This window comes from Moschus berezovskii, chromosome 17 (genome assembly GCF_049115385.1).
Source record: "Moschus berezovskii isolate FMDL1 chromosome 17, NW_MosBer_1.0, whole genome shotgun sequence".
Taxonomy (NCBI): domain Eukaryota; kingdom Metazoa; phylum Chordata; class Mammalia; order Artiodactyla; family Moschidae; genus Moschus; species Moschus berezovskii.
This window is the reverse complement of record NC_142476.1, coordinates 54,397,064-54,616,407: the sequence shown is the minus strand read 5'-3', so window position 1 is coordinate 54,616,407 and position 219,344 is coordinate 54,397,064. Positions and strand designations below refer to the sequence as shown.

The following is a 219,344-nucleotide window of genomic DNA, read 5'->3' as shown; positions in this document are numbered from 1 at the left end:
ACATGCACCCAATATGCTGCTAAGCTGCTAAGTCGCTTCAGTTGTGTCCGACTCTGTGCGACCCCATAGATGGCAGCCCACCAGGCTCCCCCGTCCCTGGGATTTTCCAGGCAAGAGTACTGGAGTGGGGTGCCATTGCCTTCTCCAAATAAAAAATATCAGTTCAGTTCAGTCACTCAGTCGTGTCCGACTCTCCGCGACCCCATGAATCACAGCACGCCAGGCCTCCTTTTCCATCACCAACTCCCAGAGTTCACTCAAACCCATGTCCACAGAGTCGGTGATGCCATCCAGCCATCTCATTCTCCGTCGTCCCCTTCTCCTCCCACCCCCAACCCTTCCCAGCATCAGAGTCTTTTCCAGTGAGTCAACCCGTCTCATGAGGTGGCCAAAGTATTGCAGTTTCAGCTTTAGCATCAGTCCTTCCAATGAACACCCAGGATTGATCTCCTTTAGAATGGACTGGTTGGATCTCCTTGCAGTATAAGGGACTCTCAAGCGTCTTCTCCAACACCACAGTTCAAAAGCATCGATTCTTCGGCGATCAGCCTTCTTCACAGTCCAACTCTCACATCCATACATGACCACGGGAAAAACCATTGCCTTGACTAGACGGACCTTGGTTGGCAAAGTAATGTCTCTGCTTTTTAATATACTATCAAGGTTGGTCATAACTTTCCTTCCAAGGAGCAAGCGTCTTTTAATTTCCTGGCTGCAATCAGCATCTGCAGTGATTTTGGAGCCCCAAAAAATAAAGTCTGACACTGTTTCCACTGTTTTTCCATCTATTTCCCATGAAGTGATGGGACCAGATGCCATGATCTTTGTTTTCTGAATGTTGAGCTTCAAGCCAACCTTTTCACTCTCCTCTTTCACTTTCATCAAGAGGCTTTTGAGTTCCTCTTCACTTTCTGCCATAAGGGTAGTGTCATCTGCATATCTGAGGTTATTGATATTTCTCCCGGCAATCTTGATTCCAGCTTGTGCTTCTTCCAGCCCAGCGTTCCTCATGATGTACTCTGCATATAAGTTAAATAAGCAAGGTGACAATATACAACCTTGACGTACACCTTTTCCTATTTGGAACCAGTCTGTTGTTCCATGTCCAATTCTAACTGTTGCTTCCTGACCTGCATACAGGTTTCTCAAGAGGCAGGTCAGGTGGTCTGGGATTCCCATCTCTTTCAGAATTTTCCACAGTTTATTGTGATCCACACAGTCAAAGGCTTTGGCATAGTCAATGAAGCAGAAATAGATGTTTTTCTGAAACTCTCTTGCTTTCTCCATGATCCAGTGGTTGTTGGCAATTTGATCTCTGGTGCCTCTGCCTTTTCTAAAACCTGCTTGAACATCTGGGAGTTCACGGTTTACATACTGCTGAAGCCTGGCTTGGAGAATTTTGAGCATGACTTTACTAGCGTGTGAGATGAGTGCAATTGTGCGGTAGTTTGAGCGTTCTTTGGCATTGCCTTTCTTTGGGATTGGAATGAAGATTGACCTCTTCCAGTCCTGTGGCCACTGCTGAGTTTTCCAAATCTGCTGGCATATTGAGTGCAGCACTTTCACAGCATCATCTTTCAAGACTTGAAATAGCTCAACTGGAATTCCATCACCTCCACTAGCTTTGTTCGTAGTGATGCTTTCTAAGGCCCACTTGACTTCACATTCCAAGATGTCTGGCTCTAGGTCAGTGATCACGTTATCGTGACTATCTTGGTCGTGAAGGTCTTTTTTGTACAGTTCTTCTGTGTATTCCTGCCACCTCTTCTTAATATCTTCTGCTTCTGTTAGGTCCATACCATTTCTGTCCTTTATCGAGCCCATCTTTGCATGAAATGTTCCCTTGGAATCTCTAATTTTCTTGAAGAGGTCTCTTGTTTTTCCTAAAATTATTAATGAGATACTTTATATTTTTTGTACTGTCTTCAAAATCTGATATGTATCTTTTACAATTTAAACTAGCCATATATAAATGCTCAAAATTCACATGTAGATAGTGTGATCACACTATTGGAGGGTGCAGCTGTAGGTAGGTTTGACCACCAGCTTGTACTGACAAGTTGAGAAACAGACCCACAGGGCTGCGGAGGCAGGATTCCACTGTTAGCATCTGGCAACTGAAAATCTTGGAGACCAGTGGGAAAGCCAGAACCAACAGGAATGAAGCCTCAGATGGCATCTGCAAAGGTTGAGGACTAGAATTTTTAAACCCTGTATTATCAGGAATGGAGAGCATTCTTTTGAGATTTCATCTCTAGTATTCATCATGATAATTATTAAGCTGTTATTTTTTCTGGTAAAAAGCCATTTCTGGCATTCACTATGATAATTAGCAAAATATCCAGTGTTATCAGAGATCAAGGTGACTAACTTATTTGTAGCTCCATCTCTGGAATGTGGCCTTTCTGGTATGATGCTGGCTAACTATTTCCAGAGGGTGGATTCACAGTTATTAGAATGCTAGCTACTTGTAGGGCATAGTTTAAACCAAATCACCCACAAAGAATATTACACTGTCCCGAAGAAATTTAAAGTCAACCACAGACATCGTGCACCCATGTTGTAAGGAATATTGGCCTGCTTTGTAAACTGTAAACACTATACAAATGTTACAGAACTTACAAGCTTATATTACAGACTATGCGTATCCCATGGATATTTAAGACACACCTTTCTGAGCCACGCGCTGTGCTGCTGCTGCTGCTAAGTCACTTCAGTCGTGTCCGACTCTGTGTGACCCCATAGACGGAAGCCCACCAGGCTCCCCCGTCCCTGGGATTCTCCAGGCAAGAACGCGCTGTGCTAACCAGTAAGAAAAGCAGATAACGGTCATTACAGAAAAGTGTGTTCTTTGAGGGACCCAAATTAAACTTTTTAAGTGATTTAGGTGATGGTGCTAGGAATGTTACTTTTGTTTTTTGAAGTGCCTGCCCCACCACCAACAAATAAGTTTCAAACTATCGTGTGTGAAGCTGGGTATGAGCTAAATGACTCTACGCTTCCCTGGTTCAGTTCAGTTCAGTCGCTCAGTCGTGTCCAACTCTCCGCGACCCCATGAATCACAGCACGCCAGGCCTCCCTGTCCATCACCAACTCCCGGAGTTCACTCAAACTCATGTCCACAGAGTCGGTGATGCCATCCAGCCATCTCATCCTTGGTCGTCCCCTTCTCCTCCAGCCCCCAACCTTTCCCAGCATCAGAGACTTTTCCAGTGAGTCAACTCGTCGCATGAGGTGGCCAAAGTATTGAAGTTTCAGCTTTAGCATCAGTCCTTCCAATGAACACCCAGGATTGATCTCCCTTAGAATGGACTGGTTGGATCTCCTTGCGGTACAAGGGACTCTCAAGAGTCTTCTCCAACACCACAGTTCAAAAGCATCAGTTCTTCGGTGATCAGCTTTCTTCACAGTCCAACTCTCACATCCATACATGACAATGGGAAAAACCATAAGCCTTGACTAGACGGACCTTTGTTGGCAAAGTAATGTCTCTGCTTTTTAATATATTATCAAGGTTGGTCATAACTTTCCTTCCAGGGAGTAAGCGTCTTTTAATTTCATGGCTGCAATCCTCTGGTTACTCTCATGCTTTTCTGACAATTGCTCTTTGTTCATTTGGTTAGTCAACATATACTTTATAAGGGCTCACTATAACCGACTCTGTGGACATGAGTTTGAGTGAACTTCGGGAGTTGGTGATGGACAGGGAGGCCTGGCGTGCTGTGATTCATGGGGTCGCGGAGAGTCGGACACGACTGAGCGACTGAACTGAACTGAACTGATATGCCAACCTCTGCTCCAGAGACTGGGGAAACATCCTGGCAAATAAAACAAGACAAATTTCCTGCTTCTACAGACCTCACATCCTGGAGGGGAGGGGAGGGGAGGGGAGGGGTGGGGGTAGGGATAAGGGGAGAAAGAGACAATAAACATATAAATGAATAATGGTAAATACTCTGAAAAAATGAAACAAGGTAATAATAATAGCAGCTAACAAATGTTGAGCATTTACTGTTACTGTTTAGTGTTAATTCACTGAAGCTGTACATCAATCCTACTTTACCCATAAGGAATCTCCCATGAGGAAACTTATGCACAGAGAGCTTAGGTAACTCGACCAAAGTCACAGTGGTAACAGCACAGAGTAGTTTGTCTACAGATTCCATTTCCTTAACCACCATGCCATACCACCACCCTAATGTGATAGAGAGTAACAGGTGGTGGTGGTGGGGTGGGGGAGATACAGGACATGCCCTGCAAAGAGGGCCTCTTTGTAAAGGTGATGTTTGATCTGAATACTGAATGACAATTATGTGAAGACCACTGTGTAAAACATTCCTGGCACAGACACAGCAGTGGAAAAGTTCCCAAAGCAAGAGCTAGATTGATGTATTTAAGGAACAAGAAAAGGGCCAGTGTGGCTGGTAGAGTAGTAAGTAATGGAGAGAATGTTCATGAGGCCACTGGGGCTAGGGCTTGAGGGTCATGGGAAGGCATTTGGAAACCACTGAGGACGCTATGCAAGAAAGTAACGATCTAGTCTGCAGTTTTAAAAACACACTGGCAATTATTTGGAGAACGGATCATAAGAAGAGTGAAAGGCAACAAAGAGACAGCGTAGGCAACTTTACCAATAGTCTCTGTGAGGAGTAATAGTGACTTGGGCTACAGCACGAGGAACAGAGATGGAGTTAAGTGGTCAGAAATATACTATGCAATAGAGGGCTGTGGACGGAGAAGGCAATGGCAAGCCACTCCGGTACTCTTGCCTGGAAAATCCCATGGATGGAGGAGCCTGGTAGGCTGCAGTCCATGGGGTCGCTACGAGTCGGACACGACTGAGCAACTTCACTTTCACTTTTCACTTTTACACATTGGAGAAGGAAATGGCAACCCACTCCAGTGTTCGTGCCTGGAGAATCCCAGGGACGGGGGAGCCTGGTGGACTTTCGTCTATGGGGTCGCACAGAGTTGGACATGACTGAAGTGACTTAGCAGCAGCAGCAGCAGAGGACTGTGGAACGAATGGTGTGCCGCCACCCCCACCCACCGTCACATCTAGATGTTGAAATCCTAAACCCTAGTTCACAGATTGAAGCCCTAACCTAAATGGGGATTGGGCCTTTGGTCAATAGTTTGGGTTAGATGCGGTTATGAGGGTGTGATCCTCATAATGGGATTAATGCCTTATTTTGGGGGGCTCCAAAATCGCTGCGGATACTGATTGCAGCCATGAAATTAAAAGACGCTTACTCCTTGGAAGGACAGTTATGACCAACCTAGATAGCATATTAAAAAGCAGAGACATTACTTTGCCAACCAAGGTCCGTCTAGTCAAGGCTGTGGTTTTTCCAGTGGTCATGTATGGATGTGAGAGTTGGACTGTGAAGAAAGCTGATCGCCGAAGAATCGATGCTTTTGAACTGTGGTGCTGGAGAAGACTCTTGAGAGTCCCTTGGACTGCAAGGAGATCCAACCAGTCCATCCTAAAGGAGATCAATCCTGGGTGTTCATTGGAAGGACTGATGCTAAAGCTGAAACTCCAATACTTTGGCCACCTCATGTGAAGAGTTGACTCACTGGAAAAGACTCTGATGCTGGGAGGGATTGGGGGTGGGAGGAGACGGGGACGACAGAGAATGAGATGGCTGGATGGCATCACCGACTCGATGGACATGAGTTTGAGTGAACTCTGGGAGTTGGTGATGGACAGGGAGGCCTGACGTGCTGTGATTCATGGGGTCGCGGAGAGTCGGACACGACTGAGTGACTGAACTGAACTGAACTGAAGAAGAGACACCAGAGAGCTTACCCTCTCTCCCCATCTCTGCTATGTGAGGACAGGGTGAGAAGGCAATAATCTGCAAGACAGGAAGAGCACTCTCACTAGAACTGTGACAATGCAAATGTCTGAAGGTGAAGCCCCTGCACCTATGGTATTTTGTTTTGGTAGTGTAAGCCCACACAGAGTTAATGGTATTTGCCTGTAAGAGGAAGTGAAGAAAGGGATCAAGGTTGCTGCCTTGGGTTTGGCTCTAGCAATTGTGTGCATGGTGAAACCATAACAAGTTCACAGAACCTGTTAGATATCCAAGTGGAACTGTGAAGTCGGCTGATAAAGCTTTGAAAGAGTCACTGGAAAGTTCCAGACAGGAGATAATAAAGTGGATGTCATGTTCTCATAGGTTGCAAATATCCTGATATACTGTATGATTCAGTTATACTTAACACATAAAAAAAGGAAAAAAAAAGAATAATACAGCTATAGCACAAGACAGTATCTGAACAAATGAATTTAGAGACTACTCCCTCTCTGTGTAAGATTCTTTCTCCACTATTCAGTGCTGTGTTGGTAAATGGTTAACAGCTTATAAAGTTTATTATATCAAAGATACATAGCACACAATTTACAAACATAATAATAAAATACATAATATTCTTTATTGTAGATTCCACAAAGCCAATCGATTCTCACAATATGCTTTCATTGATTTTTGCTGTACTCTTGTGTTCATGGTCAATCTATGGTTGCAGTTGGTGAATGAGTATAGTTCTGATATGAATGGAGGTTACTATTTTCATTTATAGTAACAGTTAGAATGAAAACAAAACAACAAGGACATATGTTGGAACTTCACTCATTAATCAATGATATGAGTTATCTTCTGTGCTGAATTCAATATAGATTTTAACAGTAGAATATTTTCTCAATTCTTATTGCTATCACAATGTAACATCTACAGTCAAGAAGGAGTTTTGATTTGTATTGTTATTAACATTCTTCATCACTTCATTAAGTCTAGACACTCAGCAAAATGTTACACAAAGCCCTGATTTGCAGCATTTGCTAAATTCTATACAGTAAACACTCCCACCATGGTGAACTTCATGGTACCAATATGACATCACTGAATGCAGAGTTGGGAAAAGATTTATTGTTTGTTGTTTGTTTTAGTCATTCAGTCCTTTTTCTTTGCGACCCCGTGGCACTTTACAGGCAAAAATACTAGAGTGGGTTGCTATTTCCTTCTCTGGTGATCTTTCCGACCCAGGGATTGAAACTGCCTCTCTTGTGTCTCCTGCATTGGCAGGTGAATTCTTTACCACTGTGCCTCCTGCGAAGCCCCCATAGAGATATAACAAATGTAAATAATCTCTGATCATGGATAATACTAATAGCTGGTGTCCAAACTCTCAATTCCAATCCAGCAAAACTGAGGACCAGACACTAGAGTCTAGTATGCATGATTGCCAGTGGCCCCTCTTCAGAGATGTGTCTGGGAAATATACAAGCCTTTCTCATGTCATATCCTACAATCTTCACTGTCATTGTTTTCAAAATCACAGCATCACTTTCTGACCAGAGCCCTTCTAGCTATTTCCCTGTTTTGCTTCAAGACTATTTTCAACTTCATCATATATTTCCTTCCAATATAGTAGGTTCCAAAGTTAGCAGAGCTTGGTTTGGGTACACGTTTGCTGCTCACTGTGTGGAGTATTCTTGGGCAAATCCTCCATGTTCTCAGCTGCAAAACAGAGATTAAAGCAGTACCTATCTGTGTCTGTGAGGGTCAGACTTAGGTAAACCATGTCGAGGGCTGCTGCTGCTGCTGCTGCTAAGTCGCTTCAGTCGTGTCCGACTCTCTGTGCGACCCCATAGACAGCAGCCCACCAGGCTCCCCCGTCCCTGGGATTCTCCAGGCAAGAACACTGGAGTAGGTTGCCATTTCCTTCTCCAATGCATGAAAGTGAAAAGTGAAAGTGAAGTTACTCGGTCGTGTCCGACTCTTAGCAACCCCATGGACTGCAACCTACCAGGCTCCTCCGTCCATGGGATTTTCTAGGCAAGAGTACTGGAGTGGGGTGCCATTGCCTTCTCCATGTCGAGGGCTGCCACATGCCAAACATTCCATTATTGTTACATCTTGTGACTGCTGTTCTGTGGCTGGTCCAGACCCCAGGGGGCCTGGTTTTATTCACCAAAGTTCTCATTTGAACTCTCAGTTCAACCTTTGGGTCTCAACCCAAAGGTTCAAAGCCTTCCATCTTTGAACCCTTGCTTTTCCATGGCCTTTGGGATGCAAAGCCCTAACCTCTGACTCATTTACCTGAGAGACCCCATCCTATCTTTTTAAACAATTATATTTTAATGACCTCTTTCTCCTCTGCTGTAATATGAGTTCCACAAGGGAAATAATCTTTGCTTTGTTTATTTATCTAACCTTCATTGTAAGTTGTCAACAAGCATTTACAGATGAATGGTGAATGAAAGGGTGGAAAGTTAGACATTAGTCTGTTAACAGTCACTATGCAGGGAATTATTTTTTTTTCATGATACACCTGAATATTGTGTGCTGTATGTGATACACTGGGCTTCCCTGCTGGTTCAGTTGGTAAAGAATCTGCCTGTAATGCAGGAGACCAAGGTTCGATCCCTGGGTCGGGAAGATCCCCTGGAGAAGGAAATGGCAACCCACTCCACTATTCTTGCCTGGAGAATCCCATGGACATAGGAGCCTGGTGGGCTACAGTCCATGGGGTTGTAAAGAGTCAGACACAACTAAGCAAGTAACACTTTATGTGATCCACTAAGCATAGATTACTTTTGTAATTTTAAAGGTAACTTAATAAAGGAATAAGGAACTGAAATGTAAACTTGATTGGAAGCTCTTGTAGTCTCACAGCTAATGAAACAGTGCTCTGTGCTGTGCTTAGCCAGTCAGTCATGTCCGACTCTTTCTGACCCCATGGATTGTAGGCTGCCAGGCTCCTCTGTCCATGGGATTCTCTGGGCAAGAATAGTGGAGTGGGTTGCCATGTCCTCCTCCAGGACATCTTCCCAACCCAGGGATCAAACCCGGCTCTCCCTTATGGCAGGCAGATTCTTTACCATCTGAGCCACTATGGAAGCCCAAGAATACTAGAGTGGGTGGCCTATCCCTTCTCCGGGGGTCTTCCAGACCCAGGAATCCAACACTTGCATTGCAGGTGGATTCTTTACTAGCTGAGCTGTGCTCATGGTTCTTTATTACGTGGTAACAATCTTGGCCTGTGAGAACCTGAAGGAGCAGCTGTAAAGCATTTGACAGGAAAGATGAAGGGATACAGCATGTGCAAATTTCCTGACAAAGTGCTAAGTTATTGTAACATACTTAAGGTGAGAAATAGTAACACATGATTCTCTGCTGTTTCTCAGTTCTCTCCAAAGCTGTGTTTCTAGTTCAAGTTAAAAACTATTTGCTCTGTTACCTTTAAAACAACAAAAAGTCCCCATTCCTTCCCATAGCACTCCATGAGTCCTGCCCTAAGAATCTCAAGGCTGCCTTGTCTCCTGAGTTATACCCCTCCTCCTTGCAAACACCTACCCCAGTCTAAGTTCAAAATCAAGGAGGAAGAAGCAAGTTTGTTAGGACAAATAGCTTCCCTGGTGGTTAGGATGGTAAAGAATCTGCCTGCAATGCAGGGGACCTGGGTTTGATCCCTGGGTCGGAATGATGCTTTGAAGAAGGAAATGGCAACCCACTTCAGTATTCTTCTTTCTTTTTTAATTAAAGGATAACTGCTTTACAGAATTTTGTTGCTTTCAGTCAAACATCAGCATGAATTGGCCATAGGTGTACATATACGCCCTCCCTCTTGAATCTCCCTCCCATCTCGCTCCCCACCCTATCCCTCTAGGTTGATACAGAGCCCTCATTTGAGTTCCCTGAGACATGAAGCAAGTCAGAACTGTACATGGAACAACAGACTGGTTCCAAATAGGAAAAAGAGTACATCAAGCTTGTATATTGTCACCCTGCTTATTTAACTTATATGCAGAGTACATCATGAGGAATGCTGGGCTGGAAGAAGCACAAGCTGGAATCAAGATTGCCGGGAGAAATATCAATAACCTCAGATATGCAGATGGCATATGTCAGAAAGGAAAGAGGAACTAAAAAGCCTTTTGATGAAAGTAAAAGCGGAGAGTGAAAAGGTTGGCTTGAAGTTCAACATTCAGAAAACAAAGATCATGGCATCTGGTCCCATCACTTCATGGGAAATAGATGGGAAAACAGTGGAAACAGTATCAGACTTTATTTTTCTGGGCTCCAAAATCATTGCGGATTTTGATTGCAGCCATGAAATTAAAAGACGCTTACTCCTTGGAAGGAAAGTTATGACCAACCTAGATAGTATATTAAAAAGCAGAGACATTACTTTGGCAACCAAGGCCCGTCTAGTCAAGGCTATGGTTTTTCCCGTGGTCATGTATGGATGTGAGAGTTGGACTGTGAAGAAAGCTGATCGCTGAAGAATTGATGCTTTTGAACTGTGGTGCTGGAGAAGACTCTTGAGAGTCCCTTGGACTGCAAGGAGATACAACCAGTCCATTCTAAAGGAGATCAGTCCTGGGTGTTCATTGGAAGGACTGATGCTAAAGCTGAAACTCCAATACTTTGGCCACCTCATGTGACAAGTTGACTCACTGGAAAAGTCTCTGATGCTGGGAGGGATTGGGGGCAGAAGGAGAAGGAGACGACAGAGAATGAGATGGCTGGATGGCATCACCGACTCGATGGACATGAGTTTGAGTGAACTCTGGGAGTTGGTGATGGACAGGGAGGCCTGGCGTGCTGTGATTCATGGGGTCGCAGAGAGTCGGACACGACTGAGCGACTGAACTGAACTGATTCGTAAGGCCTCCTCAGACAGCCATTTTGATTTTTTGCATTTCTTTTCCATGGGGATGGTCTTGGTCCCTGTCTCCTGTACAATGTCACGAACCTCCATCCAGAGTTCATCAGGCACTCTATCTATCAGATCTAGTCCCTTAAATCTATTTCTCACTTCCACTGTATAATCATAAGGGATGTGATTTAGGTCTGTCTGAATGGTCTAGTGGTTTTCCCTACTTTCTTCAATTTAAGTCTGAATTTGGCAATAAAGAGTTCATGATCTGAGCCACAGTCAGCTCCTGGTCTTGTTTTTGCTAACTGTATACAGCTTCTCCATCTTTGGCTGCAAAGAATATAATCAATCTGATTTTGGTGTTGACCATCTGGTGATGTCCATGTGTAGAGTCTTCTATTGTGTTGTTGGAAGAGGGTGTTTGCTATGACCAGTGTGTTCTCTTGGCAAAACTCTATTAGCCTTTGCCCTGCTTCATTCCGTGCTCCAAGGCCAAATTTACTTGTTACTCCAGGTGTTTCTTGACTTCCTACTTTTGCATTCCAGTCCCCCATAATGAAAAGCCTTTGACTTGTGGATCACAATAAACTGTGGAAAATTCTGAAAGAGATGGGAATACCAGACCACCTGACCTGCCTCTTGAGAAACCTGTATGCAGTTCAGGGAGCAACAGTCAGAACTGTACATGAAACAACAGATTGGTTCCAAATAAGAAAAGGAGTACGTCAAGGCTGTATATTGTCACCTTGCTTATTTAACTTATATGCAGAGTACATCATGAGAAATGCTGGGCTGGAAGAAGCACAAGCTGGAATCAAGATTGCCGGGAGAAATATTAATAACCTCAGATATGCAGATGACACCACCCTTATGGAAGAAAGTGAAGAGGAACTCAAAAGCCTCTTGATGAAAGTGAAAGAGGAGAGTGAAAAGGTTGGCTTGAAGCTCAACATTCGGAAAACAAAGATCATGGCATCTAGTCCCATCACTTCATGGGAAATAGATGGAAAACCAGTGGCAACAGTGTCAGACTTAATTTTTTTGGGCTCCAAAATCACTGCGGATTTTGATTGCAGCCAGGAAATTAAAAGATGCTTACTCCTCGGAAGGAAAGTTATGACCAACCTAGATAGTATATTAAAAAGCAGAGACATTACTTTGCCAACCAAGGTCCATCTAGTCAAAGTTATGATTTTTCCCGTGGTCATGTATGGATGTGAGAGTTGGACTGTGAAGAAAGCTGATCGCCGAAGAATTGATGCTTTTGAACTGTGGTGCTGGAGAAGACTCTTGAGAGTCCCTTGGACTGCAAGGAGATCCAACCAGTCCATTCTAAAGGAGATCAGTCCTGGGTGTTCATTGGAAGGACTGATGCTGAAGCTGAAACTCCAATACTTTGGCCACCTCATGTGACAAGTTGACTCACTGGAAAAGACTCTGATACTGGGAGTGATTGGGGGCGGGAGGAGAAGGAGACGACAGAGAATGAGATGGCTGGATGGCATCACCGACTTGATGGACATGAGTTTGAGTGAACTCTGGGAGTTAGTGATGGACAGGGAGGCCTGGCGTGCTGTGATTCATGGGGTCGCAAAGATTCGGACACGACTGAGCAACTGAACTGAACTGAACTGAATATAAGTTACTCCAGTATTCTTGCCTGGAGAAATCCATGGACAGAGGACCCTAGCAGGCTACAGTCTATGGGGTTGAAAAGAGTTCAGCTAACACTTTCACAATCAATTAGGACAAAGGGAGTCTGTGAAAAGTCTGTCCAATGGTCAGCAAACTCTTTAATAAATAAACTAATGATCCTAAAGATTTCAGATTTTGCAAGCTTTTGTCCTCACTATTGTTACTAAAGTTTATTTAAAAAGTATGTTTTCTTTTACTCATGGCAGCTGTTCTCTTCACCTATCCCTTGTATTCTTTCATCTACTTCTCTGTTCCAACTTCTTTTTTTATTTACTTCCTTTTCCCACTGTACGGAAAATCAAGTCCATCAGGCATGAAGTCTTCAGACCAGGGACATTCTGGGCAGGAAAGACTACACCAGTGTGTTCAAACAAGTGGACAGGAAAGATGCCTGTGTCACAAGAGTGCAGGGAATGGTACCACTGCTACTTCCCATCATTTTGATAAGAGACAGGAGGGGAAGAGCAAGGGTTTATTTGCCTTTCTTACCTTCTCTAGAAAATAAGAAAGCTAGAAAATGCTAAAAGAATCAGGTAGGGATGTGCTGAAATCAGAGTAACCCTGAACCAAATAAATAGGGCATTTTTATAACCGGAAATCAGACCAAGGAAGGGAAGTTAGGGAGTACAAGAAAAATGTGATCACAGTAAGAGGGTTTTGGGAGAGATTAACCAAAGCAGGACATGCCATGAGATTAACGCTCAGAACAAAAGCAGGGCTGAGGTGTGAGTCTGGTCTCAGTGCTGACTCACTGGAGTTCTGCTCCCCATGGTAGTAAACACCTGTCTGCTCAAGTGGATGTGTGCGTTTGGAAATTTACTTTTCATCCTGAGCATTTTATTGCTGCCCACAGAGGGTCTGGAATGATGAATGGATCAAGAAAACGGGTCTATCCAAAGGATGGAATATTATTCAACCATCAGTTCAGTTCAGTTCAGTCGCTCAGTCGTGTCCGACTCTCTGCGACCCCATGAATCACAGCACGCCAGGCCTCCCTGTCCATCACCAACCCCCGGAGTACACTCAAATTCATGTCCACAGAGTCGGTGATGCCATCCAGCCATCTCATTCTCCGTCGTCCCCTTCTCCTCCCGCCCCCAACCTTTCCCAGCATCACAGTCTTTTCCAGTGAGTCAACTCGTCGCATGAGGTGGCCAAAGTATTGCAGTTTCAGCTTTAGCATCAGTCCCTCCAATGAACATCCAGGGTTGATCTCCTTTAGAATGGACTGGTTGGATCTCCTTGCAGTATAAGGGACTCTCAAGAGTCTTCTCCAACACCACAGTTCAAAAGCATCGATTCTTCGGCGATCATATTCAACCATAGAAAGGATTAAAGTACAGACTGTCTCTGACTTCTGGTGGTTTGACTGACGATTTTTCAGCTTCACAGTGGTGCTAGAGCAATATGCATTAAGCAGAAACTGTTACTTTGAGCTTTGCGTGGTATAATCCTCTGTCCCTCTGTCATGATGCTGAGCAATGGCAGCAGCCACAGCTCTCCATCAGCCACACAACCATTCTGCACCCAGACAGCTATTCTTTTTCACTTTCAGTACAGCATTCAATAAATTACATGATATATTCAACACTTTATAAAATAGGCTTTGTGGTAAATGATTTTGCCCAAAATTGTAGGGGAACTAAACAGCCTCTCGCTGAGAGTGAAAGAAGAGAGTGAAAAAGCTGGCTTAAAACTCAACATAAAAAACCAAGATCATGGTCCCATCACTTCATGGCAAATAGAAAGGAAAAAAGTGGAAGCGGTGACAGATTTTATTTTCTTGGGCTCCCTCCCAAATCACTGTGGATGGTGACTGCAACTGTGAAATTAAAAGATGCTTGCTCTTTGGAAGGAAAGCTATGACAAACCTAGACAGCATATTAAAAAGAAGAGATATCACTTTGCCAACAAAAGTCCATGTAATCAAAGCTATGGTTTTCTCCAGTAGCCATGTACAGATGTGAGAGCTGGACCATAAAGAAGGCTGAGCACTGAAGAACTGATGCTTTCAAATTGTGGTGCTGGAGAAGACTCAGTTATCAATAAAAAAGCCCATGTAATGTGTGTGAACCTGAAGGACCATGGATATCATCTTCATCAAGTTGTTGCTCAGCATTTGTAACAAAAGTGGCCTCTGTATTAACTGGTGCCTTGATTCATATTCTATGTTACTAAAAGTCAAGTGTGAGAAAAATTAAGAGGGGTTAGCCACAAAGACAACAGTCAGTTCGGTTCAGTCGCTCAGTCGTGTCCGACTCTCCGCGACCCCATGAATCACAGCACGCCAGGTCTCACTCAAACTCATGTAGTCAGACTTAACTTCAGTGAGATAAGATCGATAGGTTCCTCTTCCATTTCCGAACTATTTCACTGCATTTCTGATTTGTGTGAAGGTTTGAGTTCCCTCTCTGAAAAACACGGGTCTCCTTTCCAAAATCACAGAATTAAGATGCATTCCTTCAGCCCAGGATTGGAAATCAATGAGCTGTGAAAGTTAAGATCACTGAGAAGTTTCAGCTCTTCCTTAACTTGCCCTCCTGGAGTCTAGACCTTAATGGGCAGCTTCACATCCCATCTGGTGCAGACAATAATATTTGTGCTCTGTGGGGTTTAACCTCACAGTCATGCCCTAGCCCAGTGCTGATGACAGTGAAGCTCAAGCAGACTTGAGACATCGGTAAATTGTGGATGAGGAGGAAAAAGAGCTGACTTCATAAGAGGTGTTTATTCTGCTTTGAAGTAGTGGTTACCAACATCTAGATTCCAGATTCACTTATTTTTGTTCCCCAAACCACCAACCCAGCAAGATTAAGATGCCTGGAACAGGAAAGAGTAGTGGAAATAAAGTATGTGCTAAACATTTCTTCTTAGGGTGGGAGGTGGGAGGGAGGTTCAAGAGGGAGGGGACATGCATGTATCTATGGCTGATTGTTGTTGATTTGAGATAGAAACCAACAGAATATTGTAAATTATCCTTCAATTAAAAACAAACAAATTAAAAAAAACCAAAACATTTCTTCTCTCAAGTTCATTAACTGCAGGGTTTCTATATTGAGCTGTCATGAAGAACAAGCACAAGTATTCTTTTTACTGCAAAGTCCCATGTGTGGGAACTCTGGTCATCAACTATTTCTAAATGACCTCGAGAGATCAAGATTTGTAGGAACTGATAATTTTGCTGAGAAACAAATTGAAGTATTTGCTCTACAGGGTGATATGTTATTCTTCTTGAGTGTTCTTCATTTAGGTAATAACTCATGAACTCACAGTCTTCCAGTACTTGTGTGGTGGTAGATGTGAAGAGAAAGTGAAAGATTTAAAGAAGGCTTAGTACCTGTGATTTAAAACATTTGTATAGGCCTTGATATATATATTGTTCTCTATATAATTTATATCAGTTATCAATTGCTATGTAACAAATCATCACAAATGTAGTAGCTTCAAACAGCAATGTTTTTTCTTTTTGCTCACAAATCTGTAAGGGTTTGGGCAGGGCTTGGCAGGGCAGATCATCTTGGTTCGTGTGGTGTCCTCTGTGGGGGTTTGAGGGTGGGGAGGGCTGGAATCTTCTGAAGGCTTATTTACCTCTAGCTGTTAATCCTGCCTGTCTACAGGGACCTCAGGTGGGACCATCTCCATATGGCTGGCCCCCCTCACAGCATGGCAGCTAGTTCCCAGAAAACAAGGCAGAAGTGAAAGTGTTTTTATGACTTGGTCTAGGATGTTACATGGCATCATTTCAACTTAACCCTATTGGTTGAAAATCTGGTTCAAGGAGAAGGGACGTGGACTCCATTACCAGATGGGAGGAGGGCCAGTATCACTCTGTGAAATGAGCAGGTTGGATGGGATCTGTTGGGGAGGTCATCACTGGAAAACACAATCGGCCACAGTAACCCAAAACTTAGAGGCTTGAAACAACATCAGTTTATCATTTTCAGGTTTTTGGTTGACTGGGTGGCCCTTCTTCTGGTCTCACTTATGTAACAGAGTATTGGTGATACGTCAGCAGGATTGGGGTCACCACAGCTGAGACAGACAGGACATTTGGGCTTCTCTAAGTCTTTTCACAGCATGTCAGTCTCAGGAAGCATTCTACAAGGGCAACAGAAGGAGCTACAAGCCTTCTTGAGGTGCAGATCCCACATCTGACATATCATTTCTGCCACATTGAATTGGCCAGAGCAAGATATAAAGTGAGCCCAAATTCAAGAAGTGAAGAAACAGAGTCCATCTCATGATGAAGAAAGCAGAATACCATGGACATCTTTTTTAAACCAGTTCAGTTCAGTTCAGTTCAGTCGCTCAGTCGTGTCCGACTCTCTGCAACCCCATGAATCACAGCACGCCAGGCCTCCCTGTCCATCACCATCTCCTGGAGTTCACTCAAACTCACGTCCATCGAGTTGGTGATGCCATCCAGCCATCTCATTCTCTGTCGTCCCCTTCTCCTCCCGCCCCCAACCTTTCCCAGCATCAGAGTCTTTTCCAGTGAGTCAGCTCGTCGCATGAGGTGGCCAAAGTATTGCAGTTTCAGCTTTAGCATTTAGAGTTTCAACCAGTACACATGGCCTTATGGCCACAATTATTTATATTCTGTCCACGTGCAGAATATACTCAATTCCCGCGCACCCCCCGCCCACAAATCGTCTACCATTATGGCCTTAGGCTCTGGCTTTATGTGCAGGCTCCTCTCATCAAAATCATATTTGGGTGAGAGTGAGGCTCCTGGGTGTGGTTTTCAGGTTCTCCTCAGTTACAGCTTCTTCTGGTTCAGAGACTTGTGCACTTAAAGAAGTTACTTGACACCCCCAGCCGGCTACCCCCACTCAGCATGCAATGATGAGACAAGGATGGGACCACCACAAGGACAACCCCAGGCCAAAAGGGGAGCCGTTGGAGCTGCTGGTTCATGGCAAACCTGAAATCCTGCCAGGCATATTTGCTCATTCCTTTTATTCTAGGGTCAGGGAATAGTCCTTAGTTAAGGCCTAGCTTTGCTACCAGAGAACCTTCTTTATTCCATTCCCAGGTGTTAGTTCAACTGACCTACAGAAACTTCAAACCCCACACAAGACTCAGAAGAAGCAGTTTTCACAGACTTCTCTACTGGTCCCACAATTACACAAAGTCTAATTGCTGTAATAAATTCCAGATGCTATATCACTCAGAGTGGCTCTGTTTTTCTAATCAAACTCTGAATGATATACGACCAATGAAAAATAGCTGACTCCGTCTGTCCCAGCATTTTCTTTAGTGGTATCGCTCACTGTGGGCTTTGGATCTTGGATCTGAGGATGATGCCTGTAAGGTCAGGAAAAGAGTAGCAGCCAACAGTGGAATTTTGATGCAAGGAATTTCAAGGGACACAGACAAACTTATATCCTTAGAAAAACAACCAGTTTCTATCTAGCTGAACCTATGTGAGTTCAAAGGCCTCACGGGTCTGCTGTCTACAGCCATCACAGCAAAGCTTCTAATTATACTTTGGATCAGTTAAAACTCTGAACAATCCAGAATGACGGCCTAGATCCTGACCTGATTAAAATAAGGAAAGGGCTAAACTATTACACTGACAAGCAGGTGGCAAGACAAACATCGGTCCTCTCCTGTTCTGAGGGATGGCTCTGTCCCCTGAGATCAGAGGTGGGTCTTCTGATAAAAAGCTGCAGCACTAGCAGCACTAACAGGAAACCAAAGACTACTTGTGGGTCAAGGAGAGTGATACCCCGCAACCTGGAGTTAGGTTAAATGCAGGGCTTCTTCCTTCCACCTGATGAGTCCCTTGTCAAAGGACTAAGCTAATCAGCACAATACGCTTAGCTCCAGGCCGTCTCAGTGCAGGCAGCACAGGAAGCCAAGCGGCTGGTGAGCTGTAACTAAGGGACAAATCATACAGTCAAGTAGATGAAAACAAAATGGCTAGATACTTAATGGCAAACCACTGTGGGAAAAGGAACTACCACAAGCAATGATGTTACGTGTAGATGCTCGGTTGCTGAGGAAGAGGTTTCTAAATAGCACAGTGAAATAGAGGGTGAAATCTGAACCCTAAACTGAGACAATAGGAGTTCTAGCCATCACTGATTCTTTTCATGGAAGTGTTAGGAAGGTAGGTTTAGACAACATTCTGAGAAGCGGGCACTTACCCTTATAAGTAACTGACATACAAATTGGGATCTAAACTAGTCAAAGGTAATCAAAAACACTCTAATTTGGTGTCCTAGCTTACCGGATGGTATAAATAGGTCCTAGGATTGTGTTCTTGGGGTTTCCCCAATGGCTCAGCAGTAAAGAATCCACCTGCAATGCAGGAGCTGCAGGTTCAATCCCTGGGTTGGGAAGATCCCCTGGATGGGGGGTATGGCAACTCACTGCGGTATTCTTGCCTGGAGAATCTCATGGACTGAGGAGCCTGGACGGCTAAAGTCCATAAGATCACAAAGAGATGGACACGACTGGAGTGACTTAGCACACACACATGCAGGACTGTGTTCCTAGGATACCCTTTCCCAGGGAACAAGGTAGATGGATTCTATAGGGCTTCTGATCAAAGTAACAACAGACAGTATTGATTTACTGCCTTACATTTGTGTTCAGGGACAATCACAATGTTTATGACCAGTTGTGTAACCCAACCCCCATCTGTGATGACTATTAGGATATTTGGTTTTGTGTGTACTGAGTTGTGTTGTGAATACCTGTTTGCAGGTATTCAGGCTGATCCTTTTTGTTGTGGCTGCTTCAGGTGGAAGCAGAGTTCCCTGTGTCCTGGTGCCTGAACTACATATAATAATTGTAGGAATACCAAAACATCAGCGTCTGCGACATGTGCTGCAGTAAGTGATATTGATACAGGATCTACCAGCACAAGGATTTCATGCTCACAAGAGCACTACTCTCCATATAATTTGGACAGAACCTGTAACTCAGGTGAATGGACATGCATATGGCCATTTAAAACATGCTCCTTGTGGGAATTCCTCATATTTACCAATCACTGTTTAGTTGCTAAGTTGTATTTGACTCTTGCAACCCCACGGACTGCAGCCCGCCAGGCTCCTTTATCCATGGGGTTTTCCAGGCAAGAATACTGGAGTGGGTTGCCATTTCCTCCTCCAGGGGATCTTCCCAACCCAGGGATCGAACCTGCATCGCGTGCATTTGCAGGTGGATTCTTTACCTCTGAGCCATCTTGGAAGCTTGTATTTACCAACTGGTTTCCTGTGAATCAGCGATTATAAATTCTAGCTGTACATTATAATCACCCAGAGGAACTTTTAAACCATAATGATTCTTGGGCTCCATTCCGAGATTATTATTTAATTGGATTGAGTTGGAGTTTGGGTACCTGCATTTTTAAAAAAGCTCCTCAGGTAATTCTATTGAATGCATACTAGTATAAAAAAAATAGTACCCACCCTAGGAACTAATGTGATTTTTCTCAAGGTGTGGCCCTTGGTTCAGAAGCATCATCATCTGGGGACTTGTTGGAGATGCAAAATTTGGGGTCCAATCTTAGACCTACTCATCTGAAATACTGGGATGTGGCCCAGAAATGTCATCCAGGAAGTCCTCCAGGTGATTCTCATGTAAGCTAATGTTTGAGAGCCACTGAACTGGCGAAATTATTCAATGGAGTTTGAGCAAGCATCATTTTACTTCTACTAATGGGTGAGACAGACAATCATCTCAAGGATGAGCTGGGGCAGAACTCTATAGTCTGACATGACTATTTGCTCTTTTTGAGAAGAAATTAATTATCCTAAGAAAATGCCTGATACACTTCCAGGAAAATTAAGATTTCTTCTGGAGAGTCACATTGTTGTTCACTAACCTAATACTTAAGCAGACATTCTTCTTTTACCTCCCCCTCCTCCTTTTCCTCCTCTTTTTCTTTCCTTTTTCTTCCCTTCCCTCCTGTCAAATCACCCTCCTCCCTCCCCCTATGCCATAAGAGATTCATGGTAGGAGCTTCTAAGACTAAGACTAAGAAGAGAGGGAATGTTTTCCCCTTAGTTACCTTTTTCAGTGTTCTTCATTCTTTTGTAGAGATCCATATTTCATCTGGTATCATTTAAAAATCTTTCTTTCTGAGAAACCAGGACATTCTTGCTACTAGAGTGTGGCATTTACCAGCCAAAGAATGCCAAAGGTTGCTGGCAAAACCAGAAGTTTATATATATTTATTCAATCTCCTTGTATACTTGACAATGAATATACAATTATAGATTAGTTATTTTCTGTCAACTCATTGAAGATATTTTTCTACTGGCTATATGTTTCCATAATTGTCAGCCTAATTATAGTATCGAATATCCTGCTGAGTTTTGTCTCTTTTTTTTTTTTTCATTTGTTTTCTCTCCTCTTTGATATGCTGTAGTTTCATGCTGGTACATCTGTGTGTTTTCCGTCTTCAGATTTGGAGTTCTTCCTCATTGCTCTGACCTGAATGTTTGTGCAATTGCACAATTTATATGTTGAAACGTAACCCTCCAGGTAGGTTGATGTTAGGAGGTGGAGTCACTGGAAGGTGCTTAGGATAGGACATAAGGGTGGAGCCCTCATGAATGGTAAGTGCTCTTTTCAAAAGAGTCTCTAGAGTCTCTTTCATCATGTAAAAATGACACAGTGAGTAGGTAACACCTATGAAACAGGAAGTGGCCCTTATTAGCCACCACACCAAATCTGCCAACACCATGATCTTGGACTTCCTATGAGAAGGAAGTGCTTGTTGATTATAACCCATATAGTCTGCAATATTGTTTAGTAATTTAAACAACCTAGGACACTCATTTTGAAGATATATTCATCTTTTATATCAGAAAATTATCTCAAGTATTGCCTTATCCCTTTTGTTCTTCTAGAACTCTCCACCTATATTTGTGTCCCATCATTGCTTATATTTATGTATCTTTATAACTCTGTTGTGTATTCTAACTTGAAAAAAATCTAACTTTATCTTCCTCACCTGTGTCTAACTTGTTTATAACTCATCTACTGAACTGGAAATATCAAAGTTTCTAGAACTTCTAGTTTTCCATTTGTCTTTTATTTCTTGCTCATGTTTACATTTCCCCTTTTTTACTTCTTCAAACACTTTAGCACATTTGAATATTCTTTGTATGAAAATTCCAACATCTGATGGGGGAAGGGTGCATCATTTTATCGTTTCTGCTCTCTTACTGTGACTTGTTTCCTCCTGTGCTTTGTAATCTTTCCATGGAGTTCATGTGCAGTTGATCTTATTCTGTGAGAATCTTGTGAAACCTGGGTTGAAGGTATATTCCTCAAGAGGAGATTTGTGCCTGTTTCTGCCATGTGCTCCAGTTTCCAGTACTATACAGATAGTGTAAATTTGAACTCCAGTTTCAAAGATATTCAAACATGTGTGAATTTTCAGGGGAGATTTCTCTCTCTTCACAGATAGGCTTTTTATTCTTCCCCATGAGATCTTTCTCACTTAACAATATCCATCTCCTTCACAAAACAAAGAAAACTAAAACAAAAACCAAATAAAAACAGAACCAAAAAAGAAAAGCCAAAACCAAAGAAACTGATTAAGTGTGGTATTTTTGGGTTCTAAATATCACTAAAACAAAACAACTCTATGGATCAGACTCCACTATCTTCTGCCACTTGATGTCAAAAGTCTAAGGGCAGTTAATTTTTTGGAAGGTATTTTGTCTTTCTTTTCAGGATTCTTATGAAATTTTAATTCATTTTTATCAAGAGCTTTCCCACAGTATGTCAAAATAGATGTCAATCAGTTCAGTTGCTCAGTCATGTCCAACTCTTTGTGAGCCCATGGACTGCAGCACGCCAGGTTTCCCTGTCCATCACCAACTCCCAAAGCTTGCTCAAACTCATGTCCATCAAGTAGGTGATGCCATTGAATTATCTCATCCTCTGTCATCCCCCTCTCCTCCGGCCTTCAATCTTTCCTAGCATCAGTGTCTTTACCAGTGAGTCAGTTCTTTGCATCAGTTCAGTTCAGTTGCTCAGTCGTGTCCAACTCTTTGCGACCCCATGAATCACAGTACTCCAGGCCTCCCTGTCCATCATCAACTCCCGGAGTTCACTCAAACTCATGTCCATCGAGCTGGTGATGCCATCCAGCCATCTCATTCTCTGTCGTCCCCGTCTCCTCCCACCCCCAATCACTCCCAGCATCAGTCTTTTCCAGTGAGTCAACTCGTCGCATGAGGTGGCCAAAGTATTGGAATTTCAGTTTTAGCATCAGTCCTTCCAATGAACACCCAGGAATGATCTCCTCTAGAATGGACTGGTTGGATCTCCTTGCAGTCCAAGGGACTCTCAAGAGTCTTCTCCAGCACCACAGTTCAAAAGCATCAATTCTTCGGCGATCAGCTTTCTTCACTGTCCAACTCTCACATCCATACGTGACCACGGGAAAAACCATAGCCTTGACTAGACAGACCTTGGTTGGCAAAGTAATGTCTCTGCTTTTTAATAGGCTATCTAGGTTGGTCATAACTTTCCTTCCAAGGAGTAAGCGTCTTTTAATTTCATGGCTGCGATCAGCATCTGCAGTGATTTTGGAGCCCAAGAAAATAAAGTCTGAACTGCTTCCACTGTTTCCCCATCTATTTCCCATGAAGTGATGGGACCAGATGCCATGATCTTTGTTTTCTGAATGTTGAGCTTCAAACCAACCTTTTCACTCTCCTCTTACACTTTCATCAAGAGGCTTTTGAGTTCCTCTTCACTTTCTGCCATAAGGGTGGTGTCATCTGCATATCTGAGGTTACTGATATTTCTCCTGGCAATCGTGATTCCAGCTTGTGCTTCTTCCAGCCCAGTGTTCATGATGTACTCTGCATATAAGTTCAATAAGCAGGGTGAAAATATACAAACTTGATGCACTCCTTTTCCTATTTGGAACCAGTCTGTTGTTCCATGTCCAGTTCTAACTGTTGCTTCCTGACCTGCATACAGGTTTCTCAAGTGGCAGGTCAGGTGGTCTGGTATTCCCATCTCTTTCAGAATTTTCCACAGTTTATTGTGATCCACACAGTCAAAAGCTTTGGCATAGTCAATGAAGCAGAAATAGATGTTTTTCTGGAACTCTCTTGCTTTCTCTATGATCCAGCGGATGTTGACAATTTGATCTCTGGTGCCTCTGCCTTTTCTAAAACCTGCTTGAACATCTGGAAGTTCACGGTTCACATATTGCTGAAGCCTGGCTTGGAGAATTTTGAGCATGACTTTACTAGCGTGTGAGATGAGTGCAATTGTGCGGTAGTTTGAGCATTCTTTGGCATTGCCTTTCTTTGGGATTGGAATGAAGACTGACCTTTTCCAGTCCTGTGGCCACTGCTGAGTTTTCCAAATTTGCTGGCATATTGAGTGCAGCACTTTCACAGCATCATCTTTCAGGATTTGAAATAGCTCAATTGGAATTCCATCACCTCCACTAGTTTTGTTCGTAGTGATGCTCTCTAAGGCCCACTTGACTTCACATTCCAAGATGTCTGGCTCCAGGTGAGTGATCACGCCATCGTGATTATCTTGGTCGTGAAGATCTTTTTTGTACAGTTCTTCTGTGTATTCTTGCCACCTCTTCTTAATATCTTCTGCTTCTGTTAGGTCCATACCATTTCTGTCCTTTATCGAGCCTATGAAATGTTCCCTTGATATCTCTAATTTTCTTGAAGAGATCTCTTGTTTCTCCTATTCTGTTGTTTTCCTCTATTTCTTTGCATTGATCGCTGAGGAAGGCTTTCTTATCTCTCCTTGCTATTGTTTGGAACTCTGCATTCAGATGCTTATATCTTTCCTTTCCTCCTTTGCTTTTCACTTCTCTTCTTTTCACAGCTATTTGTAAGGCCTCCTCAGACAGTCATTTTGCTTTTTTTGCGTTTCTTTTCCATGGGGATGGTCTTGGTTCCTGTCTCCTGTACAATGTCACGAACCTCTGTCCAGAGTTCATCAGGCACTCTATCTATCAGATTTAGTCCCTTAAATCTCCCAAATAGTAGGGAGGTTCTGGTATACTCCAAAAAAACATATATTGAAGTTTAATGTTCTCCCTTCACTTTAGAAGGCTGTCAGGTACCTGGCTAAAATGCGTATGTGGGATTTCAGACATCTGAGGAGATGCCAGTATTTTCCAAACTCTCATTGAGCCAGCAACAAAGACCCAAAAGAACACAACTCACCTCACTGAAAATGTCAATGTATCTTCAATGATAGAACTTTGGAAAATTTGTCAATAAACAGGACAAACTGGCTGGATCTGGAAAAAAATCCTTCAGGTACCACTCGGCAAAAAGTAGGAAACATGTGAGGTCTTTAAAACCTTGAAGACCAGGCAGCTAGTAAAAAATCTTGTAACAAGAAACAAAGACTTTGAAAATAGGCCTTCAGCTGGGTTGAAGAAAAGGCATTCTCTTTTCTGTGAGACCTTCTGACAGTCTGGCTTAGTTTTTGAGCGCTAAAGTTTCTTGGCATATTCCTGGTGGCATGAAGCAAGCCCGGCCACACGAGGCCAAGCGGGAGCCTAGTGACTGTTAGCTCTGATCACAGCTACAACTAGTGACAGTAGCACGTTATTTTGTGTGATATACCTCATAACCATTTCTGAAGTCTCTGTGAAGTCATGGTGGGACACATGGCTTTAGTTCTACTGTGTTGTGCAGAATTAAGCAATAGCTGTGTTTCATATACGGAAGGGGCAAACAAAAGGTGGAGCAGTTGTCCTCTTCCCCAGATCCTGAGTGAATGTAATAGTGGCTCTTCCATGGAGAGGGCAGCTGTGATGTCAGTACGGTGACCAAGCTAGACGAAGCGGTGTGGACACAAGAGGAGTAAACAGAACACAGGGAACCTAGCCTTGGCCCCATGTGAGGAAGCACTTTAGGGAACTCTGAGAAAGAGAAGAAAACTCTTGAGAAGAAATAATTCCCAGCTATACACCATGGCTTGAAGCCAGGACAATTTAGTTCTTAAAGTAAGTGTGACTTTTAATTTGTAGTCAAAATCTGGTAAGGCCAGGATATCTGACTTACATATAAAAGGTATTTCTAAAAGTGCCCAAGGCAAAAACCTTTTGTTCTCTTAAGTATGTAAGAATGCTAGATAGTCCCTATTCCTTTAGTCAAACTTTCCTTCATAAATAATGCAAAGGTCAATTAGTCCAGGCCTGAGTGGAAAGACCACAATTTCTAAATCTGTAAATTTCTAAAATAAAAATTACAAAAATATATACAGGGAGAATGAGCATGTGCATGTAAATGCTGGAGCCCACGCTCTTGAAGTGTTATGAATTGTTGTGAATATTCTTCCTAAATCAGTTTATAATAGTATGAGGGAAGTTAAGTTATAGAATGTTTCTTTCTCTCTCTAATAATATCACTTCTTATTTGTATTTATACTTTGTACATATGACAAGTAATAAGGCACGATACTTAGTATTGAAGTTACTGCACTGGGAGCAAGTTATGTCACAGATAAATATATAAGCTTGGGAAAGTCATTTAATTTCTCTTGGCATGGTTTATTCAACTGAAAGGAGTTTGATATGGTTGCTCCTAAGGCCCTTTCCAGTTTTACTGTCCTATAGTTAAAATAGAAACCAAGACAAATAAATACATGTTTTTATAAACACAAAAATGAATAAATATCAATTATGTTGTGAGTTCAAAGACACAAATCATGTCTTAGATTCATTTATTCCCTAAGGAGCACCATATACTTTCTTATATGTAGCAGGTGATAAGAAAATATCTGTTGACTATATTTTAAGTTTATATGTGATTGGTTTCACAAATAAGTAGGTGGACTGAATTATTTCAAAGGCTCTTTCTAGTTCTACTAATTTATGCTTGAAATATGAATCAAGTCCAATAAATAGTATAGTAGACCAATGAGATTTTATATTCTTGTCTTTGATCTACGAATTCACTTCAAAGCCTCATATAATTTCTTCCACAGCAGGTGCTCAAGGAAATATCTGTATATTGTATTTATTGTATTTGCTCTGTTTTTCAAGTAAGTTTTTCCATATTATAACATGAATGAGTTATTTTCACAATTCATTATTATATCTTTCCATTTCTACCTATCTCGTAAAACAAGTGAACAAATGGGAAATGGGTACCTAAGTGAGCAAAATATTTTGTTCTTTAGTTTTTGTCAATGAGACTTATTAGCTTTTCCGTACTTTAGACTTCATGAATAATAAAATTAAAAAACCCAATACTAACCTAGTTTCATGTATACTAATATATGTTCTAGGTTTTCTATATTAAAATCAAAAAGACAAAATTAATTTGAATTAAAGGCTGAAGAAACTCTCGTCATAAATAATATAATTATGGCATATGTTCCACCATTAATCAAAAAATCATAGTTAATAACTTTGGGAAGCAACTTTTCAGGCACATGGCATGAAATAAAAAAGGTGATATTTTTTTCATAAATTTTAAAGGTAGCACTATCACGTGAAATACTCAAGAGTTTACAAGGGGGAAAAAAGGGGCAGGAAAAAAATAAAATTTATATGCACTTTATATAAGCATGTAACTCCTAATGAAACTCATTAAATAGAAACACATGATTTTTGCCAATTCATTTGTACTTTATGTTTCTTTTTAATAGAAATTAAATTAGTCAATTAATGTACATAATGCAGTGTTTGTTTTCCAGTCTAGGTGCTTTTCAGCATTCACTTTTGAGTCTCAGGGTAAATGTTACTCAGCATTGAGATGTGGTTTGATCAGTGAACAGGGTCAAGCATCAACTGTATTTAACATAGGACAGAAGGGGTTCAAGTTAACCTGCAGCTAACAAGAGGGAAAATTAAAAAGAGACACAGACCTGCAAATAGTATCAACATGCATTATTAGGCCAAGATTCAAAGTTAACCCAACCCACACAGATGCCTTCTCAACTGAGAGCACACAAGGAAGGGATGACTTTATCGAGATCCACAGCCATAGTAGTAAGATTCATCAGGGCGGAATCCATAAGCTGTGGCAGGGCGTCCAAGAATGCTGACAGACTGGCCAAAGCCATCCATTCCAAGGCTAAAAAGAGAAAAAGGAATAGTCAGTTATATTCTTCATCCCAATGCAGGTCAAGTAAGAGGCCTGGAGATTTACACCTCCGAAATTCTCTCTAGCAGCAAAATAACTTACGTGGCTGGCTATTATTAACTTTTTTTCTTCTTTAAATTAGTACAGCCATAAGAATGTTTATTAATAACTATTTAATTCTAATAATATGTTAAAAATGTTGAAAATCTCTGTCACCAGGCATCATTCAGGGCAAAGAGAAAGAGAGATCAGAAAAGTTTTAATAAATTACATTCATATATGGCTTATATGCCAGAATATGAAAATATTTTACATGTTAGCAATTATCAGTAATAGAATACATTGCTAGGAAATGATAAAATTAAAACTAGTAGAGTTTTGCTATTTATAATAAGATCTCTATTCCATTCGACTAATCCCTATTAGTAAGGTCATGCAATTGAGTTTTAGCAGTAATCTCTCACTCAGAGCCAAATCATACTACAAGACTATGACTAAAGAAGATAAAGAATTTTTAAAAATTTGGAAGTTAGCCAGATTTGATATGCAAATTCTTCTTCTGACTCTTCAATGCAAAAAAAAAAAAAAAAGACTAAATAGTGGATGTTTTGAGTTACAGCAAGCTATGACGGTAGATTGAAGTTACAAATGTAGACTGAAACATGGATAAACTATTACTTAAAAATTATTCTTTTATCTAATAATAAATTTAGAAGAAAAAGCACTTTTAAAGAGTCAGAGAATTATTAAACACTTAGCAAAATGACAAGATACTTATTTTGCCAGGCAAATATGGCAGCTCTAACATGCTCATGCATAGCTCATGCAGTGAATGCTAGTGAGCTTATTTCCAATCAAAAGAAATTAATTATAATGCAGAAATGTAAGCTTTGAAAAATAAATATATTTAAATGATAAGACTGTTTGAGATTATGCTAAATGGAAAGATACTTTCCACTTTATCAGCTAAACCTCAATGATTAAAACATATATTCATATAGGCAGTAACTTCCTCTCACAACATGAGATTAAGATAAAATACTTTAGAAGTAACTATTAAAATGTTAAGGTTTTAAATAATTTGTGTGCATGTGTTGGATTAGGACTAAATACTAAAAATAAAGGGCATATATTAATAATTTATGTGAATCTACCTTGCAGGGGAATGGGATTTCTAAAATACAAGGTTTATGTTAGAATCAGTAATGAAAGATCCTGGACAAATCAAACTTTTGGGCTCCTTCTATATCAAGAATTGTGTCTGTTATTTCTAAAAGCTGTTTAAAATTTTTAAGTCTGAATTTTATTTTGAAATGCCAAAATGTAAGTATGTCCTTCCACTTTGGTCCCATGAAAAGAAAGATTAAATTTTCTATAAATAGAAATTATTACTTTAGAGGTAGCTTTAAAGATGTTTTAGAAATTAATGGAGTCCATCACTAGAAACATCTGTATCAGTTTAAAAACAGAGGAAAAGTAGGCCATTGAAAAATTTTCTCTTGAAGCACTAAGGATAACAAATACTCATGTAACTAAACAACTCTCAATTACATAAAGGATGACTATATAGCCTGTGGATTTTAGCTCCTTTCCTTTTTCATTTTTAGCTACTCCCTCCTTACATTTTAAAGCATCTCTTCTGAAGCTAAATAGCAGACTTAGGTAAAACTCGATTTAATTTTGTCTTTATCAGTCTAGCAGCTGTGGTGAGACTACTTTCAAGAACTTGGAAACAAGAGGCATATGATTGATCAGTGAATGTATATGCAAAAGTGCCTTCAAAACAGAACATCTCACAGCAGAACAATATGACCGCAACTCTATCTAAAAGGTGATGATGATACTGAGAAGAGAGTCTGTCAGCCACGTTGGCACAGAATAAGGAGCTCTTCAGAGGCAACGCTGTAGCAGAACCAACCCAAGCAACTCCTTGGGGTGACTTATCATCAAAACTATATGACCATTTTCGCAGGTTTGTCTTCATTGAGGAAGGGGCCTTAACAAAGGTTCTGAGTCTGAAGTTATTATATATTCAAACTGCAAAACTATTTTTTATTTCTATGACCAATAAGCAAATGTTTAATTACTGTTTCCTCATATGACCTGCCAACAAGACATTAAGTTTATCTGATCTGCCTGATGGTTATACTCATTGTAAATTGACAAATGGATATTGTTTTCTTTTAATATGTCAGTCACATTTTTTGATAAGAATTATGTATCCCCATGTCAGTGAAAGTAAGACCAAACCTTGAATATCAGAGTTTCAATTTCCAAGCCTGCCAGTTTACTGTGATAAACTTCTATTTATGCACTCAACCCAGTGACAACATACAAGCCGATTTTTTTGAAGTTCCATAACACCATTTGGGAAAAATTTTCAAATAAGAGAATTTGAAATCAACTCATAAAATGAGTTTTTCCAAAATTATCCATCATGTATCACAGATAAAATTGCTGTTTAAAGAATATTTGAAACACTGTAACCAGCTTGGGTGATACTCTCATGTAAGTCCTACATCCTTTTGTATTATGAAAGATCAATCATATCCCTACAATTAATATCTTCTAAATAAAATTCACTCTGAAACAGAATAGTTTGATTCTTCAGTCACTTATTTGGTTCTAATATAGTGGGGAAGTTAGACTTCTGGGGATGCTAAAACCTGGAGATAGATATTCTTTTGGGACATGTGGACACTTTTCTCCCTTGGCATAAAGATGTAGTCTTGTTAATGCTGAATCTGGTTCAAAACCAGGACAGCCTAATGTAAGTTTTCTGACTAGAAGCAGATAGATTATATAAATTCTGCTGGAAAGGGACAGACACATGAAAATAAAAGGAAGTGTCACAGCAAAAACTGTCTTTTCCTAATCCACTAAGACTTGACTTAAGAGTACATAGTATTAAAGCCACTTGCATGCTGTCATCAGGGCCCGTGCGAACCAAGAGAAACTATTGAGATATGCCGTACCTGCTCTTGCTCTATGTGACCAACCTGCTTCAGACAAGAGTTCGTGTATTTGGCTGTTTATATTGGAACTTAATCCAACACTTGCATGTGTGTTTCTGTATGTAGGTATTCTCTTCCTGGTACTCCTAACCTATATAAAAAAGCTGTGTGTTCCTTTAGATTAGAATATGCCACTACTAGACCACATTCTGGAGAAGGCAATGGCAAGCCACTCCAGTACTCTTGCCTAGAAAATCCCGTGGACGGAGGAGCCTGGTGGGCTGCAGTCCATGGGGTCGCTACAAGTCAGACATGACTGAGCGACTTCACTTTCACACATTGGAGAAGGAGGTGACAACCCACTCCAGTGTTCTTGCCTGGAGAATCCCAGGGACGGGGGAGCCTGGCGGGCTGCCGTTTACAGGGTCACACAGAGTCGAACACGACTGAAGTGACTTAGCAGCAGCAGACCACATTTTCTTTACAAGACTAATTATGTGGTATCATGTAACCTTTACCTTCAACATCCAGATATCATATTTTAGACCTTTCAGTTAGAAAAATAGCAAAATGTAATATTGTTTCTTGAAAATATATAATTCTAGTCTAAAGAAAATGGCTACTGTTTGCTGAGGAAAGACACCTAGGAAAGGTAAGGCCCCCTCCAATCCATTTGCTATTAAGTTTCATGTCCCAAGAACAATGATTTCGGGGTACTTAGAAAAAATAGTAAGTTCTTCCTAAGTAAAAAAATATATTTAAAGTTCAAATTAAAACCACACCTAGGTTTTATTTTTAAACAAACATTTAGAGATCTAATTAGCATTCAGCAAGCAAAAGACTAAATTTTCTGTAATATTTACAAGGCTTCAGAATAAATTTTCAACAGCATTCATTAGAATTCTAAACTTGAGATGATTCAGAGCGGGAGGGAAAAAAGAAATCCAGATATGACAAGTGATGCTTCACATGCAGCACATGACAAGGGGATGGCAGCCAGCAGGGAGTCCTAGGCACTCCGAGGCGCTGCTGAGACTTCTGTGCCAGAGAAGATGGCATTCCTGTAGAAGCAGAAAAATCACCTACCTCTGGCTGTTTGTGAGGCTTAATTAGTGCGTATTTGTAAAGCACTTTGAAATCCTTGGGTGAAAAGTGCTGCATAAGTGAAAAGTATTATTATTATTTTATTAATGTTAGATAAAAGCAATGCAAAGTTTTTCTTCTTTGAAATTTCCACATCAGCAAAACGAATACAAAGCAAATAATGAATATGTTAGTGGATACTGCAGGAAAAAAAAAAGGATACACTCAAGTCAAATTCTCTTTTCATAGATGCATCGTATCTTTGACTTGTAAATGTTCTTAGAAATAATCTATTCTACCCTTTCATTCAAAACACCCTTGACAGGGTCTATACAGTTCTTATCATAACACCTCCATCACACTACACTGTCACGGCAGTTCACCCCTTCTATAGATACATCAAGCCATTAGAAAGTTCTTTATGACAGTGAGTTGAAATCTGGTTCTATTAGTCCTAGAATTACCTTCTCAAACCATGTAAGAAGTCTAATTATTCTTTAATATGACTACTTCACAACTCTCATTTAATCAATCCTCATGACATGATCTCTAAAATCATTTGCTTTGTAAAGCATTTTGACTTTTTTTTTCAGTATTTATCTTAAAATAAGCTGAAAAGAAGGCAATACTTATGTGGTCTGAAACCAGCATAGAACATAAAAATGAGATCCTGTTTCTGACTCTTTGCTAATATAGGCCCAAACTGTGTTGATCTTGAACAAAAATTTTAAGGTGTCATTACCACAATATGGCTTACATCGACTGTGTGTGTGTACAACTGTGTGTAATATACACATGGACACACATGAAATTGATAACTTAAAACTACCATGTTTAATTTCTTTTTAGTTTGGGTCTTTCTTTGGGGATTCTATTCTCCCTATGTTAAAATCCTTTATGAAAATATATTTACAAGTAGGAAACAGTGATATATTAACTATCTATCTTTGTGATCCATAAAATAATACTGAAGGCCGGAATTCTTTTGGGATTGTCAAGTGAAAGGATTTAGCATTTTTTGGAGGAAACAGCTCCAGGATATTATAACACTGTATGAAATGATTTAGTAATAGTCTTCTAGAACAGCTCATTCTTTTTATTAATTACTCCAGTATATGGAGATCCAACCAGTCCATTCTAAAGGAGATCAATCCTGGATGTTCACTGGAAGGACTGATGCTAAAGCTGAAACTCCAATATTTTGGCCACCTCAGGCGACGAGTTGACTCATTGGAAAAGATTCTGATGCTGGGAAGGATTGGGGGCGGGAGGAGATGGGGACGACAGAGAATGAGATGGCTGGATGGCATCACCAACTCGATGGACTTGAGTTTGAGTGAACTCCGGGAGTTGGTGATGGACAGGGAGGCCTGGCGTGCTGTGATTCATGGGGTCACAAAGAGTCGGACACGACTGAGCGACTGAACTGAACTAAACTGATACTGATCATAGAACCAAAATCAGTATGTTTATCTTTCTAAGTAGACTGTAAATTTATCATCAGATAAACTTATAATTTCAGCTTAAGTATGAACTGTCATGGGAAGTTTTTGTCTATGTCCTTTGTACATCCATCCATTCAAATAGTACATGAGTTTCTATAATGTGCTAAATATAGTGTTGAGAGTCAAGGTTAAAAACAAAGGATGTGGTGCTTGGAAGGTAGTAAAATAAACAAGACATGGTCCCTGACCATGGATTGGCGGCAACTAACACGGAACCAAAATCTGATAATATGCTGTGTTACCCTAGTACATTTATAAATTACTACAGAGGAGAATAGGACCAAATATTTAATATAATGTGAGAGTATACTAAAGGTTGTACAAATAGTTACAGGAGAATATCAGGAACTAGAAATCCTTTATAGAAAACACTTTGCCTTTTAATGTATCTGTCACTTCCTGACATAGTAATTTGTCTTTGTCTTTATTTCCTGTTAGAAAGTAAGCACCATGAATGGTAAGAACTATCTTATCCATTGCTCTCCCACTAGCATCTAATATTGTATCTGACATAGAATGGGATTTCAAAAAGCATTTGATTGCATGAATGGATGAATCTTAAAGGAAAAGCGGGATTTCACAAGTGTAAAGAGAGAATTCCTGGTAATGTGACAGTCTGAGCAAGAGAAAAGGCTGAAGAAGAGCAAACAATTTATTTTGGTTAATGTCTTAGGTTTGCAATGGAAGCAGCAGCAGGAGATAAAAGGTATAAAGAGGGAATTTTAAGACTGGATTTTGAAAGCTCTTCATATTGCCATGTGCGTGTGTGCATGCTAAGTCACTTCAGTCGTGTCTGACTCTTTGTGACCCTATGGATCATAGCCCGCCAGGTTCCTCTGTCCATGGGGTTTTCCCAGCAAGAATACCGGAGTGGGTTCCAGGGGATCTTCCCAACTCAGGGACTGAACCTGCGTCTCTTACGTCTCCTGCATTGGCAGGTGTGTTCTTTACCACCAGCACTACCTGAAAAGCCCCCATATGCCACACTAAGAATCAAATACTTCTGGAGAATTGTCAGTGGTTTTTAAGAAGGGAAACAACTTACTTCTGTGTTTTAGAAAGGTAACTGGGGTGACAAGCAGTTGAGAAGCAACAGCACGGGCAACATTTAAGAGAATATTAAGGCTATCCATATGTGAAGTAATGCAAGTCTGTAGAGGCAATGGCAGAACTAACTATGATCAGATGTGCTACATTTCATGACAAAATGGTATCTTTTCTCTTTTGAAATGGATTTTTAAGCTAAACCTTTACTATTTGTTAACTGAGAATGAAGAGAAAGAATTTCAAAAATGGCCAAAACTTTGAAGCTACACTTAACTGGAATGAAACATTTTTAACCCTTTAACATGGGAATATGTTTCATCAAATAACTAAGAGGTTGTAGTACTCCATGTATTAACAGAAGAAATCAGGTTGTAGAAGCAGTTTGTCTTTGTATTGAATAGGAAGAGTTGGGTTATTCTGGCAAAGAGAAACATACTTTTTTCTGGAAATTCATATATATAGCAACAAGAGAAGTGTGGATTGAATGAGATAATGCCTATAAAACTAAACCTAACACTTGTGTGTCGTTGTTGTTCAGTCGTTAAGCTGTGTTCAACTCTTGAGACCCAACAGACTGTAGCCTGCCAGGCTTCTCTGTCCATGGGAATTCTCAGGCAAGAATACTGGAGTGGGTCGCCATTTCCTTCTCCAGGGGATCTTCCCAACCCAGGGATCAAACTTGCATCTCCTGCATTGGCAAGTGGATTCTTTACCACTGAGTCACCTTTGAATACAATACAAACAAGCCACGTTTATATGCATTATAAATAATGATGCATTATTTAATCAAGATCTAAGTGTTTGCAATTTACAGATCTACCACTAGATGGAGAGCTTGCTTTATCACTGACTACCACTTTTACAAAGTTTGAAAGTAAGCTTTATCAAATTTAAGCTTCTCAGCATATTTAACATTGACAGAATGCGGTTTCCATTGCTTTTTCATATGTCTTCAATTTATATATTTGATATAATTTGGTTAAGCAGTTGAGTTAAATAGGAATCTCTTCATTCATTTACAAAAAGTTTTGTGAATGCGGAGGCCTATGAAAAGAACAGAAGATGCTGATTGTCCTGGACACTGAAAAATGTACTGCATTTATAATGTTAAAGTACTACTGTCCAGGAAAGCTTCTAAAATGATCATTTAACTTGTCAGTAACACTTTGCTTCTATAAATGTATATATAGTAGATAGATATTTTAGGTTGCTCAAAAGTGTTACTTTTTGCGTTTGGCTTGAGCCTTTGTATTATTGAGAAAATGAGTAGTGAAGCAGTCTTTTAATGAGTTTCACCAATATATATCATTTAGCTGACACTTTCCATTTAGTTTTCTTTTAATCTTTTATATGCACGATTACCACTTTTTCCTTTATTCTGATAAAACTAAATGGCTAGAGAATCTTTAAAAAATCATATTTTTAGTGAAATCAAACTAAGTAATATTTTCCTCAAAGTTAAGGGTAAATGATAGTAGGAGTGGGAGGTTGTATTTAATGCATAAATTTGGAACTTACTAAAAATTGTTTTTGGAAAAGACACCTGTCAGTTCTAAGGGGAAAATACCACCTCAGGGACAATTCCTTTCAATTTAGTTACTCTACTGAGATGCTTCAGATAAAAACCAATTCGTACTAATGATAGAGAAAGCATGTGTAAAATAGTCACTGATGTATTTCAAATGGAAAGAAGTTCCATTTCATGGCCATTCTTCTAATATCATTCAATTTACACTTATTATGAATCTTAATTTGCTACTTAACCCACCTACAGAGCCTAATTTAATGATTATATTTGTCATGTGGCGATATTACAGTTGGTACTTTTTCATATTATATTGGGGCTTCCCTGGTGGCTCAGAGGTTAAAGCGTCTGCCTCCAATGCCGGAGACCCGGGTTCGATCCCTGGGTTGGGAAGATCCCTGGAGTAGGAAATGGCATGTGGAGATATTACAGTTAGTACTTTTTCATATTATATTATCTAGCCCTTATTATTTTTAAAAAACTCTTACAATCTCATTCAGATTCTTATTAACTCTAGTTCTTGGGTATCCTAGGTCTTTTGCCATTGCTTCCAACATTTCTTCATGATGGTCTCTTTCTTTATGAGCTTCAAAATTTTTTACTGTGTTCAACTTTAGGTTTTTTTGTTGTTTTTTGTCTGTCTGCTAGCTGTTGACCTTGGGAATACTTCTACTGAGAGGTTCTGTATTTATCACACATCAAGGTCCTGGGATTTCACTGTCCTGAAACCATTTGAAAGATAATTTCTTGACTTGGGGTTTCCTGAACTAGATGTATAGTATAAATTCTGACCCCACATGTTTGCATGGAGCACGTGTATGATTCCTCTCTTTACGAGTGACTATCTTCCCCATCTAAGACCCTATCTACGGTCTGAGGGCAGAAGAAAAGTTTTAGTTACTTTTCTGGGCTGGTGAATTAAAATCATCTAGTCCTCTTTTCAACTGATGAGAAAAAGGCAGCTCTTTGAAGTTCCAGGCTCTATATAGGGAATTTAAAATTCAATTTTCTCTTTCTATACCATGTAACCTACACCTAGTTCGATATTCTTGTGGTAGTTCTTTTGTGTGTGTGTCATGTAGGGTTATATTGTCTACCTTTTCTACATCTATATAGGAAGGGATACCTAAGTCAGGTCAGTCTACCATCTTGCTGGAGTCCCTTCTACTTTATTCTTACTAATCTGCTTTGCACATCAAAGGAAAGAATTTGTAAGTCCTATATTTCTGTGACTCAAAACTGGCTTTCTTTAACAGAACAATGACTTGAAAGAAATAACGAGCTGACAGAAGATATTTTCTTTTCTCTTATCTGTAGCAGTGTTGTAGCGCTCTAATAGGTGCCTCATAGAAGTTGTCAGATGTGACTGTGATGCTGGAGTGAATTCTTACTGAAACCTATAATGGTCTCAAAATTTCTATAGCAATCTTTTAATGAAAGTATACCATCTTGTAATCTTTAACTTGAATTTCTTCAATTTAGTACAAGGACTTCTTGAAATTAGCAGTTCTAAAATATCAAGCAATGCTCTCACTCAGTGCACACCACCAAATGTTAAGGGAACTTGCTGAGCTGCTTAAGTAACCCCTAGGTCAATAAACTGAGTCATTAGCACCTCTTTTAAAGAATTGTTTGTCTGTTACTGGTTCAACATTTATATAATCTGTCATAATACTTTGGTTTTTTTAAGGTACAAAAATTACTGCTGTAGGCTTAGAGTAGAGAGTTTAAGTAGCGATGTTTTCACAGTGATAGTTTGACCATACTGTCTGGTACCGAGTGAGTTAAAGCCTGAGCACCACAGCTAATTACTATATAATGCTAACCTTAGTTGCTGGTTCATTTTGAGACTCTTTAAAATATGAACTGTGTATTTTACCCCTATGCACTCTCTTAATGATTTGTTTTTTTAGACTGAAATCACTTCCAGCCATCAGTTAGGCTCTTGGTCTCTACATATGCACTTCTCTAAGCACAAATATTTCTTTTTCCTATTGGTCTGCCAGCTCTGTCAGAGCAAATTTCACTTTAAACTAAATGCTATGATACTTAAAACCTCTTGGATTACTCAGGCTGCTAGTGTGATCTATGACCTTCCAAGAATGACAGCTGAACTTTCCAATTTGCTTATACTGCTTGGGGAACTAAAAGCACATGCCAAAGAGAAAAATGTTTCTGATGTTGAACAGAGAGGAGAGTTCTTGTTGGAGGTGGGAGCAGGAGACTATTAAGTACTGAAAAATACTAATAAGAAATGAAAAGAAACTAAACATGCTGTAAAGTCTAAGAGCTCGAGCGTAATTCAAAAGTTAATGCTGGCATTAAAAACTTTTTAGTCCAGTTAAAATATTAATAATGACCTTCAGTTACTGAAATTTAAACACCAACCAGAATCTTAGGAAGATAATGCACTATCAAAATGAACAAGTTCAAGAGATGGAACCAAAATTATCACAAATACCATACCTAATGGGCTATATCAACTCCCCATCATTCTTTATAAAACACACAGAAACCCGACATCTAGATATAATCAAAGAGGTAAGGTAATATGCATGCTACCCCTACTGACATATCAATCTCTTCTAAATTAAAAATTAGTGTTACGCTTCTGGTAAAACCTGGTCTCCAAAGTACTTAAATAAATAATACAGTTTGAGAACATTTTTATATAGTTTTGAAACTTTTAAACTATCTTTTACTACCTTCCATAAGAGGTACACAAATGTTAGTTGTAAAGAAAAAAATCTTAAAAATCTTATCAAATATATGTTAATATAAAGTTTCCAATTTATGCCCTAGTCTACTTATTTATTTGTCTCATTAATTTTTAGGCTAAGCAGCCTTCAAATTACCTTTGGCTAATAAAAATCAAGTGGTGACTGATAAAGACCTTTTTTCATAGCTAAATCAAACTAAGTAATATTATTCTAAGATTGAGGGCACAAATATGGATACTGGAAACTATATTTAAACAAATTAAAAGTGCATGTTTTTAACTTGATTCTAAATGAGTTTATAATATCAAATATACAACAAGCATTTCCTTACATTATTATGACATTCTATTTTTTAATAAGAAGATTGACTTATTCTTTACATTTTATAGTGCTTTACAATTTTCAAGTTTCATACACATGATTTCACATGATTCAATAAAAACACTTCCCCCCCACCCGTATCTTGCCCCTCCCCTTTCCCTCTTTCCACTGGTAACCACTAGTCTGTTCTCTATATCTGAGAGTCTGCTTTTTTGTTTTATTCACTAGTTTGCTGTATATTTTAGATTCTGTATAGAAATGATATCATACAGTATTTACTTTTTTCTGTCTGACTTATTTCACTTAGCATAATTAAAACATATATGTTGGGCAGTGATATACAGGTACTTTCAGCCACTACCTCAGTAGTTTCAGTAATCAATACAGGTCAGATAAATATTCAATAGTTATTTAGTGTCTTCTAGAGCACTTAGCGGAGAAGGCAATGGCAAGCCACTCCAGTACTCTTGCCTAGAAAATCCCATGGATGGAGAAGCCTGGTAGGCTGCAGTCCGTGAGGTTGCTAAAGGTTGGACATGACTGAGCGACTTCGCTTTCACTTTTCACTTTCACACATTGGAGAAGGAAATGGCAACCCACTCCAGTGTTCTTGCCTGGAGAATCCCAGGGACGGGGGAGCCTGGTGGGCTTCCGTCTATGGGGTCACACAGAGTCGGACACGACTGAAGTGACTTAGCAGCAGCAGCAGAGCACTTAGGATCTCACTACATTACATAATACATCAATATTGCATTTAGCACTAGAAGAACAGGTATTAAAGTAAATCTCTACTCGGGTTCTGAGAATGCATTTATTATATTACGGGTCTGTACAAAAGAAGGTAAATTCATTTTCTACTTAGGTCTAAGGCTAATTTTCGGTTGTCAAGATACAACCTGATTGAAGCCATCCTGGTCAACCAGGTTGCAGTCTTGTGATGATGAAACAAGGAATTTCTAATATTTTCTTCATAGGATGGGGCTAAGCACCTTTTGCAAGCACTGACATCAAGCAAATTCAGTGCAGACTGGAATGCAGAAGTGTATGATTCTAAAGATTACTTTTCTGAAGTTATTATTTTCAAAGCAACATAAGGAAACACACTTTTTTTCTTTAATCACTGATGTAAATGGCATTTTTATCCCTTGTGATTATGTTTACAAATTCAGCAAAACAAATGTTAAGTATGAGCTTATCAACAACTCCTGCATTTTATTACAGTTAGTGGGGTGTGATGACCTCAAAACCAGAATATCTGGATATGATTTATGTCTCTACTGATATAACTTGCTTCAGTCTGTATCTGTAACTTTCTCTGTCATCATTTCTTTTCTTTTCTTTTTTTTGTGGTAAAATAAGAATAATGGCTATCCCTTTTAACATCTCTCTGCCTTGAGATTACTGTATTTCCAAGTCCCTTACAAGAACAGTACAAAAACTCTTATAGCATGTATTTGGTGTTGTTATTGTTATGACATATGAAAATGATAGAGCCTTCCCTAAAAACACTTAAGAAATTCTGGCTCCTGCCATATAATCCAGACTGTTAAGAGATTCTCTATCATACTTGGCATGCTTCTTACACATGCTTTCTGTTTGCCTTTACAGAGCTCTTACATAATTCATAAAGATTTATGCCAACACATAGGCAACTAATTGTTGTTGCACTAAAATAATGCCATGGCCAATCATATCTTTCTTTACCATAGTGAGACTGGACTGCTTATATAAATAAAATTATTCAATCAAAATCGTTCAGATGCTATGTCAAGATTGATGCAAATGATACAGCACCTTTAGGGATGAATAATATGGGGAAAGTCTCTTTACACCCTTTTTCATCTTATTTTATATTCTGGGAGTTTATTTTGAAAGTAGTAAATCAAGGATAAAGTTTTTAGTTATTCCACACAAATCATCACTTCCCACATTGCATACATTCCTGTACTTAGGTTTACTGCTATAGTGTTGGCTTTTCTTTGAAAAGGGCACAGGGTTATAAAAGTGTTTAGGGTGGGTATTTTCATTCTGTGATGTTTGCTGTCTTGGGATTGTGCCAACCTGACAATATGGGATACATAAGCAAAGCTGGGCAACTATGAGAATTCTTCAGGGAGATGGGAATGTACCATACATTTTTGAGATCACAGGCAGTACAGGGTTTTAAGGAGTATTTCCAACGGGCACATAGGTATATCTATATTAGTTATTTCAAGTATAAAGGACAAGGAAAGATTAAAAATTGATTTAAAATGATGATGGTGCCCACCTGCTGATGGAAAATACTACTTCCTTCCCCCAGCTTTTAGAAGAAAAAGGCAAGATGCAACTGTAGGATACTGACATAGTTTCTGTTTCCACTTAGTATATACAGAGAATGAGTTGAGCTATAATTACCCAATATTTATAAAGTCCTTAAAATCCAGAAATCTTAAAAAAAAAAAAAAACATTTTGAGACTTTTAAGAATTCCTGCTTTTTACTACCTCAAAAGAGATCTCAGCATGGAGTTTAAGCACCCATGTGAATATAGCTTTATGGGGTTTCTTCTATCAGTTTAAGTTACAGTTGTAATTTAAAAATTTACTAGCCTAACTATGATCATAGAAGCCTCCTCCCATCCTTTCACATTTGAGGGGCTCTAAATTAGCCACTTGAAACTGTCCACACAAATCTGGATTCCTTTTTAAGATTGCTTTGCCTTTTAAGTTCTGACAGGCCAATATAAAGGTGCTTTGTTTTGGGCTGGAAAAACTTGAATGGTAAGAATTTCTGAAAAAGTGGGATGTATCAACTTTAGATAAAGCTAAACAAAGAAGATTGGCTTAAAAATATATTAGAGTATATTATTTGATACAGAATGCAGACTTATGTCCACAAAAGAGATGATATTCAGAAAATCATTAACTATGCTCCCCTCTATACATCTATTCAAAAGACTATTTATAACCTTTAATTTTGACTATAGGCACAAGAAAGCATTTGTAGGTTATGCCTCTCTAGTCTGAAATAATTTTTATGTAAAAACCAACACAGACATACATAGATTTTTACATTCACCAATAATTAACTTTAATGATAAAACTATAAAGTTTAGAAAAATACTAATCATTTTTTTCAAATACAAAAACAAAGCATCATTTGAAAATAGATTCTATAGCAGTGTCACATCTGTCTCTCTTAAGTAGATCTGAGTTATAGTTAGTTGGCAGAGCCACTGAATACTTAATGAGATTACCAAGTGATTTGGGCTACCACTGAAAAACTTCATATTGGCCTAAAATTCCTACAAGTAAATGAAGGGGGCAACGGAGGATGAGATGGCTGGATGGCATCACTGACTCAATGGACATGAATTTGAGCAAATTCTGAGAGCTAGTGAAGGACAGGGAAACCTGGTATGCTGTAGTTCATGGGGTCACAGAGTTGGACATGACTTAGAGACTGAACAACAACAACAAAATCTACAGGATTACAGTTCACAGTTAATCCCCTTAATTCCAGAGTTCCCTTCCATAACCCTCAATGGAGGCTTACTGCCTTTTTTAAAAAATGAGAAAATGTAATTCATTTTAACAAATCTAAAACTCAAAAGTTTTCAGAATTCATCAACAGCTATGATATCAGCATTAAAAAAAGTTCAAAGACTAAACTGTTTTCTCTCTCGTTTCCTTAGGAATATCTACCTATCTATACCTACCTCCTTCCTTCCCTATCCACCTTTCTATGTAAAATGAAAGCTTTCTACTGAGTAAGCCTTTGCTCGTGAGATGGGAGACATCAGAAAGCAACATTTACATCAAGCTCTTTGACACAATGTCTCTTCAAATCTCACTATTCAAATTATGTTTTGTAGGACATTGACATGTTTCTAAAGAGGCATTCTATTACATAGGTACAAAAAGTTGTTGTCTGAATCAGTCCTTCCAAAGTGCTTACTGTTATAAGGAAGTAACTAAATTCTAGTGAATCACCAGACCATTAAGGAGCAGTATTATTAAACAGCCTATATAAAACTCAGGAGGTTGTATTTTAATAATAATGTGATTCTTTGCCAAATATTGCACTGCTTAGGTTAAAATGCAAAAATATCAATCTGTTTACTTATTTATCTAAGAAAATTCATCACAATATCTTTAAAAATTATTTTTATTTTTTCTGGTTTTGAAATATTATTGACATATAATATTGTCATTAGGTTATCTTCTTTTTTCTTCTGGAAGAAAATGTTAAAGGTATAATCTTTTGTAACAGAAGGAAGTTAACAAATAGCATGCTCCTAAAAAAGTGTCTAAGATATTATGGCATTCTTTTCTAATGATTAATTGGTGTCGTCTAAAGATTAAGGACAAATAAAAAATGTTTAAGACATTTATGTCACTGGGACACATACACACATTTAATCAAGATGTGAGAACAATATAAATGTTGTCAGGAACATGTAGAAGACCACTGATATATAAAAACTGACACTGTATTTAGTATTAATTACTTAATTATCTTTCTAAGCCTGATAATACTATTACCTTTAAAAATCTTTTTAAAGAGTGAAATAAAGAATAATAAATAGGATATTCTAAGTCATCTCAAAAAATTATACTTTAACCCTGAACTATATATATCCTTCTCAATGGGAAAAGGATTATTTCTTATTGATTTCTATCCTTTGAGCCCATCCAAGTGTTTCTAAATTAAAAAGCTTACTGAATAAAGTTTAAAAATGTTAAAAATAAAACATTTAAATGTACATTCTTACTTCAATTGTATTTTAATTTAATACTCTATAAAGTTATCTTCATTCATCATCACAGAAACTTTAAGTAAAAATTAAAAATATCTTTTGGAAATAAAATAATCTCCAATAGTATATAATCTGTACTTCTGATAAAGTGATTATCAACAGGTCAACTAGTTAAGACCCATAATAAGAAAGTAACAAGATCAAAAAACCTTTTATTCAAGTATGTGATGAAATTTGTTTCTATAAAACATGGGCTATTTGACAATGAAAACTAATATAAAACTTGTAATATTGGGACATTACAAGTTTCTTTTGACAATAATTTTTTTAAAGCTAGAGAAAGCTTACATTCAGTATATATGGTACTTTTCAGTACAGGTATATTCAACTGGATGTGTGGTAGAGTAACACATGTGCACTAAGATTTTCTTAACTCAATCATAACAGTCAAGGCAATCACCTTTATGTATACAAAATACTGCAATTAAAAAGGCAGTTTTTTATGTTATGTAGGTTACTAAAAATTTTCCTATTTAGCATAGGCTCCTACCAACAACTTTATATTACAAGCACATAATACTATATATATATATCTTAATTATATATTTAATAAATACTACACATTGTGCATTTGAAATGATCTGATTTTAAAAAGATCACAATGGTTACTCTGGGAAAAATATGGATTGCAAGAGAAGGTAAATATAGAAGCAGGGAAGTCAGGAGGCTATTTTGAATGGTTCAGGTGACAGATGCAGGGAAGTCAGGAAGCTATTCTGAATGATTCAGTTGACAGATGCAGGGAAGTCAGGAGGCTATTTTGAATGGTTCAGGTGACAGATGATGGTGGCGTGGACTAGGGTATGGTGGATATGGAAAGAAAAGGCCAAGTTTGAGACAGTCTAGTAATGAACACAACAGGACTTGCAGATGATTTGCACTGGAGATAGTGGTAATAGTGAAGAAAAGGGAGGAACCAGGGGAAACTCCAAAGTTTGTGGCTTGAACTATTAGTTGATGGTGACATTTGCTGAAGTGGAAGATTGGAGCAGGCACCTATTTGCATGTGGGAAACCAAAAGTTAAGTCTCATGATTTTACTAAGCATTCAATTGGGTATGTTAAATAGAGGAATAAAGCTGGTGCTCAGAGGAGAGGTATCCGATAAAAATAGTATTAACATTTAATGACACGGGATCTGGATGAAATCCTCTATCCAGGGAGTGGGTGCAGTCAGAAAAGAGGGCTCCCCAAAATGATAGGGATAGAGAGCAGGGTCAAAGTTCTACAGTAACCAGCATTTAATGGCGAAAAGGAAGTGGAATATCCAGCAGAGAACACTGGGAAGGAATGGAGAAGATCCTAGAAGGAAAGTTAAATGGGGTGCTTGGAAAGCTGAAAAGGGGGCAGTTTCAAAAAGCAGGGCCTGGACATGTGTGTCAAACACTGTGAGAGTTAAAGATGAGAAAGGTCGATGGATTTGGCAATTTGAAGCTTACAAGTGTTCTGGACAAAACTGGAGAAACAGAAGAGTGGATGGGAGTCTTCTGAGATGTACTGTATGAAGAGAAATGAGAAATGGGTAGAGGCTGGACTGTGATGTTGGGGCAAAGAGTTTAACTTTGGAGATTCCACACTGAGTTTATATGCAGACAGGAATGATTTAGTAGACGGGAGAAGAATGATGACACAAAAGAAGACCTCAGGAAGGCAAGAAGGGATGGGGTTCCAAGTGAAATGAACCAACTGAACTTTGAAGAAAATGGCACTTTCTTCACTGTAATAAGAAGGAAGAGAGTGAGGTGGAGTAAAAGTAAGAATAGACACCTGGAGCTAAGGAGATAACCTTGGGCAAGCTGCTTAACTCAATAAGCTTTGGTTTTCCTAATATCTCTTTCCCTGAGTTGTTGTGAAGATCAAATCAGAGAAGGGATATAATAATAGCAATTTGAATACTGTCTGGTACTCAGTAAATATATTTCAATAAATGCCACATTATCATTAATCAGCATATCTCAAATTATAGACAGATTTGAAACAACTTTAGAGAATAACATTTTAAATAATACAATTAGAATAAAGATTACGTCTGTATGGCATTGAAGCCTGCATGTTTCTGTTCCATTCTAGCAATTTCATTTAAAATTGGACTGGATGGTTTATGTTACAGAAATGAACTTTTTGGAGCAGTTTCACTCATTTAAGATTTTTCTTTTATTTTTTAAAGACCAACAAAAACTTTAAAAAATTGTTTTGTGCAGGAATTTTCTGTGAAATTTCATGTCCAGAATTTTCAATGGGTTATGGACTGTCTGATGCAGATTTAAAAGTAGTAGAGAAACAAAGAAGTAAACTACTTAACAGCCCCCAATACCCTCAAATACAGAGTCTAAAAATTCTGCTTTAGTCTCCATCATTTTTTTTCCCACATGCAAACTTTCATGTTATAGTCTAACTACACGTAGATAGGCTTATTTGGAAACACTAATTCTAAAACCACAAGCTACAGTTCTAAAGTTCAACATTTCCACATTATATCAAATATCTTCTGAAAAGGCAAGGGTAGTGCTATACATCCCTTTCTCTTAAAATTTTCAAGCCATTCTTTTTTCTTACCCTTCTCCTCTTACTGGGGTAACTTAACAGGCACTTTACCCAAAGTGGGTCCTCTGTTTTACCAGAAGATCTGACTCTACTTCCCCAATTTAGAATCTTATTCTATGCTTCAACATATTTTTCAGTTGCTGTTTTTATGATAGTTATATAAATCAATGAACTGGTATTACACACTGCTGATGAAAATAGAAACATTTTGCGAAAACAAACAGCTATAACAGAAACTGACTTCACTGGTGAGGAACCAGAAGCAGATTTTATATATTTTAGAACATTTCATATTTATGTATATGTGATCTATGTAAACATATAATATTAATAAAATATATTTATTAATGCCCATCATCTAAATTGGCATTCTAAAAGTGAATTTGACAGAGATAAGTTCCAGCTACCAACCAGAAAATAAGTCAGTAATAAAGATAATAGGTTTAAGTGAAAAATATATTTAACAACATATATTAACTGAATCAAATGATTAATGCTTCAACTGGGGGGTTTCATCGTAGCAAAAAATAAATGTGACTTTATTGTACTTCATTATGAAGATGTATATATTTAACAATGTATAAGACTCAGCTTGCTTAAGTGTGATTTTGAATTTCCACTGATTTACTCAACAGATATTTATAGCATTTCCAGTATTTGTACGGACCCATATAGTAAGATGGTTCGGTGGATACTTAAAATGATGTATGAATAGCTCTTACAATGTAGAGGTCAAGATTTTTGAGATCCTTTAAATACTGTGAAATCTTCTCTGAAGTCAAAAGTGAAAAATAATGTTCTGACTTATTAAATAAACTCATTAAGTGCAAATTTATGTTGAAACTGAATATACAACATAATCCAAGAAATAAAAAACTGGCTTCTTTATTTGAGGAGAAGGAGAGGTTTGAGCTTTCAAGAGCATTAAACTAGACCTAATTTGAACATTGATAGTAGCACATACGCATGTGCAGTCACTCCCTTACCCTGCCTCCCCAACACATGCACACCTTTCTCCTCTCAGCTTATTAACATTCTAAATCTTTCTCCCAGGTTTGGCCTTGCAACCACTTACTTGATAAAATAGGTCACTTAGAAAGGAAGAATGACCAATAAAATGAATTACAAAGACAACAAGATTAAACTGATTGCCCTGTTTTCATACACTGTAGCTGAAATCTGCAAATATGCAGTTGGCTGTGTTTTGGCATTTAACAGCATGAGATCAGTAAGGAGGAGGAAATTTTATTCTCATTAACGGTTACAGATTTACTGCAGTGAAAAAGGGCTATGTAACCCGAGATGTGACAGTACAGAAAGATCAAAGCCTTGGATTGGAAACCAAATAAACCCTCTGGCTACTTCCTGCAAGGAAAATTCACTTTGGCAATGTAAAACAGAGCCCAGTTAAAAACTACTCTCAGTTTTATGAGCTGTCATAGCAGCTCAAGTGGTTTGGACCGGTTGAGTTTAGAACATTATATTTCCTTGTTTTTGTCTTAGATACTTCTGTAAGCAGTTTTATAGACTTTAAACACACACACAATAACAAATAAACAAAAAAAGAAACTCTTTTCTTCTGGTTGAAACTGAGATGGTAACCACTAAACTTATTAAAACAGGCAGGTCTTCATTTGCACATTCCTTTCTCATTTACTACAGTTTAATATTTTGCCCTTAGATTTATTTGGCAATATACATTTACTTTAATAATTCATCTGTAATCTGTACAATCCCTATTCAAAATAAGTGCAAATCAGTTTACAGAACCCATATGGCTCATATCTGACGGGTGAGCTGTAATAGCACATCTGGAAGATCTACGGGCAATATGGAGAATATGGGAATTAATTAATTTTACACTAAAAAGCCTATAGGCTCTAGGTTTCATCTATTTTAAAAAATTATTTAAGAAAAAACATTTGGTTCACGTTTCTAATACAGGGGCTTTCAAAACAATTAATCGTAAATACTTAAATCACATTGTTAAATCAATCAAAACACAGACAGGCTAGACAAACCGATCCCTAAGTTTAGGAGTAAGCTCAATTCACTGGATCCAGACTGAAGGGAAATAAAAGATGACATGCTCTACTTTCCTTTCTCTTTTACTTTTCTGGAGGGGTGGTAATGCTTATAAACCAAACTGCTTATAATTTTAAAATTCTCATTAGACTATGAATAAGCAACTCTTTATAACTGTAATGTGTATCCTATTCTCTTAAAAAAACTCAATTTTTTTTGAAAATAAGAGCATTTTATTGGTCAAATTTATCATAAAAGCAGTCATCCATGCTTAAGGACTTTCTCCTTTCTTTTTAAATTTATAACTCATTTCTGTATATCTGTACAGCCAACAAAAATGCTATTAATACATATAAAAATAAATGAACTTTAACACTGGATAATCACACTTAAATGGTGGTGATATTATTAAGTTCCTAGTCATAACTGGATGAACTCCCATGTCATTTCTTCTAGTACAAAACTACACGGTAATTGATGTGTTAACATTTTTATAGGATCTAGTCATATTCAGATTACTTATTAAATTTACAGACTCAATTATACTGAAATTCTCCCTAAATGAAAGTCCCAATAAAGAGACAAAAAATTTGGTTTTCTTTGGGAGGATCTTTGGATTTTACACACAGCTAACACGCACGCCTCCGAAATCCAAGCTCAGATCACCAGACTGAAAATTAACACGAATTTGATGAGAACAGTTCTGCAACCAAGCTTCTAAATTTCCAAAGAAAAGCAAATCACTTAAAATAATTTTTTCAAGTCAGTATAATTTTTCTAGGATAAAATATCTTCCCAGGTTTCCAGTATTTTAAGTCTTGATTTTTGGCTTGAATTTCTATATTTCAGTAAAGTTTACAATTTGCTAATGCTGATGTGTGATAATCTAATAAAATCTGGCCTTAAAAGTTATAGGCCCAATTTACTAATAAAACGTAATTCAATTTTCCTTGGGAAATGCAAATCATTAGTATCCAAGCAGTAGAACTGAATTGAATTCCTTTGCCTTTTTTAAGGTTAAAAAGAAGTTCTCTCTATTAAAAAGGCTTAACAAAGAAGTCAACTAAGACTAATACATAAGGATTCACTTATAGGCATAATGCAGTAGCATCATGTATATAAACATTTACATTGGTTAATTAGCTAAATAAAAGATTTGCTGGAGACATTAATCCTTGTAGACTGAGATTATCCCACTCATTTCATCCTCATTTTTTGTTCAACTGGATTAATCTGTAGAGAACTTAATGAACTACTTAACACAGTTTAATGGTAGTGAACTAGTTACTTGATGTGTTAATAAATTTTAGCAATTTGTCTCCAAGCAATCTAAACACCAATTTTCAGTAAACCATATACAGTGTATTAATGAAAAATAAATAAACAATATACTGTATTATACAACAAAATCTACATATCTTACTCTGAATTTTAATAACATTTACTCTAAACTTTCTAAAGCATAGTTCACTGTCAGACTAACATATCTGCTTGCCATTTGGAGGCAGTAATGCTGGAGAAGACTCTTGAGAGTCCCTTGGACTGCAAGGAGATCCAACCAGTCCATCCTAAAGGAGATCAATCCTGGGTGTTCATTGGAAGGACTGATGGTAAAGCTGAAACTCCAATACTTTGGCCACCTCATGTGATGAGTTGACTCACTGGAAAAGACTCTGATACTGGGAAGGATTGGGGGCGGGAGGAGAAGGGGACGACAGAGAGTGAGATGGCTGGATGGCATCACCAACTCGATGGACTGAGTTTGAGTGAACTCCAAGAGTTGGTGATGGACAGGGAGGCCTGGTGTGCTGTGATTCATGGGGTCACAAAGAGTCAGACACAACTGAGTGACTGAACTGAACTGAATGGTGTAACACTAAGAATGCCGGCTCTTACCAAGCTTAAAGGCCTCACTATATTACCTAACTGGTTTTGGGCTAGTGCCTTAAAAATCTCTTGAGCCTTAATTCTACATTTGTTAAAACAGGGCCAATACTACTTTGCCCTATATATCTTACTCACTGCTGATGATCAAATGAGACACATGATGAAATAAATGTTAGCTTTGTTGTTGTTATTTAGTTGCAAAGTCATATCCAACTCTTTTTGCAACCTCATGGACTGTAGCCTACCAGGTTTCTCTGTCCAGGGGATTTCCTAGACAAGAATACTGGAGTTGCCATTTCTGTCTCCAGGGGAGCCTCCTGACCCAGGGATTGAGGTGGATTCCTACCGTTGAGCCACCAGGGAAGCCCAAATATTAGCTACATGCAAGTTATCAGTCTTTGTATAAGAAGATTTAGACAAAAAGTGCCTTAAATTTTATTCTTTGAAATTCTTAGAAGGTTTCTAAGACATCCCATCTTCTGAGATAAAAAATAAATAAATAACTGACATAACTGTTGAGAGTATTTAGAGAGAAAAAAATGTAATGTGATTTAATGTAAGGACTGTGTTAGAGCAAGAGTCTCATACTTAAGAAACCATTTGTTGCACTGGTTTGCTTCTCTCATCAGAACTGTCACATAGCTATTGCCACTCTTGGTCTCCGGTTTTCACTATCCCACTAATTAAACCATTTCATTACCTTAGATGGAATTTTACATATCACACAGTATTATTTCCTATAAATAGTTTTATTCATTTCAAGAAATTTTACCATGCATTTCTGACTGGTTAATAAAGATGGGAAGAACTTAAAATTATTTCTACTCGTTATACTTAGCTATAGCAATTCTTACTGAGCCTGAACTAACATGTTTATATATGCTAAAATAATGTCATTTGGACAACTGAATATAATTATAATAAAAATCTGGACAGATTTGGATATGTTTAGATCAAATCATACACCCTGAAAAGGAGTAACTTTTAAAAGTAAACAGGATATTGTCTTATTACCCAAGACCATGGTTTAGATTCTGCTGTATATGTTTTAATCATGATTTAACAAAATTCCATTTAAGCTGAAAAGCAATTCTTGCAAATATCCCAACTTCGGTACAGCTAAGATCAAGTATTAGAAAACTTCACAAAAATAACATTTATTCCACAATTAGGTAAGTGGATCTCACTACACTCAATGAATCTATTTTCTTTGACACACAATCATTTCTTCAGTCTTTATCTCTGATTATTTCTTGAGGATAAATTCTTAGAAAAGAAATTACAGAGTTAGGGAATTTTAGGCTTCTGTTCTCTGTTACCAAATATAGTTATTTCACTGAGGTTTTGTCCATTTAAATGCCCACAAGAGGTGTATCACAGAACCTCTTTGCTCCCATGTGTGGATATTAGCATTAAAAATTATTTTGCAACTGATAGGTGAAAATGGAAACTGGCTGCTTTATTTGTATTCACCATGACTGGAAAAATTACTAAAGTTAGAAGTTTTTTTAAAGACTTCTGAAGCATGTTATCCTCTGAGAAAAAGTTATAGGGAAAGAAATTAGGAACAAAAAAGTTACATACTTAATAAAGCAGTGATTTTAATGATTATCTTTAAAAGATTTAATAAGTATTTCATAATAATTCATTTAGTTCTTAAAATGCTGCGGAGTAAATGGTTGGTCTCAATATCTATCAAAGAAAAATGTTTCCATGAGGTTTTTTTCACTTTCTTTGATCCTTCCATATAATTTCTATATTACTGCCACAGTAATGAAGGTCACTAAAACGTATACTAGGAGAACAAATGGAAGAGTTTGGTTTATCAATTAAAACTTTATAGAGGACTTTCAAATAGGGAATTTTATAAGCATATTTAATTTTATCTCAATGTATGATAATTTCTCAATTGTCAAATTAAGGGCTGTAATATAGATAATAATTTATCTTTTGAATAACTGCTTTAACATAATATCCTAATATGTAATTCAAGGAATAATACAAAGGGCAGTAAATATTAATACTACACAATGCCTTTTAGACAGGGAATACTGAATTTTAAGGTTGCTTTTCTCAAGTGAAATAACTGAGTTAAATAGTTATTTAATGAAGGTGTATAATGAAGGTGAGTATAATGAAGTTGACCTTATAGCTAAAGAGTAAGTCAAAATTTTACATGTAGAGTTTCATATGAAGGAAAAATTATACATTTACAAATTTTGATAAAAGATTACTACTTACATATTAAGAAAATAATGTGTTAGTCCTATCTAGTACCTTTTAAAATTGTACAAATGACTAACATTTAAAATTGTGCAAATTACTAACATTTCAACAAAGATTTAATGTTTTAAAGAAAATAAATTAGAGAAAACAGAATAATATATATATATGAAACATATAATATATATAATGAACAGAAAAGTTAATGGCCAAGTATTTTAAGAAAGAGGAAAAAAGAGGCAGGCACACACAGAGAAAACGAAAGTGTGAGAATCAGATGGCGCACATAATTCACACATCTAGTTCATCTCTGACTTTAGCGAAACCATCAGTAAGTGACATCATTGTGCCAACCACAAAGAAGAACTCCAGGCCCTCTGAAAAATATTTTTCAAAGCCCCAAGGAAATCCAAGCAGTCCCTGAAATTTTTTTCCAGTTTATGAAAATTGGATTCCTATAAAAGAAAAATGGACCATTTTTACTGCAACAAAAACTGATTTGTAAAAGCTGGAAACAGTTTAAAAATTCTCAACATGAGGTTCTTGTTAGTCTTGAAAAGTAAGAGTTATAATAAAAAAAAAACACGGTTCAAAAATATGGTACAGATACATTGTATATAAGGGGAAAAAAAAGCCAGTCTTACGCCTATTAATTTTAATTAGCTTCAATAGCAAGTTCCAATTTACTTTCTAATACCAGCAGTTCAGGCTTTGGGAGTGCAAGATTTACATCTGACCCTCTGGGAATGGCAACTCAATAGCTAATGCCTTGGAGCCCTAATATATTTTGCATTACCCCCTAAATGCTGGGAAATTCTGGTGGCAAGAGTTTCAAACTGATAGTGACACATGTCTAAAACCCAGGATTCGCTAACTACCAGTATGTATTTTATCAAACACCCAGTCCCTCTTGTAGAATAGGATGGATGAGCTTAAAAATTTTCACTGGTTTCCAATTAAACTACCTTGCCATATTACACAAATGTAGACTTTCTTATTAAGAAGAGCACCCTGACTTGGATTTTAAGAAACATACAATCTGAACTGTTTAAATCATTCTCTAAATTTGACTCAGTTTCCCCATTTTAACAGATTTGTCACATTATGAAATGTGGTCATTTTGGAAATAAAGAATTTTTTTCTGAACAATTAAAAAAAACTCTTATACAAATTAGAAATTTATTCTTTACCTTGCAGAAATTTGGGATCATATACTTCACCCGAACCCACTGAAACTGACATGTTAAAAACCCACAAAGATTGAAAAGTCATGAGTACTGGCTGACTAGCATGCCACTTGGCACTGTCATACTCTTTCATGTTCTCAAATCATTAAAAACATTTGTAATTATAAACATTCATATTTTATATATTATTTTAAAAATTATTACTATTCCAATTAACTTGACATTGCTTGTTAATCAAAGACATATGATGCACAGGGAATGAATTTTTAAGTCATGTGGACAATTTTCCTCATTTAAAGGAAAAAAAACCTCTTAAAATAGATAACATCTTCTGTTCTTAAAATCAGCTTTTTCAATATTTAAAATTTAATCAAGACATTTTTCTTTCATAATTAACCCAAATTCTTCATGTTGTTCATTAAGTCTGTTTATTCTCATTTTAACAGTAGAGATGAAGAATAAGAGTTCAACATCTTCTGTTTACATTTCTTTTTTAAATCGCACTTTGCTTAAAATCAATTAAAATGAAATATTTCAAAAATATTATTTTAAGTCAATGATATTTGATCTAATAGGTTTTATATTTACCTATTGGATCTCAGAAACCTAAAGGTAGCCACTAGTTTAAAATTTCACATCTGAGACATTATGCATCAAAATTATCACGCCAAAATATGTGAATAATTGTGGAGCAATTTAAAATAAAATATTTGTAGGATTAAAAAACTAAATCAGACTAAATCCATAGTTACTACAAAGAACAACATAGGAATCCCATTAGAAGACAATCCTAACCAACCAAAAATAATTGCATAACAGAAAGAGCAAATGATTCTACAGAGGATCAATAAAACAATGTAGCAAAGAACAACTATGAGTTTTTGGCTATATTATAAGCTTTCTTCGTATTTCTGTTGATATTTGATCTGTTACCTACAAAAAAACTATGGAAATTCACTGTAAATTATTTCTTCTGGAAATACAAAGAGAAAATGATACAGTTACTATATTTAAGGCCTGAAAAATTTAAAAAGACAAGAGATGAAAGACTTAACTTTCTCAGGGGAAGTTCTTTTTAAAGGGCAAACAATCTCAATTTAAAATGATTATAATAAATAAGTATACCACTTTTTTGGAAAAATATATAGTCTACATGAAGTTTTATTAACTAATCCTTTAAGCCAACGTTACTGTCACATGTCTTATGATGTGAAAGAAGCTACTTATGTTTTTTTTAATGTTGAAAAAGAACTAAAGGTGCAAAAGTAAGAGAATTTTCCCAAAGTCTTTTTATAAAAAGAAACTTGTTTAACAGAACTGAGGAATGAAATTCTGAACTCTCTGGACACAGTACAAAGCTTAGTGAGTATAGCCATCTCTCAAAACACACAATCAGGTTCTTAAAAATCACTTAACTATACAAAACATTAGGTCTTTCTCAAATAAGTAATGCATGGTTAGTTTGCTTTTTTTAAGCTAGAAGCAGGAGACACAAAAGCAATGTTTTGTTCACAGTGAAACATAAATGGCAGAAAAATTAATCTTAAATGCTATCAGCAAAAATCTTCAATATAAACATTAGGATTATATAGCAAAATAATTTCTTCCTTTTCTAATTATGTTTCAAAAAACATCTGTATAGTGAACTATCACAAAATGGAATATATTAGTTATAATAATTAGAATCTCTAATTATAACTAATACAGACAGAGACATCAGAAGTAGTCAAAAGCCATATGCTTTCTGGTATTTAATCATGTTTAATTTTTTTTCCCTAAGTCAAGTAGTTTCTTACCATGACAATCCAGTGCACCAATGAAACAACTTCTAGAATACTATTATTTATTTAAAGTTCACTAAAGGCTACTGAACTACATGTAAAGATACTGCATTTCATAAAATACTCCTGTGTTTACCACTATGCTTTTAAATTTTGTCATGACCATCAGTGAATTGTGAAACCAATATAGTCGGTCGCAATCTGCATTTCAAAAATAGAATAGACTAAAACAGAACATATCATTGTGAATTACATGCAGTAAGAGTAACTGCAATTTTAAGAATTCTACTACTGAATTAAAATGGCTAATATAAAGTGATGATTCAAGAGTTATAACACATTGGTCACAACTGTATTTATAAAACATTTTTTTGAATTAAATTAAAACACCAGAAACATTTTGCATTGGGGTATAGCCAATTAACAATGTTGTGATAGTTTCAGGTGAACATGCAACTGTATTTTTAAACACACAACTGTATTCTTATTCTCCAAACAGAAATATTTATGTTAAAATATATAATTTTAAAAGAGAAAACGAAATCAATAATTTAAAGAAAAAAAAAGTCTTAAGGATAAAAAGACTACACCTATTCTTTGGACCATTTTAATGTGAAATTGCAATAAGTGAGCGAGTGAGTAAGTGAAGTCGCTCAGTCGTGTCCGACTCTTTGCGATCCCATGGACTGTAGCCCACCAAGCTTCTCTGTTCATGGGATTCTCCAGGCAAGAATACTAGAGTGGGTTGCCATTTCCTTCTCCAGGGGATCTTCCCTACCAAATTAAAGTATTATACCTTAGTAATGATACGAAGGGAAAACTATTATTTACACTTTCTGGCGAGATTTTAAAAATCTATGAGACCAGTAATGAAGCAGAATATCTGTTGGGGGAAACTTTATTATAATTGTACAACAGTGCTGGCATGTCATTTAAATATTTTATTTGAATGCCATGCAAGGAGGAAAAATCCTTATTAATCAGAGCATCAACTTGTTAAAAACAGTGGTGTCTGAATAATTGTTAAAATACATGTATTGTGTTATTTTATATTTTATTGGATTTGGAAAACATGAAATAACCAGCATCATTAATTTGTCAAAAGTACTGCTTATTTCAACAGACAGCCTATATTTTCCAAACTGAGGGAAAATATATATATATATATTTCTTAGAACTGTGATATCTTCATTTTTTACATAGAAAAATGTGACTTTGTAAGTTAATTTAAAATAAAAAAAGCAAGTTCTTGAAAATATTCAGGATATTTTTTACTTTTTAATGGAAAAAGAAAAATGGGAAGTGATGAGATAATTTTAGCTTTTTAAAATCAAGGGAAACACCATATACTAGATTTTTCTTGGAAGACTGTTTACCTGCCAGCAAATGAATGTTGCCCAACTACATCTCCATTTTGAAGGTGATAATCATTGAAGAAATCTGGACTCATGGCTCCTTCAGAGGCAACTAATCCATCTAGAAAGAAAATAGTAACTAATGAAACATCTTTGTAGGGAATAAAAAGGAAACTATTCTATTAAGTACCGCAATAGAAAATGACCTGTATATTGAATCCAGAAGAAAAATGTTAGCATGATGTTCAGTTCTCCCTGAGTATGAATGAACAGCATACATATTTAAGTGTCATGCACATTTATTAAGCATCTACTATGTTGCAGTGGCTTCCCTGGTGGCTCAGTCAGTGAAGAGTCTGCCTGCAATGCAGGACACTCAGGTTCGATCTTGGATAGGGAAGATCCCCTGGAGAAAGAAATGGCAACCCACCCCAGTATTCTTGCCTAGAAAATTCCATGGACAGAAGAGCGTGGCAAGCCACAGTCCATAGGGTTGCAAAGAGTCAGACATGACTGAGCGACTAAACCTACCTTTGTTGCAGTACTATTTTATTACACAGACGAATAAGACACGATCTCTGCCTTCAAGGAGCTTATAGTTATGTGGAAAAGACAACAAAAGATAGGGTGTGAGAAAGGACAGAGAGGAACAATAAGCCTTTCAGGCTAAGAAAGAGAATGAGTAAGGAAATAGAACAGACATTAAATAGCATGGTTTTGGTAAAGAGCAACACTCTAATATATTCCACATTTTACATCCGGGCAGCTTCATTTGTGTAGCATGATTAGAGAATTATATATTTCAAATAAGTGAATTTTTAAATAAGCAATGCTTCACACAGACACACACATTTGGTTAGAAACCCTTGTAAACACATTTTACATTCACTGTGTTTTACAAAGTATACTGAATATAATTTAAAAACTTCTTGATAACTCAATCTTCATTATAAACATCAACCATTATATAGTAATGCCCTAATGTTATTAGATATATTGGACTATCCATACTAAATGGTTACACTACCATGCTTTTTGAGTACTTATTTCTTTGTTTATAAAGTGCTCCTTTTCCTAAACCTAAGAATTTATTATTACTTCTTGCTGATTTTAAATATTGTTTTCCCATTTGCTCCATTCTAAGAATTCAGATAACCTATTTTTGATAGAATTATGAATAAGCTAAGAATAAGAAGAATCTGAGGAAACAAGATCTCAGTAATGTCTTCAGGCTGTCCTATATGGCTCTTGTAATTACTAGTTGAAAAGCTCTGAGGCTTTCTAAAGTTTAAAGTATTCCGAGTTGGCAAGTGACCTGTAGGTAAATGTTGGCTAGGTTGTATCCACAACACTGTTTATAAATTTGGCACATAGTAAGCAAGCTATTTAGTAACGAGATGATCATTTTACACTTACCACATGCAATAATACTTTGCTAGGTCCTGTGGAAAAAATTACAATACACAATTTCTGTTTTCAGGAGTTTTATGTTAAGTGAAATATAAAATAGACACTTAAGATGCAATTAAATAATATACTTTATTAATAAATGATTATATAACAGGAAGGGATTTATGTGCCAAATGAGTGCTGGAGGTGAAAAAGCTATAGATGGACTACTGTGTTCTGCAGAGGTTAGAAAGTCCTAGTTGGGAAGGGAAGGAGAAAGAGGTGTAACTGATTTGAGTATCAACAGACAGTTGGGAATTAATGATAAAATCTGTTTAAGAGTAAGGGTATTAAAAATCAAGTATATGGTAAAATTAATAGAGCGTGCAAATGAATAAGTAAAAATAATTTGTATTTCCATAACACTATCCATTTGCTATATGGATATACAGGCTTCCCTTGGGCTGAGCTGGTAAACAATCCACCTGTATTGCGGGAGACCTGGGTTTGATCCCTGGGTTGAGAGATCCCCTGGAGAAGGGAAAGGCTACCCACTTCAGTATTCTGGCCTGGAGAATTCCATGGACTGTATAGTCCATGGGGTCGCAAAGAGTCAGATATGACAGTGACTTTCACTATTTGCTATATCAGTTCAGTTCAGTTCAGTTCAGTCGCTCAGTCGTGTCCGACTCTCCCCGACCCCATGAATCACAGCATGCCAGGCCTCCCTGTCCATCACCAACCCCCGGAGTTCACTCAAACTCATGTCCACAGAGTCGGTGATGCCATCCAGTCATCTCATTCTCTGTCGTCCCCTTCTCCTCCCGCCCTCAACCTTTCCCAGCATCAGAGTCTTTTCCAGTGAGTCAACTTGTCGCATGAGGTGGCCAAAGTATTGCAGTTTCAGCTTTAGCATCAGTCCTTCCAATGAACACCCAGGATTGATCTCCTTTAGAATGGACTAGTTGGATCTCCCTGCAGTACAAGGGACACTCAAGAGTCTTCTCCAACACCACAGTTCAAAAGCATCAATTCTTCGGCGATCAGCTTTCTTCACAGTCCAACTCTCACATCCATACATGACCACGGGAAAAACCACAGCCTTGACTAGACGGGCCTTGGTTGGCAAAGTAATGTCTCTGCTTTTTAATATACTATCAAGGTTGGTCATAACTTTCCTTCCAAAGAGTAAGCGTCTTTTAATTTCATGGCTGCAATCAGCATCTGCAGTGATTTTGGAGCCCAAAAAAATAAAGTCTGACACTGTTTCCACTGTTTTCCCATCTATTTCCCATATACTAAAGACTTGTATTGGTATTTAGTTATTAAATTGTTAATCTTACCTTTGGTATTTACCTTATTACTTTAGGATATTTAAAATACTTAAGAGGAAGCTTAAAAATATGTAATATTTAGTCTAGTTTTTGTGCCCTCTAAAAGCTGAAAATTCTATAAACCAAAAGACCTGCTAAACACAAAAAAGTTACAAAAACAAAATTATGGGAATGCCAAGACACCATAGATTGAGAGTTAAGCAGCTAAAAAAATTATTTTCTATCCATCTAAGATTCTGTTAAGGTCTAGCTAAAATTAACAAGGTTAATACTGCAAAAATCAACAAGTTTCTCTGTTAAATTAAAACCAAATAATTACAGATCAGGTTTTATGAAATCTGCCAATTTTAGAGGAACAAAGCAAAGTAAAATGCCAAAATAAAATGTATACCACACGTTGAAAATGAATACAAAGATATTCAGCATGCCAGAGAATAAAAGATTCTAATACTCAGAAATATAACACTCAGATAAAAATACAACCAAATAAAAATACCTGAATTACATTTTAAAAGTTTATATTACATGAAACATGATCTAGTGAGGTGAACCAGATGAATAAGAATTTAAATGAAAAACTAATGTTAAATTCTCAACATCTTCATTTTGATTCAGAGTTCTCATTGTCTTCAAAGGGAAAGATGAGTAAAAAGGATAAATGGAATACAGGAAGCTACAAACAGGGATTTCATCAAACAGAGATGATACTAAAAAAAAACCTGAGTTTAAAGATTCAGCCAGAAATTTTATAAACCCAGAATATAGCTAGTTTAAGAAATTTTATAAGCCTAGAATACAATAAGTTTAGTAATAAAATAAGCCTGATACTATGTGAATAAAAAAGGGTAAATTATACTTCTGAACTTAATTTCTAATAATTCTAAGACACTGCAATTCATTCAATAAACTACACCTTGTACACTGCCCTTTAATGACTTGACAAAATTTGGGTAACTAAAGACTCTGATGCTGGGAAGGATTGGGGGTGGGAGGAGAAGGGGACGACAGAGAATGAGATGGCTGGATGGCATCACCGACTCTGTGGACATGAGTTTGAGTGAACTCCGGGGGTTGGTGATGGACAGGGAGGCCTGGCGTGCTGTGATTCATGGAGTCGCAAAGAGTCAAACACGACTGAGCGACTGAACTGAACTGAACTGAATGTATGAGTAGTCATTCTTCATTAGAATGAAGTATAGAAGCTAAATTATATCTTAAATCTTCAACACAAGCACTTTAACTTCTTTGGAACTATCTGTTTCTCAGTATTCTGTATCCAAAATTAATAATTCTTTTATAGAAATACTGGACAGGAAGTATTGTTGATTGAAATCATGTATTCAAATAAATTCAGGAGTGTCCTTCTCGGGCTTCTACTTCACCTCACTGGTTCAAAGATAGCAACAAGGAATCAAAGACTTTCATGTAATGTTTAAAAAGCCAGAGAACAAAGAGAAGAGGATGATATATACCAAACATTTGTAAACTATAGAGCATTATATACATTAAGGTCATTAAATTATATGAAACCTTTCAGAGCAGTTACGTAACACACCTTTTTTGAGGTGCTCTAAGTAATGACGATCTACTTCTGTTTCACTGACTACACTAAAGCCTTTGACTGTGGATCACAACAAACTGTGGAAAATTCTTCAAGAGATGGGAATATTAGTCTGCCCTTCCTGCCTCCTGAGAAACCTGAATGTAGAAGCAAGAGTTAGAACCAGACATGGAACAATGGACTGCTTCCAACTTGGGAAAGGAATATGTCAAGGCTGTATATTGCCACCCTGCTTATTTAACTTATATGCAGAGTACATCATGAGAAATGCCGGGCTGTTTGAAGCACAAGCTAGAATAAAGATTGCTGGGAGAAACATCAATAACCTCAGATATGCCAGTGACACCACCTTTGTGGCAGAAAGCTAAGAGGAACTAAAGAGCCTCTTGATGAAAGTGAACGAGGAGAGTGAAAAAGCTGGTTTAAAACTCAACATTAAAAAAACGAAGATCATGGCTACTGGTCCCATCACTTCATGGCAAACAGAAGGGGAAACAATGGAAACAGTGACAGATGTTATTTTCTTGGGCTCCAAAATCACTGCAGATGGTGACTCAAGCCATGAAATTATTATTATTTTTTTTTTTATGATAAACAATGCCATGCAATGAGCAGGACATTAATTTTATTTTTTTTTTATTTTTTTATTTCTAAAAAAGAATTTTATTAAAAAAGCACAAATGCAAAGAAATGAACAGAGGAAAATTTATGCGTCGAACCTGGACTGGTCACTTATGATAATATACATGCTACAATTCCATTCTCTCCAATCATTCCACCTTCACCCTCTCCCACAGAGTCCCAAAGACTGTTCTAAATGCCTATGTCTCTTTTGCAGTCTCTTATACAGGGTTTAGGTTACCATTTTTCTAAATTCCATATATATGCGTTAATATACGGTATTGATGTTCTTCTTTCTGGCTTACTTCACTCTGTATAATTGGCTCCAATTTCATCCACCTCATTAAAACTGATTCAAATGCATTCTTTTTGATGGCTGAGAAATACTCCATTGTGTATATGTACCAAAGCTTTCTTATCCATTCATCTGCAGATGGACATCTAGGTTGCTTCCATGTCCTGGCTATTATAAACAGTGCTGCAATGAACATTGGAGTACATGTGTCTCTTTCAATTCTGGTTTCCTCGGTGTGTATGCCCAGGAGTGCGATCGCTGGATCATATGGCAGTTCTATTTCCAGTTTTCTGAGGAATCTCCACACTGTTCTCCATAGTGGCTGTACTAGTTTGCATTCCCACCAACAGTGTAAGAGGGTTCCCTTCTCTCCACACCCTCTCCAGCACTTATTGCACGTAGACTTTTGGATAGCAGCCATTCTGACTGGTGTGAAATGGTATCTCATTGTGGTTTTGATTTGCATTTCTCTGATGATGAGGGATGTTGAGCATTTTTTCATGTGTTTATTAGCCATCTTTATGTCTTCTTTGGAGAAATGTCTGTTTAGTTCTTTGGCCCATTTTTTGATTGGGTCACTTAGTTTTCTGGAATTAAGCTGCAGGAGCTGCTTGTATAATTTGGAGATTAATCCTTTATCAGTTGCTTCATTTGCTATTATTGTCTCCCATTCTGAAGGTTGTCTTCTCAACTTGCTTAGAGTTTCCTTTGCTGTGCAGAAGCTTTTGATTTTAATTAGGTCCCATTTGTTTATTTTTGCTTTTATTTCCAATATTCTGGGAGGTGGGTCTTGGAGGATCCTGCTGTGATTTATGTCGGAGAGTGTTTTGCCTACGTTCTCCTCTAGGAGTTTTATAGTTTCTGGTCTTACATTTAGATCTTTAATCCATTTTGAGTTTATTTTGGTGTATGGTGTTAGGAAGTGTTCTAGTTTCATTCTTTTACAAGTGGCTGACCAGTTTTCCCAGCACCACTTGTTAAAGAGACTGTCTTTTCTCCATTTTATATTCTTGCCTCCTTTGTCAAAGATAAGGTGTCCACAGGAGCGTGGGTTTATCTCTGGGCTTTCTATTTTGTTCCATTGATCTATATTTCTGTCTTTATGCCAGTACCATACTGTCTTGATGACTGTGGCTTTGTAATAGAGCCTGAAGTCCGGCAGGTTAATTCCCCCAGTTCCATTCTTCTTCCTCAAGATTGCTTTGGCTATTCGAGGTTTTTTGTATTTCCATACAAATTGTGAGATTATTTGTTCTAGTTCTGTGAAAAATATTGTTGGTAGCTTGATAGGGATTGCATTGAATGTATAAATTACTTTGGGTAGTATACTCATTTTTACAATATTTATTCTTCCAATCCACGAACACGGTATATTTCTCCATCTATTCATGTCCTCTTTGATTACTTTCACTAGTGTTTTATAGTTTTCTATGTACAAGTCTTTTGTTTCCTTAGGTAGATATATTCCTAAGTATTTAATTGTTTTCATTGCAACAGTGAATGGAATAGTTTCCTTAATTTCTCTTTCTATTTTCTCATTATTAGTGTATAGGAATGCAAGGGATTTCTGTGTGTTGATTTTATATCCTGCAACTTTGCTGTAATCATTGATTAGCTCTAGTAGTTTTCTGGTAGAGTCTCAAGCCATGAAATTAAAAGATGCCTGTTCCATGGAAGAAAAGCTATGACAAGCCTACACAGTGTATTAAAAAGCAGACATTACTTTGCCAACAAAGGTCCATCTCGTCAGAGCTATGGTTTTTCCAGCAGTCATGTATGGATGTGAGAGTTGAACCATAAAAAAGGCTAAGCACCGAAGAATTGATACTTTTGAACTGTGATGTTAGAGAAAACTCCTGAGAATCCCCTGGACTGCAAAAAGATCAACCAGCCAATCCTGGGGTCACAAACAGTTAGACAAAACTGAGCGACTGAACAACAACAAAGTACTGATGATAAATATGATTATGAGTAAAGTGGGGATATGCACTAGAATAAAAACGAAATCAAAGCAAATTTATTGCCAGGATAGGTAACTTATCAACTTTGTAATTTCTGAAACTCAATTTAAAAAGTGGCTTATACATATTGTGCATAAAAATAAAAAACCACAAAAGCTCAGTATCTTTTTATATACTGTTACTGAAACACATTTATTTCTAAAAGTCAAATGAAAACATAATATTAAACTCTTTGGTGAACTAGCTAAAAGTGAAATGACTGTGTGGGAGAACATGGATATCAATAGTGGAGAAAGTGACAAAAAGAAATGACTAAAATAGATAAATCATAACTTATTTGGCCACACTTGATAAGATACATCACATAAATATATAGGTAAATGAAAATTACAGTTTTACAAAGATTCTGAGACAGAAACTAACCATTTTAAGGTTCATATTCTGTAATATAGTTATATGTTAAATGCTAAGAAGAGTCACTACAATTAATAAAGAAGAACAGCAAAAAAGTAAAAAGTCATTTAGAAATGTGCTATAGTCCATGGAGTCGTAAAGAGTTGGACATGACTTAGCGACTGAACAACAATGAAAATAGCAATACAACTTTACAGATTATAATATACTTCTTCTGTGGGTAAAAGTATTAAAGCAAACAGCAGCAATTTCATAATAGAAAAGGAATTAGTAACTACAATCACAATTATTTTGGAAAAAAATAATGCAACTATCAGTTCAGTTCAGTCACTCAGTCATGTCCGACTCTCCGCGACCCCATGAATCACAGCACGCCAGGCCTCCCTGTCCATCACCAACCCCCGGAGTTCACTCAAACTCATGTCCACAGAGTCGGTGATGCCATCCAACCATCTCATTCTCTGTCGTCCCCTTCTCCTCCCGCCCCCCAATCCTTCCCAGCATCAGAGTCTTTTCCAGTGAGTCAACTCGTCACATGAGGTGGCCAAAGTATTGCAGTTTCAGCTTTAGCATCAGTCCTTCTAATGAACACCCAGGACTGATCTCCTTTAGAATGGACTGGTTGGATCTCCTTGCACTACAACGAACTCTCAAGAAGGAGATGTTAAATATATTATTTCATGTAACAAAATGAAGATCCATTTAAAAAAAAAATAGCAAGAAAGATACGTTTTGACATATTTAACTGTTGGAAAATACAGAAGGCAATACTAATGACCAGGAAGTTGTTGTTCAGTAGCTCAGTCGTGTCTGACTCTTTGCGTCCCCATTGACTGCAGCACGCCAGGCTTCGCTGGCCTTCACCACTTCCCGAAGCTTGCTCAAACTCATGTCCATTGAGTTGGTGATGCCATCCAATCATCTCATCCTCTGTCGTCCCCTTCTCCTCCTGCCTTTAATTTTTCCCAGCATCAGGGTCTTTTCTAATGAGTTAGTTCTTCGCATCAGTATTGGAGCTTCAGCTTCAGTCCTTCTAATGAATATTCGAGATTCATTTCCTTTAGGATTGACTGGTTGGATCTCCTTGCAGTCCAAGGGATTCTCAAGAGCCTTCTCCAACACCACAGTTTTCGGTGCTCAATCTTCTTTATGGTCCAACTCTCACATCCATACATGACTACTGGGAAAACCATAGCTTTGACTAGATGGACCTTTTTCGCAAAGTAGTATCTCTGCTTTTTAATATGCTGTCTAGGTTTGTTACAGCTTTTTTCCCCAAGGAGCAAGAGTCTTAATTTCATGACTTGTAGTCACCATCTGCAGTGATTTTGGAGCCCAAGAAAATAAAGTCTGTCACTGTTTTGTTTCCCCTTCTATTTGCCATGAAGTGATGGGATCAGATGCCATGATCTTTGTTTTTGAATGTTGAGTATTAAGCTAGCTTTTTCACTCTCCTCTTTCACCTTCATCAAGAGGCTCTTTAGTTCCTCTTCGCTTTCTGCCATGAGGGTAGTGTCATCTGCATCTGAAGTTATTGACCAGAAAGTAGCAAATGCTATTCCATTTTTAAATAAAAGATAAGCCCAGGGTATCACTGGCCATTTAGCTTAACTTCTGTGGTTGAAAAACTACTAAAGTTGCCTTTATCAGAAGCAGCCTAAAGTTTCATGGAGACTCAGAGACTTAAATAAGATGGTTCAAGCATCTAAATAAATCTGTACTATTACAAATTTCTGATGTTTCTGAAGATACAACTGTACATAATAAAAGACAAGAGACTACCACTATCTGAATTTCCATGACACATATCAAGAATACCACAGAGATTCTTTTAATTGATGAACTATTTACGAAAAATAAAGCAGATAAACTAATAAACTAAAAGAGTACAGATGGCTTGATATGAGAACTATATCAATGTAATCCTTGCTGTCAAGTGTCTACCATATTCAAGCTACAGGTGTAAAAAAACAACCACCATGAGGCTATCTAATGATAACATTTCACTCCTCAAATGCTTACATTTATTGTTCCATTAGCTGTGACTGTTTCTAAATTTAGATATATAAAAAGGTGTACAACTTAGATTTCTCACAAAGCTTAAATTGTACATTTTAACTGTACCTCACAGAAAAATGTTATGATTTTCATTTTAAGAGGTTAATTTAAATGAAACTGATTTTGTAAAAATGGAAAATTTTTTTAGAAATCTGTTCAGAAGCTAATTGTATTGAAACAACAAAGTTAAACACTGAGGTGGTTAAAAGCTTTATTCGTTTTTGGAAACTGCTCATTGATTCACACTGAAAAGTAGCTATCAATTTTCAAAGCAAGAAACCTGATTCTAAGAAATTCTGATTTCTATTATCAAAAAATTCATATCACATATATTTTACATTATTTTACTTCATGACAATCTCACTAGGTAAAGAACAGCTGCTTGCCATTACTGAACTAAGAAATTCTGGTTAGTTGAAATTAATGATCTACTCCATCTGGGCTGAAACACAAAGCAGATTTCATAACTACTGTTAAGTTCAGTTAGGAAGAAATCTATTTAATTTTCAAAGTAAAGTACTGACTTTCCAGGACTGAAGTACCTTAAATCAAATATAAAAATAATTCAGCCTTATGGGCAATATGCAGAGCATACAATTATGAAAACATAATGTCTACATAGTAGGAAAAAAAAGTGAGCCATTAATTCAGATACAATTACTTTCAATGCCTTTTATTTCCAACCTACTACAGATCTCAGAAATCCTTTCCTTCATCTCTTCAACTAAACGAGTTCAATGAAGTAATTAATACTGGCAATAGTACAACACATTAGAAGGCAGAATATGCAACAATGTAGGCTCTAAGTACAGAAATCCCTGGACAAAGGAAGGATGGCAGAATCAACAAGGGTATAACAAATGTAAGATTCATGTAAAAATTAAATTTTACCTTGAAATACTAGCAGAGTGTAGAATGAAAAAAGCTATTGTTATAAACTGTCTAAATCTTCCCAATCAGAGAATCAAGTAGGGGTTACCATTTCAAAACTAAAGCAAGTGAAAGTCATTCAGTCATATCCAACTCTTTGTGACCTCATGTACTATACAGTCCATGAAATTTTCTAGGCCAGAATACTGGAGTGGGTAGCCTTTCTGTTCTTCAGGGGATCTTCCCAACCCAGGGATCAAACCCAGGTCTCCCGCATTGCAGGCAGATTCTTTACCAGCTGAGCCACAAGGGAAGCCCAAGAACAGTGGAGTGGGTAGCCTATCCTTTCTCCAGTGGATTGTTTCGACCCAGGCATTGGACCGGGGTCTCCTACATTGCAGGCGGATTCTTTACCAACTGAGCTATGAGGGAAGCCCTGATTAAAGCAAAACCATGGCAAAATGAGACTGTTAAACTGAAATACACTGGAAAACAAAACATAAATTAGTAAACTATATATTTAAATAAATACAGAATAGAGAAAAATACCACATTTTCAAGCAGTAGTAAATCTTGACGATGTCATTTTAAGTTATACATTCTAGAAAGTGATAAATTAAGAGCAATTTTCCTTGTTACAGCCTTTTTAATGGAGATCACATCAAAGACTACCTTGGAAAAAAATAACAATGAGTTAATAGGTTTGCTTGGTGTATACTGATGTCATGTCTAAAATCATTAGCAGAAGACTATTTACATACTAAAAGAAGTGCTTACAAAGCTTGGGAATGAGCAAGGTGGCAGACAAAAACCCCTATAGCATACATTAAAAGTATTTATTTTTGTCTTGGTTATCATCTTACCTGAGCTGTAGAAAAGGTCAGGTCTCTCGAGAATATCTCCTTCATGGATGTATGGCTCAATTCGATCATCACCATACAAGTACTGCTCACTCTCATCCATCTGACGACTTTCTACCATCTCCAGCCACTGAGAGTTATGCCAGCGAAACTTCTCACTCTGAATTTTCTTGGCCCATTCTTCATCATATTCCTATTGTAAACAATAGTCAATTATTTTTTATAAGTTTATGAAGGAATTTCTTTGATATTCAGAGAGCAGTAATTTTATATTACAAGAAGAGAATTTGAGGGGGCTTTTGTTTCAGTTAGAGGAAACATTAAAATTACCTTTTTGGAATAATATATACAATAATCAATAAAAATCAATTTATTACATATATTAAAGACATCTCTGTTTGGATTACCAATTGCTACTGCCAATGGCAAAAACTGGAAAAGCTCAAATTTCACAAATTCTTTATCTCAGTATTACTAGAATTTACGTAAACAGCCAGATTTAAACTTCCAAATAGTTTTGTGACTATAATTATGTGGCAGTAATGACAGGTGGTTAAGCATTAAAATTACATCTTTTGCTATATCTTTTTGTTTAGATAACATTTTCAGTAGCAAGAAAAAAAAAAGCAACATTAAAGTATTTCTCCTAAAAACTGAAATGGTTTACTACAAAAAACAAATAGAATCTAATTCAATTCTGTTTCAACAACAAAATAATCATTCCACCAATGAAGTTCTCTGTGAACAGATGTTACAGATTCAGTGAATAAGCCACAATGTTGCTCCTCAAGAGTTCATTGACAAACAGGAGTATTTAAAGAAATAATTATGACCAAATAAGACATTATTATTTTGTTGTTGAAACAGAATTGAATTAGATTCTATTTGTTTTTTGTAGTAAACCATTTCAGTTTTTAGGAGAAATACTTTAATGTTACTTGGAAAAAAGACTTCTGGTATTTCTTGTCATTCTAATCACAGGTTCCTTAGTATTAAATTCCTCTGTCATATCTTTAACACTTTTGTTTATACTTATTTTTTTTAAGTTGGAAAGGTGCCAGGCAATACTATTGTCCTACAGTAGTTGAAATGATTACAATAACTTTAAATGCTGAGCAATTTTCATCCAAAGCTAAGTAAGGCTCAAGTCAAAAACTGTCATCATAGAATAAGTTTCTGGGATGTAAGAATAAATCTGAAATTTTATAATAAATGTAATTATTATTATCAAAAGTTTTCTTGTTAAATTTAAAATTTCACATTATTGGTATATCTCTTAGTGTCAGCTGTCATACTGTGTGTTCTATAGTCCACAACTCTGAAACTTGTAACCCCACAGATCAGCACTCTGAAATCCCTAGCCTCAGGTATCTTCTGTATTTATCCTCAATGAATACAGCTTAGTAATCATGGCAAAGTCATAGTTTCTTTATGTCTCAGAGTCTAAATTTACAGATACTAATCATGTGGTATGGTATAACACAAGGAACATTGGATAAGAACCCAGGTCTTATCCTGGGTTCTCCTTCTAGGTTTGATACTAATAGAAGCATGCAACTTTCTAAAAGTATTTCAGTATCTTTTGGTCTCAGATTCTTTAATTATAATCAAATCTAATATTTATTCAAGTCTCAATGTTCTTTAAATAAAAATCTATGATTAATACCATTACTTCAAAGCTGTAGAAATAACTATCCCTCTGCCAAACTGAAGCATAGCAATAATATATAGAGTTCATCTTTTAAAAATTACATAGCAATTCTAAATGAATATACAGTGTCAGAAATTTAAGAAATTTAACACGTATCAATTAAAACCAATTCCCTTTAACCCTTCTCTCCCAAATCTCTACTTTCCTTTTACACCACTACCTCCTCATCATCAGAAAATAACTCTGGGAACTCAGATCCCATAACTCAAACACAGCCAATAAATGTCATCCAAATTTATCAAGCTATTGTGGAAATACTCTAGAAATATAGTTCTTTTTCTTCGTTTTTGAAATACTTCTTTTCACAAGGAGTGCACCCTAACATCCTTGCTATGGAACTTCAGTTTGCCTTGTATTTAAAGGTAAACATGCTTTATCTTTTATTTTCTTCTCTTCTCAGGTCATGACATTATTATCTTAAGCACTAGTTTTCAAAAACTCTAAAGTATCATTAAAGACTTATGGTTTGATTTTAGGTGGAATCTGCCATCCTTTTTGAAGTCCTATATCATTTTGTTTACTACTTAACCACTGAAACGTTATGAAGCCTTAACCAGCCTATTATCAGAGCCTGTTCACTATCAGGAAAACTCTTTGTCACTGGCTTCCGTCACACCTTGTATCTGATTAACACACTATAGGGTAACATAGAACTACATAGATCTGCTTTGTGTTCTAATCTAACTGATGGAAAACAGATTTCTCTTTCTCCTTTAATGTGGCAGGCCCCTAATTGAAAATGTAATATGGTTTATTTAATACAATTCTTCATACTAAATTAAAGCAGATCTAGAGTAATTGAGTTGCTCATTAAGGTTACAGTATTAGCTGCTAAAAAGATGCCTTTTATATGTTAGAAAATACTTTTCCCAGTGATATGTATACACAGATAGACACGTAATTAAACACACATACATAACAGAGTTGTTGATTTTTATGCACATGCTACCTACTTCTCAGTAGTACTGTCCCAAAAGTTGCCCTTTAGTCTTGACTATGGCATTTTCTAACCAGACCTCAAAGTAAAATTATCTCTTCAACCTCTGTTTAAAGCACTGAGGAGGCTTATCTGTATATCACTTCAAATATTATGCCCAAAAGTAAAAGATATAACTAAAGGAAATTTATTTAAGTGAGAACCATAACTTTTCTTTCATATTTTTATTAAAATCCAACTGCTGACAATTAAAAAACCAATAAAGTAACATGCATAATACTGGCAGGGACTACACACACACGTGTGTGTGTGTGTATGTATATATATATATGAGGAGGACATGTCAATCCATTCCAGTATTCTTGCCTAGAGAGTCCCATGGACAGAGCAGCGTGGCCGGCTACAGTCCACAGGGTTGCAGAAGAGCTGGACACGACTGAAGTGACTTAGTATGCACACATGCACATACACACACGTGTATATATATATATATACACACACATATACATGCACATACACACACATGTAAATTCTAATAAACTAGGAAAAACCATAAATTTCTGCAATATAAAAAAGAACTCCAAAAGAATACTAAACACTAAACCCAACTGGGTTTATCTCACAAAGTTCAATTTGATTGTATGGAATTGAGAATACACAACAAACTTACAAATCTGAGAAACAAAAATTGGTGAAGACTGTAAATCAAACAAGAATGAACTCCACCTGCTCTGGAAAGAACATTTTAGAAGTTTCTGACAACTCACTCGAAAATCCCTGCTCTGTGCCCATCACCAACCTGCAAGCTAATTTAAAGTAACTACTTTCTATTCATTTTACCAATTCCTATCCATTCCATGCTTTTGAAATCCTCTCCTGAAATAACCTGAGTTTTAAAGCTAACCCTATGAAAATTTCTCTATAGCTTTCCTTTTCAAGATGTTGTATGACATTTTTAGAAGTGGTCTTCCTTGCTGGAAATTTATTAATAAACCCACCTTTCCTGTCTGAAACAGACTTGCCCTGATAATTTTTGTGGAGACTTTAACAAACAATTGATGTCTTAGAAGTTAATGAAAGCATACATTAGTTTATCTCGTTTCAATATGCCAGTCTTATTAGATATAACTGTTTCTAACCTAGAATGAAGAAGGTACCTTGTTTTCCTAGTTTGAAATAATTCCAGATTATTACAATACACACGATTTGCCAGTGATCAAAATTAGGAGTTATTAAAAGAGTAAAAGGCTGCCATTCAAAATCTCAGTGACACAAACCTCTATTAGTATCAAACCACATGTAGCCTGTGGCTGGTGGAAAGACAACAGACATGAGTCTTACCAGAGAACCTAGGCACATTCCCTTTCCCACAAACAACCTGTAGATACAATCTTCCATTAGTACAGAGTATCTATTGATAGGGCCATGTGGTAGTACTGTTCCTAAAAGGTCAGTTCATGTCTAGACAACAGTATCCTGGTATCCAGATTATAAATTTTTATATTCTAGAGACTTCATGCTGCCTTTAATTTTCAGTGTCAACTTTAGTGTTTGGAACATAGTATGTGCTTCCTAAACATGTATTAGATGGTTGACAACCCAGTAATGTAAGGGGAGGAAATCATTTATTAATTGGGGAGGAATTTGAGGTTCTCAAATATTTCATAAAAAGCTGAAGGAATCCTGAGCTATAACAATATAATTGGGTTTTCAGAAGCTCTCTATGTATAGAGGATTCTGTTCTTCCCTTGATAATTCCCAAGGCTTGGAAGAGAAAAGACAATCGTCAATTGGTGCATAATTGCCTTGGAAGATGAGAAAGCTAGGCTTCTCTTTCCTTGCTTCCCTTTTCCTTTATGCAGCTACCCCATTCCCTGCCTCCCAAAGCTACATGTAAGGCCTAGTCAGACTTGTGACAATTTGCTGATGAGACCACAGAGACTGCATCATCAACCATATAGTCCTCTATGGTAGAGAGAGTACTGTGAACATTTATCTGTTTCAATTCACTAATTGAGGGCTTGGGCCTAAATACTGTATATTATACACTTTACCACTAGTGTAAAATAACATTTGGATAATTTGGGGGACAAATACTTTACTGCAGATGGGATATTTCCCTAAGGCTTGCATGGCATCTAATTTTTCTCAGTATTATTTCATGATGTTTGTCTTGAGTGCAAGAAGTTTGTTTTCTTAAAGATAATTGCCTTAAGCTACAAATACCCCCAACTCTAGTTTATTTTTTATTATTATAGACTACAGCTATGCTGAAAATACTCAAGAATCAAAATCTATAGATAAAAAAGTCTTAAGGGATCATCTACTTCCATTCTAGGCAGGTTTCTAACAAAAGATTTTAGAAAGTTGGTTATTTAGCTGTTGTTATTAATGTTAACTGGACAAGACTTCACACTATCCCTTGACAGTCTATTCCCAGTGTTTCATCATCTTTGCTGTGTCTAATCAAAGTTTCTCCTGTTTCAAATTGAGCCCATTCTCTCTTGCTTTACTCTTTAAAAAGATTTGAAACAAGCAAATAGCACCCTGAGTTGTGATCAGTAATTGAGTCTAAGCTCAAAAATTCAAAGAATGGCAGCAACATCCCAAGTGAACCTGAGAAACTGTCTTACTGATGCATTAAAACGGCCCACTCCTCAAATTTCTTCCAAATAAGGAGGCCCAGCAAGCCAGGAAAAAACTTTGGTCTGAGGTTAGCTGATAAACTGAGTCCAAATTCAACTTAGTCAATGCAGATTCAGAACATGAGTAACTGAACACATGAAGCACTTCTACACTAGCATAGGTAGTTTTCTATTTTTCTACACTGTACTAATCAAGATCTTTCAGTAAACTGCACTATTCAGTTAACTTCTTTGACATGAAGTCTTAAAATGCCAAATTCAGCCATTTGGCAAGACAATCCTAAAGTAAACTACAAATACAACCATGCCTGGCCAAAACATATATTCCAAATAACTTTCCATACTTAAAATCCAAACTGTGAACAGATTATCTTCCCATATCATTTTAACAGTCAAAATGAACAGAAAATAATGTAAACAATTAACTGTACAGGTGGCTCAGATGGTAAAGAATCTGCCTGTAATGCAGGAGACCAGGGTTCAATCACTAAGTCAGCAAGATTGCCTGGAGAAGGAAATGGCAACCCACTCCAGTATTCTTGCCTGAAGAATTCCATGGACAGAAGAGCCTGGCAGGCTAGATCACAAAGAGTGATCATGGGATCACAGAGTTGGACACGACTGAATGACTTTAATTTTCACTAAGGAAAGGAAATGTTGATTCAGATTTTTAATCTATATATAAACTTCACAACTAGGACTGAATTTTGGTTTAGTTTGAACAAAACATATCAAGTGACCATCATGTGGTAGATGCTTCATATATATTTTCTCTAATTTCTTTAATCCTCAGAAGTATCAATGTAAACTAGATCTTCAAAAAGTTAAATAAATTGCCTGAGATTATTCAGTAGGTGAGAACTAGAATCAGTTGTATTCTAAATGCAATACTCTATAGGGTCAAGCTGCAACCTCATAAAGGTCAAAGGTTGAATCTAAGACCGGAACCCCTACTCAATTGAGGAGAAAGATGTTTCAAGAAGTTGCTCCTGCTGCTGCACTTCCCTATTGACAAGCTAAAATTGAGCCAGGGCCTCAGATCCTATAGGTGTATAGTACAGAAAGGTAAAGAAACATTCTTCAAACAGAATATGCGATGTTTCCAGAGTCTGGTGTCCATCTATCCGCTGTATTGGACTTCTTCTAAGAACCTCAGCCATAACTATGACTCAGTTGATGGAGTAGCAGCATAGGACTTCCAGATCACACTAATGATGAAAATGTGAGTATCTTTAAATGGTCTCAGTTTAACAACTTTGGTATTTCTGAATAACATTTTAGACTTTTAAGTTTTCCAAAGTATGAAATGAAACAATCTAAAATTGCTTGGCAGCATATCAAATACACACTTCATAAGTCTGATGTAGAGAGAATTAGGTAAACCTTCAGACTACTTGTTCAAATTTGTTTTATACTAACTCACATGATCAGATAGCATTTTAGGGAACTATATATATATAGGTAGTTGATATATCACCAGTTTCATTTCACTGATTCTTCTTCTTGGATGTCCTCTTATTCACAAGACTTTTTATGAATGTAATAATCTAAAAATAATTTTCTTTGTGAGTTTATATTTTAAGTCTGAACAAAATTTATAAGTTCTTGCAAGGAACATAGGATCAACAAAGTAAAATGAAAACTAAAAATGTTCATCAGATTTCAAAACATGACAGTCCAGATGACTTTTATTAGCACCATTTCAATGGAGTAATGGATGCAGAGGAAGAACTGGTAGAAAAGAGAAAGGGGAAGGTAGAAAAGATGGGAAAATGAAAAAATGGAGGAAGTAATATTTAGAGATTTTTTCAAAATGTGGATTCTAGAGAGAAAGAAAGAAAGAGGACAGAAGATGCAAGGTGGGGAAAACTCATACTTAAGATCAGAGACTTGAGCCCAGAGCTTAGAAATACTGGGAATGAGAATTTTATCTTATAAGAAACATATTCATATTTTACAATAAATATTTTGATAAGACTAAGCTGGTCTTTTGGAACTATCACTAACTTACATTCTTACCCAAACCTACCTAATACAAACATCCAAACGTATTTTTACTTTCTATCACTTCTTCTCAAAATAAGGTAATTTTAAAAGTATGATAAAGGCGATTCATAACAGACTGACATCTCTCTTCTTCTTGCTTAAGGTAAGATAATCAGATATAGAATTTTAGGAAGTTTCTTACTGTTATACTATATACTTTATATACAACAATGACATCAGTGATCTCCTAGAAAATAGTACAAGAACCATGAAACTGTTTATAAACTCTGTGACCAGTGGCTTATGTGTTAAAACATCTTGGTTAAACAAGGGTTTAATACATAAAGCTTCCCTATTTTAATTTATATATCAAAGCTAAAATGTCAGTGTACTGATTTAATTTTAAACCAGTAAAGATATACTGGTCAAATCCAAAAATCAGGTGATACCAAATAAACATGAATTTCTGAACTAAAATGTAGGAGACTGATCAGAAAGTACCTGTTGATTATCTGATTTTGTAATGAAATCACTAGCAGAAATGTCAACTAGAGGATTTCAAGGACATTATAAATTGATTCTTTATATACTTCTATTCTGATCCTTTTTAAGGGGCTTCCTTGGTAGCTCAGCTGACAGAATCCGCCTGCAACGCAGGAAACCCCAGTTTGATTCCTGGGTTGGGAAGATCTGCTGGAGAAGGGATAGGCTACCCACTCAAGTATTCCTGGACTTCCCTGGTAGCTCAGCTGATCCTTTTAAAACACTTAAGTTGAACACGACTGAGTAGGTTATATTCAAGAAATTTTTTACAGGGTGGCCAAAATAAATAGTGTAAATAGAGTCCAAAGAAGGAACGAGATTGCCCATGTGTGTATGCCACAAGCAAAAAAATATTCAAAGAAAAGTATCATCTAGCACATCCCAGGTACAAGGGTCAATTCCAGGTGGAAGGGCAGCACAAAGTCTGAAGAAAAGTCTGCAAAGTGAGCAAGTTTCTAATGCAGGACTCAGATTATCCCTCTGATCAAATTCTTAACAGTGACATATACTTTTAAAATTTCTAAAGTCATGAAAAACATTAAAATTTGGGGGTGTTTCATCATTCCAAATAGTTCTAACAGTTAGAATCAGACATGGCACAACAAACTGGTTCCAAATTGGGAAAGGAGTATAGCTGTATACTGTCATCTTGCTTATTGAATTTATATGCAGAATACACCATGCGAAATGCCAGACTGGATAAAGCACAAGCTGGAATCAAGATTGCAGGGAGAAATATCAATAACCTCAGATATGAAGATGACACCACCTTTATGGCAGAAAGCGAAGAGGAACTAAAAAGCTTCTTGAAACTGAAAGAGGAGAGTGAAAAAGTTGGCTTAAAACTCAACTTTCAAAAAACTAAGACCATGTCATCTAGTCCCATCACTTTATGGCAAACAGATGGGGAAACAATGGAAACAGTGAAAGACTTTTTCTGGGGTCCAAAATTACTGCACATGGTGACTGCAGCCACGAAATTAAAACTCTTGGTTCTTGGGAAAAAAGCTATGACAAACCTAGACAGCACATTAAAAAGCAGAGACATTTAGGTCTGTATAGTCAAAGCTATGATTTTTCCAGTAGTCATGTATGGATATGAGAGTTGGGACCATAAAGAAAGCTGAGCACCAAAGAATTGACACTTTTGAACTGTGGTGTTGGAGAAGACTCTTGAGAGTCCCTTGGATAGCAAGGAGATCAAACCAGTCCATCCTAAAGGAAACCGGTCCTGAATATTCATTGGAAGGACTGATGTTGAAGCTCCAATACTTTGGCCATCTGATGCGAAGAACTGACTCATTGGAAAAGACCCTGATGCTGGGAAATACTGAAGGCAGGTGGAGAAAGGAACAACAGAGGATGAGATGGTTGGATGGCATCACCAACTGGATGGACATGAGTTTGAGCACGCTCTGGGAGTTGGTGATTGACAGGGAAGCCTGGCGTGCTGCAGTCCATGGGGTCACAAAGAGTCAGACATGACTGAGCAACTGAAGTGAACTAACATCATTCCAAAACAACTTGTAAAACAAGTCAATGTATACAACAAAATTTATCAAAGCCTTAAAAAATAGTTATGCGATTCTATTTTATTAAAAAAAATTTAATGACCAAACTGTAAAGTTGATGGTGTTGAGTTTTAGCAAGACTGTCATCAACCCCCCTGATTCTCTGCAATAATTTTTCTGAAAAACAAGTGATTCTGAGATGACATGCAGACTAGATATAAAACTTTGAATATGTATAAAATCTCTTTAAGTAAGCAACCTCTAGTCAAAAGTAGAAAGCCAAAGGTTTTAATAATGTTTAAACAATGAATTTAATGTGCAGAAGACCTAAATAGACATTTCTCTAAAAAAGACAAACAGATAGCCAATGGGCTAATGAAAAGATCCTCAACATCACTAATTATCAGAGAAATGCAAATCAAAACTACAATAAGGCACCATCTCACCCCAGTCAGAATGCTATCATTAAAAAAATCTACAAATAACAAAATGCTGGAGAGGGTGTGGAGAAAAGGGAATTCTCCTACACTGTTGGTGGGAATGTAATTGTCACTATGGATAACAGTATGAAGGTGTCTCAAAAAAGTAAAAATTGAGCTGCCATATAATCCAGCTGCCCCACACCTGGGCATATATCTGGACAAAACTATTATTCAAAAGGATACATGCACCCCATATTCATAACAGCACTATTCACAATAGCCAAGACATGGAAATAACCTATCCATCCATTGACAGATGAATGTATAAAGATGTGGTACAAATATACACTGGAATACTGCTGCTGCTGCTGGGTTGCTCAGTCGTGTCTGATTCTTTGCGACCCTAGGGACTGTAGCCTGCTAGGCACCTCTGTCCATGGGGATTCTTCAGGCAAGAACAATGGAGTGGGTTGCCATGCCCTCCTCCAGGGGATCTTCCTAACCCAGGGATTGGGATCTTCCTGACCCGTATCTCTTATATCACCTGCATTGGCAGGTGGGTTCTTTACCACTAGCACCACCTGGAAAGCCCCTAATGGAATACTGCTGCTGCTGCTGCTGCTAAGTCGCTTCAGTCGTGTCCGACTCTGTGCGACCCCATAGACGGCAGCCCACCGGGCTCCCCCGTCCCTGGGATTCTCTAGGCAAGAACACTGGAGTGGGTTGCCATTTCCTTCTCCAAATGGAATACTACTCAACTATAAAAAATAAAATGTAATAAATAATGTTATTTGCAACAACATGGATGGACTGAGATAATCATACTAAGTGAAGTCAAAAACAGAAAGACAAATATCATATGATATAACTTATTGTGGAATCTAAACTATGACATAAATCAACTTATCTACAAAACCGTAATAGACTCACAGACATAGAGAACAGACTTGTGGTTGTCAAAGGGTAGAAAGGTGGGAGAGGGATAAAGTGGGAGCTTGGGGTTAGCAGATACAAACTAGTATACATAGAATGGATAAACAACAAGGTCCTACTGTATAGCACAGGGAACTATATTCAACATCCTATGATAAACCATAATGGAAAAGGATATAAAAAAGAATGCATGTATATGTATCACTTTGCTGTACAGCAGAAATTAATGCAACATTGTAAATCAACCATACTTTAATTAAAAACTGAATTTAGTATCACTTCATTTTCTGAGCTTTACCAAAATACAAACTTGTGCTAACTGTACACTGAATGCAAAGTTCTAAACAGGTGTACAATGGCTCTTTCATTCCATAAAATAAAGACTATTATACTTTTGGTAGGAAGAAAAATTACTTACCGCTATAATATCTAATGTATTATCACAGACTTTTCGGATTTCATTATTTTTATCATGCATCAGATCTATGAGATATGCTGGAGCCTCTATATAAAAAGTGGTTAAAGATACAAACTGATACGAGGTTGTTCAAACACGTTAGAGAATTCTGCATTTCTCCAAATTCAAATATTAATCTGAAATCTAACTTTAAATTTTAAAATACAATCATTAATACAAGGTGACCAAAAAATCTAATGTTTCATTTACTTGGAAAACAGGGATAATAAAAGGAAAAATGAAATAAAAATAGGCAAGAAAAAGAGCCAGTAAATCTCAGAATGTATAAGGTCATACTTTTGAAAACATGAAAATTGTGACAATAACTAAAGAAGAAGCTCTAGAGCTACATGGCTGTAAAACTTTCTTGATTGATTTGACCCTCCTAAAAGTTCAGAAAAATTAATTTCAAACAGAAACTCACATACAAAGTATTTCACACAATAAAGGAAAAGAATCACTGTCAATCAAGTCAACAAAAAAAAAATCACATATATGGATATGGTTATTATAAGGAAGAGAGAACATAAGATAATTTCATATAACTAGTATTTCAAAAAGAAAACATTTAAGAAATTTATATACATATATATACACATACATATATATATGAAAGAATAATAGGAATCAGAATTAGAAAACTCAGAGAGGTAATTCAGGAAATAATTAAAAATCATTTCAGATATATTAAAACTAAGTTTATAGTAATATAAGAATAAATAAAAGCAACAGATAAACTCTGAGTTAAATAGAAGGTAAAAAACAAGAAAATTTGTAAAATTTAAAAAGATGAAAAGAGATTAAAAAGATTAGAAAATGACAGATATTAAAGGTAGGCAAAGAGGATTTGACATAATAGGAATTCTAAAGACAATCATGGCAATAGAACAAAAAAAATACTATAAACTACAACTCAAGAAAACTTTCCTAAAATTAGAAAAAAGACAAAGTACAAACACTGTATTTGCATACTTAGAAAAATCAAGCAAGGGTGATGAATACCAACTCAAATTCTAATAAAACTATAGTGGCTTAAAAAACAAAACAAAACCCTGAAACATCTTTTGGTCTTCCTGGCAGAAAGATCAAGTCACTTATAAGGGAAAGGAAAGTAAGTTGTCAATATACTTTATGAAAGATAATTAGTAGACTATATACTTCTCATTGGCAGCAATTAAAGGTGGAAAAATACCTTCAAAATGATGAGGGAAATAATGGGCAATCTAGAAATTTCATATTCTGCCAAATTATATTTAAAGAGGACAAACTAGTTATTTTCAGATACAGATGCATTTTATTACTATAGATGTTCACTAAGCAGTATAAGAGAAAGTAATCAATTAAGAAAGAAAACCAGTGTAGAGAAACAGAGGAACTGAATTCAGGAAAAAATAGTAAATGATTAAATAAATGCATTAACATACCATGCGTGTGTGCTAAGTGGCTTCAGTCATGTTCCCCTCTTTGCGACCCTATGAACTGTAGCCTGCCAGGCTTCTCTGTCCATGGGATTCTCCAGGCAAGAATACTGGAGTGGGTTTAACATACCATAAATCCTAAATAAACACTGGCTCTTACAAAGCAATAATCAAAATAATAGTTAATTTAAAAATGTTATAAAAAGAAATGGAATGTATAAACAACAGTATGGGAAAAGGGAAGGATAGATAAAGAAAACTCAAATCAAGATAGAAACCTCACTGAATCTAAAAGAGGCAGTAAAGAAAGTTATAATTTCCAATACCTAAAAATGTATCTTTTCTGAATATGTGAAGTATCATTACTTATGATGAACACTGAAAGGATACGTGTTTCCTTGATTATGACATCTCTTGTGGCTTGATGGAAAACCATTTGGTAGAAGACATAAATTATCTGACAAACAAATTCATCATCTTCTTGTTGAGCTAAAAGGCAACAGAAAACTTCAAATAAAAATACTAAGTTATATACAGTATATTATCACATGTGAAACGATTCTGACGTGGTTGGGGGCTCCCCACCTCAGCACTCTGTGGATTTAAGAGGCTGTTTCTTCCGGAAGTGTATAAAGTAGCCTGGGATAGAACCTGCACACTGAATTTACTAATTAAGAAATCAGAAACCAGAACTATAAAGGTGGCATAGATATACAAGAAACTATTCTTAAAAAAAAAAATAAAGATTCTATCTTACTTTCTTTATTCTTACCAGAAAAAAAAAAACTAAGTTATATACAAAACTAAAAAACACTGAGGGGAAAAAGTGAGGAACGAGAAAACCCAAAGGTGACAAGGAGACAGGTAAAGGATAGTTTAAATTATTTGTAATATATGGCTGCCATACATCATTTATGTTTTAAATGTTTTTTCTAAATTACATGATTATCAGTCAAAAATTTCATAATGATATATTTTCAGAAGTTTTACTAAGTTTGGTTGTTGTTAAACTAAATAGGTTATGACTTTGTAAAACAAAAATAAAAAATAAGATTTTGAAGAGAGAAATTATATCATCTCTGATTCCAAACCAAACTATTTGAGACTGTTCATCTCAAAAGGCTGTATTTAGGAAGAACTGAGAAACAAGATAGTTTAAGAGAATAGTAACAGTGCTTTAATAGTAATTTTTGCTATATTGACACCAAGTATAAAGAAATTTATTAAATTAACCTCTAAGTCTCTAATGTGAAATGGCAAAACTTACCACCACTTGTGGGGAGGAGGTTTTTTGGTCCCTCATAAAAATTCTTCAGATAATTTTAATTTGTAAAATAAATCTTGTTCTATTTTGTCTCTATAATGTTGACCTCACAGGACAAAAATGGTTCTTAAAAAAAAAAAATCACACCCTCTAAATTCTAAGTTTCTGGTATAAATTAGATTATTATAAACAGGTTTTTTCTTCATTGAATAATGTTAACAAAATTAAACTTCAATTATTGGCATGAAGTAATAAAGTAACTTTAGCTCCACACTAATTAATTATACTAGTAAAAAGAATGTTATGCATGCATACAAACTAAGAAATGTTTATTATCATAAAAAGATGACTTTAACAGAATGTCAGATGACCACTGATTAATATTATGTAATGGCAAAGGCAAATACTTACAGAAATACAATTTTTAGGTATTGGTTATGAAATCTGATTAACTAATAGTTTGATACCAACTCTTGGCAACAGTTCAGTGGTATCTGTTAGACAAATATTTACAGGTCAACAGAGCATCTAACTAGTTGGGTGAAATAAACTGTGATTTCTTCAAAGTCCAGCCATTCCAAATAATTTTCCTCACTAATTTACCAAAGTACCACTCAGACTATTTGGGTTAAAATTTTATTAATTACTCTGTTGGCATACAATGTTCCCTCATTTAACCCCAAGGGTTTTAATTTTGAAAATCCATTTATTTCCAAAAAATATTAGTATACAGCCTCTGCCTGTGGTAACATGTCAGAGAACATCAAAATATGGTAAAACACTGAGCTGGCTCTGTTATTTTATCTCTCAGTCATAATCAATGTGAGACAGCAATTTAAGGACCCAGGTCATTTTGTTTCAACTTTCTCCAGCTCACTACAAAATCCTCATTCTCATTATGACAACTACATTGTCTTTAGTTTCACCTCCCAATTACCTAGCCTTTCAATTACTTCTAACATGAAAACTCCTGGCTGTGAGAAGGGTGTACCAAAGCAAATCCACATATATTACTTGTAGAAATACTTCAAATATGGAGGCACTATCTCTAGATGACCATTAAAAACGAATATGTAAAAGAATTTACAAATCAAACTTTTCAAGATTTAGCAGAGAAAACTGGGCAAAAGAATAAATAGGCACCTCACTTTATCTGCCATATCTAACAGCCAATAAACACAAATAGGTACTAATTTCATTAATTATTGTTAGTCCCTGAGTCGTGTCCGACTGCTTATGACCCCATGGTCTGTGTAGCCCACCAGGCTCCTCTGTCCACGGAATTCTCCAGGCAAGAATATTGGAGTGGGTTGCCATTTCCTTCTCCACATTAATTATTCCGTTTCGTTCCGTCGCTCAGTCGTGTTCGACTCTTTGCGACCCCGTGGACTGTAGCCTAACCAGGCTTCTCCGTCCATGGGATTCTCAAGGCAAGAATACTGGAGTGGGTTACCGTTTCCTTCTCCAACATTAATTATTAGGAAGTGCAAATTAAGATCACAATGCAGTACCACTACGGAGGCTACAATTAAAGAGGTTGGATGCTGAAATATGTTGGTGATGTAGAATAACTGGAACTTCTGTACATTGTTAGAGGGACTGAAAATTGGCACAACTGCTTTGGAAAACAGATTGGCATTATTTTTGGTCAAATACATGCATACTCTCTTCTACTCCTAAGTGTGTGTCTAATAGAAATGAGCAAATATGTTCACTAAATGAAACATTTAAGAATGTTTATAGGAGCATTACTTATAAAAGCCCCTTTCTCTTAAAAAACAAACAGAAAACCCACCCTACTATGAACCAATAGTTAGAAAGGAAAAATAGTAGTATATTTATTTACAGAGCAATAAAGGGAAACACTTCAGTACACAACAAAGATGAATCTCAGAGTTATAATTCAGGGCAAAATAAACTAGATTCTCTTTCTAAAAGGTTGAAAACTAAGCAAAATTCATCTATGGGTGATAAGAGCAAAAACAGAACCCCTCTGGAGAAGGTGGCAATGACTGGGACGTGGCAGAAGAGGGATTTCTAGGGTGCTGGTAATAATTCATTTCCTCATATGAGTGGTAATAACATGAGAACTCTCACTTTAAAAATTCACTGTTCTACATATACCTATAACTTCTGTGTTTTTCTTTATGAACACTTCAAAAAAAGACTATTAAAATAATATAAAATACATATATATTATATCTGGCACAGGAAAGACTGAGATTAGAGAGTCTTTTTCAGCTTTCCATATTAGTATATTTAACTTCTATACTAATTAGCTACTTTTAATGTAAATCTGCTATGGGCCAAAGTGCATCCCTCCAAAATTCGTATGTTGAAGCCCTAAACCCAAATGTGACTATATTCAGAGAGAGGCTTAGAAGGAAGTACTTAAGCTTAAATGAGGTCATAAAGCTGGGGTCCTAATCCTATAAGATTAGTAACCTTATAAGAAGGGATACCATAGCACTTGTGTATGCTTGTGCTTTCTCTTGCTCCCTCTCTCCACCCAACTGCCCCCACCATATAAGGATGTTAGGATATAACAAGCTGGACTTGTGCAAGCCAAGAAGAAAGACCTCACCAGGAATCAAATTGGCTGGCACCTCGACAGACTTCCTAACCTCCAGAAATATGAGAATATGTATTTCGGTTGTTTAAGCTACCCAGTCTGCGATACTTCATTCTGGCAGTCCGAGCAGACTAATAAAACAAAGTCCTAGAGAACTTGACCCTAATAAAATATATTTAGAGTCAGACAAATTTTGTATGCAGTGGAAAATGATGAACTGGGTCCTTAAGAGCAAAATAAAGGTAAGGGGAAGACTATCTAGAACTCCTGGCCTACACTGTAATCCTAGCCAACGTGGCTAACTAAATTTATTTAAATTTTATTTAAAATCCAGGTTCTCAGTCCCAACAGCCACATTTCAAGTATTCAACAGCCACATGTATTGGACAGTGCAGATAGAGAGCATTTTCTTCATTGCAGAAAGTTTAGAGGACAACACTATATATGGATCCAGAAAAGAATATGATGATTAGAATTAGCTTCCTAATAAACCTTTCTGATTAGAAATCAAGTTATTATAAAAAAGGGTTTGTGCAAGGAAAGAGATATAATTCAACCAAGACAAAGCTCAACAGAAAGAATGAATGGAAGAATATTTAGTTGTTCAAGGTTGATAAGAGCAGGGTAGTTATCTATAAAATTGGTCCTCAATCACTTCATAGGAACATTCTTAACCTTGCAACCTAAAACTATTTGGTAATATGCTATCTAATTCTAGTAAAATGTATATTTAATTCACTTTGCTAACTATATAATTTAAGTGGCTATAAGATGAGCAATGCAACAAGATAAATATTATCACTGCAGATAATGGGTTTATATATTAGCATAAAAGTAAGATAAATTATAATTTACCATTTAGCAACTCAATGAGTGCAGGGATTATCCCCGATTTGGCTAGCAATGCAGCACAAGAGTCATCCATAGATACAGTTCCAATCATTATAACCACTTCTAAAACAAGGTCATCTTCTGCAGCACCTAGTGAAGTGAACATCACAGAAAGTTTTCACTGAAAAGTCTTGATACAAATCCTCTTATATTTCCAAGATTCTAATTCACAGAAAGGATACTGAAAGCTATTAAATCAGTTCTTATGACCCTTTAACATGTGTACAGATTTGTCCTCTTCCCAAAGCTCCATGTTCAGAGAATTCCATTCCACAATGAAAGTTCGTGGTTTCTGGAGCAGTAGAGAGGTTGTATTGTATTTTCCATAAGTCTTTGAAAATATAAATGAATGACAATGTAAACAAAGAAAATAGAAGAGTCATTTCAATGCCTCAAAGAACTTTGTGTGCGCACGTGAACTCATGTAGAGCAGGATGGTTATTTGGTAATTTTAAAAAGGCAGGATAAAAAAATAGTAAGGCAGGATAGTAAAGGGAAACTAATATTAAGAAAACATATTGTTAGGGAAAAGAGTATATACATATAAGAGGAGAACCAGTGACTGCTTTTTTGGGGAGAAATAAATTAGAAGTAGGGCTAGAACTAGAGGCCTGGGAACACAATATAATAATGGTCACAAAATACTGCTCTAGCAGCTTTACCCACAAAAGACAGAAATAATGATTATGCAGAAGTGAGATACTTAGCACAGACCTGGTTTTAGCTTATCCTTGAGGTATGGAACCAGCTTATACTCCTTAAGGACCAATTCCCAGTCTAAGTCTGGAATGGTCAAATTTGCAAGAGTTCCTAAACATTCAATCACAAACTCCTCCTCTTCATCGTTAGAGATCTGAGCAGCAAGGTCCCCAACATAATCCTGAAGAAAACAAAATTTAACATAAATTTAAAATATTTCTACATAAGAACTAATCTAATAATTTAATGCATAGGAAGAAAAACTATCAAATGTGATTCTCTTGTTTTAATTGTTCTTCAATCACTCAATCGTGTCCGACTCTTTGCAACCCCATAGACTGATAACTTGGCTAAGGGAGTCTATGGTGAATTGGTTTAAGGCAAGAAAACTGGAGTGAGGTTGAAACGGTTAGGGACAGGGATCATAAAACAAAAACAGTATTAAAACTTAGGTTGAAATCTCTAGGAGCTAAACTTCCTAGGAAGTTGATAAAAAGAAGAACCAACTTGGGTCATGAATTAATACTTGGCAAGAGATAAGGAAGAGTTATATTTCCAAACTTTAAAACTTCAGTTCCAGGCTATCTTAATAGACAGAAAGCCAAAGACAACACTTACAATAAATAAATTTTTAGTTGGTCCATCATGCTGGGAAATGTTCCTAATCATTTTCATCAGCAATGGATCCTTGAACTTCAGAGCCCTCTTCATGAGCATCTTCAGCCCATTTCCTGGTAATAATAACAGAGAAATTCCCCAATAAAATTAAGGTTCATTTAAATTTAATGATCTTTAAAATTTTCAGCTCTCAAGAAAACCCAATTTACACATAGAAAATACATAAATTTTATAGAATCTATTAATTTTAATAAATGTATGCCTCTCTATAATTCATATATTATATCAAGACAGAATATTTCCATTCACTGCAAAAGTTCCCTTGTGCTTAGTTGATCTTCCCAATACAATTACTTTTCTTCTTTTCTCTTCAATTTCCTCTTTTTTGTATTTTCTTTTTAAACACAGATTTTGCCTCTTCTAGAATATCACATAAACAGAAACAGTCTGTATATGAAACGTGTACCACAAATTTGTAAAATATACTTCTTGATCCATAAAAATAGTATTTCTAGGAATTTATCCTAAGAATATAAAAATGGAAACATCAAAGATTCAGAGAAAGAAAAATTATGCAGCATTGTCTGTAATAGAAAAGTGGCACAAACTATCCAAACAGCAGATTAAACTATGGAAAATCCTTTAATGAGCTATTTTTTCAGCTACTGGCAATTACATTTAATAAAAGTATTTAATCACATGGAAAGATATTCAGATATTATTAACTTTAAAAAACAATGTCACCAAATATACAGAATCCCATTTCAATTTACAATATGCAGAAGCATTGTACCAAAGTTTTATCTATGACTATCTCTGGATAGGGGAAATAAAATTTTTTATTTTTTCCTATTTGCGCATTTGTACTTTTTGATAATTTACATGTATACTTCTCAAATAAGTAAAAACTACTGAGCAAACTCTGAAATACCAAAATATATGACAAATCATTTCATGAAGATACTACAGAAACAAACAGCTAATCTGCTTGTACTGCAACATCTTACACTGTAACAGACTGCTTTACAAATAAGAAGTTTTGTTTCACATAGAAAATATTTTTAAAAATTAAATTTCAATTAAGGGTAACTGACAAAATAGTTTATAAAATGTTGCTAAAGAGTAAGTCTGCGTATGATGTAAGAATATTTATGAGTCTGACATTTAAGGATTTGGGTTATAATTTTTTAAATTATAGAAAAATGTAATTCACATATTTACCATAATTCTTAATTCCTTATTATCTATTTTCTATCATTTGCCATTGGCATATGATAGAGATTATCCATGAAGCTCAAAAGCACTAACCTTCACAGATAAGCTGTACATTCCTTTTGTTAGCAGCAAGATTAATGCAGAAAGAAATGAGTTCCAAGTCAATTCGCTCATCTGAACACTCAAAGAGCATCTTCATTAACTAGCAAGAAGCACAAGACATATTTCATTCAAAACACCCCCGAATACATGAAAGACACAGGCAATGTTTAATCACAGTATGTTATCGTAGATTGTATGTTGGAAACAATACAATTACATTTTCAACACAGAGTAGGCTTTTACTACTCAATATCTTAGTGAACTATTAGATGCTCAGTGTTAAATATAAGCTTCCAAGTACAGTGGAGAATGTAACAGAAATATTACATAAAGACTTTGCTTTTAAGGAATTTAAAACATCGTGGGGAAGTAGATCACTCTGAGCAAAGAAAACAGCTTGTGTAAAGGTCATAAGGCAGGAAAAAATGTCATTCTTCTGAAGAGTTAAAAGAAAGCAAACATGGAGTGAGGGAAATAGTGACAAGAGATAAGAAGGTAAAAGCCAGAAAATGCAGGGTCTTGAAGTACATGTTAAGGATTTGGGGCTTCATCCTAAGGAAAATGGGAAGATGTTAAAGGCCTCCAAATAAGGAAAGTGTCAGAATAAGATTTATGTTTCAAGAAGATCTGACCAGTGTAGAAAACAGATTGAAACAGTCTAAGAAAATGTGGTAAGACCATCTAAAGGGCTAGCAGAAAAGTCCAGGTATGGTGATGGCTGCTTGGATTAGGTAGAGTAGTGGGGACAGAGATAAAAAGGACAGCTCAGAGATACATTTAGGAAAGACAATCAAACAGGATTTAATAACTGACTGGATGTTGGCATTAAGGGAGAAGAAGAAACAAAGATGACCCCCAGGTTTATACGCTGAACAACATGAATGACGGTGCCAATGCTTACCCAAAGACAGAAATTAGAATAGGAAAAAACCTCAAAGGGAAGACAGTAATTTTGGCTTTTGGATATGTTGAATTTAAGCTGTCTATGTGACAGTCTAGTGCAGATAGTAAATAAGTTATAAACACAATTTTAGAAGACATGATCAGACTGAATGTACGATTTTAGGAATTGTCATTTACGGTTGATAACTGAACCTGCAAGGTCTAACCCGATCATCTGAAGATGTATATAAAATAAGGAAAGAACTCTACTTAATAAGAGAAAGAAAGATGGGTCTGGGAAGCAGCAGACAGAAAAAGAGGAAGGAACAGATAGGCTACTTATGCCATTTAGCCATATCTACTCTTGTCATGATAAGAGGTCACTGCTATATAATAAAGGATAAATGACAAGTCTTATGCCATACTTTTGAGAAGCTAGTCTACTATTATTGGCAAATAGTAAATTAACTTAATGCATATTATATAAAGATATTTTTCTCTTAGTCAAACTGCTAACAACATATGGAAGTTAATCCTAAAGTTTATAACCTAAAATTTTATGTTTTATCTCGAGGCTTAAGATCAACATGTCTTTGTTGATGGGTTAGACCTTATTCTGTTAAATCTTGTGGTTATTCTCTATGTTAGTTCTAAATAACTTCTAAGTTTCAAAAAGGATACATGGTCAACATATCATGTGTCTGTAAAAATTAATCTTACTTTTATATACTAGCAATGAATTAAAAACACAAATCGACTTACAGCTGCTCCAAAAAATACTTTGATATCATTCTAACAAAACAATACGTATACGTGTGTGTACGTGCATGTGTGCTGTCACTTCAGTCTTGTCCCACTCTTTGTGATCCTATGGAGCCTGCAAGACTCCTCAGTCCACGGGATCCACCAGACCAGAATATTAGCATGGGCTGCCATGCCCTCCTCCGGGGATCTTCCCGACCTAGGGATCAAACCCTTTTCTTTTGCACTGCAGGTGGATTCTTCACAGCTAAGCCACTGGGGAAGCCCATATAGGTATGTATGTATGTATGTGTGTGTAAAATTCATTTATTTGCTGTGAACTACAAAGACACTATAGCTGGGAAATGGTTAGTATGTATCATGCCTTTTCTCAGAGAGCACCTCTTTAACACAAATGTTGCCGTTAGTGGAATCTTTAATCACTAACACTTAATAATGTTGCAGAACAAGAAAAAACTATGGCATAGATAAAACAATCCTAAATTACTAGATACACATTTAACAGATTTTGCTACCTATGCATTAACTATCAATTAAAATTAAATTATAAATTAATAAAAATGTAGATGACAGTACTGTAAATATATACAGTATGTTTTTATACTATAATTTAAAACCTACTACATATGGATTTCTTTCAAACGTCTCCTGATACAAGAAGCTTTTTAAAAATAACAAAAGTCTGTTTGTTACATCAAGGTAACGCTTAAACAAGGCAAACTATGCTGTTATTTACTTGAAATTAATCTTGTAGTATGAAACTTGCCCTTAAAAGTGGCATTATAGGTGATTTGTTAGAAGCTGAAGGGTTTTGTTTTGGTTTTTGTAATTTCCATGTTAAGTTTTGTGGTGAAATATTCAGGAGCTAGCTTTTTAAAAAATAATGATGGTTTAAAACCTTATCCAATTCCCCACATCCCCAAATCAAGACTAAATATTAAAGAAACATATCATGATATAGAATTAGTTTTTCACAGTAAGAGAGACACTTAAACTTTAATTAGAGCACTCACATTTTAAAATATTAATTTAGTTCAAACTGTATGTGCAACATTGTCTTTGATTGCTACAGCACTTCAAAAGTAAGTGTAATTGCTAACAACTAGGAAATATTAAAACTAGATTTGTTCTGTTTTAACTATGTCCATTGTCATCTTTTACTAATTTAACAGGAAGGCACTAAAAGGGCTTCAGTCTTTGCAATGAAGAGGCAATAGTGTTCAATCAGACAAGTCCCATATTGAGTATCAGATACCAAAGACCCAGGACTGAAATCACTGTGTCTAGACTCTCTGGCACCTGACTTCACTTATTTACCAGTGACCAGAGGCCAACCCCCACAGCTCGCTATATTCACATACACCTCTACCACCACCACCCCCCACCCAAACATCTTTGAATGATTATGGCAGAACTTTGCATGCCTCAGGAATCTCTTCTGACTGGCTACTCCCTAACTCTGCTGTTTGAAGTGATGCTCTGGTTTCTGAACTTCAGCAGATAATGGCAGGCAGGAGCAAAGGGGGCTGTCAGAAAGGACGTTTACCAGCATTCAGCTAAAAAGAGGCATGTAGATCAAAGCGGGGCCAAATAGGACAACTGTGGTGGAAAACATGTGGATTACTATGAAGATTCTTGCACACTGTTCTAGGGTAAAATATTAAATAACACCATGACATCATTACCTAAACATGTACTTTGGCCATTCTATTACCAATAAATACTTTTTATAAGCATCTGGATGGCATTTGCACCTATTTAAACAAAACATGCATCTCAGAGGTCTAAATAACAATGAACTGTTAATGTGTACTCTTAACTATTATTAGAATACAACCATTAACTCCTGGTTATCCCCAAGTATGCTCACCTGAAACAATTCACCCACTGAGACCATTAAGATCATATATGAAGAAAGACTTGCCCTGACCCACAAATTTTATAGAATACTGGAAGAGGAAAAAATTAGAATATATTGGATAATTAGAGGTAATAAAATACAAAAGAAGAAAAGCAACATAATATTGGAAGAGATTATGAGGCATGATGAATTTATAACACCTACTCTGAATGTTAATTTACAAAAGTGAACTCTAATTATAGAGCATCTCAATGTATTTCCACCAAAGTCCAGCTCTTTAAGAATCAATAGAGTAATTTTTCCCAAAAGACCATCATCATGCACCATATACAACCTCTTTAGGTTAATCTAGTTTACTAAATGCTATTCTATGAGCAGTGTTAAGACACTGTTTATTTGGACTAATAAAATTCTGAAGAAATTTTAAAAAGTATAGTATAGGTTTCGTAAGTGTAAACACACTTAAGAAAAGGAGTATTTAAATTGGACTCTGAGTGGTTCCAAAATAGTGAGAACTATTTACTAATAGCATCTTGTTTTAGTACAGTGTTTCACAGTTTATAAAGTTTCTTTACATACAGAGCTAATGTAATTAAAGAATATGACCATACCACCTATTCTTTTTGATTGCTGAAATGAATATGAATGACAATTTAATCACAGCTTTCCTACTCTCAGGCTTCCTATGTGGTTCAGCAGTAAAGAATCCGCCTGTCAATGCAGGATATGCAGGTTCGATCTGTGGGTCCAATTCATGGGTCGGGAAGATCCCTCGGAGAAGGAAATGGCAACCCACTCCAGTATCCTGCCTGGAGAATCCCATGGACAGAGGAGCCTGGCAGGCTACAGTCCATGGGGTTGCAAAGAGTTGGACATGACTGAGCAACTGAGCATGCAACATTCCTACTTTCAAAGTTATTTTAGGCTTGTCATTTGAAAAATTCATTTGCAATTCTTCACAATATTTACTACACAAAAATTAATGTGCATAATTTTGAAGTGAACAAAATATTACATTAATTCTAACATATTCCAAAACCCAGATATACAGTTTTATTTAAGAAGAAGGTTAATCAGTTGCTGTCACAAGTGAGTTTAAAACTTTGCTAGTATTATAAACATTACTTTGAGTAGTCAATATTTCTGAAAGGAGTATCTTTTAAATTTCTGAAGGAAGCTTGGAAATTTCATCGTAATACCAAATTTTCTTTTATTTTACTATGTACTTTCATAACTGGCACTGGGTGGCAATTAAACCATGTCAATTTTTCCCCAATATGTCAAAGTTGAGCCTTATAAAGTACAAGTTATAGCCTGGATAGCACTTTAGGAACAAACATATTCTAGAGTATCATTTACTTTCTCAAACTATGACTTTATACTAAAAAGTTTCAGGATGTCTACAACATAATAAGACATACCTTCACTATTCTTACCGGGGTTGAGCTTTTAAAACAGAATACAATAAATTAAAACCCCCAAACAATGACCCCTGAATGAATTTTGGAAGATTTTGTTCATGAAATACAGACCATAAATGTTCTGAAAATCCCTCTGCAGAAATGTTTGATAGAAAATTATCTGGCAAGGAAATCTGCATGAATATTGCTCTTGAAAAGGTATGGGAGAATTTTCTACAAAGTTTTCAACTACAATAATATTAATGTCTCAAAAGATCTAAACAGACTTTTATTTCTGATTATTTATTGAAAATAGTTTTATATGTTATATTTGAGATTATAAATTCTATGGTATAGAGAGAAGGGTAACTCTGAATTAAACATTTAACAAAATAAGTTTTCCATCTCTTTTTAGTTTACATTTCTCTTTTATTTAAAATCTAATCTGGATTAAAATAATCAATTTAGACAAAAATATTTTTTGTCACTGCTTTCCAATTTGTATCTTGTAGTCAATGAAGTTCTGACACTAAATGGTCTTGGAAAAAAATACCCTTTGAAATTGTGAAGGAAAACCTTTGGAACATATGGAGTGAGACTGTAGTAAATCACTTGTAATCTCCCTTTGACATGGCTACTCTTTTATTGAAAACTTGTTTGACAAAGAGTTTGATTACACTTTGCATCAGCTATAGTCTGACATGTGTTATCTCTATAAGAAGCCTTGCCATGTTAGATAAAATATGCAGTATATTTGAAGGATGTCTACTTTCTGTAAACAAGCATAATTAGTTTATCCCCTGATTTAAAACCCTAAGAAATTATCCTTGAGAGTTTATCCGCTTTTTAATTACATGTGGATAAAGTATTAAAATTTTGGAATAGCAAATTCAATTTTTAGAACTGTTTTATTAATTTGGGATAAATAGAAGGATTAATAATTAATAAAAAGAAAAATTATGGTCTTATTTTTTACTACATGTTAATCATTTGTCAAAATAATACACATTTAATAACTTACATTAGGCTAATAAGGAATTACCTAGTAGGAGGCTTAAGTTTTTTTTTTTTTTTTTTAATCACTTCAGTCGTGTCCGACTCTGTGGGACCCCACAGACAGAAGCCCATCAGGCTCCCCCGTCCATGGGATTCTCCAGGCGAGAGTACTGGAGTGGCTTGCCATTGCCATGAGCATAATTTACTATTCATACTCTTCTAAAGTATCTTTTAAAGGTGTTATATTTTTATTGTGTATTATACATCCTGCAAGTTTCCTTTTATTTGTTTATTTATGTTGGCTGTGCCGGGCCTTCGTTTCTGCATGGTGCTCTCTCCAGTTGTGGGCACTGGGGGTTACTCTCCAGCTGTGGCGTGCAGGCCTCTCCTCGGGGTGGGTTCTGTGGAGCACAGGCTCCTGAGCGCACGAGCTTCAGTAGCTGCACAACACAGGCTCGCTCAGCAGTTGTGCTTCCCAGACTCTAGGGACAGGCTCAACAACTGTGGCACAAGGGCTTAGCTGCTCCAAGGCATGTGGGATCTTCCTGGATCAGGGATCGAACCCATGTCTGTTTTACTGGCAGGCAGATTCCTTACCACTGACCCACCAGGGAATCCCTGCTTTCTCCACTTTGCTGCTGCTGCTGCTAAGTCGCATCAGTCATGTCCGACTCTCTGCGACCCCATAGTCGGCAGCCCACCAGGCTCCGCCATCCCTGGGGTTCTCCAGGCAAGAACACTGGAGTGGGTTGCCATTTCCTTCTCCAATGCATGAAAGTGAAAAGTGAAAGTGAAGTCGCTCAGTCGTGTCCGACTCTGTGTGACCCTATAGACGGCAGCCGACCAGGCTCCTCTGTCCATGGGATTCTCCAGGCAAGAGTACTGGAGTGGGGTGCCATTGCCTTCTCCATATCTACTTTAGAAAGCCATATTATAAAAAATAATATTAATCAGCCCAACTAGTATTCTGATCATCAGATAGTAATCAGATTAGTAGAGCTCAGTTTAAAAAATTAATGGCACAATAGTGACTGAAGTAAATTCTCTAAGAGTAAAATCACATATGTATGTGGTTCAGTGGTAAACAATCCGCCTGCCAATGCAGGAGACATTCGTTCGACCCCGAGTCGAGAAGATCTCCTGGAGAAGAAAACAGCAACCCACTTGAGTATTTTTGCCTGGAAATCTCATGGACAGAGGAGCCTAGCAGACTACAGTCCATGGGGTTGCAAAAATAGTCAGAGACAACTTAGCGACTGAACAACAATGAATCTCAACTCTTACAGTCCAGGAAAGAAAATCACTAAACTCTTTTAAGACAAATAAACCTAACATATGAAATATTCCAAACAACTGAGTTATAGCAAAAATCTTTCTTGAGAACAGTGCTATAAAAGAAAGTAAAAGTATTTTAATGAAGCATTTTTTCATCAGAGCATGCAAAGCATTTAAAACAGTCAACCACAAACAAAGTTAAAGGGCAAATGACAAAGTTGGGAAATGTCTGTAATATGACGAGTTAAAAGTTATTATATATATAGATCTTATGTATTAGTCCCAAAATATTGACATGCCAATGGAAAAATTATCAATAGATATAAAAGATTTATAACATAATGTCAACAATAAAAATGTGAAAAATGTTCAACCTCACCAATATTCACAGAAATGCAAATAAAAAAACCCCCAGACATTCAATTTTTAGAGAAATGATAGTATCTAGTATTGTTAAAAGTGGAATGATAGTTGGGAGAAATCAACTCATGCCTTCTTGGAAGGTAATTAGGCCATTTTGTGTCAAATACACAACATACCTTTTGACCTAGTAATTCTAATTTTAGGAATTAAAACTAAAGAAAATATCGAGATATGATTAAGCTTCTACATACTATGATTTTTATTCCACATTATTTCATTTGCTTACATATGTTTACTTACATAGTTTTTATGGGATAAACTAGAAAGTTATTTTCATTTTTATACTGTCTGTACTTTCAGACTGTATGTAACAAATTTATATTATTTTTAGGAGGAAATTTTTAAAGAAAAAAGCTATTTCACAAATCAAGAGAAGAAAGCAAAAAACCCTTTTAAAACGCTTTTTTAAAAAACACTTAAACCACTCACCTGTGGTATGCAGTCAGTATATGCAAACATTGATTTAAAGCGGTCATCCATGCTTATGTGGTAAAGAACACACATTGCTATTTGTTTGTAGTTTTCATTGCCTGGAAATAAGACATCATGGATATGGTGAGATTTTATATTATGCTATGACTTGCACGCAATAACCACAAAGAAATTAATTTTTTGTATAACACAGTGCATTAAAACTTTTAAACTACAGAATTGATAAAAATCCTTATACAAATTCTAATTTAGAAAATATGAAATTTTTCTAATTTAGAAAAATATGAAAATTTTTAGGTTCCTATTTCAATTTCCCTGCTTGCCACAGCTAGAGAAAAGCCTGCCCAGACAGGAAGACCTAGCACAGCCAATAGTTGAGCAAGCTCCGGGAGTTGGTGATGGACAGGGCAGCCTGCGTGCTGCAAGGAGGGGTTGTAGGAGTTGGACATGACTTAGAGACTGAACTGGACTGATTTCAATTCCAAGTCTGGAGCACACCAACTGTGAAATATCACTAAGTTCCAAGAAATTACATGTATTTTACAAGGTATACTTTTGAAAAAAGTTAATCACAAACTGAAGAATTAATTGTTCTCAGCAGCCCAATAAATGTAGATTTGGGCACTGGCCTTGCCATCCCTCCTGTTTTATCAAAATATGTAATTAACACATTTCAGTGATAACGGAGAATGAATATAGTAAACAAAAAAGTTTATTTAATTTCTATGAATCAGAAACTGGAAAAATAACTAACGATAAAAAGTAGAACAGTATTTGCAACATTAAAAAAATACATGACTATAAATTGCTAAAGGGTATAATACAGACTAATAAGCATAGTCTAAGGATTGTCTTAAAACTTCGAGGTGAGATTATTCTTGTTTTATACACCTTGAAACTGAAAAAAGGAAAGTGAATGATATATCATAGATTTGAAAAATAAAATGGAACTTGAATATGATATTTAATCCTTCTACATGCTTTCATATACCATATTTTAAGGATCTTTATATGATCTCAAAGTCAGTGACAAAACTTGAGCTAGAAAAGATGTTTTGCTAAAAAGTTTTATTCAAAAAATAATATTCTTTTAAAAATTATTGGCTATAAGAAAATCTTGGGAGATATTTGGAATTTAAAAAAAAATCAAGTATGTACATAAATTTAATTGATAATGTCAAGAAAATTTTAAATATATTTTAACAAGGAAGATAATTTCAGGACCTTTATTCTTGTGTCTACTATAGTACAAAATTACTAAAATACTTTGTGTTTTTTAATAATACTAATTTACATTCTTATTTTCAGATATTAGATATATCTTTGTAAGCTGGTTAGCAATTCTTAGAGGACATAAACCTTGGTATTCTTACAAGATTTGTATATGGAATTTTCTCAAAAAATATCTGCTGATTGATTCTTTTTTTAAAAATTTTTTTATTGGAGGCTGATTACTTTACAATATTATATTGGTTGGTTTTGCCATACATTGACATGAATCTGACCCGGGGTACATGTGTTCCCCCTCTTGAACCCCCCTCCAACCTCCCTCCTCCCCATATCCTCCCTCTGGGTCATCCCCGTGCACCAGACCCGAGCATCCTGTATCATGCGTCGAACCTGGACTGGTGATTCGTTTCACATATAATAATATACATGTTTAAATGCCATTTTCCCAAATCATCCCACCCTCACCCTCTCCCGCAGAGTCCCAAAGACTGTTCTATACACCTGTGTCTCTTTTGCTGTCTCATATACAGGGTTAAGGATACCATCTTTCTAAATTCCATATATATGCGTTAGTATACTGTATTGAGGTGGCCAAAGTATTGGAGTTTCAGCTTTAGCATCAGTCCTTCCAATGAACACCCAGGATTGGTCTCCTCTAGAATGGACTGGTTGGATCTCCTTGCAGTCCAAGGGACTTTCAAGAGTCTTCTCCAGCACCACAGTTCAAAAGCATCAATTCTTCGGCAATCAGCTTTCTTCACAGTTCAACTCTCACATCCATACATGACCACAGGAAAAACCATAGCCTTGACTAGATGGACCTTGGTTGGCAAAGTAATGTCTCTGCTTTTTAATATGCTATCTAGGCTGGTCATAACTTTCCTTCCAAGGAGTAAGCGTCTTTTAATTTCATGGCTGCAATCAGCATCTGCAGTGATTTTGGAGCCCCCCAAAATAAAGTCTGACACTGTTTCCACTGTTTCCCCATCTACTTCCCATGAAGTGATGGGACCAGAATGGGGTCGCAAAGAGTCGGACACGACTGAGCGACTGAACTGAACTGGTATTGTATTGATGTTTTTCTTTCTGGCTTACTTCACTCTGTATAATAGGCTCCAATTTCATCCACTTCACTAGAACTGATTCAAATGTATTCTTTTTAATGGCTGAATAATACTCCATTGTGTATATGTACCAAAGCTTTTTTATCCATTCGTCTGCAGATGGACATCTAGGTTGCTTCCATGTCCTCGCTATTATAAACAGTGCTGCAATGAACATTGGAGTACATGTGTTTCTTTCAATTCTGGTTTCCTCGGTGTGTATACCCAGGAGTGCGATTGCTGGATCATATGGCAGTTCTATTTCCAGTTTTTTGGGGAATCTCCACACTGTTCTCCATAGTGGTTGTACTAGTTTGCATTCCCACCAACAGTGTAAGAGGGTTCCCTTTTCTCCACACCCTCTCCAGCATTTATTGCATGTAGACTTTTGGATAGCAGCCATTCTGACTGGTGTGAAATGGTATCTCATTGTGGTTTTGATTTGCATTTCTCTGATTATGAGGGATGTTGCCACTTGTAAAAGAATGAAACTAGAACACTTCCTAACACCATACACAAAAATAAACTCAAAATGGATTAGAGAGCTAAATGTAAGACCAGAAACTATAAAACTCCTAGAGGAGAATGTGGGCAAAACACTCTCTGACATAAATCACAGCAGGATCCTCCAAGACCCACCTCCCAGAATATTGGAAATAAAAGCAAAAATAAACAAATGGGACCTAACTAAAATAAAAGCTTCTGCACAGCAAAGGAAACTATAAGCAAGGTGAAAAGGCAGCCTTCAGAATGGGAGAAAATAATAGCAAATGAAACAACTGACAAAGAATTAATCTCCAGCTCCTGCAGCTCAATTCCAGAAAAATAAACGACCCAATCAACAAATGGGCCAAAGAACTAAACAGACATTTCTCCAAAGAAGACATAAAGATGGCTAACAAACACATGAAAAAATGCTCAACATCCCTCATAATCAGAGAAATGATTGATTCTATTTTTAATATTTAAGAGGCAAGGTGACTATAGTTAACAATTCTCTAGGCAAGAATACTAGACTGGGTTGCAATGCCCTTCTCCAGGGGATCTTCCCAACCCAAGCATTGAACCTTGGTCTTTAGTACTGCAGCAGATTCTTTACTGTCTGAGCCACCAGAGAAGCTGTTATAGTTAACAATACTGTACTGTATATTTGAAAGTTACTAAGAGAATATATCAAAAGTTCTCACAACCAGAAAAAAAGTATTGTGTGAGGTGATAGACGTGGTAACTAACCTTAACATAACTTACAGTGGTATAGTTAACTAACCTTATATCTAAACTTAACATATTTTACAACATATATATATACACACATATATATCAACTTATCACCTTAAACTTACAATTGTTATATCAGTTAGATCTCAATAAAGCTGGAAAAAACCACAATGTTATGTCTAAAAAATCAGAGGCTAAAACTGAAAAAATAAGCACAAAGATGTCACTGGTTTTACAAGATCTTCAGATGTGAGGCAGTGTGTTTTAAGTAAAATTTCCAAGGGTCTTTTACAGGTAAATTTAAGAAATATAGTGAGCCTCTGTCTACCATCTTGTTTTCCTGGAGCTTATTATATGTTAGACAAAAATAAATCATATGCTAAGAAACAACAATGTTAATCTTCAAAACAGTCTGTCAAATCAATTTTGTCATCTTTGTGTGTCAGATGGGGAACCTAACAGACAAAAATACTTCCTACACAGCCATTTTAAGCATCTGAGCAGGGCTTTAAACACAGGTCTCTCTGACTCAAAAATATTCACCAGAGGTGAAGCTATATACACCAAAGATATATTACAGTATCTCTCAAATAGTTTTGTATCATAAGGTGAAATGGTCTTTCAAGAGATATTATTAGCAGGTATAAAAGACTGACATACACTGACATATGATAGGATAAAGCACATTTTTAAAACAGAATTTTAAAAAATTAAGACTTTTGTATCTTTTTAAATTGGCTAGAGCCTATTTCCAGGAACTCTCAATATCAATGTAAAAATAACTTCTTGGCATAAAATTAAAATGGTAAAATCTAGCATATGTTTGTCAGATGAATACATACTAGTAAACACTTTCATCTTAACTAAAAATCTATGAATTCACTATATTCAACCACTTGGAATATAATATATGCAGAACCTACATTTGGAGGAAAATGTAATTCAAAAATTGTGAAATAACTCCAGGAAAGAGAAAAATAGAGACTAACTGGGTATTCCCAACTTCATTATTCTGCTCTTGGGATGAGAGCAATCTAAACAGAAAAAAGACTTGGGTTTGCATGATATGCAGATTAAAAATGAAAAATTACAACTTTCTTCTCTAGAGAGGAAAAGTATCTCTTAGAGTTTCGGTCAGAGTATATATACTTTACAGTATTTAGCTTTTCTTCTGGGTCTGAGATATTTAAAAATCTTTTTAAGGAAGTTTCAACAGTAAACTCAATATTCTGAAGGCACAATCTCTTTCCTTGCTATTCCAGTTTCTTTCTGTATCCTGTTCAGCTGTGGGTAGGTTCTAGACCTACATAGTTTTTACAAAATATTATTTGAAGGTATTTTCTCTATGTAATGGATTCACTGATAAGTAGGATTCTAAGTCACACAACTTACTAAATAGTAAAAGAAACAAAGGAATCAATATCCAAAATAAAAGATTTTTTAACATCAAAGTAAATCATCAAACATTAAAATTCAGAATGGCACTAAGAATGAAATATAAAGTGAAGTTGCTCAGTCGTGTGTGACTCTTTGTGATCCCATGGACTGTAGCCTAGCAGGCTCCTCCATCCATGGCATTTTCCAGGCAAGAGTACTGGAGTGGGTTGCCATTTCCTTCTCCAGGGGATCTTCCCGACCCGGGGATCAAATCCAGGTCTCCTGCATTGCAGGCAGATGCTTTTACCCTCTGAGCCACCAGGGAAGCCATACTAAATAAATGGTGAAAGAAACAGAGGACTCAGTATCCAAAATAAAAGATTTTTTAATATCAAAGTAAATCATCAAACATTAAAATTCAGAGTAGCACTAAGAATGAAACAGGATGCTATTCTGTTTGAGAAGAGTCTGTCTACTGCTGGTATTAATTAAAAGATCCTAAACTGCAGTGTTCTCATGGTACATCCATTCATGAAAGGCGAGAGGAAACAAAGATTCACCTTTAAGAGATCTGTGCCCCATAAATAGGATAACAAGGAAGGTTTTTATAGAGCAAATTATATGTGTGTGTATATACATACATATGTATGTGTGTATATGTATTATATGTGATTATGTATCTTTATCACTTACAAAGGACAACTCAGGAGAAAGGGTATGTGACCTAATAGAAAGTCTACAGTCCTACAATTACAGTCATTTTTAAAAAGTAGATGAATAACATATGCCACAAACATCTCAGATACAATAGCTTATTAATACATTACTTTCTTTTTTAACACAGCAAAACCCTCTCGTTTCAAAAGTTAGGATGATTCATTGTGCTACCTGTTCTAACTCTGTACTTCTGTGCTTGCTTTCTCTTTCTCCTCTCCCCATATTCATGGGACAGAGAAAGGTGAAAGCTCCCTGAGTTCTCCCATACCTTCCTAATTCTTCTTTATCTGTGATCTTCTATTTTACAATATCTCTGAATATATCCCTAATTTCCCGTCATCTTTACCTAAAGTGATTATCATAATCCCAAAATGGGCTAAAACAAAAGGACTGAAGGGGACAGAAGTTTAAGGGATGCAAGGCTATTGCAAAAGATTGCTGGACAGCCAATGTTTACATAACTACAATTCTCTGAGAGAGGGGAAGACAGAATTAAGCAAACTTGAGTTCCTATTATATGTTAAGCATATACTTATCATTTAACCCTTAAAACAACTGAAGAGGTATTATCTTTGATTTGGAGATGAGCTAATGACATTTATTAAGCATATGAATCCTTCAAAAGGAAACAGCTATGAATCTGAGATTCAAACCTAGGTCTGACTATAAAGCCTGTGTGCATGTACTCTCTACTAAATAGGCCTTCCAGGAAACAGCAGAAAGGGTGAAATAAAACCTAATAAACAGGAATTATTATCATTATTCCTTAGAGGCACAGTACCGAAAGGAAATGCAGTTAAGAAGGGACGCTATAGGATCTGGGGGTCTCGGGGGAAAAAAGGTAAGATGATGATAGAAGAGGGGAAGAAGGGAGATGAAATGCAGAAAAGCAATCAGTTATTTATCAGAGTACCTGTGTCCAGATGCAATAGGTTCCAATGGATGAAAGATCCTGACAGGGACAAATTACATTGTCTCCCGAGCAGTATGGGAGACTAGATCTATAACTGTTCTGAAACTCATTCTCACTGAATTGGACAAGAACTGCTATCAAGCAGAGCTTGATTTTATGAGAAAAACGAGGTGCTAAAAGCTTAAAAGTTGAATAAAGTGGTAAATAGAGGCAGTATAACATTGTGGTTCAAAGCCCAGGCCCTAGAGGCTGATTGCTTAGGTTCAATTTGTGAGTGTTATTTAAATTTTCTGTGCTTCAGTTTATCTGTAAAACTGGAATAACAACTATATCTATCTCAAAGTGCTGGTATGCAAGGATTAGGTGAGAGAATCCTGGTAAAACAATTAGTACTGAGTCTGATACACAATAAACTGATTCAATAAATGTCATTACTTACTATTATTATGTTGAAAATAATGTTTCTGTTTTACCAACAGAACACCATTTTTCTATTTTCTTTTTAAATTTATTTTTAATTGAAGGAAATTACAATATTGTGTTGGTTTCTGCCGTACAATGTTTTCCTTATATGCTGTCTTTGTGGTTTTCTATCCTCAAGATTTGACTGTAGTTTAGAGGTAATGCAAGTTTAAGCAGCAGCCAAGATTCCTTTGAGATGGCTATGCAGGGTTCACAGGTATATTCTGCCCTTGCAGCTGAGCCACTTGCTCCCAGTCACTTCCCTTTAAAGCTCTGTTACACCCAAAGTACGGAGAAGGCAATGGCAAGCCACTCCAATACTCTTGCCTGGAAAATCCCATGGAGGGAGGAGCCTGGTAGGCTGCATTCCGTGGGGTCGTTAAGGGTCGGACACGACTGAGCAACTTCACTTTCACTTTTCACTTTCACACATTAGAGAAGGAAATGGCAACCCACTCTAGTGTTCTTGCCTGGAGAATCTCAGGGACGGGGGAGCCTGGTGGGCTTCCGTCTATGGGGTCACACAGAGTCGGACAGGACTGAAGTGACTTAGCAGCAGTAGCAGCACACCTGAAGTATGGTCTTAGGAGAGTCATCTTCTGTCTCAAGGCTCCGTTCAGTGACCCCTATCTGCTTCATCTGAACCCTTCATCAGCTCTCATTCTCAAGGGTTATAAACCCCTTAATCAGAACAAAAATTGGGAAAAGAAAATTATCAAAGGATGGATAACTGTCACTAGCATGTATTCTTCCACCACCACTACCACAAACACACTGTGAACCTCTCTTCCTTCTGTCCTGTAACAGAACTTAATTTCACTTCTAGAGTAGGAAACAGCTGTGGAGGTGATGGGCTATAAGATGAAAGGATACAGAGAGAAAAAGTCTGAAAACACAGAAGACAAACCTCACAATTAGCTATATTACTTCACTTATCTTTAAGCAGCATGTCCCAGGCAAATAAAATGTATAGGTGTCTCCCATTTGTTTCAGTTGAGCTCAACAAAACAATAGAAACTGAAATACAACCAGCACTACACCAGAGATATACTTTTTTTTCCCTTGAGGAAGTGTGAAAGGGGGTGATGACAGATCTAAGGGACTACAATATCGTACCCTGAGGTCTATATACCCAATTTGCTGATGTCTTCTAGATTTTATCTGAGTAAAGGTTCCCTAGAATTCAATCAATTGATTTGCAAATATCTATAAAATTGATTTTCTTCTCATTTTGTATTTATTTAGGAAATGAAAAAAGATATAAAATGACACTTGTCCTTTTATTAAAAAATGATGCAAGTATTTTATAAATGGTCTTGTTACCTATATATAACCTTGATGGTTCTAACTCTTCTTTTATTGTTACAAATCACATATTTCCAATCTCCCCTAAAGAACTGCAAGATAGGAAGATTATAGTACATGAACCACAGGTATCTTACTCATTGAATCATAAATGACTATACAAATGATTGATTGCTTGATAAAAACACAGCCTATACTTTAATGGCATCTAGCAGATATCTGACAGCTATAGCAGAAGGACAAAGCATTGGAGGTAAAAAGTGAATACCTGGAGGGAGAAGGTGTCTGGAAATAACCCAAATTCCTCTCTTCAAACACAGCTGCACACAGAAAGTAAAGGCTTTCTGGCAGCCAACATGTATTATTAACTATTACTTAAAAACAAATTTAAAGATCACATAGCAATAAACGGCCATTAAGAGAGATTAAATGGTCAAAGTAAAATTAAGGCTTATCCTTAATAGTCTTCTTCACTCACTGGTAGAAAAGATGTGTTCTTAAAAAACAAATCCCCCAAAATTCTTGCATATCCTAAAGGAATCTGGGGCTGGGAGTTACAATTTTCCCATAAGAACTCATGATTAAGAACCATAAACTCTAGCTAACCAACTATGATTTCACCACATCCTACAAATGGCAGACATTTCAAAAGGGTTCCTTTAAGACTTACAGACATCAATTATTCCCTAATGGCATCCCAAGTTTAAAGTCTGCCAATAGTTGCAATGCTGGCATAGCACCAAAGGCTCTATGAATTTTGAGCAGAGCAGTGAAAAGATTGAATATTTTGGGAACTAAGGTCCTTAATGACTAGAGGTGGCTTAGTCAGATCTGTTCAAGTAATAATCGCAGGATGAAAAAAAAAAACGGCCTAGTCATTATGATTCCTTTGGTATTTATGGTAATAAACATGAATCATGATGAACTCACTGGCTATTAAATGCAGAGGTCATAAGTACTTCGATAGGATTTCCACAGGAATTCACCGTTAATTAGCTGGATCATTATTTGAAAGCGTTACTGAATTATCTTAGCAGTTGTGCAGCCATTCACCTCAAAATTGGTCATTCCCAGCTGAGGGCAGTTAATGCCTTAACAAACTGGTCATTAACTCCAGCAACTGATTTTGTGGGAATTACTGCACTTATAATGTACATTCAAGATTTTTTTTTTCTTTTTAAAGAAATTTGCAGCTGTAGTTCAGCTGGAGCAGCTGAAGGAGGAAAAAAGTCCACTCTGGGTTGCTCTCACGACCGATTTTCTGCCAATTAAAGGGCAAACACATGCTGATGGGTTTTGAATTTTAAAATGTCTTCAGTTTTTTTTTCATCTCAAGTGATTAGTAAAAACACCATTTAGCTACTAATTTTGTAAGACACTTGGGATTTTCCATTCACAGTTTGGTCAAACAGAAACATGAGTTCTGAACACCAGAACTCAAAGCCAAATTTCCGTTTCTGCAGTAGACCCAGCCCAACACTTTGTAAAAACAGAGTGAGAACACAAGTTATGGGCCACATTATTAGCCAGATTCTCATTCCCTTCTGCACTCCATGTCTTCGTTCAAAGCAGAAAACTCCCTTTGAAGTCACAAAGGGTCCATGAAAAGATAAGAGAAGTGGGAATATGAACACCCCTTTATTAGAATAGAGCAGCATTAAGGTGATGAATTACCCCTGGAAAGTCTATGTGAATACAGCATACTTCAAAATTCATAAGTGCCTTTAAATTTACAGTAGAGTTGGAGCCCTTAATGGTCTATCAATATAGTGAAAAATGTCACAGGGAAAATCACCACTTAAAAGATAACTGCAACAATTATTGAACATATATACTGACTATATTGAAATACACTAAAAAATATATTGCAAGTATATTAGACATTCTTTTGTACATGCTTCCATATCACTTTTTGTTTAACTTATTAGAGCACAAACTGCAGATACATAACCAGCATGACTAGATAGATAGCGTTAGTTAAAACTTGAATTTGGAGAGACCAATTTTTAAGATTGCAACTCTACTGGATAGTCTTCTCTTCTTGAATGGATTTGTTCAGTCATTTCTAACAGAGATTCGATATTAATAGATATAAGCCAAGAGTTTTTAACCATGAATTGGGGAGGGATGACAGAATTTATAGGTTACAATGATCAGTATGAAAACAAGTGTAACAATAGTTTTGTGATACAATGGTTTATGGATGATTTTTGTGCCCAATTACTTAATTTAAAAATTGTAACAAAACTTAAATTGTAAATCTACCATTAAACTTAATAGTTCTGTCACATTAAGACATAGTCATGAAATAAGTACCCCAAAATTCAGCACTTTTGACATATTTTCACTCTTTTTAACTATGTGCTGTGCTGTGCTTAGTCGCTCAGTCATACCCAACTCTGAGACCTTTTGTAACCCGCCAGGCTCCTCTGTCCATGGGATTTTTTAGGCAAGAATATTGGAGTGGTTTGCCATTTCCTCCTCCAGGGGCTCTTCCCATCCCAGGGATCAAACCCACATTCCCTGGGTCTTCTGCATTGCAGGCAGATTCTTTCTTTGCCAGCTGAGCCATTAGGGAAGCCCTTTCTTTCTAGTATGTACAAAAGTACATTTTGCCATGTGGTTTATATTTTAAATATTTTCAACGTTTCAATTTTACCTTGTCTGGAATATTCTTTTATCCAGAGCATACTACAACTTATTTATAATACACTACAAAATATGCATACTTGTAGTACAAATGATAAGGTCCAAAATAAAGCCCTTAACAATGGCTGCTTTCAAGCCTTTAGGCTCATATCATTCACTTAATGTGCTTTGGTCAGCTTTTACCACCTAGAAATGGAGACACCCCAGGCAATATTCACACACGGAGTATTGGAACCAGCTGGTGATAGAAGAATCCTAAGAAAAAAGGCTTCTTGATTTAATTGGGAAAACAGGAGGAAGCATAAATTTTACTGCCATTAATAACTTCAAGCAATCTTGATATGACTCTACTTCACCCTGACGGCCAGACATGTGCTTTTTGTTAAAGTGCTTGCCACATCTGACCCCTATTGTTTGCTCACTTGATCAGGTAAGAAAATGTAGGTTTGTTTATAGGATAAATGAGGCCTATTAAAATTGAGAAACAGTGTAGCAGTCTATGAAGAGCTACGTACTGAAATAGATGTGTGAAATTCCATAACAGTTGTGTAATAAACAGGCCAAATAAAGTTATGAAAAAACTACTTTAAGTTTCTTAAAGAAATCATCATAAAGGCAACTTAGTATTTAAAAAATGAAAAATAGTTCCTATTAGAAAACCTTCTGACCATTTTGCTTTTAATAAACAAGTCAGAAAAGGTTATTTATAAAATATTAATCTGTTTATAAAGACAAGCTTATTTCTTCATTTTATGATACTTTATAAATTAAGTCATATTCATATATAATGAAAAGTTAATTTAACTTTATGAGGGAATTTCAGGAGTGTTTAGAATTTAACTTTTTAAATTTTATCTTAAGGACATATGACAGAATGGTCAAAGAAAATAACCCTTAATTTTTAAATGATCAAAGTTTAGAGTTTAGCAGTATCTACTCTATTGATCTCCAACAATAAGGAAAATCAGACTTGTTTGAACCGGAAGAAATCAAACATTTATCACTTAACTTTTGACCTGGTCTGACTCCCTACATGCTGATAAAATCTTTCTACAGCCTTGGAAAATGCCCTAAAACCCAGATTACCTAATTAATCCAGATCAAGATGAATCAGGTGCTATTCTTACTCTTAAAACCATTCTGGGTCTACTCATATAATGTAGAAAAATTTACATCCATTTATAACACCCTAGAAACTAATTTATCTTCAACTGAAGAGAATATGGTCTAACATTTGGATTCATTTTGAAATGATTCATGTGTAATTGTGAAACAGGCATGACAAAGTGCTACTGAATCTAGGAATCCTAATTTTTCTGCCATAACCAATAAAATTAGTTTCAGCAAATTAGCATAGAGTCCACGACTTTCAACTGTAAAGAAATCAAAAGGAAAGAAAAGAAATGGGATGACAGCTAAAAGGTAAAAAGAGTGCAGAGTCAAGAAGAATCTTTATTAAGATGGATGAAATGATAGAATAATTGTATTTGATGGGAATGATCTAATAGAGAGGGAAAGTTAATAATGTGGGACAGAGAACTTCTGGAGCAAGAATCTTGAGTAGGAAAGAGAATGGAATAGGGAGGGAGTATGGCTTATGGTAAGAGTTGGGGCAAGTTCATAATAATGGGAGAGAAGCAAAGTGTAGACACAGATGCTGGCAGGAGGGTAAGTGTGGCAACAGAAACTCATGGAAATTTTCTTCTACTGCTTCTACTTTCTCAGTGAAATAGGAAGCAAAAGAATGTAATGAAATCAGGATAAGGTGCTGGATTTAGAAGAAGGTAGAGGAATGAAATTCTCACCTAAAGAATGGGAGAATGACTAGACAAAGGGAACAGTATAACTGCTGGGCAGCATTAAAGGTCAGTATTGATCATCTAGATGCTAGATTCTCTAGATTATCTTTATGCGGCTGTCCCTCTGAGCTCAGGGTCTTCTGTTTTCATCTTCCGATACTGTGACATATATCTCCAAACTTTCACGAAGCACCAAAGAAACTGGTAAAAATGATTCTAAGATGTGAGTGGATGAACACTTAGATATTCAAAGGGCAAAGCAAGAAATAAGTAAACGTCTAAGAGAAAATCAGGAGTATCCTATGGGAATAGGAGTGCTTGGGTCTTGCCTAGAAATCCAAATAGAAGATTAAGAAAACGTATCTTGGCAAAACCAAACATGTCTTCCAGCTAGATTTAACCTGCTATTTTAAGACTCCTGACATACTGTTACTATGAGGAGTGCTTGGATTTAACAGGAATTAAAAGCTTTAAAAGAATGCTCTAATTCACTGGTTTTCAAACTATGTTTTGAGGATCCCCAAAGGGGATCCACAATGTCACACCATTTTATAATACTACTAATATATTATTTTCATTTTTTTTACTCTATTTCATAAAAGGCTACATGACATAATATATATGACATACATGACATGATTTCACAATATATTGTTGAGGGAGATATGAGAGCCAGATGTTGTCTGACTGTAAAGAGATTTGCAAAAGAAAACTATGTCCACCCCCTCAGTAATTTCTGGAAAAGGGTTATTTTACATAAAAATATTTATGTTAACATATGGCAGGTTATTTTAAAATAAATATGTAACATTTATTATTTTAAAATAAATATGTAATATGAATATAATAAATATCAATAAACATAACTCCATATAAACCAAAAATAGTGGGGGGTCCTTAATTATTTTTAAGAGTATAAAAATGTCCTAAGACCAAAAGTTTGACCTTAGGACCAAAAATGTCCTAAGACCAAAAGTTTGAAATTTGATGCTCTAACCATTGAATTCCAGTAAGGGAACTTACAAAATAGCAGAGAAAGTGTAGAAAGTGGTGACTGCCTGTAATTTACAGGTAGCTACCTAATCTGCCTAATCATTAGGTTGGTTGCGCTTATTCTATTTTTATTTTAACACATGCAAAAATTCATGTTTATAACATAAGAGCTGTATATTTTGTAAGGTTTATTCCACTGAGTTTAAATGCCTTTGAAAATCAAGTTAAAAACTGAAAGGCTGACACGAAAATGCAGAACACTACTCAATTTAAAATCACATCAATGTCATCCACAAAAGGGGAAAAACAATGTAATAAACTCAAAACTGTCCCAAAGAGTTCATTAGTGAACTGTGGCAGTTTCTTAATGAAATCATTAAGCATGCACTCTGTAATACACTGCTTCTGTGATATTTAAGCTTTATGCACAAAGCAATGTCACAATGAACTAGGCGCTTCTAAAAAATACATTTCAGTTGTATTTTTATGATTGCTTCTATGTTAACATCATCCCCAAGCACATTAAACAGTACGCAGTGTATGAAGCAGCAAAACTATGGCACCTCTCAGGAGGTACAAAAACATTATTTGCCTGGTGCATCTGACAAAAAGCTATTAAAATTTAGCTTTTCAAGTTACTTTTGAAACACTATCAGTGCATTCTCCAGGGAACTGAAGAATACACTATGACAAGGAATTTCCTTGCCATTTCCCAACCCAGGATATTATGACATAAGGAAGCACTCTTGAGACATATCAATGTCAAATGTTTTAAGGACTTATGACAAGGGAATTTTTCTTTTAATGATATGATTCCTAGATGAGCCAAAATCTTTAAACACTTTATAAAAGTTAACTCAGTATCATAAGAAACTTGAACAAACTGTCCAACAATTATATAAGTAAAGTTAAACTTTGTAGGTCTAAATCAATTTGCATATAATTACAATTGATGAAACCATTGGTTATATGATAGGTCTCCTAGATGGTAATATAAAGTTACTAAGCATAAGAAACTATGTCAAGTACAGGGATTAATAGAGTTGAAAAGGTTATAAACTGATATTGAACTAAGCAGAGATAAATTTAAGATCCTTATGAAATCTCAAGATATCAAAAAGTCAAATAAGTGAAAAATTTTGGTGGTATTTAAGAAAATAAAACAAAGGAATTTAGATATAAATTTTTACAATCTTTGGATACCAAGTTTTCCAAGGACCCAAATAAAAGTTTTGAAATATTTTGCGAGACAATGCCTTCTTTCTCTATGCCTAGGAAAAGATCAAAACTATCCAAGCAAATTGATTTCAAGATAAATCAACAAATAACAATTTAAATGATAATTTCTAAAATTCCTTATCAATCCCTTTATATGTTCCTGAGGTCAAAGGAAAAAGCTAAATTCAAAATTTCTAAATACACTCATGTGATAAAACAGTACTAATAAAATTTCTGGCATTATTAAAAGACTCACATGGCAAAAGAGCTGACCTATAGCATGATTTCTCCTTAACCTTTAATAGTTATTCAAATCACGAAACCTTCCACAACTACATATTTTTTCCAGTTATTCAGCAATTCTAACATCAGCAGGGGTCGCAATGTACTAGTTAAATGTTTCAGGATCCAAAGGAAAGGGATTAAATGTTCATATAGCACAGCTTTATTAGAGCCTGAAAGATTCATGATTCATTATTCTCTAGTTAAAATAATACATTATTAAGTATACGAAGATTTTTCAGTTATGGGGTCCCCAAATAATAATAAATAAGCCTACTTAAAATCTTGTAGCATTTCCAGTTGAAAGAGCATCCTTTAAAAATCACTTTAGAAAAGTTCTACCAGATGTGTAGCTTTACAAAAGTGCTTTTGCATTTTGCCTCTTTAAAAAAGTAATTTCTATATATAATGTTAAATTCAGTCATTTGTCAACTTGAACATATACCGAATAAAGAATTTATTTCTAATGAAGAAAGCAAACTGACCAGTCATATTATATTATATACTAAATGCCCTTTAATTCCTTCTTGATAACTACAGTGAAGAAAATGTAACTTAAGTTCTTCAGATACTTGATTTACAGAAGGTTTTTTTCCTCTTTCCAAAAAAATTCCAGTTCCATGGAATCATTTTAAGCGCCAGCCATGGAGTAACCTAGAATAATGTAGATTATCTACTAATGTGTTGACTTTTAATTAACACATTAAAAATCCAAGAGAGACTGAAATTTCTGAAGATTTGAAGGGAAAGAAGTCTAATCACTTTCCCTAGTTCAGCTGTCTAACTGAACATCAAATCAATCAGAGGACAAAAAATCAATGATTAAATCATAAGCAGAATTTAAAAAGAATAAAAAATAGAAAATATACCGCATTACACATAGAAATGGTAAATACTGCTTCATGAATATTTAAAAATTACATATTAAACAAAATGTGTAATATTTATTGCAAAACATAATGTATATTAATTTACACACATATATACATACATGCATATGTGAATACTGGGTTGCAATGTAAAGTATGATACCATAGTCTGGGATAAAAGATATTTGAAAGGCACTGCTCTAGATGAATTATTTCTTATGCCTTTAAAATATGTGCTCTCTATAATGCCAACTTCTATTTATATATAGTAGTAGTGGCCAAAAATCTTGAAAACTCAATTGAGAAGTTTATTTTATTGTATTAGGAGTTAATGATTTAATCTTTCACAATATAACATATACATTAACAAAAGTAAAAATGACCATTTTATTAAATCACTCATCAGGAAATCATTCTGTCTACACTGCATATAATTTCTTTGAACACAGCAAAGAGCACAATCAAGCAGAATAGGTTCTTTACAGTCAAAAGAAATGTTACAAAGTCCATGCAATAAATGTTACTAGAACCATTTGGGCACTCATTTGAAATTCAGTTTTAACAAAATATAAATTTCAAGTAAGTTTAGTTGTTGGTTTTCAAGACCAAAGGAGATTAGAAATATATCATCAGAGGAAAGGAAAATTGCTGCCATGGAATTGCTGTTGGTACAGAAGAAATGAGGACTGACAACCAAGGACGAGAGAGGAAAACAGAAAACACTGTATATAAAAATTAAGAATACAAGGCATTCAGGGGTCATTTAGCAAGGGGGAATACTTGAGCTGTTAATATTTACAGCCTTGTATAATAAATTATCTTCAGAATTACAAATTTTAGTCAATGATAACAAAAACAGAAGGGAATACTTATACAGCACTTGAGCCCAGGCACTCTGGCTCCAAAGCCCATGGTTTTAACCACTACATTATACTGCTTCTCAATAAAAGTTTAAATTACATTTATGTATTAAAGTAAGTTTAAGGAAATATTTAAGAAAAGAATGATGTAATCAATTTTTCAATACAAAAGGATTACATACTCTTAATGGTATAAGCCTGAAAAACAAACATCAATAAAGACCCACTTCTGGATATCAATTATTTGTGTTCTATGTACTTACAGTAATTTCACATATAATATTGCTAATATTCACCATACTATATCATTTAACCTACCCTATTAATATGTACCATTATTACCTACATACTGGAGATGAGAAAACTGACATATGTGTTAAATGATTTGTACAATATCACATAGCTAGTAACTGATGAAACTAACACTCAAAGTCATATAGTCTGGCTCCAGAATTTTAGCTTTTATTCTATGTGCTTTGTGCTACTGTAGTTGCTAGGTATGCTATATATGGTAATATTTGCAATAATGTCACAGGATGTACTTTCAAGAGATTCTGGTAATCCTGGAAACCCAGCTAAAATTCAGGAAAATTTAAAAGTGTCTTTCAGGATCATTAGGCTACTTGCTCACCACTGCTCCAGTTCTAATCCTTTCAAGCATTTGCCCACCCCCTTAAAGTTCTAGATGGCTATGTGATTTGCTTTATCAATGGAAATGTGAACAAAAATGACATCTTTACCTCAAAATGGAAGCCTTTAAGTTTGCAATTTTCCATTTTCTCTGTTCTCCCTTCTCTGGTACCATGGTGACCTGGAGGCTCTGTCAATTTGGGTCCTTGACTGATGTTAACTAACATGGACTACCACTTTCAGCTTCCTTATAGTGGATATAAACATGAGCAAAAAATAAAACTTTTTTCTATTTCAAGCTACTGAGAGCTTAAAGTTGTTCATTAATGATCATAATCTTGTCCTCCTGACTAATACATTTAATAAATGGGCTGTTTTTCTGGGAAGTGATGGATAAAAGGGCCATTTTGGGGACTTAATAAAATACAAACAATTCTAAAATTTACAAAATGGTTCTATTAAAAAAAGTCATATTGAATCAGTTACTTGGAATTTGGAACATTTTTTCCCCATAGGCTCAACTATATAAGCTTATTTAGCCTCTAATTTAAATGAAAAAGAACTGAAAATAACAGAGACATTAAATAATTAAATAAAAAGCATGTGAAACAGTTGTTTGGTATCCTGAACACCTGTAGATATTTTGAAGCATTTCATAGACTATAAGTTGGAAGGCATTGTTCTCTAGTATATTTTAATTTCTCTTTAATATGTACATTTTCTCCCTTTCCTTGATTCTGGAACATCAGAAGATATTCTCTTTCTTTACTACACATGATTGCCATTGCTTCTATGGCATGTAAGTGGAATGCAAAGGAGGAACTAAAGAAAGTTATCAAGCAAAAAACATGAACATTTGAGAAAAAGAAAAGAAACTGCTTATACTCAAATTTAAAGACTTGTTAGCAATGAAAGAGAAAAAAGGAAAAAAAGACAATACGACTAAATAGGAATGATTTTAGAGTCTATTTAGTAGTTCTCAGATAGATGAAAAGTTTTCATGAGTTTATAAATAAATATTGGTTCTTCACATGGCAAAAGAGCCAAGCTGTAACCAACTTCCTCTTTGTTTTAATAATTATTCAAATCACAATAAATTTTCATATTATTTTTCAACTTATTCTACAGGAAAAATTTTGTGTATATTTTTATGAGGAATGCTTTTTAGCCATCATCTTCTACTTACCCAGAAAGATAAGCCAAGAAGTTACTAAGGCAAGGTAACTGTAAACATCTCAACAGAATTATTTTGCTTTCTATCAGTTTTTACAGATCAGCCAAAAACAGAGGGGGAAACTTTTAAGACCATCAACTTCTAGCTATATAATGTAAGGTTAGAATAATACTAGCGCTTCACTCTCTCTAGTTAGCAAAATCTGATGCCCTAGGAATTAACAATATTTCAAAGAAAATAATGAAGCAACACTTTGAAAGAATGAGTGAAAGGAAGTAAAAAATTTTCAGATGCTCTTCCTATTCATTTTCTTCATTTTTCTACTTCATGATGATTCCAAGAACTTCACAGCTTCTCAGTAACAGCCTAAACTTAACATGTTTTTTATGTATTTGTTGAAAATAATCATATTTCTCTGACTATTATATCTCATTTGGTGGTGTCCTTTTTTCAGTTTTATTCATCTAATGGACAAGTCTTTCTTTTTTAATCTCGTAACTCTCCTGAACGCTAGACCTTTTTCTATCTGCTTATCAAACATCTTTGTCGAAGATATCTTTAACATGTCTGAAATTAAATCTATCACTGATGCCCTCAAATTACTTCTTTTATACTTCTCTATTTCTGTTCCTAGCAGTAATATTCTAACTCACTGAGTGTTTATGAATAGTTTATCATTATTCATATCCAAACAGGAGCCATGTCACATTAAGTTTACCTATGATATGTCTAAGCTATTTCAAATCCTAAAATATGATGCTGTTAAAGTGCTGCACTCAATATGCCAGCAAATTTGGAAAACTGAGCAGTGGACACAGAACTGGAAAAGGTCAGCTTTCATTCCAATCCCAAAGAAGGGTAATGCCAAAGCATGTTCCAACTACCACACAACTGCACTCATTTCACATACTAGCAAGGTAAAGCTCAAAATCCTTCAAGCCAGGCTTCAACAGTATGTGAACAAAGGACTTCCAGAGGTACAAGTTGGATTTAGAAAAGGCAGAGGAAGCAGAGATCAAATTGCCAATATCCGTTGGATCATAGAAAAAGCAAGAGAATTACAGAAAAACATCTACTTCTGTTTCATTGACTACGCTAATGCCTTCGACTATGTGGATCACAACAAACTGTGGAAAATAAGAGACAGGAATACCAGACCACCTTACCTGCCTCCTGAGAAACCTGTATGCAGGTCAGGAAGCAACAGTTAAAACTGGACATGGAACAACGGACTGGTTCCAAATAGGAAAAGGAGTACATCAAGGTTGTATATTGTCACCCTGCTTATTTAACTTCTATGCAGAGTTGTTATTGTTCAGCTGCTCAGTCATGTCTGACTCTTTGAGAGCCCATGGACTGCCTCATGGCAGGCTTCCCTGTCCTTCACCATCTCCTGGAGCTTGCTCAAACTCATGTCCATTGAGTCAGTGATGCCATCCAATAATCTCGTCGTCTGTCATCCCCTTCTCCTTCTGCCTTCAATCTTTCCAAGCATCAGGGTCTTTTCTAATGAGTTGGCTCTTTGCATCAGGTGGCCAAAGTATTGGAACTTCAGCTTCAGCATCAGTCCTTCTAATGAATATTCAGGGTTGACTTCATTTAGGATTGACTGGTTTGATCTCCTTGTAGTCCAAGGGACCCTCAAGGGTCTTCTCCAACACCACAGCTCAAAAGCATCAATTCTTCAGCATTCAGGCTTTTTTAAGGTCCAACTCTCCCATCCATACGTGACTACTGGGAAAACCATAGCTTTGACTATATGGACCTTTGTTGGGAAAGTAATGTTTCTGTTTTTTAATCCGCTATCTAGACTTGTCATAGCTTTCTTTCAAAAAGCAAGCGTCTTTTAATTTCGTGCTGCAGTCACCATCTGCTATGATTCTGGAGCTAAAGAAAATAAAGTCTATCACTGTTTCCCCATTTATTTGCCATGAAATGATGGGATTGGATGCCAAGATCTTTGTTTTTTGAATGATGAGTTTTAAGGCACTTTTTTCACTCTCTTTTACCTCATCACCTTCGTTTTCTGCCTTGAGGGTAGTGTCATCTGCACATCTGAGGTTGTTGTAATATTTCTCTTGGTAGTCTTGATTCCAGCTTGTGCTTCATCCACCTGGCATTTCATAGGATGTACTCTACATATTGAAAAAGCTGGTTTCAAACTCAACATTCAAAAAACTAAGATCTCGGCATCGGGTCCCAAAACTTCATGGCAAATATTTGGGGAAACAATGGAAACAGTGACAGAGTTTTTCTCAGGCTCCAAAATCACTGCAGATGGTTACTGCAGTCATGAAATTATAAAATGCTTGCTCCTTGGAAGAAAAAGTATGACAAACCCATACAGCATATTAAGAAACAGAGATATTACTTTGTTAAGGGCTCCAAAATCACTGTGGATGCTGACTGCAGCCATGAAATTAAAAGATGCTTACTCCTTGGAAGGAAAGTTATGACCAACCTAGATAGCATATTAAAAAGCAGAGACATTACTTTGCCAACAAAGGGCCGTCTAGTCAAGGCTATGGTTTTTCCAGTGGTCATGTATGGATGTGAGAGTTGGACTGTGAAGAAAGCTGAGCACCGAAGAATTGATGCTTTTGAACTGTGGTGCTGGAGAAGACTCTTGAGAGTCCCCTGGACTGCAAGGAGATCCAACCAGTCCATTCTAAAGGAGATCAATCCTGGGTGTTCACTGAAAGGACTGATGCTAAAGCTGAAACTCCAATATTTTGGCCACCTCATGTGAAGAGCTGACTCACTGGAAAAGACTCTGATGCTGGGAGGGATTGGGGGCAGGAGGAGAAGGGGATGACAGAGTATGAGATGGCTGGATGGCATCACCGACTCGATGGACATGAGTTTGAGTGAACTCTGGGAGTTGGTGATGGTCAGGGAGGCCTGGCGTGCTGTGATTCATGGGGTCGCAAAGAGTCGGACACGACTGAGCGACTGAACTAAACTGAACTGATGCTGAAGTTCCAATACTTTGGCCACCTGTTGTGAAAAGCCAATTCATTAGAAAAGACCTGATGCTGGAAAAGATCGAAGGCAGGAGAAGGGGACGACAGAGGATGAGATGGTTGGATGGCACCACTGACTCAATGGACATGAGTGAGCAAACTCAAGGAGATGGTGAAGGATAGGGAAGCCTGGTGTGCTGCAGTCCATGGGGGTTTCAAAGAGTAGGACGCAACTGAGTGACTGAATGATGAACGATGACACTATGTCTCTTTACCATTTCCTTCTGCCTCAAACCTGACAATATCACCTCTTCCCTCATTGAGGCTTTCTTTACTTGTCATGAGATGAGTTGACTCACTGGAAAAGACTCTGATGCTGGGAAGGATTGGGGGCAGGAGGAGAAGGGGACGACAGAGAATGAGATGGCTGGATGGCATCACCGACTCAATGGACATGAGTTTGAGTGAACTCCGGGAGTTGGTAATGGGCAGGGAGGCCTGGTGTGCTGTGATTCATGGGGTCGCAAAGAGTCGGTCACGACTGAGCGACTGACTGAACTGAACTGAACTGACTTGTCCTGCTACCACAACATGCTATTGTTCTCATCTTTGCTGCTGCTGCTGTTCTCATCTTTAGACTCTAGTTTTTGTGTATCCAACAGAATGAGGCCAGATTATTTTCCCTAGGGCAATACTCTGATTATGACCCAATTATCTCAAAATTCTGTAATGATTATTATCATCAACTATATTAAGTATAACTCTCAGCACAGCTTTAAGCTTCATACTACCACATAAATGTATATGAACCCGTTTTCTCAAACTTATCTCCCACTATATTCTGAGTTATTGTTCCTCATATTTACCTGGCACCATCTGTGCCTTAGGTAATATTGACCATTTTATCTGAAATTCTTTCTACAGCCACTATTCTTCCCTCCTTTGTAAATATCATTTTGTTAAAGAGATAAATCTATCAACATCTGTCTCAAATGGCACTTTGTAATGAAGTAACAATATGGACACATTCTTTCTTTGAAATTTCAAAATGTCTATAGATTGAAAAATATTTTCTACAGTGTTTTTAGCATTATGCTCTGCCCTAGTAGATTAGCAACATTTTAATGACTTAAACTGAATAAACACGAATATCACAGGGAAGTAAAAATAATCTACCCTGTTTGTTAACAGTGATTTAATATCTGTAAGAAGGAAATTTGTTCTTACAGAAAGGTAAGTCAGCAACACTTATAGAATGTCCACTTTATATTAAATGATAACAATGATGATGTTGGTAATAAAATGATTATAGCTAATATTTATTAAGAAAATACTATGTGTCAGGTACCATTCTAAGCACCTTGCATGGAATAGCTCATTTAATCTTCAAAGTAAGTTAAAATTGGTTGTAATTATTATCTTCATTTTAGTGATGAGGAAACCAAATCAGAGTTTGGGTAACCTGCCCAACGTAACATTCTTAAAATGTATAAAGAGTAACAATTCTAGTAAGACATCCTGACTCCAGAAATGAGCTCCAGGAGAGATTAAAGAAATATTTTTTGTATTGAATATCTTATATATGCCAAAATTTATTACTTGTTAATAAAATATGAAATGAGAATCCTATGAGTAACTTCCCAAAAATCTCATTTAAATGATTTGTTTCCTAGAAGTAAGTGGACTGGATACTGAACAAGCCAAACAGACTATGAATTATCTCAGGACAAGGACTTTTATTCATCTTCATACATTAAGAATCTAACCCGATATTTGATACATAATTCTGCTGTATTTATGATAAAACAGGATCGTATGAATTAAATTCGAGTCCCACTCATTTTACTTTTAAAGTTTTCCTGTTTCCTCACTAAATGGTTGTATTGCTTTGGTTCCCCATAAGCAGTTTTTGAAAGTGCTCCCCAATAGAGTTTCTTCTAAAATGCATAACCAAAGCTCTGTGCAATATTTGTGGAATGGCCAATGGATCAAATGTTCTTTGACTAACAGGCTAAAAGTTTTCCTTTTCTGAGAAAAGGAAAGAAATAAATTTCCTTAAAACTTCTTTTTCAAAGGGACTTAAGAGAACTGAAATTTTAAATTATAATGCTCCCTATCTACTTAATCATAGTTGACTTAATATAATTATACACAGTAGCTTATTATAGTAGATAATAAATCCAACTTTGGCAGCAGATATACTTGAGTTTGAATTTGGGCTTTGTCTTTTATCCACTGTAATCATGGGTAAAGATCTCAGATGAGGAGTCCACAAAATAATGTATAAAGCACAAAGCAAAACAGCTGGCAAAGTAAACATTCAATAAATTTTACTTCCAGTGTTGTAAAAAAAATAATGATGAAGTCAATGAGAAAGTAAATTCACAGATTTTAGACAATTAAGAATAAACTTAATTTTAAATCATTCCAACTATTCCACTACTTAAAATATTTGAATATATGGAGAAAGCTACAAACAAACGGAACTGCAGTGCTAAACAAAGAAACAGTTATAAAAGCTGAGTAAAAATTTGCTTTCTAGTTAAGAAAGGCAGTGGCATTCCAGGTGGAGGAAAAAGGCAGGTGGACAGGCACTTAGACATAAAAGAACTTTTGAGAGGATGGTAAGGGGATCAGTGGAGAAGGCAATAGCACCCCACTCCAGTACTCTTCCCTAGAAAATCCCAAGGATGGGGGAGCCTGGTAGGCTGCAGTCCATGGGGTCGCGAAGAGTCGGACACGACTGAGCAACTTCACTTTCACTTTTCACTTTCATGCATTGGAGAAGGAAATGGCAACCCATTCCAGTATTCTTGCCTGGAGAATCCCAGGGACAGGGGAGCCTGGTGGGCTGCTGTCTATGGGGTCGCACAGAGTAAGACACGACTGAAGTGACTTAGCAGCAGCAGCAGCAGCAGCAGCAGCAAGGGAATCAGTATAGACAAGGTATAAAGCATACGCTGGAGAGGAGCAGGTGCCTATAAAGACAGACACTTAATAGACCAAAAAGGGTTTTTTTAACACTCTGCTAAGAAGCATTATGTGTGAGAAGCATTATGTCTGAACACAAAAGATTAACTCTTGAATCCACCTTTGCTATATATGTATCTTTCTAAAAGCTAAAAGAAAATAATGTATAAATGGAATCCTCTAATATAATACTTTCTGACTAACACTACATAAAAATGACCTTTTCTACTTAATGACAAAAAGGCTCCACAAAGGCTTGTATACTGGTAATGAGTATTTTAAAGGTATGGCAAAAAATAACAACTCTAAGAGTATCTATCTACTTTAAAAAATGCCGAAGAGAGGGTAATTTTTCCTTCTTGCTCCCATGGCAGTATATTTTCACCTTGGCTTCACTTTCACAGGGGTAAATAAAGTCAAACAGCTAAAAGTTTCTATTTCATTTCATTCTATACCACCATGGAAATCCTAGCACAGGTCATTTTTCATTCATTCTTCTTATTAAGTATCTAATCAAAGAACATATACATAACAATTTTTTCAGCAGACTTTTTCAGACAGACTTAGAGTTTCCAGTGAGGTTGGAAATTCCAAGCAACACTATCAATTTTTAAAAAGCATACCTAAGAGTGCAGTGAGCTTGGGAAGCAGTCCAACTTGTACCATCTTATTCCTCAGTCCTGTGTCAAAGGACAGGTTTAGTAGAAGTCGGAGGGTGATATTTAGCAGGTCTTCATGCTCACAAGGTATCATTTTTACCAGTTTTTCAACAATATCCATTTCCACCTATAGAAAATAATAATAAAAATGCAGTCAGTCTCTATTACACAGTAAGACAAAAAAGATTACATAGAATTCTCTTTTCATTGTTTTCACCCTCATGAATATGTGTAAGTAATATGTGTTTATTACTCTCATTTTAATCTGTAAACTTCTCTGAAACCAAACTCTTGAGGAGAAAATACATATTTCCAGTTCATCCCTTCCTTCTCTTATTTCATAGGATCAATGGAAGAGAAATTACTTTGGGTTCTTGAAAGCACATTATAAACTCTACCTACTAAGTGCCAGAACCTGTCCTAGATTAAACAAGATTCTATCTTGGCTTTTAAGAATTCCAGTCTAAAAACAGAGAAGAAAAATGAAATAATTAAAATGCAATGTAATAAATGTGGAATGTGAAAGTACTCTAGAAACAATATGGAAGGAACTACAAACTACCTAGAAAAGACTAAATTTGAAACAAAGGGTTAAACAATGTGTAATAATTTGCTCTCTGGTAAATACATTGATAGGGTTTCCCTGGTAGCTCTGTAGTAAAGAATCTGACTGCCAAGCAGGAGATGTGAATTCGATCCCTGGGTTAGGCAGATCCCCCAGAGAAGGAAACAGCAACCCACTCTGTATTCTTGCCTGGTAAATCTGATGGACAGAGGACCCTAGTGGGGTTACAGTCCCTGGGGTCGCAAAATAGTTGGACAGGACTTTGCAGCTAAACAGCAATAACAAAGACAATGATGATCTGTGAATCTGTGTGCTGAGTTGTCTCCTACTCTTTATGACCCCATGGACTGCAGCCCACCAGGCTCCAATACTTTGGCCACCTGATGCAAAGAGCTGACTCATTTGAAAAGACTCTGATGCTGGAGGGATTGGGGGCAGGAGGAGAAGGGGACAACAGAGGATGAGATGGTTGGATGGCATCACCGACTCAATGGACATGAGTTTGAGTAAACTCCAGGAGTTGGTGATGGACAGGGAGGCCTGGCGTGCTGCAGTCCATGAGGTCACAAAGAGTCGGACATGACTGGGCAACTGAACTAAACTGAAAGCATCTATTTATACAATCCTTCCCATATCTCTGGTGTAAATTTTCAATGACCACATAAAAATCACATTAATAACAGAGGCCTCAAGATAATTTTTTCCTTTCATTCTATGCCAAGGAGTAAACAATTATTTTTAATGGTAAATTGACAATCCAACAATTTTTCCTTCAGACGTGTATCTATATTCCATGGACATACTGCAGTCATATCCTAGAGCTCAGCATGAAGAAGTACAAGTCCGTCTCCAAAGACTCTCTAACTTTGGTTCTCCCTTTTACCCAGCTTAATCTTCCAAGCAGGCTGTGGGATTCAGTCATTAATGTCACACAATAATTCCCACTTACGCCAGTGACAAGTATTTGTCATGTTATACAGAACTGTAATTCTATTACTAGCTTCTATGATTACAGTGAATAACTTCATTTTCCAGTTTATTTATTCATTCAACAAACGTTTCTTAACTGAGGAGACATGTGGTTTTTACTCTTAACTGTAAGAAAAACCCAAATACAAAATCACAACTTAAAACACAAGACAGCATCAGAGCTGAGGCTGCAGGGAAATCAATTGAAAGGTCTGAAATATAAGGAAAACAGGCATATCCAAGGAGATAAGGGTAATGAGCACTGGTTTATATGGAGCAGAGCACTGAAGAGAAAGAGGGCTACCACAGAATTCAGTAGGAACACTGAACAAAACAAACAGCTTAGCTAAATGTCAAATGTGAAACAGCCTGAGACTACAGAATTCTGAAGCTATAGATGCTCAGGGAGTTTGCAACCACTTGCAAACTCTTTTCCAAGGACCTTATCAGAGGGTCACAAGAAATACTAGGGATAGGACAGAAGATGGTAGAAAACTTCCACACAGAGGCATGGGCCTAAGAAAGGGGCATTACTGTTAATAGGGAAAAGGCACAAAATCTTGTTCAGATCTTTTTTCTCCTATTTCCCCTAAAAAACAAAAGTCTTAAGCTTCAGGGAAGTATGGCAAATCCTGTCACATCTGAAGCACTGGTAAAGACCCACTGCAGCAAAGGGAAGCAAACAGAAAAAAATTCCTGAGGAAAGAAGGTGACAGTATGACTTAGGAAGCCCCACTGCTGAAAATCATGGACACAGGACAAGCCTAAAGCTAGCCTGAAACTAAATTCGAACAATGGAATAAGTTTCTTCTCTCCCCCTCCCCGCCCCTGGCACAAATTAATGGAGCCAAGTGACAAACAACAGCAGTATATTACCGGAGGAGAGTTAAAATGAGGAGAAAAATTCTCTTTGAGGTACAGGCATACTGCAAAAGCCTGAAGTAGAGGGTGGAACATGAACACCTGAGAAAAATCCTCTGGCAATCAATATTCCACCAAAGACAAAATAATACTAGATGAATTTGAGGCTGATGGTGCCTGGAGGGTAACCAAACAGTTAAACTCCTGACAAAAATGACTTAAGTCCCAACATTAAAAACCTAAAAAAGGTATGACCTTTTCCATACATAAATATAATTTATCTCTCTACTAATGTACACCTAGTATCCAGCTTTCAACAAAAAAATTATGATACATGAAAGAGCAAGAAAATAACCCATTGATAAGATAAGGCCATCAACAAAACCAGATTCAAATATGACTTGTATAATTACTAGACAGAGAATTTAAAATAACTATGATTAATATGTTAAAGACCCTACTGGAAAGATGAAAATCACAAGTGAATGGACAGAGTATCTCACAGAAAAAATGACATTTTAAAACACAGATGAAGGAAATCTTCAAAGGGCTCATTAGTAGACTTGACATAGTTAATACCAGAATAAGAAACCCAGAAATGAGCAGGTCAAAAAGCCACAAGTAAAAAAATGAATTTAGCAATGTCCCAAGACATAAGAAGGTCAATATACAAATTATATATCTATATTCTATCATTCAACAGCAGGAAAGTGATACTTTCCTTTTTAACAACTATCATTACAATGGTAAAACACTTAGGTATAGATCTAATAAAATATGTACAAAATATGTATGCTTGAAACTACAAAATCATGAAAGAAATCAAGAAAGACCTAAAAAATGGAGAGTTATACCATGTTCATGGACTGGGAACTTCAATACGGTTAACACACTGTATCCTGCCAATAGTCAATTTAATCTCAATCAAGATTCCAAGATATTTTGTTTTCTTTAACAAAATAGACTACTTGATTCTAAATATATACGGAAAGATAAAGAATTTGAAGTAGCCAGAACAATTCTGAAAAACAGCAACAACTTTTGAGGCCTCACTCTACCTGATTTTAAGACTTATTACAAAAGCTACAGTAATCAAGACAAACATGCATCAGCAAAAGCATAGAAACAGATTAATGGAACAGAAAAGAGTCTAAAAATAAAATCACACTTATATAGGGCAAATGATTTTCAACAACAGTACAAAGGCATTCCAATAAAGTACAAAGGCAATTTAGTGGAGAAAGGACAGTCTCTTCAACAAATGGTGCAAGGGCAAATAGAAATCCATATTCAAGACATGGATATTGATATATATGTAAAATTAACTTAATATGTAAAATTAATCAATCATACGTAAGCACCATATGTAAAATTAACTAAAAATGCATGGATTATAGACTAAAACAAAAGCAACAACACCATCACCACAAACTCTACAAAACTTTTTGAAGAAAATCTCCACGACCTTAAGTTAAGCAAAGATTTCTTAGATACAACACCAAAACATAATCCATTGAAGTCTTTTTATACTGGATTTCATAACAATTAAAACCTTTGCTCCTCACGGGAAACTAAAAACATGAACCATAAAAGGGAGTAAATTCTTGTAAAACATAACTGATAAAAAGACTTATATTCAAAATACAAAAACAAGGCTCAAAAATTAATAAGAAGATATGCAACCCAAGGAAAAATATCCTCTGTTCTTAAATTCATATTCTAGAATGACTTAGTCCCTTTTAAGCATATTGTATTTATACTAAAAAATTAAAACTCAATTTAAATCATTAACTGAAAGATTTTTTATGCAAACTAAATTTCCTATAAAATACATAATCCCAAAAAACAAGGTCAATATTAGTTCATTTCAACAGTAAAATGAACCCTTTATTTAAATAAATAATACAACGTCACAAACAGATCAGTTATCCCTCCCCTCCGTTCTTTTTAAACAAAATTACCACAGGCTTCATCTGTTACTAATTATACTAAGTAATATTTTTCTTTCAAAAAAGCCACAGTACACACTGGTTGTTATAGCAAACTTAATAAAGCAAGTTGGAGAGCTTTTTTAAAAAAATTAATTAGTATTTCCATTGCACAGAATGAAATGTAAAACATGCCAGGTAGCACAAGCATATAGTTAAACACTAGACACAATGCTGTTCTTAAATTCAAATTCTAGAATGACTTAGTCCCTTTTAAGTATATTGTATTTATATTAAAAATGAAAACTCAATTTAAATCATTAATTGAAAGGTTTTCTATGCAAACTAAACACATTCTAATCATGTTTTTGATTGATAAAGTCCAATCCCCAAAGCTAAATTTAGTAATTTTATCTCAATAATGCCCTCTCAATTTGATGCCTCTAAGATGAAATTTAATTAGTACTTTTATTAAAAGTTCTATGCAAAGTGACAGCTTATCAAACACTTATGAGCAAATTTATTTCAGCATTTAAGTAAATATTTTTCAGTGTTTCTGAAAGCCAACATTTAAAAATTGCTTACATTTCATCTTGCTAAACATGTTATTTTAAAAAGCAACATAAAATGAATTTTGTCTTGGAGGCAGAGAGGAAGAGTAGGAAGCCAAATCCTGGAGATGTTTCCTTGAGCCAATTATTTAACCTCTCTCTACTGAGTTAAATTCACCCATTCCAGATATTATCACCCTGCTTATTTAACTTATAAGCAGAGTACATCATGAGGAATGCTGGGCTGGAAGAAGCATAAGCTGGATCAAGATTGCTGGGAAAATATCAATAACCTCAGATATGCAGATGACGCCACCCTTATGGCAGAAAGTGAAGAGGAACTCAAAGGCCTCTTGATGAAAGTGAAAGAGGAGAGTGAAAAGGTTGGCTTGAAGCTCAACATTCAGAAAACAAAGATCATGGCATCTGGTCCCATCACTTCATGGGAAATAGATGGGGAAACAGTGGAAACAGTGTCAGACTTTATTTTTTTGGGCTCCAAAATCACTGCAGATGCTGATTGCAGCCATGAAATTAAAAGACGCTTACTCCTTGGAAGGAAAGTTATGACCAACCTAGATAGCATATTAAAAAGCAGAGACATTACTTTGCCAACCAAGGTCCGTCTAGTCAAGGCTGTGGTTTTTCCCGTGGTCATGTATGGATGTGAGAGTTGGACTGTGAAGAGAGCTGATCGCCGAAGAATCGATGCTTTTGAACTGTGGTGTTGGAGAAGACTCTTGAGAGTCCCTTGGACTGCAAGGAGATCCAGCCAGTCCATTCTAAAGGAGATCAATCCTGGGTGTTCATTGGAAGGACTGATGCTAAAGATGAAACTCCAATACTTTGGCCACCTCATGCGACGAGTTGACTCACTGGAAAAAGACTCTGATGCTAGGAGGGATTGGGGGCAGGAGGAGAAGGGGACGACAGAGAATGAGATGGCTGGATGGCATCACCGACTCGATGGACATGAGTTTGAGTGAACTCCGGGAGTTGGTGATGGACAGGGAGGCCTGGCGTGCTGTGATTCATGGGGTCGCAAAGAGTCGGACACGACATAGCGACTGAACTGAACTGAACTCTCTACTACTTCATCTGTATAATTAGGAGTTAATCTACAAATATAGACAGAGATATTAGGTCTAGTTGAGCTCTAAGAATCCTGATTCTATATAATACCCTTAGGAAAAATGAATTCTTTCCACAATGAAACACGAAATGCACATCATATACACTAAAATTCCTGCCAATCAAACTTCTTATGACTTTGGATGAATTACCTTTTCTGATCCTGTTTTTCCTCCCCAATAATTTGTGACATTTGATAAGATAATTTATATTGTGTCTTCTGAAACTATGATTTTACCAGAAAATAATTTTTTATTATGTTTCTGAGATCATCTTTTGATGGAATAAATACATAAGAAGAAGAGTACTATCTGCTGCTGCTGCTAAGTCACTTCAGTTTGTCCGACTCTGTGCAACCCCATAGACGGCAGCCCACCAGGCTTCCCTGTCCCTGGGATTCTCCAAGCACACTGGAGTGGGTTGCCATTTCCTTCTCCAACGCAGGAAAGTGAAAAGTGAAAGTGAAATCTCTCAGTCGTGTCCGACTCTTAGCAACCCCATGGACGTAGCCCACCAGGCTCCTCCATCCATGGGATTTTCCAGGCAAGAGTACTGGAGTGGGGTGCCATTGCCTTCTCCGGAGTATTATCTAAATACAAATATAAGCAATGCACAGTAGATACATACTTGTGGCAAATCAATTTGAATTGTGCACACTTGTCAAAGGTAAACTTATTTCAAACACATAAATGGAAGAATATATTTCAACTTACAGCAAGGGGAAACAAATACTTAGCCTCACTCTAACTATACTCAGGAGTATATAAATATATCACCATGTCATATTCTTCTAGAATATAAAATCAATGAAAACAACAAACATGTTTTAGATTAATTTAAGTAAATTCAATCCTAAAACAGTATCAGACACAGTGATCTTCAATAATCATCAAAACTAATGATGAAAATGATGCATACTAAATATTTTTGGGTAAAATAAAACTTCATGTATTTCAAGTATCAGAATTCAAGGCATTTAATAAACCTAATTAATCAGTCTCAGGTGTTCAAAGAGCACACCATGTCATTCAATAAGCATAAGTTATTTCCTAGCTCATTAGATTTTAAAAGAAGGAAAAAAAAAACAGGCAGAAATACTATATATTTAGACTATCTGAAGGAGAATCCATTTATACTGATAATAACACAGTCACCTAATGACTTGTAATAGCATATAGTTCTAAAAGTTTCCAAACAAGTTAAAGCCAATGACCCAATAGTTTCACTCCTAGAAATCTATCCTAAGAAAACAAACAATACAGACAAAAATGCATGTACAAATGTATCCACTGAAGTCTTATTTATAATAGTTAAAAGTATAAGCAACTTCAGCATCTGAAGGCAAGGTATGGTTATTGCATGATCTCTTTAACATAACATTGTTCTTACAAAGACTGTAATGACATGGAAAAAAACCAATAACTTTTATTCTGTCTTTATTTACTTTTTTCTTGTGCTGTGTGGCATGTGGGATCTTAGGTTTCCCAACCAGGGATCGAACTGCACCCTTGCAGTGGAAAAGCACTGGACCACCAGAGAATTCCCTATTCCATCTTTACACCTTTCTGTATTACATATACTTTTAAGCTGGAGAAATAATATATGATCAATTTGTACCATTTATCAAAAATAATTGCATCAATACAATTCAGTTCAGTTCAGTTCAGTAGCTTAGTCATGTCCGACTCTTTGCGACCCCATGAACAATGGCACACCAGGCCTCCCTGTCCATCACCAACTCCCGGAGTTCACTCAAACTCATGTCCATCGAGTCGGTGATGCCATCCAGCCATCTTTCTCTGTCGTCCCCGTCTCCTCCTACCCACAATCCCTCCTAGCATCAGAGTCTTTTCCAGTGAGTCAACTCGTCGCATGAGGTGGCCAAAGTATTGGAGTTTCATCTTTAGCATAAGTCCTTCCAATGAACACCCAGGATTGATCTCCTTTAGAATGGACTGGTTGGATTTCCTTGCAGTCCAAGGGACTCTCAAGAGTCTTCTCCAGCACCACAGTTCAAAAGCATCAATTCTTCGGCAATCAGCTTTCTTCACAGTCCAACTCTCACATCCATACATGACCATGGGAAAAACCATAGCCTTGACTAGACGGACCTTGGTTGGCAAAGTAATGTCTCTGCTTTTTAATATGCTATCTAGGCTGGTCATAACTTTCCTTCCAAGGAGTAAGCGTCTTTTAATTTCATGGCTGCATCAGCATCTACCGTGATTTTGGAGCCCAAAAAAATAAAGTCTGACACTGTTTCCACTGTTTCCCCATCTATTTCCCATGAAGTGATGGGACCAGATGCCATGATCTTTGTTTTCTGAATGTTGAGCTTCAAGCCAACCTTTTCACTCTTCTCTTTCACTTTCATCAAGAGGCCTTTGAGTTCCTTTTCACTTTCTGCCATAAGGGTGGCGTCATCTGCATATCTGAGGTTATTGATATTTCTCCCGGCAATCTTGATTCCAGCTTGTGCTTCTTCCAGCCCAGCGTTCCTCATGATGTACTCTGCATATAAGTTAAATAAGCAGGGTGACAATATACAACCTTGATGTACTCCTTTTCCTATTTGGAACCAGTCTGTTGTTCCATGTCCAGTTCTAACTGTTGCTTCCTGACCTGCATACAGGTTTCTCAAGAGGCAGGTCAGATGGTCTGGTATTCCCATCTCTTTCAGAATGTTCCACAGTTTATTGTGATCCACACAGTCAAAGGCTTTGTCATAGTCAATGAAGCAGAAATAGACGGTTTTCTGGAACTCTCTTGCTTTCTCCATGATCCAGCGGATGTTGGCAATTTGATCTCTGGTGCCTCTGCCTTTCCTAAAACCTGACTGAACATCTGGGAGTTCACGATTCATATACTGCTGAAGCCTGGCTTGGTGAATTTTGAGCATCACTTTACTAGCGTGTGAGATGAGTGCAATTGTGCGGTAGTTTGAGCATTCATTGGCATTGCCTTTCTTTGGGATTGGAATGAAGACTGACCTTTTCCAGTCCTGTGGCCATTGCTGAGTTTTCCAAATTTGCTGGCATATTGAGTGCAGCACTTTCACAGCATCATCTTTCAGGATTTGAAATAGCTCAATTGGAATTCCATCACCTCCACTAGCTTTGTTCGTAGTGATGCTCTCTAAGGCCCACTTGACTTCACATTCCAAGATGTCTGGTTCCAGGTGAGTGATCACGCCATCGTGATTATCTTCGTCGTGAAAATCTTTTTCGTACAGTTCTGATTCTTGCCACCTCTTGTTAATATCTTCTGCTTCTGTTAGGTCCATACCATTTCTGTCCTTTATCGAGCCCATCTTTGCATGAAATGTTCCCTTGATATCTTAATTTTCTTGAAAAGATCTCTTGTTTTTCCTATTGTGTTGTTTTCCTCTATTTTTTTGCATTGATCGCTGAGGAAGGCTTTCTTATCTCTCCTTGCTATTCTTTGGAACTCTGCATTCAGATGCTTATATCTCTCCTTTCCTCCTTTGCTTTTTGCTTCTCTTCTTTTCACAGCTATTTGTAAGGCCTCCTCAGACAGCCATTTCGCTCCTCTGCATTTCTTTTCCATGGGGATGGTCTTGGTCCCTGTCTCCTGTACAATGTCACGAAGCTCCATCCAGAGTTCATCAGGCACTCTATCAGATCTAGACCCTTAAATCTATTTCTTACTTCCACTGTATAATCATAAGGGATTTGATTGAGGTCATATCTGAATGGTCTAGTGGTTTTCCCTACTTTCAATTTAAGTCTGAATTTGGCAATAAGGAGTTCATGATCTGAGCCACAGTCAGCTCCTGCTCTTGTTTTTGCTAACTGTATAGAGCTTCTCCATCTTTGGCTGCAAAGAATATAATCAATCTGATTTCGGTGTTGACCATCTGGTGATGTCCATGTGTAGAGTCTTCTCTTGTGTTGTTGGAAGAGGATGTTTGCTATGACCAGTGCGTTCTCTTGGCAAAACTCTATTAGCCTTTGCCCTGCTTCATTTCGTGCTCCCAGGCCAAATTTGCCTGTTACTCCAGGTGTTTCTTGACTTCTTACTTTGGCATTCCAGTCCCCTATAATGAAAAGGACATCTTTTTTGGGTGTTAGTTCTAAAAGGTCTTGTAGGTCTTCATAGAACTGTTCAACTTCGGCTTCTTCAGCATTACTGGTTGGGGCATAGACTTGGATTACTCTAATATTGAATGCTTTGCCTTGGAAACAAACAATTTATTCTGTCGTTTTTAAGATTGCATCCAAGTACTGCATTTCGGACTCTTTTGTTGATCATGATGGCTACTCCATTTCTTCTAAGGGATTCCTGCCCACAGTAGTAGATACAATGGTCATCTGAGTTAAATTCTCCCATTCCATTTTAGTTCACTGATTCCTAGAATGTCGACGTTCACTCTTGCCATCTCCTGTTTGACCACTTCCAATTTGCCTTGATTCATGGACCTAACATTCCAGGTTCCTATGCAATATTGCTCTTTACAGCATTAATACAATATAAGATGCATCAATACAAGATGGCAAATGGGAACCTACTGTAATGATACAAAAAATGAAGATGGTACAAATAAAGAGGTCATTAACTAAAACAATGGCTCTGGGAACAGAATGAAAGGATAGCCTCAAGGGATCATTAGGCAGAATCAACAGACTGCAGCTACCAACTGGAACAATAAATAAGGAGGAGGCTGGGCTAAACTATACCGTCACACACTAATACGGGAAATGCAGGAAAAAAAAAGAGTTTAGGGGAAAATAATAAGGCCAGACGACTCTGAATCACAATGAAAGTTAAAATTACTTTCTATATATTATGTTTAATATGGAAAGATTCATTCTGTATATTAGAAATATGTTTTATTCAGAAAATTTCAATAATCTGGATTATAAACTAATATGAAATATATTTCCTAATGAAGCCACTTAAGTGAATTACCGCTACTGTAATTTTTTTATTCAGAATTATCTTAATCGGGGGATAATGGGTTTACTGTTTATCAAAATACTCTAACTTGAAAATGGTGAACATGGACTGTTTCAACGTAAGTTACCATGTCATTTTTATTCTCCATAAAAATGCTGAGTTTCTTCAAAAATGACACAACTAGAATAAGCAGCTCAAAATTGTCCCGATCAAGAGCCTTCACCAGCATGTGAACTATGTTCTTGTTCCTCATCTTCAATTCTGTACGGGTGTCCTCAGCAAGATTCAGAAGCAAATAAAGAGCAACTAGAAAAATAAAATAAATGAGAGTTAAATAACTGGCACGTTGAATCAACAATGTAATAAATCATTTCTACTTACTAAAGTGAAGATGTAGTTCTAAGAAGATAATGTTATCTTGAAAATTTTAACTAGCTATTCATTAGAAAATTATTAACTGATATATATATGCTATAATAAAGCATATTATATATAATAATATTTTTATGATGCTGAGAAAGACACAATAACCAAAATAAGACAATGATTCCTACGTTTTTCAAGCTAAAAGTTTCATGGTAATCAAATGTCAACTAAAGGTACATATTCAGTTCAGTTCAGTCGCTCAGTCATGTCCGACTCTTTGCGACCCCATCAATCACAGCACGCCAGGCCTCCCTGTCCATCACCAACTCCCTATTAGAAAATAATAAAACAGGAAAATAGAGAAAACTAATTTTATACATGTGGAAAACAAGGTAAAATTTCAACACACAAGAGCTGCTGTGTTAAAAAAATGAACAGTCTAGCCAAAGTTGAATTTAAGGATGTACATGCTAAGTTGCTTCAGTCATGTCCAACTCTCCAACCCTATGGATTGTACTCCGCCAGGCTCCTCTGTCCATGGGATTCTTCAGGCAAGAATACTGGAGTGGGTTGTCATGCTCTTCTCCAGGGAATCTTCCCAACCCAAGGACTGAACTAGCCTCTCTTACATGTCCTGCATTGGCAGGTGGGTTCCTTATCACTACTGCCACCTGGAAAGCCTGAATTTAAGAATCCTAAACCTATTTTTCATATTCATATGGGTCTTGTCCCAATAGTATGGAATAATTAGTTTTAGACTAAATGCCACTCATGTCCAAACTAACAAATCTTAAGAGCAAGATCAAAAAGGATTAAACTGTTTCCAAGTAATCTAATTATGCCTTAAAATAAAGCTCACAAATATTTATAGGAATAAAATAATATTCATCACCTAACAATGAAAATTTCACATAGTCCTGCCTCCAATCAAAGATTATTAACCATTCAAAAAAAGCAGGAGGGACTTCCCTGGTGGTCCAATGGCTAAGATTCCGAGGTCCCAATCCAGGGGGCATGGATTCAATCCCTGGTCAGGGACCTAGATCCTGAATGCCCCAACTATCACGTGGATCACAACTAAGACCCAGTATAGTCAAATTAATTAATTAACTATTTTTTAAAAAGCAAGAAAACACAATCTATAAGGGGAAGAAAAATCATCCAATTGAAAGTATCCCAGAACTGACACCACAGTTAGAATGATGGAACAGGAATATTAAAAGACATATAACTGTATTTCAAACGTTCTAAAAGTTAAGTAGAGACATGGAAGATATACATGAAGTTAAATCAAATGTCTAGCAATGAAAACTGCAATGCCTGAGATTTGTATACTAAATTGAATTAATGGTAGTTGAGAGACTGGAGAAGAAAAGATTACTGAAATAAAAGACAAAACTAAAAACTATCCAAAATTAAACACACAAAGAAAAACAACAACAGCAAAAATGTAAAGATATCAGTGAACTATGGAACCAAGTGACCTAATATAACTGTAATTGGAGTCCCTGAATAAATAATAATTGGTAATTTTTCAAATTTGATAAAAAATATAAATCCACATTCCCAATAAGGTCAGTGAAATCCAAGAATAAGAAACATGAAGAAAGCTACATCAAAGTGAAAGTGAAACTCACTCAGTCGTGTCCAACTCTGCAACCCCATGGACTATACAGTCCATGGAATTCTCCAGGCAAGAATACTGGAAGTGGGTAGCCTTTCCCTTCTCCAGGGGATCTTCCCAACCCAGGGACTGAACCCAGGTCCTCCACATTGCATGCGGATTCTTTACCAACTGAGTTATAAGGGAAGCCCAGCTACATCAAAGCACAATATAATTAAACCAGTCAAAACAAAAAAATGGCAAAAAGTATGTACGTGAATGCTCAGATGCTGAGTTGTGTCTGACTCTTTGTGACTTTACAGACTGTAGCCTGCCAGGCTCTTCTGTCTTTAGCATTCTCCAGGCAAGAATCCTGGAGTGGGTTGCCATTTCCTTCTCCAGGGGATCTTCCAGACCCAGGAACTGAACCTACTTCTCTTGCATCTCTTGCATTGGCAGGTGGATTCTTTACCACTGAGCCACTTACATACCTATCAATAATTACTTTAAGTGAAAATGGACTAAAAGCTCCAATCAAGACATGCAGTGGCTGACTGGATACAAAAACAAGACCTAAACATATGCTGCCTACAAGAGAATCAGTTCAGATCTAAAGCCACAAACTGACTGAAAGTGAAAGGATGGAAAAAGCTATTCCATGAAAATGCTAACAAAAAGAAAAATGTGAGGAGCAATACTTATATCAGATAAATATACTTTAAGTCAAAGACTATAACTGGAAACAAAGGAGGACATGACATAATGATAAAGAGATCACTCCAACAATAAAATACAATTTTAAACACATATGCACATGGAAACACAAAGACCACAAACAGTCAAAACAATCTTGACAAAGAATAAAGTTGGAGATATTCCACTCTCTGATTCCAAACTATACTACAAAGTTACAGTAATCACAACAGTATGGTATAGTACAAAAAATGGACACACAGATCAATGGAACTGAATAGAGAGTACAAGAATAACTGTCACTCCATGACAATGAAGGCAAGAATATACAAGTGCTAAAGATGGCTTTTTCAATAAATAGTGTTAGGAAAACTAGACAGCTATATGTAAAACAATCAAACCAGACTACTTTTTCATACCATATACATAAATTCAAAATAGATTAATGGCTTAAATATATGACCTGAAACCATAAAACTTCTATAAGAAAACATAGGCAAGATGCTCTATAACATCAACCTTCATAATAATTTTTTGAATATGTCTCTTCAGGCAAGGGAAACAAAAGTAAAAACAAACAAATTTGACTACATCAAACTAAAAAGCTTTTACACACCATTGGATACTATTAACAAAATGAAAAGGCAGCCTACTGAATGAGAGAATATATTTGCAAATGATATATCTGATAAGAGGTTAATATCCAAAACATATAAAGAACTCACACAGCTAAACATCAAAAAACCAAACTCAATTAAAAAATGGGCAGAGGATCTGAATAGAAATTTTTCCAAAGAAGACATACAGATGGCCAACAGACACATGAAAAATGCTCAACATCACTAATCATCAAGCAAATGAAATCAATACTACACTGAGATAACACCTCATACCTGTCAGAATGGCTATTATCAAAAGGACAACAGATAAATGCTGGCAAGATGTGGACAAAAGTGAACGCTTGGCGTACTGTTGAAAGGAATATAGATTGGGTTCAGTCACTCTGGAAAACAGTATGGTGTTCATCAAAAAGTTAAAAATAGACCTACAATATGATCCAGAGATCCTACTTCTGGGTACACATCCAAAGGAAATAAAATTATGATCTCAAAGAGAGATTTTCACTCCCATGTTTACTCCAGCATTATTCATAACAGTTGAAATATGGAAGCGACTCTAGTGTCTATAGATAGATGAATGGATAGAGTAGATGTGAAATACACATTTATATAAAGTATATATTCCATAAAGAAATCTGAGCACCAGAGAATTGATGCTTTTGAACTGTGCTGTTGGAGAAAACTTTTGAGAGTTTCCTGGACTGCAAGGCGTTTAAACCAGTCAATCCTAAAGGAAATCAGTCCTGAATAATCATTGGAAGGACTGATGCCGAAGCTGAAACTCCAACACTTTGGCCACCTGATGCAAAGAGCTGACTCCTTGGAAAATACCCTGATGCTGGGAAAGACTGAAGGCAGGAGGAGAAGGGGATGACAGAGGATGAGATGGCTGTATGGCATCACTGACTTGATGAACATGAGTCTGAGCAAGCTCAGCGAGTTGGTGATGGACAGGGAAGCCTGGCGTGCTGCGGTCCATGGGGTCGCAAAGAGTCAGACACGATTAAGCGACTGAACTAAACTGATAATATATATGAAATATATACTATATATTACTTACATATGTTAGTTACTTAATATATTACTTACAGAATAGGATATTATTTTTTAATAAAATGGGATGATATTCTGATTATTTGAGTCAACAAAGATGGATCTTGAGGGCACTGTGCTAAGTGAAGTAAGTCAGAGGAAGACAAACACTGTAGATTCTCACTTATATGCTTTTATGTGGAATGTAAAAACTCTGATTTCACAAAAACAAGTAAATTGATGGTTACCAGAAGCTGTATTGTGGAAGAAATGGGGAGATGGTATTCAAAGAATATAAACTTTCAATTATAAGATGAATAAGTTCTCGGATCTAATATACAGCACGGTGACCACAGGTAAAGATACTGTATTGTATACTTGAATGGTGTTATAACAGTAGATGTTAACTGTTCTCATCATAACAACAACAGAATGGTAATTATGTGAGATAATTTGTTAAGTAATCTTATCGTGGTGAACATTTTGCTATATATACTTGTATCAAACCATTACACTGTATACCTTAAACTTATACAATGTTTGTTGTATGTCAATTATATCTCAATAAAAGCTGGGTGAAAAATCAATAGTCAGCTACAAAGCAGTAATTTCTTACAAATGATATAAGATTTTGCATCTTATCAATGGCTGAGAAATCATATTATTAAACTGTTAAATCTCTCAACAAACCCTAGAAAGAGGAGACTATTTTTTACTCAAGAGATATATCTTGAAAAGTTTTATATCAGTTTCCTAGGAAAGCAACAAAATTGTCACCATATAAGAAACACACGGTAGGGGGGTTGAGAGACAAGATTCTTAATACTGAAAAGGTCACACATTGGATTAAAAAACCCTTTCTGATCAAAATAATTTCAAGAATGTAATTTATACATTTAAGAACTGAATGGGGCCTTTCGGTGGAAAGACAGTGGAGTGAAATTTAAAACATTAATATCAATGCTAAAGATTCTGTAGCACATTAAGATTCATAGAATTTTCAATTATTCTGACATCAGCTTTATTCATCTGACAAACATAAACTAAATGTACAGTAAGCACTCTGTTGCATTATCATTGCTTAGGTATTCATACCTCGTAACAGCTGTTCCTGTTTTACCACAAGTCCCTGGTATTTTTTAAATGTTTTTTCATAATCTTTTCTCAAGGTTTGGTTTTCAGGGTCTTCATCAAGTAAACAAGTTAAGGATCATCCATATTCAATGAAGCAAAGAAAACCTACCGAAAAACACTATGAAAAACTATTAAATTTTCTGTGCAATTTTATCCAGTTATTTTCTGCAACTTAGAGTTTAACTGAAATATTCTTCTCTGCACAATAATTATGTTAGAATAGAACTTCTTAACCTAGGGTTCAAGGATGTGCTTGCAGACCTTGGATAAACACATGTTTAGGCTTCACCAAATACATAAATCCTCAAAAACTGTATGCATTTTACAAATGTAAAAGACTTTTTACAAAAGTCTCCAATGTTCACCAGATTAAAAACTAGGTCCATGAATGAAAAAGGTTACAGCCTTAAAGAATGGTTTAGTTGATAAGGATAGTGAATTCTACTTCAGATAGATGTCTAGTATGTTCAAAGGATGTTGATTAGATCTAAAGCTTGTTAGCACCCTCTTCAGACTATATATAAAAATAAAATATCCCAAAGCGAGAGAAAAACATTTTAAAATTGTATCTTATAACCCCAAACAGTCCCCTGCACACCTGCAGAAATAACCAATTACTGCAGTATGACTTCAGGATCCCCAAGCATTCAAAAACATCCCCTTTGTTGAATGCTACTTGCATGACAACACAGTTTCCCCCTCAAGTTTTGGAAACTTTAGGTACATTCAGTAAACTTGGGACTCAAGAAATTACCTATGGCCTCTAGGATTATTAAGTTATCCACATGGGTTAAGTCAATACCAATCTAGATGTCAGACTTACAGCACACACAGAAAATTTCTAAACCTGTAAAGATCCTAATTAAGAAAAATCAAATCTCTGTGTGTACGTGTGTGTGTGTGTATGTGTGTGAGGGTGTATTTTTATAGTGACTTGGGGATCCCACCAAAGAGAGGTAAAAACATTAGATATTGGGCACAACAGAAACAATACTTTTATTTTTTAAAAGAGATCAATAAATTTTGGGTTCAAAAGAAAGTGACCAATACAGATTGTTCATCTGCAAAACATGTCATATGAAGACAGATATGAATAAGTCTGGGCCTTCAATTAAAAATTACAGTTGTAAAAAAAAAGAATTACAGCTGTAGAGGAAATATGATCAATATCTTTAAATATAAGAAATGGGATACTGAAGAGAATATCCTTATTCTATATTGCTTCAGTATGCAAGACTAGAATCAAAGAATAGAAGTTATTGGGGGGTAGACTTTGGTACACTAGGCAAAAGAGCACTATAATAAGTAGAATGCCAAAACACAGAAGGAGTTAAAGAATAAGCAGTGGCATGTTAAAGAAGAGACTAATAATCCATTGGTAAGGAAGTTGCAGAAAAGATTCTTGGACTGAATGACAGGTTAAAACTGATAATTTTTCAAGGTTCCTTTCATGGGTTCTATGATTCTATAGCCATCTCAAATCTGTATGTATTTTTAAAAAGAATTTTTGCACTTAATTAGAAAAATAGAATTTAAAACTATGTTCTTCACCAAAGTCACACTCATTCCAATCAAAGTCACCTTATTTCACAGAGAGAACTACATAGGCCAACAGTGGTGAGCCAGACTTCAGCTTACTAAATGGCCTTAGGGGACATAATAGCACAGCCACTTAGAAACTCACAAATTCAGCTATCCAGGACAGCTATTATTTATTCCTCTAGCTTATCACCTAATCAAAGTTGTCAAAAGATCAAAACTATATGTGAAAATATATTCATTCTGTTAATTTCAATCTTCATCTTAATCTTCAATACACTATTGCATTTTTCCAAGTAATGTGAGTGACAAAGCAAAATCTCCTCTATCCAAAGCTCACGGGCAACAGCAGTGGGGTGAAATGCTGCTTCAAAGGATATCAGCTTTCTTCTTCTTAGAAAGTTCTTCTTGCCAAAGCTCATGTCTTTTTAATTCATGATCAATGATATTCATACACAGAGCTCCAATTTTATAGTGAGTGATAAGTCCATGAAACTGAGAAAAGCTTTAAAGAAGAGTTTTTAGTATGTATTTAAAGGAATACATTTTGAAGCTTCAGGAAATGTGTTTTGGATAAACACTGGTACAAACAATGTACAATAGACTTGATATACATATTTTAATAAATGAACATACCCAGAGTATACTAGGAAGACTTGAAATTGTGAGATTACTTTAAATATATTTTCAAATACAATCTTTACTTGAAATGAAATTATTTTTCAGTTAAAAACTGAACAAAATGAATTTTTGCAACTAACCACCATTTTAACTATTTAGATATCCTCAAAATAAAATTTCAGACTACCACCGAACAAAACTAATAATATAACAGTACTATTATTGATGCCAGGAAATAAACTAGTGAAGTATTAACAATCAGGTTTTATATGTTTCCCAGGCACTTTACTCATCCAAGTATTTATTCAGTAAATACTTATTTGCTAACGCTGGCACATTTTTAGAACAGAGGCAAAAAATTCCCTAGAATTTCTGAAAAGTCAGAAACTTCACATTGCCTCAATAAGCATCCTTCTAAAAAATAAATGTCTATAAATGATATACATGAACACATAACAGGAATGCATCTGCAAACACATACAGTAGATGTACACAAGCACAGCTGACCCTTGAATCATGCAGTGACTGGGGTGTCAACCCTCTGTGTCATCAAAAATGTACATCTAACTTATAGTGGGTTCTCCATATTGGTGGTTCTGCACAGATTCAACTAGTACCATTCATATAGTATGGTGGTACATATTTAGTGAAAAAAACTACATACAAGTGGACCTGCGCAGTTCAACCCCATGTTGTTCAAGGGTCAACTGTATATACAACAGTAACACTTACTGACATTACTCTGCTCAAGCTTTTTTCTAATACCTATCTGAAGAGGCTGCTACTATTACTTTCCAAAATTACAGATATGGAAACTGAGCACAGAAAGGTTAAGTAATGTAACCAAGACCACACAGCTAGAAACATCAGGTTTGGGATTCAAATTCAGAGAGTCTATTTCCAAAGCCCATAACTCTTAAACTTTACACCATTATATTATCCTACTGCACATGCACATGCTTGGTAAACGTAGATTGAAAGAAAGACAGAGCAACAAAGGGGACAGAGAATGGAAAACAGAAGTTGAGAGGCAGAGCACTGTTAGACACATAAGGAGACTGAGAAAACTAGTGATCTACTATTTAAAGCAACGACACAGACAGAGAGAAAGAGACATATCAGAACTTTTATTTCTTAATTTTTACACTTACCTGGAAAAGCAAAAAAAGATGTATATTATGTTTGTAGCTAACTCAACACTTTGTTTCCAGTCTTCCCTCAAGACTCTTGCTAATGCACCAAGCGCAGTATCTAAAGAAAAAGGGGACGTACAAAAATGATCACTCAGAATCAACTCTGACAGAAAGGGTAATTGGTTTTAAATGTCTACTTATCAATAAATAACAAAGCTAAGATAGAACTGGGACAAAAAGTAGGATGCTTCTTTCCAACACAGAAAGCTATTTAAAAAATTTAAATACTAAAACTCACAACATGAAACTTTAGGTCTATTATCATAAACAGAAAAATAAAATATAATTTAAATAAAGTAACAAAATAAGAGTACTATGAATGACAAGAAATAATGAAAAGAACCATTTATTTCTTAAATTTCATTTCCATTTGCAACTGCAGTGCCAGGTTTTTAAAATCTGATTAAATGTATTTGTAAGGAAAAAAAACTAGCTTAAGTCTAAAAAAATAATGAGCAGTTTATAGCAGGATAGCACTAGCCACTGAAGCAAATTAATAATCAAACAAAACTTATAAACTGAAAAATAAGTCTAATATTTTAATGTCATGTTAAGCTGATGCTAACAGGCATAAATAGAACAAAAAAATCTTCCCCAAAACTTCAGGCTAGACTGATAAACATCCCTGTTAGACCTTTTGCTTTAAAATGGTAAAAATTAATGAACTGATTAATGAGAATTACATTAAGTAAACATCCAGTAATGCGACTACTTTCAAATTAGTATTGCTCATGACTGACTTAAAATCATTAAAAATTGAAATATCTGTGTATTAATAGAGATCATAATTCAACTTTCTATAAGAGGCATGTAGGATATATTGTGAACTGTATTATCAGTATTTATTATGCTGATGAAAGTAGTTTATTTGAGCTTTCTGGCCATTCACATTATAGAACAAGAATTCACTATTGTAATCCATTTAGTGAGGAATTTTTTCTACAAACTAAAAAATACCGTATAATAGCATTTCATGATACTATTCATATTCATACTCATATTTATTTTATTATTTTTTTACAGGGTTATTGTTATCCTCTTGCTATATTCCATATATATATGTTAATATACTGTATTGGTGTTTTTGTTTCTGGCTTACTTCACTTTGTATAATAGGCTCCAGTTTCGTCCACCTCATTAGAACTAATTCAAATGTATTGTTTTTAATCGCTGAGTAGTACTCCATTGTGTAAATGTACCACAGTTTTCTTATCTATTCGTCTGTGGATGGACATCTAGGTTGCTCCCATGTCCTGGCTATTATAAACAGTGCTGCGATGAACCATACTCATATTTATATTCATATACCAGAGCACTGGTATAATACAGGCCTTGAACAAAACTATTCTGAAGTCAAATAAATAGATAATATGTAAAAGCTTTAAAAAGTCTTAAAAGAATCTGGTTTAGCTTTGTTTAATCCCATATTACCAAAGGCATTTCATCATTATTAATCCAGAAGATTCAGTTCTTCTTAGAATATACTTTGGAAAATGATGTGCTATAATGTCATGAATTTAACATTTTTCTTCTTCACTGAGGAACAGGAAAATGTCTTAAAAAACTACAGCTATGGGAATTATTTAGATAATAAAGAAATAAACCAGAAGAAAATAGAAAGCTTACAAAAAATAAAAATAAACCCCAAATTAATTTATAAGTTGAATGTAATCATAATTAAAATTTCATTATGATTTTCTTAGAGAGTATAATAAAGTGATCGCTAAATAATACGTAATAGAACGTACAAAACCAGCAACAACACTTTCAAAAAAAAAACCAACACACTGGAACATGTCTCCTACTTATTCTAAAACTCTAGCCAAAGTACAAAACAAAATGTATCAAAAATAGTATATTGGAAAGGAAATGATCAAATAGATCAATAGAAAAGAAAACAGAGCATCAAAACACACCTATGAATATATCAGAGCAGGACCTGGCAGAGAATAAGCTTTCAAGGAGTATCTACTGAATAAAAGAATGGCCAGCCTATAATAATAATAGAAAAGGCATTTCAAATCTTTGGGAAAAGAAGGAGTATTCAATAAGTACAGTGGAATAACTGGCTATACAACATGGAAAAAAAATAAAATTACACCTCTATTGCTCAAATGAATTCCGGGGCCAACCACTTCTGGAACAGTAGATTAAGGACCTCCAAAAATCCACTCCTCCATAAGCAAATATAATACTGGTAAAACTTTTCAAAATCAACTTTTTTTAGATCTGGAAATAAAGTAGTTTTGTGACAATTCGAGAAGAATTTATCTGAGAAATAGGCTGACTTGGTAAAAACAGTGAACTCTGTGGCATTTCAGCTTGCACTAATTCCATCCCATCCACGCAACTTTGTGGAAACTGAAAACCAAGAGCATCGTATCTGTGAAAGACAGTAGGCCAGCAGCAACTGGAGGAGAGAGAACAGTGTGGTCCTCCCCCAAGTCCACACACTGGTGAATTGTCAATACCCGATACATCAGGACGCTTGCTGAAAAGCTCCATTTCTATGGGTTGGCTTTATTTAACCTGACTCAGAGATTGCTCTTACAAACAATCTTAGTACCAGGGCATTTGCTGAAAACTACTAGTAGCAACATTACAGCTACGTGCAGCAGCCTGCTGCTGCTGCTAAGTTGCTTCAGTCGTGTCCAACTCTGTGCAACCCCAGAGACGGCAGCCCACCAGGCTCCCCCATCCCTGGGATTCTGCAACATTACAGCTACGTGCAGCAGCCTAGCCAACTGGAATTAACAAGAGGCTGACCAAAACACTTTGAAAAGAAAAACTGGGAAATAAGATATTCACAGGGTCTCTGAAAGCCTCCAACATATTCCTGGTACTCTAGAAGGTCAGGCACATGTGCAGGAAAGTTCTCATGTCAGGGAAAGCCCTAAAAAAGCCTAATCTCTCATCTCTAGCCAACCCTGTCACAATATTCAAACAGCAATTAAAGGCTAAGGTTTATAAACTACTTGCTTGAGCACTGCAGACATCCTCCTGCCAATACATTCACACCCAGAGCCCCTGAGCAAAGATTAGGACACTTGGTTCAGGCATTTAAAGAAATCTCTATCAAGTCATTAGTTAGCACTAAACTAACTGAGCAGAGGCTTCAGTGACTGCATGGACAAATCGTACAGACTTTATAAAATTAATCTAGGAAAATCATTAAAAAAATAAACAGTAAAAATAACAAACCCAGAAGGGAGTGGAATTCTGACTTCCAGAGTTGCTAAAATATTATTTCAGTAACAATAACAAAAATACAATACATGCAAAGAAAAAAGGACAATATATCCCAAACTCATGAAATACAGCATTGAATACAAACAATCCATGAGGAAGCTCACATTTTGAATTTATGAGTCAAAGATTTTAAATTATTTTAAGTCACTGTAAATATATTTAAAGAACTAAAGGAAATCATGTCTAAAGAATTAAAGGAAATACGAGAAGGTATGAGAATGCTGTCTCACCAAAGAATATCTATAAGGAGATACAAATAATACAAGATGAATCAAACAGGAGCTCTGAAGTTGCAAAGTTCAGCCTCTGAAATGAAAAAGTCATTACAAGGTCTTAACTACAGATGAGAATTAGAAAAAAAAAATCAACAAGTATAAAGGCAAGTTGATTAAGATTATCCAGTCTTAAAAAGAAAGGAAAAAGAATGAAAAATATTAACAGAGCTTCAAAGACCTATATGACATCAACAAGCTTACTAACATAGGAGTTCCAAGAGAAAAGTATACACAGAGGAAAGAGCTGAATAAATACTTTTCAAAATAATGGCCCAAACTTTCTAAATTTGATGAAAAACAATCTGCATATCCAAGAAGCTCCACAAACTCCAAGCAAGATCAACTAAAAGATATCACCACTTAAACACATCATAGGGCTTCCCTGGTGGCTCAGATGGTAAAGAATCTGCCTGAAGTGTAGAAGACTCGAGTTTGATCTCAAGGTCAGAAAGATCCCTTGGAGAAGAGAATGGCTACCCACTCCAGTATTCTTGCCTGGAGAATTCCATGGACAGAGGAGCCTGGTGGGCTACAGTCCGCTGGATCGCAAAGAGTCGGACATCATAGTCAAACTGGCAAAAGCCAAAGGCAAAGGAAACATTGAAAGTAGCAAGAGTAAATCAATTCAACATGTTCAAAGGGTCCTCAATAAGATTAACAGCTGGTTTCACATCAGAAATCACAGAGACATAAAGCCAGAAGGATGACATACTAAAAAAAAAAACACTTTGAGAATTTGTTGTTAGCATTATGAGAAATACAAAAGAGATTCCATCAGGCTGAAATCCACACAGAGAAATAAAAAGCACTAGTAAAGGTAACTCTCTCTGTATCAAAAGACATTATAAACATATTTTTGACTGTATTATTTTCTTCTAATTTTAAAATGCATACGTCAATAATTATATTTCTTGCTGACAGGCTGATAATATATACAGATGTAATATGTATGAATTAACAGTATAAAGATGTGGGGTGGGAATAGAAGTATACTGAAGAAAAGTTTTTATGGACTATTAAAATTATATTGGCATTAAGTTAAACTAGATTTTTAAAACTTAAATTGGTATCTGTAATCCCAGAGTAACTACTAAGAAAGTTAATTCAGGAAAACATATAATAGTAAATTAAAAACAAAAGAATTAAAATGGAATACAAGAAAATATTTCACATAAAAGAAGGCAGTCGTGGAGAGAAAGAAGATCAAAACAAGATAAACAGAAAACAAACAGAATGTTAGATGACAATCCCACTTTATGAGTAATTATTTTAATGGTAAATAGAATAAACATGCCAATCACAAGGAAGATTACTCAAATGTATTAAAAAATATGACCCAACTCAATATCCAATCTACAACAGAAACACTTCAAATTCAAATACACAAATAGGGTGACAGTTAAAGAATGGAAAAAGATATGTCAAGGAAAAAAAAAAAGACAATAGACTGAAAGTAATTATTTCTAAGGACATAAAAGAAAAAGGATATATATCAATAGATGACACTTTAACAACATGGGTTTGAACTGTACACAGGTCCATTTATCCTTGAACATGAATTTAAATTTATGTATGCATGTGTCGACCTGGGCAGTTCAAACTCACGTTGTTCAATGGTAACCTGTACATGATCCATGGTTGGTTACATCTACAGATGTAGAAGAAAAGGATATGGAGGACCCACCAACTATGGGACTTGAGTATCTGCAGATTTTGGTATCTTTGGCAGGCCCTGGAATCAATTCCCTGTGGATATTGAGGGATGACTGTATATATACATATATAAAAAAAAGGATGTATATTTATATATAAATATACATATATTCACATGTATGTATAAATACATACTCCACAGGGTAGGAATTCCAAAAGTCTAATGACATGAGAAAAAGATCAAATTCATTAGAAATCGGGTAAATACAACTTAAACCAAAGAGATACTGCTTGTTAGCAACAACACAATGGCAAAAATGTTTAAGTTTTACAGCCTTCATATTCCATGGGTCTGGAAATACAGTGGCATAAACACTTTGGAGGACAATTCAACAATATCCCTAAGACATTATGACCTGTATTTCTGTATAACCTTTGTTTCTGTGTACACACACTAAAAAACCCCCTGGTTTGTGTATATAAATAAGAACAAAGATGTTCACTGAAGTTTCCTATTGAAAAATTTGAAAATTTTAAGACAATTTTAAAGCCTAATAACCATCAATATGGGAATGGCTAAAGAATATGTATATAACTTCATAAAATACAATAATCAAAAGTAGTTCAAAACTAATTAACATTGCATGTAGCTATATGCATGTAATCTCAAAACATTATTGTATGGAGAAAAAATTACCAAGTAAGGAGTATTATATAATTAACATAAAAATTCACTCTCTATTTTAACACAGGAAAAAATCCTCTACATATATATGTGTAAAAGTATGGAAAAGATCCGGAACAATGAACTCCAAATTCTTAACAGATTATAGTGTAATGTTCAAAGGGGTTTTATCTGTAATACTCCAATTCCTTAAAAAGAATATATGAATATATGAGCTGCACAATTTAGAAAATACTTAAAATGTACAAATTTCCTAACTGGAATATTGGTAATATCCTATGACTATCTGGACAGATCCCAGGATATTTTGTCCAAGCTAGAAACTACTGACATGCACTGGACCACCTCCATAAAAGGAGTTTGGCAATAGATAAAAAGGTATTATCATGTGATGGAAATCAGATCATAATGCTATTTTCTAGATTTCAATTTTGGCAAGAGTATAATCAGAAAATTATAATAATTCTGTAGTGGTATTCTATAGTGGTATAACCGAGAAAGAAGGTTTTAAGAGTATTGTATCTCCTTTTCCTTTATTACCCAGCACTTCTAGTGAAAAGAAAGCAAAGACTTGGCTTCAAAGTCAAGCTAAATGAAATTTAAAAGAGTACTATTTTTGGCTGTACTGTTTAAAAAAATATTGGAACTGTAATTTAATGAAAGCATACATGTGCAATTGTCAAAAGTCTGATTTTATATTCTAATTGAAAGAGTAAAACGTCTTCCAGAATAGAAGAAAATAAACAGTACCATTAAGACTTTATTTTTCTTGTTTAAATTATTTGTCCATTCTACAGAGAATATTTAAACATTATGCCCGCATGTTAAGAAATTTTAGTAAGAAGGGAAGTAATAAAGAGCTGGAAAATAATTGCATTCCTAAGTTTGATATAAATAACTTTAGCTTACCTCTTTATTGTAATAATTTAAAAATCATTTCACAATAATTTTTAACTTTAAATATTTATAGATATAAGTTTATAAATCCTACCATTCAATAGTAGTTCTTCCAAGTTATCAGGATTTCGAGCAAGCTGTAGGATCAAAGCAGAACCCCGAACCTTGTCAGGAATATCTTCATATAATAACTCAATGTACTCATCCATGTCATTAATGTTAGCAACTTCATCAATCTGAAACAAAGGAAGAGGAAGGAAGTACTCTAAAAGAACAGCAGCACTCAACAGAGTTGTCAAAGGAATGATATTTTGTGATCAATATATTGCCCTTGATAATGAGACAAGGTTTCAAAGAACTCATAGTAGCAATCTTTTTGTACAGGGAGAGATTAGATCTTTGGGTGATGGAACTTCAATATGAAAATAGTCATAAACCATATGATAAAAATTGGATGTAAACAAACTCTAAAATTGGCCTATTTATATTAATAAAGTATCTTAAATGTAATGTAAAATAGTATCTACCATAATATATTAAACAGTATTTTAAAACGCACTGCAATAAGAATAGCTAATACTTTTCACAACTTATCAAAATAAGTTGTCTAAAAAACACACCCAATAATTTTTTCCTTTATTAAATATTTATTTTCTATCTTTTTTGGGAACTTTAAGTTCAACAGCTTCTAAAAATTCCACATTTGTCTAATGTAACTGTATGAACTACTGATGGTCAAAGCATTACCTTACAATCAGTTCTCTATTAGATAAAAATACAGTCTTACCTCCATTCCTTCAAAAGGAGGTGGATCTTTAGGCTTGCTTGACTTCTCTTTTTTTTCTGGAAAAAGATTTTGTTTTAATGAGAAGAACTAGGATTTTGGATTTCTGGCTAATTTTTACTTTCAGCAGCTGAGTTTAATTCTAGCTAAGCTGGGGATCTTAAAATGAGTAACTTATGAGGTAATCTTTTTCCAATGTATAAAAAATGCTCATCTATAACACATTTGTTCTAATGAGGATATCCAGGAGAGTTTTAAAAAATCTATAAACAATCTCCAAGTTATATTAGGTAGCGATTTAGCTTCCTCACTGTTTAACAGTTAGGTATGTAAATAGCCAGACTTGCCAACAAGAAGCAAAAAGTCTATTTTAAGTTTTCTTTTTTTTCCTAGTTCACATTTAAGGTGAGAATAGGAAAATCAAAAACTAATGAACTAGGTAATAAAAAGACTAAAATTAAAATTAATAAAGAAAATGGAAAAGAAATAACCTGGGTAAAGTTAAGAAGCTAAATTATAGTTGCTGATTTTTTAAACAAAATTAGGACCATAAATTAAAAGGCAAATGTTTAATATTTGTGCTAATTTAATCCTCACTTGCTCCCAAATGGATTAAAGAGGCATTAATGGTACTGAACATAACTTTGAGTCATTTGTTATATTGAGTTATTTGACTAATAGCAGAACTTCATATTCTAAAAAGAAAATATAAAAAATGCTTCACTGATCTGATCTTGATTAAAAACCTAAGCAATGAATGTACATTAAAATAAGTTCAAGTAATATAAAATTTTTTATTCTAAAATTAGCAAATGCTTTACATATAACAGGAATTAATCCTGATTGTTTTTGGAGGAAGGCAGCCATTCTAAACAAAATTATGTTTTCTCAACAGTTAGATTTTTCCTCAAACAGATACCTTATTATGACAGTAGTTTTAATAAACAAAGAAAAAAAGACTTACGGTAAAGAATCACATAATCAAAAACTACTATAATTTTATTTCAACCAACTTTAGGGCTAGGTTTCTGGCTTTGAAATAGTGAATATCAAGTAAAAAGAAAGAACATAGAATCATTTCTAAAAATGAATGTATATATGGTATAGCATAGCATTTCATATATGTCTCCAAACATTACTATCTAGAGAAACATTGGTTTGAATTTATGATAATATGAAAATTTCCTCATATTACTCTAATTTCTGGGGAAGGAGGTAAGAAGACTGATTTACCTTGAAAACTCAGTGAAAGGGTTCTCATTAAAGATATTTTGTTATTACAAATGTCCTCAGAATTGTATTAATTTAGCATTAGGAAAGATTAATTTTAACTATATTGTACAACCTACAGTAAGAACACACACATCTTAAAAGCACAGTATTTACTTTTCTCACTTTGAACTTATTGAAAATATTATCTCTTATAATCCAGTAACACTGTTACAGAAATAGTCTATCACAAAGTAGTTAAAAATTTTTAATAATATTTTCCTTATAGCACTTATTATTAATAATTAATAGGGATTCGGTTAAGTAGTTGGAGTTGAGTGCCAGCTAAGCAGTTGGAAACAATCAAGTTTGAAATGCTTATTTTTGCTTTTAAATAAATTCACAGCTATTCAATTCATTCAACAAATATATATTGATCATATAATGTGTGCTATATACTGTATACGAGGCCAAATAATAAAAGCACATATTAGGCACAAGGCATTTTATTTGCTATGGTTGGAGAGAAACGACTGCTTAACTTTTTAAAAAGTGCAAATAAATTTTCTCTTTCATTTTTTCTACTTAATACAATCAAAATTGAAGTATAAGCTATGTCAAGCGTCCCATATTCTAGAACTCAGGAGTAATAAAAGAAAGATATATGTAAACTTAACAAGTGAAGTGAAGTGAAAGTCGGTCAGTCGTGTCCAACTCTTCGCAACCCTGTGGATTGTCCATTAATAAATACAATGAAATGGAATAAGTAACCACTGATTAATCTGAGACAACTTTCCATTTAAATACCTGTACTTTTGTTTTGAGCTGGGACATTGGAAAATGTCTTCTATAAATAATCAATTACTTAGCTCTAATTTTAATGAATTTATTCTTTTATGAGGCAATTAAAGATAGAAGAATAGTAACAATAGAGATGTTTAGGAAGGAAAAGGTAAGTTTTCTTAAGAAAGATTCACAAAACATATGCATATCACAAATATTTTAACATTTAAATACTTCAGTAATCCAAATTATCAATTGTCAATAAGAAATATAGAAAATATAAATAAGTTGCTTGGGTGGAGAAAACAGGTTTCCAGGCCTCAGTTCTCCACTTTTATTATTCCAGAATCAATATGATAGATATTTGCTCTTTTATTCCTTATTTTATCATATGTGCGCGTGCATACACACACACACACACACACTCAGGATAAAATAGATCATTTTGTAAGCCTGGAATGTAGGAAACTAGTATGTTTGTTTATTCTTTCATTCACTTAGTCATAGCACTAACAACAACAACAACAAAAATCATCACCGTTCAAATATCAAAAGTACAAACTATAGTCAAACAACTCTGGTTTTGTTTTTTTCATTTTTCAATTAATTTATTTAAATTGGAGATTAATTACTTACAAAATTGTGGTGGTTTTTGCTATGGTTTTGCGTTAAAAAGTTAGTCGTTCTTCTGCTTACCTTTTCCTGACATTGAATCACGGCGGTTCTGGAGATAGTACAACAGCTGTTCTACTTCATTTAGCTTTGAGGGATGAATGAGTTTACATTCCTCAACCACCTTCCGTGCCAGGGAAGTTATATCTGTGTTGGCATTGAGACTCTTAAGACGGATGCTGTAGGCAAATCAGAATTTTCCAACTCAGTTATTATTAAAGTAAGTAACAATTTGAACAACACTTATTTAAAATAAGTAACTTATAAAACATTTAAATGTAGCTGACATAGTCTCTTTTAGTAACATATAATAAAGTATAAGATATAGCTAGACTTAGAAAAAAATGCAAAACAATGATTTTCCTCAAATTAGACAAATGAGATAACAAAAGGAATGGTAAAGTCTACATCTTACTCATCTAGGTAGGATAGCATATCCAGAGGCCAGTTTTAAAACAATCTTTCTGATGTCATATATATATATTTATATCACATAAAGTTTTTAGTTATTATTAGATATGAAAATCCATAGTGACAAAAATAAATCATTTTCTTGACCATATTCACAGTCATAGTTTTCAGTTAAGGACAGAACACAATATTAACATATTCAGATTTGATTATTCTGATGGAAATTATGCAGAAGGAAAAAAAAAGTAGGATGCATTTTTAAGACTTATATGCGGAATGCTGAGGAACAAATGAATATAGTTAGTACATTAAAAAAAAAAAAAAACAGGTTCTTCCTCCTTTTTAATTTAGTCCAGGAGATTCACTGCAAGATGAATAAGAAAAGCTTGTTCAAAATCTGGAAACAATTGCCAATTTACATGGATTCATGACACCAATAAAGCTATAAGGACAAAAAATTAGGTTCAGGGTGAAGACTCAAACTGGTGGCAAAAGACGCTCGCAAGCAGATGCACTCATGCAAGGCTTAGATTCAAAAAGAGAAACATAAGAAAGTAGCCACAATGCTGAAATACTTCTTAGTGAAGATGGCTTAGTGAAAAGGCAGAGGAACCAGAGATCAAATTGCCAACATCCGCTGGATCATCGAAAAAGCGAGAGAGTTCCAGAGAAACATCTACTTCTGCTTTATTGACTATGCTAAAGCCTTTGATTGTGTGGATCACAACAAAATGTGGAAAATTCTTCAAAAGATGGGAATACCAGACCACTTGACCTGCCTCCTGAGAAATCTGTACACAGGACAAGAAGCAACAGTTAGAACTGGACATGGAACAACAGACTGGTTCCAAATAGGGAAAGGAGTATGTCAAGGCTGTATACTGTCACCCTGTTTATTTAACTTATATGAAGAGTTCAGTTCAGTTCAGTCGCTCAGTCGTGTCCGACTCTCCGCGACCCCATGAATCACAGCACGCCAGGCCTCCCTGTCCATCACCAACCCCCGGAGTACACTCAAACTCATGTCCAGAGTCGGTGATGCCATCCAGCCATCTCATTCTCCGTCGTCCCCTTCTCCTCCCACCCCCAACCTTTCCCAGCATCACAGTCTTTTCCAGTGAGTCAACTCGTCGCATGAGGTGGCCAAAGTATTGCAGTTTCAGCTTTAGCATCAGTCCCTCCAATGAACATCCAGGGTTGATCTCCTTTAGAATGGACTGGTTGGATCTCCTTGCAGTATAAGGGACTCTCAAGAGTCTTCTCCAACACCACAGTTCAAAAGCATCGATTCTTCGGCGATCAGCCTTCTTCACAGTCCAACTCTCACATCCATACATGACCATGGGAAAAACCATTGCCTTGACTAGACGGACCTTGGTTGGCAAAGTAATGTCTCTGCTCTTTAATATACTATCAAGGTTGGTCATAACTTTCCTTCCAAGGAGCAAGCGTCTTTTAATTTCATGGCTGCAATCAGCATCTGCAGTGATTTTGGAGCCCAAAAAAATAAAGTCTGACACTGTTTCCACTGTTTTTCCATCTATTTCCCATGAAGTGATGGGACCAGATGCCATGATCTTTGTTTTCTGAATGTTGAGCTTCAAGCCAACCTTTTCACTCTCCTCTTTCACTTTCATCAAGAGGCTTTTGAGTTCCTCTTCACTTTCTGCCATAAGGGTAGTGTCATCTGCATATCTGAGGTTATTGATATTTCTCCCAGCAATCTTGATTCCAGCTTGTGCTTCTTCCAGCCCAGCGTTCCTCATGATGTACTCTGCATATAAGTTAAATAAGCAAGGTGACAATATACAACCTTGACGTACACCTTTTCCTATTTGGAGAAGAGTACATCATGAGAAATGCTAGCCTGGATGAAGCACAAGCTGGAATCAATATTGCCAGGAGAAATACCAATAACTTCAGATATGCATATGACACCACAGTTCGGTTCAGTCGCTCAGTTGTGTCCAACTTTTTGCGATCTCATGGACTGCAGCATGCCAAGCTTCCCTGTCCATTGCCAACTCCCAAAGTTTACTCAAACTCATGTCCATTGAGTCAGTGATGCCATCCAACCATCTCATCCTCTGTTGTCCCCTTCTCTTCCCGCCTTCAATCTTTCCCAGCTTCAGAGTCTTTTCAAATGAGTCAGTTTCTTCTCATCGGGTGGCCAAAGTATTGGAGCTTCAGCATCAGGCCTTCCAACGAATATTCAGGACTGATACCACACTCATGGCATAAAGTGAAGAAGAACTAAAGAGCCTCTTGATGAAAGTGAAAAAGCAGAGTGAAAAAGTTGGTTTAAAACTCAACATTCAGAAAACTAAGATCATGGCATCTGGTCCCATCACTTCATGGCAAATAGATGGGGAAACAATGGAAACAGTGAGAGACTTTATTTTGGGGGGCTCCCAAATCACTGCAGATGGTGACTGCAGCCATGAAATTAAAAGACACTTGCTCCTCGGAAGAAAAGTTATGACCAACCTAGACAGCATATTAAAAAGCAGAGACATTACTTTGCCAACAAAGGTCCATCTAGTCAAAGCTATGGTTTTCCCAGTAGTCATATATGGATGTGACAACTGGACTATAAAGAAAGCTGAGCACTGAAGAATTGATGCTTTTGAACTGTGGTGCTGGAGAAGACTCTTGAGAGTCCCTTGGACAGAAAGGAGATCAAACCAGTCCACCCTCAAGGAAATCAGTCCTGAATATTCATTGGAAGGACTGATGCTAAAGCTGAAACTCCAATACTTTGGCCACCTGATGCGAAAACTGACTCACTGGAAAAGACGCTGATGCTGGGAAAGGTTGAAGGCAGCAGGAGAAGGGGATGACAGAGGATGAGATGGTTGGATGACATCCTCGACTCTATGGACATGAGTTTGAGTAAACTCCAGGAGTTGGTGATGGACAGGGAAGCCTGGCGTGCTGCAGTCCATAGGGTCACAAAGAGTCAGACATGACTGAGCGAATAAACTGAAGATGGCTAAGTTTGGAAGAGACTGAAGGTATTAGAGGCAACAGGGACCAAGATCTTAGAAAAATGTCCTGCACTCAGCATCTTTGAAGTCATTATTCAGATACAGATGCTCTCTCCTGAAACAAGTCTAGTAAAGTGATTTGACTATTATTCCCAGTTATATAGTCATCCCCAAATCTGGTCCTCTTGGGATTCTATAAGCTACTGTACAGCTTTTAATACATTCCTTTTATGCTTGAGTTTGCTGAAGAGGTTTCTATTGTCTGCAGCAAGAATCCTAGCAGTACTCTGTCTCTTTTAGTTTTTTCTCTAATTTATTTGGTTTTATAAGTTCCTACCTTTCAAGTTTTTTAAACTACTGAATATTTTTGTATAATTTTAGCTGCACATCAGAAAGTAGAAATATAAAGGAGAATTCATTCTGAGAAAAACTCTCAAAAGACCTCTCCATGTTTAATTTTAACAAGGAACTGGGAAATCTTGAGTTTCCATAAATCTGATTGAGAACAGGCACAATAGAAATTCTATAAAAATAATTTTGGAAATTTTCTTACTAGTCATTTTTAGAAGAGCTTTAGATTTACAGAAAAACAATGCAGAAAGTACAGAGTTACCATATATGTCCCCACCACCCTCCCTCAATACAGTTTCTTCTATTATTGCCATCTTGTGATAACTCTGTCATAACTGATGAATCATTTTGATATACTATTAACTAAAGTGTACAGTTACATTAGGGTTCAGTCTGTAGTGTATAGTTCTGTGGGCTTGAACAAATGCCTAATTTCATGTATCCATCATTAAACGATCACACAAAATAGTTTCAGTTACCCTAAAAATGCCCACATATTCTTCCCTTCCCGACGCCATAACCCCTAACAACTTCTAATCTACTTCAGTTTTGCCTTTTCTAGATGGTCATAGAGTTGAAATCATACAGTATATATAACGTTTCCAGTCTGGCTTCTTTCATTTAGTAATATGCATTTATAGGTTCCTCTATGTCTTTTCATAGCTTGATGGTTGATTTCTTTTAGTGCTGAATAATACTTGACCATATGGATGCAACACAGTTTGCTTACTCTTTTGTCCACTGAAGGATATTTTGGTTGCTTCCAATTGTTGACAGTTATAAAGCTGCTATTAAGATTCATGTGCAGGTTTCTATGTGGACATAAATTTTCAACTCATTTTGGGTTAATATCTAAGAGCAAAACTGTTGGATCATATGGTAAGTGTATGTTTAGCTTTGAAAGAAACTGCCAAAATGCCTTCCAAAGTAGCTGCTACATTTTATATTTTCATTAGCAATGAGTGAGTTTCTGTTGTTCGACATCCTCACCAGTGTCTAGTGCTACCAGTGTTTTAGACTTTGAACATTTAATAGGTCTGTAGTAGTATTTTGATTTAATAAAGCAGACCTTTTAAAATCATTTTTAGATTTATTTTCTAATATATATATATATAAACAATCTAATTCATCATCATCTTTCCAAGTTAACAGAAAGACTCTCTTCTTTTAGTATGTACATTTTTGTCCTAAATCCTTCCCTTATTAAAAGACTAAACTTATATATGACTAGAATTTAATGTCAAATATATATGACTAGCTGTGTGTTTACTGATTACTTCTTTAATCAAAAAACATAATCTTCATTAGGCATCCCATGCCTATTAAGAACACAAAAAACTCACCAAAAATGTGCATGTCATTTTCAGATCGTAACTACAGGTTTCTCAGAAATATTCAGAAAACTTGGATTCTGTTGAAGGTGGGCTTATATATTCCTTTATCCATTAAGGGAGAATGAAATACATCTTTTGGAGCTGAGTCATAGCACTGACTGCCACTGCATTAAATAAAATTTAATGGCTATTTAATTTCACATCTATCTCAGTCTATGAGTTTCTCCCTCAAAACCCTCACCCTAGCCACCGTCATTGATAAATCCTATTGAACTATTAACAAACCATATTCTTCTTTTGGTCTCACAAAAATACCCCTCTCCAAATCTTGAGTGACCAAGGATGACTATCACAAAGTTGGGTTACAGAGGTTTTTTCCCTAACTGATGTTTAAATCCACTTACTCTAGTCAGTCTATAGTAACTCTTTCCAGGTGGCTGACTCTCTAGTGAATATATCCCTTGTCTTGAGCACCTACAAATTTCGAAACAATAACTACATTCTCACTTATTCTCATTTCAAATAACAACAACCAATTCTCACTGGTGGCTACTACTATACTACTAAGAAACTAAAATCTAAATTTCACTTACGAAATGTGGATGCATGAGGTTCTAAAGGCAAAGATCCCTAATCTGCTAGCTTTTCTTTGAAATCAAATGAGTAACACTATCAAGAGATTACATTTTTTTCTCAATATGCATAAAATTCAGGCAGCAATCACAAACACACAAATGGAAAACAATGTGAGAGAATAGAAAAAACTGAGCATGTGAGTTAAAATCTACAGCATTAAGTATGTGTGTATACATGTGTGTATCTCTTCAATCTAGTGGATTATTTCAGGACTTGTTTACTTTTAAAGAACTATCTATGAAATTTAGTGTCCTTCTAACCCAAGTAAGAAGACAGACTAGAGATCTTAAGACAGTAGGTAGCTTCTCTTTTCAGGTTGCTGTGCAATAAAGTTTCTTAACTGAAGCACAATTAAAGTTTGGGGCCAAATAGTTTTTTCTTGGTAGGTGGCTATTTTGTGCATAGTAGGATGCTTAGCAGCACCTCAGCCTCTATCCACTAAATAACAATAGCACCTTCCAGTATGAGAACCAAAATGCTCCCTGAGGAAAAAAATTCTAACCAGTTGAGAACCACTGCTATGCATTTAAACTGCAGTGCTTCTCAGTGAGCTAAATAACATCACATGCACTCCTAGTATCCTGACTATACATTATATTCCACACTACGTACTTAATCACTGAACATACCAAAACATACTAACTTTTTAATTAATTCCCAAGTCAAATATTTTTCTGCAGGGAAGAAAGTTGGAAAACAATATTAGGTGATCTCAGACCCTTTCTACTTTCACAAAACTATGGCAGGAGTACAAGATCATTGCCAGCAAAACTGAAGACAAATGAAAAAGGCCAGTTCCCAAGGGACTCCTGAAAGTACTACCAAAGCAGAAAGGAAAGTGTGTAGAATACTGGGAGATCTAAGGTCAATTCACTGAGTCAGAAAACGCTTGTCCTACTATTAACATCTTTCAGAGGGCTGGATTTTTAAGGGATGAATTCAAGGTACATGTCCCATTTGTGAATTCTAGAAGTTATACAACTTTCTGTAATTTCAGGGAAGAAAGAACATGGTATCAGCTAAAATACAAACTTGCTAAATTAGGCTAAAATGTCTAACATAAACATATCTCTTATAATTGACTTCACAACTCATATTCTACTATATGCATTTACAAAATGGCATTAATAAGAACAGGCATTCTTCATTAGGTTCCAATTAAGTTCATAAACATGATTTTCTCTGGAATATACTCTGTATTTATAGCTTAATATAGTCTCTGCTTCACTAAGATAATGTAGGTTGAGAAGAATGCCATAGTCATTCATTATCTATGCAAATTTAAATAACATCTGATTTCTTCAAACTTTGTATAAGGTTTACTACTTTCAAATATGCACAAATGAAGAAAACTTACATTTTTTGGCACTCCTTTCGTTCTCCCAACATGGGATCTCCCATTTCTCCAAGAATGGTAGCTTCCACTTCATATTGAACAATAAGTGCTTTTTCTGATGGATGTACATCAATATTTCCTCCTTTAACTTTCCTATAAAAGAAAAACAGGCATAGCTACATTAAAAGCTCACAAAACATCCAAGGTGTTTATCTAGTTCCTAGTTCCAAAAGCAGGTGTGTTAGATTAACACATGCATTTAAATCAGATTTACTCTTGACTTGCGCCAAGAAATAACTCTTTTTCTCCAATTTTATAAACTCTTATGTTATACATATAATTCTTGGTCTTGCAGAAAGTACCTTTATGAAGAGCTCTGAAAAAAAATACATTTACCCAAAGAATCATGCCTAATAGCCAGTGAATAAGAAAAAAAAAAAAAATCAAGATGGTTGTGGAGAGAATAACCTCAATTGCAAGTCAGCAATTTAAAACCAAGGCAGCTGCCCCAAAATTTATATTTAATAAATAAATAAATAATCCTGCTCAATAGTTAACCCATTAACTGTATCACAGAATGACATGAAGAAATTATCCAAATTGCAAAACAATACTGTTACAATTAACATAATTATATAAATTGAATTAGTGCCTAAATCATGCACAAATTGTGTAACAAAAGAGAATTTACAGGTTATATTCTAGTCATGTGTCCAAATTATAGTGACATTCAGTTCAGTTCAGTTCAGCCACTCAGTCGTGTCCGACTCTTTGCGGCCCCATGAATCACAGCATGCCAGGTCTCCCTATCCATCACCAACTCCCAGAGTTCACTCAAACTCATGTCCATTGAGTCGGTGATGCCATCCAGCCATCTCATTCTCTGTCATCCCCTTCTCCTCCCGTCCCCAATCCCTCGCAGCATTAGAGTCTTTTCCAGCAGAGTCAACTCTTTGCATGAGGTGGCCAAAGTATTGGGAGTTTCAGCTTTAGCATCAGTCCTTCCAATGAACACCCAGGACTGATCTCCTTTAGAATGGACTGGTTGGATCTGTGACATTAGCAAGCTATAATCTCTGTGCTGTACATTACATCCTTGTCACTTATTTCAAGTTGTTTGTACCTACTAATTTCCTTCCCCTATTTTGGCTCTCCTCTTACACTTCTCCCCTCTGGTGACCACTAGTTTATCTGTATCACAGTGTCTGTTTTTATGTTGTTATACTTGCTCATTTGTTTTATTTTATATTCTACATATAAGTGAAAACATAGAGTATTTGTCTTTCTCTGCCTGACTTATTTCCCTAATCATAATATCTTCCAGGTCCATCTGTGTTGCCACAATGATGAATTAATCACTACTTGTTATTGGTCACTTTAGCAGCTGATAAAACAAGTTTTATTAAAAGAGATTGAAGAGACTGCAATGGAAGCAAGTAAAATTTCTCACTGTAATCAGAGCTGGTTATCTGCACAGTAGTATCTTTTAGCCTAATGGGAAGGAAGAGAAATATGACTACATCTTAAATTCCAATAACCAGAAACTCAAAGATTTTTCTTCAGTAGGAATAATTGGCTTATTATGCATATTTCAATGTAATTTTAAAATAATTTTTCACTTCAGCAACCCCAGTACTGAATTTACATAGGAGGGAGTAACTGAATCCAATTGAAGAGAATCATAAGGATAAAATATAACTGCAGATCCTAAGAGCAACCTCATACTAACACTTTCAAAATGGGTCTTCCACATATTAACAACTGACAGAATTTCAGAATTCTTTATTACAACAAGGCTACAGAGGTAAGCCTTACCCTCTTAAGAGGAACTTAAGAGCCTCTTGATAAAGGCGAAAGAAGAGAACAAAAAAGCTGGCTTAAAACTCAACTTTCAAAAAACTAAGATCATGGCATTCAGTCCCATCACTTCATGGCAAATAGATGCGGAAACAATGGACACAGTGACAGACTTTATTTTCTTGGGCTCCAAAATCAATGCAGATGGTAACTGCAGCCATAAAATTAAGAGACTTGCTCCTTGGAAGAAAAGCTATGACAAACCTAGACAGCATATTAAAAAGCAGAGACATCACTTTGGTTCTGTAATCTATATTAGAACAACAATTAAGAGTCAAGCGTAGAGACAGTAGGAAATCAAATATACAGAAGCTAAAGTCTAGGTATGTCAGCAACTAAACTAACTGACAGAAAGATATCCAGATATAAAAAATAAAAGCAGAAACTAGGGACGCTAGTGAAAAACAGAGAATTAGAAAAATATGGATGTGTATATATATATATATAATACCCACACACACTGATATATACATACATATTAAAGAGAATGGTACAGCTTTTAAAAGGTAAGATAAATGCACATAAATTCAAGCTAGCAGTCTAAAGCTAGAGAAACCATAGGAATTCAAGACAGTAAGCAAGTACAGCTAAAACACAAATGTTAATATAGCACTAAAGAAACTATCTTCAATATAAAGAGAAACAGTTACCCCCTTCCTGATGAGACGGAGAGCAACCCCAGTACTGAACTTAAACAAGAGGGGGAACTGTATTCAATTGAAGAGAATCATAAGGATAAAACATAATTGCAGATTCTAACAGCAACCTCACACTACACTTTCAAAGTGGGTCTTCTACATATTAACAACTGACAGAAAAGCATAATGGTTATCCTTTGGTTTGATATTTTGCCTTTCCCAAGGAAATCAAATAGTTCAAAGAACGTCACTATTCCTTTTCAGTTTGGGGGATTTCTTTTGTACATGTATTTTAAAGTAATTAATTAATTTATTTCTTTACCACTAGTATAATTTGTTTACTGTAGAGAAAAATAGAACACAGAAATTAGCAAACAGAAAAAATAAACCAAAAAACCCAGGAGAAACCAAGTGTTACGATTTTAGCACACTACATCCAGACATTTTCCTATCTATATGTAAATAATATATAACCAGAGAATGTTAGCTCTAGAATTTCTTTAAAGAAAAGGCTTAAGGTAGCAATTTGGTAGGGCTGAAACTATATTTTAATAGCAACTGACATAAGATTGATATAAGTACTAATTGTTTATATCAATATGAGGGCTGATGGAGATTATGGGTAGGATAAGCTTCTTCCCTGTTCCACTTTGCACTACCAGTGAATATATAAAATGCACATATTACAAACTAAGTTCATGTTATAAACACTGTGTGTATTAAAAATACATTAACAATTTATCATAGGACTTCCCTAGTGGCAAAGTGGTTAAGAATCTGCCTCCCAGTGCAGGGAACACGGGTTAGATCCCTGATCTTACAGATTCCACACGCTGTGGAGTAACTAAGCCTGTGTGCCACAACTACTGAAACCAGCACACTCTAGACCCCATGAGCCACAACTACTAAAGCCCATGTGCCCGAGAGACAGCAACCCACAATTACCAAGCCTAAATGCTTCAACTAATGAAGTCCGAGTGCCTAGAGCCTGTGGTCCACCAAGAGAAGCCACTGCACTGAGAAGCCCGTATATCACAACTAGAGAATAGTCCTTGCTCACCTCAACTAGAGAAAGCCCGCACGTAGCAATAAAGACCCAGTGCAGCCATAAGTAAATTAAAAAAATAATACCTTGTCTTTAATACTTTATATACTCAAACTCCAGATACTCCAATTTGTTGAACACCTTGATTCTTTATTTCTAACATACACTGCACAAAATTTACAGGATTCCCTGACAAAACAGTCAAAACCATGGCAGTACACTTGGCTGATTTACAACTAGTTTTTCTAAAGGTTCAAAACATTTTATAATTCAATCACTCTGTATTTATGTATGATATAAGCATTTTTCAATTGATAACCACAGTATCAAATTCTATTTTGGTTAGTAAAATATTCCAGCTTGTTAGGGCACAATCATGAATTATGTCTCTAAGTAATTTGCTTATAATGCACCTCATCAAAATATATACTCGTATTATCACCACAAAATGAATTATTTTATCTTAAATGCAAACTTCCTAACTGAATTTAACATGTCATTCATAATGATGACAGATATTTAACAATCAAGAGAATGAACTTCCAATTACTTGGAATTCATCAATCAGGTGAGAAAAAATTTAGCCCATTATTGGAATTACCTGATTTACTACTTGTAACATCTTAAGAAGCTCTAAACAGACAGCAAAAAAAAAAAAGACCAGGAGCTGACTATGGCTCAGATCATGAACTCCTTATTGCCAAATTCAGACTTAAATTGAAGAAAGCAGGGAAAACCACTAGACCATTCATTTCAGATCAGTTCAGTCGCTCAGTCGTGTCCGACTCTTTGCGACCCCATGAACCACAGCACGCCAGGCCTCCCTGTCCATCACCAACTCCCAGAGTTCACTCAAACTCATGTCCATCGAGTCGGTGATGCCATCTAGCCATCTCATTCTCTGTCGTCCCCGTCTCCTCCCACCCCCAATCCCTCCCAGCATCAGAGTCTTTTCCAGTGAGTCAACTCGTCGCATGAGGTGGCCACAGTATTGCAGTTTCAGCTTTAGCATCAGTCCTTCCAGTGAACACCCAGGATTGATCTCCTTTAGAATGGACTGGTTGGATCTCCTTGCAGTATAAGGGACTCTCAAGAGTCTTCTCCAGCACCACAGTTCAAAAGCATCAATTCTTCGGCGATCAACTTTCTTCACAGTCCAACTCTCACATCCATACATGACCACCGGAAAAACCATAGCCTTGACTAGACGGACCTTGGTTGGTAAAGTAATGTCTCTGCTTTTTAATATGCTATCTAGGTTGGTCATAACTTTCCTTCCAAGGAGTAAGCGTCTTTTAATTTCATGGCCGCAATCAGCATCTGCAGTGATTTTGGAGCCCAAAAAAATTAAAGTCTGACACTGTTTCCACTGTTTTTCCATCTATTTCCCATGAAGTGATGGGACCAGATGCCATGATCTTTGTTTTCTGAATGTTGAGCTTTAAGCCAAACTTTTCACTCTCCTCTCTCACTTTCATCAAGAGGCCTTTGAGTTCCTCTTCACTTTCTGCCATAAGGGTGGTGTCATCTGCATATCTGAGGTGTCATCTGCATATCTGATATTTCTCCCAGCCATTCATTTAGGTATGACCTAAATCAAATTACTTACAGTTATACAGTGGAAGTGACAAATAGATTCAAGGGATTAGATCTGACAGACAGAGTGCCTGAAGAACTATGAATGGAGGTTCTTGACATTGTACAGGAGGCAGTGATCAAGACCATCCCAAAGAAAAAGAAATGCAGAAAGGCAAAATGGTTGTCTGAGGAGGCCTTACAAATAGCTGAGAAAAGAAGAGAAACTAAAGGCAAAGGAGAAAAGCAAAGATACACCCATCTGAGTGCAGAGTCCCAAAGAACAGCAAGGAGAGAAAAGAAAGCCTTCTCAGTGATCAATGCAAGGAAATAGAGAAAAACAATAGAATGGGAAAGACCAGAGATCACTTTAAGAAAATTAGAGATACCAAGGGAACATGTCATGCAAAGATGGGCACAATAAAGTACAGAAACAGTACGGATCTAACAGAAGCAGAAAATATTAAGAAGAGGGGGCAAGAATACACAGAAGGACTATACAAAAAAGATCGTCACGACCCAGATAATCACGATGGTGTGACACTCACCTAGAGCCACACATCCTGGAACAGGACGTCAAGTGGGCCTTAGGAAGCATCATCACAAAAAAAGCTAGTGGAGGTGATGGAATTCCAGTTGAGTGTTTCAAATCCCAAAAGATGATGCTGTGAAAGTGCTCCAGTCAATATGCCAGCAAATTTGGAAAACTCAGCAGTGGCCACAGGACTGGAAAAGGTCAGTTTTCATTCTAATCCCAAAGAAAGACAATGCCAAAGAATGCTCAAACTAACGCACAATTGTACTCATCTCACACACTAGCAAAGTAATGCTAAAAATTCTACAAGCCAGGCTTCAGAGCACATGAACTGTGAACTTCCAGATGTTCAAACTGGATTTAGAAAAGGCAGACGAACCAGAATTCAAATTCCCAACAAACGCTGAACTATCAAAAAAGCAACAGAGTTCCAGAAAAACACTTACTTATGCTTTATTGACTACACCAAAGCCTTTGACTACGTGGATCACAACAAAATATAGAAAATTATTCAAGAAATGGGAATACCAGACCACCTTACCTGCCATCTGAGAAATCCATATGCAAGTCAAGAATCAACAGTTAGAACTGGACATGAAACAACTGGTTCCAAATAGAGAAAGAAGTATGTCAAAGCTGTATATTGTCACCCTGCTTATATAACTCATATGCAGAGTACATTCTGCAAAATGCTGGGCTGGATGACACAACACAAGCTGGAATCAAGATTGCCAGGAGAAATACCGATAACTTCAGAAACACAGATGACACCACCCTTATGGCAGAAAGCGAAGCCCTAAAGAGCCTCTTGAGGAAAGTGAAAAGGAGAGTGAAAAAGTTGGCTTGAAACTAACATTGAAAAAACTATGATCATGGCATACAATCCCATCACTTCATGGTAAATAGAAGGGGAAATGATGCAAACAGTGAGAGATTTTCCTTTTTGGGGCTCACTGCAGATGGTGACTGCAGCCATGAAATTATAAGATGCTTGCTCCTTCGAAGAAAAGTTATGACTAACCTAGACATCATATTAAAAAGCAGAGACATTACTTTGCCAACAAAGGTCCATCTAGTCAAAGCTATGGTTTTCCCAGTAGTTGTGTATGGATGTGACAATTGGACTTTAAAGAAAGCTGAGCATCAAAGAATTGATGCTTTTGAACCGTGGTGTTGAAGAAGACTCTTGAGATTCCCTTAGACAGCAAGGAGATCAAACCAGTCCATCCTAAAGGAAATCAGTCCTGAATATTCATTGGAAGGACTGATGCTAAAGCTGAAACTCCAATACTTTGGCCACCTGATGTGAAGAACTGACTCACTGGAAAAGACGCTGATGCTGGGAAAGACTGAAGGCAGGAGAAGAAAGGGACGACAGAGGATGAGATGGTTGGATGGCATCACCAACTTGATGGACATAAGTTTGAGTAAACTCCAGGAGTTGGTGAGGACAGGGAAGCCTGGTGTGCTTCAGTCCATGAGGTTGCAAATGGTCGGACATGAGTGACTGAACTGAACTGGTGACACTGATATTAAATTGATAACTTTTTAACTGTTTTGCAAATTTCTTCTATTAATGGAGGATTTTCACTTTTTTTTTTAACATGTACAACAGAATTAAACCAATGTGGTAATAAACTGACTTAGAAAAAGTTGTGATTTTTAAATCTCAATATGAAGTCAGGCTTCACAGACTGATATCTTAAGAGACATCTTTCTTCACATATGATAACTGTCACCTTCAGGCAGTGTATTCTTAATTATTGACTTCTAAAGTACATCCTGATGTTTCTAGATTTCATATGGATGAAGATATCATTATGATTCCTAAAATAGACAACAAACACTGACTGACATTGTGCTCCATATTCATCATTAATTTTCTAAAGAAACAAAAGTTTAGCCCTTAATTTTTCAACAAACAGGTATTTATTTTTGAAAAATTATTCCTGTCAAAAGGATTTACTGCATGTTTGTGTTCAAGACCGTGATGCAGGGGGACTTTCAGGGTGATTCAGTGGTTAAGATTCCATGCTCCAAATTCAGGGGGCCCAGGTTTGATCCCTGGTCAGGGAACTAGGGACTTTCCTGGTGGTTCAGCAGTAAAGCATCCACCTGCAATGCAGAAGGCATGGGTTCAACCCCTAGATAGGGAAGATACCCTGGAGAAGGGAATGGCAACCCACTCCAGCCTTCTCGCCTGGGAAATCTCATGGTCAGAGGAGCCTGGCAGGCTACAGACCATGGGTCCCAAGAGTCAGACACGACTTAAGAACTAAAACACCACCTCAGGGAACCAGATCCCACATGTTGCAACCAGGAGCCCGCATGCTGTGACTTAAAGAAAAAAAGTCCCTACGCCACAACTAAGACCCAGCACAACCAAATTTAAAAATAGAAAGAAAGAAAGAAAAAGATCATACTTATTTCTTTAGACAAATAAACAAAGTGTGATGTAGCAGGCTCCTGAACGCACCTCCTCCCACAGAGTCTACCATCTATGAAACAATTTCCTCTGAAAAAAAAACACCCCTAAGCTAGGTGAGCAATGTCTACACAGTGAACAAACAAAAAAACCCACACTGAAGCAAATAAGAAAGACTGAGAGACCGTCTTGCCATAAACCCACCTCTGGTATGGAGACCTACAATCAGGCAAAAACTCACAAACCTGAGCTTTTTACCTGAGGAGTGAAAGATCTGAACTCAGCATCTGGCACCCCAACTTTTAAGGCCTAGACCTGACATACCAGCTCCCAAGATATCTAGCTTCCATGAGACCCAAAAGGCCATAGCAAAGTACTGAAACAGTTCTTAAAGGGTTTGTGCACGCAGGCTCACTCACCCTAGAGCCCAGTGCAGAAATACCTGACAGAAAAGTGCCCAGACTTTCTGTTAAAAAGGATTATTTGTTCATCTTAAAGAATTAGCCTGAGGGGCTGGCATACAATTTAATGTATGAGTCTACTGAAATAATCAGGATGGAGGCCAGTAGGTATCATCTTTATGCTTTCCAGATCATCCCCCCTCCAAAAAAAAGGAGCTTGTACCCCTGTCTGGTGCTCCAGTTATTCAGACTGCTGCCCAGGGACACCTCTAGATCACCTGATTCTGATGCCCAAAGGCCTCACATTCCCAGGTACACAGGAACATAACAGAAAGAATTCTTAACTGGTTACCACTCCCAAGGCATAGCAGAGAGGCAACAGAGTGAGGAAACCAATGTTTCCATGAAAGAGATCTCTCAGCTTATCTCCACAGTCATGGATTTAGGGGGCAAGGGTTCTAATTAAACACACACCTAAGGCTGACTGTCATCCTCTCTAGAGACCTTGGAGGGCAGATGCTATCTTTGAGCCTTCACTCTGTTCCACCCAGAGCGCTAGTATCTCTTGAAGGGGAGTTTGTACACATATCTGGAGTGTTTGTGTGGCTGCCACCCAGGTGATCATAATGTTCATGAGTTCAAAGGGACATTAGTGAAAGGAATAAAAAAAAAAACACCCAAAAACAGTTATTAACTGGCTATTATCCCAGGACTCAGCTCAGAGAGAGCACTCAAAATAAAGTAGAGAACTCCAAATAAAGTAGGCTACTTGTATAATCACAAAGGTTTGAAAGACAACCAAGAGTTAGGCAGGGCTGAATGAAAAAGTTCGTCTCCTAAACAAGACTACTCCTTCCAGAATAGGAGAGGTGGCTTTTATCTAATGCATAGAAATCAAAACAGAGTCAAGGAAAATGAAGAAACAGAGGGATGTGTTCCAAGAAACAATAAGATAAAACCTCAGAAAAAGATTGTAATGAAACAGAAATAAGTGATTTATATGGTAGTAAAAAGTAATCACAGAAATGCTTGCCAAGCTCAGAGGAAGAATGGATGAACAAAGTGTGAATTTCAACAGAGACAGAAAATATTAAAGTACCAAATGGAAGTTACAGAGTCGAAGAATACAATAATAGAACTTAAATATACAACAGAGGCATTCAACAGTAGACTTGATGAAACAGCAGAGAAGATCAGTGAACTCAAAGACAGGACAATGCAACACACCCAGAGAAGCAAAAGGAATGAAAAAAAGAGTGAAGATAGCTAAGCTAACATCAAGCAGAGCAATATTTCCAATATATGGGTCCCAGAAAGAGAAGAGAAAGGGGAAGAACACTTATTTGAAGAAATAATGGCTGAAAGCTCCACTAATCTGAAGAAAACAGACAACCAGATTCAGGAAGCCCGAGAGTTTCAAATAAGATGAATCCAAAGCGAGCCACAACAAGGCATATTAAAATATCAAAAGTCAAAGTGTCAAAAGTTAAAGACAAGGAGAGAATCTTAAATTCAATAAAACAACTTGTGGCATACAAGGGAACCCCCATAAAACTACCAGCAGATATTCAACAGAAATTCTGTAGGTCAGAAGTAGCAGAATATAATCAAAATGGTGAAAGGAAAAAACTGCCAGCCAGTTACACACACACACACACACACATCTAGAAACATAATACTGAATGTAAAACTTCAGCAATATAATACTGAACAACCAATATGTTGAAGAGATCAATACCTTTAGACAAATAAAAGTGGAAATAAAACATAAAACAAAACCTGATGCTGCAAAAGCAGTTCTAGGAGGTTAAGTTCATAGAGATAAATGCCAACATCAAGAATCAAAAAAAACAAACAAACAAAAACAGCTTTTCTGGGGGGAGTCTGGTGGGCTTCCATCTATGGGGTCACACAGAGTCGGACACGACTGAAGTGACTTAGCAGCAGCAGCAGTGGTTAAGAATCCACTTGCCAATGCAGAGAACATGGGTTCCATCCCTGATTTGGGAAGATCCCACATGCTATGGCGCAACTAAGTGTCACAACTACTAAACCAACACTCTACAGCCTGTGATTCACAACTACTGAGCCCATGTGCTACAACTACTGAAGCCTGCGCACCTACAGCCCAGGCAATGCAACAAGAGAAGCCACAGCAATCAGAAGCTTACACCGCAATAAAGGGTAGAGTAGTTCTACTCATCACAGCTAGAGAAACCCTGCACATAGCAATGAAAACCCCGCACATCCAAAAATAAATAAATCTTAAAAATGAAAATCTCAAATAAATAACCTAACTTTACACCTTAAGTTACTGGAAAAAAATATAACAAACAAAACCCAGAGTTAGTAAAAGAAAGGAAATAACAAAGATCAAAGGGGAAATAAATTAAATAGACAATAAAAGGACAATAGAAAAGATCAATGAAACTCAGAGCTGGTTCTTTGGAAAGGAAAACAAAATTGACAAACGTTTAGCTAGGCTAACCAGAAAAAAGACAGAGGTGTACAAATACCTTGGAGATCTTAAGGGTTCATTGTCAGAGCACTGCAATAAAGGAAGTATCATTATAAAGCATTCAGTTCAGTTCAGTTCAGTCGCTCAGTCGTGTCCGACTCTTTGCGACCCCATGAATCACAGCACACCAGGCCTCCCTGTCCATCACCAACTCCCGGAGTTCACTCAAACTCATGTAGTATCATTAAAAAACAAGTCATGTAAATTTGTTTCCCAGTGCACATAAATGCTATGTTTACACTATGCTGTGATAGAAGTGTGCAATAACACTTTGCTTAAAAATCAATGTACTCATCCTAATTTTAAAATATTTCTAAAAAATGCTAACCATCTGTATCTTCAGCAAGATATAATCTTTTGCAATAGTAATATCAATGATAACTGATCACAGATCACCATAACATATATAATAATGATGGAAAAATTTGAAATATTGGGAGAAGTACCAAATGTGGCACAGAGACATGAAGCAAAAAATGATATTGGAACAATGGTACTGACAGACTTGCTTGGCTCAGGGCTGCCACAGTATTAATTTATAAAAATGCAATATCTGCAAAGTGTAATACAGCAAAGTACGATCAAATGAGATAGGTCCATAAATAAAACCAGAAATAAAAGAGGAGACATTATAATTAATACCATAGAAATATAAAAGATCTCAAGAACTACTATTAACAATTATATTCCAACATATTAGACAACATAGAATGAATAATAGATAAATTCCTAGAAACACACACTACTCACCCCAAGACTGAATCATGAAGAAATAGAAAGTCAGAATAGACTGATTACTAATAAGATTAAATCAGTAGCAAAAAACCTCCCAACAAACAAAAGACCCGGATCAGATGGCTTCATGGGTGAATTTTACCAGTGTCCAAAGTATCAACACCAATCTTTTTCAAACTCTTCTCAAAAACTGAAGAGGAAAAAACATTCCCAAATTCATTTCATGAGGCCAGCATTACCATGATACCAAAACCAGACAAAGACGCTACAAGGGAGAAAAATAACCTGATGAAAATAGATGCAAAAACCCTCAAGAAAATACCAGCAAACCAAATTAAACAATACATAAAAACAATTATCAAAGGAATTTATTTCAGGGATGTAAGGATGGCTCAACAAAACACCAATCAATGTAATACACCCAAACAAAATTAAGAATAAAAGTCATAAACATCTCAATAAATATGGAAAAAGCATTTGACAAAATTCAATATACATTTATGATAAAAACTGTCAATAAGGTGGTTATAGAGGGACAAATCTCAACACAATATAGGCCATATATGACAAGCCCATGGCTAACATTATATTGAGTGAAAAATTGAAAGCTTTTCCTGAAAGATAAAGAACAAGTCAAGGATGCCAATTCTTGCTACTTCTATCCAAACAGTATTGGAAGTGCTAGCCAAAATGACTGAACAACAAAAAGAAGTGAAAAATATCCAAATCAGAAAGGAAAAAGTAATGCCATCACTATTTGCACATGACATGATACTACATAGAAAACCCTAGACTCCACAAAAAAACTGTTAGGAACTAGTAAAACTAAGTAAAGTTGCAAGACATAAAATCAACATATGTAAATTGGTTCCCTTTCCTTATATTAATATGAACTACCAGAAAGGGAAATGAAGAAAACACTCTCATTTACACATGCATCAGAAATAAAATACCTAAGAAATAAATTTAACCAAGGAGATGAAAGACCTGTATATCGAAAACTGTAAGACAATAATGACAAAAACTGAAAAAGACACAAAGGGAAATATATTCCATGCTTATGAATTAGAAGAATTAAAATTGTTAAACTGTCCATATCACCCAAAGCAATCAAAAATTAAAATGCAATCTTTATCAAAATCTCAATGCAGAAACTATAAAACTCTTAGAGGAAAACATAGGCAAAACACTCTTTGACATGTCACAGCATTATGCTCTTTGACCCACCTCCTAAAGTAATGTAAATTAAAACAAAAAGAAACAAGTGGGACTTAATTAAACTTAAAAGCTTTTGCACAGCAAAGGAAAATATAAACAAAATGAAAAGACAATCCTCAGAAAGGGAGAACAATTGCAAAGGAAACAACTGACAAAGGATTAATCTCCAAAATATACAAGCAGTTTATGCAGCTCAATACCAGAAAAACAACCCACCCAATCAAAAAGTTGGAGGAAGACCTAAACAGACATTTCTCCAAAGAAGACATACAGATGGCCAACAAACACATGCAAAGAGGCTCAACATAGCTCATTATTAGAAAAATGCAAATCAAAACTACAATGAGGTATTACCTCAAACCTGTCAGAATGGCCACCATCAAAAAATCTACAAACAATAAATGTTGGGACAGTGTGCAGAGAAAAGGGAACCCTTTTGCACTGTTGGTGGGAATAATTCAGTCACTATGGAGAACAGTATGGAGATTCCTTAAAAACCCAGGAATAAAACTACCATAGTAGCAATCCTACTACTGGGCATATAAAACCATAACTAAAAAGTCACATGTACCTCAATATTCATAGCAGCACTATTTACAATAGCTAGGATATGGAAGCAACCTAGATGTCCATTGGCAGGCAGATGAATGGATAAAGAAGTTGTGGTACATATATACAAAGAAATATTACTCATCCATAAAAAGAACACATCTGAGTCAGTTCTAGTGAGGTAGATAAACCTAGAGCCTGTCACACAGGTGAAGTAAGTCTGAAAGAGAAAAACAAATTTCATATATTAATGCATATATACGGAATCTAGAAAAATCCTACTGATGAACCAATCAACAGGGCAGAAATAAAGATGCTGACATAGAGAACAGACTTTGGACACAGTGAGGGAAGGAGAGGGTGGGACAAATTGAGAGAGTAGCATTGACATATATACACTACCATGTGTAAAACAGAGCCAGTGGGAAGCTGCTGTATGGGCACAGGGAGCTCGATCCAGTGCTCTGAGACAACTGAGAGGAGTGGAAGGGGGTGAAGGGAGGATGGGGGAAGGTTCAGGAGGGAGGGGGCATATGTGTGTACTTGTGGCTGATTCATGTTGTTGTACAGCAGAAGCCAACACAATACTGTAAACCAACTACCCTCCAACTGAAAATAAATTAAAAAATACAAAAAAAAAATCTCAATAGCAATTTTCACAGAAACACAACAAAAAAATCCTAAAAGTGTATAGACCACAAAAGATCCTGAATAACCAAAGCAATTTGAGAAAGAACAAAGTTAGCAGCATCATGTGTCCTAATTTTAATCTATATTACAAAGCTACAGTAATCAAAGCATATGGTATCAGCATAAAAACAGACTCACAGATCAATGGAACAGAATCAAGAGCCCATAAGAAACCTGCATATATGGCCAATCAATTTATGACACAGGAGCCAAGCATATACCCCTGGGAAAAGACCATCCCTTCAATAAATACTGTTGAGAAAACTATATGGCCACATGCAAAAAAAATAAATAAACTGTACAGGGAGGCCTGGCATGCTGTAGTCCATGGGGTCGTGAAGAGTCGGGGATGACCTGATGACTGACAACAACAACAACTGCTATTTTATGGGCTTCCTAAGTGGTGCTGAACTGAACTGACCTGAACTGAGGTGGTGCTGTGCTGTGCTTAGTCACTCAGTGGTGTTCGACTCTTTGTGACTCCACTGACTGTAGCCCGCCAGGCTCCTCTGTCCATGGGATTCTCCAGGCAAGAATACTGGAGGGGTTCCCACGCCCTCCTCCAGGGGATCTTCTCAACCCAGGGACTGAACCCAGGTTGCCTGTATTGCAGGTGGATTCTTTAATGTCTGTGGCTTTAATGTCTAAAGCCACATTCTTTAATGTCTGAAGCCCAAGAATATTGGAGTGGGTAGCCTATCGCTTCTCCAGGAGATCTTCCCGACCCAGGAATCAAACCAGGGCCTCCTGCACCACAGAGAGATTCTTCACCAGTGGAGCTAACTGGGAAGCCAACTCGCTGCCAATGCAAGAGACTTAAGAGATGAGGATTCTATCCCTGGGTTGGGAAGATTCCCTGAAGGAGGGCATGGTAACCCACTCCAGTATTCTTGCCTGGAGAATCCCATGGACAGAGGAGCCTGACAGGCTAGACTCCACAACTGAAGCAACTTAGCACTCACACTGTTATCTTACACCATGCACAAAAATCAACTCAAAATGGATTAGTCTTGAATATAAGACCTGAAACGATAAAATTCCTCAGAGAAAATATAGGCAGGAAGCTCCTTGCCTTTGGTCTTGGTGATTTTTTTTTTTTGGATGTGACACCAAAAACTAAGGCAACAAAAGCAAAAATAAACTGCTGGCACTATGTCAAACCAAAAAGCTTCTAGAGAGCAAAGAAAACGATGAACAAAATGAAAAGGCAACCTATCAAATGGAAGAAAATATTTGCAAATTGTGTATCTGATAAGGGGATAATATCCAAAATAACTCAGATTGTCAAAAAAACAATCTGAGGAAAAAATGGAAAGAGGATATGAAAAGACATTTTTCCAAAGGACATATACAAATGATCAATAGTTACATTACATAAAAAGGTGTTCAACAACACTAATCATCAGTAATATAAAATCAAAATCACAATATATATCATCTCACACCTGTTAAAATAGCTACTATCAAAAAGTCAAGAAATAAGTGCTAGAGAGGATGTGAAGAAAAGGGAACTCTGTACACAGCTGGTGGGAATTTATATTGGTTCAGCCACTATGGAAAACAGTATGGAGATTTATCAAAAAATTGAAAATAGAACTTCCATATGATCCAGCAATTCTATTCCAGGTATTTATCTGAAAGAAATGAAAGCACTAACTCAAAAGGAATTATCTATCTCCATGTTCATTGCATCATTATTTACAATAGCTAAGACACAGAAGCAACCTAAGTATCTATCAGTAGATGACTAGATAAAATATATGTATATAAGTGTATGGGTTTCCTAGGTGGCTCAGTAGTGAAGAATGTGCTTGCCAATGCAGGAGATGCAGGAGACACAGGTTTGATCCCTGAATTGGAAAGATCCTCTGAAGGAGGTAATGTCAACCCACTCCAGTATTCTTGCTGGGAAAATCTCATGGACAGAGGAGCCTCAGTCCAGTTCAGTCGCTCAGTCGTGTCCAACTCTTTGCAACCCCATGAACCGCGGCACCCCAGGCCTCCCTGTCCATCACCAACTCCTGGAGTTCACCCAAACCTACGTCCATTGAGTCAGTGATGCCATCCAACCATCTCATCCTCTGTCGTCCCCTTCTCCTCCTGCCCTCAATCTTTCCCAGCATCAGGGTCTTTTCAAATGAGTCAGCTCTTCGCATCAGGTGGCCAAAGTATTGGAGTTTCAGCCTCAACATCAGTCCTTCCAATGAACGCCCAGGACTGATCTCCTTTAGGATGGACTGGTTGGAGCCTGGTGGTCTACAATTCATGGGGTCACAAAGAGTCAGACACTCCTGAGCATTCAAGCATGTGCACGCGCACACACACACACACAACACACATCTCCGTACACTCCCACACACATACACACTCAGCAATAAAGAGAAAATTGTATCATAGGCCACAACATGAACAGATCTTGAGAGCAATATACTATGTGAAATAATTCAGAGATAGAAAGACAAATACCATATTTTCAAACTAATATGTGAAATATAAAAGTAAAACAAAACTTGTTAGTGAACTCATAAGTACAAGTAAGTTGGTGGCTGCCAAAGGTGGGGGTGGGGAGTGGGTGAAGGTGGTTGAAAGGTATGAACTTACAGTTATAAAAGATAAAACCTGGGGTTGCAATGTATAGCATGCTGTCTATGGTTAATAATACTATACTGTAACATGAAAACTGCTAAGAGAATAAATCTTAAAAGTTCTTATCACAAGAAAAAAATTGTTACTGTGTAGTGATGGATGTTAACTAGACTTAGTGTGGTAATCATTTGACAATACATATAAATATCAGATCATTATGTCGTACATAATGAAACTAATATAATGGTATATGTTAATTATATATCAATTTTTAAAAAAGACTTCCATGCAATGACCTAATTTTATATTTTGAGGAACTAGAAAAAGAGCAAATGAAATACCAAGCTATTAGAAGGAAGAAAATAATGAAGACAGAGATAAAAGAAATAGAGAATAGAAAAACAAAAGAGGAAATGAAAAAAATCAAAGGTTGGTTCTTGGAAAAGATCAAAAAAATTGATAAACCTTTAGTTTAACTAAGACTCAAATTACGAGAACTGGAAATTAAAGTGGGACATTACTGCTATTATCTCTGACCTCACAGAGATTAAGAACTCTAAGCCAATGAAAAAGATAACCTAGATGAAATGGTGAAACTACTAGAAACTCACAAACTACCAAAATTGATTCAAAAGAAATAGTAAATTCTGAATTACCCCCAGATAAGAAAGAGATTGAATCAGTGATGAAAAATTTGCCAACAAAGAGAAGTCTAGGACCAGATAATTTCAACAGTGAATTCTACCAAATTAACACCAATCCTTCTCAAACTCCTCCAAAATTAGAAAAAAAAGGGAACACTTCCCAATTCATCCTGAGGCCAGTCTATCCTGATACCAAAGAAAGACAAAGATGCCATCAAAACAGAACATACTTTTAATATAATTTATGAATATCCTTTATGAATATATATGCAAAAATTCTTACCCTTTTGCAGCTTAGAGACCAAAAAGAAAGACAAACAATAACAACAAAGTAGTTAAGAGTGGGAAAAGACAATTTATTGGGTATTATGGAAAGCTAACAAGTGTATCTGACCTGCATGGTAGCTTGTGTGGTGGGGAAGGGCCGCTCAGGTAGACTGCGAGGTGGGGGAGGACACAGTCACGGAAAAGTGACATTTAAGCTACAACAGGAAACATGAAGAGTTAGCTGGGTAATGAATAAGGCAAGTTCCAGACAATGAGTAGGGCACTTGGAATCTAACACCGAAACATATAGGGATCTAAAAGAAGTAATTTCTGAAAATGTTGGGGGCAAGAGGGGAACAGAGAGAGATGAAACTGAAAAGGTAGGTAGGTGCTATAAGAGCAATGGAAAGCCATTAGAGAGTTTTAAGAGTCAAAAAAAATTGTTTAATCCCCCCCACTAGATTTTAAATATTTATACTATTTGTGTGCATATCTGATTGAGGATATGAACTGTGTCTATTTCATCACTTCCTCAGTGACCAGAACAATGCTAGGCATGCACTAAGTATTTAGTAAGTATGTATTGCTGCTGCTGAAAATACTAACTGGCAGTAGAAAAATGAAGCCCGATTTTTGGTTCTCTAATGTGTTACATAAATGCAAATATAAAGAGACTAGAGATTTCTCAGTGATAGCTACTATTGTAGCTATCTGAAATAGCTATTGTAACCACTGAAATTATAATACTCACTCTAATTAAAAACTAGAGTGAATCAATTAGATTGAAAACACTGCCCTCTTGTTAAAAACAAAATTATTACAAAAGGAATACAGGTAATTACAATCAAAGAATCAATCATTAAAATGGAATATTCTGTAAAATATTATAAGCCATCCAGTCTATAGGATTATTTGTTGGATGCGCATTTCTAAACTGAAAGCAGGCAATGCAAACTATTTATGTTGTCAAAATTAGACAAAATGGAGAAGTGTATATTTCAGTCTTTCCAGATTCTGACCTTATTTTACTGCAAACATTACATCAGAGCAGCTCATTTGATTTTATTTGTTGGACTCCCCATCATATAAAAGTAAGCAATGGGTTGACAATTACAAGTCATAGGATGCCTAAGGGATCACAGGGTACAAGAATTCTAAGAAAACTATCTCCTGCCACAACTACAATTGCGTGAAAATAAGCTAATGATGTAATAGCGACTCTTTGCTCTGGAAGAACCTGGAATTTAAAAGGTGAGGAGAATTTCTTGTTTTCTTCTTTCACAAAATTTTCAATCAAGATATTTTAAACGAATGATGTAAGCAAAATTCAGTGAGGAAATAAATGCTGACTGTATACATGCTATGATTACATACTTTTTTTGAAATGTTTACTGGTAAGCCCTGGTTATGTAACAATTTCAGATATATTTCCATACAATATGATAGACAGGCAATATACGCCTTAGGCCTGCAAAGAAGGTGAATGCAGTTGGTTGGCTGGTTGGTTGATTTTACAATAGTTTCAATCACTATTAAAGGTTAGATCTTTCTATGGTGATTAGAGCCCTCCAAGCCAGGATAAATATATTTAGTAAAAGTATATTATGAATTGAAATGATGCCAGTATCTTACATGTAAGTTTTATCTTTTAAAAATATTTTTATATTTGGTTCTCATACCTCTCATTAATATTTGCCCCACAATCACATAAGGAAACTGAGTCCAAAAAAATACATGTGTCTGTCTAGTGTATTTACACAATCAGTGATAAAGCCTTAGCTAAAAATGAAGAGTTCTATTAAAATATTTTTTCCCCTTGGATCACTACTAACTCTTGGTCCAATGAAAGGCATCTTTTTTTTTTTTTTTTTGAGGGATGATCTTATCTTCGACCTGAGTCAAATAAATAATCGGAGATTACATTTTTCGTTAAGGAGTAATTGATACTACAAACATTTTTAAACTAAAGAAATGCCAGTTTCATGTCATGCTCCAAACAAATCTCTTGATAATTAACGAACCTCCTACAAAAATCACACTATACATGGCAGTGAAATGGACGAAATGGATGAGGAAAGCAGAAATAGACTGGAAATTAGCATCTCAATCCAGCCTTCCATGAATTAAAAGCCACCACTTCTTTCCTCTTCATTATTTCAAAACCCCATGGCAGCGATGCCCATATTGGAGAACACAGAACAGAGGCGCAGCACCCACACGATCTATCTAGTAAGGGGAAACAGAGGGTCGGTGGATAGGATGGGGGGAAAGAGGAAGACGCAGTTTACTCCGCCCTTCTCCCCTCTCCCAGGAACAATGTGAGGTATCGAGGAAACCATCTTCAATGCTGTCAGGGCCTCGCTGAGTCAGGGAAGAAGGCTGGAGAAAACCGCACGCTACAAGGGCCCCTTCCTCTCTTCAATTCACCTTTATCCCTCCCTTTCCGCGATTTCTCCCCTGTCTCCCATCTCTATTCTAAGCCTCTGGCTTTGCCCAGTGACACTTCATGGCCAACCCAAGAACCTCTTAAGAATTTCCTCACGGTCCGAGCGAGGAGGGGAGGACCGACCCTTGGGGAGTCGTCACCTTTTGAGGTATCTGGCGTCCTCCCCCTGCATGGCGGCGGCGACGGCGGCGTGGGGAGGATGGGGGTGTCTGAGAGAGGTCGGCCGGGCTATGTCCGGGGACGCTGGCCAAAGTACCCCACACCCCAAGGCGATGACAGTCCTGAGGCCTGCAAGGCGGGGCAGCTACGGCGCTGCGGTTACCTCGGTGAGGCCACCAGCTCCTCCCACCTCTCCTGAGTCCCAAAACACTGGAGCTGCTCAAACCCGCCCACAGCTGCCCGAATGAGCGCCGCCTCAAGGCGCATGCGCCTGCTCCAGCTCCGGTACGCGCAGGCTCAATACGCGGGGCTGGTGCTTGGGACTAATCTGACGCACCCTGGAGCCGAACGTGAAAGTATTTGCGGCAGATTTCAGCGTGCTTAGTTAAAGGGGGCCTCCGTGGTCACCGCCCCCTTGAGGATGGGAATTGAAAGAGTCAGGCCCAGCAGTCGAATGGGAATTTCTGGTCCTTTGCTTCAAGACAGGGAGAAGAAATACAGTAACCATTTAATTAGAGAATGCTCTTGAACAGTCCAGCCCTCGACTAAGGACCTGTAAAGAAAGGCATGTACGTGGGGCATTGTGGGAAAGGAAGGTGGAAAAGGAAGAGCACTGATTGCGCTGAGAACTTAGAATTTGTGCGGATAGTGTAGCCCTGTACAAAATGAATACAGTTAATATCAACCTTGATCAAAGGGCAAATCTGTCTCTTCCACTTTGATATCCTAAATCTAGAATGCACTTTTCCCCCCACACGAAAACAACTCCTGAAATGACAACTTCAACTAACTGTTCTGAACTTTGGATACTTTTGGATTCGTTTTCCCTTAGACAGGCAGCTCTTGGCAATTCTGGCCATAGGGCAAGGGGCTGTTTTGTTGTTGTTGTTGTTTGTTTTGGTTTTGTCTTTTTTTATTGAAATAGAGTTGATATAATGTCCCAATCTCATCATTCTAAATGAAGTCAGAAAGACAAATGCCATATGATATCACTTATGTAGAATCAAAGGAGGGATATTAAGAAGGCATTTCTACTCCTCACCTGCAATCCTGTCACTTACTCTATTTCTATATTTTCAGTCACCTTGGGCTGTGTCTACACCACTGTTAAACTGTCTTTTTCACATGCACTAAGTTTATGCAATGCAGTACACGGAATATATAAGTATGGACACAGTCCATACCAGTAAGAGATGGTATTGCACACCCATTCACACAGGGTACACTATTTCTATCAGTGTTTTAGTCATTCTTCCAGTCTTCCAGGGAAGGTTATAAAGCTAACCTTGACAGCTTTCTTTGTATCATGACCTCTTATTAAGCTATTTAAAAATCGTATCATTTCTTCCTTCAAGATATTTCTGCAATACAGCTTTCTTTTCCATTCTCACTTCTACGTACTAGCCTAATCATTTCACACTCGGAATACTGCGGTTCTTTCCTATTTGTTTTAAAATATTCATTCTCATAACTGATACAAATTTTACAAATCATCATTTATAGGTAGATTACCTTAAAACCTTCACAATATCTAATATTGCCAGATCACAGTATCTATTAAAATGTATGTTGTTGTTTAGTCACTAAGTCCTGTGTGACTCTATTGTGACTCCGTGGATTATAGCCTGCGAGGTTCCTCTGTCCATGGGATTTCCCAGGCAACAATACGAGTGTCAGTTGCCATTTCCTTCTCCAGGGGATCTTCCCAACTCAGGGATCAAACCTGCATCTCCTGCACATTCTTGCAATGTAAGTTTCTTGAGATCAGAGATTTTGCTTTGCTTACTTCTGAATCCTTAGGACAGCACCTGGCTCATAGTTGGCACCAAATAAATATCTTGAGTTGAAAAAAATGCACATCTGATCTTGAAACAATAACCACAACAAGAATCTAGAGGAGAGAGGGAGGCTCAAGGGGAAGGGACATATGTATATTTATGACTGATTCACATCGTTGTATGGCAGAAACCAATATGACATTGTAAAGCAATTATCATCCAATTAAAAATAAATTTTAAAAATAACTAGAAGAAATGCCCTGGGGCCAGGCAGGAAGAACTGAAAACTAGATCAATAAGAAGATAAACTGAAACTGGGGCTGAACTAGAGAAACTGTCAGTGTATAGTGGGAAAAGTAGGCATCTTATTCTTGAGCTTAGGAATCTTATTCTTGAAAGTAAGAAATATTAATGGGATTGTGTCCAAAAGACACTAGTCAATTTTGAGGCAGTTTTCCTCAAAAGGAATAATTACATGGTTGATTTAACACATAATAAAAATCCAGGATTCCATAATGATACTCAGTGACTCATAGAAAAACAGAAAAACGAAACCTCACTTTCATTGAAGGTAATGACTACATCAAATCCTTACTCTGAAAATTGGTAATTAAAGGAAATAATTAAGCATTTAATCCAAGCCTTTTGGAAATAAACCATAATTTACCTCCTTTTAATGAGGGAAAGCTTTTTTTTTTTTTTTAACAGAAAATGTTTGCTAGTACTGGAGCAATATCATGATAGACAGTTACTATTTTGTGAACACCAAGAAATAATACACCTCATTAATTTATTATAAAATAATTTAAAATGTGGCGAAATTTCACCCCACAGATTACCTGATAATTCTAAATGGAAAAAAAAATATGTTACTTTACAATGGGGGATCAGCATTTTAAACAAACAAGTAAATGAGGTATCATTAGTAGTCAGTCCCTGATAGTATTTGCAATAGGAAACACACAAGATCACCTATTAAGTATTCTTTTTTTTTTCCTTATGCAACTCCACAGTTTTTTTTTTAATTTATTTTAATTGGAGGCTAATTACTTTACAATATTGTAGTGGTTAAAAATATGGAACAATTCACGACTTTGCATGTCATCCTTGCACAGGAGTCATGCTAATCTCTGTATTGTTCCAATTTTTACTATATGTGCTGCCAAAGCGAGCACCTATTAAGTATTCTTGATGAAAATTAACCTGAATTCAACTAAATTGTTCTATCTATAAAGACTAATCTATATCTATAAAAGGGCTTGCCTTGTGGCTCAGCCTACAATGTGGGAGACCTGGGTTCGATCCCTGGGTTGGGAAGGTCCCCTGGAGAAGGGAAAGGCTACCCACTCCAGTATTCTGACCTGGAGAATTCCATGAACTGTAAAGTCCATGGGGTCGCATAGAGTCGAACACAATTGAGAGACTTTCACTTTCACAAAAGACTAATAAATGAAAATCTCAATTAAATAGAATTGGGAAGCAGAATGAGGAGTTCTTATGGCCCCTGTTGATAGCAGAGCCTGACAGAAGAAGGAGTCCTCCCCTCTTTCCTGGCAAGGTCACAGTCAATGAAAAGTCATGGACTCTTTGTTTACTGTAGCGCTTCCAACATAATTTTTCTCTCTATAAAAGCATTGCCTAATAATGGGCACTTGCAAGTGGTTCATCTCAATTTCAGACCCCAAATTACAATGCTCTGCTGAGCCCAAATAAACACATCTTTGCTGAAGAAATATGTGGCAGTCTATTAGTTTCAGGTAAACAGATATCACATGCATAGCTAAATAAAGAAGATGATCGCAAAGAGTGGGGAATGTACCCAACTGGATATCAAGATATATCAGAATAATAATTACAAGGTATAGAAATGACATAGGGAGAGAATCTGAGTGAAACAGAAAACAAGACCCATGCATATAAGTAAACTTGAAATATGGTGGAAGTGAATTTTCAGATCATTATGAGAAAAATATTTTTGGAAAAATGCATTTTCAAAAAATGTTTTTGAAACAATTATTTATGCATATATAACAAATTAAATTGGATCTCTGCATGCATGTGTGCTCAGTTTCTTCATTTGTGTCCAACTCTTTGCAACCCCATGGACTGTAGCATACCAGCTCCTTAGTCCATGGGATTTTCCAGGCAAGAATACTGGAGTGGGTCACCATGCCCGCTTCCAGGGGATCTTCCTGACCCAGGGATCAAACCCACATCTCCTGAATCTCCTGCATTGCAGGTCGATTCTTTGCCATTGAGCCACCAGGGAAGCCCAAACTGGATCCCTACTTCATGCCATATTCAAAAGCTAATTCCACATTGAATAAACTCTTAAGTGTAGAAGAGAAAATTTTAAAAACATTCATAAGAAAATATAAATTATCTTTATGACATTCAGTTAAGGATACATTTTAAAACAAGATACAGAAAGCACTAAAAATAAGATATTGATGAATTCACTTCTTTAAAATTGATAACTTCTGATTATCAACAACACCACCATAAGGAAAGTGAAAAAGATAAGTTAAAAAATGATGTGATCTATTTACCTCACATAAAAACTAACAAAGGATGCAACTATTTCAAGATCTGCTATAAATCAAAAAGGAAAACGCAAGAAACTCAATGGGCAAATGGACAAAGGAGAAAAAGAATTAGGAATAGGAAGTAAAACAAAACATGAAAAGATGCTTTATCTCAATAATAACCAGGAAGATGCCAATTAAGACCATAAAAAGATACAATGTTACACTGATGAGGGTGCAAAATTTAAGAAGTCTGACAATACCAAATGCTGGTGAAAATGTGAAATCCTGGGAATGATGCAGTAAACATTTCAGGTATGAGTGTTCATTGTGACTACCACTTCAGAATAAAATGTCTTTGTTATTTTGTAAAGTTGAATAAAGATAGTCTATAGATTTGTGCATTTCTACCCATAGTTATATAACTCAGAAAATTCTAGCATATGTGCACAATGAGATTTGTTCCAGAACTATCAGAGCAGTGTTGTGCATAATAAAAAAGAAAAACTGATAAAGAGCTCCAAAATAGTTTTACAGGAAAATGGGTAAATATGTTTGAAATATTCACACAATGCAATGTTATGCATCAGATGTCTCTGAACCAGAGAATGAACTAGAACTATACAGACAACATGAATGAGTATTTAGAAACATATTGAATGAAAGAGTAATGTACAGTGTTTTTTTAAACTGTGGTATAATTTGCATACAATAAGATACATTCTTGGTGTGCAGTTCTATGGATGACTCATACTCAAAATATATAGCAATTCCATCATCCTTTCAGTTCCTTTATGTTCCTTTCAGTTCAGTTCAGTTCAGTCGCTCAGTCGTGTCTGACTCTTTGCGACCCCATGAATCACAGCACGCCAGGCCTCCCTGTCTATCATTACTCCCGGAGTTCACTCAAACTCATGTTCATAGAGTTGGTGATGCCATCCAGCCATCTCATTCTCTGTCATCCCCTTCTCCCCCTGCCCACAATCCCTCCCAGCATCAGAGTCTTTTCCAGTGAGTCAACTCTTTGCATGAGGTGGCCAAAGTATTGGAGTTTCAGCTTTAGCATCAGTCCTTCCAATGAACACCCAGGATTGATCTCCTTTAGAATGGACTGGCTGGATTAGAGTCCTCCTATTCCCCCCAACACCAAGCTCTGTTAAATACTGATCTGCTTTCTGTTCCTATAATTTCCCTCTTTCCAGACTCTCACCTAAATGTAAGTGTGTTGATATAGCCTTTCAAGTCAGGGTTCTTTCTCTTAGCATTTGGGGGCCATTCATATGGTGTTTCATTAATTTATTCTATTCTCCTCTTAGGTAATATTTCACTGAATGAATGTATCACAGTTCATTCATTCACAACGTTTGGGTTGTCCCTAGTATTTGGGAACAATGAATAAAGCCATTATAAATATTTACACACAGGTTTTTGTGTCAACTAAAGTTTTCTTTTCTCCTGAAAGCACTCAAGAGTAGAATTGTTCAGCTATATGGCAAATAAATGAATAACTCTATGAAACTGCAAAGCTGTTTTCCAAAGTGGTTGTGCTATTTTGCATTCCCATCAACAATATTTGACTTCAGATAGCTCCATCCTTGGTATTATCAAGTTTTTAATTTGTTTAATCAAGTCATTGTAATAGATGTGTCAGGATATCTCATTTGACTAGAGTTGTATTTCTGTGATAATTAATGGTATAAGCATATTTCATGTGCTTATTTACCATTTGTATTTTTATTGAAGTCTTTGTTCAAATTTTTTTTCATTTTTTTTATTTGTGTTTTCACTAGCTTGACCAAACTGATCAGAGAGATAGCAACAGATATTAGATTTGAAAGATACACAGCACTAAAACTGAAACAAGAAATAGAAATTGTTAAAGCTCTGTTTTTTAAAGAAATAAAAAACCTAATTACAATGTTTCACACAAAGAACACTCCAGGCAGAGATTTACTGATAAATTCTACCTAAGAAATAAGGTCAACTTTCAAGCAGAAATTTGAGAATGGAGGAATACTTACCTACTCATTTAAAAGGGTTGGCATTATTGTGGTATCATAGTCAGACAAATATCTTTAGTGACCATACATGTAATAATCTTTAACAAAATACTACTAAGTCAAATCAGCAATATACAAAAAAATACACTACACTGTGACCATATGGGGTTTAACTTAGAAATTCAAGGTGATCTAACATATGAAAATCCAATAATTTACCATACTAAAAATATAAATCAGTATGATTACATCAGTAGAGGCAGAAAATGAATTTGACAGAATTCATGATTTAAAAAGCTATCAGAAAACTAAGAATATGATCACATCAGTAGAGGCAGAAAATGAATTTGACAGAATCATGATTTAAAAAGCTATCAGAAAACTAAGAATATGATCACATCAGTAGAGGCAGAAAATGAATTTGACAGAATTCATGATTTAAAAAGCTATCAGAAAACTAAGAATAGGAGATGACATCCTCCCTCTAATAAAGAATGTCTGTGTGGGTTTATTTCTGGGCTGCTGCTTCTGTCCCATTGGTGTACGTATCAGAATGTAATATGCCTCTAGGTATACTGTTTTTCTCAAGATTGTTTTGACTCTTTGAGGCCCATTTGGTTCCATATAAAATATAGGATTGTCTTTTATACTTTGTAAAATAAAATGCTATTGGAATGTCATTCGCATTGATAGATTTGATTGAATCTTTAAGTAACTTTGAATGGTATAGAAATTTGACAATATTAAATATTCTAATCCGTTAACATGGGTTGTCTTTCCATTGTTTTTTGACTTCTTTCTTCTCATTTATTAGTGTTTTGTAGTTTTCATTGTATGTGATTTTTACCTCCGTGAAGTTTATTTCTAATTTTTAAATAATATTATTATTGGGATTGCTTTTTAAATTTCTTCTTTTGATAGTTAATTGTTAGGATATATAAATACAACTGATTTTTGTACATCAGTTTTGGATCTTGAAACTTTATTGAATCATTTATTCTAATAGATTGTTGTGGAATCTTCAGGGCTTTAATATAAAAATTTGTCATCTGCAAACAGAAATAATTTTACTTCTTCACTTCCTATTTAGATGACTTTCATTTCTTTTTTATTCCTAAATGATCTGATTAGTACTTCCAGTTCTGTGTTAAATAGAAGTGGCAAGAATGAACATCCTTGCCTTGTTCCTGATTTTAGAATAAAAGCCTTCCATTTTTCACTGTTGAGTATAATGTTAGCAGTGGGCTTTTCCTAGATGGCCTTAAATATGATAATTTCCTTCTATTCCTAGTTTGTTGAGTGTTTGTATCTAGAAAGGATTGAATTTTGTCAAATGCTTTTTTTGCATCTATTTAGATGATCGTATGATTGTCATCTTTCTATCAATGTGATGTAAACTTATTGATTTGTGTATATTGAACCATCCATACAGCTTATGAATAAATCTCACTTGATCATGGTTAGTTGGTCCTTGTAGTGTACTTTTGAATTCAGTTTGCTAGTATTTTGTTGAGAATTTTTGTGCCTATATTCATCAGGAGTTGGGCTGCATTGCTTTGGGAAGCCTTCTTTGTAATACCACAGTTTTCTTCTTCTGCAAAACTGTACCTTCTAGAAGTTTTTAAGTTCCAGACTTAGGTGTTTCTCTGTTCTCCTACTGCATTTACTGGACATGATTTGTTTATGAGTGCTTCAAAAGGTATAAAGTCATGAATTTCCAATCACAGTTCTTAACACATAATGATAACTAATAAATGGTAAATGCTGCTTTATTAAATATAATTATAGCTTTCAAGAAGCACATGAAATATTCACTATGTATGTAAACAAATAACTTTACCATGGTGAAACATGTCATAATGGCAGCATGAAACAAGTAAAATGTTGACACTAGAAGAGTATAATCCACTAATGGTGAATAGAAGCTTAGGGCAGAGCTCACAAAGGATGAATAAAAAATTGCTTACCAGAAAAACATAATAGAGATGTCCTAGGAAAAAGCAATACTTTATACACAGTGTCTATACAATATGTGGGACTTCACTGGTAGCTCAACTGGTCTCCTGCATTACTGGTTCAATTCCTGGGTTGGGAAGATCCCCTGGAGGAGAGATAGGCTACCTACTCCAGTATTCTTGGGCTTCCCTGGTGGCTCAGACGGTAAAGAATCTACCTGCAATGTGGGAGACCTGAGGTCAATCCCTGGGTTGGGAAGATCTCCTGGAGGAGGGTACAGCAACCCACTCCAGTGTTCTTGCCTGGAGAATCCCCATTTCTCAAAGGGCTTGCCAGGTGGCACTAGTGGTAAAGAACCTGCCTGCCAATGCAGGAGATGTAAGAGAAGCTGGTTCAGTAACTTGGTTGGGAAGATCCCCTGGAGGAGGGCATGGAAATCCTCTCCAGTATTTTTGCCTGAAGAATCCCATGGACAGAGGAGCTTGGCAGGCTATAGTCCATAGGGTTGCAAAGACTCAGACATGACTGAAACAACTTAGCTTGCATGCATACATAAAATATATACACAGTGTATATATAAACGTATGAAATATCATTGTATATTTAGGTAAATGCAAGTTGTTGAGATGGTTAGGGAATTAGGTTCAAATGGGAGAGCAGTAAAAAGTAAATTTGGAAAATTCAGGAGGGGCAAAATTGTGGAAAGCCTGGTGTAAGAGAATATGGTATTTGGATATTCTCTGCACACATCAGGAATCATGAAAGCATTTTGATATAGAAAAATTATATGTTGAAATTTATTATTTTAGTAATTAATTGTTCTATTTTTATCCACACAGCAACATAGAACAGAGACATAAGAATTACAGTTTTTATTCTCCATATAAGTCGCTTTTAAATTTCAATGCTGATTGACTTCAAAAGCTCAGAGAAAATCGTTTCTTACCTTGTGACTGCTTTTGGGATATCATCAAATGGCCACTGTGGCCCAAACAATCTACATCCACTGGCAAGTAATGCAGTCATCTTCTCAAATTAATCTGAGCTCACGTTGCACATCTTAATGCAAAAAGAGATTTAAGTTACAAGGACCCTTTAAAATACACCCTCTTTTTGATGGTGGTAACCTCTGTTTTCCACTAATGTGATGTAAGACAACATCTATGACATCATTAGGTTTCTCCACGGGTCAGAACAGGGAGGGAATTGGCCCACAGGGAAAATAATAAATCTCTGTGCTTTTTTCTCCTTCATGATCTCTTACAGCCTGAACCATACCTTTAGAAAATAGTTGTATCAACAATTTAAATACATGTCAGCCTGATGATTTTTAAAGACATGCAGTAAAATGAATATTGTCCAGTATAAACAGAAGGTGTACTGTCACACTTATACACACACATTCATGCACACACACAAACAACTGTGTTTGTTAATTTGTATGTGTAGTCATATATGTACATATTCAGTTGGAAGTTCCCAGCTTTTGTGTATGTACTTTTGGAGATGTGTGCATGGCATGTTGAGGGGAAGAAAAGGATCTGAGTATATCCAACCAGATCAGCTGGCTTTGTTAACTTAACTTAATCAAAAGTTATAAGCAGGCATTAAACTTGGTGGGAAAGGCTGGGGGCGGGAGGAGAAGGGGACGACGGAGAATGAGATGGCTGGACGGCATCACCGACTCTGTGGACATGAGTTTGAGTGAACTCCGGGAGTTGGTGATGGACAGGGAGGCCTGGCGTGCTGTGATTCATGGGGTCGCGGAGAGTCGGACACGACTGAGCGACTGAACTGAACTGAACTGAACTGATGCTAAAATGAATAGACATCGCTCCTGACTTGAAGAATTGTATCTACATCCAGTAGTTCAGTTCAGTTCAGTTCAGTCGCTCAGTCGTGTCCGACTCTCCACGACCCCATGAATCACAGCACGCCAGGCCTCCCTATCCATCCAGTAGAGATACACACAAAATGAATACATTTCAAAGAAATACATTCTATGATAGAGCTATAACTTATCTCTGTAGAAACTGAGGAGATGACTGTGGATTCACACACTTAATTCTATTCTGCACAAGGCATTCATCCAAGAATTGAGGCTATAAGAAGAATAAAATACAGACCTTACCTTGAAGGAGTTCAAATATATGAATAGGCAATCAGGGAACAAGTAATTGGTGTCTCAGCCTTATTTGCTACACATCTACATTCCACATCAAATTTTGTTTTGTATTTGTTCTAGATTATTTTAAACTACTCTTACCTATTAGGTTTTTTTTCTTTAAAGAATATGCCACACCATCTCTTTTCAATTTATCGCTTCAATTCCATGATCTTTCACTATGATAGATGTTTCACTTGAGTTAGCTATATTAATTGAATTCTCTCTCTCTCTCATTAAATACACATTTGTTTAGTGCATATTATATGTTCCAGAAACACTATAGAACTGAACTAGTAGTCTGGATAAATTCAGGCCAAGGCTATATTAGTAATCAGACCTCTCCCGTGAAACCTTAGTAGCAGAATTAGAAAATGTTTAGAGCACTTACAGCAAAGTGTTTGTGACATACCCTCTGGGTTACTAAGAACAGAACCAGAACTGCCAATTCATTCCAGATCAGTTCCTAGCAACAGCCAGTTAGCAACAATTTTAAAGTTGGATAAGAAATTAATTTGTGCTTCCTGGGTTGAAACATATGATGTTCCAATGAGTGACATAACTCCATCATTTTAAGTATAGGGCTGAAATTAAATAACACGTATTTGACTATAAAACATTTAACTTTTCTTTCTTTCTCCTTTTTTCCCCTTTCTCTTCCTTCCTTCTTATCCCTTATTCTCTTCTTTTTGTTTTTCTTTCTTTTTGTGTGTAGATAGCATGTGCCATAAAAAAAATAGCATAATGGAAAAAGAATTCTTTCTGATTTGGAAAAATTCCTGCTGAATTGACGTCCTTTTAAGCAACCATTACCATACCAGGGAAGGCAGTAGATATATATCAAAGACCATGGGAAGTGGTTGAAATAAGGTCAGAATCTTTCCAGTGTGTGTTAGTAACAAAAAGTACTTGAAATTCATTTTGCTTCAGTTCATACTTTGTCCATGTTACTTTTTTTTTTTTTATAAGTGAGAGAGGTAAAAAATAAGATGTTGCTATTCCAAGTTTGACAAATTGTAAAATATTTCTCTCAAGTCAATCCGCTGCCTGCCTTTCCCATTCACTGGCATATGAACTTCTTCTTCTTTCCAGATGAGTCCGTTGAGAGTACGTCAGCATTACTCTAAGTAGAAGATGCTAGTATTCCATCACAAAAACAAAATAAAGTAAAAACGAAGTAAACAAAATGCTGCTTGTCCACTTACCAGAATTTTGTCTCCTCAGGACGTGGTAATGTGTATTTTACTTTAAATGGTATTTTGACTGAATTCTATCAAATAATCTCCCCCATAACCAAGTGGACATGCTGGTGAAAATTTCTCCATCTGAACTAAGAAAACATTAACAACCTAAACATTTTTTTTTAACAAGATTGGTTTTATTTTACCTTATGAAAATATTTTCATGGCTCCCAGAATACCTTTCTTTTTTAAACCCTTGAGATGTTGGGCTAGGATTGATTCCAAGGTTATTCTGTTGCTAGTACATTTGAGTTTATAATATCATTAAAATTGAACAAATATGAAAAGCCTGAAATGGAAAGTCAAACATAAACTAAAAGGAACATATACTCTACTCTTTCATTTTGCTGGTCAATTTACTCAAAGCAAAGGGAAAGTAAAACAGGCAATAGGAAGTGTTCAGTAAATAAGTTTTGAATGAATATCTATAAACAAGGAGGGAAATCACCAGATAAAGTGAAAATTACTGGTGCTTTTCATAAAGTAGTAGGTTCTGTGGGTTTCCCCAGTGGCTCAATGGTAAAGAATCCACTTGCCAAGGTAGGAGACGTGGGTTCAATCCTTGGGTCAAGAAGATTCTCTGGAGAAGGAAATGGTAACCAACTCAAGTATTCTTGCCTGGGAAGTCCCATGGACAGAGGAGCCAGGAGAGCTACAGTCCATGGAGTTGCAGAAGAGTCAAAAATGACAGCGACTAAACAACAACAAAGTAGGTTCTACATTTAACTGTTTGCATATAGGCCACTAGAGTAAAGAGGATTTGGGACTTTTGCATTTTTTCCTCTTAAATAATAGCATTCTTCATGGAAAGAGTAATAGACAAGAGGGAGGCTTGGTGATCGTCCTTTATTTACTTCCACCTCCGTATACATTTATTTTGTCTCTATCTTATTGGTTGTTGCTGGCCTGAGGATAAATCTATTTTATTGTACTGAAAAACTACGTAGTCGTATGGAGGGCCCATTTTTAATAAGGTTATTTGTTTTTTATGTTAATTTGTGTGAGTTCTTTGTATTTTGGATATTAATCACTTATCAGACGCATCATTTACAAATATCTTCTATTCAGTAGGTGACATTTTCATTTTGTTGATAGTTTCTTTGCTGTTCAAAGGTTTTTTAGTTTGATATACTCCTATTTTTAATTATTGCTTTTGTTTCGCTTGCTTAAGGAGACCTAGTTAAACATACATGGCTAAGGCTGTTATCAAAGAGCATATTGCCTGTATTTTCTCCTAGGAGTTTTATGGTTTCAGGCCTTACATTTAGATATTTAATTTATCTTAAATTTATTTTTGTATGTGGTATGAGAAAGTAATTCAGTTTGATTCCCTTGCATGTGGCTGTCCAGTTCTCCTAACATTTATTGAAAAGACTGACTTTCTCTGTTGTATTTTCTATCTTCATCGTAGATTAATTGGCCATAAAAGTTTAGGTTTATTTCTGGGCTCTGTATCATGTTCTATTGATCTATGTGTCTGTTTTTGTGCCAATACTATACTTTTTTTGATTACTGTAGCTTTGAAGTATAGTTTGAAATTATGGAGCATGATATTTCCAGTTTTGTTCTTTCTCAAGATTGTTTCAGCTATCTGGTATCTCTTGGGTTTCCGTATAATTTTAGAATTATCTGCTCTAGTTCTATGAAAAATGTCATTGGTATTTTCACAGGAATTGAATTGCATTTGTAAATTGTTTTGGGAAATAGAGTCATTTCAACAATAAAAATTCTTCTAATCCATGAGCATAGTTTGTTTTTGCATTTGTGTAGTCTTCAGTTTCTTTCATCAGTATCTAATAATTTTCTGTGTACAGGTCTTTTGCTTCCTTGGTTAGATTTGTTTCTAGGTATTTTATTCTTTTTTTAGGCAATTGTAAATGGGATTGTTTTTCTCCGGTAGTTTATTGTTAGTGTATAGAAATGCAACACATTTCTGCATGGTAATTTTGTTTCCTGCAACTTTAATGAGTTCATTTATTAGTTCCAGTAGTTTTTGGTGTTGTCTTTAGGATTTTCTATAAATAGTATTGTGTCATCTGCAGACAATTACGGTTTAACTTCTTCCTTTTCAATTTGAATTTCTTTTATTAGTGTATTTATTTTTGTTTATAATTGCTGTGGCTAGGACTTCCAGTACTAAATTGAATAAAAATGGTGAGAGTGGGTATCCTTGTCTTGTTCCAAATCTTAGAGGAAATATTTTTAGCTTTTCATTGTTGAGTATAATATTAACTGTAAGCTTGTCATATGTGGCCTTTATTATGTTGAGGTATATTCCCTCTAATTCCAGTTTGTTGAGAGTTTTATCATAAATGAATGTTGAATTTGTCACAACTTTTTCTGCATTTATTGAAATGATTGATTTTTCTTCTTCACTTTATTAATGAGGTGTATCACATTGATTGATTTGTTGATATTAAACCATTCTTGGTTCTCTGGGATAAATCTCATTTTATCATAATGTATGATCCTTTTAATGTATCGTTGAACTCGGTTTGCTAATATTTTGTTGTGAATTTTTGCGTCTATATTGAACAGGGATTTTGGCCTGTAATTCTCTTTTTGTGGTGTCTTTGCTGATTTTGGTATCAGGGTGATGCTGGCTTTGTAGAATGAGATAAGAAGCATTCCGTCCTCTGAAATTTTTTGGAATAGTTTGAGAAGGATGGGTGTTAACTTCTCTTTAAAATGTTCAGTAAATTTCACCTGTGAAGACATCTGATCTTATACTTTTTCTTTGTTGGGAGTTTAACAAAAATGTTTAATTCAATTTCATTACTGATGATTGGTCTGTTCATATTTTCTATTTCTTATTCAGCCTTCAGAAATTATACATTTCTAGGAATTTGTCCTTTTCTTTTAGGTTGTCCTTCAGTCTTTATTCAATGTCTTGTAATCATTTTGGTTGTCTGAAGCATATTCTTTGCTATAATTTTTAGGAAGAGCTCATGGAAACAATATTCCTTGAGATCTTGCTTATTACTAAGAGTTGTCTGTGCTTTTTATACTTGAAATTCAGTACTACTAAATATAAAATTCTTGGCTCACATTTTCTTTCCTTAAATGTCTTAAATTTGTTACTTTGTTTTCTTCTGGCATAAAGTATTGCTGATAAAAGTTTGTTAATGTAATTTTCTGTCCTTTATAAGTCACACATGTTTTTTGCCTAAAAATCCAAATTTTTTTTTTTCACAAGGTCTAGTAATTTTATTGGACTGTGTTTTGATGTTGGCTATTTTGCAAGGATAGAGTCAGTTATATGGTGTACTCTTTCAATATGTAGGGCTTCCCTGATAGACCAGTTAGTAAAGAATCTGCCTACAATGCAGGAGATCCCGGTTTGATTCCTGGCTCAGGAAGATCTCCTGGAGAAGGGATAGGCTACCCACTCCAGTATTCTTGGTCTTCCCTTGCCTGCAATGCAAGAGACCTGGGTTTGATCCCTGGGTTGGGAAGATCCCCTGGAGAATGGAAAGGCTAATTCTGGCTATTCAGAATCTTGGGTTGCAAACAGTCATACACGACTGAGCAACTTTCACTTCACTTCTTCAGTTTGTAGTTTCATATCCTTTTAAAAATTATCAGGAATATTTTCTTGAATTATAATTTAAAAAATTTGTTTTGTTCTCTTCCTTGGGTTTTCATTTTCAGAGATTCCTAATATTCATATATTGCAACTTCTTATTTGTCATTTTCTCTTAAATTCATTTTGTCATTCTTGTTTTCATTACAGTTTAATTTTTCCTCTTGATTTCCAAATTTTAATTATTTGTTGCATTAATTTACTCATGTATTCTAGTAGAATTTCCATTTCTTAAATATTTAAAATTTTAAGTTATGTTTTGAATTGTATTACCTTACTTTTGTGTTGTGTTACTATTTCATGTTTTATATCATTTACATAGATTGGGTTCTTCTGAAATAATAATTTACAGTTTTAATCTTTTTTTTTTCTCTTTCATGTCTTTCTGGTGTGATTTCATTATGATTACATGGGATTTGAACTAGATACATTTTTAGTTGTTCATATTGTATTATTTTACCTGAATGTTTAAAAAGTAGTAGTAGATTTTCTAAATTCATAGTCCTCCCCCTTCTGCTATTTGCATAGTGATTTAAATAAAATAGCATCTTGCTTTCTGAGATTTTCAGACTCTGTTCTGCTTCTCCATTTTTGTCTGTCTCTTCTCCCTTTTTTGTCTCCTTCTTTCTAAATCATGCCTGCATTCCAAGTGTCTCCTCAATATAGACAGCTGTGCCATGATGCATCAAGTGTGAGCATTCCTGGACAGTCTATAGACTGCTTCACCTTTAAAGAACTGACAATAGGTCCTTTATATTCACATGATGCTGGAGGGAACAATTTCTCAGCTTCAGCCATTCTTCTCAAACTGGCATATTGTACTTTTCAGGTACTATCTATTGGAAGTTTCTTGTTCTCTTATTCTTCAGATCATCAAATGTCATGTTATTTTCCACTGTTTTTTTCCCCCACACAGATGCCAACGGCACACAGGTCTTGTGGCTACTGGTAGTTTGTCTCTACTGGTAGTTTGTCTCTACCTGCTTTTATTTTGAAGTTGCGTTGTGCCTTGTTTCCCAGTTTGCTGAATTTTGGTTTTTGCTATCTGTGTGCTTAGTCGTTCACTTGTGTTCAACTCCTGCAACCCCATAGACTGCAAACTTCCAGGCTTCTCTGTCCATGGGATTCTCCAGGCAAGAATACTGGAGTGAGTTGCCATTTCCTTCTCCAGGGGATCTTCCCAACCCAGGAATCTAACCCAGGTCTCCTGTACTGCAAGTGGACTCTACAGACTCAGCTACAAGGGAAGCCCATTTTTTGCTATCCAGGTGCTGTCTTTTTAACGTGGTAATCTGGGAGGACCTAAAAATCCATGCTGCCACTACTATCTTTCTAGAATCTCACAACAATTGTTCTTTCTGAGGCTCAAGAAGATACGTTTGCCTAAGATCATGCAGCTAGCAGCAGAAGGCAAATGTATTTTAAAGCATCTTGATTAGGATGTGGTACAGAGAAACTGCTCAATGCATGCTCTTTCTGGCCTACTTCCTTCTCTTCCTTCCCCTCTTCTCTTCCTTCATTGCCTTCACTTCTTCCTCATTCCCTCCAGAGCATAGATTTAAATCCAGTTATATCTGACTTCAAAGCCTCTGCAAGTGTATTTGATATACTCTGCATCTAACCCATAATGTGAAGTCACTGGAGCTTTTAATGCAGCAAAACCATTTAAACAAAATTAGTTTCACTAAAACCTACACTCGTGTTGCTCTAAGAACATTTTCCTCTTGGTTTTATGCTCACATACTTTTCAGTTGAGATATATAAATGTCACATTCTTTGATACATGCCTCATTAAAACATGGTTTGTTAGAAGTAAATTGATGCTCTTATTTTAATGAATATATTTACTGGCATTTTATGTAATTCTTTAAAAACTTCCTTTTTCATCTTTCATGTCCACCCAGGAAACCACCATTTGATAAGAAGTAAATTGAGAAGATCCCTGGAAAAGGACATGGCAATCCACTCCAGCATTCTTGCCAGGAAAATCCCAGGGACAGAGGAGACTCGCAGGCTACAGTCCATGGTGTTGCAAAGAGTTGGACATGACTGAGCACACACACACACAATTGAAATCTGAACCTAAAACACCTTGATTTCACTTTCAAACTTAAAATCTACAGAATTTAAGGAGATTTTAAACTTGACTAAGTCAAATGTCCTGCTCTTGAAAAATTTTATAAAAGCACTACTTTGATTTGAAAACTATACTGCCCTGGGACCCACGCCCATAAAATCCCAAGCTCCTTTGCTTAGGATTTGAAGTTTGTTTGGCTTCTGATGATACTTGATTGAAACTGATTCATTCAAAAATTGGATACACCATGAAGGCTCCCAGGGAATTTATACAGTGCACTCTGTTATATAAAAACTCCCAATATACTAATTCTCCATAATCCATTATGTAAGGCCAATTAGTAATTAGATCTTGGGGAGCAAAATCCTGCCTATATGAAGTCACCACACAAATCCTAACGGATTCAAGGCTCTATTTCAAGCCAATGCCTTTATAAAATCCTGCTCCAGTCTTTGGCTCTATAATGGATTTCCCAGGTTGCTGATCCAGCAACAGAAAATGCCATTTCCCTATTTTTTTTAACTTCCTGCTCTTACTGTGCAGGCTTGTTTCTTACTGTTTGAATTTACTTATTGTGGTTTGCATAAAATTATCCTTCACTCATCTACACATAGTAGATAATGGTTATTTGCCTATAAATCTAACAGGTACTGAGTTTTATTTACCCTCCTGCTCTGTGGGCACTCTCTGAACAAACGAGCAGTTGTTCTTGAAACATTTTCCATTTTTATGGGATTTGGAACTGTTTCTCCTTGTTGCTTTGTGTGCTTTTTAGCAGCTTGAGGCTCCTTCTTTCATGGTGTTTACTCTGGGGCTGGTGTGAACAGAGGCTCTTGGAAATGGTAGAGTGTTAATATCCCGGAGTGTGTCTTGCTTCATGTAAAAGATTGCTTCTTTAGGCTGCTGGGAGCTGCAGCAGAGGCAGGCCTTTCACAACACACACAGACATACACATGGAATCATGAATGGTCACACACCTACGCTCACCCTCTCATGCTCTCTGATTTCATATGTGCGGAAACAGGCAAGGAAACCTGACCCCTTGTTGATTGGAACGTTACTTTGCATCCATTTACAGAATCTTTGGAACCTCACATATGTTTCTCATTAACGCTCATGTTTGATTGTTCTATGCAATTTTTTTTAAGATTAAATAAACCTGTATCAGAAATTGTCACTTTGCTTTAAAGAAGCACATTCAGCTCCCTCTGGGGAAGTGAAGAAAGAATGACATGAAAGATTTCTGTTCTCTTACATGTATTTCCATAAATGAGATTGGCATTACGACATAATAATACATTTGAGGTTCGAGGGATTTTTAAATAGCTTTTGAACAAATCAAGCACAAAGTGGCATTACTTATACAAAGAAACTCATTTAAAACAGAGCCTGTTAATGAAATGTGGTTTAGAATCATGTCTGTTTTAAATATTTAATGTTCAGAATTAAAAGTTCAGAACATTAAAAGTTACTGGGCCAGAGACTTAAAGTTAAGTAAGTTGATACCTGAATATCATAACTGTAAATCTGGAGGTACATTAATTGTTTCAATCCACAAGGGCATGATTTGGTAAGGTCATACCCAGCACAATATTCTTAGGCCTTAATGCCTTCATAAATTTCCAAAAATGCAGTTATTTGAATCTATTTCTGGTTTACCTAACAAACCTACAGGCTGTTGCCAAATGCAGCCTGGTTATGTTGTAGCCCCTTTAAAACAAAAGGGGGAAAAAAACCATCTCTCTGTTGGGCTGCACCCCATAGGCCTGCAAGGCCTGCATTTGCCCAGCTTCAAGATGGAAGAAAGAACCCATAATCAACAACAGAGACATCAATGGTTTAATGGATGGGGGAGCTTACATGTCTGGAGCAAGGTTCTGGAGCAACACCCCACCTTGTGCCACAGATGGTAGGCAGGACATAGTGGTAGTCTTTGCTCCCGGGGGAGGGGGAGGGGGAAGGGAGGATTACCAGTTATAGGGGAATTGATGTCACATGGGTTTATTTGTGACCAGGGAAATCTGTAGAGAGGCATGCCTCTCACTGCCCCTTTGATAAGAGTAATCACTAGCTGGAGCTTGGGGCAAGTATGCAGGATGGTCAGTCATATGAATAGGTGTATGTGAAGTAGGCACTAGTCAGGCAGGGATATCAGAGAGCAACCAACAACTATCTTCAGTGGCCTAACAATATCTATCTACCTGCATGCATGCTCAGTTGTTTTGGTCATGTCCAACTCTTTGTGACCCCTTGGACTGTAGCCTGCCAGGCTCCTCTATCCATGGGATTCTCCAGGCAAGAACAGTGGAGTGGGTTGCCATTCCCTCCTCCAGGGGAACCTCCCAACCCAGGGACTGAACCCATGTCTCACGGGTCTCCTGCATTGCAGGTGGATTCTTTAGCAATGAACCACTGGGGAAGCCCATCTATCTATCTACCTGTCATCTATCTACATTTCTGAATCCAAGTGGCTGAATCAAGTATTACAAGATCCAGATATCAGATTCACATCACCTCCTGACTCCTTACTTTCAGTTCACTTTTTCATTCTACACATTTTGGACAGTGTTTTGAATATTAGCCATACTTTTAATTTCCCATATTTGACATCTTGGGTGCCTTGGGGAACATGGGAAATGTTGCCCTTCCCAGAAGTTCTCTAGTTCCTAGAGATAGCAAACAACTTACCTGTGAACACACCTTTGACATGCAAACCAACCAGTCGAGCCCATAACCTCCAACCACTTCCATTACAAATTCTTACACACCAAGCAAGTAGTCTCCCTGTGACTAGGTACCAGAAAACCGGGGATTTGGCTTCCCAGTTGACGCTGGTGGTAAAGAATCTACCTACCAATACACAAGACACGAGTTCAACCCCTGGGTGGGGAAGATTCCCTGGAGTAGAAAATGGCAACCCACTCCAGTATTCTTGCCTGGAGAATCCCATGGACAGAGAAGCTTGGCAGACTACAATCCTTAGGGTCACAAAGAATCAGACATGACTGAAGTGGCTTAGCGTGCAACCGGGGATCACCTCTATAGCCTAGAACCTATTGAAATTATTCAAACTATGTGATCCTAAACTATCCACTGTGTACTTACCCTTCCTCCTCTCAAAACCCCTACCTCATAATTACTCTGCCTCCTAATTTCTTCTTCTCCTCTCTGCTCCTGACTGACCCAAGTGCTTCTTTGTGTGGTCCTGCAGGCCATGGAATGCCCCTGCCTCTTGGGAACTATAGCAATAAGCCATTTTTTCCCCCCAGTAGCAGTCATTCCTAGTCTGTTGGCCTCACCATACTTGATTAAAATCAATCCTGAGTGCATTGTAATACATTTTGGCACTCATCCCTATCATAGATTCCTGGCTTTCCCCCCGCCCCCTAGCTCTTTTTGCTTCCTACTACTAAAAAGCTTTCTAATTCTGGACCACATCTAACATTATTAGACACTCCTTTTTGGTGAGGTATCCTCTCATAAAACTCCTGTCACAGAGGAATATCTTGAATTAAGGGTGGTTAAACATTAGCCAGGCCCTTGGCTTTGAGGTAAAGGTGCTCTATCCTGCCAGGCATAACCCAGTCTTCAAAGCTGCCTCAGAAGTGGAGATGGTTTCAATGGCAATGAACTTCTGCTGGGCCTACCCTAGGCTCTGCTATTACCTCAAGCCCACAGCTAGTCTTATCTCACTAATCATGTTTCAGATCCCACTTCTCCCATGGAGTGTAAGAACATTCTGCTTTAATATTCCAGGCTCATTTCTGTTCCTTCTTATGTATTTTCTCCACCATTTCCATCTAACAGTCTTACTATCTAGCCAGAATTGTATCGATCCTTAAATCCTTTATTCAGTTCAGTTCAGTTCTGTTCAGTCGCTCAGTCGTGTCCGACTCTTTGCGACCCCATGAATCACAGCACAGGCCTCCCTGTCCATCACCAACTCCCGGAGTTCACTCAAACTCATGTCCATTGAGTCGGTGATGCCAACCAGCCATCTCATTCTCTGTCGTCCCCGTCTCCTCCCACCCCCAATCCCTCTTTTCCAGTGAGTCAACTCATCGCATGAGGTGGCCAAAGTATTGGAGTTTAGATCTCTAATAATACTGCTTTCCTTACATCTGATTATATTTCATTGAACATTTTGCCATCTGTTGTCTTTTCCTTTTTATTTCATGTGCATTTTTCTTGTGTAGCTGGATTCTTAGATTTTAAAATACTTAGCACTGTTAAAAATCTTGTAATTTGGAGTCAGAAGACTTGAGCGCATGTGCTAATTTTTTTACTTACAAGCTGCACTAGTCTGCTTGGACTTCCATACTACAATACCCAGGCTGGGTGATTTGGACAACAGAAATTTATTTTCTCACAGTTTTGGAGGCTAAAAGTTCAAGATCAAAGTAATTCAAAAGCTGAAACTCCAGTACTTTGGCCACCTCATGTGAAGAGTTGACTTACTGGAAAAGACTCTGATGCTGGGAGGGATTGGGGGTGGGAGGAGACGGGGACGACAGAGAATGAGATGGCTGGATGGCATCACCGACTCGATGGACATGAGTTTGAGGGAACTCTGGGAGTTGGTGATGGACAGGGAGGCCTGGCGTGATGTGATTCATGTGGTTGCACAGAGTCGGAGATGACTGAGCGACTGAACTGAACTGAACTGAAGGAATCTCTTCCTGTCTTGTAAACAATCGCATTCTCACTTTATCCCCATATGGACTTTTCAAGATACATGCATTTGAGAAGAGATAAAACAGAGCTTTCTGGTGTCTTTTCTTATAAGAGCACCAATCTCATCAGATCAGGACCCCCAACTTATGTTCTCACTTAATCATGCCAAATTTTAAAATTTATATGGAAACACAAAGATTCCCCCAAACCAAAGCAATCCTGAGAAAGAAAAACAGAGGTGGAAGAATCAGACCCCCTGACTTCATACTATGCTACCAAGCTATAGCGATAGAAACAGTATGCTACTGGCACAAAAACAGAAGTACAGACCAATGGAAGAGGATCAAAAGCCCAGAAATAATCCCATGCACCTATGGCCAATTAATCTATGACAGAGAAGGCAAGAATATATAATGGAGAACAGACAGTCTCTTCAATAAGAGATATTGGTACAATTAGTACAATAAATGGTACTAGGAAGACTGGGCAGCTACATGTAAAATAATTAAAGGAGAACATTCTCTAACACTGTACACAAATAGAAGCTAAAAATGGATCAAAGACCTAAATGCAAGCCAGACACTATAAATCTCTTAAGAGGAAAGCATAGTCAAAATATTCTTTGACATAAATCACAAAATGTATTTTTTGATCCACCTTCTAGAGTAATTTCAATAAAAACAATGCTAAGCAAATGGGACTTACTTAAAAGCTTCCACACAGCAAAGGAAATCATAAAACAAAAAGACAGCCAACAGAATGGAAGAAAATATTTGCAAATGAAGTGACCAAGAAGGAGTCAGTCTCCAAAATATACAAACAGCTCATGCAGCTCAATATCAAGAAAACAACACAATAAAAAACTAGGCAGAAAATCTAAATAGACATTTCTCCAAAGAAGGCATACAGATGGCCAAAATAGCAAATGAGAAGATGCTCAACATCACTAATCATTAGAGAAATGCAAATAAAAACTGCAATGAGTTATACCTGGAGAAAACCATAATCCAAAAGGACACATGCACCCCAATGTCCACTGCAACACTATTTACAGTAGCCAAGAAATGGAAGCAACTTCAATGACCATTGACAGAGGAATGGATAAAGATGTGGTACATATTTTCAATGGAATATTACTCAGACAAAAAAGGGAATGAAATAATGCCACTTGCTGCAACATGGATGGACTTAGAGATTATCATACTAAATAAATCAGACAAAGACAAATATCATATGATATCATTAATATGTAGTATCTATTTTTTAAAAAAATGATACATTTGAATACTTGCAAAATATAAACAGACTTACAGATATTGAAAAAAACTTATGGTTACCAAAGGGCAAACGAGGTGGAGAGGGATAAATCAGGGCTTGGTATGAACACACACATACTACTATATATTAGAAAACCAACAAGGACCTATTGTATATCACAGGGAACTCTACTCAATAGTCTGTGATAACCTATATTAGAAATGAACATAGAAATGAATATATGTATATATATAACTGAATCACTTTGCTGTATACCTGAAACTAACACATTGTAAATCAGCTATACTCCAATAAAAAGTTTTTAAAAATCACCCTTTAAGAACCAGCTTTATCATTGCCTCCTCCATGAAGCACTTCCTAAGTCTCCTGTTAGAATAAGTATCCACAGAATCTTGTTTTTATCTAAAAAAGAGCACATTCTAAATCTTATCAAAATTATCTTTTCACCTGCTGTCTTTCCCAATTGGGAGTAAATTCTTCAAGAAACTATCCATGTTTTATTAATGTATTTTAAAAATATTTTTATATATTTATTTATGATCATGAAAGTGTTAGTTATTCAGTCATCTCTGACTCTTTGCAACCCCATGGGCTGTAGCCTGCAAGGTTCCTCTATCCATGGGACTCTTCAGGCAAGAATACTGGAGTGGGTTGCCAAGCCGTCCTCTAGGGGAACTTCCTGACCCAGGGATCCAACCCCGGTTTCCTGTATCATAAGCAGATTCTTTACCATCTGAGCCAGCTGGCCCAGGAAGAGTTCTGCTTGTTTATTTATAATAACTGCATATATTTATTATAAATGTTTATTTATTATAAATATTTATTTCTGCTGTGCTGAGTCTTCATTGCTGCATATGTGCTTTCTCTAGTTGCAGTGCATAGGCTTCTCATTGCAGTGGCTTCTCTTGTTGCAGAACACAGGCCCTAGGATACACGGGCTTCAGAAGTTGCAGTTTGTGAGCACCAGAGTGTAGGGTCAGTAGTTATGGTGCTGGGGCTTAGTTGCAGTACACAAGCTTAGTTGCTCCATGGCATGTAGGATCTTCCTGGGCCAGTGATCGAACCTGTGTCCCCTGCATTGGCAGGTGGATTCTTAACCACTGGACCACCAGGGAAGTCCTCATTAAAGTATTTTATTTCAGCTCCTGAAACACAATAGCTTCTTAGTAAATGTTTCTTGGAATTATTGGATTTTGATTCTTAACATATTTATTTTTTACAACAAATGTATTTTCAGGGCTGGCACTACACAGATAATATAAAGTTTGCCTCTCCTATTCTTCTGATATAATCTCTTTTCTTCCTAACTTTTAATGCATACTGGATTGTCTTCACGCTTTTCCAGCACTTATCTCATGATTAAGAATATGTTTCTTATAGTTTTATAACACTAAAATGTTACTGAGGGATATACCAAAGGAATTAATTGCGTAATTTTTGGCACCAAGACATCTGTTTAGGGGGTATTTATTTTGGTGGGCATGAGACTTTCCAGTTCTGGTTAAATTATAGTAAGTATGTCCCTACTTCATATAGTTCTTTACCACTATAATTAAATAATCTTGGAATTCCCCAGATCTCTTCAGTGTGAGTTCTTCCTATATGACCAAACGTCTCATTATGACTAAATTCAATTCGAAGAAATGTTGGCTAAACATAATAAAAATTTCCTTTTAGTTGAGAGATGTTGAACTCACATACCTCCAACGTGTCCAACATGAATTTGATATGGTAATTTCTCAATTTATTCAATGTTTACTATTTAGGATATTGGTTGATTATCATACAAATTTCTTCCCCAGCTCTGCAAACAAAACTACCAGAATTGAACCTCAGTACATTAGCATTCCATCTGAAGAATTTTTCATTCTGGCTTCTCATTATATTCTCAGTCTACCCACCACATATTCTTTTCTCCAGTTATACAAGACTGTTTCTAAAACACAAACCACTATTTTTTTTCACTACTTTATAGCCTAGCTCATGTAGTTTGTTTTCTCTGAGTTCCTCTTCTCTTACTTATCTCCCTTTAACATTTTGACTCATCTTTCATTGCCAACTCTCCTAAAAAGTAGTGATTGATTTTAAAATGAATGAACTGTTCCTTCTTCTATCTCCTCTAATAATTTTGTCTAGATTATAGAATGTATGACAGTGTTGTAGTTTACTGTATCCTCATGACTTTCACCCACTGAAATATGAATGCTTTCAGATAAAGGTTTTGTCTTCCTCAAATTTTTTTTTCTCCCTTCTCAACCCATTTCAGTTCCTAGAAACTTAGAACAATTTGCCTTATACTCGATGGAAGGATGTAGTAATAAGTAAAGTCAGTAAATCAATCGAACAGCATATACTGGACACTAAAATAAAGCTATATATATTTAGAATTAACTTTTTTTTTTTCAGAGCTGTAGGACTGTTTTAGCCTTGGTTTTTTCATTTGTGTTAATGGCACTAGCAAAGTGAACTGTATATGTTACTATAACCATAGGGTGATGCATTCCAGCGAGAGACTGGATGGCAATAGAGGAGGTGCAGGAATTAAATGGATGGTTGATTGTTCGACCTAAGGATTCCTTAATTTCTGAAATTAAATGATACCTGTGATTTTCATCACTAGCCTAAGCAGAAGTTTTTAGACTAAGTAGATGCTGGCCATGGTGCTGAAGATTTAAATTACATATGATTATCTCTTAGCCATAAGGGTTTTACACAACATCGTAAAAATCAAATCAGTGCCAGTCTATTGGACAAATTTTTGTTTCCAGACATTGTCTTAATACTTATAGTAAGAAATGAAGAAAAAATTCTTAGAATAGGGAGATTTAAAATTTAGCAGGTTTGATGACTTAAATCTTGAGAAAAATTGGGTGTACAATGTATAAGTGGAGAAGTTGATGAATTAATCATTAGTTATTCTTGGTTCTTTTCTTTCTTTCACATCCCACATCCACTCTATCAAGTGGATGTCTTACTTATTTTCTATTAGCTTTCCCATCAAACTATATTTGGACTCTGTTGACTTCTCACTGTTCCACTGCTAACAGCTTGGCTGGAGCCTCCACCATATCTTATCTCTATTAATGCAGTAGTTCCCTAAATTGTGTCCTGAGTCCACACTTGTCACTTTATAATCTTTTCTCAAGAAACAGCCAGAATCACCTTGTTTTACATGTTTACTCCTCTCAGTATTCTGAAAAGGTAGTTGCAATGATTAATTTTATGTGTCAACTTGGCTGGACCATACTGTCTAGATATTGGTCAAAGATTATTCCAGATGTTTCTATGAGAGAGTTGTTCAATAATATTAACATTTAAGTTGGTGAACTTCGAGTAAAACAGATTGCTCTTCATTCAGTCAGTTAAAGGTATGATAAAACAAAGACCTCCGTCAGCAAATGGCTTTCAGGCTGGAATTATATTGACTATTCCTTGGGGTCTCCAGTCATCTGGCCAATCCTGCAGATTTCAGACCAGCCAATCTCTATAAATGAGTGAGCCAATTATTTAAAATCATCCCTATGTATCTATCTGTCTGACTATCTACCTATTTTCATCTTACTGGTTTTGATTCTCTGGAGAATTTGAATTAATAAAGTAACACTTTAAAATCCTTTTTAAAAAAAGATCAGATTACCTGCTAACACTTATTCATTGTTGCTCTAAGGCAAGAAAATAAAGTGAATATATAGATGTTCTCCTTCATTTTTAAAAATTTTTTCTGATATGCCCATTAACCAAAATTTTCAAAACCATTAGCATTATATATAAAATTTAAACTCTCTATTGCCTTTATATATTTGTCTCATTTTTAAATTCCCAGTATTATGCTATGTGTGATTTCTCTAGGATTTTAAAATCAGTATTGCCAGATGTTTATTTATTTTATTAATCTTCTCAAAGAATCACCTATTGGTTTATTGTTCTTTTCTGTCATATCTTTGATTTTTATTTTATTCATTTCTGTTTTTTAAATTTTTCTCTGTTATGTGTGGAAAGGTTAGCTCATTATTTTTTAATTTTTAAAACTAGCAATTTTAGTTAAAGTTATATATTACATGGTCCACAATCCATCATCCAAAATTCTTGGGCTCAAACGTGTTTCAGAATTTAGTGTTTCTATATATTATATTAGCAATGTGTTATATACTGAACATTATAAAAATCCTGGGTGTATATCCAGAGAAAAACATGATCTGAAAAGAAACATACACCCCAATGTTCACGGCAACATTGTTTACAGTAGCCAAGACTAGGAAGTAACTTAAATGTCCATCGACAGAGGAATGGATAAAGAAGATGTGGTCCATACATACAATGGAATATTACTTGGCTATTAAAAATTAAATAATGCCACTTGCAGCAACATGGATGACCCTAGAGACTGTCATGCTGAGTGAAGTAAGTCAGACAGAGAAGGAGAAATATTGTATGACATCCCTTATAAGTACAATCTAAGAAGAAATGATACAAATTAACTTACAAAACAGAAAGAGACTTACAGACTTGAGAAGGAGCTTATGGTAGTGGGTGGGGGAAGAATGGGGGAAGGAAAAATTAGGTAGTTTGGGAAGAGCATGCACACAATGCTTTGTTTAATATTGATAACCAACAAGGACCTACTGTATAGCACACGAAACTCTGCTCAGTGTTATATGGCAGCCTGGATAGGAGTTGGGTTTGGGAGAGAATGGATACATGTATATGAATGGTTGAGTCCCTTTACTGTTCATCTGAAACTATCACTACATTTCAGTCCAGTTCAGTTCAGTCCCTCAGTCGTTTCCGACTCTTTGTGACTCCATGGACTGCAGCATGCTAGGCTTCCCTGTCCATCACCAATTCCCAGAGCTTACTCAAACTCATGTCCATCAAGTCGGTGATGCCACCCAACCATCTCATCCTCTGTCGTCCCCTTCTCCTCCCACCTTCAATCTTTCCCAGCATCAGGGTCTTTCCCAATAAATCAGTTCTTCGCATCAGGTGGCCAAAGTATTGGAGTTTCAGCTTCAACATCAGTCCTTCCAATGTATATTCAGAACTGATTTCCTTGAGGATGGAGTGGCTGAATCTCCTTGCAGTCCAAGGGACTCTCAAGAGTCTTCTCCTACACCATGGTTCAAAAAAGCATCAATTCTTTGGTGCTCAGTTTTCTTTATAGTCCAACTCTCATATCCATACATGACGACTGGAAAAACCATAGCTTTGACTAAATGGACCTTTGTTGGCAACGTAATGTCTCTGCTTTTTAATATGCTTTCTAGGTTCACATCTTTTAATTTTCACGGATGCAACCACCATTTGCAGTGATTTTGGAGCCCCCCAAAAGAAAGTTTCTCACTGTTTCCATTATTTCCCCATCTATTTGCCATGAACTGATGGGATCGGAGGCCATGACCTTAGTTTTTTCAATGTTGAATTTTAAGCCAACTTTTTCACTCTAATCTTTCATTTTCATCAAGAGGCTCTTAAGTTCTTCTTCACTTTCTGCCTGTTTCTCCTGGTGATCTTGATTCCAGTGTGTGCTTAATCCAGCCCGTCATTTCTCATAATGTAGTCTATATAGAAGTTAAATAAGCAGGGTGACAATATACAGCCTTGATGTACTCCTTTCCCTATTTGGGACCAGGTTGTTGTTCCATGTCCAATTCTAATTGTTGCTTCCTGATCTGCATACAGATTTCTCAGGAGGCAGATCAGGTGGTCTGGTATTCCTATCTCAAGAAGAATTTTTCAGTTTGTTGTGATCCACACAGTCAAGGCTTTGACATAGTCAATAAAGCAGAAGTAGATGTTTTTCTGGAACTCTCTTGCTTTTTCGATGATCCAATGGATTTTTGCAATTTGATCTCTGGCTCCTCTGCCTTTTGTAAATCCAGCTTGAGCATCTGGAAGTTCACTGTTCACACGCTGTTGAAGCCTGGCTTGGAGAATTTTGAGCATTACTTTGCTAGCATGTGAGATGAGTACAAGGTAGTTTGAAAATTCTTTGGCATTGCCATTCTTAGGGATTGGAATGAAAACCGACCTTTTCCAGTCTCATGGGCACTGCTGAGTTTTCCATATTTGCTGGCATATTGATTGCAGCACTTTCACAGCATCATCTTTTAGGATTTGAAATAGCTCAACTAGAATTCCATCACTTCCACTAGCTTTGTTCATGGTGATGCTTCCTAAGGCCCACTTGACTTCCCATTCCAGGATGGAATGATCCTCTAGGTGAGAGATCACACCATCACGGTTATCTGGGTCATGAAGTTCTTTTTTGTATAGTTCTTCTGTGTATTCTTTCCACCTCTTCTTAATATCTTCTGCTTCAGTTAGATCCATATCATTTCTGTCCTTTATTGTGCTCACCTTTGCATGAAATTTTCCCTTTGTATCTCTGATTTTCTTGGAGATCTCTAGTCTTTCCCATTCTATTGTTTTCCTCTATTTCTTTGCATTGATCATTTAGGAAGGCTTTCTTTTCTATCCTTGCTATTCTTTGGAACTCTGCATTCAAATGGGTATATCTTTCCTTTGCTCCTTTGCCTTTAGCTTCTCTTGTTTGTTAATTGACTATACCTCAATACAAAATAAAAAGTGAAAAAATCCCCAGTGAGATCTGTGGTAATACTGTCTATTCATATACATTGAGATAATAAAGATTAAGCCTCATATCACATCAGGTCAGGTTTTGGTGTCAAATTTTTTTTAAAAAATTGGCTTTCAGGGACTTGGGGCGTTCATAATCACAGATGACATTTAGTTTTGTGTGTCTCACATGATTAGGTATGAAGTGACTTTATTTAGGGCTTTCCAGGTGGCACTAATGGTACAGAACCTGCTTGCCAGTGTAGGAAACATAAGAGATGTGGGTTCAATCCCTGGGTCAGGAAGATCCCCTGAAGAAGGGCATGGTAACCCACTCCAGTATTCTTGCCTGGAGAATCCCATGGACAAAGGAGACTGGTGGGCTACAGTTGATGGGGTCCACAGGGTTGGACATGACTGAAGCAACTTAGTACACACACATATTATGGCCTTTAGTGTTAGAACTGCTAAAGCAAGGCTATTTGTGAGCATATATTTTCATTTTTCTTGGTTGAATACCCAGGAATAGAATTTCTATGTTACATAGTAGATGCATGTTTAACCTTTTGAGAAACTGCCAAAGAACTGTCTGAAGAGGTTGCATTATTTTGTATTTCTAGCAGCAATGTATTAGCATCCCAGTTACCCCTCATCCTCTCCAAAATGTGATATATATTTCTTTTATTTTAGCCATTGTTATATGAGAACCACAATGTCATTGTCATTTTATTTTGCATTACTCCTTGGAAGGAAAGTTATGACAAACCTAGATAGCATATTAAAAAGCAGAGACATTACTTTGCCAAAAAAGGTCTGTCTAGTCAAGGTTATGGTTTTTCCAGTGGTCATGTATGGATGTGAGAGTTGGATTGTGAAGAAAGCTGATCACCGAAGAATTGACGCTTTTGACCTGTGGTGTTGGAGAAGACTCTTGAGAGTCCCTTGGACTGCAAGGAGATCCAACCAGTCCATTGTAAAGGAGATCAGTCCTTGGTGTTCATTGGAAGGACTGATGCTAAAGCTGAAACTCCAATACTTTGGCCACCTCATGCGAAGAGTTGACTCACTGGAAAAGACTCTGAAGCTGGGAAGGATTAGGGGCAGGAGGAGAAGGGGACGACAGAGGATGAGATGGCTGGATGGCATCATGGACTCGATGGACACGAGTTTGAGTGAACTCTGGGAGTTGGTGATGGACAGGGAGGCCTGGCGTGCAGCGATTCATGGGGTCGCAAAGAGTTGGACACGACTGAGTGACTGAACTGAACTAAACTGAATGACAAATGATGTTGAGGTTGTCTTCATGAGCTTGTATGTCCTTTGTGTTTTTTGTAAATCATCTGTTTCTCCTAGTCTTGAGAAGTAACATTTTTTAGAAGAGGTCTTATGGGTCTCAGAAGTGCAATCCTACCTAGCCACCAGAGCTGGGTGCTCCAGTGATATTCTGTATATGGGCCATGTGTGTCCTCCTGTTGTGGTGGGGCCACAGCTGCTATTGCATGCCATTGTGTGGTTTGCTTTCAGTATGGCTACTGGACCTGCAATGGCTGCTGTGGAACACTGGTGGGTGCAGGCCAACAATGAGGTTCAGCCAAGGTGTGGGAGCAGGCAGGACTCTCAGTGGTGTGTACCCTCTGGCACTAACAGGTTGGAAGGAGAATTTCAAGATGATGCCCAGCCAATGGCAGCATTTAGAAAAGTAGCCTGAGAGTGCAAAACTGTCTCCCACTCATGTCTCAGTTCTTGATGTTATTATAAATGATACTGCTTAAAATTTTTTTCTAATTGTTCATTGCTACTATATAGAAATGCAGTCAAGTTTTTTATATTTACTTTGTATCATGAAACATTATTAAAATCACCTATTAATTCTAGTTGTTTTCTTAGAGTTACCTTAGGAGCTTTTACATATATAATCATGTCATCTGCAAATAAAGATGATTTTTCCTTTTTCCAATTTATATTATTTTTTCTTCTGTCTTCTTGTATAAGCTAGAATATCCAGTATAAAGTTCAACAGAAGTGATTAAAGTGAATATTTTTGTTTTGTTTAGTAAACAGGGTTTGTTTAGTTTTTAGGGCAAAAGCATTTATTCTTTCACTGGTAGGTATAATACTAACTGTAAGTTTTTTGTAGATGTATTTTGTAAGGTTGCAGATATTTTCTTCTTGTATTAACTTGCTGAAAGTTTTATCATAAATGTGAGAAATGCCTTTTCTGCATCTACTGAAATAATAATAAGATTTTTCTTCTTTAATTTGCTGATGTAGTGAATTCTATTGAGTAATTTTCAAATGTTAAGTAAACTTCACATTCTGGTGCCAAATCCAATTTGTCATGGTGTATTATCCTCTTCATGTATTACTGGTTTCAATTTGCTCATGTTTTGTTAGGGAATTTTACATCTATGTTCATAAGGTATATTGGTCTCAGTTTTCATTTCTTTTTTGCTTTACTTTTTCTCTGTCTGGCTTTTAGTATCAGGGTAATACTAGCCTCATAAAGCCGATTTCTAAGTGTTCCCTCCTCCTCTATTTTTGTACAATATTGATATTATTTCTTTTTTAAATGTTCCATAGAATTTACCAACACATCCTTCTTAGTTTGTTCCATGATTCTTTCCTCTACTGTGTCCATTTTGTTTATAAACTTACTAAAAGTATTCTCTATTCCCAAAATTTTGTTTCCTTCATTTTTAGATTTTCCATTAGACTCTTTTGTATAATATCAATCTTTTTGTTAAAATTCCCCATCTGCTCATGAAAGTTGTCAATTTCTTCCTTAGAAGTCAAAATGCTTTTATCATACTTATTCTAAAATCCCAGTTTGATAATTCCAACATCTGGGCTATCTCTCAGTTCAGTTCAGTTCAGTCGCTCAGTCATGTCCGACTCTTTGTAACCCTATGAACCGCAGCACGCCAGGCCTCCCCACAAACGCATGTCCATCGAGTCAGTGATGCCATCCAGCCATCTCATCCTCTGTCATCCCCTTCTCCTCCTGCCCTCAATCTTTCCCAGCATCAGGGTCTTTTCAAATGAGTCAGCTCTTCGCATCAGGTAGCCAAAGTATTGGAGTTTCAGTTCAACATCAGTCCTTCGAACACCCAGGACTGATCTCCTTTAGGATGGACTGTTTGGATCTCCTTGCAGTCCAAGGGGCTCTCATGTCTTCTCCAACACCATGGTTCAAAAGCATCAATTCTTCGGTGCTCAGCTTTCTTTATAGTCCAACTCTCACATCCATACATGACTACTGGAAAAACCATAGCCTTGACTAAACAGACCTTTGTTGACAAACTAATGTCTCTCCTTTTTAATGTGCTGTCTAGGTTGGTCATAACTTTCCTTCTAAGGAGTAAGTGTCTTTTAATTTCATGGCTGCAATCACCATCAGCAGTGATTTTGGAGCCCAGAAAAATAAAGTCAGCCATTGTTTCCACTGTTTCCCCATCTATATGCCATGAAGTGATGGGACCAGATGCCATGATCTGTATTTTCTGAATGTTGAGCTTTAAGCCAACTTTTTCACTCTTCTCTTTCACTTTCATCAAGAGGCTTTTGAGTTCCTCTTCACTTTCTGCCATAAGGGTAGTGTCATCTGCATATCTGAGGTTATTGATATTTCTCCCAGCAATCTTTATTCCAGCTTGTGTTTCTTCCAGCCCAGCGTTCCTCATGATGTACTCTGCATATAAGTTAAATAAGCAAGGTGACAATATACAATATAAAGGAGCCTTGACATACTCCTTTTCCTATTTGGAACCAGTCTGTTGTTCTATGTACAGTTCTGACTGTTGCTTCCTGACCTGCATACAGATTTCTCAAGAGGCAGGTCAGGTGGTCTGGTATTCCCATCTCTTTCAGAATTTTCCACAGTTTATTGTGATTACCACGCATTAAAAGGATTCTCTCGGAGAAGGCAATGGCAAGCCACTCTAGTACTCTTGCCTAGAAAATCATATGGACAGAGGAGCCTGGTGGGCTGCAGTCCATGGGGTCGCTACTAGTCGGACACGACTGAGCGACTTCACTTTCACTTTTCACTTTTACACATTTGAGAAGGAAATGGCAACCCACTCCAGTGTTCTTGCCTGGAGAATCCCAGGGACGGCGGAGCCTGGTCGGCTGCCGTCTATGGGTCGCACAGAGTCGGACACGACTGAAGTGACTTAGCAGCGGCAGAAGCAAAAGGATTCTCTAAGAAGGAATAAACAATTATGTGTATTTCCTTCTGCTAGAGTCAGTATATCATTAAATTACTTCTTTTATTCCTTCTCTTCTTTCCTTTTTTTAGACTTATCTTAATTAATGTGTTCAGGGGTTATTGAATACAACAGGGTAAAAACGTCAAGAAAGAATCGCTAATGTCAAATATGAGTATATCAGTATAAATCTACTGAAATTTAATCAGGCAAGAACAATATCATCCACTTTGAGATGGTACTGATATTTAGAGAGATTGTGCACTATCCAGAGGCTTAAGAATCCTTTGCTTTATAAAATTTCAAAACAAAGTTAGGTTTATAGACACGGTGGGAACCCTGAGAGTTAAACCTCCTAACTCTAAACTCAGGAAATTCCTCTGAAAGTGGAAGTCCTGCTATGACATTTCCAGGTCTTCCTTTGGACTTTTTTCTTCGGACTTTTTTCTTCCTCTGAAAGTTTCTCCCCTGAATATGGAGAGGGGGTGGAGGGACTCAAAGAAACTGTCTGGATCTGTCTAGGTCTAAGGGTGTCCTATTGTGCTTTGTTCATTCTATTTTTAACTTCTGCATTGTCAGCACCTGATCTAACTTGTCCAGTCATCTGGTTTAGCTGCACAAGCCTGGTTTGGACACTACTACTCGTAAGAAGTAGCCAACCAATACTGGCACAGTAATACCACAGTCAGGAGAAAAGTCTGGAACATATGGCAGCATTAATCAGAAATAGTGTCATGAGTTCTTAACCAAATCCTGAATTAGATGGGGCAACCAAAGAATCAAGTTCAGGTTACTAGGCTGGCCTGAGAAATAGATTAGCTTGAAGGAAGTGACAGATGTGGCAAACTGGAAGGAAATCAAGAATGTAGAAAATCATATCAGTTTTCCAAGCCAAAGTTAGGAACATTAATGATAAGAGCAGAGTTGTTAAGGCAAGAAGAGGACCACAGAAAAATCAGAAAATGGGACAAATGAGGTGAATTGTTAAGCCAAGGTCAGAAAACTGTAGGTCAACTTCGAGGAGGGTGAAAATCTGTTGATTCAGGTTTCCAGCCAAGGTCTGAATAGAGTCAAGGAGGTAGGTCACTGGTAAAACTAACATTACCTCCAAACCTTAAATATTTGATACCTCCAGGTAACATTGTCTATCCCTTAACCTATCTTGTTTCAAACTTGCCAGCTTTCCTAGTGACTTAGTAAAGAATCTGCCTGCAATGCAGGAGACCTGAGTTCAATCCCCAGGTCAGGAAGATCCCCTCAAGAAGGAAATGGCAACCCACTCCAGTATTCTTGCCTGGAAAATCCCATGGACAGAGGAACCTGGTGGGCTATAATCCGTATGGTTGTCAGGGTCGGACATGATTTAGCGACTAAACTACCACCACATTTACCTGAAACTTCATGGGAAAGGAAAGGAAATAAGGTCATCAAGCACCTGCCCAAATTTGCTGTATATTTTTTGCATTGATGAACCACAAACCTGACCTCTATATCCTTTAAGTTTTTGAGCCATCTTAGATCCTGAGAGCTGATGGATCGTGATGACAGTGGTGCTCATTAAAGGTCCATTGGTCCCCTGCCTCAGCCCAACTACCCATTTCATTCTTTCTCCCCCCGAAGTTACTTTTTTAGCTGTTTCTTCTGCATTTACCAGCTTATTTCTAAATAACATGCTTCTCTTCTATTTCTTGATGTTTTCCAGTTTTAGATATTATGTACTGACATACTAGTAGTGAAAAATGAACATTTAGGTTTCTTACACCCTTGCCTCTTATCCCCACTTCACTTCTACATTTTCAAACCATTAAATCATAATTTTTGTTAAAACCATATTCAGTATTATGAATAATATTCATAGCTGTGCTATGCAGTTGTAGTATGTATGTGTGCTTAGTCATGTCCGACTCTTCGCAACCCTATGAACTGTAGCCCACCAGGCTCCTCTGCCCGTGGGATTTTACAAGCAATAATACTGGAGTGGGTTGCCATTTTCTCCTCTAGGGGATCTTCCTGACCCTAGGATTGAACCTGTGTCTCTTGCATCTCCTGCATTTCAGAGTCTTTACTGTTGAGCCACTGGGGAAGTCTATGGAGTTATAGTAACAGATACTTTTTATTCTTTTACAACTTTTGATTTTCTCTGGAATCAATATTAAAAACCTCCTTTTCTAGTTCCTTAGAGTTCTATGTACCTATTACATATTTCTCCCTACACTCTGTTGTTTTCTTCCCACTATATCCAAGATATCAGATAAGGCATTTATTTCTTCCCAGAGACCTCTACTGTCTTGCTCTGAACTGGTTGGTGATTATCTAGAACTGCAACATACTGTTGTTCTGGAGGTTTCTTTCACTAGAACCCTGAAGTTTGCTTTTTTTTAGATCATGTATTCCTTATTTTCCTTGATCCTGTAGATTCAAAATACTTCATGCCACATTATTCTTTTTTTTCCCAATAATTGTGTTCTACCCATTAATTTTTATAATATAACCTTTGAGCTTCAGGGGTCTGCTAATTTCTTTTTTTCTTAGTGTTAATAGAATTTCAATTTTTAACCTTACACATTTCAGGTCTTCCTAACGGTGAAAAAAAGCTGAGGAAAACCAGAAGGGGAAAATGCTCCCTCACTCTTCACATTTATGTAAGAGATAATCTCCATATCATAAAACTCACTCTGGTAAAATTATGATCAGAGAAGTTTACAAAAATCTCAATTTTTATACTCTTGTCCAGTCGTAGGTATAAATTTGTTTACTATGTTATTCATGTAAAACTTCTTAGAAACATTATTTGTAGAAAAAAACTTAAAGACACCCAGATAGAATTTATTGCTATGTCCTATTATATATACTATATTCCTTCCAAAATCTGAAGATCTGACTGGTTGTCTTATTTACTAATTTTTGACTTGACAATAAGATTCAAATAATAATAATATTGAGTAATATGACTCAAATAATATTCAAATGGACTTGTCTTTGGGATGAAAACTATAAATACTTCTGAAGTTCATTTGATGAGCTAGAAAAAGATCATAAATAAAAAACCATCCATGATACTGCTGTGTTCTTTATACAGTCAAAATTGTAAGAGTTTTGTCTCATTTAGCATCAACAATCTCATGTCTCCCTCTTGGTTTTAAACTCTTATTTTGAGTATCTCCTTTTAGTAAAATGGAGCATGGGAGGTAATTTTTAGTACCTTTTTCCATGTCAGAAAAATGTCATTGTTTTTCCTACATGTCATAATGGATAGTTTGGTGGAATATTCATACTTTAGAATTGAAATAATATTTTTTCACAATTTTGTAAATCTTCCTGTTATTGCTGTGTAGCTGCCACTGCTGCCATTCAAAAGTCTGGTGATGGCCTGTGGTGCAGTGTGTGCGTTCTCAGTCATGTTCGACTCTTTGCGGCCCCATGAACTGTAGACCATCAGGCTCCTCTGTCCATGGGATTTTTCAGGCAAGAACACTGGAGTAAATTTCCATTTCCTCCTCCAGGGGATCTTCCGGACCCAGAGATCAAACTCACATCTGCTGAATTAACAGGCGATTCTTAACCACTGAGCCACCTGGGAAGCCCCGATGATGGTCTGAGCCATCATCATCTCTCATCTGGCTATTGCAGAAACCTCCTAAGTAGTCTCCCTGCTTCCAGTCTTGCCTCACTATAGTGCATTCTCAACGTAGCAGCAGGGTGATCCTTTTAAAAAAGACATCCTTTTGTCCCTCTTTCCTTTCCCCACTGTGTCCACAAGCCTGTTCTCTGTATCTGCATCTACATTCCTTCCCTACAAATAGGTTTATCAATACCATTTTACATATATATACTGCCATGTGTAAAAAAGATAGCTGGTGAGAAGTCTCTGTATAACACAGGGAACCCAGCCTGGTGCTCTGTGATGACCTAGGGGAGGAAGGCTCAAGAGGGAGGTGATGTATGTATAATTATGGCTGATTTGCATTGTTGTATGGTACACCACCCTTATGGCAGAAAGTGAAGAGGAACTAACAAGCCTCTTGATGAAAGTGAAAGAGGAGAGTGAAAAGGTTGGCTTGAAGCTCAACATTGAGAAAACTAAGATCATGGCATCTGGTCCCAACACTTCATGAGAAATAGATGGGGAAACAGTGGAAACAGTGTCAGACTTTATTTTTGGGGGCTCCAAAATCACTGTGGATGCTGATTGCAGTCATGAAATTAAAAGATGCTTACTCCTTGGAAGGAAAGTTATGACCAACCTAGACAGCATATTAAAAAGCAGAGACATTACTTTGCCAACAAAGGTCCGTCTAGTCAAGGCTATGGTTTTTCCCGTGGTCATGTATGGATGTGAGAGTTGGACTGTGAAGAAAGCTGATCAGTGAAGCATTGATGCTTTCGAACTGTGGTGCTGGAGAAGACTCTTGAGAGTCTCTTGGACTGCAAGGATATCCAACCAGTCCATTCTAAAGGAGATCAATCCTGGGTGTTCATTGGAAGGACTGATACTAAAGCTGAAGAGGTCCAATACTTTGGCCACTTCATGTGAAGAGTTGACTAACTGGAAAAGACTCTGATGCTGGGAGGGATTGGGGGCAGGAGGAGAAGGGGACGACAGAGAATGAGATGGCTGGATGGCATCACCGACTCGATGGAGATGAGTTTGAGTGAACTCCGGGAGTTGGTGATGGACAGGGAGGCCTGGCGTACAGCGATTCATGGGGTCGCAAAGAGTCGGACACGACTGAGCGACTGAACTGAACTGATGGTAGATACCAACACAACATTGTAAAGCTTGTAACACAGTAAATAAAAAAATTATTATTTTTAAAATAAATTGAAAACAGAAGAAGTCCTATCATGAGACTCTTCTGTTCAAAACCTTACAATGACTTCCGTCCTCACTCAGAGCACCGTCAGTGTCCTTCCAGGCCCTGAGTTCCCTGTTCTCATCTTTACTGTCCTCCTCCATGTTTTCTCTGCTCCAGGCACACTGGCCACCCTGTTGCTATATAAACATGCCAGATACATTACCACTTTTGCACTGGCTGCCCCTTAACCAGGAAAGCTCTTCACCCAGACATCTGCAAGGCGGATGCCTTCACTTCCTTCAAGTCTTTGCTAAAACACACCTGGTGAAGGAAAACGATCCTGATTATCCTGTTTAAAACTACATGTCATTTTCCTCTCTTTCGGCTCCAAATCATATTATCCTGCTCTGTTTTTCTTTCTTTGTAGCATTTTCAATTTCTAACAAGTTATATTATTTTCTTTTATATTTTGTCTATTTCCTGGGCTCTGGGAGGGCATAGAACTTCATCTATTGTGTCATGCATACAGCCCCAGTTCCAAATCAGTACAGAGTTGGTGCACAGTAAATGTCATTAGAATGAATAAACAGGACTGATGATTATAGTCTTCTTCCATATAATGTGACAGAGGCCATTCATTTTAGAAACATTTCCAAGGCAGAGGTTATATATACAATCAAACTTTTCATCATTTTACTCCTTCCATCTGTTTTCCATATTGTAGATAAAATAATCTTTCCAAAATGCAAACCTGGTTATGTTAGCCCCGTCTCCACCTTCTTCCCTTCTGCTTAAGATATGCTAAATGGCTGTCTGCATTTTTTGGTTTGACAGAAGTCTTTGACACAGTTTATAAAGCTCCGCACAGATTGCTTCTTGCAATCTAAGCCAGAGGATCTTTGCACAAGCTGTTCCCTCTTCTTGGAATGCTTTTCCCTCCTTTCTTTGCTTAATTATCTCCATGATCAAAGCCACATCTAACAGTGGAAGAAAGAGCCTGGAAATAGGACCAGGCAAGGGGCCTGAGCAGGTTCCTTTGATTTATAAAAAATTTAAGTTTCAGATATTCAGGATAAATAAATTCTGGCCATCAAATGTATAACAAGAAGACTATAGTTAATACAATTGTGTTGTAGGGAATTCCCTGGTGGTCCAGTGGTTAGGATTCAGTGTACCTGAATTCAATCCCTGGTCAGGGAAATAAAACCCCACAAGCTGTGAAGCACAGTTAAAAAAAAAAAAGAAAGAAAAAAATTATTGTATATTTGAAATTTGCAAAAAGTGGATTTTAACCATTCTTATAAAAAAAAGATAACTGTGAGGTGAAGGATATGTTAATTAATAAACATTTCACAATGTATATGTATATGTAAGCATCACAATGTACACCTTAAAAATATACCATTTTTACTGGTCAATTGGACTTTAATAAGGGCTTCCCTGGTGGCTCAGTGGTGTAGAATTCACCTGCAATGCAGGAGACCCAGGAAAGAAATGGCAACCCATTCCATATTCTTGCCTGGGAAATCCCATGGTCAGAGGAGCCTGGCTATAGTTCACGGGTCACAAAAAAGATCCACAGGACTGAGCTACTGAACCACCACCAAAGCTCAGGGGGAGAAAAAAGTTAACACTAGTTCACACTGCTTCTTCTAATATCTTCTAGTCCTGCTCCTAAAAACTATTAAATAGATTAATTATGCTAAAAATAAAAACAAACAAAAAAAAAACCAGAAACACTGTCCAATTTACTCTAATGAGAAGCATCTGTCTTTCGCTTCTCGTTAACTCCTGCTTATTCCTCGGGTCTCAGCTCAGGGGTGACCTTCTCAGGGCAGTGTTCCCTAAAGAGACCATCCCCACCTTTGGGAGGCTCTCTCCTTAGCACTCACCAGATAGATGCTTGCTTTCACAAGCCTGTGATTACCTGGCTACTTTCTATTGCTTGTGCTAGACTCTAAGCTTCATGAGGATAGGGGACTGAGATTAGTTTTGTTCACTATTTGACCTCAGTGCCTAGTACAGTATCAAGGTAGGTGATCAAAAAATCATTATTAAAAATAATTTTTTTTTTTGGCTGTGTCATGTAGCTTGCAGGATCATAGTTTCCCAGTTGAAGATTAAG

At 36.5% G+C, this 219,344-nt stretch overlaps 1 protein-coding gene and 1 non-coding gene across 2 annotated transcripts; both read right to left on the bottom strand.

Moving 5' to 3' along the window:
- Positions 1–26,960: 26,960 nt before the first annotated feature.
- Positions 26,961–178,589, bottom strand: KIFAP3 (kinesin associated protein 3). The gene is made up of 20 exons (XM_088845481.1): positions 178,348–178,589; positions 158,100–158,231; positions 151,048–151,202; positions 148,363–148,418; positions 147,670–147,811; positions 140,775–140,874; positions 139,383–139,507; positions 137,425–137,523; positions 132,143–132,321; positions 121,058–121,220; positions 95,700–95,800; positions 87,663–87,771; positions 86,355–86,467; positions 85,752–85,917; positions 85,002–85,127; positions 80,701–80,799; positions 78,854–78,939; positions 67,751–67,940; positions 56,406–56,505; positions 26,961–27,419 (listed from the first exon to the last, which is right to left on the bottom strand). Exons 1-20 carry the CDS (start codon positions 178,377–178,379, stop codon positions 27,311–27,313), a joined length of 2,382 nt encoding a protein of 793 aa, XP_088701607.1. The 5' UTR covers positions 178,380–178,589; the 3' UTR covers positions 26,961–27,310.
- A 2,625-nt stretch (positions 178,590–181,214) lies between these two features.
- On the bottom strand, positions 181,215–181,319 carry LOC129551839 (U6 spliceosomal RNA). Its single transcript, XR_008685153.1, has one exon. It is a non-coding gene; the product is annotated as a U6 spliceosomal RNA (small nuclear RNA).
- Positions 181,320–219,344: the final 38,025 nt, after the last annotated feature.

Coding starts and splice junctions, on each gene's coding strand:
- KIFAP3 (XM_088845481.1), bottom strand. CDS start 178,379: ATGCAGGGGGAGGACGCCAGATACCTCAAAAG. Junction 132,322..137,424: donor ACAGGAACAGCTGTTACGAG/GTATGAATACCT, acceptor TTATTTTTCTAG/TTGCTCTTTATTTGCTTCTG. Junction 87,772..95,699: donor ATACTGACTGCATACCACAG/GTGAGTGGTTTA, acceptor GCTTCTTGCTAG/TTAATGAAGATGCTCTTTGA.